Source organism: Gambusia affinis, linkage group LG14, assembly GCF_019740435.1.
Source record: "Gambusia affinis linkage group LG14, SWU_Gaff_1.0, whole genome shotgun sequence".
In the NCBI taxonomy this organism is placed as follows: Eukaryota; Metazoa; Chordata; class Actinopteri; order Cyprinodontiformes; family Poeciliidae; genus Gambusia; species Gambusia affinis.
The window spans coordinates 20470783-20718947 of NC_057881.1; the positions used below are offsets into that span (position 1 = coordinate 20470783).

General features: G+C 40.5%; 6 protein-coding genes across 23 annotated transcripts; 2 read left to right on the forward strand and 4 right to left on the reverse strand.

Moving 5' to 3' along the window:
- Nucleotides 1-893: 893 nt before the first annotated feature.
- LOC122844105 (triple functional domain protein) lies at nucleotides 894-82123 on the reverse strand. Of its 4 annotated transcripts, none has more exons than XM_044139301.1 (63): nucleotides 81413-82123; nucleotides 65759-65809; nucleotides 51604-51678; nucleotides 48425-48539; nucleotides 46760-46952; nucleotides 43672-43776; nucleotides 43373-43569; nucleotides 41837-42089; nucleotides 40168-40290; nucleotides 38495-38686; nucleotides 36587-36718; nucleotides 35163-35393; nucleotides 34499-34621; nucleotides 33852-34043; nucleotides 33340-33509; nucleotides 31280-31454; nucleotides 30676-30871; nucleotides 28610-28776; nucleotides 28403-28522; nucleotides 28125-28316; nucleotides 27297-27446; nucleotides 27103-27217; nucleotides 25883-25998; nucleotides 25636-25758; nucleotides 25361-25555; nucleotides 24381-24499; nucleotides 23743-23809; nucleotides 23544-23653; nucleotides 22818-22887; nucleotides 22653-22742; nucleotides 22469-22561; nucleotides 22271-22382; nucleotides 21040-21230; nucleotides 20265-20366; nucleotides 18898-18927; nucleotides 17473-17615; nucleotides 17285-17384; nucleotides 16938-17181; nucleotides 16035-16142; nucleotides 15296-15489; nucleotides 15010-15180; nucleotides 11881-11976; nucleotides 10803-10951; nucleotides 10662-10728; nucleotides 10469-10572; nucleotides 10324-10393; nucleotides 10154-10243; nucleotides 9970-10062; nucleotides 9757-9807; nucleotides 9590-9667; nucleotides 8529-8720; nucleotides 8272-8452; nucleotides 7945-8184; nucleotides 7366-7850; nucleotides 6532-6779; nucleotides 5614-5752; nucleotides 5514-5541; nucleotides 5263-5425; nucleotides 4738-4859; nucleotides 4576-4654; nucleotides 3713-3913; nucleotides 3471-3609; nucleotides 894-2940 (listed from the first exon to the last, which is right to left on the reverse strand). In XM_044139301.1, the coding sequence occupies exons 1-63, from the start codon at nucleotides 81480-81482 to the stop codon at nucleotides 2401-2403; spliced, it is 9270 nt and encodes a 3089-aa protein (XP_043995236.1). In that variant the 5' UTR covers nucleotides 81483-82123; the 3' UTR covers nucleotides 894-2400. The 4 variants fall into 4 exon arrangements, with proteins under 4 accessions (XP_043995236.1, XP_043995235.1, XP_043995239.1 ...); XM_044139300.1 differs by having other exon boundaries at nucleotides 5614-5755; XM_044139304.1 differs by lacking the exon at nucleotides 18898-18927.
- A 4599-nt stretch (nucleotides 82124-86722) lies between these two features.
- Nucleotides 86723-90440, forward strand: lg14h5orf49 (linkage group 14 C5orf49 homolog). 2 transcript variants are annotated; one of them, XM_044138019.1, is made up of 3 exons: nucleotides 86723-86925; nucleotides 87833-87949; nucleotides 90186-90440. In XM_044138019.1, exons 1-3 carry the CDS (start codon nucleotides 86809-86811, stop codon nucleotides 90366-90368), a joined length of 417 nt encoding a protein of 138 aa, XP_043993954.1. In that variant the 5' UTR covers nucleotides 86723-86808; the 3' UTR covers nucleotides 90369-90440. The 2 variants fall into 2 exon arrangements, with proteins under 2 accessions (XP_043993954.1, XP_043993955.1); XM_044138020.1 differs by having other exon boundaries at nucleotides 86726-86925; nucleotides 90189-90440.
- A 2523-nt stretch (nucleotides 90441-92963) lies between these two features.
- Nucleotides 92964-182637, reverse strand: adcy2b (adenylate cyclase 2b (brain)). Of its 8 annotated transcripts, none has more exons than XM_044139267.1 (25): nucleotides 182546-182637; nucleotides 154926-155123; nucleotides 143509-143670; nucleotides 142574-142723; nucleotides 136866-137014; nucleotides 134846-134957; nucleotides 133321-133448; nucleotides 131495-131653; nucleotides 130736-130868; nucleotides 127941-128117; nucleotides 127826-127866; nucleotides 127266-127346; nucleotides 116519-116588; nucleotides 114254-114351; nucleotides 113541-113625; nucleotides 108369-108509; nucleotides 105691-105810; nucleotides 105154-105338; nucleotides 102936-103020; nucleotides 100039-100197; nucleotides 97694-97840; nucleotides 97402-97509; nucleotides 95116-95230; nucleotides 94869-94993; nucleotides 92964-93884 (listed from the first exon to the last, which is right to left on the reverse strand). In XM_044139267.1, the coding sequence occupies exons 1-25, from the start codon at nucleotides 182579-182581 to the stop codon at nucleotides 93732-93734; spliced, it is 3117 nt and encodes a 1038-aa protein (XP_043995202.1). In that variant the 5' UTR covers nucleotides 182582-182637; the 3' UTR covers nucleotides 92964-93731. The 8 variants fall into 8 exon arrangements, with proteins under 8 accessions (XP_043995202.1, XP_043995199.1, XP_043995198.1 ...); XM_044139264.1 differs by lacking the exon at nucleotides 182546-182637 and adding an exon at nucleotides 166652-167476 and having other exon boundaries at nucleotides 108369-108506; XM_044139263.1 differs by lacking the exon at nucleotides 182546-182637 and adding an exon at nucleotides 166652-167476.
- Nucleotides 182638-183887: 1250 nt separating this feature from the next.
- Nucleotides 183888-203657, reverse strand: tent4a (terminal nucleotidyltransferase 4A). Of its 2 annotated transcripts, none has more exons than XM_044139273.1 (13): nucleotides 201325-203657; nucleotides 199237-199360; nucleotides 195376-195422; nucleotides 195158-195278; nucleotides 193439-193546; nucleotides 192001-192129; nucleotides 191656-191869; nucleotides 190453-190579; nucleotides 190268-190371; nucleotides 189996-190180; nucleotides 188676-188834; nucleotides 188437-188490; nucleotides 183888-186760 (listed from the first exon to the last, which is right to left on the reverse strand). In XM_044139273.1, the coding sequence occupies exons 1-13, from the start codon at nucleotides 202146-202148 to the stop codon at nucleotides 186605-186607; spliced, it is 2352 nt and encodes a 783-aa protein (XP_043995208.1). In that variant the 5' UTR covers nucleotides 202149-203657; the 3' UTR covers nucleotides 183888-186604. The 2 variants fall into 2 exon arrangements, with proteins under 2 accessions (XP_043995208.1, XP_043995207.1); XM_044139272.1 differs by having other exon boundaries at nucleotides 183889-186760; nucleotides 188317-188490; nucleotides 201325-203656.
- Nucleotides 203658-206236: 2579 nt separating this feature from the next.
- On the reverse strand, nucleotides 206237-211866 carry srd5a1 (steroid-5-alpha-reductase, alpha polypeptide 1 (3-oxo-5 alpha-steroid delta 4-dehydrogenase alpha 1)). 6 transcript variants are annotated; one of them, XM_044139280.1, is made up of 6 exons: nucleotides 211598-211866; nucleotides 211424-211461; nucleotides 211057-211194; nucleotides 210523-210624; nucleotides 208201-208351; nucleotides 206237-208113 (listed from the first exon to the last, which is right to left on the reverse strand). In XM_044139280.1, the coding sequence occupies exons 1-6, from the start codon at nucleotides 211732-211734 to the stop codon at nucleotides 208047-208049; spliced, it is 633 nt and encodes a 210-aa protein (XP_043995215.1). In that variant the 5' UTR covers nucleotides 211735-211866; the 3' UTR covers nucleotides 206237-208046. The 6 variants fall into 6 exon arrangements, with proteins under 6 accessions (XP_043995215.1, XP_043995214.1, XP_043995212.1 ...); XM_044139279.1 differs by having other exon boundaries at nucleotides 206237-206928; nucleotides 208022-208113; nucleotides 211057-211223; nucleotides 211424-211865; XM_044139277.1 differs by having other exon boundaries at nucleotides 206237-207908; nucleotides 208022-208113; nucleotides 211057-211223; nucleotides 211424-211865.
- Nucleotides 211867-212930: 1064 nt separating this feature from the next.
- On the forward strand, nucleotides 212931-222019 carry nsun2 (NOP2/Sun RNA methyltransferase 2). The gene is made up of 19 exons (XM_044139281.1): nucleotides 212931-213194; nucleotides 213690-213847; nucleotides 213941-214045; nucleotides 214360-214465; nucleotides 214572-214643; nucleotides 214772-214856; nucleotides 214952-215144; nucleotides 216517-216591; nucleotides 216721-216851; nucleotides 216958-217031; nucleotides 217319-217449; nucleotides 218486-218582; nucleotides 218705-218889; nucleotides 219765-219857; nucleotides 219940-220075; nucleotides 220605-220685; nucleotides 220873-221011; nucleotides 221275-221314; nucleotides 221415-222019. The coding sequence occupies exons 1-19, from the start codon at nucleotides 213129-213131 to the stop codon at nucleotides 221713-221715; spliced, it is 2268 nt and encodes a 755-aa protein (XP_043995216.1). The 5' UTR covers nucleotides 212931-213128; the 3' UTR covers nucleotides 221716-222019.
- The last annotated feature ends 26146 nt before the right edge of the window (nucleotides 222020-248165 follow it).

Genomic DNA, 248165 nt, shown 5'->3' on the forward strand with positions numbered 1-248165 from the left:
TGGAACAAACTTCCAAAAAAAACATCAAAACAGTTGAAACACTTAGTTCCTTTAAATCTAGACTAAAAGTCCATCTGTTCAGAGTTGCTTTTAAAACCTAATCAAGAAACATTCATTAATAATCTGATGTGCAAAATGTAATGTTGACTGTGTGTTCTATGACTTCGTATTTTTGTGTTTTTATGATGAAAAGCACTTTGGAATGCTTTGTTGCTGAAAGGTGCTATTAATTTCTTAATTTGATTTAAAGCTGGTTTTAGAACAAACAGAGTTGTTCCCAACGAGTGATCAGCTTCAAACATCCAGATCATTCAAGTCACTCCATCATCTGTTCCTCAGGTTCTGGTTCAGATTTTTGTAGATTTTAATTCTGCGTCCCTTTAAAATGTCAGACACTGTTCACATGCATCATATGTGTTTATTTTTAGACTTGAATGTGTTTTAAAAGTGGAAAACACTGTTAAGTGAACGATTAGATAGCATAAAACACTGTTAACCAAGACTACTTCAAAGATTTTATAGCCATCTGTGTGTGTAATTCAGAATCCAGTTGTTGTGTGAACGCCCCGTCAAAATAGTGGCACATCAATACGTTACTATTTATTCACTCCTTTGAGTTTGAATGAAGCAAATGGTTGTGTCATGTTTGTTCATTATGTTTAATTTTCAAATAACTGATGACAAAATGAGAATATTTACACGGGAGAATATGATGAGCTGTACAAAGAAATATACATGCAAAGATGAAAAAAAAACAAAACAAACCACAACGTGGCTGCAAACATGTAAATAAAAACAAATGCAACAACAACAAAAAAAAAGGTGGAAAAACTAAAACTGAGGTATCCAGTCCAAGTTTCCTTGTTTTGAACGGCCTGTGCACAATTATAATCACATAAATAATAATCATTTTTCAAAAAGCTAACAGAGAGCTCGTCCCTCCCTCAGTATGAACCTTTGTTACTTTCATTTCCAGAAACGTTGCGGTGAACTTCCAGGGAGATTTTATAGTTTATACGAGAAATTTATGGAAGAAATATTTTGGCAGCGAGAAAGAAGACAATTAAGGAAATAAGACCATTTAACTCCTAATTCATTGAGTTAATAATAAGAGCTAGTGTCTGTCCTCCAACCTCCTGCCTATCTAAAAAAAAAAAAGACTAATCTAAGAGTGCGTCCCTCCCACCACTCCTTGTGTTTTGCTCTTGTAAACAATCATTTCAAAAAAGGTCACTGATTACCTAAACATACTCCAATAAAACTTTTTTCCTAAGTACTATAAAGCTAGAGCAACTTTGGTGTACCAACACTACAGAGGCATACAGTACAAAACGTGTTAAATTAAGTTTTGATCAAACCGAAATCCTTAAAATGAACCACATGATTGTAGGTCGTGACCCCAGTGAGGCCTGGCAGTCGGAACAGCCAACAACACAAACTACCAGCAGTGCCTGCAGTACCAAGTACTTCCTTTTCTCTAGGTTTATTACAGATATAAATAGTTGCATAAAATGTTAAAGCCGCAACATTGCACATGATAATCAAACAGAACGTACGGTGAGTGCATTTACAGAGAAAAAACAAACAAAAAAACAAAAAGAAACCAAAACTAAAATAAAAAGAAAGATTTCTCCTCCTGGGCTTCCCACATTCACTTGGTTTCCCTGGTGACCTGCGGCCCCGCGTCCTGAAAGCGGGGGTCCGTCGTGAATGTGAGAGGGAAGAAGGCAGAAGTCTATTTACAAGGTAAGGCTTAAACATGTCGCTATCTGCGCAGCGCAGCTTTTGTTCTGCAGGGGGCGCCGTTCCTTCTGGGAGTTTGGATGGTGGTGCGGCGGCGCACGCAGCAAGGTCAACATGGCATCTCATGATGATGGGTTTAATAAGCAGAACGTCTGAAGTAGCACAGCCAACTTTCAACATTTTATTTATTATTGTTCTGACTTTAAAACAAACAGACGGTACTTTTGTGTGTTTTTCTTAAATATATCGTTTCTTTAAGATAGAGCTGCTTCTGCAAAGTGTCAGGTATAGCTTTAGTGTAAAAGAATAAACAAAACGTCCGTGCCGGTCCTTGACGACTTTTTTTCCCCATCAAGGCTCGTTCAGACAGCTCCTCCAAATCAGCTTTGACTCCCACCAAGGAAAATAAGTTACTATATTAATGATTCTATTCGTCCATATTTAAAATTTTTTTTTTTGTTTGTTTAAAACTAGAAAATCTGAGCAAGCAGCAGTAGACGAGGGCATCCGTTCAGTCAGGTTGGTGATGTTCTCTGGGGCTCCATAGCTCCAGACTGAACTACCAGTGGTACTACAGGGGATTCTGGGTTGTGAAGGAGGATAAGATCAGCGAGAACTCTGGGAACTCAGGGACGCTTCCTGCAGCGCCCGCGGCGTTCAGATCTGAGACTGAAGGCGGCTCTGGATGAAGCTCCGGACTCCTCCGATGGGCCGTGCGTCCGTCTGGTGCTTCCTCCTGTCTATGAAGGAGATGAGGCGCGCCGTGTCTAAGCATCCCTCCCCCGGCGGGGCCTGCAGCCACGGCTCCTGGAGGCAGAGCCCCGCCGGCGGCCTCCGGCCCGGGTCGGTCCGCAGCAGCAGGCGGACGAAGTCTCTGGCGGCCTGGCTGACGCCGTGGAAGTAATCCCTGGGGAAGCTGAAGTCCAGCCTGCAGATGTTGAGGCACGTTTCCTCGGCGCTCTCGTCCAGGAACGGCGAGGCGCCGCTCAGCAGCACGTAGGTCACCACGCCCAGGCTCCACAGGTCAGAGGTCAGCGACACGGGCTCCCCCAGGACCACCTCCGGGGAGGCGAACTCGGGGCTGCCCAGCAGAGGGTGGACGTAGTGGGCGCTGTTGAGTTGGACCGCGTCTCCGAAGTCGGTGAGTTTGACCACGGGCTGGGCGCTGGCGTTGTGGGCGACCAGCAGGTTCTCAGGCTGGAGCAAGAGAAGAAGAGCGCCACATTGTGAACAGTAAATTCATTCTTCACAGACTGTATCTGCCAGGGCAAAGGGTGGGAATTTATCGTATCATTTATCATTTATCATGATCCATTTCCAGAAAAGACTTCCAGCTACGATTAAAGAAAAGGTGGAGCTGGATTTGAAAGGAACGGCCTCAGGGCAGCTGTCCATGTATATATTGAAAAGCTAAAATCACGTTTTTGTGGTTGCAACATAAGGAAGTGAGGAAACGATCATGAGGGATGGATACACTAGGAGGTTAAGCAGAGTCACTACATCTTTTTTTTCTCCAAAGAGTTTTTGCGGCGCTAGTGGCTCGTATTTTTTGTGACAGTTGGCAGACAGGAAAGAGGGTGAGGAGAGGGGGGAAGACATGCGGCAAAGGTCGTCGGGACCAGGAGTCGAACCCGCGACGAGGACTAAGGCCTCCAAATGTGGGGCGTGCTAACCCACTGCGCTACCACAGCACGCCCCAGAGTCACTAAATCTCCTAAGAAACTTACTTTTACGTCCAGATGCACTATTCTGCAGTTGTGCAAGTAGTGTAAAGCTTCTAAAACACTTTGCAGGTAGGAGGCCACCTTCTCCTCCGTCAGATTCCCCCAGCTCACTATGTAGTCCAGCAGACGACCCTGATCAGCCCTGAAATCAGACAAACCATCAACAGATCCAAAAGATTGAAGGTTCAATTCCAAATAAAAAACAGGGGTTTTTTTTTTCCTCCCTCTGTGTATCTGGCACTCACATCTCCAGGACGATAGCGTAGCTGCTGGAGGTTTCAAACGTGTCCACCAGGCTCACTATGTGTGGATGCTGCAGTCTCTGAAGCAGGTTGAGCTCCTGAGTCACCTGATCTCTCTTCATCAGCTTCTTGTTGACGTGTTTGACGGCCACCGTCCATTTGGAGCCCCGGTGATCGCAGCGTTTGACAACAGAGAAGCGCCCCCTGCAGGCGGGAAACGCACACAGTTCAATTCAAAAGTCCTCTAAAACTGTGTTTTTCAAACTGGGGCCGCCAGGGGGCGCTGTGGGCGCCTCAGAAAGATGGAGGGAAGGTGAGAAAAAAAAATGCAAAGATTAAAAAACAACAATTAGAGCTGTTTTTTTTAAGTTTTCTTGTTTTGTTTTTAAAAAAAATGAAATATAAGTTAAAATAATTAATTTCAATGTTATTTCTGATTTGAATTTCTGCTTCTCAAGCTACAACAGTCAGCAAGACATAAGAACCGAGAATAAAATAAAATTTGATATGTAATATTGCAAATTAATTACATTTTCTTATAATCAAAAGAAGGGATTCTGATAAAAAACTGTATTATGTGAAAATATATCAACTCATGGCCAGAAGGTCAGAGACAGCATTTATGCTAAATGGATTTAATAACTATTGAATAGTGAATAGAAAACATTTGAAAAGTTGATGTTTCTTTACATATTTTGTAGCGAAGCGTTCCTGAACAGAGGTTAACACTCTTTGGAGGAAAGTAGAATGGAAAAGTTTAGGAGCTTCTGTTCTAACAGAGTATTTTTAGGAAAAAGCCAAAACACAGACTTGCAGTGAAACGCTTTCCTCCTGCTCTCAGGGGAAAATGACGCCGGGTCTCTTACCTTCCCAGTTCAGCCACCTCAGTGTACTGAGACTCAAAGTTGTCCTTCCAGCTCACTCTGAGTCCATCAGTGGACACGGCTGAGAACAAAAGACACACACCTGCATCACACACCTCAGCCATCGCACACCCGGCGGTCGCCGTCGTCGCTTTGCGCTCTTACCCAGCACTCTGAGGCTCGCCGAGGACGTCACGCTGCCCAGCTCGTTGGTCGCCACGCACGTGTAAACGCCGTCGTCCTCTGAGGCGGCGCCGATTATCCGGAGCGTGGCTTCACCAGCATCGCTAGAATGAAAAGTTTATTTTTACAGCAAGGCTTCCAAAGAACCGACTTCCTGGATCTGATTGACTGAAATCTGAGCCGACTGATTGGCCAGCAACACATCCGTACAGCCTGAACTCCACGTTTTCTTAAAATTCGCAAACTTTAATGCATTTTGGGAGATATTATGAAGTGGTGAATAATGGGAAAAAATCACAAATGTTTTCTACATTTTTGTTATTTTCCAAATAGTGACGTGCATTTGAAGTAAAGGGGGCTTAATACAAAAAGGCTTAAAAAGATTTCTCATTTCCTGTCCAGTTCACAATAATGCAGTTGTTTTGTTTATTTTTTAAATTGTAATAAAATACTTTAAAGTTGTGAGTAAGGTATGAAGACTTGTGCGAGGCTGGGTTGTTTCCGTACTTGTAGGCGATGCTGAAGTGTCCGTTGTTGGTGAGGTTGCTCTCGTTTGGTCCTCTCCAGGTGACGGTGGCGCGGGGTCGACCGCAAACCTTACACCGCAAGGTGACGCTCTCGCCGTTGTCACATGTCACGTCACTCAGAGGCACCAGGAAGTCTGGGGGGGCTGGTTTAAAAAATAAAAGCTTTAATAAAAGCTTCACAGGTTACAGCCGCCTGAATCAGTTTATTCTGAACTCCAAGTCAATATTTACCATCATAGATGTAGTTGGGATTTAGAAGCTGTGAACACAAAGGGCGGAGTCAGACAAAGAAAGAAAACACAACTCCACACTGATTGAATCAGGAAGTCACCTTTACAGAAACTTTATTGGCCATTGCATCTCTGGACTTCCTGTAACCGTTTTCCAGCTTGGTCTCCTTCTTCACCTCCTTGTCTTTCTTCTCAGACTTCTTTCGTATTCGCAGAGACGTGTGCCAAGATGAAGACTTCCTGCTGCAATGAGACAAGTGTCAAAGGTCAAGAACAAAAAGACCTCGTGTCTGTTGGAAACTCATGTACTGAATGGAGGGCTTCCTCCAGTGTTTAATAAGCCTGGCGGGCTGCCAGGCTTTACTGGAGTAAACATAATTTATTTTAAAAATACATTTTTAAACACAAGTAACAGTGATGGCAAAGACGGATTAAGCTAGGCTTCCCGCTGATGCATTGAACTAGGGGTAATATTTATGTTAATTGCTTTTCTAACACTCGTCAATAATTTCTTCTATTAATTACCTAATTTTCCGTCAGCCTTTTTTAAAGGGACTATTGTGTTTTTTCTAGGTTTATTGTGGCGTTTTATAGCACTATCAAATAACCATGTTATTCTCAGTTGTTTTAACTTCTTGAAATTGGGCCTCTGTTTCTTTAAAAACTCCTGCACAACATCACTCCTGTATTAACCCTTTCACGGCATTTTCTCCAGCCTTGAGTGATTTGCACAGCTGAATGGTTGCCAAGGGAGATTGAAGGATTTCTCAATCATGCATGAAAGAATCAAATCAACACTGCAGGTATATTGTGATGAGGTAATAATATTTAAACATGATGTAAAGCTCCAAGAAGTCAATTTTCCATAATTCTGCCTCCTTAACACAACATGGTAACGCAATGTTAGCAAAAACATGGTGGTGCTGGCCGACTGACTCTGAGTTTAGCAAGTTTTCTGGAGGAAGCCCTACCAAATGCAGCACGACTGAACCCCGAGGAATGGTGGACCAGTCTCTGACCTGATTGGCCCGTCGGAGGAGTCGGGGACGATGGCGGAGGTGTGTCCCAGCACGAATCCGGGGATCCAGCCCTCGGCGGCGGGGCCCTGCTCCGTAGCCGCCCTGAACACCAGGAACATGTTCTGCTGGTTGCTGGCCAAGATCTGGACCACTTCGCCCTGACTGACGCTGATCTCATCCTCCTTCACAGCCATGTAGTCCTGGGTCACCAACATGGTGGATACGCTACTGCTGCTGCTACTTTCACTCTGTGCAACAGGGAGGAGAGAGGGGGTGAGGAATCACAGTGAATTTAATAAAACCAGGCTTTGTACAAAGGTTGTTGTTCTCCTGTGACTAAAAAAGTTGCAGTAATACGATCTCTTCTGCAGTCGTCTTTGCAGCTCCGGGCAAAGATGAGACGGAAAGCGTTAGGTTGAATGGAAGGATCTGAGTACATTTGTGGAGAAACCACAAACGTCAAAGGTTAGTTGCAGGTAAAGTCAGTGCAGTCACACACCATGAAGACAGCAGCTGGTGAGAGACAGCCAAGAGGAAGGAAGGTTGTTAGTTTGAGCTTTGGTAGAGTTAAAAAAGTCAGGAAACAAAAAGCCCGAGTGAAGAGTCTCTCTTAGGAAGAGTGAGGACAAAAGCACCGGAGGTTGAAACCTTTAAAGGGAATTTGTCTTGAGAAATGACCTAAAGCTGCAGAGCGTGATGCTGAAGAGTGGAGAAGATTGTCAGAGATGCTTAGTGGGGAACAGATTAGTACTGCTGGCAGCAGCGGGAAACGCCAGGCTTCCCTCGGCCTCTGTGTTAGTGGAATCAGCCGTGGGCCGCAGCTAGAGGTCTTACCCCGTTGCTCTGGGTGGACTGGATGGACTGCTCGCTCGCAGATGAGCATGTGCTCATGCGGTCAGCCTCTTTGCTGTGCGTGGAGTGTCTGTGGGCCTGAACCCCCGGCTGACGGGCCGGGGTTTCTGCCGCCTCTCCTGGGAAGGTGAACGAGCCAGACCTGCTGGCTGGAGAGGCCGGCATAGAGGTCCAGAATCCAGATCCGGTCTTCTGCCCCGGGCTGGGAGGGGGAGGAGGAAGACCGTCCTTTCCAAAGGCCGGCGCGGCCGGAGTTGGGGCGATTGGCGACACGGCTCCGGGCCGCGGTTTGGAGGTTGGCGTGGAGGGCAGAGGCCCCACTGTGGCCCGAGGAATAGGGGTTACAGTGTTGGAGGGTGTGAGGGTCTGCGTTTGTGTCTGGTCCTCTGAGGCCTGCGAGGGACGCTTGCCCTGCAGACCGCCCCCTGGAGGAAGCGGGGTAGCAGGGACGGGACGAGGGGACAAACCTGGATCACAACCGAGCAAAACTCACACCTCAGTCACAACCTTCAATGTGCCGTGGAAACAAAGCTGGCCGAGCCAGGGGGCGACGTTCCGTACCTAACATCTTGTTGGGGCCCTCTGCGTCGGCCCCGGCGAGGTGGCGGAGGGGCTGGGGCAGACGAGAGGGTTGGGGGATCTTGGAGGGCCGCCGGGAGACGCTCTGCGGTCCTGATGGGGCGGAGCTGGGCTGAGAGATCCCGCCTCCGACTCCGGGTGACACACCACCAACACCGCCGCCCTGAGCTCCCAAGCCGGCCCCGACGTGATTCCTCTGATACTCTATTGGCGAAGTCAGAGCTGTGAGACGGTACAAGAAAGACAGCCATGTACAAAAACAGCTCCGCCACCAAACACCAGGTTCTGTGTGTCCGTCCGAAGGCTCACCATTGAGGAAATTGCGTTGGCTCTCCAGTATCTGGCTGATCTGAAGGGTCCAGACTTCACACACCCCCGGATGGGAGGAGTGAAGCACAAAGGACTCCAGCGTCCCGTTGGTAGACCGAGAAGTGAGAATAAACTTACAGGGATCGCCTTCCACGCTCTCCTCCAGACCCAAGCAGCTGACCTGGATTGCCAAAACGGTCAGGGACTCAACATCCGAGCCACAACAAATCATTCAGGGAACTTTGTAATGTTCTCACCTTGATGCTGTGTTTGTAGAGGAAGCCTGGCAGAGAGAAACCTTTCTTTTTGTCCAGAGGCTCGCTGAAGATAACCAGCTGCTCGAACAGGAACACCCTCCTCTCCTTCATCCTGCCTTGCGGGCCGCCGTCTGGGTCGGACACCATGAAGGTGTCCTGCAGCAACAAGCGACCCTGAGCTACAATCTTCCCCTGGAGACGGAGAAACGGGGAAAGTCTTTTAGTAGAAGCAGAATTCAGTATAAATCAGTTAAGGCACTGTCCCATTGAGCTTTTTCACATTTCACCAACCTCAAACTTTATTGGATTTTATTGGAATTGGGTGTGATAAACTAACAAAAAGCATTTAATTAGGGATACAAGTTGTCAGTTAATCAATAATTAATTGATAAACGGTCACTTTCTTAACAACCAGGATCGATAAGAAGGGCTAAATTATTTTGGGAAATGCTCAATTTAAAAAAACAACAATCATAATTAAACTTTAACATAATTTTGTATGAAATACTGACCCAAAAAATAGAATATTGAGGTTTTATCACATTATTAACCTCAGACATATTCATAAAATATAACAAAGCAGGAACCTCTTAACCTGCTAAAGAGAAAAATAAAAGATTATGGATTGTTTCTCTTTCCAGTTCTTTTATGCCCCCGCCATCTTTGTTTCTGTATCAACCGGCAACATCCAAGATGGCGCCCTCTGCTGGATTGCGGTCAATCTACAACACTGAAAGAAGATCTAAACCCACATTGTATCGATTGGAACTAATTTTTACCTAATAAACCATTAATCATCAATTAATGGCAAGTCAAATAATTGTTTGTCTCCATATAATGAATAATTGTGAAGAGGAACAAAAACAATAGAGGGATTTTAAGGAATAAATCTACTAAATCTAGTGTACATTCACATTCAACCCCCTTTCACAGTTTTCTTTTCCTTTTCCCACTTTATGCTGGTCTCTCACATGACATTCCAATAAAATATACTGAGGTTTGTGGAAAAAGCCCAAAAGACACTTTTGGGAGGCGATGTTGTGTAATGAAATTTTTCCTACATCAAATCCTTGAAGCCGACCAACATTCATCATGTCGTTGCACCTTTTTGGCACGATGCACATGACCTCCACTGCTTTCTGTAAGAGGGAGAAATGGAAAATGTTTTTAGGAAAGCAAAGATTGTTTTTTAGTTTAAGTGTTCAAGCAGAAGCTTCCAGTCACTTGCCTCTAAATCTGGACACTCCAGTCCAGCCCTTTTAGAGTGTTTGAGGAAATCCTAAATCAGCCAAAGCAAATATGTTACGGCAAAAGACAGAAACATTCATAATGTTTGACTTTGGAAAATACAATCAGAGAAGTCAGAGATGAAGGTATTTTTTAAGTGAATCTAAGCCGAGTAGAGGTTTCGGCGCCCTCTGCTGGGTCAGTAAGGACTAACCTTGAGCAGCAGCTGGTATTTCATGATCCTTTGAACAGGTTTAATGAGCAGGTCTGTGATCTGCAGCCGGTGCCCCAACCTCTGCTTCAGATCCTCCATTAAAAACAAACCAAAACAAAAACTGAGTTCTCAGAGTTCGAAAGCTGTCTACATCTGATGCCTCTCTAGCTCAATCACCGTTTACCTCGAAGTAAGTGTCGATGTACTCTGACACGATGTGCTCCGACTTGGGCTTGTTCTGACAGTACACTACGTACATATTCAATCTGCGCTCCTGTGAAAACACCAAGCAGAAAACTTCAGAACTCCACAAACACAAAGTCTACATCTAGAAAAAATGTAGAAATGACAAACCTGTTTGAGAAACAGTAGTCCCAGTCTGTCAGGGTCTTCTAAGCATTTCTCCAACTCCCTGAGGAAGAAACTGAGTGAGGGGGAAAGAGAAACATTTAGTTGGTGACTGGACAGAAGGAAATTCAAATTCTAGTGTTTGACGTACTCTTTGTGCCAGTCGAAGATTTGATGGATGTTTCCAAACACGATTTTATCCTTCCCCCTCATATCATCGGGAACGCCCTCCTCCTTCATCCTGCTCATGTAGCCCTTATTTATGGAGACAAAAGAAGAAAAAAAAACATGTAGAAGCTTGAATACACGGCATGAAGGAAAACAAAGAAGCGCAGCGCACTCACCTCGACAACGAGACCCAGATCCCGGACGTAATCTCGCTCGGTTTCTACCAGCTCCAGCAGAACGTAGCTAAAACAACAACAAGATGATTCAGTGGAAGAGAGACGTCAGCGTGTGTTTGTGTTAGACGGCAGCACACTTACTGTCTTTTCTTGACGATGCTGGCCCTGCGCTCATCCACCTCTTCCCCAGGCGAGGAGGAGGACAGGAGGGAGTTATCGGAGGGGTTGAAGGAGGGAGAGCTGCTGTCGCCCGGCTCTACAGACAGAGAGCTGGGTCTGTCCTCCAGAGCCTGCAGCCACACGCAACAACAGAGGGGGGAAAAAAAGCAAATACAGGTCAGCTGGAGTCAATTCAATTGATTATAGTTCTAAAATACACATTTATTTTACAGGATTTTCCAAATGATGATCATTGATGTTAATCAAGCTCATTTTATAGCAGCTGCTGATCAAAACATGGAAAAAAAATAGGGTTGCACAATATATCGGCACAAACATCGGTATCGGCAGACGCTCTTTAACAAATCGGCATCTAAAAAATAAAACTGATTTGATGTCAACAACCGATATTTATCTCCATCTTGTTTCTGGAGGACGAGTTTGGTCATGTGACGGTGATCGCGACTCAGCGCCGGATTTAACTGCAAATAAAGAAGCAACGTCAGCATGACGGTCATTTTACAATGTCAAAGGTTTAGTCAATATATGTGTGATATTGGTAAATATTGGTCATATGCCATAATAGCAATATTAGTGGCCAAAATGTTCATATCAGTGCATCCCTGGTGAAAAGACTTGTGATGAATTAGTTTCATTGTGATGACGCAACACTAAAAAGTTGAAAAGTCCACAAGAAACAGAGAGAGACATAGAAATAGATAAAGATAACCAGAGAGAAGTATAGAGAGACGGAGAGGATCAATTAAATGTAAGAACAAACTGTTTCTATCACTTTTGTCTTGTGGAAAATTGTTGCAGCATCAAAAACAGGGCAGGCCATTTTTATTGAAAAACGTATCCACACTGAATAAATGAGAGACGGGTGCTTAAATTTTCAGTGTGAGATTACTGCTTTCCAGATGTTTGATAGAAAGAACATCAATAACTGTGGAGGACGCTGCGCCTAAACTCACGATCAGGAAGCTGTTTTTGTGAATGTTGGCACACACACACACACACACACACACACGGTGTGTGTGTGTGTCTGTCTGTCTCCTACCATCTTGCTTTTCACCAACTCCTCGATGGCGCTCACCAACTCGGCGGCACTGGGCGTCTCCGAACTGGACGGACGGACGGACAGACGGGAAGACGTCTGAGCAGCCACAGAGAGGGGAGGCAAGCAGAACAGCCGTGAGAACATGGCAGCCTGTGAGCTCGGGTTTGTTCAGTAGTTCTTGATTTTAATGTCAATTCTCAATTTAGAGAAATCCATTAATGGACAGCAAAGAAAATGCCTTCTCTATAGTGGCCAAGGGTCAGCGTTTAATGACTTGAATGCATATTAGTTGTCTTTTGTGAATGTTTTTTTTTTTCAGGTTTAGTAAGAAAAAAAATAATTCAGTGATATAATCTGAGGAGATTCCTCTAATTGGTGAAACTCCAAGTTTCCAAGGAGTTACGTTTAAAACTAAAGTAAAAAGTAAAACAACAACAAAAAAACCCAAAAAAAACCCAATAAAAAATAATAAAGGAAACTTATGTGAAATTCAGAAAACTATAAATGGAGAGGGGAAAACATGAGGCGGAATGATAAAAGAAAAGTGGAAGGAGGAAAAAAGAAAATCATTCAAGGTTTGATAGAAAGAATGTGGGGAAGAAAAAAAAAAAAAGCAATCTGAATGCAAAGAGAGGTTTTCTGTGGTGTTCCTGTTATGGAGGAGAGAGAATGCCGTCAGCGAGGATGAAAGAGGTTTCATGGATGTGTTTGTGCAGATATAGTTCAGGAGACTCTCACCCTTTCTGTGCTGTGCGCCCTTCTGGCCTCGCCAGCATTTAGAGATGCCAATTACTTGCATGGGTAATGAAGTAACGCACATAAGGTAAGAAGAGCGGGAATGAGGACGAGCGGGGGAGGAGGGAGAGAGACGGACGGGAAGCTGTGACTGGTCAGGTGGGATGACAGGAGGTGGGACCAGGAGGGGGGTTTGAATCTTCATTTCGGCGTGGCTCTTATTCAGGTTGTTGGAGAGGAGGCTGACGGGAACCTGACCCGCTTTCCTACGAGCCGCTCGTTTCCTTCCTAAGCGTCTGTCCTTCCTTGCTGCGGCTTCTTAAAGCATGCACAAATACGCTGCATTCAGGTGCAAGTCGAGCATGCTCAAGGCATTGTAAAGCTGGCAGAAATAAGGCAGTGCATCCCTCGACTCTGAACTGACCGCTGAAGGGGAAAAAAATAAAAAAACCTCCACGCTGCCCCTCCACTCAGAGTTAGGAGCTACATGTGTCCTCTCTCTATTTATTTACAGTTTGTCCTAACCGGCTCACTGTAGAGTTACAGTAAAATAAAACCAACACAACGACAAACAAGCGAGGAAATAAAAGAACTAAAGGAATTCAGGAATGTTATGAGTTTGTTAAAGTACAAAAGTTAACCAGAGTGGTTTAAAAAAAAAAAACACAAAATAATAATAAAGAAGTCAAGAAGCTTAAAGTCATTTCCCCTCAAAAAGAACAGGCTTTAGAAAGGGCTTTTTAAAGTGGAAGGAGCTGGAAAAAGTAGGAATTAAAGAATCAGACTTAGGGAGGAGACAGGAGGGGAAGAGCAAGGCTTTCAGATGGAGAGATATGGAAACTGAGACAAAGCAAAGACAGGACATAAATCAAGGTAATGCTACGTCATGGCAAACAGCAAACAATACAACCAGGAAACAAAACAAAAGAGAAACACAAATTAGTGTCAGAAGAGTATCTGATTGAGTCTTTTGCTGCCTAAACTGTAACACTTTGTTTTTAAAGACAGGGCAGAACAGGAAGAGGAAAATGCTCAGCATGACTGGGAAGGTTTCATTTATTTGCGTCAGAAAATGACATTTTAAGGGGAATGAGATAAACAGATCAGACGTCTTCGCGAAAGATGGACTCGTCTTAAGTTTTTTTGTTTTTTTTTAAATGGGTTTAAAATAATGGACCAAACATACAGAATATTACAGAGTTACATCTTGTGTAACTCTGTTTTGTCATTTTATAAACCTAAAGTTTAATATTTGCTATTTGGGTTTTATGTGATAGACCAAGACAAAGCAGCACTTTGGAAAGAGAAAATTCAAATAAACATGCTGATCTGGAATGATGCAAAACGTCACATGAAGAGAAAAACTAACTGGACATCAATCCTGAAAACACCCCGACTGCAATGACACGACTCTGGCAGTATCATGATGTGGGGGAGCTGATAGCAACGTGGTTGGAGCCAACGACCCGAGACTGGAGCGGAGTGCAAAAATAAAAACTTTACAGTGATGCCTCTCTTTCTGTTGGTCTGTGGCGTGAAAACTTTATGAAATACTTGGCTTATGGTCGTAACGTGACCAAAAAAATCTAAAATAAAAAATTCAAGAGGTGTGAATAGTTTAGAAAGAACTGAGTGTAAAAGTATTAAATATCTGAAATGTCGGACATTTTTAACCATTTTAGGAATCAAACAGCAATGCAGATTTTTCAATTGAAAACTTAAAACTGCCAACTACCTGAGATAAAAACTAAAAGGAATAATTAAAGTAATTCTTGACATGGTCAACATTAGCTAAATGTGGAAGTCTGCTTTGGTTTCCATGAAGCTGTTTGTTCACTGATGCTCTCTAAGAACCTCTGATATCTTTACAGAATTACTGTAACTTATGTTTACATATCAGCAAAACTGGCTGCACTGGATTTTATTTAGAGGCATCAGCTGAATATAGATTCCCCCTTTTGTTTTTCACATTTCTGTTTTATTGTTTTCTCCTACTTGTCAGTTTTGTGTTGGTCTGTCATATGGAATCCCAACGGAGCAAACATTCGAGTTGTCATTTGTTGCAGTTTCACAAGGCACTGTAAAATGTAGCTAAAGCATTTCATCCTATAAAATAGTTTTTCCTTACATGGGACAAGTAAGGCAATTACTTTATGTTTCATTGCAAATAATACAAAAAGAAAAAGTCATATTCGACAGCGTTTTGGGATTACTATCTATTCAAATACAAAACCAAATGATGTTTAGTATTAGAACCACTGTGCACATAATAATGCACATATGTGTCACTATTGCTTTACAAAAATCTGAAAATCCCAATCTGTCATGAAGCAGGTCTTATCTTAATCCCAGCTTCCTCTTCTGGGTGATTCGGTCGAGTCTCCTTGTCCTCACCTTGTCGTCCTGCGAGTCCGGCTGCAGCAGGCTGTGCTGCTGGATGGCCATGGGCGGGGGCAGAGGAACCGAGTCGGCCCCCTCCTCTCCTTCCTCCTCTCCGCAGCTCTGCATGCCTGACGAACTGGACTTGGACAGCGTGCCGCTCGACAGGCCCTCGTTACGAACCCTCTGAGATGCACGCAAGAGTGGAGGTGGTGAGATTATGTTGCCTAACTAATTCTATGGAAATCAAAGCGTGTGTGTGTGAGTGTGTGTGGGCGTGTGTGTGTGTGTGTCCACCCACCTCCTCCAGGGTTTCATCCTGCGGCGTGGCGGCGCTGTCGTCAGAGTCTTTCTGCGAGCCCATCGTTATCTCGCCGCTCTTCCTCATCTCCCGGTTCTTCTTATGCTTGCTAGCCAGCTTCTTGACGTGGCCGTCCGCCTTGCCACTGCTGAGCCGGCGCACCGGGCTGGTAAGCCACTTACGAAGCGTGTTACCTTGGAAACGTAGTAGTTACAGCTTCAACGTTACAACGTTAAACTCCTCTCAGTTTTACGACGACATCAAACAACTTCTGGCAAAACATAAAATACACTCACAACTAAGCCTGCCATGATAACAAATGTTCCTGTACGATAAATCGTCCCAGAAGTTCTCGCGATATCGATAATATGTTGCTTTGAGACCATTTTCTTGTAGTATTACGCTAATGGCAAAATAATGCAAAAAAACCCAGGTTAGATTCTAATGAACGGTTAACATTGGAACAGGAAGAGATGTTAAATAGCCAAAGATAAATAAACAAAACAAGAAAAACAACAACAAAAAATTTAATTATGAAGTCTCTGTACGCAAAATTGCTTTTCAAAAAAAGGATCTAGTTGAGACCACAGCGCCAGACTGAAGACTTTTATCCCCAAGTTTTTGGTCAAAAGAGAAAAACAATCTATCATGCAAATGGAAATGATGCGATTGATTGATTTATTGCTTATTGCAACAGACCTACGTACAAACATGATCTGTAATCGCCATGATTGCCTACCTGGTCGTTTGGGTCCAGGTGAGCTGTGGGAGCCGATGCCGTGACCAGGCTGCAACGTGGCTGAAGATCCTGGCATGATGGAGTCATTGCTGCACACCGACAGAGTGTCTGTGAGAGGCAGAGGAGAGGACGCTTCAGAAATGCTCTAGTATGCACATTCAAAGTATCGAACTACACTGCAACAGTACTTTGCTAAAAGTATTTATACGCCCTGAAATTTGTAACATCTTATCAAGTTACCACCTTTGTAATGTGTTTTGACATGATTTTTTTTTTTTTTACGAGACTGACGGAGACAAAGTGCTACATGGTTGTGGATAGTTTTTGTCAAAGTCTTTCGTAAACATTTTTGTAAAATTGAGCGCGTTTTGTTATTAAGACCCCCTGAGACAAAACTTTGTAAAGTTCAGTTTCTATTCTCTACAAATCTGGAACAAACTTCCAGGAAACTGCGAATGTGCTGAAACACTGACTTCCTTTATTTCATGGTTTAAAACCCACCAATTTAGAGTTACTGGGACAATTTATGGTCCAGTAAAAAAATTGTTATTGTGACAGGCCTAGCTAGAAGGGATCCCTAGTGTTAGCTTCTCATCAAATGCCAGAAAGTTCCACTTTGGTCCCATCTGACCAGAGAACTTCTTCCACAGATTTTCCTCTGTCCTCTAGATTAACAAACCTTAAGTAGAACTTGCAGCTTTCTTTGCCACTCTTCAATAAAAGGTTTGTACCTCCACTTCTGAGATGTTTCCAAAGGAAAATTGTCAAATTTGCCTTCCTCTTCACAAATCATGCACCACGTTTTGGTTTATCACATAAAGATCCAAACAAAAAAACCACTGGAGCTTGTATTCTAAATGTGAAAATCTTTGCAGATCAGAAGTGCAGCGGTCGGATCCGAACCTTTGTGGTTAAAGATTCCCTCCATCTCCATGGACGACCTGGAGTGGGCGATGCACAGCATGGCGCAGGGGACCAGGCCCTCCAGGGCCGGCGAGCGGTCCGTCGTCCTCACCAGGCACCAGTCGGGTTTGTCGTGGCAACGCTCCAGGACCTCGACGGTTTGACCTCGCCTCAGCGTCAGCTCGTTGCTGTTGCTGGCCATGAAGTCGTGGATCACCACGGTGAGCTCGCAGCCGCCGGAGAGCTGAGGAAGAGAAGACCCCGTTCAGAGTTCTTGTAGGACGATAAAGGATCAGATTCTGACTTTTTTTTTGTTCTGATCTTTAAAAAGTGCAGCGTGTCGTCACCTTGTCGCTGTCCAGCGTGTTCTGAGAGGTGCGTGACGCCAGAGAGATGGTGTCCGGTTGGCTGCTGCCTTCACCCTGACTGTCCAAGTCCTCTAAATCCCTGAACACAGAACACAGGATTGTGTCATACTGCCATTGTTCTCAGAAGGAGAAAAGATGTTTCACTCTCCAACTCCCGTCGTGTTTACCTTCGTCCTTTGGGATGCTTGGCTGTGCTGGGTTTGGGGATGTGAATGGGCTCCTTCAGGGCTCCTCTCAGGTGAATGGTGCGCTCCTGGATCACCTCCCTGATGTGTTTGATCCAGTCCTGTTTGTTCTCAATGTTTGATGCCTGCGACAGGGCAGGAAAGGAAGGTGTTGAACGAGATCTGGCGTGAGATCTCAAAACGAAAGATAAAAACTTTGCTAATGAAATTTCACTCCGTTTCACACAAGTCTGAATGACTTCTCGTCATTTTGCTTCTGGTGTTTTTCAAATTTACAGGTACATCTGGGGGGGAAAATTACATTTCTGAATTCATGGCTTTCATACAGAGTGAAAGATTTCAAGTTCTTGTTTAACATCTCATGGTGTCACACTTTAATCAGATAATTAACGCTGCAGTATGAATCTTATGTTCTTTGTTTTTAACATATTTGTTAAAACCATGTCAGGACGGTATAATGAGACAGATAGTCAGTGAAAACATCAATCTCCTCCCTGAGCTACTCTGCTCTCTGAAGAAATGCAACCAATCAGAGCCAGAAGGAGGGTCATCGCGCTGTCAATCACCTTCATGAACGCACTGCTAAATGTGCAAATGGCAGGGAAAGAAGTTACCATGACAGGAAAACATTTTGTCAGCCATCATCAGTGGCTATGCTAACTAGCCTTAGCATTCATGACAGGCTCAGATGAAGCTGTATCCTAGCAGAACGCGAGGAAAGGAGGTGATGGAGTGAGCAGCGCGTACATGAACTGATTGACAGCGCTGAGATCCGCCTCCTGACCCTGATTGGGTGTTTCTAACTCTCACCTGGAGCACTGGGGGAAAGCAGAGGAGCTCAATTTTTTTTAACAGATTGTCTCATTTTATACTGTCATGACATTCTGACAGTTTCAACAAATGTGAACAAATATATAAACTATAAATATATATATTTTTAAAAATGACATACTTCAGCTTCAACTCAAAACGTCTAAACGTCTTTTATTAATCCTCCATAATGTTCTGAGACGCTGCATTTTAATCTTTTAATGATCTACAGACCGTAAGCAAAAAATTACAAGACCTTAAAGCTTGAAAAATTTCACTGTCCAATGAATCTATAAGAGTTTCCCTTTCTGAAATGAGTGACAAAAAATATTATAGAAATTGATGTTATAAAGTTACCAGCAAAGAAAATGAATCAGTATGTTCTTCGATTTGAACAAAAAGATAAAACTTAAATTTCTTAATTTGGAAAGCCATAATTCTTTCCATCAAGGATTTTTGTATTAGTATCCAGGATTGAGAAGCAGTATGCCGTTTAAAGATGCACAACAAACTCAGCCAAGGCCGTCCTGTAAACAGGAAGCGTGCAGACTTGTGTGAAGCAGATGAGGGCTGTGCTGTGGGATCGTTTGTACTCACCGTTGCTCCATGTTTGGCTCCCTGACTTAGCTTTGAATTTAAAATATAGAATAAAGAATTTCACTGATTTGGCTTAAGAAAATATACGGGACATTTTTATTTTAATGCGCTCACAAACAAAACAAAAAAGAAATGAAGTCAAGTGATAGAAATGCAAAACATTAATATAATCCGCCTTTGACAGCGTACTGATGGCCATTTAAATGTGCAGACAGTAATGAGGAAAGTGTGTGTGTGTGTGTGTGTGTGTGTGTGTGGGGAGACAATTTACAACGCACATACTGAATGACTACTGGTCAGTGGTTAGCTTAGTGGTGAACGTGTGCAACAGAACTGAGTGTGGGGGGTTTCTGGGCTCATGCTGTTCCAGCGCCGGACGCTAACTTTAATCCATCTGTGAGCTCCACAACAAAAACACACAGAAGATGAATGGAGGGGTGATGGAGGTGTGGGGGGAGGTTCGGATGATTAAAAGATCGTTTTTCTGCTTCAACAGGGAGACGACGTGTTACTTTGATGAAGTGGCATGAGGGACCGTGGGCGTTCATGAGCTGACGGTGTCACCAGCGTTGGTGGAAGCGATTCAGCCCACATAGAGAGTTAGATGTACAAACATCCACAGAAAACACAGCCCCGGGTTTACAGATGTGTTTGGTGGGTTTTTTTTTTTTAACAGATGGAACAAAGTTGATCTGACCGGAGGACAAAGACGACAGAGAGAAAGAAGGAAGGAGGGAAGACAGAGGAGGGCTGGAAGAAAACTCAGCAGCTTATAAAACGTTACAAGTTTACGATGGAGTATCAGGGACTAAGAAAAAATAAATAAAACAAAAGTAGGAGACGGAAATCATATTTTTACATAAATACATATTGAATAAATTCATATTATTACAAAAATTACTTTTTGTTATACCACAAAAAAGTTTCAGCATTACAACTTTTTTCTCATTTCATTTAGAAACTATTCTCAAATGGCCTGAATTTCATTTTTGTAATATAATGATGTTATTGTCATATTATTACAACTTTTTTCATAATATTACAACTGTATTGTCGTAATACTATGACTATTATCAACATACAACTTATTTCAACTTTACTCCCATAAATCGTAGTTCTTTTTTCTTAGTACCGCCCTAATACTCTGTCGTACAAATTAAAGAAAAGGGAAAAAGAAAAGAAAGAGAGAAGGAAAACAACACATTTGGGTTAGACCAATACAGATGATTCAAAATCATAATATATATAAAATCTCAACCTCTCATTTTTCTCAATGTAGTTTTTAACATCTTCCTCTTACAACTGTATCAGCCAACCCTTGAGAACATGACAGCAGATGAAAAAGGAGAAACTTTCTCGTTCCTTACCTTGAGAACTATTTTGTTGTCAGAAGTCGGGGTACGTCCCACCCACAAGGCAAACTTACATGGATCTCCTTCGACGTGCTCCGTCACGCCCAGCTCAGACGTCTGCAGGAGGGAAAGAAAGAACGCACCGAATGTTTCAGGTTGCTCCTATTTTACAAGGTTGGAGACGATTTCACTCTTATGCCAAGTGGAGACGAGAAAAACAAAAGCTGCCCTGAGGGTGAAAGGTGGCATTTATTACCCCAAATCTGACACCGGATGTGGGTTTTATTACCTGCTTGTTCTACAAACATACTGTTAAAGATAGCTTTTGATTTTGCAGATTTAAAGGGATATTTCACCGTAACTGACATTGATCTGGGTTTTTTTTTTTTTTTGAAGAACTGCCATCGATAGACTTTACATGAGTTTGTTTACAGGCCAAAACAAAATTATCTGTATGCAGCAGTGAACCCCAAACGTTTTGACATCGCATAGCATTTCTTTTTGTCAAAACACAACTGTTCATACTGTCCATAATTTACTAAACACTTTTATTCTGACCAGCAGCAGTTTGCCCCAAAGCATATGGCTTTCTCACAAGTTAAGGCAGTAAAACTTTCAAAACTCCTCGTCTATCACAAGAACCATTTACAAATAAACAATAAAATAATAAAAAATAAAAAAAAACCTATGTGTGTATAAATATCAACCACCTCTGTTTCAAGTCTTGTTTTCCCTTTGATTGTAATCACAGAGACAAAGGAACAAAAGTTTGAAAGCTGTGTGTACTTACAAACAGCTTGCTCTTGTAGATGTATTTGCTCCTGCCGTTGGAATCCTTCACCTCCTTGCTGAACACCAGAGACATCTCGAAGAGGAAGAGGTGGCGCTCTCGGCCTTTACGGATCAAAGTCTTGGGATCCCAGACCTGGAAGGAGTCCTGGAGGATGAGCTCGCCCTGAGACTCGATGTTCTCATCGAATCCTGGAGGAAAGACAGTCGATTTGAACAGAGACTCGTTTTAAAATCTAATCAGTGTTTTGTAGAAAACGTTTTTTTTTCATACTTCGCTTTCATTCTCCTCAACTTTTTGTATGTTATCTCATTAAAGCATGAAACTTTGATGCATTTTGTTTTTAGCTTGTGATAAGAGTTGCACTAAACAGAGGTTTTCTTAAGGCGGAACTCATTTCTTTGCAAAATAGTTTGGACTATAAATCAGGAACATTGTGAACAGTCAGTTTCAGATCTTGCCAAATGGTCCCTATTTTACTATTTTAATTTTCTTTGACTAATAAATAACTCTCAGCCTTGATCTCAAGTCTTTTTAAGTCTCTTTGGTTACATTCACACAGAAGGCAAATGTGACCCAAATATGATTTTTCTTTTCTTTCCAGTCTTCAGACACTTTCATATATGGCACTAAATCAGATTCATATCCAAATGATTTCAAAGTGTCTGCTGTCTGACCGGCCGTGTCGCATTTTATCTGACTTTTATGTCGTTGACGTGAGACACGCGTCATAATTCTGTACGACAAGAAGACAAACTGGACGCAAACAATGGCTGAAAATGAAATTGCAATTATGAAACTTTAAAAGAAGTCTGTGTCGTTGAAGCCGAGCGCATCGTAAGCCCATCACTCTCATCTCTGACTGCACGTCCAGACTTCCACAAAATGCCGTTGCCATCAGTTGTGTTTTCTTTCTATTAGCTTCCTTTGCGTTGCTGTGAGTTGGTGACGACACGTCGGCTCCCGCTGCAGAATAAACTTTAAAATCGACCCATAAACAGCTCAGTATATCAGTACTTCCATAAACAACGAGCTGCTGTGTCGTGTCTACGTTCTTTTACGTTTTATTCCAAACAGTGTGAATAAAATCTTAGGAAAACCAAACCTTATCTTCACTTTCCGTCAGACATGAAACAGTTGAGCTTTAACAAGTTAGATATTATCGGCGAAGTAATAATCAGCAGGTTTGACCACGTCTAGATCAACAGTCCAACCACTGTGTGGCGCTCACCTTCCAGCATGGAGAGATGCATGGCATCGTTTGCCTTCTTGGGAACGTTGAGCATCACCTCCAGGCCATCTTTGATCTCTCCTTTCCCTTCTTCGCAACACGTCAGGAGCTCCTAAACACACAAGCAAACAGGAATCAGCAGAAGCCCGACGGAGACTCTTGAGTGCAGCGGCTGTGAGGTGCGGTGAGATGTTCGACCTTCAGCAGAAGCTGATACTTGGTGATTCTCTGCACTGGCTTGATCAGATAGGAGGAGATGGAGTTGGCCAGTCGGTGCCGTTGCTGGATTTCCTGTCGCGGGGCAGAAAAGGTCGGGTAAGTTCTGGTCGTACATAGCCGATAAAACTTTTCCGGTGTCGCTCTCGCTAGAGGTGCTACTCACGTCAAAGTAGTTCCCAGCATGCTCCAATATGAGCTGCGTGGAGTCGGGTTTGTTCTTGCAGTAGTTCACGTACATCTGGAACTTATCGGCCTTAAAGAGCAGAGGAATGTTACAAATGGATGCAGTTCTGTTTAGGACTGGTGACATGTTGCTAATATTACGTACCCATGTGACAAAGCAGTGGCCAACATCTTCTGGAAGCTGCTCATACTTCTCCAACTCTTTGAGAAAGATGCTGGAAGAAATTTAGAAAACATAAAATACGTAAAAAAAAAAAACTTTATTACATGGAAATAATTGCACAAAAATAGCTAATATTACTGCTAAAAGTGATATGAAAAACTATGTGCACCCTATTATTGAGAAGCTTCAGCAGCACTGAGTGGAAGCAGTAGTCACATAATGTCGAGGAGCAATTTTAAAAATTCCCTCAGTTCACTGACGTTTGCAGGGGTTTATTGATACTGAGCTTTATTAGGTTACAACTACAGTAACTAAAATGCCTGGACTTTCTTTTTCTTTCCTAAGCTGCCCGTTGCAAATTTTCTGAGTCTTTGTCATATTTCACACTTTAATACCGTTATATACAAAAATTTATGTGTAGCTCTGGTCCATTAGGTACAAATTAAATCCCCAAATAATTATTGCATGATCACCATGCTTAACATTTTCCAAAAAAACACACAACTGTGTATTATAAACAAGAACAATATTTATTACTGAGAACAGGACAGGGTAATAAAAGATTTTCTCTTTTTCCTGCTCCTTTTGCACATGTGCATAATGTCTCGTAAGGGAACGTGTTTATGAATCAATAATGAAATTTGTTAATAAGCTGATTGATTGATAAAACTAAACAATGCTCTGTCCCTTTAAAGAGGCGTGTCGTACTTATGGTGGAATTCGTAGAGGTCCTGCATGTTCCCAAAAATGATGTGCTCCTTGTTGATGATTCCTGGGGGAATCTCCTCCACGCCGCTGGTCATCTCCCACAGGTACGTCTGCGTGAAGAGCAGAGCGGAAAGGCCACAGTTACCGTACTTTCCAGATGTTTCCAGATGTTTTGTGCGAGTCTCGGAGGGTTTCTTACGTCCATGCATTCCCGAAGGTCTCGCACGTATGTTTTCTCCGTCTGAATCAGCTCGGCCATGATGAACCTAGACGCACACACACAAAAAAAACACACACACAGGCACAAGTTGGCAGCTTGTCATACTGTCCTCATTCAAGCAGTGAATAATCAATAGCTCATTCTCAGCGTCGTCCATTTACTGCAGTGAATAATGAAAGCCTTATGGGGCCATTAAACTCGGTCATAAACCTGCCAGGAGTGACATAAATTATGCTGCTGATTTGTGGCACGAGGCTGAAATGACACAGTCCCCCTCCGCCCGGCGCAGCGAAGAGAAGCCGAACAGATGGGGAAGGATGTTTAAAGTCCATCATGCCTTCACATTTACATTAAGCTCCCTCATTCAGTGTTGACAAGAACAATGACGGATCAGTTTGGAGCTTGTCCTCTGGAAAGAGCGCCAAGCTTCTCGTTCACCTAATTCAATTAAGTCGGCAGTAAATCTTTAGTTTCTGAAGGGAAAGCGCTGACTTGTTATTGTTTCCTTATTATGTAAAGTAAACGCAGCCCTGACTACATTTATAAAGCAGACTGCTGTTAATCTGCTGAATGACTCTGAGGTTACGTCAAACGCAAACAGGAAGCGGCTCACGTACTCCTTCCTGCGCGCCGACTTGCGTTTCTCCTCGTTCGGCTCGTGAGCGGCGGCGTCCCTGAGTTTGACCTCTGACCCCGGAGGAGTGGCCGGGATGATGTCCAGCTGAAGGTCCTTGCTCTAGAAAAGAAGGACAGTCAAAGATCAGTGGGCGTACTGAGGCATCATGGGAGTGAATTAGGTTTTAAGTGGGTGTGGGTGATATGGGTTAATAATAAAATCTGATGTTTTCTATGCCAGATCAGATTTTTCTCGCTTTCTTTTTTGAATAAATAATTACAAATGACAGAAAATAATTTTAAAAAGGGGCTTTTACTCCCTTCTGTGAGTTAACAAAAAAATATTAGGACCAGGCAATGGGAATTTAGTTTAATTATGAGAATATAGTGATATTATTAAAAGAATAAAAATGGAATTTTTACCAGAAGAACGTTTTAAAATTACAATTATTATTTTGATGAGAAAAAAAGCTAGATAATTTTCTTGTTATTTTTTAGAAAACTCACACTTACTTTATTGTCATTGCACAAAGACACAACAGTGAATTTGGCAACAAATTGTCATTGCCTGGCTATGGGAGTGCACAAGAAATACTGAAAAACTGTAAATCTGACTTTAAATACATTTAGATATATAAAGTTGTTACTGGGGGAAGTAAGAAAAAAAAATTCCCTAATATTAGGACTTTTTTTTCTTATTATTTAGACTGTATTCTTGCAAGAAATGACCCTTATGTTCTGTGGTTGAGTTGACCTGAATTCAAAGTTTAAATAAACAGAAGCTGCAAAACATGCTGGTCAAACAAGATGGCCGCCCTGGTCGTCGTGGCATCACTCTGAACTATGGAAACCCAAGGAGTGAAATGGTGAAAAAACAAATGCAGATTTTTGACAAATTAAATCTTCAAACGGCAAAAAATCTGACTAATGGCTCAAACTGTTTTATCGTCCAGCCCTGATTTTAACCATCGATCCCCCGTACCGCCTTGTTGGAGTCTGACGGGATGCCCAGGGCTTTCTCCAGGCTGCTGCGGTACTTGTCCATACGCAGGGAGAAATCTCTGTAGCGTTTGTCCACAGCCGTCACCCACTTCTTAATCTCCGCCGCGTGGCTGTGGCCTTTCTCGCAGAATCCGTCGGCCAGCTGGATTAGCAGCTTCACGCGCTCCTTGGTTTGCTTTGGAAGGAGAGCAGAGTGAGTTTAATATTCAAATCTGTAGAAGAAGACACTAAATTTGTGCTGTTGCGACCTCTGACCCTGGCTGTGATGTGGAAGTCCTCGTGCTCCTTCAGGAGTTCCTGCGTGTGATGGATGCTGGAGCCGGTGGATGTGTGTGTAGACAGGTAAAACTCCCCAGTGTCATGAATCCACTCCAAAGCCTAGACACACACACACACATTTGTTTGACACTGTTCCGTATCCGTGTGTGTCCTCTCCCTCTGAATAAACCACACCGGTCCCATCAGGTGTCCAGGTTTCTGGCTCTGGATGTGTTTGGTGTACCTGTTTGGCGCTGCGTTCAAACACCACGTACTGCTGACACTGGTCCAGTCGCCGCTTCCTCATGGTCCAGAAATGCAGAACTCTGTTTTCCCGCTGCAGCAGCTCGTTCAGGATGTCTGAACACAAAACAAGCAGGAATGATTTCAGTGGAGATGTTTTACTCTGCAACAGACTGGTTAAATCTGAAAGATTTTAGAAGTAGTGTAAATTATTTCACTGTTTATACTTATCCACATATGACTAGTACGTAAATCAATTGCATTACTTTTACCAGTTTTTCCAATTAGGAACCCTGAGTCTTCATGAACAATTAACTTGCAGCATAACCAGTTAAAAATGTCATCCTGCTTGAATATAACTAGTGTTAATTATTTTCCATTTCCTTTTTGATTTCAGACATTTTTCCTAAGCAATCACTGTATTAATAATTTAACTGGCTTTCTGTTTAGGCTGACTAAAACATCTTTGCATTACACCAAAATAAATAAATACTAACACTGCATTCAAAAAGCCTGCAAATATGACCGATACCTGTCTTTTTCACAACAGTCTGAACAACTAAATGACTATCTTTTCACGCTCAGAAAAATCCAAATTATGCCCCTTCTGTCGTTCGGAATCAGAAACGTATATAATTGTTGTCAAGGCGTCTGCTGCCTGAACGGCCATGTTGCATTTTATCCGACTTTTACGTCATTTCTGTGAGACGTGTCATAATTCTGTGCCAGAAGAAGACAGATTGAACGTAATCAATGGCTCAGAATTATAATTATGAAATTCTGAAAGACGTCTGCGTCACTGAACTGCATCACATCACAATCTCACCACTTCTGGCTCCAACTTCGCATCCAAACAGGTTTTCCCATAGAAGTCGACGCTCCACATGAGGCCATCGCCATTAGTTGTGTTTTTTTTTTTTCTTTGTCTTGTTATGATCTTGTGATGAGACTGTCAGCTGCGAAATGCTGAATAAACTTTAAAATTTCTATTATTTACTGTTATTTCTATAAACAGCCCTGTGCTGTGTGACGATGTTCTGAGTCACTTTGGGGACGTAAATCATTTCGCTCACATTATTTAATACTATAAACGACCAGGCCAAAAAAACATAAAAAAATTAAAAAAGCAAACAAACAAAAATAAAAAATCTGGAATTGAGCATCAAAACCTGCTGTGTGAATGCGGCCTCAGCTCCCTTCAGGAAATTATCCAGCACTTACTTTTAACCTGCTGTTCCGGCGCCTTGACGTGGCTCAGCATCCCCGGCATGTTGACGCTGTTCCTGTGCATGTACTTCAGGAAGACGTCCGCGTTTCTTCTGGCCAGAGTGCAAGCCTGGCAGAAACACACAACGTCAGAGCAGAAGTGTGACCAAAGACTTGATTTGGTTTCATTTTCACATGCTGTGTCGTACCTTGAGGAACGCCTCCTTCTGTTCCAGGTGCTTACTGATCATGGGGGTCACATGGTCCGTCTCACAGTTGGGTCCCAGTTTGTCAGCCCCTCCGCACCAGTCCTCCTCCCTCTTGTACTCCTGCTCCAGGCTCTCCAGCACGCTGCACACCTGAACACACAAAGTCAGCCAGAGACGCAGAGCAGTGCTTTAAATGGACAGAAACAGCAGCTGGGATTCATGTTTTAACATTTTATTTATACTTTTACAGTATCAGGTTTTTTATATAGGATACTGTTTTGTAGATATAAGGCAGGACTAATGAAGTAATAAAAAAAATGAAGAAAAAAGAAAGGAAGAGAGACACAAAGAAAGTAAGAAAGCGAAACAAAGAGAGAGAAATAAAGAAGTAAAGGAAGAACAAAAGAAAGAAAAAGGTAATACGGGAAGAAAAAGAAGAAAAAAAGTCAAAGAAAGAAAAAAAAAAAGATTTTATAGCAACACATTTATTTTTCAATTAATAAAAATTATGACAGTATTTTTATCAGTATTTTACACCCCAAGAGTCATTATCATAAACAGCTACAACCACCACAAACCACAGAAAGAAAAACTCACGCAGGTTATTCATCATTTAAACAAATAAACAGAAACTTTTTGTTTACTGTTTTTAAGCATCAAAGTCATAAAAACTTTTTGTGTCAACTTTTTCCCCTGCAGCGTTGTTTATCTTATTTCTCCTACTAACATACATTAACAAATTTTGCTTGTCCTATTAAAAAAATGCAACAGTTTCCTCTTAGTAGAAATAAAAACAAAGAAAGAAAGAAGTGTGATTGGGTCTCCCACCTGTTCAGATGTTTTGTAGAAAGCCACGGAGGCATTGACCAGCTTCAGTCGGTCCTCCATCTTCAGCATGAGCTGCTGCCAGTGGGAAGCCACGTTCTCTGCACAGTCTCTGATCAGGTCCATGTCGTAGTGGTTGGCCTGCAGCAGAGCCTCCGCCTTCTGCTGGACCTGCAGGGCACTCTGGTGGGTCTTCTGCAAAGGGACAAGACGAAAAGAGGAGGTTTTAGTGAAATCTGAGCAGACAACTGAAATAATGGGAATATCAAGCGCTGCTTTACCTCAATGGCGTGTTGGAACTGTTCGTGTTCCCGCTGCAGTTGCTCCGCCTCCAGCAGGGAGCTGGCCGTGATTAGACCGGCGTTGAGCATCGATTCACCGTTTCGAATCCAGCCCAGAACCTGAGGAAGGTTCACAAAGCTTAACACTTCATTTGTATCTACTTAAAACTCTGACGGCACGACGCAGCCACTGTGTGCGAGTCCGACCTGCTTGACTTCAGCCTGCAGGTGCCTCAGCTGGACGCACTGCTCCAGGTGGCGGCGGTGCTGCTCTGCTGCCAGGTCCAGCTCTCGCTGCTTCTCATGGAGGAACTCCAGTAAATCCTGAACCCGCGTGGCCATGTCCACATCGCGATCACACAGTAATTCCACGCCTGCACAGAGACGGGACGGTCACATGAGCCTCGATTGGGCATGAGAAGACCTGACTACCAGCGACCCGGTCACACTTGTAAAAAAAGGCTTGTAAAAACTCAACCAAGAAAAACAGTAATTGCCAAATACTTGCAAGTATTTGGCATGTAACAGTACATGCTAGATGAGTAACAGTACATGCTAGATGAGTAACTGTATATGCTATGTGAGTAACAGTACATGCTAGATGTACTGTTACATGTTACATTACGGTACATTCAGTAATGGACTGAATGTTCTGTTTGTTGTGTGGGAAATGTTTCTGGGTTTTTCTTGTTCAATCTTGATACACTAATGGAGCTGTTATCAATCAGTTGCTGTGGCAACAGGCCTGTGTGTAGCGTAGAAAGTGAGGATAAACACATACAATGTACTTAGAACTGATCTAAGAAGGTCTGAAGATCAGAGAAGCTGTTAACTTGCTCTTTTTTACAACAGTTTTGAAACAAATAAAATTGCCCCCATTTAAGAAAGCCCTGTTTTCGAACCAAGTCTTGTTATACCTTCATTTTCACAGAAAAGTCGCAGAAAATCAAAGAATAAGGAAATTATCTGAATAAAATCAACATAAAAAAATTTATTTTTCAGAAATTCACATCTATGGATCTGAAAATGATCAACATTATTAATATTCTGTTTATATATTTTCACTGCATGTTGCATAATGCAGCCGCTCCTTGCGAGCTTTCACACAGCACCTATTAGCATTTAGGTTCACAGGTGAGTTATTATGGTTGGTGAGTGGGTGCCTCTCATCACCAGCTCTGAGTGAATCTGACCCAGGACACCTACACAAGAAAACTAATGGAGCCAACACAGAAATCTGTAGCAACACTGAGCTGAACACGAGCTGCAGCCTGCAGGAACCCTCAGCCTGATGATGAGGGGCGGCCAAACACTCACATATAATGTGGGGCAGCAAATAAATGAGAAGGGAAAAGAACAACAACAACAACAAAAAAACAAAAACTTTACAGACACGATTCAATATAATGTGTCCAAAATCTTGTTCCCATCTCCCTGCTGGAGGGCAAAAACCTGTCCACAGGGAAGGACGCGCTACATCTTAAATGTGTGATATATATAAAAGAAAAGGGGACATAGTGCTTAGCTACTAATTGTCAACACAATGACAACAAGATAACAAGGTCCAATGATGTCACATTTCACGGGTCAGGAAAGAGTGTTAATTAAAACGAATACAGGGGGAGAAGGAAGTAGGTCAGATATGCTAGCTTGACTTTGACAACCTTAACACGTTGATCTGCTGTGGAATTTGGTTCGTTTCTGTTTAGTTAAAAGAATTAAGCCCACTCACATACCAACTCTGGCAGATCAGCACAGCTGATGTTTAAATTAGCTGCTAATCAGCCACAGCTGTGCTCAAACAATCACTTATTAAGAATCGCAAAATAAATATCAAGCCTGAAGACGTGATACAGTAACACACTGAATGTTCTGTTTGCTGTGTGGGAAATCTTTCTGGGTTTTTCTTGTTGAACCTTGGTACACTAATGGAGCTGTTATCAATCAGTTGCTGTGGCAACAGGCTTGTGTGTAGCGTAGAGAGTGAAAAAATTAAATAAAATAGTTGTTTTGAGTCGTTCAACGGTTTTTCTGCATTATTTTCCCTTTTCCTGTGGTGCACTGCACTAAATTAATAATCCCTACATCTTCAGGTTTTATTTTGTTAACAGAATCATTCTACTGAGACTTCTTTCTGCCCTCCAGTGTTGTGTGCATGAACAAATCTTCCTGATATAAACAGTATCATGCAACATGTCCATAATCTAACAAAACTTGTCAATGGGTCAAAGACCTGAGGTTCTTTACAGGTGTGAATGCAGGCAGGAGCTCACCAGACGCCTGGACTTCGTTGACGTACTGCAGCAGCTCCTGCCCCTGGTGGATGACGTCAAACGTCAGGTTGTTCATGGTCAGGGCCTTGTCGGCGTGGTGCTGGAGCCGCTGCTCAGCCATCGTCAAGTCCTCTGTGTCAAAGTCGCTCTTCTGACCCGTCAGCTCCTCGTTCCACGACTCCAAGTCTGAGATGATCTGACGAAGGATTACAAACGAGTTTCACGATACTATAAGAGAAGAATTCTCATCCCAATGTATTGCAAAGTTAAACATATTTACAATCTTATTTTGTTTTTTTTAAAACTTGAATTAAAAATGTTTATATTTTTGCACAGTTTTAGCAGTCATTCTTTCACCAAATGGCATTTTTTGTCTGTATGTGCCAATAAATGATTAATCAATCACTAAGTTCAATGACAACTTTTTCAATAATCTATTAATCACGATTAATCGTTTCAGGCAAGCTGGCTGAGAAGTATTGGGAGGTTAACTGCTAACTCCAAACACTACAATGCGTCCCTGTGACATCATAAAATCATTCTCCAACTTTTTAAAAATGCATATTATTATTTACAGCACACAGTTTCACAATTTCTCCCTTACATCAATGGCGTCTCTCTCAAAGATGCGGAGCTGGAGGAAGAGATCCAGCTTGATCTTTCTCTCCTGGAAGAGCTCCTCCATCTGAGCCTGGGCCTCGTCCAGCTGCTGGAGGACGCTCTCGATGTGGTTGATGGAGCTATTGTGGGGCGTCTTGTTGCTGGAGATGGCAGAGTCCCTGGAAGAAAAAACACTCGCAATTAAGCCATAATCTGCAGAGTGCAGCTCTGAGGAGCCATAAAGGATCCTGCAGGGCATCATGCCAGTCAGGGCGAGCTGCTCTGGAAAGTGCTGTGCTGGTATAAAATGCTGCGGCAGCGCTAGAATGGAAAAAAAAAAAGAAAAAAAAGTCTAAAGCTATCGCTAATTTGCTAATCGGCTGTTTACTTGAAATATAAATCCACAAGTGGTTTCACAAAAAGGCTAATTATGATGAGGTGGTGTTGGTGGAGAACATGTTGTGCACTCCAACAGCTCAGTCCTACATACAGAAGGTGTGTGAAGCTACAGTTGCCTCTCTGAGAGGGAGGGAGAGAGAGAGAGACTCGACGCACAATTAGACACACGTTTATAAAAGTGGTCTTATGTAAGAACCCGCTGTGGAGCCAAGTCACCAGGGAGAGGGTGGTGAGCACAAAGAGAAAAGAGGGAGTGAGGAGAGGCACTGGAACATCCTCTGCATAAAAATAAAGCTGGACAGCCGCATCCACCTCTCTCACGCCGCCTCTTGCCGTTTTTGTTGTTCTAGGGAGATTTCTCTTAGCGTATATTTAGCTTTGATGAGTGTTGACACGTTTATTTCAAATTACAAATCCACTACATCATGGATCGTAGCTCCAATTCAGGCAGAATTGGAGCTAGGATGAAGAAGACAAGCATCAAAGACGACTGTTATACTCCGATTTACTTGGGTAAATAGTGTCTAAACTTTCCAGCCGAGGACAGTTTTAGACTGAACGTTCAAGCACACATAAAGACAGTTATAAAGTCAGCCTTTTATCACCTGAAGAGAAGAATATTTCCAAGATTAAAGGACTAATGTCTAGATGTAGATGACGTAAAGCACTTTGAACTGCCTGGTCGCTGAAATTTATTACACAAATAACCTAGACCAGACTTAGCAAGTTATTAAAAGCACATGATATTATTACTGTTGAATATTACATTTTTAATATTGCTTACATTTAAACCATGTTTTCCTCACTTGCCCATTTTTCCCCTTATCAGATTGTTAAAAATGACCTCCAGGGAGCTTCAGTATTTATAAATGTGTTATATTTAACATATGAACTAGCTGAACTAGTTGAACATAAAAACATGCAATTGTAACAACCTACCAGATATTGTGCTAAAGAAGTCCTATGCAACCACAATTTTGCACATTGTGCTATTCTACTAAACATAAATATAGAGATAGAATCCAATGATTTAGCTCAAAGCACATTGAAATGTTTAAATGGCCAAGGAACAGTCTTGACCTTACTCAAGCTGAGAAGAGTTTGTGGTAAGAATTAAAACAGAAGCTCTTCATCTAATGTGACTCAGCTAGAATTATTTCATAGAGAAGAAATATTAAGTCTCTAGATGTCAAAAGCTGTGAGAAACTTGAAAAGACAAAAAGTGATTCTACTAAGTATTGTTTAAGAAGGACAGAATGTGAAAATCTAGTAAATATTTCTAATCAAATATTTTGAAAACCATTTTTCTTTCTACTTCTACTTTGCATTGGTCTATTACATAAACCTCTCAATAAAAAGCCTTTAATTTTGTAGCTCCAATGTGACAAAATGTAAAAAAAAAAAAAAAGGTGTGGGAAATATAAAATAACTGTCCTCTCATCACTTTTACAGCACACTTAGTTAGGGTTCTCATTTCTGTCTCTACAAGTATAGAGAAAAAGACATCAAAATGTGTCCTGAAGAGATAAAATGAAAGAGAGTCGTCACTTAGTATTTTTGACACAGACGTGCCTCAGAGTACAGACAGGTAAAGAGAAATTGGGAGGGAAGAGGGAGGAACATAAGAACAAATCTCAAGCATTAGGCCTGTCTGTCTGTCTGCACCTGAGCTGCTGGATGAGGTCCTCTCCCTCCTTGATGACGTTGACGGTGACCTGCAGCGTGGTCTGCTGTTGCTGGCCGAAGCGCTTAATCAGGTCCTGGACGGCCTCCACGGACTCGGCGTAAACGTCGTCCAGCAGCTCCTTCTGCAGTTCCTCCAGCCACGTCCACAGCTGGAGACGTACACAGACATCAGCTTAGGCAGCAGCTTTTTTTCTCATGACAGACAATCCTGTGTTTGGTTTTTAATGTCCATGTAACCACACAGTAAATCATAGTATTTAAAAACGTAAAGCTGGATATCTATACACAAAACCGACCCTACAGACATACCTACACTAAAATATTTATATATATTTCTCTCACTAATAGGACTGAACATGTAATGTACTCCACGCTTCGTTTCAACAGGTATTTTCTTTTTTTTTTGCCTCCCTCAGAGAGCTCTCATCTCATCGGTACAAGCACACAGCCCACCATCCACTTCAGCGCTGTGTCACCGTCCCCCTGCCCACCTCTTTGACGTGCGTGTGGAAGGCGACAGACATGTCCAGCAAGACTTTGCGCTGCTCCACGCGCCGGACAAAGTCTTGGATTCTGTCTTCGAGCTGGTGGGCGGCCTGGTAGATCTCCTCCGGGTCGCACTCTCCCGTCTGGGCCAGCTGCTCGGCCGCCTCCAGGAGCTTATCCGCATTGGTGTAAGTGTTCTACGGAGAGACGGAGACAAAGACAGAGAGGTGGGTTTTAACAAGGGGGCAGCGTGAAACGAGCAAAACGTCTGTTATGAAAGAGACGGAGGCACTGAGGAGCAAAGTGAAAAACAGGATATGCAGATGATGATGATGATGATAATGAAGTGAAGAGGAAGAGAGAGATGTTGAGACAACAAACAGAAACAGGAGGCAGAGTATCAAGAGGCTGATTTTACAGATGATTTTTTAAAATTAAATTCATTGAGATTTTACATCTGAAGAAAGTAATTTCTTAAATAATTAAACAAACGTAGAAAAACTCACAGTAACAAACAGGTTTCATTTTATTTCTAAAATAAAAGCAATAATAATAGTTGAGTAATATTCCTGGCTTGCAGATGTTTAGATGTTTAAGGTGAACAGTTAGGGCTGCAATGCATCTCTGTGTTAATTATAATCCAGACACAGACCTGAGCCACTTCCTCAAAGTCCTCGTGGCGTTTCTGCAGCGCTCGGGCTCGGTGGAGGGACTTTCCCACACCCGTGTGTTTGCTGAGGAAGGCCTCGCCGTGGTTTTCTATCCAGTCCAAAACCTGGGAGGAAAAAAACACACCGGATTCACCCAGGAGCCGGGAGCGACTGAGCAAGGGGCGACCACCAGGGGGCGCGCTGTGAAAGCGGAGTTGCTGAGTGTTGGAACTGTTAAGATGCTAAGTAAAGTCGTGTTCTGTTTAAAAAAAAACAAAAAAAACTAACTCTGAGCCTGCTCCCAAACGCTCTCTGTCCTGCATTCAGCTACGATGTGAATGGAGGAACACCATCTGCACGGACATATGACCCAGTTCGGTTACCGCAGCAACAGTTGCCATGTCAACACACTCGGAAGCAGCCACAGGGTTTGATTTTTTTTTTTTTTCTGTTTTTTGCTTTTGTCAGGCAGGAACTGCATTATCATATTTGGACTCCGTGATGAAGGCAAGCTCCAGACTGCAGCTGCAGACTTCCACTCACTACATCGCCTTGCAATCCTTTTGGTATATGTATGTATAAAAAAAAAAAAAAAGAAGAAGAAGGATGATGATGATGATGATGATGCTCCGAATGCATCATCCTGCGTGCATCGGTGCGTCGTACCTGTTGGACGTCCTGCTGAAAGACGCACAGCTGCAGGCGCTGGTGCAGGCGCACTTTGCGGTGCTGCCAGATGTTTTCCAGCTGCCTCTGGTGGTGCAGCACCTCGTGGATGATGTCCAGGACGTGGTGCACGGCCTTGGAGTAGTTGGCTGAAGCCGTTAGTGAGTCGGCGCTGCCCGGGGTCAAAGGTCGCTGCAGCTTGTCTAGCAGGGCTTTCCCATCCTGACTCACCTGAATAAATGTTTGCACATTTTTACTCAGAAGGAGAACGCTAAAACAACGCTAAACATCCACAACCAGAACAAAATCCTTTTGATGGGCACATTTATTACATATTTGAATAATTATTTACTATCTTAAGGCAGCAGTTCTGCAAGAAGTAAATACTTCACATGTTTTATTTACGGCATCTTTATATAAACAGGAGGTACAACAATTCATATCCCTTTAACTTTCCCCAGATCCACTAAATTGGCTTCATTAAAACGATCAACTCTCCCTGATAAGCAAAAGCATCCCCACAGCATAATGCTGCCAATACTATACTTTGATGTGAGGAGGGATGAAAATTAAATCTTTTCTAGTTAGCAACTCGTTGAGTTCTGAAGGAAATTTGTCACACCGGATTTTGTTTGATACAAATTAACATTTTAATTAGTAATTTGTTTTTAGGCATCTATGATTTGGAGGATTAAAAAAAACACAAACCTATTTTTCTTCCACTTGGTATGATATGATATGAAACTGAGCTCTACATTTAGAACAAGAGCCAGATTGGGCTCAATTGAACACTTTATAAATGTTCAACTGAACTGAAAGTTTATTTGTATAGCGCCAAATCACAACAAATGTCTGTAGGAACTTTGAAAAAACAGAAAATATAATCCTCCCCAGAATCACCAAACCACAAGAGGTTTTAGAACGTTCAGTTCAGGTTCTTGTGTTTCATCCTAAAAACAGAATTAACCAAAAAAAAAAAAAAAAAAGTTCTGGATGTTCAGAATGGAGTACTATGTTTAGTTATAGGTTTCGTTCTCTTTCTAATGGAGAACATTTCCACATTTAACAGCTGTGTTTCTTAAAATTGGTCTCAATTTGAAGTCAAACACAGTCCCGTTCTCACAGCCATCTGTGGTAAACAGGCTGCTACAATGTTTGAAGGTAAACAAAAACTGGGGACCGACATCCATCGACAAACCATTGTGACTTTTTCTGCCTTGCACGAGCCAAGCTCCAACATAAGAGAACGTTTTTAAAAATGAAACCTGGCAGAAATAGCCACTACCACTTTTTCCAAGCAGAGCATCACATTTACACAGAACTAAATACCAGAATTTGTTTCCCAGTGCGACTGAGGCAAACCTCAAAGGGGATACTATGAAGCAACAGTGTTACTTCAGGTACATTTCTGCAGAGTGTTTTACCTCAGAGTAGGCAGCTGTGATGTGCTCATACAGGCCTTGGTGGTGGTGAATTGCATCTTCCAGGTCCTGCAGCTCGGAGGGCAAGTCCACCTCACCGCACGCCTTGCACCACGAGTCGACATTACTCATGTACTGAAGCGAGAACATGCACACACACACACACACACACACACACACACACACACACACACACACACACACACACACACACACCGAGTCAGGCAGACATGCCAACAGGAGCTGCAGTTTAGGAAGAATGGAAGTACAGAAGACGCGGCTTGTTTCTATTGTTACTAAGCTTAAACACGTGGAAGTTGAAAGTTTTAAGAGAGTTATTAGTCTAAGGTTGCTTCCTGCATGGACACATTTATAAAGACTGACATCATAAACAGAAGTTTTTAATGAAAACAAGCTAAACTCTGGGGAATTTGAATATACAGAAGTTGAACTGGCCTGCATCGGGTAAAGTTTCCCATTGATGTGATTTTCTTGTGGGTAAAAATAAGACAGAACACTGTAGTATTGCTTTAGCACCAAAACATACAGATTAAGAGAGCTGCGGTTTGAAAGTGGGACTGAAACGATCAATCGGAATAATCTTGATGAATCGGTTATTGAAATAATCGTCAACTAATTTAGTAGTTGATTAATCGCTAACTGGAGCGTACAGACTCATGGAAAAAAAAAATCCCACTCAGAGCAGTAATTACAACAAAGCTGTAAAAAAAAATGCATTTTTTATTTAAGGGAAAAAAATTGTCTGGCAATACCCAAAACTCCTCAAGAGGCATAGTTTTTCCTATTCAAAATAAAATTTTGTTTAAAAGAAAAATTCCTATTAAGCATCTTTTGCAATCAAACTATTAATTGATTAATCCAAGATATAATCAACACATCAGCTTTACACTGTATTAAGTCCAACAGAGAGGGCCGAGCTCTTCTCATGTTAGAAGTATTTATTCCGCTGTGAATGCATCCTGAACTACAAATGATCAAAGGTACAATAAAGAAATGCTGTTATTGCACTTTAGGCAATAAAATGGTTTTTTTTTATTGAAAAAATGTATTTATTTGTTTGTTTATTAGCATCTTGTAATGTATTTCTGACATAGCATAAAACAAGGTTTACGTGGTTAAATGAAAAATCTGCAGAATGTGCCATTTTTAAAAATCTGATTAATTAATCAGATTAATTGATTACTAAAATGATTGTGAGTTGCGTTACCTGCACTCACACTCTAGCATTCTGTTCGTGCATTTTAGAGAAGATTTCACTCCAGGCTGGACCAACTAAGCAGCAAAGACGAATAAGCGTAGCTACCTTGACTTTATTTTCCTTATTTTTAATAAAAGCGATTACAAATAAACCTCGCTTTGCAGAATTGGGGGTAAGTAAAGCCGTCTTCTGTTCAAATGCGCACATTAAATGAGTAAAAACATCAGCCAGGTGCCACAAAACAGCACATCAGCGCGAGTTGGATAATGTTACCAAGATGGGAAAATGAATAAAAACTGAAAACATTTGCAACGGCTTTCACATCTAGAATCCTTTTGAAAGGAGGGTTTCTGAAAGTAGCAGCAGATTTATGAGTCCAAGTTCAGCAGGCAGATGGTTCTTAATGCAGAGCTTTTACAGCGCCGGTCAGACCCTGTTTGTCACAGTCTGTAACCGGAGAATAAACAGCATGCTCACTGGCTTCGGTTACATGAACAGATCAATACTGAGGTCGTGTTCTGTACGCCGAGCGGCGGCAGCCAGTGTGCTTATAGAAAACCACTGAAAAAAGGGTTTGTTACTGGAAGTTTATATTCATTTAATGAAAAAATAAATGAAACTAAAAACAAAAGCAAATAAATACATATGCAAGCAGACAAAATCTGAAGCGAGAACAGGTCAGGCAGACTCACCTGGTCGCACTTCTTATGGAAGCTGGCTGACATTTCTAATAGCGTGCTGCGTTCATCGAGCGCTGCGGCGAACGCTTTCCACTCCTGCTCCAGCTGACCGGAGATCTGCTTGATCTGCTGGGAGGCGTAGTGACCGGACTCCAGCAGGCGGCTGCCCACCGACACGATGCGGTTGATGTTAACGTACACGTTCTGTGGAGAGCGGAGGAAGAGAGGAAAGGCAGAACAATTAAAAGAAAAGAAAAAACTTTCAAAATGAAAAAAAAACAACTTTTAGCTAATAGCTGTGTTTCTGTTGAATTGTGGAAGAACGAAAATAAATGTGCTTAATGAAATGGAAACACGGAAATTTAAAAAAGAAAAAAAAAATCAGTTTTTTGCTAAAACGTTTTTGCTCTACGATGAGATGGTTTTTCTGCCACATTCAAATTAGTGTGTTTTATAAAACTGCAATGGAAACACCTTTTTCGCATCACATAATCAACAACCGGCTGTTACTACTGGCAGAAACCACAAAGATGACAGGAAGAGGATGGCATGGCTTGTTTTGTTTTTTTTATTTTATGACCTAAAAGCTATAGGGCCACACTTCAAAATTTAAATACAATTTACCTCTCCAAAGAGCTAAGAAATCGTTTTATTATTGATCATAATAAATGCTCAGTTTTTAAAAAAAGGAAACAGGAACAACAGACCTATAAATGCAACAGAAACAAAATATTTTGAAATAACGCAAAAACCTAAATACATTTTTAGAGATGTGATAACAGTATAACTGAAAAGCAGTTTTAATTTAAATCAGTTTTGTCTTTGATGTTCTCATTTTTTTTTTATTAAAGATTGTATTATTTTAGAACACACATGTATACAACCTCTCCGAACCCCCCCCTCCCCAAAAAAAAAAAAAAAAAAACACAAATAGAACAGAGCAAAAAAAAAAAAAAAAAAAACACCAGGTCAGCGCATATCTAATCAATAAAAGTTTCACAAAAAAAATGGCATATACAAATATCCTCAATGTTAGCAGAAACAACCACAGTAAATAGAAATAATCACTCGTCGATGTTCTCATTTTTAACCATGTCTACATATTTGCACAATTATGAATTACCATGCTTGTTTGTGCATGTGGTATGTAAAAAAAAAAGTTTTTCTTGTGTGTTTTCGCTACATTAATGGAATAACAACAGACTGTTGCGCACATTTGTTATGGAAAAGCAGCTACCGTGTCGTTTTCTTTGGGAATTTAATTGGAATCAGTTGTTGCAGTGGTGAGTTTTTTTGTGTGGAAAAAGAGAAACGCACAACAAAAAAGACAAATCTAAAACAATGAAAGATTAATCTGAAGAATCTCCAGAATTCTTAGCCGACAGACGATTTCCTCTCTTCAACTGTTTCATAATAGTTATGTAAGGTCGATTGTGAATAGAAAATAGGATTACTTAATACCTAGTTGTGTTGCTGCGATTATGTGGGAAATGAGCAGGCTGCTCTAAACAAACACCCGAACCCAGAACTAGAGGTCGATACTTAGTGCAATAACAATGTGATTATGCAGTTGGTAAAGGGGCATGGACTTGAGTCCTAGTGGGCGGAAAAGCATTAGCTCCTGCTGAACATCTGTGTTTCTGTACGTACGGGTGTGTGTGTGTGTGTGTGTGTGTGTGTCTTACCATGCAGTTCATTGCGAAGTGATTGTGCTGGGTTTGCAGCTCCACAGCGTGGGGGTGGTTGTTGCCAATCTCTGTGTAGCCTGCCAGGAACAAACCTTTGTTGTGCATGATCCAGTCAAACATCTGAGGCAGGAAGATGTCAAAACAGACACACACAGAAACAGACACAGGAGGAAAAAAAAAGAAAAAACAAAAGTTAACTATCTTCAAGGGAGCATCTCCCAGCAGATGGACAGGGTCCTCGATTGGGCTGGGCGATACGGGTAAAAAGATCAAATCTTTTGATTAAAAAAAATCATATCAGATCCGATTTGAATAAATGTTCTTAAGCTTTTTTCTAAAACTGAAACTTTAAATGACAGAATAGCATTTTCAAAAAGTGGCTTTTACGTCAGTTATCCCATCTGGGAGTTGAACGACGCAACATTAGCATCAGACTATGAGAATCTTTGTTTAATTACGAAAGTATCGTCATAATGCTAGAAAAAATGTCTTAAAATTATAAGAAAAAGTTGTTTTAGTGAGAAAAAAAAGCTTCAATAAAGTTATCGAGATCTGACATGACCACATCAGTTCATGGGGTTCTTTGAAATAGACATGGTCTTTTTCTCAACTGTCTTAAAGCTCTGCTACCGATAATTTAATAATGTCAAAAGACGAAGAAGTATTTTCTTATATGTAAAACCGATACCATATTTTCAGGTAAGTGTTCTCATAAAATTATTACTTTATTTTCCTAACAATATAACTACATTCTGGTAATATTAATTCTGCATTATTGCATTACTTTGATGAGTATGACTGTATTCGTGAGTTAATTACTTAGTTTAAAAAAGAAAAACAATCATAGCCCAGCGCTAATATTTGGTAGATTTGAGCTGAAGTCTGAAGTCCAAATAAATAGAAACAACATGATGGCGACTCTGGGCGCGCCGACGTCACTCCGAAACCCAAGGAGTGCATGGGTGAAAAAAAATCCCAATTTCCCAAAAATTAAATCGGCAAAAACCAAAACTTTGATTGCTGGAAAAAAAATCAATCAAATTGATTTATCGCCCAGCCCTACTCCTCAGTAACATCTGCAGAAGGAAGTCGGAAAACAAAGCGAGACACATTGCATATGCTGGTGAACCCTAGTGAGACTGAGCACATTGCTGTCGGTATACACAGAAATCGAATGCTTTCTATTAGTGGCATCCTCTCGTGCTCTTGTGAAAATATAAAAAAATAAATAAAAAAGACTTGTGCCCTATGGTGTCCTAGCAACAAGCTCCTGCTGCTGCAGTGCATCCGATACTGCAGTCCTCCTTGCTGCTTCAGCCTGCTATTTTATTCCAATCACTCAAACATGGAGCTTTGAATTTCTCTCCCCGTCTCTATTTTTTGCCGCGGCTGTCATCACCGGAGCCGTCTGGGTTGGAGCCAGGAGAGGTGGGTCTTTACCTGTATTAGCCTGTCTCAGCTATTATCTGTCGTAATGCCTTGTAATCGGATGAAGCCATTCAGTTCCCCCCCTTACAGGAATGTAAAAAGACAGACACGAGTTCGTGTGAGCGTCACAAACGGCGTTAATCGATGCCGTAATTAAGTTTTAGCTGATTATTGACAGCTGCCTGCCCCACACTGATCACCAGCTCTTGTTATAGGTTCACTTCTGCACAACCCCGACCTTCTCTGCGTCCTGCTCAAACAGACGGAGCTGGAAGCACTGATCCAGCTGCAGCTTCCGGACGTGCCAGGCCTGGTGGAGGTGTTGTCGGGTGGAGTGCAGCTTGTCCAGCAGCTGGGTGATGCGCGGGACCAGGCCCTGGGTGTCGGCATTACCGACGCCGCCGCTGCTGCTGCCGCTGCTGCTGCCGCTGCCGCCGGTGCTGCCGTTGCGGTTGGAGAAAGACTCGCTGCTCTGAATCCGCTGAAGCAACCTGGACACGGATTAAACAAAAATAAAAAACGTTTTCTCTTACTTTTTTCTCTTAAAGTATAATTTTGCGATTTATTCAGAAGCAGGTTGCAACTGAAACACAGTTAAAGCGCTACGTGAAGTTGAATATTCTCTGTGTAGACATAAGCGTCATGTTGTTAGCTTTGTATTTGGACAGGATATTTTTGGCAGCTCATCTGCATTTCCTAAATAAAGAACTTTAACAGATTAACTAAAAGTATTCCTAAAAAAAAAAAAAACAAAATAACATTTTTTCAGCCATAAAGAATTCAGGTGTTTAATACCTCATAGTTCAATAGACTCACTTTGATTGGGGGACCAGAGTTGCAACATTTGTTACAATTTCAGCTGCTGCAGTTGGCTTTCACACTGCACTGTGAAACAAACCTGTTCACCCCCTTCCTGAAGGAGGCTGCACCAAGGACCACTAAAAGAAACGACACAAAAACCTTGGAACAAAACTCTGAGCGCAACTTCCTCCTTCACAAAATGTAAATAAAATGGAGTGGCGTCAGATTTTAGCAGGTGAAGGATTTGTCTTCTGTCTTTGTGCCAGACTAACGCATTTCTTTTGCTTGTATTTACCCAGAATGCCATGCGCTACAGCACTTCCTGCTTTTGGAGTGGTCTCTGGTTCCACTAGCGTTCATATATGCATTCGAACCGCACTAGAGTTCACTTCAATCCAACATAGACCTAGGCTTTTAGCCAGACCAGAGTTCAACTTTTGGTCTGAATCAGAGTTTGATTACGCTTTCACACTTCCCCCAACAAATCAGACTTTCTAGGCAAACAAACTAAAGTTCAACTCAAAAAGGTTCAACAGGGCTGATGTAATAACACACTTAAAATACTTGGTTTATGAATGATTTTAGCACATTTCTCAATTTAAACCATGCTAGTTTTGTTGACCAAAGAACAAATGAGATCATTCTTTTACCAGCCTCTGTCCAAGGATAATTTAATAAAGTTTTCTGCACACTCTTTGGACACGCACAGGAACACACTGCAAAAACAGCATCCTAGTCTTCAAGTATCTATTTTCAACTTGTGAAATTTCACAGACTGTTTTGCAGATGATTCTTTCAAGTGCAGTATTTTAGAAAGGAACAAAAACATAAGACAACTCATGGCTCTTATCTAAGAGAGGTCTAGTGTTAGATTTGTACATTTAGGTATACCTTCTGCTTCACTTTGATTAAAATGTAGTTACTGTACTTGAAAAATATCTAAAAGAAAAAACCCCCACTACGTTCTATTTACCTCTGGCCCTCGGTGTCAAGCTCCTCTATTGGAGCTTTTATGATTTTCTTCTTCAGCGCGGCATGCTCCTCTATCATCCGCCTCGCTCCCTCCAGATCTTGGGGGAAGTCTTTTCTTGACACAGTTTCCTGCATCTCTTCCAGTCGAGTCAACATCTGGGTGGCGTGACCAGAGAACTCCTCGAACGCGACTCGCACCTGGTCAAACCAAACGACAAAACCCAGAGAATCGCCCAAATTCACCATCTGACATAGCACACAACGTTCCTTTGGGATTTTTAGGGTTGGGGTCTGTCCCACCTCTATCCATTCTTCGTGGTTGTAGTCCAGGCTGCCGTCAAAGTCAGCTGTGAGTTGGGAGGGGTCCACAACCTTCGTCAAACCCTCGAGCGACACCATGACTGTCTGGTGTAGAGATACAGGTTGAAGTTAGCCACTTGATAAGTCGAAACTTATCGTTTTCAACGCAAATACAAAAAATGTATTTTGTTTCCAGAAATGAAAGCTTCACGTGAATATTAATGGCAGCTTCCTAATCAAATACGAATCTTTGATAGGCAGCCAAAAATACCTGAACTTTCTCAGCTATTAAACAAGTTCCTCTGAATGAAACGTTTCCAAACCTTTAAAAAAAAAAAATAAAAAAAAAACTAAATCCTCCCAGCGAGCAGACATTAAAGAATTAATTTCAGAGGTACACGTTTCCTTCTTTGGCTTCGTTGCCTCTGTTTCTGCTGAGCCACCTCCACACAACACCCCCGCACACATGGCCAGAGAACCATGGAGACCAAGAGATAGCTTGTGTAGGCCAAACAATGCTCAGATGCACTGTTGTCCTCAAGTAAAGAAGCAAAGGAGCTTGAACAACACAGAAAGAAAACATACTGACACCATCACATTCACTGCAGGTGGTCAGGTTACCTCATTACTACACTGCCACAAGGAACACAACGCTAAGCTAGCTGAAAGAAGGCTTCTAAAACATAATCCTCTCTTACAAATAAAGATAGATTAATTTTTGGGAAATATTTCCACTTGCTAAAAAAACAAAGAATAGCAATGGTTTGGAAACTAAAGTAGAGCACTACTCCTCAGTCCTAGTGCAGCTGTAAAACTACAGTTGGCTAAGCTATGAGCGACGTGTCTGGATAGCTAACATGTGCTAAGATGCTACTACTGCTGCTGCCACCAGTTCAGCTTTCTGGTTGACTAATAATCAGAAATGTTTACCTGGAAAAGTCCAAATTTAGTGGAAATGTGTTCAACATATTTGCCTTGAATCTATACATCAAAAATAATAACACATAAATATCAGCAATAATATTAAAACTGTAATAACCAACATGTAGGAATGTTTAAATTACAGGGTGCAACAATTGCAGTTTTCTGGCCGATTGCAAATCTTTACAAAACCAATTTTGGTTCATACTGATTATTTTTGGTTTGAAAAGTCGCTGAGCAAAAGGAAACCGTGGCTAACTTTCAGACGTTTGCAGGTAAAATTGGTGGATAAAATCAATTTCTCATGTAAGTAATGGCTGATTGCTCAAAATTAAGGAAATCGGAGCCGATTTATTGGTGCACACCTAAATTGGTCCTGTTGAACTTTTTTTTTTACATGAACACTGTAAACCCCTGGAACACTTACTTAACGTTACCAAGATAAGAAAATCTCACTGTGTCTCATATCTAATAGAAAGGTTTTATTTTTAACCAAGCAGGTAAATTATTCTTACTGAGTTGACTGACGTTGTTATCATGTCAAAATGAAGTGCTGCTGGTCTTATGGTTATTTGAGGAATCAATTTAAAGTCCCCATTATGGTGCTAATAAATAGGTTAGGCCTATTTCACCTACAGTATCATTTTTATTGAATAAAAGTAAAACTTGTTCCTGTTGCTGCTTATGGACATTTTATCAAACTGTTCATATTAAGGTGAAGAAACGAGCAGACCTAATTATTCCTCTGTGCGTGTAGCAGCGTATACAATCAATGATCATGTGGCTTTGACAGTGTAGCCCTGCCGCAGGCTACTCCTCCTTTCAAAATAAATCAATATGATGTCATCAGACTACATTGAACCTGCTTGCAAATGAGCATGCGAGCGATCGAAGTCGTTTCTACATCGCTCAGTTCACTCACGTTGCTTTGGTCAAACATTTCCACAAAGAAATGGACTGGACAAGAATTCAACAAGAAATTGCACCAGTTGAAGCAATCATTGAGCTTTGGCCAGCCTACGTTTCACAGCTTCACATTGCAGTAAGCAAAGGTGGGAGATTAACTGGGATGTAAGGCTTTTGTTTAATCCCATCAAGAATAACTTTTATAGTACACAAAAAAAATTACCTGATTTTCAGACTAGAAACACATTGGCATGGTTTTGTGCGGCAAACACATCCAAAGTCTGAAAAATCGCAGTTGATCCACCTGGTAGTTCTTACAGTGCATAAGAGGTCTTTCCAAAAACAGTCCTATTCAATATGGACGCCGTGCAAAGTTACCCAGTTTTTGTATAGGTGAGGTCTAGGTGACGTCAATGGAAACTCAGATATGAAAGATGGTATTTCAAAGAACGTTGTATTTTCCAAAAGATTTCTTGGACATGTGTATTACAGTCGTCCAGGCTGCGAGAAAGTGAGAGAGAGCCAGACTTTCAACAGGGGCTGCCCTGTTTTGTCTTTTCGAGCTTACGCTTACTGAACACACCGGACTTGAACATGTTTGCAAACTTTTGGACATTTCAGGTAAATGTCTACATGCTACCACATAATAACTGCAACTTCTGTTTTTTTTGTCGTCCTAGCTTTGATTAGCAACCAATATAAAATCAAAGAATTTCACTTAATAAGCGCTCACAGCAGTAAAGCTAGAAGAAAATGGTTTCAGTTGTGTTCTTATTTCTTCTCATATTCTTAAGGAGAAATCTGAGTGGAGTAAAAAATGGCATTAGCATCCCAAAACCTTTCAGAATCTATAGTCTGGAAACCGACCAAACAAATATTCTCCATCTCGTACTACGTCTCTAAATGAGCAGTGAAAATCAGTTTAACACCTGACTGACAGGATCACGCATGCTTGTTTGTGTAGTCTGTTGAATATGATGACATTTTTTTCCCCTGGCTGATGATATCTGCATCCAAAGCAGCGAGGAGCTGAAAATAACAAAATGTTCTGACAAAGAGCAGCTGAGCGCAGGGCAACAGCTACAGCGGTTGGTACCATAGCTCAGCTGACAGAAAACGGGATTCAGAATGTGCGATGAATCCAGAGTCACAGCACTTCTTTCAGTGCAGGACCATGCAGCATCCTCTTAATTAATCGCGCATATGTTTCTATCCTGTCTTTTGTTTTGATAAAAAGCCTCTTTAAAGATTTTCCTCTCACCTCGAACTCAAACTTGGAGCTGCCGAAGTTGGTCCTCTGCTTCTGCCAGAAGTTGTCCGGTTTGATGATGAGGGCGACGTGGATGCAGGACGGAAACGACTCCTGCAGGATCTTCAGCAGAGGCTTGATGCTGTCCCACTTGGAGCCGCGCATATCAACAATGACTGTGAAGCCATGTTTACACACCTCCTCACTGGGAGTGGAGGACAGCGGCGGAGGTTAGCCGGAGGAATTAAAGAGTAGTAACGGGGAATAGGGGAGGTGGAGAGATTGAAGAGCACAATCCAGAGACACATGGCAGCCGTGGGAAAGGATGAGAGAGGGAGGATGGAAGGGAGAAAGGCGATGGAATTGGAAAAGAAAAAAGGGGGGAGACGGCAAAGGACAATTAGAACAAACAGTGAAATGACGCATTTTCTCTACCGTGAGAAGCCTACGCAGCAAATACACATCCCACACGTACCGCCCACACGTTATAAAGCACATGAACCTGTGATAAATGAGTCAAAAACGTCCACTTTGAGACATAAACACACATCAGGACAGTTGAGCAACCTCTTTGCCCTGCAACGTTTGCACCTTGCAAGCAACTCGGAAATAAAAAAAACAGCTCCAAATGTCTAAAAAAAAAAAAAAACTTTCAAAAGACAAACTGGGAAGTGGAGGGATTTTGAAGACAAATGGTTTACTTGCAGAGACATTCAACAATCTTTCTCAACGTAATTTACAACAGGACTGCTTTTCATCGCTAAAACGCACTTGCAATAATTCAGCACAATTTTCAAAACGCAGGAATGCTCTTATTAATGCATTTCACTGCAAAAAGTCCTTGCATCTTTCTATCTCTAATCATCATCTTCTGTCAGCGGAGCAGAGTGTCAGACAACAGCTGTGTGCAGAGGCTACCTTCACAAAATTAGAACTATTCAGTCACCAAAGTACTCACGCTATAAATACAGATATTTCTCAATGATTAGATGGAAAAGAGAGTATCCTTACAGGGAAGTACAGAATGTGCAAGAAATGTGAAGCAGTAACATACAGGGCTGACAGCTGGCTGAGCAGTCGGAGCAGGAGGAAAACACGGAAAGGAGGATTAAATTTAAAGGAAGAAGAAGAGTATGGATGTAAAGACGACTGACATTTTACCTGGGAGATGAGGAGCTCCTCGTCCACAGCAACTACCATTCCCTGCTGCACCGCCTGAGCTACTGCGACACTTTGTTTTGCTTTCATATACACACACACACACACACACACACTCTCTCTCTCTCTTCCACACACCTCCTCACGCAAGCGCACTCCGCCGCTGTCCGCTTTAATTCCTTCTCCACGTCGCTCCCCCCTGCCCTCCTCTTTCTGGTGATACCGCTTTCCTTCTTGTTGTCATCAGATGTCTGGTTCGTGTCCCCGCTCTCAACTCAGGCTTTTCCCTCCACTGTCTCAGCATCCCCGCTTCCATAAAAATGACTTCTGGGAGCGGAGAAGCTGCAGTTATCTAACTGCTCCTGCTTCGCTGCTCACATGTTTATCTCAACCCCGTCACGTTTTTGTCTCTACACCACACGCTACGTCCACTTTCTAAGGTTGTTTATATCTTTTAAGTTTATTTTTAATATAAAAAAGAAGAAAAAAAAACACATAGGGATGTAATGAATATCTAACCTGGGGATGCAGGCGAGGTAGGCGATCAGTCTCCTCAGGTCATCTGCTCGTATTCTGTCGTGGTTACTTCGTGATGGAAATGTTAATACTGGACCACCACGTCGGTCTCTTCCACCTGAGGCAACAGAAACATAAGCTGAGGTATTATAACCACGCCTGATTTTCCATATTTTGCCCTTGAAAATGGCAGCTAAATTCAGCTTTCATTCGATATTTGTCCTTAAATCAATGTATCAAAACCAACGTGACAGGTAAAATCAATATAAATGTGAACTCCATTATCTGATTTTACCAGCCATTAGATCAAGTATTGCTTCTTTTTTATTTATTTTTTTTTACTAAAAAAAATATTTTTTTTTGTTGAAAAGTTATGCTTTGCTGTGATGCTATGAGAACCTCATACTGTGTGTATTTAATATAAGGTGAAATAAAAGAAACACAGAAGAGATCAATTAAATTAGTTAATTTATTGGTAGTCAGTGGAATTAATTGAAAAATGAATAAAACAAGCTACATAAACTCCCCAGTAAAATCTGTGCCTACCTGTTTACAAACGCTGCAGGCTAAACGTTCATGGTAAACAAAAAAGTATTGCCTCTGGTAATGACTAACAGAGGGCATTTTAATGTGATAGAGGAAATGACAAAAAACTTTTCTAAGCAGTTACCCGTTGTCCTAATGAAGCTACTAGCTAAACACTGTTAGCGAGCTAATTTCAGAGCTAGGAGCTAGCTCTTAGCCAACTGAACAGAAACATTTTTAAATGCTAACATTTTTATTAAATAACACGTATTTGAATATAGTTTAAAAATGTCAACATGTTTATAGTATTTTTAATGACTCGTTAGGACCCAGAGTTCTTTCTTACCACAGTCCATATTATTCTAACTGCTTCAAATGTGTCCCTGCTCCAACACACCTGTTTCGGCAGGTATTAATTACCTCGGACACCATGCAATGCTGTTAATACCCCAACAATTTAAATAAATTCTCAAAAAAAGTTGACTCCGAACTGAGATTTTTGCCGCGGTTCCTCTGGCATCCAGCTAAAAATAACTTTAAAACGTGTGAATAGCATAAAAAGCTTTGAAAACTGAACATTTTAAATGTTCACACCAGAAATTAGGCCTATGCCTATTGGACAATACCGCTGAAAAATCTGCTTTCAAGTTGGTTGCTGACCCGGAACTAGCTTAGCTCATTATGTTGTCAGTGTGGGAAGAAATGATCTAAAATAATGATCAAATTAGTAACAGAAACGAGGTTTCTCGTCGCTTTCCTGATTTTGTAACCTTGTTTCAATACAAGTGTTTATGTGTATTACAGAGGACATGCTGGTAGTTGATCCTACGTACCGTGTTAAAGATATTGCAAATCACAATCTCTGGGCCTTCTCCGATTCAAAACCAAAGAAAAATCAATAGCAAAAATGTGGTTTCCATGGACTGCATGCAGCTATCTGTACGGGCCTCCACTAATGCTGCACAAACATAACCGGATAAACATTTCTCTGAGCCCATTTATCAGCACTGCCTGGCCAACCTTATTACTAACTGTGATCATGTGATACAGATAACATTAAAAACAAATAATAATTCCGCAAAGTTGCTACTCCAAAAATAAACAAATGTCTCTTAACACATATTGGAGTACAACTTTAGATACAGTAAAAAAGCTAGATGTTAAATAATGTGTCTTTTTGCAATAGTCAATATCTGGAAACAAAAATACGGTATAAAGATATGCTGTCCGCAAATTACAAATAAATCGCCAAAAATTTAATTCATAAGGCCACTTCAGTAAGCCACAATTTGCATTAAAAAAAAAAAGAAAACGCTTAGAAAAATAAGATCATTTCAGCCTAAGAATCTTCTGGCCTCAGTCTTTGCCTTTGAATATGATTTTTTTCACCAATTGTCGTCGTGTTTTAAGCCTGAAGCTCGTCTGGTTGAAATAATCGTTTGCTCCAGATCATTTGGAGATGAACAGACGCTCATGTGGAAACTTGCAAACACGGGCCGACTGCGCTCGGCCCACAAATTGGTCGGTTCGGTCTTGTTGTCTTGCGCCTGTCTGCTCAACCTCAGAGAAATAAAAAAATAAATAAATAAATAAAACGCTCGTGTAGTTTTATACAAACAAAACTGACAGACAGCATGGGCGATTTTAAAAAAGTGGAGGAGGAGGGAGACTCAGGATAATAAGCTTAGTTCATTTACTCTCCCTCCTCACCATCAGCCTCTCCTCTACCTCCCTCTCTATCTCCCTCGTCCATTTCAAAGTCAATTACTCCGCGAGCGTCTACCCTGGGATGCGCTGGCCGACGGCAAGTCATCTCCATGGCAACGCTGTTCAGTATCTCCCTCTAGCCACCTCGGTATTATTTCATCTGAGTCATTGTCCTTATCGTTGTGCTTTTACCTGTGACCTTTGCAGCACACGCACGACGGGGAGCAAAAGAGGAGTCAGCATAAAGACACACACACACACCGCACACACACACACACATTCTACATCTGTATGGATGTAATCTGCATGAGCGTTATTCCTTTATACCCAAATACAGGAAGGATAATATTTTTGCGTGCAGTACAAAGAATCCTGCTGGACGTTTTTTGGGGGCCTGCTGCGAGTTTTCTCTGGCACGACTCAAGCTGTCTGCGTGAGTTTTAGGATATGTGTGTGTATGTGTCTGTGTTAGATGAAGCCAAGAGAAGACGCGGGCAGCCGCAGCTCCTCGTTTTGCAGTCCTGTTGACACTGGTTATACAATGTACACCAGTCAGTGTGTGTTCTGAGGGCAGCGTGTGTGTATGCATCAAAGTGTTTGAAGATGGGTCAGGAGCTAAGTGTTCGGGCCTCTCCTGAGTTTTAACAGGCAGAGTGAGCAGTTTGTTATTATGTCCACACTGTGTGTGTGTGTGCGTGTGTGTGTCTGAGAGAGAGAGAGAGCTGAAGCACTTAAAGAGACGGACCGTAGAGCATCTACAGCTTAATACCAGCTACCTGTGTGTGATGGGTCTCTGCAGCCTACTGTAAACACACTTTGATATGCCCTGAACAGACAGCTGGGGTTTGGAGATGTGTGTGCATGGGTTTGGGGCGTGCGTATGTGTGTGTGTGTGCACGTGGGAAGTAAAAAAAAATTAAAATAAATTAAAAATTAAAAGAAAATCTTACCGGACAGAAAAGCAACTTTCTCTTTGAGGATGGGGAGCACTTCCATCGCTCTCATCTCCTCATTTCTCCGAAATCCTAAAGAAGAGCAGAAAAAAGAAAGAAAAAAAAGAAAAAAAGCTTAGAGCTGAAGAATAATAAAATAGAAAACATCACTGTTCCTTTTTTCCTCTCTCTGTGAGCCTAACGTGTATTTTTTTTTTCTTTCCCACCCCTTCAGGGCAGATTACATTGGGACAAAGCAGATGCCGTCTAATTGTAATCTGGAGATCTGCGCTTAAAAACACATGCAGCTGGGTTACGTCACGATTTATTGTCTTTTTCACTTACACACTTGGAAAAGACAAAGCTGAGAGTGAACAGCCGGAGAAACGGCTGCAGAGGGAGAAAGAGAGGCCAGAAACAACAAAAGGAAAGAAAGACGGGCCTCCTAGCTCTTTCTGTACTCTGCTGACACTACACAGTCGCCAAAGTAAAACGGCTGAGTTTAAATGTACATTTAAAGCTTCCAAATTGACTCTATTTTTTTTTTTTTCTAAATCAATTTGTTTTAAAAAACCCTTCAGATATAGTTTGTCACCTGCAGAACAACATACCGTGGCAATTTCTTTGTACTTGGGTAGTTATTTTGCTGCTAAACCTGAATTAAGCAATGGAAAACATTACATAATTGGTTAGCATCTTTAAACCTGCAAGCAGCTAACAAGAATCAATGAACACATTGTTCTGGTGTTCTGGTCACACACGGCAAAAGGCAACTAACTAGTAATTTTGTGCTCATTTCTGCTTTTCCAAGTTGTTTTCTTGTATTTTTTCCACTTAAATTACTCCTTATAAGCTGTTCACCATTATTTGGTGGCAGGAGAAAAATTATTGAGGGAAACTTGGGAACAATAAAACAGGACCAGAATGGCCTGGAATGGAATTCACAAACCAGGTTGAAATCCGCAAGAAGTTCATCTAATTGACCTCCTGTGACGTCATGAACTAAAGTACACAAAAAGTAAAAGCTGCAGATTTTTCAACAGTGCGCTTTGTAAAGGGGCAGTATTAAATTTTTTCCACATACAGCACAGACCAAAGGTTTGGAGACACCTTGTAACTGAATTCAATTAGAAGGTGTGTCCAAACGTTTGGTCTGTACTGTACATAGTGCCATTCTGTACCACAATCAAGTAACTATGTTAACGTCAGTTGTTATTAAAAAGCTGTATATACAGATATCAAAAATGACTTGAAAAGAAATTTGACTTCACAGTTTAATTGGGCCTTTGTCTCTTCAAAAACTCCTGCTCTTTCTGAAACTCCGCCTTCAGGAAGTCATCTCATCCTCTATTAACCCTTTAATAGAGAGTCTACCAGTGTTGAGAAGTAGCTCGTGTAATGAGTTACTTCCAGGTGTTTGCTAATTGCCGTTGGCTAGTCTGAAGGAGCTGAGTGACGGCTGTGAAGAGGAGCTTCGTCCTCAAAGGCGGAGCTAAGTCCTCCCAGTCATTTTACACAGCTGAATGATTGCTATAGGAGATTGACGGATTTCTCAAACATGCATGAAAGAATCTAAGCAAAACTTCAGGCATGTTTTTGATGAGGGACTAACGATGTAAAAGCTCAAAAAGTTGATTTTACATGACACTGCCCCTTTTAAAATCGCTGTACACTGTTTAAATTTTAACATGAAAATGCAGACTTTCTTATTAGCATATTTAAATCCTAATCCTCAAGCAGCTGACAAAGACACAATAAACATACAATAACCTCAAGCACCATATTTGACCTGATTCACTTGAGCAAATTTTTTCTTGACTCCTGTACAGTCCGATTCTTTCTGTATTCATATTTTTGCTTTTGTGAGAATCTGGATGCCTCCATTTGCCTTTGCTGCTGATATTTCTATGCTATTCCATTCTATTTCCTACACTATGACTGTCTGATGAATCATTGAACAACCCAACACTGTCATGTACACCAATAACACAAAACCATTCATGGATTAATTTTAATTTACTTTAATGAGGCATTAACACGTGCAACACACAAGCTCTAAAGTTCTCACCTGGAAGAGAATTTTAAATGAAGTAGTTTTTATCAAAGTAAGCAAACTGTTAACAAAAAAAAGCCTGAATGTAAATGTAATAACCTCAGTTCGGCTTTTCACACTGCTAATTGTACTCATTCGCTACTGAGTAATGAATCGCCCGTTAGCGGCTGAACCTTCACTCATTTCCTTTCTTCGTAATACTGCGGTGCTTTCTTGTGAAAATTTCCTGGTACACAAAAGAACTGGTATGATTTCCATGCAAGAATATGTGGAGCAAATATGGAAAATAATGGCAAAATAATAGTAATAGTCTAGCAGGAATACCCAGCACAGCTAACCATCACCCTAGAAATGTCAAACTGGATGATCTCATGGGCGTTGTGGTGTGAACTGTAATCCCGAGCTTAAGTTGAGAAAATATTCAATAAGTGAAAACCTGCTTAAGTAACTGCCGCACACAGACACAGCATTCCCTAAAGTGATTATCTCCCATCTGAGCTTCAGCAGACAGGAACACAGATTTTGTCCTTCAGACAGAGCAGACGTCTGGTTAATGTGACTGATGAGCCGGACGGGACGTGTGAGCCCACGTGTCTCCGTGACATTCTGCCTCTTTTTCCTATTCTTAGACATCAGAGTCAAGACCATCTCTGATGTGTTACTCTCAACATCGTCCTTTATCTGTGATGTTTTGCGACAGTAATCTGCCCAACGTGAGCTGAATCCGTGTCAGTATCTGTCTTCTATGCTGCTGCCAATAACAGCTGTGAACAACTGGTCAGTATTTTTTCAATCAAAGGCACTGAAGCGCTACAGGAGCACCCTGATAACACTCTTTGGTGTGGAAGATCTTATAGAGAGAAGTAAACACCATAAACCATTTTTGGGGATGACTGAGGTATTCAGATTGCTACTGAGAGAGAATGAGTATCCAGGAGATAACAGGAAGGTTTAATGTTGTTCTGATTTAATTGTTGTTGTTTTTTTGTTTGTTTTTTTTTACTTTCAATCAAATACTTTCATTCTAAATTTGGAAATGTTGGCAATTTTTTTTGTCACTTAACAAAAAAACTAGATCTGCGTACAGTAGGAATACAATTTTTTTTTTTTTAAGTTATAATGCTAATTAAGCTAACCACTAATACATATTTAAATTAGGGCTGCTAATTTAGGGACAATATAACTGAAAAATGCATCATGAAAGCATTTCAGTAAATATGGATAATTATTGGTTAGTTTTCTGAAATAATACCAAACCGGTGGCGTGGCTTTTCCTGTTTCATCCACAGTTCTCACTCCACATTGTTGTTTTGTTATTTTTAAGCAGTTATGAGGCACAGTGGCCAAACCTTAAACCGCTACTGAAAGGTTGTTGCTAGGTAACCAAAGAGTGATTGAGTTGCTTGATGCCACCAACTTTGCTTAGCTAGCTGTGAGAAGCTGAGCGGCTAAAGCCTTCCTTCTGCTTTAGCCGAAGGAATGCTGGTTCTGGATCGGAGTTCATGAAATTATTGAATATTCTATCAGACGTTTTATGTATTGATATTGATCACATGTCTATCACAATATAGATTGTCATTGATTTATTCTCCTTCCCTAATATATATATATATATATGGATGTAACTAACAATTATTTAATAATCTATATATTATTCTGACAATTATTCTCCCGTAAAAAAATTGGCACATTCTACATATTTTTCTTTTTCTACAATATTAGATGCAAATAACCAATTTAATTTCATTTTTAAAGAAGAAAATAAACATTTAATTGCCTAAATACAATAACAGGATTCCTTTAGTAAATCTAAACCAGTGAAGTAAAAACCACTTGAGGAGTTTTGGCTAAAATCTATTTACAGACAAAGTTGTTTTATCTCAAATGAAGATATTTTTTTGTACAATTTTGGATTGACTACAGCTCTGAGTATGTTCTTTTTCCAGTAAATGTCAGTTTTATTTTGACAATTAATCTACCGCTAAATTAGTTGAGGATTATGTCTACAGTTACAATTAATTGTTTCAGCCCTAATACAATATATATATTGAAAGGCACTATGAATGGCTTTATATCTCATTTTGTGTGAGGTAATTACATTTAAAGTCTGTAAAACTGAATTATAAATAAAGAAGTAGAAGTAACTCCAGCTTCTGCTCAGAGCAAAGTGTTGTATTTAATAGAGCATGCTAATAAGACGGTAATCTCTTCTGCCACCTGAGGAAACTGGTGACAATCAGGGCTTGTTTCTATCTTTACTCCATTTCACTCCCTCAACTGGTTCCCCGCCTTTTCTCAAGGGAAAACACAACAAATTAGCAAGTTAACTACATTTCCCAGCGCGCTCGAGTAGAAAGTAGTCTTCAGTGGAAATGCAGTGAAGACCAATTAAGTTAAGGTTAAAAACTGAGAGAAATCCCTACAATCTGAAATTGTGAACGCTTTCTTTCTTTACCTTCCCATCATTACATAACATTTGCTACATTTGTATCTGCCGGTAACATTGTGAGCAGCTGGAGGAGCTTAGCGCCACATGTGAGCGAACAAAGAGATCAGTCTGGATTCTCTCACTATTGAGCCATTTATCATCTGAAGCAGCAACAACGTTTGATCAGGCCCCGCAAACTGCTGTCTGCCTGGCCGGCTGCCACTGAGCGGGAAAATCAAAGGTCAAGGGGGGAAGAAAAAAAAAAGAAAAAAAGACAAATGTTGACAAGACTACAAGCTGAGGACCGCAGTGTGTTTCTGTTAGAGGGTGTGTGAGTGAGTGTGTGCGTGTACAAGGACAGCAGACACTGACCGCGCTAACGGTGTGAGCTGGATACTGTGCGGTGAAATTTAACGGTCACTGGGTTAGAATTTGCTCAGCGACACAGAATCCAAAATAAACCTGACGGTCCGTTTGAGGCATTAAATGGTTTTCCCCTTACTTTAACCAATAACTCCTGTAAAATGCAGAGTCTCGGGTACAGGTGCACCGATTGCAGCTTTCTGGCCGATCGTCACATCTCTTTACAAAACCTGACCTACCGATTCTAATTTTGGCTTTCCTTTTTGCCTGAGAAATTGCTAAATAAAGAGACAAAGTTGCTAAATTGGGCTAACTTTTGTCACCCTGATGCAGATGTGCATACATGACCAGTTAGCTCTCTTTCTTAAAGTAATAGTGGCTGATTTTCAGACCTTTCCAAAGGTAAATAAGATTGGTGGATAAGATTGATTTCTCACATAAGTATCGGCCGATCAGTGACCTCCCAAAATTAAGGAAATAATCGTCCATCCGATTCATTGGTGCCCCATTAGCCCTGGGTGGCGCACATCTGCATGTTGGACTTGATATAGTGCATGCGGTTAAAAAAGGAAAATTTAGAAACCAAGTCTCATCACTTTTCTGCACTCTGCCGTGCACTGGGACAGGAGAAAGTGGCACAGCAGCTAAATATAGAGTAGCCAGGTCACACCCACTCTCTCTTACAAACACACACTTAGCTCATGCAGAGGGACAGGGAGACATTTCTGGATAAATGATGAGCAAACACAACTTAAAAAAGAGGGAGACCTGGAAAAGAATGGGAGGCTAATGAGACATCTTTGAGTCTTCATAACTAGGCTGAAGGAAAATAAGTGTGTGAAACTGAACACAGAGTGATGGAGGAACGGAATAATGAGCTGGACTGAGGAAAAGGACAAAAAAAAAAAAAGACTGTCAAGTCTCTCCTGTCTTTTATTTAATCTTCCCCAACTTTTCTTTTTTTTCCCCCTTTTCACTTTTTCTTTAGAAAGTTTAAACTCCACATCTATCAGGGTTACAATGAAACTAACTTATCTGGCTATCTTCGCCAGACAGGAAACGGTACCTGTCAGCGGAATGAGGGCAGAGCCGGTGTGCGCGTACTGCCACCTGTGATTGATCGCCCAACAAGCCATGCTTGATCACTCTTGCGTAAAACCGTGAGGAAGAACATCCATAAGTCGCCGGGGATTCGGCTCCTCTGACAGAGAAAGGGTCCGCCGCCGTCGTCAGCTCTTGATCCGCCGGATGGCTGACGTGTTGAAGGGACCCACAGTGGTCAGAGCTACGGCAGCAATTAAAGTTAATCCCGGGAATCCTGAGGCGAGATATTCCAGCGCTCCAGACGACCAAAAACCGAGCAATTCTTGCACGTCCACATGGAAAGTTTCCATATGTACGTTTCCACAGCAAGGGACGCCTCACCTCGCGCCAGCCGCAGCATCCAGTGTGCATTTCATGTGGCATAAGGTGAGCCGCTAATCTCTCTGTCTTTTGGAAAGGCGAGTTCCCTGGGGTAATCCTAATTGTGTAGGAGGGGCAGTAATTATAACATGCCTGCACTGCATTTATGAACCCTAGGAAGCTGCTTAGCATAGCATAAGACTTGAGGTGGATGGGGAAAAGTCCTTACAGTTCAGGAGGGACTTGGCTGCAACATCAAAAACACATGATAAGTCTTTCCAGGGAAGCTGGAGTAGACATTTAAACTATCTGTGGTTAAGGCAGTGGCCCACGTTCACTTCAATCTGCAAGAAAGTAGACGTAGAAATAAAATCTGGACACCCAGAGTTGGGGATTGTACAAAGGCAAGAGACAGATTTGGTGTGTAAGATCCCTAAAAGGGACGATCACAAAGTCAATGAATTGTTGCCAGGCAACTCAACTCACTTCTAAGGTTTTGTGAAGAAATCAAAATCATCAAGTTCTAAAGTTGTTCCAAGCTAATCTCAAGAACACAAACACATGACAGATAGTTGGAAGGGACATGTGGTCAGTTCCGAACTACCTGATGTCTATCATTTCAGACATCAGCCAGGTTTTCCTGGTGTGGACATCTTAGCCATAACAGAATGCATAACACTCAGAGAATCATCCAAAACTACAACAATTAAAGTCTAAAGGCCTTGATTTCCTTAATTTTGGGAGACTGGCGATCGGCCAATACTTCCATGGGAATCCACCAATCCTATCTACATTTGTAAAAATCTGACAATCGGTCACCATATCAAATATATATATGTGTATATAAATGATCAAGATTTAAGAGTGCTGAGTTTTAGTGAACTAATTTGTAAATTTATTGCAGGCTACATACAGGCCACAATTTTATTAGCTCCTCTACGTCATGCCAAATAAGAACAAACGACTTAAATTATATCGTTATGGAAGCTCTTTCTCAGTAGAAAACTGCTTAAGGTGTTTATGCAGAAATATTAAATTCACACATCTGCTATGAATCTTACTTTTGCTTTTTATGTATTGCATCTAAAGCAGTTGCCATGCATTCATCTGCTTGCCCAGCATAGATTTTGCTAGTTAGATGAACTTTCACAGTTTTTATCCCCACATGACATAGATCTTTGATGGACAAATGGAAACAATCTTGTAATTCCTTCATTCTTGTCTTTAATTTATAAACTACTAACTCTACCAAAGAAATTGCAGCACATTATTTCTTGTATGATTTTTTTAATCCTTCAAAGGAAGTCAAAACTGAATCACTGAAATTCAGAATCAAACAGACATGAAAGAACAAATACTTATATTTCTCCGTCTCTCTTTGGCTTACCGTAAATTATAGCAGCATTTACTTTAACAGCAGCAAGTTCATTTAGAAAGTGAAAAACCTCAGTCCGGCCTTAAATCCATGCCAGGAATACAGCTCTGATTTTCACCACAAGACAAAACTAAACCCAGATCAGTTTTACCCAAACAACAGAGTCCCAATGCTTCGTGGGGTGAAGGGACTTGTGAGGAGGGTGTGAAACGCGGCCAACACCGCTAAGGCTGCGCCCCAGGAGTCACAGAGAGGGCAACAGATGAGAGCGAAATGCCAGACGTGTCCATCATTCCTCGCACAAAACGACCCAGAGTCAAGCGCTCACCGTTCCGGGCCACGACCGTCGCCGGGTCGGGTTCCCGTTTCTGTCTCGGAATATGTCAACACTCTGCTCACCTCGGAGACTTCCTCTGAGGGGTCAAGTGGGCATTAACATGCACATGCAACAACAAAGAACTCAATGTAAACAAGCTTCCTACGTGATTATGACAAATACTTCAGGGTGGTGGCACCGGACGGCGTCCATGTTTAGAAAGGAGGGGGGGGGTCAGCCGGGAGATGGGAAACACAACAGCTGCCTGGACGGGGACAGACGGGTCGGGTGGTGCAGTCAGCTGAGGCGGTGAGGAGAAAATATGCCGACAAATGGAAGCTCTCGCTCAATCTTCTCCGTTTGATTAAAGGGTAGTAACACGCAGGCTCAATCTCTTAATGGCTCCGAAGCAGCTGACTGGGTCAATCTGATCCTGGGCCAGCTGGCGTAACTAGGGAGGAACCAAAATCGAGCGCGCGTGCGTTTATGTGTGCGTGTGTGTAGCTCCAAACTTCCCACGTTCACATCATGCCAGAAATTCCAGGTTGAGGGATGTGTGGGAATAGCAGGGATTTTTCTGAGGTTGAAGGGGGGGGATAGGAATAGCGCGTCGACAACACAACCCCTCCGACCCGCTCACGAGTAAAGCCTCAATTTAAAAAAAAAGAAAAGAAAGAAACTGGACAGGATAGATTTTTTTTTTCTACGAGCCCTGCTGCTTCAACATGGGAAAACATCTGAAAGGAATTAATCTAATTTTGACTGTTTAAATTGACTTATCTCATCGTGGAAAGGTTTTACATTTCCCATGATCCAAATTTTTGACTTTCCAAGCCACATGTACGAACGATGGAAGTGCTGGACTATTTTAGCTTCCGCATAAAAAACAGGATTAAGTTGCAAACGGAAACAAGTACAGAAAGAATTTTCAAAAAACCAAAACACATTTGGAGACTGTGCATTCACGCCAGGCTTGCTTACTCCACTTTAATCAAACTCCATTCCATTTGTCTAGAAAGTCCAGTTCGCTTGGGGAGGTGTGAACGCGCAATTGAACTCTGGCCTGGCTAAAAACCCTCGGTCTCAGATCCACTGAAGTGAACTCTGGTGCGGTTCCAATGAGTATGTGAACGTCAAGGAGACCGGAGACCGCTCCAAAAGCAGGAAGTGGACTAACGCGCAGGGCTTTCTGGGTAAATAAAACCAAAACTAGCATGAGTCTAACGCTAGCGTGACAAACGTCAACAACAAAAGAGAAATTCTACAGCCGCTAAAATCTCATGCTACTTTTGGTTATAATTTGTGAAGAAGGAAATAGCACTGTTTTAATTTTAAAGGTTGTGGGAATGCTCTATGAATCCATGGCATCATTAGCTGCTTCAAATAGCAGATTTTAAATAAATAATCTGATAGACTGTCAGCAAACTGAAACTGGGACATTAGAGGGTGCTTCAGTATATGAATGATTCAAAACATATGGCCAATTCAACACACACTAAGCCAACCATCTTTACATTACTGAACTCTTCTTGTTGCAGCAAAAACAAAAAAAGAGCTGAAATAGTCCGTCACTGTATCTAAAATGGACAATCCTAAGAAAACATTTGTTTTGAAAATGCCTCCTGCATCAGTATGAGATTTTCTTTTATTGTTGAAAGGATTTTCTCCCCCCTCCTTTTTTTTCTTCTTCTTCTTCTTGCAAACAGATTCTTCTACTCACTACTCCTCTGAGGCCTTTTTCACAGAATTTCTGCTAAATAAGGTCCTGGAACACGGAGAAATCTTCAGCGAGTCGACTGAATCCAGTCTTCTTTTTCACCTGTCAAATAATCACCTTGTTACCATCCGCGTCTCAGCCATGACTGATTCACTCTCCTGCTCCTGTCCCTCATGAAGTTTTGCACCTCCATCTCTCCAAAACTTTTTTTTCTCGCCTCTGACTACTTTCCGAAAGGCTTTATGCTAGTGTGAACATTTACTGCCAAATGTTTATTGCTTTTACGACGTAAAAAAAAAAGAAGAAGAAGAAGAAGAGACGAAAATCCAGACTAACCACGAATGGATATTATCATTGGAACTTTCAAAAATATTGAAGGATCATATTTTCCTAATTTAAAATATTATGAAACTACTAAAGGAGTGCACAGATACTGGACTGTTGTAATCAAACTATTGTCATTGATTCCCCCCTAATTAGTTGTATAAAATACAATACCGAATAAAAAGTGGACACTTAATTTCAGCAATATCTATTTGTTTTTACCTGAATCTGAACTTGTTAGTTGCTTTAAGACAAAGTTTTCTGCTCGACTCTTGTCGTTTTTGTTACAAATGTTCTTACTGATCTTTACTAATAGAAAAAAAGTATTCTGTGTGACTGTAAATATATGGCGTTGTTTGCGACTTGACAGTAGTACGTGAATCACAGTACACCAATTTCCCAAAAAAAAACAGCAACAAAAAAACAGACTACGACACTAGAAAAAGAAGTCAATTTAAGCGCACGTTTCGACTCTTGTGTTTACCGAACGCCATGTTTGAGTCCTCGAAGAATCAAATAAATTGCATCAATTTTGCACCTTAACTCAAAGTAACCACTCGCCACGTACCGAATATACAGTTATCCTCCTCATTTTGTTAAAAATATAATTTCCATTAGATCATCGCAGTCTGCCACTGACTCACACTCCTCACCCTGCCTTAGCTATCATTAGTTCACTTTACCTCTGACGGCTCCTGCCCCACTTTTCTGGCCTAATAAAGAGGCTCCGACTGGTCGTGGCACCGGTTGTGTTACTGCACTCCGCAGAAGCAAGACGAGCTAATCTGATTGGCTGACGGGCTCTCACGCACAGCTGTGCCACGGTAACAATGCGTTCACTGTGGAATCCAGCTGGCACTGGTTATGCCACTGTACACGAGCTAACAAGAGAGTGACCAGTCAACAAGAAGGAACATCTAATTACGACCTGCTGCTTCAGCTAGGCCCAAAACAGATGAGTTCCTGTCAAAAACACAAACGCACACACGCGGTCGGTAACAAACAAAACGAATACACACACCTGTCAAGTTTGTGTAGTCACGTTTCCCGTGACTAGGTAAGGGAAATGTCGGTGTCCGGTGCTTCCGTTAAAGCAGGTGGGAGGCGAGATGTAAGACTAACGTAAGAGAGAGTAGGCTATACTACGGGAGCACGGCGGGAAAGAGGGGTAGGTTCCCGACCAAAACAGGGGAATTGACAGGTATGCATATACAATTACTTTCTATTCTATTTCGACAGATTTATTTAGACGTTACTGTCTTTTTAAATTCTAGAAAGACTTCACAGTTTGGACATAAAACGTATAACTGCAGACGCTCTTTGTCTTTAATCTTTTGTCTAAATTCCCCCCCTCAAGAACCAACTTCTGCCCTGGAAGAAATCAGAACTGACGGCAGACCGTCTTCGCTTTCTTTCTGCTCTCTCCGTCTTATCCAGACCTCTAATAGCAGGGTAGTTTAACCGAGGCAGAAACAGGCCAGGGTTACCCCAGCGACCCAAACACAGCAGGAGAGCGGGGGAGACAGGGGACTGTGGAAAAGAGACCGAGTTGAAAGACCGCTTGTTATCGGTGCCAGCAGTTCATTTATCCGGGTCTTTTGCCACCACCTCTGTTTGATGAGCCGTGACGAGACAAAGAACGAGGCTCTGTTTGCATTTCATCGATTAAAGATCCCCGAACACTCTCCTTTTCTTTTCTTTTTATTTTGTCGTTTCCTGCCTCCCTGGGTGAGGTTCACCTACGAGATTTCTAAAGAGATTTATTAACGCTCACAGTGAGAGGCCGCTTGCAGGTCCAACCGATGCAAACCTAATTGTTTTCAAGCTCCTGAAAAGCGCCATCTGGAGGCGAAACAGCGAACCCGCACACATTCAGCAGAAGAGCCGATCTATATTTTACACTTGGCAGGATTTCTAGTACAAGCTGCCTAACAGTAATGACACCAAAAATCTGTGAAGGCCCAGAGGCTTTAACTGCATCACACACCGTGCTTACAAAAGTATTCACACCTCTTATGCTTTCCCACATTTGTTCACATTATTACCGCAAACTTTACTGTGTCCCTCTAGGTTTTTTTTCTGTAACTAAATGGGCTGCAACAACTGTGAAGAGGAAGAAAAATATACATGCTTTCACAAATAAAAAGCTGAAAAGTGAAAGAAAATGTTAGACTGATGTTCTAATTGCAGAACGTGTTCTGGTCAGATTAGACAGAAACGTAACTTTTTGGCCCCTAAATTGCCAACTGTGGCAGAATAATTACACAGGACATCACCCTGACTACCCCCTTATCATGATAAAGTAGGAGTGGGCAGTGTTTGGGTCGCTGGGTCCTTTTGTTCATCATTTATTGAGAAATTTCTTATAAAAAGTTTTATTCATTGTTGTCTTGACAAATTTCAATTATTGTTAAAAAAACTTTCTGAAGTGTTCATTTTTACTATTTTCGCAAACACTTACTCCATGAGAACATCTGTAGATATCAGAAAGTTTGAAAGTATTAAATGATGATCCCCTATGATGAAGCATGGTGGTGGCAGTAAGGTGCTATTGTGGAAGAGAACCTGTTGAAAGCAGTTTACTTTGTAGGACAACAACCTCAAACAAACAACCAGAGCTACAACGGAATAGTCAAAGTCCAGACAATTTAAAAAAAATGAGGATCACTGACGGAGCTAGAGCTACTTTTCAAAGAAGAATGTCCGAAAGTGTTAAGTCTCCTGATGTGAAAAGCTAGTTGGGGCTCAGCTTAAAATACTTTCAGCCTTAATAACAGTAAAAAGGTGCTTGTACGAAATCATCAACTCAGAGGAAGTTGAAAACAAATATATGCAATGCTGGCTTTATTTGTTAAAAGGTTTGAAAACAACGTGCCGGACAATTTATTGTCTCGATTTCTTTATTTTGGAAAAATTTGTAATCGGCCGATACTTACATGTTAAACCGATCTTATATAGGCCGGCAAAGGTCTGAAAATCAGCCTCCGTCCTGTTTTGCTCGGCTGTAAGAGGGCTGAAAATATTGTAAAATGTAAAAAAATACATGACTAAAAAAAAGAAATCTTTTTCATTTGCTTATTTTAGTTAATTTAGTAGTATATTTTGACAGCACTACCTCATTTAAAGAAAGTTTCCATTGTTTCACAGGTATCGCTCATAGGGTCACAACATACTGAAGGCGAGTTGTGACCTTATGAGATTTTGGTATTGGCTTTTTTTTTTTTAATAAAAAAATCTTTAATTGATAATTAGCCAGAAAACTGCAATCAGTGCACCACTTCTATTCCATTGTGTTGGTCTACCACTAAGAACCCCAAAGAAACACAGTGGTGTTTGTGGTTGTAATGTTTCCAATAAATATATCGATATAATCAACACAGCACTTCGAAACCTTTAATCATCCATTTTGATTATAAATAAGTGCAGATTTTCCATGTGAATATAGATCAAACGTCAGGGTCAGATTCCTTCATTCGGCCCCTTTCCTTGTGGATGGACTGAGGCTGCCTCACTGACGTCCCCGAGGCTTTGGAGCAACCTGCCAACTCATTGTCCTCCTTTGGATCTTGGGCTTGAGATTTTCATCTCTCTCTCTCTCTACTCTGAAGGTAGCAACACTAATTAGACTCTCAGACCAATGTCAGACATTTTTTTTGCTGCTATATTAGCGTCTCCAGAAAACTAGAAAACTTCCTATTTGGGCGAGCAATGGTGTAAAACATCAAGTCAAGTGGCAGAGTTTTAAAACAGAAGAAATCTCGTCGAAAATAAGGGAAACGCACAGAAGTACACCGAGCTCTGTCGTGACAATAACAGCCACAACAAGTGTTGGTGAAAGAATAAAAAGCTTATTGAAAGGCACGCCGAGTTAATAAATGATAACAGAGCAGACGGCACAGAAGATGGCCACCCATTCGTCTGCCCAAGATCGCTGTGGGAGGGGAGGGAAGAGGCGGAATACCAAGGAGATGTCAGGGATTCGGAGGACAATGACCTGTCACTGTCACAATGCATTATTAATGCTGTTTGCATGCGAGTGTGTGTGGCATGTTTTACTTTCACCATCAATAACGCACATCTGTCCTCTGTGGACAAGACAAGGGTGAAACGAAGCACAAAACATCATGTCTGTATTCCTGTGTGCGTGTGTATGCGTGTGTGTGTGTGTGTGCGTGTGTGTGTGTGTTTGTTACCTGCTATCTGGCTCGACACCTCTCCTTTTGGCTCTTTAGGGAGGGATCCATCTGCAGACGCAAAAATAAAACATTAATAATAATACCGATTCAACTTAATAGTTTCATGTAATCTTATTGTCGACAGAGAAAAATATTCAATTAGAGCGTCCACAACACCGCGACGACAAGTGCAACTGAAATGTCAGAAAACACGCCGCTCAATCGTTTTAGAAGTAAACAATTCGCCCGGTAATTGGTCTGGCATTTCAGTCCGCGACAAAAACAAAGAGCCGGCTCACGGGTTAGCATGCAGCTAACGCGGTGAAGCTAAGACGATCCAAAAGAGTGTCAGCTGATCAGAAACTCCGTCCTGCTGATACGAACACACACACACACACAGTTTGTTTAGTTCTTGGCAAAGAAGAAACAACAAATTATTAGTGATTGATCTGTCACTGCAGCAGCAGCAGCAGCAGCATCTCACAATGAGACATTTTAGAAAAATTTAAACTTTGAAGTTGAGAATATTTTAGGGTAGAAAAAACAAATCAAATGTTAAGTAATTGTGTTGAAAAGAAAACAAACCCAACTGGTACAATTCCTAATACCTCTGAAATGTTTACAGTAGCTGGTGGACTATTTTGGTGTTATGTTATATTTTTTTTAATTTTTAGAAACATGTACCACAGGTGTGTTTGTGTGGGAAAAGAAAAGAACGAGATGAAGAATGAAAGAACAAATGTTCAAAAGAGTGAGAAAAAAACAAATGAACGAAAGAGACAATAAAAAGAAAGAATGAACAAACGAGGAAGAACAAATGAACAATTAAAAGGAAACAAATAAAAGAAGAAAGAATGAACAAAAACAAAAGAACAAACGAACGAGAGAAAACACGAACGAACAAATGAAAGAATTAAAAAAGAAACAAACGAAGAAGACAGAAAAAGTTATAGGGTGGATGGGAGGAAGGAAAGAAAAAATGAAGAAAGGAAAGGAAGACACAAGGAAGGAAGAAACGAAGGACAAGAAAGTTAAAATAGAATGAACAGAAGTAGGAGAGGCACAAGGGAATTAAAATAAAGAAAGGAAAAAGAAATCAAACCTAAAAATGGAAGTATATTATAAAAATAAATAAATGTAAAAATGATTGCATTTGTCCCCAATTTTCTGGTGAATATTAAGTTTTCAGAACTATTTTTGTACTAACAGAGCTGAAATAAGCCCCATTTATGTTACCTCATCAACCACAGTAAAAATAAAAACAACTAAGAAAGCCATCTCAGTGAATGGCAGCAGCGTTCTGGAGCAAACCAAAAGCCAGCTGGTGAGATAAATCTTCCTCTCCTGGGTCAGTCTGCAGCAGATTACACACGACTCGTCTCCACGGCACGCTGCAACTCATGACTGGGGCCGAGCGGATCCTCGGCTAGCGACAACAATCGGCTCATTGATGGAGCCTATAGCACTGGTGAGCAGGCGGCTGCTGCTGAGGCGAGGGCACAGTCAGCGTCATGTGCTGCCGACATGTAAACAAACTGCATGTTGGCCCCACTGACTCTGTGGCACATGCTCCCTCTGCTCTGACTAAGGTCAACTACTTCCTGTTTGTTCCTACAGCAAATGGGTGGAGATGGAGCTTATCCAGCTACAGCTAAAAGTTTGGCTTCGATATAAAGATGTACTGTCTTTTTTCAGTGTACGCCTTCATATTTTACATTATCCTTCTGATTTGTATCCTTTTATGGCTTCAGTTGTTGGGATAGTTTATATCACCTGTAAATCATTATTTTGAATTATCAGCTCCATATTAGTCATTTCAAAAGCTTTGTTAGTTTAACAAGTTTTTCCCCAGGTACAAATAATCTTCTAACTTCAGGAACATCCAAGAGTAACAGACAAGTGCCAAGATCTTCCCATCTGTTTTATAGAATCATTTGCCACCAGTGCAGAGCTTGGACAACAACAGCGTTCTGGTTTCTCTTCAAGAATCATAAAATATGAAGATTAATTAACATTCAAAATATTTTTAGCTTGGTGTTCCATCAGGAGCACAGGCAACTTCAAGCCTCATCCATGTATGAGAGGGAATTTATAGTAAAACAGAATTTTACTATTTCTAACATAAAGCCAAATGGATTGCAAAGAAGCCATTTTTTTAGATTAGAAAATAGGGTGGTTATTATTGAAATTATCATTCGCAGTACTAAAGAAGGATTTTTCATATCTTTTACCTCAAGAATGAAGATTCCAAGATCTCCAAAAGGTGGCCAACATTTCTAAATCTAAGTCTTGCTTTCTCTCGCTCTCTTGCAGCCTGAATTAGCCACACATGTAGGGTAAATAAAAGCTTATTGCAGCCCCGTGCTTCGTCTGACCTCAGTTTTAAACCATAAACGGATAATAAAATTCCTAACATTCAATAGTCCTCTGATCACAGGCACTGCTTTTAAGCAGTTCTTCATCAGTCAAACCAGGCCAGATTCATCTCAATTTGCAGATTTTGTGTGGTTCTTCCCCATTCATTGGTTGGCCCATTGATTTACGTCAACAAGAACATCTTAGGTACCGTTTTAAATCTGCGACAAGATCGTAGTAGTTGGATTTTATGTGACGGAAGTAGTCATCTGTGGGGCAAATTGCGATAGACAAATATATCGAGATTGACTGATTGGTCGCCCAAGGGGACACGTTCAAAATGACGTCATCAGAGAGTCAACCGCAGCTCCTGTGTGTCTACGGACCAGAGACCGTTCCACATTCCTGCCCATAGTCACATCCACTTAGTGAGGAACATGCTACCAATACAGACTCACCCAACTTTGCTAGAACCAATCTTGGCATTGACTGGCTAGAGTGAGACTTGACAATGGAGCAGGGGCTAATGTTCACTCAGCAACAGCGTCCCACCAGTGATTGGCAACTATCGAAAAGTATATTGATGGTAAAATTTTATCATCATAAGAAGCATGAAGCTTAACTGTAAACTAAAAAGGTATTGAGGGAATTACTTTATTTTTCTTCTTTTCCTACTGTTTGTTCATTGGGAGCAACACTTTTTTTTTAAACAAAGGATCCTTAAACGCATTTATTTCTGTGTGATTCAATTGGCCTACTTCATGTCAACAATGTCCAGAAGTCCCATAAAATATATTGCCAAGGAAGAACAATCACTTTTATTGTTATCGTTCCAAACTATTTAACACACAGAAATGCGATGTCATCGTGAGCTGCCAGTGCTTTGGAAAGTTTAATTTATTCATTGGAAAAAGATCAAATTTTTGCATCTGCATCAGTTAGGCCTGTGAAAGAGATAAAAATTGATCTAGACAACTATAGTCAAAACTTAAAATGTTAACTGTTTGCATTTGCAGGATTTGTCAGTTTGCCTAAAAAGGTCAAAAGACAACAACACTGCCAAAACCTTTTGCTGCAAACTGCAAATCTAGGGAACAACTGGCACATAACGTAGGAGAATATTTAGGGAAGGTGAAATTTAGTAGAATTTTTGCCTTTGGAGATTCCCAAGCAATGGATATAGAGCACAGGAATACACAGAAACTGGCACAAGGGCGTACTTGATTGCAACAACAACCAATGCCAAAGTCTTGCACAAAAACAAAAACAAAAAAAGGCAAATTGAACTCTAAGAGAAATGCCAAGATCCCAAGGGAATGTTCTCTAAGTCCGACTACCTGGGAAAACCTCAAAAGGAATAAAGGTGCAGATAAAGAGAGAGAGAGAGAGACAAAGGGAGGCACAAGACAGACCTTCATACTTCACATATTTGCAATGCCAAAGAAGAGCACTTAAGCCGTTGTGTGAAACCATGTAATGCCAGACTGCATTTAGAGGTTGGCCACAATCTAAACAGTAGGACTTGTCATTGGACAGGAAGTCAAACATGCATGGACAAAAGGAAAACTATGCATAATGCATGTGTGCTTAAAGAGACTCGTGCTGCCACAAGTGGAGGCCTTTTCCTCCAGGACGGGGGCCGTTAAGACAAGATACATACGCTCTTGCTCCGCTAGCGAGCCCCTCAAACGTCACTCAAGCTGTTTGGATAAAGCCGGAGAGATCTCACAGATGTTCAAACGGCCGTTACAAAGATAAACGCACCGGGTTCAGTTCTGTAAAACATCCAATCCCTCTTTGCTCTCTCCACAGCGAACCCACCTAGACTTCAGCCCAGATAAACACTGGCCACACTGTGTCCTTAAAGCGAGCTCCTCTTCTGTTGACGTCCCGCTCTCGTCCCAAACACACACCGTTTCTGTGTCTGCGCCGGCGTCAACTGGAGACCACCCTTTCTGTGGGCCTCCCACACTTCCCCCTTCTCGGCAGGCCCACTCATCGTTTGACTCACGCAGAAATAGGAAAGGACTGTCCCCCCCCTCCTTTTCCCTCCATCTCTCCCTTTCATTTGGAAATACTAATCGTGTGGCTCATGCTGACTGAACTGGAGGTGTGTGGCGCAAATACAGTGAGTAATCAGCTGTTGTTTTCAAGGACACAGCTGCAGGGGTCAGACGAAAGACGCAAATGTCAAGGGGAGTAACATGTTGAGTAAGAAGTCATTCATTCGAGATATTTTATCGTTTGGCAACTCACACTAGAAACTAATATGACATACCTGGTGAGAGAGAGAGAGAAAATGAAGAGATTTATGATACTGTGTAGAGCTGTGAAACGATTAATCGGAATAGTCATGATGAATTAATCTAATTAATTCATCATGACTAATTCAGTTGAAATAATCGTCAACTGATTTAGTAATTGAAAATACACAAATTATAATGGCTGCACAGTGGCGCAGTTCGTAGAGCTGTTGCCTTGCAGCAAGAAGGTCCTGGGTTCGATTCCCGGCCCGGGGTCCTTCTGCATGGAGTTTGCATGTTCTCCCTGTGCATGGTGGGTTCTCTCCGGGTTCTCCGGCTTCCTCCCACAGTCCAAAAACATGACTGTCAGGTTAATTGGTCTCTCTAAATTCTCCCTAGGTGTGAGTGTGTGTGTGAATGGTTGTGTGTCTTGTATGTCTCTGTGTTGCCCTGCGACAGACTGGTGACCTGTCCAGGATGAACCCCGCCTCTCGTCCGGAACGTAGCTGGAGAGGAACCAGCAACCCTCCTGACCCCATTAGGGACAAGGGATGAACAGAAAATGGATGGATGGATGAATATAAGCAAATTATATGTACATTTTGCATACACATGTCAGATGAAAATAAAAACATTTGTCTGTAAATATTTTTTACCCAAAAGTCCTCAAGTGGTTTTAGCTTCACCTAACTCAAATTCACTAAATGATGCTATGTAATTACATTATAGGTAATAAAATATATTTCCCTATTTAACAGAGGAATTGGGTTACTTCTTTATTGAATTACATAAAACTTTTTTGAGCAAATAAAACAAATGTATTTAAAATAATTTTAAGGCTGGAGCAACAGAATATAAGGTGATGTGAAATAAATCTTTAGCTCAGTTAATCATTAGTAAGTCTTTGTGGACCTTAGCTTGACTGATTAAAAAAAAAGAAGTCTGTAATTGATTACAAGTTCCAGATTGTTTCTGTAAATTGAACTGTTCACTTTAGCGTTGATCGCAAATAAATCTTAACCCAGAGAATGCGCAAATTATCTTATTTTTTTGTGGCAAAGATCGCCCAACGAGACGGTCACTTCGTAATTGTGTGACAGATGTGCTTAAAGCCCCTTAATCAGGCTACAGCATGAACTCTTTTGTACAGAAACTCTCAATTGGCAAACTGTCGATGCAATCATACTGTGTGCCCTCAAAATGGATCCCAGGAGTGAGAGTGCCCCTGTTAGGTGGCCAAGATGAAAAAAACTTCAGCTCTGCTGTGAAGTTCAGTACCACAGGGTGCCGGCCTGAACCAGGACCGCAAGGGGACGAGCTCAAAGACCTCCTGCTGTTGACGGTTGGGTTTTACACAAGCCGCTGACTGGATCAGTTTCTATGGCATTCTAGCGCCGCTGCTCGAGCAGGAAAACAAAAAAGATGTGAAAACGGCTGTGAGAATAAGAATGAGGAATTGTGAGTGATAGGGGAGGGCAGCGGTGAGAAGGCAGTTTTGAATGCACCAGAGAGACCCAAAGAAAAACGAGCACAATGGTCTTTCAGGACTTGTCCCAGTTTGGTTCAGTCTCTTTACTCTTAATAGCTGCGGATACCCTTTTGGCAATTTTATTTTTTCCACCAATTCTAATCAATTGAGAGATAACTCTATAGTAATGGTCATGCTATTCATTAAACTGAAACTGTTTACTCAGGCTGGCACTACACTTCCTCATTGTTTCTACTCGGTTCTAAACAGACTTGTTAAACTCACTCTACATGTCTGCATCGCTATTCACACTCTCGGGGTTGCTATTTATGCTTTTCAGAGAGGAATATGCAAAGAAAGAGACTTCTCTGCAAAAATGTGATCCCACCCGCCCAACAACATACCTCCTGTCTTCTCCCTCTTTTCCATCTTCTCTCCATTTTTCTCTTTACCGCCTGCACCACTCTTTCCCCTCTCTGGTTCCAGTTTGTTGTAAGGAGACAGCAACGAGGCAGCAAATTTCTCCCCGAGCTCACACCAATTAGCTGTCACGCCGGAGAAATTACAGAACGGGAGCACGGCAGATGAGAGGGAGTGGGGGGGTGGAAAGTGGGACAGGAACCTTTTTATAAACACACGAAAAGGCGAGAGGTTGGCATGCTGGGGTGTGTGTGTGCGTGTGTGCTACACATTTCTGTAACTGAAAAAAAATAGCAAAATAATATCTCATTTAAATCCATCATAAACAGTCTGACAAATAGGATTCCTAGACCAGAGCAGATAATTGTGAATGGTTTCCAAACTGGTTTCTCCAAAGTTTGACTGGCCACCTACCCTTTTTAACCCATTTCCATTTGTCTTTAAAAACTTTTGTCAACAGCTAAAAGTATTTATTTTTAAATAAATATTGAATGCCATAAGCGTTCATCAATTAATAATAAAAGAAGCAAGGCTGATGTCACTTGGATGTATGCAATAACTTTTTAAGTAGTCTTCAGCAATGTATATTAACATTTAGCACTGTTAGCATTACTAACTTTAAGCTAGTGGTGTCCAGGTGTATTTCCTTGAAGCTTACCAACATTTCTACACTCTGTATAGTCCATGACAGACAGGAGTCAACTTCTAAAGAAGGGTCAGTTTGTTTCTTTAGCAATTTACCGAAACAAAGACGAAAATTGGATCAAGTACTGGCGAATAAGCAATACACCCGACAACGAGCAAAATTAAACTCTCTGTCATAGAGAGTTTAAACACCTCATTAAACACCTCACATAACTTTAGAAATTATAATTAGTTTTTCCTAACACCATGCTGATAACAATAAAATATAACTTTAGGGTCTTTTTCTCGCAGTAACAGCTTTAATACCGCAGTGTGTTGTAGTCAGCTCAATTTAGTAGCCTAGCTAACAGTATGTTAGCTTATCAGAACAATAAGCTAGGTATTTGAGTTCCCAATCAGCAGAACATATCAAGCTGAAAATTGGCTGACTTATTAGTACCTCCCTTCATATCAAGCTTTAACTCACCACAAAAGTCACATTTTGTAAATACACATGTCAAAATTCGATTTGAAAACTTTTCTGCTTACTTCGCCCAACTTTTATTGAAAATACATTGGTTTGTCACCTAACTGACAGCTCTTGGCACAGGCTGCATGGTTTGTGTGTGTTGCACATAAAACGTAAAACCCTTAAACTCAGTGTCATATACCGTTGCAACCTCTAAACTTGTCTCCCCTGTAGTTAGGTGACAGAAACTGCATCTTTCAATTTGCTCACTGAGCACCGAGTAAAGTGCTCAGTCATGACACGGGTCCTTTAGAAAATTTATTTTAAGAATGAGCCTAAAGAGAAAACATGGGTCACACACACACAACACAGATATGGTAGCTGCTGTTGCTATTGTGACACAGGAGCCAAAAAGTGCCAGATAAAAAAAAAAAAACCCACATCTACAATGGATCAAATACAACTTCCCTTGGGATAGATCTTGTACAACGTATCCTAGGAATAAAACTCTTTAAATGAGCATTAACGACAGAACACAGTTTTTTTTTTATTCTTCTGTTGACTAAATCTAAATACCAATTGTTGCTTTCTTTGCATGACTGGTTATTCCAAGCATTATTTTTTATAATTCCTTAACTTTCTTTCCAGGTCTCTACATTGGTAGACTCCAACCAAAAAAAAAAAAGAGTAATCCCGAAGAATAAAGACCAGATTAGATTAGGTCAGCGTGCATAATCCAATGATCTCTCACCTCCAACACAGTCAAAGCCTTTATAGCTGACAACATCACACAAGCCAACCGAGCCAAGGAACCTGTCCTGCTCCCATCCAGCTGCTCTCTGTATGTAATCTCTATAGCTCAGGATCAAGATCACAAACATTTGGACTTTCGAATGTTTGTGATCGCAACTGAAACAGGTTTCATTAACTTACTCCTTACACAAGTCACTCTTTGCGTCCTAGAACACTAAAAACCTGTTGAGACACACCTCTCAGTGTGAGAAGTGAACATTGTTCCGTCTTAATCGCAGCCTGGTTCATTTTGTTCAAGTGGATTCGATTTCAGCGATGCACAGACAAGTTCGAGCTGACATCATACACGCTTTGGGCAAAACACAAAACAGTGCAGATCATCAGTTTACAGAATGGCTTTGCTCTCTTAGTGTATGTTAACCCAGGTCCCATGACCCTAGATTGACCTTCCAGGCGTTTCTGGTGTGGATCCAAACTAGAGGGAACAAAACTTGAGATGTTGACTGACTTTGGAGTCCCTGATTCTAGAGTCCTGTCATTTTATAATTGTGTGGTCTCCCAACCAAATTAACAGTTTTTCCACCCTTTACGATGACATTCACAGTGAAAGAGACTGAAATGGCTGCTGCTGCTCCCTGTGTTTATCACATGGCCTTCTCTGTGCTAAGATAAGCGTCGCCAGCAGTCCATGTAAGGAAGCTTCTTTGAAAGACTATACCTAGTTCATTGTATGAAAGATAATACAGGTGACTGAGTTAACTAGGGTGGGAAAAAAGCCAAAATACTCCTGTGAAAGTGAGGAAGTGTGAAAAGCTGTCAACAGAGAGCAGACGGTAGTGACTTCACATGGCTCGTCGTCGTGTGAACCACGTGAAAGTGGAGAAGTCCTCTTTCAAACGCATAGAAACATTACAGACACAAAAATTATATCTATATTTCATATAAACTCTATTTGCATTCTACAGTTTTGTTAAATCTTAAATCTACAGTTTATCACAACACGGTTCTCAAATTTATCCAAAAGCATTACCAAGCAGGCGTGAAAGCCCATTTGAGCTAAAATTTTTAGCTCAAATTTCAGCTAACACTTGTTAGCTAAAAGTTAGCTAACAAAATTTTTACCTAATTTTACCCAAAAAAAATGTGCTAAAATTTTTTTAGCTAATTTTTTTGACCCCCACAGCCCTGATATTTGGCTGTGGGGGTCAAATATCCTGTTCTGTAAGCCGTTTTTACAGTCGTATGGTGAGGATGTTCAAAAGAATGTGTGGACAATTTGTTGCAGCTTATTTCCACAGATGCTTCTCCTACATGCACTTCACAACAAGACATTTTCAGCTGGAGACAGAAGAGAGCGGAAATCTGGGAAGTTCAGACTACTTAACAACGTAAATGTTTAGAAAGCGTATGCAGTTTATTTAAGCGGTCGTCTTTGACCAGCTACAAAATAAAAGTAGAAAAACACTTTTGGGTCTAAAGGACGCATGGGGAATTATTCAGTCCTTCAACATAGCTTTTTTTTTTTTGTTGTCTCTGCTTAATTTTGCTTCTCCAAAGCTTTGGACAGTAGGTTTTTTATCTAGTGTAAGCAGGGGATTTTTCTAGTCTCTCCTGGTAAAGCAGGAACTTTGCCTTTAGCTCTTTATTTACTGCTCTGGCTACAAGCCACCATTCACCTGTGGCCATTACACACGGATAACAGCTGAAAAGAAAACCAAGACGCCTTGTGAAAGTCTCCGAAAAGTGCTTCCTCTGTTAGGTGATTGGGTTTTGCCTTGGAGCAAGGAGACCCATCATGTGGAAAGAGCTTGAAATACAGCTGAAAGGATTCACTGGAAGCTAACTAGGATTTCTCCTAGATGGGTGCTGGTCATTTCATCACCGCGTTGCAGTTTTATACCCAAGTTGTACCCAAAGAAGCTTTTTGTCAGGGAACCTTTTGTAATATTCAAACCTACCATGGGGATGTTTCCTACCCGCTTTTGCAACCATTTTTTTTTCAAGGTGCGTATTATTTGACAACTATACAATTACTACAAAAACAAAGCACGATGCAACATTTTTCCAAAATGTAAGTTGCAAGCATCCAGGTCGCGTGGGTCGGAGGACGTCTAACAGAGGCGCTTCCATACTTCACCCGAAGCCGAGCAGTTGGCTTTGGGTCACGTCGTGGTTACGCGACGCCAGAATTCGCACGCACCTTTTACATACAGACCACTTGGGAACAATCTGCCACTTCTCACAATAATTATCAAAACAGAAAGAAGAAGGCAGGTGGGTAGGAGTACAACATCTATTACTACAAGGGGACAAGATGGTAATGGGGCAAACTGACCAGTGGCCCTGCTGGATATCTGCCCTTTTGAGGTCAACTAGGAACATCCCACTGGGAGCAGCATGTCCTGTGAGGAAATACATTTTCCTTCCCCTCTAGGAACGAGAGGGAAGAGACGCATGTCTTAGTTTCCTTCTTGGAAATGTTACCTTTGAGCCCCAAATCCACTCTTGCCAACAGGCTACCTCACTAAAACGCCTTTCAGGGAATTGCTGCCATATTCACAAATTGTCCCTCTCTAATGTGTTTGACATTTTACTATGCGAACAAGAAGTCCAAAGCAATGCTTTCACACATGCCTGACATCCAGACATCTTTAGTACATTGCAGGGCTTGCATACGCATGAAAAAACAATCTGTCTAAAAAAAATAAAATAAATGAGCATAAAGTCTACGTTGAACACAACATTGCAATCATTTGTATCCTTCCATCCCAAAAAAAAGACAGGACGATAACACAAATCTGCTTCGCTCCGCATTAGGCTTTAGCCTCTGCCGTGTGACTGACTCGGCAGCTTTGAGCCTGGAGGAAACCTTCCACCGACGGAGCTCAATCAGTCTCCATCTCCCAGATCAATAGCCATTAGCCTCGGAGAGCGTCCATCTTCTCATCTGTGCTCGTAGACCTCATCCTGGATGAATGGGACCAGAGTTATAAACATGGGCTCCAGATCGGATTTCTGCTTCCTTTTCCTCGTGCTTGACTGTTTCCCCTTGTTTTATTGTACAAACACACAGCATGCTCATTCAGATATTACAGAGCAAGCATTTGAATGGCTTACAATGGTTTAAAGGCTGTCGAGTAGCCAAAGGCCAGCGGGGGCTCTTCATGTCAATGCATTGAGTAGAAACACTACTAGCACAAATACGAACAAAGATTTTAAACAATAATTTTAACACTAAGACACTTAAAAAACAAATACACACACAAAAAAAAACCCAAACATTTCTGTACTGAAAAGTGGTGGATTTTCTACCGTTAGCTTCCAGTGAAACACGCACAGGACACTTGTTTTGGTTTCATTTTGTCTTAGAACAAAGAAACTCGAGACAATGCGACAAAAACAAAGGAGGAGAAAAACATGAAATAGACATTGGTGAAAAATAAATAAAGGGCAAAAAAATAACTAAACAGACAACAGGCAAGAAGGGAAAGAAAGCTGACAGTTGAGTAAAGATGGTAAATGATGAAGAGCGAGGTGAGGAAAAGATGTGTGTGGAGTTTAATATGGGAGTGGAGGGGTTCCTGTGGGATGAACCTCAAACTTTGCAAGTCATGACAAGACTTTTCAAATACATGAAGAGGAAGTTCACAAGCAAAACAGAAAGAGTCTCCCCTCCCCTTCACTCTTGCTATAAAAAAAAAAGTAGCATCGGTCTTAGCCACACACTGTCTTCAAAACTGGAGTCATTGATCAGAGCAAGAAAGTCAATCAGCAACATTAGCTTTAAAGGCTAATCTAATCAGTTTGTTGTCATTTTTATTCCAGAACCAGACAGTTTTTCTTTGGAATCGTCAACAGCTTAGTGGCAAACTGCAAGCAGCTCTGCTGAAAAATATAGAATATCGGTTATCTAATTTGGACTGGTTTATTCTAGACTGGATACTTGATATGCGCCACTTGATTCGCCAAATTGCGGACATTTTCCATTGATCGGCTTTATGAAATTATGTCAGTTTCTTAAGTTCCTTCTCATAAAATGTTTCAGAACTCCCAGCATTTTCTATGGATAAGCATATCAACAACATATGTAGTTCTGCGCATTAAAATTTGAGTTTACAAAAATTCACATACTTCTACCTCTATCTAAGAACATGCAGCATGTTTGGAACGTTTTTCCACCGCTTTATATTTGCCCACATGTTTCTAGGTCTCAAAAGCCATATTACAACAACATGCTGGTCAGGGTTTGCTGCGTCGCAAGATTTCAAATGCAGATCTCATCAGCAATGATTGACAAAACGCACCAGGAAAAAAAAAAGTCTTGTCACGGCTAACAGCGGCAGCCGCAGATTTGTTCCCGAGAACCTCTTTTATTAGTTTCTGCTGCAGCGGTTGAGCCACGGCCATAAACGCATTAAAAAGGTTACATCGGCAACGCTTCTCAACCAGTTAAATTAAAGGTAATAAATGGTCTAAGTGAGATAAGGAGGTGTTTATGGCACTCTGCAGATAGCTTTGTTGTAATTTGAGAAAAGAATAGCTGAGTCCCACATGAAACATGTGCAGTTCACAAAACACAAGCGAAAACAAAGTGTGTTTGCAAGAATGCTTCTTGCTTCGCTTTTTAAGCGGAAACCAAAAGATCACCTCAATGCGGATACTGAACTTCCCTTTGCGGCTCGTTGTCTCGCTAGACCCAAAACCCACAGGAGCCAGAGGGTGGCGAGTCAACGCGCTGCATCCACCTGCTTATTAACAGCATCTCTTTAAGTATTCTCCAAAATCTGACATGTCACTGAGGTCCAGTGCGTCACTTTCACCTTGTGTGTGTGGGGGGACAGGGGGTTTTACTAAAAGTCCCTTTTTGTACAAACAAAAAGAGACAGGTGTATGTATGTATATATATATATATATACATACATACACCTGTCTCTTTATGTATATGTATATATATATATACATATACATATGTATATGTATATATATATATACATATACATATGTATATATATATATATATATATATATATATATATATATATATATATATATATATATATATACATATATATATATATATATATATATATATATGCATATATATATATATATATATATATATATATATATATATATATATATATATATATACATATATATATATACAGGTATGTCTAAAATAATGTTTTTGAATACTTTCAAAAAGTTTCATATTTCCTGTCACTTTTTGTAGAGAGTGAAACTTGTAAAATATCAAGCCTACATTTCTTGTAATTTTGATGATTATATCACACACACAGTGAAAGCTTGAAACTCATTAAAATATCTTGAAGTTAAATATTGGAAACTCTTTGTGTCATGGCCTAATTGGCTTATTTACTCAAAACACCCGCAAATGTTTCCTGGTATTTTAATTGCCATTGAAGGTAAAACAACAAAAAAAAGGTAAATTACTGCCAAAAAAGAAAAAAAATCTCAGAACCTTTCTAGAAAAAGAAGAAAATTTCTGACTTTGAAAAGTCTAAATTTTGCTAGAAAAAAAACTCTGAAATTTTAAAACCTAAACTTGTTTAAAACCTAAAAGAAAAAAACCTTATTCAAAATTCATGCTTAAGTAGTCCTATCAACATTTGAGTCTATCAAAAATTATTCTTCATATATATGCATATATATATATGATATTTACACTAAAAAATGCAAGCTGGATTAGATGGTTTGGTTGAGCCATGACTGTTTCTAATGATGAAAATAGATTAATTATTAATTAAATGCCATTTTGTCAACTATATTCTGAAACTTTCATGCCAATATTACTTGGGGATTTTTTTCTTAATTAATTTTGAGTGACAGCTTTTCAGTGATTCTACTGTAAATTGAGGGACATGCTGTACATTACCCTGGAATAACAGCTTTAAATTAGCTGTAGCCATCCTAATTCTTTATCATTAACTACTCTGTACATCTCCAATTTCAAAAACAAGGAAACTGTATTGCCCTGTCAGTTTAATACATTTGATTTGATATACAGTTCTGAGCTAACCCACCTACCCAATGTGTGTTTAAACGCACGGAAGTATCAAAACAAATACCCAGCTCACACATTTTTTCTCTATGTTCAGTATGCTGGGTTAAAATAGAACATAACCTTATGTTTAAGTGACCGCTTGAATCTCCACAAGGAGTTCTGGAATTCACAGTTTATGAGCCATTGTTGCACTGACTATAGGCCCACATCTGCTTACACCATACAGTCAACACGCACAAATTAGCCTGCTGAAATAACATGTTAGCATTTTATTATACAGTCTGTGAAAAGAAGTATATGACGGTACGTTACATTACACGTTTTAATACGGAAATAGACACTGGCTGGCACTGGGGAGAAAATGGTAACATTTAGCTATGGTAGCTATTTGGGTGAAAAAGACGCTAGCTTTGGTTGTTCAGTGCACACCCAGGTTATATGTGCCACGCCATGTATTGTTTACATGTATTGTCACAACGGCTGTGCTCGCTGTGACAGCATGGGAAACAACGTATACCCACGCCAACAGAATACATTATTCTGAACAAACACGCATTATCTATATCCTCGCTTAATCTGCAGAGAAACTCGGTAGACATGAATCTGACTGGTGACTGGTCCACCCACAGTCAAGCTAGCTCATCTTAAAGGAGCTAGCATCCACTAGCCAGCAGTGAGGACCCAGCAAATCTGAGCCAGGAGTCATTAGCTTCTCGGCTAGCACACAGAGCACAGAGTTCAAATGTGTAGATTAAACAACCAGCCCATTATCAAACACTGGGTTCGTGCAATAAATATTAAATACTCCATTTGCACCCGAAAATAAAAAAACTCTTCCTGTACTATTGGCTGACTTAAAGTCGCTTTGACACATACAGGTCTGGAGGCAAAAGCAGAACATTCCATTTTTCCTTACAATTTAACTCCAGCTGTTTTTCCACTATTCTTGTTTTGATATGTAACTGCTGGGCTCTATGAGTTTAATAGCCATATAAAGACAAGAGCACAGGTTTGAACTTCCAAATACTAGAACCAGACAAACACAGCAAAATCGAGGAGCTGTCCGAAAATGGAACTTGGGAGAATTAGCAGTCCAGCTAATGCTGAGCTATATGCTGTAGTAGCAGAAATCGATCAGATAGGACATATATACACAACAGCATTAGCCTTGGCTATTTACTATGCGTTTCACTTAAGAATACGAGGGGAATTTACAGACTGTTTTCATTATGAGCCACTAAGAAGATCAGACGGATGGGGAAACAATGTCTATCTAGTAGCTGGACCAAAGGAAGCTTGGTTTCCCACTCCTTACCGGTCTTAAAGAACGCCTCTATGTCGCCGGCGTCCTTCGTGGTTTCCTCCGCTCCTTCCCCGGAGCTCATGGCTGCCTCGACCAGATCCCCCGAGCTCACTACCTCCTAAGTGGAAGATACCTCCAAAAAACGAGAAAAAGACTGAGCACGGTCTCTCCCGTACTGGAAAAAAGCGTCATGGAAGCCACACGGATGGCTGCGGGGACTGGTGAGCGTTAGCCGTGCCATCTGCAAACCTCCATCTTGGGGTAACGTAATTGGAAACGATCAGACAGGGGGCACCGGGTTCCTCCTCGGACTGGAGCCGAGGGGAGAGTCTGTGAAGCGGCGGGAGGGGCTGGGTCGCTCGGCTCGGTGAATCTCCGTCAGATTTCGGAAATGAGCAGACTTCGGGTCATCAAGGAACAACAGGAGTGCAAGTTAGAGGCCAAATATGGGTCATTACAAGTTATAACAAAAACGATTACGTGACAAAATAGCGCCTCGTATTATATTTGTGAAAAAATGAAAGCATTTAAGTCACCGAATTCACAATTTTACTTTAATCTATGAGCTGTATGTTAAGTAGCAGAAACAAATTGGGAGTAAACGCACAGGTAGGAACTGATTGTTTTAAGGGAATGCTAAAGGTTTAGTTACTAATTCTTCAAGAAAGTAAAACTACAGTAAGGAACGTCTCCCGGAAACAACAATACCAGAAAAGTACAGCTGCTTTGGTTAAGATCCTGTTTTGGTTAAGATCCTTTATTGGACAAGAGCTGACCGCTTGCGGCTGCTGCCATCTGCTGGATGAATCCGGAATTGATGTATTAGATCTGGTCCAAGATTGTATAAAAAACTTGATTGTGTACATGCAATAATTCTCGAACCTTTTCACATATTGTCAAGTTACAACCACAAACTTCTATGTATTATATTGGAATTCTATTAACAACAACAACAACAAAAAAAAACCCACCTCAGTAAAATACTTTAAAAATGAAAATTATGCATCATTTGGGAGGCAAAGGGGGAATCTCTACAAGTTTTTTTTTTTAAAGTTGTTGCTGTTTTCTGAATATTGTAGCATACATTTACATTCAATCTCCCAAGGCATTTTTCTTTCTTAAACCTCCTTTTGGCATCTCCTTTTTAGGTATTTCTCTATGTACTTTGCTCACTTAGAGCGGGACTTTTATAAAATGTTGACGTCTCCATAAAGTGATAACATGCGTGGCTTTGTTTTGAATAGAGGGATGATGGGACGTAATTTTCAAAAACTGACTTAGTTTTTTTTTTTTTGGTCTCTTTTGCCTCATGTTGCTTTTCTATCAATTCCTTCATCTGAGTACATCTGTCTAATAATTATAACAATGACACACGGAGTGGGATCAAACATTAAGACATCATTAATATGGAAGTGGTTTTAATTTATTTTATAAACAATTTATAAACAATAAATAAACTACAGTTTCACTCCCTGCTGTGTTTCCTGTTTTGTCCACCAGGGGGGAGTGTTATACCAACGCTCAGCTAGCATCTCCAGGAATGTTTACGCTCGTTTCACTGAACTAGATCCATCGTGCTTCTAAATATAATAATAATAATAATAATAATAATAATAATAATAATAATAATAATAATAATAATAATAATAATAATAATAATAATAATAATAATAATAATAGGTAGAAGAAAGGTAATCATTAAATGACAGTTTTTTATAAAACGGATTAGACATTAACACAGACACATCAAAATCTTACATGGTTGTTGTGGGTTTAACTATATTTGATTGGTACAATAAAACTAACAGTCCCCATAAATTTCTTGTGTTGTCAAAGCTGGCCCAATAATCAATCTAAGGTGCTGCTTTGAGAGGAGAAGGGCCTTCTGACTTCTTACAGAGAATATTGATGTCAAAACTTCAAATTTGTTAGTATGTGTACAAATAACTCCCAAAATTTGCTCTGAAATTTTGCTAATGTCAAATTTAAAATCATTTAAATTTAAAATCTATGTTTATTGAATATTTAGAAGAACTGACAGCAGGGGGGAAACCTTCTTGTTCTCTTTAGTTAACACATTTTAAGTTTTAACTACAACTGAATCTCAACAAATAACTGAAAAAGTCTATTTGTTGTTAAATACAAACCTTCCTGGTGCAACAGTCTGTGAGAAAAAGCTGGACAATGGATGTAGTTGCCAACCAAATTCAATTTAATTTTTCTATTCATGTTCTAAATAATGTGAGATGACTAATATGGGGAGCAAGCTAGATTTTATATAACATGTTAACTTTTAGTTAAATCACATTAGCTGTTGTGGTGACTGGGAAGTTGGCCCCCCATTTAACATTTTGTTTAAGGCCATGTTCAGTCTTCAAATGAATCTATGTTTGCCAAAACAATTTTCCTCTATTTTCGTAATATCTGTAAAAGTTTGTTTCAGAGATACATGAGCTTGTAGTTGGTGGCACTGTTGCCGTGTTGCAAGTACAAATCCTGACCTGGGATTTTTTATTTATTTATTTTTCACAAAAAGAAGCGAACCTCATTTTCCATTTTGAAACCCAGAAAATGAGTCTTTTCTGACATCATCACAGTGAATACGGATGTTTGGTTTCATGCTTTTATAGGGACTTGGAATATCCAGCACACCTGTGTGAAATTTCATTGGTAACAAGAGTGTTAAAACTCCTTGTTCTGTTTTTTTTTTTTTTTTTTTATCAGCAGTGGAACATTTCAGGGGAAACGCAGTGACAGCAGTGGCCTGTTTTTATTAACTCAGCCCCGCTGAATGGCCGACCCCCAAGATTGTTTCATTCCCACCGCAGCCCCCCATCCCCGATAAATAGCAATATATCCCTCCGAAATGTCAGCAGTAATTACTCCTGCGCTCTGAGACAACCTCTGAAATAAAAGAAAGCTGGTGACGATCATGTGCCCTTATCCGTGCTTTGTCCACATATCCCCCCTGACTGTCCTCGCTGCTGCTGGAAAGAACCCCTGGCGGTCCAAATCTCCGCTCTCCAGACCCACATGTGGTCTGTGTAATGTGTGTGCGGGTGAGTGTGTTTGTTTCTAATACCTTGTGGGGACCATTTTCCTGACACATACTACGTTGTGGGGACCCTCTGCTTTTTGTGGGGACTGAAGCCTGGTCCTCACAAAGGGAAACGCTGTTTTTGGGTCAGGGGTCAGATTTAGGACTAAGGTGTGAATTGAGTTTTGGTTAGGTATGTAATGGGTGAGGTTAGGGTAAAGGTAAGGGTAAGGTTCAGGTTGTAGAAATGAATAGAAGTCAATTAAAGTCCCCACAAAGATAGACACGCAAATATGCATGTGTGTGTGTGTGTGTGTGTGTGTCGCAGTCAGGCACAGCTCTCAGCAGAGTGGCGTGCTTGCATTAGCTACCCCCTGCTAACGCTGTCATAATTACAAGGAGGAAGAGAGAAAAAGCAGCAGGTGGGATTGGCTCACAGACTGTGGAAGGTGGCCGGGGTCTGATGAATTAAAACTAATAGGTTAACTGGAATGCTGCTCCAATTAGTTTGTCACAGATGCAATTTATATATACAACTATTTGACATAAAAAAAAAAAAAAAAAGTTTACACCCCTTCAAACTATTATTTTACAACTACCAAACTCAGTGTGTGAAAAATTTGCACTGGGGCGCCAAGACAATGGGGTAAAAAGGATTTATAGTCAGCATTTTCTGTATTTAACAGCTGTTTGCGCCGGTGTAAATGACTTGATGAGTAACAGAGGCACACCTTTAATGTCTTCTCAATTCTAATTTGAATCAATGTGAGTTATGATAACGTTTCTCTTTCGGATCAATACGGTATTTCTGAATTTGAATTTGAATTGAAAACGTCTCAGAAAGTACAAAGTTGCACCCCTGATCAGACTGGATGTATTTTACTGGGATTTTATGAGACAGCAATGCAAAGTTGGTGCATCAGCATAGAGGTCAGGGATAAAGTTGAACACGTGTTAAAAGCAGAGTAGATCTTTAAAACAAACAAACCACCTGACAGCATAAAGAGTGTAGCAGAACTTCAAATCAACCACATCATTGCCAGACATTACCATAAAGACAGCCGCAACAGGTTCTGTTTGCAATGTGTCGCAAGACATATAGTAGACGCAGCAGACAGAGGAGCTATATTGCCAGGGTTGCTTATCTTCAGCAGGGACAAGAAAGTTTGTCAGAGATTTTTGGAAAATTGATCTAAATTCAGGGTAATTCTGGAAGAACATCTCAAATCTCAGGACTTGACGTTGCTCCAGCATGGTAACTACCTGAAACACCCAGCCAGAGCTAAAACGGAGTGGATTAGATCAATGGTCATTCACATATTAGCACAGTCTGGTCATGTTCCAGCAATAAATTGAACAAGGAATCTGTGGCTGTAAATGAAAATTGCTATTAGTGTCTGTCTCAGCTAGAGCTAGTTTGCAAAGAGGAAGACTTGGTGTAATTTTAGGAAAATGTGGAGCAGATGTTAGTACTGACGGTTCCCTCCCATGACGGCCCTCATTCAAATCCCTGCTTCTCAAGTTTGCATGTTCTCTGTGCTCTCTCCGGGTACTCCGCCACAGCCCAGAAATATGCATGCTTGATTAGATGGCAACTGCCGTGAAGGACTGACAGCCTCTCCAGGGTGCGCCCTGCCTCTTGCTCAACGGCCCCTGGAGGTAGGAACCATCTCGCCTGCAACCCAGCACAGATCAAACGGGTAAAGAAGATGGATGGATGTGTCATACCTTCCATTTCACAATTTTGCCAGTATGTCTGACCTTTAGATTCAATTTGTTCAGATTAACTGGTACCACACCATCTACTTTATACATTGCCAATGGACTGGATGGTTATTTATATGAATATCTAAATATATATATACATATTTTGAATCATTGCCAGGAAACATTGAAATGTCGTCCATAATTGAGCCACATATGCCATGTCCTTGAGGCATATTGTGTCCACGCCTTCCAATACTATTTGCTGTCACAGTTACCAAACAAATTAAGTGACAGAGGTCTGAAGGCCCTCCAAGGGACAAATGCCACTGCAGGCAGAGAATAACAGCGGTGAGACAACGTGCCGTCCTCAGATGTTTAGGAGAGCCAGTTAAATTAGACTGAACATCTGTATTTATACTGGGCTCAAATCACATTAAGAAATTTGTCAATTGCCTTCCCTGAGCGTTACTGAAATCAATTCCTAAAAGGTTACACGGCAGAGTATGGCTCAGAAACTCCAATTTCCAAGTCAAACAACGAGCCTCTGAAAGCATCACATCCGACCTCCGCTCGGTATCCTAGCAACCACCAAACACTAGCATTCTCCCAGGCTGACAGTTCCCATTTTCGGGGAGGTCGGGTCGTTTGTTTGCTCGTGTGGAAGATGGACGCTTCACCCGAAGATCAAACCAAAGCGGTGGTTAAACCCGCAATCTTCAGTTTAATCTCACCGCAAAGGAATCAGCCCAAAGAACTGTCTTACTTCAACACCAAGGCAAAGGTAATGCTAATGAAGCTAATGAAGTGGAATTCAACTGATATTGTTGCTAAATGTCAGCACCCTGATTTTCTTTATTGTACAAATTACAATGAGTACGCAGTCCCTGCGAGAAAGACGTCACGGTCGGACGGGAAGTGTGGAAAGCCAAACCCACTATATGCAAATAATAAATAGGTAAAAATAGAAAAGCGGCCGCGACGGCGCGCGGGGGGAGGAGTAAAAGCGCACATACGTTAGTCCGACGTGAGGTTCCGCTCCACCCCCCTCTGGAATCGCGCGCAGGGTAAAACTCTCACCACGCGGGGTCTTCTCGACCCCTTCGAGGTTAAATAGTACATTTTATAGCATTTTGGTTAAATAGTTGCCTAAAGTGTTAGCTCTGTACTCGTCACATTTGAAACTACTTAAAGTTTTAACCAACTGTTCTAATATCTCTCTCGGTTTTATAGTAGTGTTTCATATTTTGTCTTTTAATTTGGTCTTTTACTATTCCTCATTCCAAAACCTACACATTTCAGGATGCTTTTAATGGTTGCTTATTAATTAACTATTGAATATCATATTATGAATCATTTTGACAGAAAACCTCCCTCAAAACCGTATAGATTAATGGATTGTAATTTAGGATCTGATGACAGCTTGACAAACAAAAAAAACATTTTAGCTACAAAGAACCATTCCCTCGAAACCTGGCATATTAACATGCTTGGCATCTAGAGGCACTCTCACGCTCCGGTGTTGAGCAAGCTCTGCACTGGTGGCAACATGATTCTGTAGAGCAGAAGATGGAAAACTGCTCTTTCATATGCAGGTCTCTTAGCACAACATATTACATACACATGTTGGCAAAAAAAACTCTACAGGCCATAAAACACATTCGTGCTGTTGGCTTGTTCTCCGTTTTCAGGTCGCTGAAGTGCCCATGTTTGACCGAATGTACCCCAACCTTGAGGATTTAGATACGAAGACGCAATTCCACTCCCAGAAGAGCTTGAGAAGGAGAGCACTCGACATAAACGAGGAGGTAAGCGCTACGACATGTCATGTCACCTAGTTCAATTCTATTCAGGACTGAGTTAAAGGTCGATAAACTCCACAGATAATAAAGACAAAAAAAAAAAAATCCAGATATTCTCAAATAACCACTGAGAGCATTGCTAGCTTTTTGTAGTGAAAAAATCAGATGCTAAAAATCTTCTTTCAAGTTCTCCTACATTTAATATGACAGTTACACTCTTTAAACTAATACTCTGTCTAACCACTTTTTGATATATTTCCATCTTTTGTTCAATTTTCTATGTTTCTGTCAATATTTTTCCACTGTGCCTGAGCAAATGTTTTCCAAATCTCTCAGATTGTGAGAACAACTCTTCTCCTGTTAAACCTCCTCGGGTGAGCTCGCAGATTTTCTGTCAGATTTACTTCTGAGCTTTGACAGGGCCATTCTAAAACTTTAACATTCACGTCATTAAGTTATTCTTTTTTTTGTTGTTGTTTTTCTTTTTTATTTGGATGCAAGTTCAAACCCTGTAATCGTGGAAAATAACACCTCTCCATCTCCAGCTTTCAAGCAGACACCTGTAGGTGTTAGGCAACAAAAACAACAAAAAACAAAACAACTATCCATGATACTGCCACCACTGTGTTTCACTATGAGTATCGCATTCTTTAGGTAGGCTTCTGCGTTGTGTTTGTTTCATATTTACCTTTTGAAGCTGTTTTCGAACATTCAATTCAGGTTCTTTTAGACCAAAATATTTTTCAGAAGGTTTCAGACCCTGATATCTGATCAACAGCCACGCTCTGCAGTCCAGACATAAACTGAAATTAGGAGATTATTGTGGTGATGGCAGTTTGATGTTCTGGAACATGCAGGTGGCAACACATCACCAATGATGTTAGCAGCAAAAAATAAATAAAAAAACAGATTTTTTTCCAGACATGAAAAGAAAATCGGCAAAAACAAAACCTGTCTGTTTTGTTTTGTCCGTCGACAGGTTTCCCAGGAGTCTCTGCTCCGGCAAGTTCATTATAACACGAGCAAGTTCATTATTCATTATTCCAAGTTCATTATTCCTTGAGCGCGGCGCTTCAAGGAAGAGCAACGAAAAAGAAACCCGAGCTGAATCTCAGACTCCGCTGGCCCCGGTTGAGCTTGTCAAATGTCAAAGGTCACGAGAGTACAATAAGAAAAAAGATGAACAAATTGTTGTTGAGGTTGGCCAGGGAGGAATCCCAGGAGAGAGCCTCTCTGATCTGAGAGAGTTAATAGTTCCACTTGAATTTGAAAAACCTGCACAACCCAAGTTGCAACCTTTTAGCAAACAGTACAGCAAAGTATTCGAGAGGCAAAAGTGAAGTTGTCTGTGTTTTGCGTCTGAGAGACTCGAACGGGCAGAAAAGACTCAAAGGCACCAACTGATTCCTCCATTTTGCCTCTTATTAAACCTCAGCTCCTCAAGTATGTTGGTGTTGATGTAATATTTTTACTGCCCTGGCGCTGACATGCGAGCTTTGTGACATTTGTTTCATGTTTCCTTTCCGAAGCCTTTTCAGTTCCTTGGAGTAATTATTCATGTCAAAGAAAAGTAGCTCACAGTGAGTTTCTGGGTCGCTGAAAGGAGAAAGAGCGCTGAACAAAGCGGAGGCAAACACACACTGCTGAGCTTGTAATTACCCCGAGTTGAGTGGTTGGCTGTCAGGGTTGCTGACAGTTCCTGCTGAATTAGAACATTGCTTTTCCAAGGGTTACATTTGAATATGAATGTAAAATAAACTGTTCTCTTGTGTGCTCAGAGAGTGGATTATTTCTTGTTGGCCCCATAGTTTTTGCTGAAACCCATTAAGCCGAGACGAGTAGTTCACAGAGCCAGGAGTGGGCGCTGTTGCGCCTGTAGAGATTTTATATATGTAGACGAGTTGGGGAGCCACCAAATGAAAAGATCTTTTTTTTTTTTTTGCTCTAATATCGGTTTCCTGCCAGCGTGTTCTTCTGGACGTTTATTTTAGCAGCAATGTTTTTGTTACAGCACTTTCTTTGTCCTTCACACCTCTACATTGCTATTCTTGTAAACAAAGTCTCTTTTGTGTGGGAAATGCAAAGATAAATGTAAAAAAAACAAACAGAGGCTGCATGAAGACATTTAGCTTGAAATATTTCTAAACATTGAGCTCAGATTTAGGATATTTCCGAATCTATCTAAAGACGTTTGAAAGCACCATGGCGTATCCAGTTCTAAGTATCACTTTCTCTGCCCTAGCAGGAGAGGTCCAGACCTGTGGCTCTGCTGTCGTCTTCGGAATATGGCCGTCGTTTCAATTCAACCATCAACCGAACAGCGAAGCGGCACCCCCGCGTGGCTTTGATCGAATCCGATTTTTACAGAAAAAACGGGATCATCTGGAGTATGGCAGAAGGATATGGGTCAGTGGTTCCACTCTGAAAGCTCTGTCCCAGCCTGACATACAAGGGGTTGGTTCCTTCTGTCTTCGCATAATAAATGTGTTTTTCACCAGGTTGTTTTTGTGTGATAGGACATATTTTAGACAGATGCTTGGTATAGTTTCAGATGGAATAACATTCATAGATATGCTACCTTCTCCACAGATGAATCAGAAAGTAAACACACAATGACATTAAACACAGAATAGTGATTTAGAATCACTGTAATGTCATGAACAAGTTTGTTCACATGATAAGTCATTGAAAACATGCATCACCTTCCAACTACTTCCTGTCTTCTTCGTCACAGTTTGCACCAGTGGCGACATCCGGTTGCTGATTGTGTGGTGTGGAAAAAATTTGTTTCTATTGAAGTTTTGCGAAATAAACCAATTCTATGCAGCTGAAAATCCACCTTATCATTGTGCCAAAACTTTTTTGGTTGAAAATCTAGGTCTTTTGTTTGTTTTTTGTTCAAAACTGGCACGTTTTGAATTAATTGGATTATTATTTTTTTTTAAATGTGAAATTGCGCAATTATATGGTCGGTGGTCTGCTTTTCACATAAATTACAGGTTCCCTGAACTGGAAAAATATTTGCGGCGTCACGTTTATATTTCAGACATCTTGTATTTTTTTGACTGCTTATTGCTTTTTTTCCTTTTCCCACCTTCACTTTTTTCAAACACCTGTTTTCTCCTTAACAATCTTCACAAACTGTGAACTCACACAACCAGAACCGTCTCTGTATATCAAATAAGTTTAGTCGTGGGGTTTTTTTATCGCTAGTCGGCCTACTGATATTTGTCTTATGGTAGAAATATACCTTTTATTCTCGGTAGCGCGGCGGAGAGCTATTTCGGTCTTGTTTGTGGTTTGTTAATGAGGATTAGGAGCCAACACACAAGGTGATATTTTCTGTTTTCAAATAAGAAGGGAAAAAACCTGGATGAGTAAATGAACAGTGCTGTAATACGGGGTAGTAGTTTGTAACTAAAGCCTTAAGAATAATTGGTTTCACACCTCCGGGAGCTGTGGAGTAAAATCTGGTCTGTTGCTCCTTGGCACTTTTCTGTAAGATCGTTGTTCTCTCTGCATGGATTTATGAATATTAATACCAACATACTTAAAATGTCTCTTACATTTTCCTTGTTAACATTTTCATGGAGCAGTGAGTTGCTTTTGTGAAACAAGAGACAAGATGAAGTGCTTTCATAGGTTATTTCTATAAAATGTTGTATTCAAATGCGTCCTTTCTGATACAGCATATAATAAAATATTTAATCATGGCCTTGGATATTATTTCTTCATTTGCATTTTCTTTAAGTGGCAAAAATAAATAAATAATCCAACTGAATAACAATATGACTCAAAACGCAGCTTTGATCTGGAACAATTCTCTATTTAGTTTAGGCTTACATTTTCTTTCTGAAAAAAACAAACAATAGATTTTAGCACATATATGACTTATTGATCCTCCAAATGAAAATATTTGCAGGTTTAGGAGCTTAAAACATATTATTTGGATTAGGGAAGTAATGCTAACTTACCTTAACTAACAAACCGTGAAAGTCTGAAACGTTCTCAGCTGACTCTGTTGTGGGGCAAAGAAGGAATTTTCACAAAATGAAGAATGTTACGGACAACCCCAGGTTTCATCTTCACGAGAACAAAACAGTCAGAGGCTTCCTCAGAACCGCTGTGATACGGACTGTTACAGGAGATCCTTTCATCTCACAGCCATCAGGATCTACAATAATTCTTAACCTAATAACGCAAATGGTATTGGCGACAACATCTAATTTCCCTTTGGGATTAATAAAGTATTTTTGAATTGAATTTAATAAAATTCTTAGTATGGGTCAACAATACAAAAACACATAATATTTCGACTAAAAACTACACCAAAAATACTTTCAGTGTGATTTTGTGTTTTTGCAGTCAATAACCTACACACTGTGGACGTAATCAGGGCCGGATTTGGAAAGTTAAGGGCCCATGGGCTAGAGCCAGTTTTGCAGCCCTATCCAAAATAAATAAAACAATAAAAAATAATAATAATTTCACTCACGCAAATTACATCACATTATGAGGTAAGTCTGCACATTAGTAGGTTTAAAATGTCCCACGTGAAATAGCTCCACGTTGGTATCAAAAAGATGTAGTACAAGTTTATAATTTTCCAATATTTGACTATTGTATACATTTATAAAAGTGTAACAATATTAAAACAACAATTCGTATTGGTCTATTAGTTTTATATAAGGCACAATTCATTAGCCTAATAGCATAAGGCTGATGAAATTAAAACATGCATTCATTACAAAAAACATTCAATATCTTTGGAGCCGCCCAAAATCGTGGAGCCCTGGGCTACTGCCCATGTCAGTCCTTTCTAATAATTTATATAGGTCACCCATAGCAGAGACTATAGAAATGGAAATTAACTGGTTGTTATTTGTTTTGACATTTTGATAAATGTATGAAAATATTTACTCAAAGTCTGTCCCAACTATTCTGTGCATGTTTTTACTGAATGACGGTTCCAACATGAGCTTTTTAGCTTTTGGAGAATTAAAACGACACGCACTGCGAATTTATATACAAATGTTTTAATGGATAACAAAAAAAAGATGGCAGTGAACGTTCACACACATGCTGTTGGCATGGCTCCAGCTTTAATGATATAAAAAACAGAAACCTTGCTCCTTGATTCATGAGTCAAACTCCACCTGTTGGCATGTGGGACACATATGCAGCTATAAAGCTAGAAATACAATCACAGGTTTTATTTATCTATTTTTTTTTCTTCTTTTGGCAAACTACCCATTAAGCTGGCAATTTGTTGACACCAACAGCCCCTATATGACGAGAATTATTGTAACATCCATTTGGAAATGAAATGAACCAAAAATCAGCTCTCAGTGCCAATCAGGCAGGCCGAGAGTAAATAAAAAAACAAAATACAAAAAACAAATCGACTCAATTTGCTCAAGTATAAGGCCGTGAAGCACTGCGACACTGGCATGGGTAATTAGCTCCACACCACTACTATTTTACAGACAGGTGACTGGGGGTCCTTGAGAGCTGCACTAATTTAGCCACCCTCTCTTTAGTCAGGCACTCCTTTAGGCCGTGAAGAGACTCCTCAGAGTGACGTCCTTGTAACACTTGAGAGGTGCAAACCCACTCAGAGTGCAGCGTTGAAGGACCGCGCCGGCCCACCTCGGCCTCCTCGATGGACGCCGGTCCAGCGCGCGGCTGGCTCTTGGTAATGGGTTCTACTTACAGAGCATGACAAATCACTTCGGTGCCACTTTGTGCGATTGTTGTTGTCAGGCGTGTTTTGGCGGTCGAGGCGTGCTCAGGGCAGCACGGTCCCCTGCGACAGAGATCGGGTCATCTCTGTGTGGACGAAGTACGTCTTCAGCTCCCCTTTCCCCTTCACGTTGATGATGCCGCGGCACGAACACATGTAGCCCAGGCTGGACAAGATGCCACTGGTCTCTTCTGTCACCTGAATGCCACAAAAGCCTTTGGATTATTGGGAAACGTACACTTACAGTCTCAACCAAATATTTATACATATACGTTTTGTTCTCACCGTCAAGCTAAACTTTCTCCTGCGTTTGCTAAGACGTGATAACCAAATTACTTCTATTTGCTAAATGTTAAGATTAATGAAAGATTTTCATATGTGCCAAGTGTATGACTTTGTTTTTCAAAAGGATGCGGTGGAGATTTTTGTTTTTGTAAGGACATGGCCTCAGTCCAGTAGACAGGGCATCCATGCATCCTTATGAAGTCTTAAATTCATGTGATCTGAAATTAAGGCCTTAAAATGTCTTTTTTTTAAAGTAAGTTGGCCTTAAATATGCTAATCTTAGATCTTGAAACTACAATTTAATCTCGTATGTAGTTTTTTTTCCTCACAGAACTTTTCTGTCAGGTAGAAAATTTGAGTGACACTCAGACGTTTTGTGACTCGAGGCAGTTGAGGTATTAGCTATAGCTGCTAACATGCCTTTGCTAGCTGGCTAGCTTTTTGTGTCTAAAGTGGGTGAATTTGATGACACACGGAGAGCAACGAACAATACCAAGAGACAAAAGTGATTGCCACTCAACGCACATGAAAAGTAATGAAACGGGTCTTAAATTTCATTCGAGGTGGCATTAAAAAGGTCTTAAAAATACTTTGTGAAACCTGCAGACAGCCTGTGTAGAGAGCCACCAGTTCTCTCTGAAACAATGGGCCAAACTGCCAGCTAGATACTATCAGAACCTTGGAGCATACTGACAACTTTTTACACAAGTCCTACGTTTTAATAGGCAATTCTATCAAATACTAAAGAAATGTCTGAACGTTTCTGAAACTGAAGAGAGGCAAAGAAATTCTCTTAATTAACTTAGATCAAATTTAGTCTAATTTACTATCAGTGAGGAAAAACTCTCTCTGATTTCAGCTCTACATTGATAGACATGCATCATACAGACGTCTTACTTGGATTTTACCCAGAACCCCCGTGGTTTCCATCCTGCTGGCCACATTAACACTATTCCCCCAGATGTCATATTGAGGCTTTTGAGCCCCGATGACTCCCGCTATCACCGGCCCATGGTTAATACCTGGCAAAACAACAACAGGTAAACACTGGGGTAATCTTCATAAATATTCAACAAAATGGATTCTAAATAAAATAGATGGAAACAAATATGCACAGTTTTAAGGTTGTGGAGACGACTCCTACCTATTCGCAGCTTGAAGTCATTAAAAGAGTGTTTGTTGATGACGTCTAGCTTCCCAACGAGCGCAAAGGCAAACTCCACCATGGTGCCTATGTGCATGTACTGTCTGTCGTGTTCCTGAGGAAAATGCAGAGTGAACAGAAACGTGTGTTAAGGTGAACAGCAACAAAACCTCTGTCTCAATGACAAAAACATGAGGAAGTCAAACTGGAGTCACAATCTGCGTTTCCATTGCAAATGTGCTCAACAGATTGTCAAAGTTCCGCTAATGTAGAAAAAACACAATCTTGCAATTGCAGTGTTTCCATTAAATAAGAAATGTGATTAAAATCACACATGAATAAGTTTGTTCATGCCATAAGTCATTATCATGACATCATCATCCAACTGCTTCCTGTCTTCTTCTTGGTTTGAGCCAGTGGCAGCATCCGGTTGTGGATCACGTGACTTATTTGATGCTCAAAAAGTATTTGAGCTCTGAAAATGTACCCCCTTAAATACATAAATATAAACCAGTTAACAGTGATTAAAGATCTTTGTCTCCACTTCTCTGACCTGGTCTTTGTTTTGTAAATGCTCGATATGTAAAATGAGGAAGCAACTTGTGGCAACATGAAGACGGACATAAAGTTTGCACCGGCTTAAAGAACTTTGACAAAAGGTGAGAAACAAAGTTGCTAAGATGTAATTCAATAACTAGCTTTAAAACAATTTTGGAAATTATTTTAAAGCAATTTCTAAATTTTGGAGTCTACAGCGAATCAGAGTGCCAGTAGCAGCTTAGCTTATGCTAAATTAAAGAATTAAAAGCTAAATTAAAGTTTTGAAGTGGCCTAGTCAAAGTTTCAAAAATGGCTTTGGCATAAAATCCTACTGAAATGCTTTGCCATGGTCTTAAATGTGCTAGTCATACTTAAATATCCTCCAGTGGGACTAATTTAAAGACATTTGCCAAAGAACACTGGATCAAAATTAATCTATGGTGATGCCATTTCCTGTTATTACAAAAGCTTGATGGCTCAGGTTAGGTTGGGTTCAGAGAGACAAAGTGCCAGTTTGGTTTGGATAGATTAAAAAATAAGTTTCATGATTTACTTTATCAGAAGATGACCTCACAGTCAGAGATCTGGAGAAAATGTTACAACATAAGAGTGGGGGAAGTACAACAAAGTCAGGATGTGGTTGACTAGTTAAAGAGCGTACACTTTAACCGTCTGGTAGCTTTTTAAATATATATATATATATATTTGGGTTTGGGGTTAGTAGTTTAATTGTACAAGATAAATGTCACGTGAAAACTACAAGGCAAAAATAACTATAAATGTTGATTGATGAATCTGACCCGTTGGCACGTTAAGATATATTTAAAGACTGATGCAGCAACAGTGTCCGAATACGAGGCGGGGCTGAGGGAACGCCCAGTTAATCCAGATCAGCCAGATCTCCTGACACAGCGCTGATGCCTGAACAAGACCCCCATTTGTTCACATGCATTCAGATGTGCGGGGGTTATACATCACCCGTCCAATCACTGATGGACGGGTGATGCTGCTGCAGATTTCATGGAGCGACACACACGGGGCTTTTAGCTGCGCTTGGGACGCCGTTGACGCTGCAATGTTTTCACTGCTCCATTTTTTGTGGCCTCAGGTAGCCATAGATAATTAGGAGGGAAAGTCCTGGGACTTGTCAAATGTACATACAGGGACTGAAAGATGCCCTCTGTTGACGCCCTGCATGAAGCCGCTGTATTCTCAGAATCGAGGCTCCAAAAGTCTTCATAACCAATCAACTTCTTGGCATTTTGTCAAATCACGAGGACAAACTTTATAGTGTTTTCAATTGGGGATGGTTTGTAATAAATCCAGGACAAAGTAGAGCGTGTCAATGGTGTGCATTTTGGATTCGAGACACTTTTAGTGCAGCATATTACTGTAAAAATCTTTCAAGTGTGGATACTAGCATACATAATTACCCTCAGGTTCATATTACAACCCCTTGGTTGTAATATGAAAATATGTTTTTCATATTCACCATTAGAATGCTCCCCATTTTGGTCATCCTATTCATACTATTTTAAATTAATAAGTCATTTTGTATCAGTATCAGACTGAAGTTGAACATTAACGTTCCAAAAGTTAGGAAAACCAGCCATTCTGACCTCCCACATAAACCCCAGTAAAATACATAGAACACAGTGGTTTGATTGGGACAGAATGAACTTGTAGCTACAAGCTACTTGTCTTAGGATGTGCTGAGTCTTACAGTTGAGGTGGAGAAAAGCTTACTTGTGTGGAGTCTGGTCCTGGAGCCACATTGAGCCCAGTTGCAGCCATGTAGGTGCTACCAATGGTCTTTATCTTCTCCACGCCGCTGAACTTGGGCTTAGACAGCAGCTGTGAACGCAGAGGGAACCCAGCACAAAGTCTGAAACAGGAGCAGCATCCAAACATCCGCCTGGCTTTGTGCTCCTTCCGCTCAGGAGCGTCATGACACTTCCCCGGAGAAGGTCAAAAATCTTTCTTTTGTCTTTTTTCACACTTTCAGACAGTCAGGATTATTAGTGAGAGAGGAGTTTACCTCATCAAAGTCGGCTATGATCTCGTTGAGAAGTCGGAGGCACTCCAGTCCTTCCTTATTGACATCAGACTCGGTGTAAAACTCTTTGAAGTCCGGGATGGAGGCGAACATCACACACACTGACTCGTACGACTGATGATAAAGGTCCTGATAACAAGCAAGGAAGAAGAAGAAGAAGAAGGAGAAGAAGATAACAGCTAGATGGGCCGTATCGAACAGGCACTCGCGGCAGAAAGATGAAGAGAAATGGCCTGTGGTTTCATTGGCTTTACAAAAAGTAAAATAAAATAAAAAAATAGCATGACCTAAATGCCTCATGCTGAACACTGAGACTTAGACTTTAAATAAATAAGAAGACGCTTTAATCATCTCTGCAGGGTCGCCGGGGCCCCGTGGCAGCTGGAAAATAGGGGCATTCATCTTTAGAAAGGAGGAGGTAAGAACAGAGCAGCTCAGGTGACGCTCAGAGCGAAAGGGGTTTTGTCTTGAGCAGTTTTATTTTTTGGAAATGTTTCAGACCAGAAAGCAAAGCAAGCAACACTGGGTGAAGACATCATGCAAAGTGCAACAGCTAAGAAAAACAACATCAATAACAGCATGCGAATGTGGACTAATTTATTGGCACCTATGGTAAATAATGTATGAAAAAAAGTGAGGAGAATTAACTTGACTACATTTAGTCATTGTGGATAAAAGTCCCACACTGTTAAATAGTTTTTAGCAAAACCATTATTTTTGCCTGTAGAAAGAATTTCCTCTAAATAAACTCGAGCGTTGCTAACATTTCAACTTTATTTCTTTCGTCAGGTTTTCCAGAAACTTCTATTAAGTCGGCCGCCATCTTGTCTTTCCTTGTGTTCAGAACATGACACACGAGACCGGTCTCTTCCAGCTGGACCTATTTTCATCTGCCCCACACACAAACTGAAACCTCAGAGGCTCACTGCAGAGAGGGGCATCTTGGGGGACAGCACGTCTCCATGACAACCATTATATGAAAAACGCCAGTCGACATCACATTTGTGATGGAAATGCTACCATCACCAATGTAAACGTGGTAGTTGGTTTAACGCAACCAGAACTTTAACTGGATCTGTAATCAGATTAGGGTAGGTGTCCCGATCAGCGCGATATCAAAGTTGGACCGATTTCCAGTATCGATATCAGAGCGATTTCTGATAATGACATGCAGACCCAATGATTAATAATGGGTCTGGATGTTCTCATAACTACTGCTGCTCACTATTGTTCTCTCTTTGACTGAAATTGCTCGAACAAAAGTCCAGAAAATTAGTAAGAAAAGTGTGTATGATTTGTGCTGATATCGTGTCGATGTCAGCCAATGCTCATATCTGCGATATTGGTATCGTATCAGGAGGGAAAAAGTTGTGTCGGGACATCCACATACAAAAAAGAGGCGAAAAACGCTGTTGTTCATAGTATGAACAGCAGAGGGAACAATGTACTCAGTGTGTATATAAAATAAGTCCTTCTAAGGCTTTGGACACATCTTCACCAGGGGAGACACCCAGAACACTGAGTGTGTTCAGTGTTTGCTGGTCAGAGACGGTGGAAACCCAGAGTGACTACTGCACCGCTGTTCGGCTTTTCTTAGAGAATAATCCTAAAATTTTCAACGCACGGCACCCCTCCCCATGAAAGTGCCTGCCACCGTCGTAACTGGGTCACTGAGGAAGACGAGTGAGGCAGAGCTGAAGCCTGAAGTGAAAGGCGCAGGTGCATTACAGCACCTTTTACTTCACCGAGGCACGACTCAGTCAAAACACCCTCAGAGCTGTCAGCCAACGAATCATTTTACTGTGCAGGCAGAGAAATATTGCTTATTTTTCTTTGACTGTTTTATTTTTTTTAAGGCTTTGCCAAATCAGAAAATGTAAAAGATAGAGCCCAGCTTTCATGGATTCAGATTAAGCACTTTGTGACTGCTACCAGCAAAGAGAGGAAATATCCTGTTCAAAAGTGTCTGCCACTGGTTCATCCCTCGAGTTTTCCATGTTTTAATGACTCACATGTCAGAATCAAGTAGCTCAAGGAACACAGAGAAGATTCGCTTAGAAATTATCAGAAGGAGCTGAAAATATACTAAACTCACCCCAACAAAAACACAAAAAGAGTTTCAGAAAGTCAGAAAGAAATCCTGATCATGGCTACGATAAAGAATTTCAGGTCAGAAATAAAACAGAAAGGAATTATGACTGACTGAAGACTTCTGCACGATAATATCACACAATGACATCCAAGTAGGAACATTTTCTGATTTGATCTATGTTTTCATCCTCCAAATGTTTGCAAAATCTAGAAACATCTTGATATGTTTTGTTCACCTCATTTTTCCAGTTGCGTCCCAGGAAGTGCTCGGCCACGTGTGCCGGTAGGACGTTCTCCAGCAGAACCCGGTTCAGGTTCTCCATGGTTTCAATTTCCTCACACTCCCTCTTGAACTTGTCCCGCCACAAGAAGTCCAGCCGACAGTAATACTCGTTCTGTTGGAGGAGGACGAAGAGGAGAGGGGAGACTCTCTGTAAGCCTCGACTGAAAGACTTTCAGAAGGATTTTATGATTCTTCAAAAATAAAATAGTGGATAATTGTTAAGTAGAAGTAAAACGATACAAAGTTTTCAAAACATTTAACAAATAGAAATCCAGCCAAGTGCTTTGAGGTGTGACACTATTGCTACTTCTTCTCTACAAAATAGCTCAAACCCGATTGGGTACTGTCTGAAAACAACAACAGTCGAGTTTTGCCACAAATTTACAGTTATATCTAGGTCTGTACTTTGACTGGGCCATTCTGACACATAAAAGCACTTGGATTTAACCCCTCTCACTGCAGCTCTGGTTCAAATGCTCTGACTTTCTTTCAGGATTGCTTTTTATTTAGCTCCGAACGTCTTTCTGTGAACGGCTTGCTAAAGAACACAACCCCGCAGCATCATACTCCCACCACCAAATTTCACCGCTGTCTTTATTTTCCATCAAACAGCACATTACTTGAATCACTGCAAAAAACACAAAATCTTATATTAAAGCATTTTTGGTCTAGTTTCTGTTGGAAATATCTAGCTGTACTGGGGCAGGAATTGTCGTTTGTGAGCATAAAGTTTTTCTGACAAGAATATGTGTTATTTTTCTGTGTTATCTTTTCCTTTTCACGTTTCCTGCGTCGGTACAAAATATCTGCTGATATCCACGGTCACTTCATTAAATTAAATCAACACTTGCACAACAATACCATTAATAAATAAATATTGCACTGCAAAAACAAAACAAAAAAATCTTACCAATACTTTCTGTCCAGTTTCTTGTGCAAATATCTAACTTCACTTGAAATTAGACAAAACTAACTTACAAGTAACTTTTCAGCAAGATATAGAAGCTTGTTTAAAGTCCATAATTAATCAAATATTTATTTTCAAAAACTAGCAGATTATTTCACTTATAACAAGAAATTTTCCCCTGGTTATAAGTAAAAAAAACTATGATTGCAATAGGCCTTTGCAGAACTTTTGCCGTTCGGGCCTAATAATCTGCCAGTGAAACAGATACTTTTCATTTGCACTAAAACTGACCAAAAATACCTGCTAAATTTTTAAAATTTTTATTTTTGCAGTGAGACTGACCTGACTGGGCCCTGAAATAAAGGCCTTGTGCAAAAACACCTTCAGCCTATTGCCTCTCAGTGGCAGGCGGCTTAATTTCTCTCCTAATGCGTCGCGACTGCGAGGCGGTCGTATTTGGAACGCTTGGTATTCATGGAAAAAATAACAAGACAGCGAGACAATGCGAGAAGCAGCAGCGCAGCTATTGCTCAAGGAAAAAGCAGACAAAGCTGCTTTGCATAAAACATAGCTGCTGCTTCCTTCTCTCTTTCTGTGCTTTTTGGTTATTCAAGCTTGAGGTAGTTTTGCATACATTTGCATATGTTAGCGGGACTCGTATGCGAAGGTCAAGACATCCTGAGGTTGCGTGTTCGCGCCTCCGTTTCCGGAGCGCACCGTCTCTGTATCCGACGGCTACAAGGTTCTGGTGGGCGGGCTCCTTTACTGACCGTCCAGGGAGACGTAGTTGATTAGCAGGCGGAATGATAGATAGATGCACTGAGTTTTTTATTTTATTCCTTGACATTAGCATCAGCCGTGGCAAATTTAGAAGATTCCACCACCGACGGACGGGAGGATCTGCTGCTTTTCGGGGTCTGGGAGTTTCTGGGAGTTTAGTAATTTGTGCTAAGAAGGTTCCACCTTGGAAGACCTGAGAGGGCAATTTGTGCCACCTTTTTAGCACAAATTAACAGCCGGCATTATTAGGGCTGCGCGTGTAAACGTAGACGAGGAAAGTCTACCTCGGTGAGTCCAGAAAGTAGGCCAGCTCATTCCAAATGCCGTTTAGAAAGCAGCTAAACGAGGCTGTAAATGAGTTTTGCTCCACTGTGCAATCTGATCTTGGGGGATGAATCACTGATGCTGTTTTCCTCGTAACCTGATTTCTCCTCCCCTCTGAAGAAAGTTCTGAGAAAAGACCTCATTAGAGCTGATAAGAAATTTGGCGAGGAAAATTTGTCAACGGACTGCTTGAAGCGTGCAGAGCGCATCAACCGCTCAGGGCAAAGAGGTCTTCCAATAATCATTTTAGCGTTAGATAATGGAAGAAGTTTGTAATTGAAACTTAAAAAAAAACAACAAAAAAAACATTTTAAGAACAGAATCAGCTTCAAACAAGAAGTTTTAAACATCCAAGTCGGGCCAACAAAACCTTTATTTCTCTGCCGCGGGTGACCCAGAACGAGAACAACGCAAGAGGCCGATTGGGCCGCCGCGTTTCTCTGGGGAGCTCCGGATGTGGGTACAGAAGTCGCAGCTCGGAACATCTGCTTTGAGATGATAGATGTTACCCCTAAAAAAAGATTCAATTCCCCGCAGAAAATCTGTGTCAGCTGAGTTACGGTGTCACATGACGCAAGGACGGTGGCGCCGCACCAACAACACAAAAGACAAAATGTCGTATTTATATACACCGAAAGCTTCTGGACGGTAAAAATATCCTTCTCTGAAGGAGTCAAAGTACCTCCCACCGACTCCCAGAAGTCTCCATCTCTGCTTAGATGGAGCTGAAGATGATCTTTGAATGCTGAATGACCTAATTACGTAGTTATGACTGCAGCAGTGGCAGAAAAATCAAGTTTTATTACCAGTGATATCTCCATGGGGGGCGAGCCACTCACCTGCCTGGCTAACACCAGCAGAGTGATGAAGAAGATGAACAGAGACACGGAGCCCATGGTCTTCAGGTCCTTCAGGACACCCGGTCTGAAAAACAATGTTTGAAAACCCCCGTAATCACAACGTTCACTTGGAAACAGTGTTTTGGATTAACTGCAGGTAGTAAAGATGTAGAAATCCATATTCATTTTTAACAGTAACACAATGCCACAGTTAAAAATGTGTCCATTTGCCAACAGAAAATCACTTTTTCCTCATGAAACACTTTACCATATAGAGGTTGTGCTTAACTTTTCTTCTTTCCTTTTTTTTTTTGCTATCTGTCATTTTGACTGATGACGCCTAAAATGTTGCGTCTATCTATGTTTACCTGTCAGTTTAAAAAAAAAAATAATAATAATAATAATGACGACAAATTCAGGCACATTTAATTTAAATTAAATGCAACAAGCTGGACAGAGAATCCACAGTGTGCCGTTATCCATGAAGCTGATGAATAAATGTAACCTTTTCTCTGCAGTGACAAAGAACTACTGACTGTGGCCACAATAGCTACATAACGCACAAAGAATGGAAATTAAACGATTGTATCTAAATTTAAGGTTAGGTTTAGGAACAGACTAGCAGTCTTCAGAATTAGTTAAATGTCTGGGTTAGTTGTAAATTTAGTTACTAAAATGAATGGAAGGCAACGCAACAAGTCCTAATGTGAGTAATTGTGTTTGTAGAGAAAAAAAAAGAGCAAAACTCACTAATAAATGTTCTCAAACAGCGTGATTATATAAAGTAAATAGTATTCCGTCCTTCTCCAGGCATTTGTGACCCAGAAGGTTCTCTGCAGTCTTAGTTATTTCAGTTTTGCCCTGCTGATGAAATAGTCTGCATTGCAGGACGGCCATTCCACTCCTCCTGTGTTGTGCTCCTTAAAAGTCTGCAGAATGTGGTTCAGTATGTCTTTGTTACAGTGCATGGATGCAGCCATGCTCAGCGACGGCAGGTTTTTCCAGCCCTTTTCCATTATTGACTATTAAGGGCAATCTGCCAATCAAGTCCGGTTCTTCTTTAAAGAAATCACTTTCATGGACATCTGCAGACAAATAGCATGAGACACCTGTTTACAAGAACTCCTTCAGAATTTGGTCTGATCAGAGTCTGATTGCAATCACATCCTAATCAGCAGGTTTGAACAAACTACCACCATGATTTTATCGTTATTATCTCCTTAAACGATCAAAAACCTTTTAGTTGATGCCAAAAGGTTGTTTTCAGAGATGCAGTGAGCCTTTGTTTCTGGACATTTTATGTGTGTATGGCAGCACACACATTTGTCTTGTCTGAAAAAGGAAAAGTTTCCGTAAATGTTAAGACTTGTGATGCTGTTCTTGTTGTTACTTGCATCTCATTTTTTTGTTTACATTTCAAAACATCAGCAGATGTTTGGTAGATATCATTCATTTTGTGCTGTGCTCCACATCTTCATTTAAATGCCAACTAATTCAACGTGATCGAACAGTATTTTCTGTTTGCCTTTTTTTGCTCACAAGAGACAACTCTGTGATGTTTGCGTGCACAGAAATACGTATTTGAACGGTAAATTGCAAGATGAATTCACTGCCTTACCTCAGCTGACTGAACTCTACCCTGATACTTTACTTGTTAGAGACGTAGCGCTAACTGAAGATGTTGATAGTGTGTCAGGAATCAGGTTTATTAGGCAGCCTTGGTCTATTTCCTTTTCATTTAGCACTTCAAAATGATTCCCCTGCATTTGCCTGTAGAAGAAGAAACTCACTCCTCACGCTAACAAAGCAAGGTGAGAGAAACCGAGGGGGTTTTTTTCTGCCAGCTTCTCTCGGAGCTAGAGAAACTTTTGACAGTTTTTTTTTCCTTCTTCTTCTTCTTCTCTCCCCCAGCGGTTGTCAGTCAAATGCAAAAGCTGAATCCTTCTCCATCAACACGAGCAGCATTATCTGTTTCTGCCACTCATCATCCCCTCTTTCCAGCCGTTCCGCTCCGCTGACAGCAGGATGGGTCGCTGCCAACTCCGCCACCGAGTTGTTTCAGCGGTCCCCTGCTGCAGAGTCGCTCATTTTAATAGGCCGGGATTAACCAATGGGGTCGCAAAGGTCAGAGAGAGATGTGGGATTTTAGTCGGATTATACAGATTTAACCAGATTTCCCATCTCTGTAATGTAAAAAGGTAGGAGAACCGGCTGGTACCTGTCCGGCTTGTCCGTGGGGTAGAGGGCTTTGTTGAATGCGTCCAGTAGGGAGGCGTGAGTCTGCAGGATGATGACGTTGTAGATCACCACGGCGACCAGCATCACCACCATCTTCAGCTCGTAGTTGATCCTCAGGAAGACCGAGCATGAGACCAGGCCCAGAATGCAGCAGTAGATGAAGTACTGAAGACGCAAAGAACAGCAGAAACCCTCGTCTGAAACGTTATGTGTTTTCCAGGCCACTTTGTAGCAAATGTCACGTTGAGTTGCTAAAAAAAATGCTATAAATACCAAATATAACTTTAAAGAAATTTGACTTCCAGATTTGATGCCTTGAATTTGGGCATCCGTCTCTTTAAGAAGCTCCTGCTCTGCTATTATTCCTTTAACAAAGTTTTTACCAGTGTTCGCTCACATAACGAACTCAGCCGATGCGCAGTTCAACCAGGTGTTTGCTAATTGCTGCTGGCTAGTCTGAAGGAGCCGAGTTTTAATTACACAACAAAGCACAAATCTGTCAGCCGGCCGCGCATACCGGGAGGTAAAACTTGTTTTTGTCCTCCAGGTAGTTGGACCGGCTGCTGTTGGACACATTCACAGTGAGAGCAGCTGTCTGGATGTCCTCTGCAGATCCTCCAGGGTCCTCCACAAAGAACTGGACAATCAAATCAAGGGGGGAAAGAGGGGAAACACGATGAATTTATGGTACATCACCAATTACCTCCTGGCAGTGAGTTGAGATATGCAGATCTGAGTTGCTCCTGGTAAAAATGAGCAAAACACTGAATTCAAAGAGCTTGTTTGAAGGTGAATCAAAAATCCCATGCAGTCTGCAGCTATTGTAAAAGTTTGGCATTTTCGGATAAACAGAATTAACAAACAATTTACTTTTAATTCTACGGTTTGTGCTGCATGTTTAGCTTGTGTCAGCCAGTCGTTCACTTAACTGATTATTTTTTATTTTTATGAGCCGATTAGCGAGAATTATCACTTGGTGAATAATCCTACTAGACGGGATCATCCCCGACATAATCAGAGAAAATCAACTGCGGAGCGGCGCGGCTGAGTCACTGCGGTTATTGTTGAGCTGCAGCTGGTCTGGGCGCTCCTCATTGTTCTGCTGAACGAGCGAAGAGACTCCATGTCAGCTGCAGGAAGTGGTCAAGTTCGCCACTTCCTGCAGCCGTGAAGCACCAGAGCGCAGAGGCTGAGCCCCGCCGCTCGGCTGGGAGCGCTAATTCACCGGTTCAGTCTGTTCAGCCCTGAAACTTTCATCAAGCCGTCTCTGCAGAAGCCAAGTGGAGGTTTGAAACCTGCGATTGTTTTGCCTTCCTCCAGCGGCGCTGCCATTGTTCTTGGCTGCTTCTACTTCTCCTGCAGTCGCATTCACAGTTTTTTTTTGTTTTGTTTTTTTCTCCTTCTTCTTTTTTGAATTCCTTTCAAAATGCCTGATTGTCACTTGAGAAACAGCCATCTTTACTCCAGAAAAAAGGTTTTGCTGCTGCTCCCAGGAATTACGATTTACACTTGACGCTGGCAGCCGAGGCTCCTGGAGCCACGCCCGTCTGCTGGCAGGCAGGAAGGAAAACTCTTCCTGTTACTATTGATTTGTGAGTGGCATGTTCCTTTCAACATGTCGAAAAGAGAAATTCCTCTTTCTACAATACTGTCCCTCCATTCATTTTGGTGTCTTAATGAATAATTCAAAACACAAAAACAAAAAACTGTGATTTGGATTCAAAAGTTAACATTATGTCTAGTTTTACTGTTACATTTTTTAATTATGCTAAGATAATCATGTATTTGTCTTAGATCAACAAATACATCTTAATGTGAGACAAAGTTAAATGAAATACAAAAATTTGTTTTCAAACCAACATCAGTATTGGTTGATATTATTATTATTAATCTTTAACATATGGTTATCGGTCCTATAAATAAAACTGGGCCAATATTAACGACCAATATTTATTTTGATCTTTTTGGTCATATGGTTTTTGTTTGGTCATGTAACATTGATAGTGATGCAGCAAAGGATTGTGGGAAGTTTAACCGACGCAAAGAAGCAGTGTTGAAATCAGCAGTGTGGTCATTGAAATGGTAGAAATGTGATATGTATATTATTATACAAATTGAGCATGTGCGTCACCAAAATGATGTGTAAAGTACAGAATTTAAAATGCATTTCATCTACATTAGAATAATGGCAAATATCTAAATGTATAATTAAAATACTTTGTTGTAAATATTTGACACATTTTAGAAACAAATCATTGTAAGCAAAACATGAGGACATGAAACAAAAACGAATCACTCATACAAGACATACAATATTTGTAAATGTTGGTAATCGGTAACGGCAGCAATATTTAGATTGGATATTGAAATCGGCCCAAAGTTTTATATCGGTGCATCCTCAGTTTTGTTGAAAAAGGGAAAAAAGAAATCCAAATCAATCTGGTCTTATGTTTAAAAGTTGACTGTCCATCGTATTAAATCATAGCTGTGATTTTTCAACATTTGTTCAGTAGCTGAGTTCAGCTCAGTTCCAGTAGCCACAATGAAGTCCAATTACAATGGTGTTAAATCATGAAATATCCTAAACAGAACCTGACTACCACGTTTATGTCTCCGTGTAAAAAAAAAAAAAAAGAAGAAACGTTTAAGTCAACTCAGCATCTGTACTGTATCGGAATCAGCCAATACTAAACCTCAGAGATCGGTATCGGTAAAAAAGTGGATCGGTGCATCCTTAGTGAAAATCCAAATTTTTTAATTGAATAAAAAAAAAAAAAAAGGAACAGTTTATATTCATGATTATTTATTCATATCCATCAAGACACAAAATGCTGTAGGTAAACTTGTGACATTGACGGTAGATTTGAAGAAACGTCGATAAAGTTCTCAACTATTCTCACCCTCGCTGTTAGAACAACGGTGCAAAGACCAAACGGAGGAGTTCTGCTCCTACTGGGAAGGAAACACCTGCTCTGCCTCCAACTCTGCATTAGTTATCTTCTGTGATCATTTTTGCTGGTAACGTTTCAGTATTTGACTTCATAAAACCGAACCCACAGTTTATTGCATTCCATGCTGCTATAAATACCACACAGGCCAACACTTCATCTGCAGCTGCTTGCTGATCATGCACACACCCACGAGTCGCAAGAGGACAAACTACATTCGCAACATTTTCTACCCAGCCAGTCTCACCATATTGAACACAGCCATCACCAGTATGAGAGCCGTGGTCGTCATGGTGAGGACCAATCGCAGCCAGGGGTTGTTGGTGACGATGATGCGAGAGGAAGCCGGGAGCCATGGCAGAGAGCAGAAGGACCCCTTCCCTCCCTGCTGTGGATCCAAGGGGGAAAAGGAGGAAGCAGAGGACAAACTTCCAGCATATTTGTTTAAAATAATATCAGCAATATACACTTAAAAAAAAAGAGTAAAAAATCAATCCTAAAAACTGATCATATGAAACACACAGAATGCAATAGATGTATGTAAATTAGTTTGCAACGCCGGTAAAATAAGTCAAAACTGACTTACAAGATATAGGAGCTTGTTTTAAGTCAAGAATTCATTAATATTGATGAAAAGGTTCTCTTTAAATTATTTCACTTACAAGATATTTTTTCGTCTTATAAGTGGAAAAATCTGCAAATGGAACAAGCATTTTTTTTTGTGTCAATGTTAAGGAATTATTTACTTAAAATAAGCTTTTATGTCTTGCTAAAAACTTACTTGTAAGTTAGTTTTGTCTCATTTCAAGTGTACTAAGATATTTTGGTCACTATAAACCAGACCAAAAATACTTTTTGATGTTTTGTCAGAGCAGTGAGAAGCAGAAGGTGAGGAGGTGAAAGGGGGGGATTGCTCCCATTGTTAAGCATGGTGGAGGATCTGTGATGCTGCGGGCCTGTTTCACTCCCAAAATCTTGTTGGAATGTATTGCAACCTAAAACTCTTTGAAATAAACATCTGATGAAGTCTGGCAGGAAACTAATAACTGATCATAAATCAACTGTGTTTCAAAAAAGAAAAATAAATATTACTTACGCAGAACAAAAGTACTCAACATAATAAGGTTGGATTTTTTCTAATTTTTTCAGTGTCAGTATATGCTACTGTCACCATCTAAAATAAGTCCTTGAAGAATTTTAACTCAATTTAAGTTACAACATTTACTTTCCCTTTGAGATCGCTAAAGTATTTTTGAACTGAAATAGTAATTATCTTAAGCTTTTTTGCAAATCTTCACCAGGTCTCCCAATAAATGTGTCCCCACTGAAATTACTCAATTCTAGCTTATTAAAAAAGGTTCCACTTTTTAATTTTCTTATAAAAGTTTGGACCGAGCTCCTTTTGTAATTTAAGAGTTCTTCTGGATGTTGTGCTACCTTGAAATCATTTTCCTGAGTCCAGAAGTGTGACTGGTACCTATTATTGCTCTCTCTTCAACGCAGCATGTTCACACTGCATGAGCTCTAATGGCTCTCACACTTTTTAAATTGGTTTCCTGGTACAGGGACGCTTTTAAACAAGAAGGGAGGAACATTAGCATTAAGATTAGGATCTATCCCTTTTTTATAAGGTCAGATATTATTTTTAATTCCCGTGAAACACTAATCCCTTTATTTTTCCAACTTGAAAGCTGTCTCTCCAGTCGTTGACACAGTGCCTTCTCTTAGCAACAGCTCGGCTAATTTGGTCCGAAAGGACGTTTTCCGAGAAAACGCATTTGATCGCAGCGAGCGCGTAATGAACTCTTCCACAGACGAACAGAGGATGTTCTTTAGCAATAATGTGCCTCGTTAACAGTGACGTCTGTGAAGTCGACCAGTTGTGTGGAGATAAAACATGAGCCCACTGTTTTGAGACGTGCCTCCTCGTTAGCCAATTAGCTGCTCTTTCAGCAGTGACCACGGGGTCTTTCGCTGGGAATACGCGGACTGTTAAATTGATTTACAAACTCATCAAACCTGATTTTTTGGTTCCCGCCTTCTGTTTCTAATTAAACAGAATACGAGTCCGACTCCTGGGTCAGGGCAGACCCAAGGTTACTGGTTATCCTCCCAGCAATTAAAACTGACCCACTTACTGGGTGATGCTACTCTCCTGGGGAGGAAGATGGAAATGGGCTTCTTGAGCGAGGAATCTCTTATTGATCGGCAGTGGAGCCCCAGAGACAGGTAACCGTGTCAGCATGGAAATACCAACATCGCTCTGCTCAAGCTGGATGAGAAGCAGCTAAAGTGAAATGGGGCTTTGACTTGATTTAATTTAATACAAAGAAAATATTCGTTGAATATTCAAATGTGTTTTTGAACTAGTCACAGTAACTGTTTCAGTACAAAAAAGTAGGATGGTTTAGAAAATACAACAGTGCTTGTAAATATTTCATGGACCCAAGACATTTTATGCTTTATCGCAACAACTAGTAGTTTAGGAAATGTAGTGCATAATGTGTTGTGTAATCCAAGGAAAGTCTGCTTTAGTTTTCTTTGTACTTTATTTCTTCAGCTTTTCCACACTCGTCTCCCATCTTTGTCCTCATCCCTCTCTGTTCTTGTCCTAAGTTTAAATCGCTTTTTTCTCTCTTATATATATATATTCACTTTCCAAAACTCATAAACCTGCCTCCCTCCACTGTCCTTAAGAAAATAAAATAAAAAGTTGGGTTAGGGTAAAGTTTTAGTACAGTGCACAAATCACTTTCATGACCAAAGGTGTGTAGATGGTTACTCTCAGGAGTGTGTTACCATGAGACATAGATACATTTACAAAGTTACACTGCTTAACAGTAATTACTTGGCTTATTTAGCCTGTCAGAAAAGCTAAAAAAAAAAAAAAAAAAGGTTCATTTTTATCTTGTATTTTCACCATTTTATTTATTTAATTATAGATGTCACATTTTCAAACTAAATATTTAATTGGCAAGAAAAAAAAAAGAAAACTATTTTATATTTTTAGCTCCAAACTATATTTAAATTGAAGAAAAATATTTATCTAGCAAGCTAAATAGTTTGAGGCTAATTATTTAGTTGGTAGCTAAATATTTCGTTTCAAACTTTAGCTTTGAAATAAATATTTACCTAGCAAGCTATATATTTAGGGTCAAACTAAATATTTACTGTGCTAACTAAATATTTCGCTTAAAACTTTATTTCTAACCGATATTTAGCTAGCGGACTCCATATTTAACTTCAAACTAAATATATAGCTTGCTAGCTTATTATTTTGTTTAAAGCAAAAATATCTAGCTAGCAAGCTAATATTTTGAGGCTAAATATTTAGCTTCAAACTTTAGCTGTAACCTAAATATTTAGCTTCAAACTTTAGCTGTAACCTAAATATTTAGCTAGCAAGTTGTAAATTTAGCTTCAAACGAACTATTTAGCACAAATATGTAGCTTCAAAATTACCTTTTATCCTTATTTAGCTAGCAGGTTCCGTATTTAGCTTCAAACTAAATGTTGCTTGTTAACTTAAAACTTTCGCTTGGAGCTGAATATGTTGCTTGAAAACTAAACATTTAGTTTCCTAACTAAATATTTATGTTGGAGCTAATTAAGAATTAAACTAAGAAAGGAATGTTTTAAAAAGTTATTCTAAACAAAAAGAATATCTAGAAATTCATTAACTCATAGGAGATAAGCCTGTCAAAATTAAGCCGATGTCCTCCAGTCGTCTTTCCTCGTCCCTCACACTAGTTTCCTAAAATTGACGCTGAAACTTCCAGGAACGGCCAAATAATTCATGAAAGCCCGAGGTTTCATCTCATGATAGTACAAAACTGTAACATGTCCAGAAGCGACGTTTGACTCAAAGCGTTTGAGCCGACGTGCTCAGTGATTTCCACAGTTGCAAAAGACCAGATATGGAGATTGGGAGAGAATGCATGAAATCATTTATTCATGAGACACTGCTCTTCGGGGCTCTTAGCCTCTGAATGAATACAGAGCTGATTTTTCTATATGCCACATTCAGTGGGTGGATTTCTCACACGTTCAGTAAATCTTTAAATGTGTTCAGATGGGAGCGATAAAGATATCACGTACGTAAACTAACACTATGCAAATCCACATTTGCAGCATGAGAGAGGAGAAACTGTAAACATGCAACGCAAACAGAGGCATATGAAAGTCCTCTGTCTGCACACTTGTAAAATAATATAGTTAACAAAACGGAAGAATAAATGCGTAGAGCTAAATTTAAAATATAGCTTTGAACACTTTATGTAAGAGCAGTTGAGTTTTTGTGGAGAGAGCGACATTTGCATTCGCCCCCCCTCTACTATGACAAACCACTGCCTTTAGAAGTAGACACATCGCTACAATAAACTGGTTTAAATCAAATACCAGTCAAAGTCCAGACCTAAATCCAACTTAAAATCAGTGGCAGAATTTTAAATACGAGTTGTGAAAGGTGCCTGAAATCTGGGTGTGGCAATGGACTGAAACCTGAACATTCAGAGAAACATAAAGACAGTAATAAAGTCGGCCTTTTACCATTTCCATGATTACGCTGGCTCCCTGTAGCTCAGAGAATAGACTTTAAAATATTGTTGTCAGTTTGTAAATCACTGAGCGGCTTAGCACCACAATATATTAAAGATCAGCTGTTGTTGTATCAACCCTTCCAGACCCCCCAGGCCTTCTGGTTCTGCTCTACATCCCCAGAACCAGAACCAAACATGGAGAAACAGCATTCAGCTATTGTGGACCACAAATCTGGAACAAACTTCCATAAAACTGCAAAGATGCAGAAACACGGAGTTCCTTTAAATCAAGACTAAAAATCCATCTTTCTAAGAGTTGCCTTTGATTAGTAGCAACTGGAGCATTGATCAATATATTTGTTGGATGATTTTGATGAAGGTTTTTGAGAAATGTCTATCACCATTTCATAATTAGTTACTGTATAATGTTTTACAGTGAAAAGTACTTTGAACTGCCTTGTCACTGAAATGTGCAATACAAATAAACTTGATTGATTAATTGATTGATTAAAATAAATGGGAATGAACACAAAGTCCTCAATTATGTTGAAATACAATGATGTGTGTGAGTTAAGACAATTTTCCTAGTACATACTACGTTGTGGGGACCAGCTGCTTTTGGACAAGTGTTGTTGTGACTTGAGTTTAGGTTATGTTTAGGGTTTATAATGAGCCATGCCCTGGTAATGGTTACCAGGGTAACAGTCAGGGTCAGGCTATATAAACGAATGGAAGTGGATGTAAAGTCCTGGTGAAGACAGTGGAAGATAACATGTGAGGGTGCGTGTGTGCCTGTGTGTGTGTGTGTGTGTGTGTGGGTGGGCGTGTGTGTGTGTGTGTGTGTGTGTGTGTGTAGTCAGGCAAAGACCCAGCAAACCCACCAGAATGTGACCAGCGAAGCAAAGGAGGAGGATCAAAGCCAACAGCAGGAACGTCAGGCCGAACGAGATCCCCAGCACAGCAGTTCTGCAACACAAACACACTCAGCAGAGCCATCCAGGGCCGCAGAACCGTGATGAAGTTTCTACTGCTCTGTGTCAGAGCTGCAATCCATTCACAGTAATGGGACATAACAGGAAATTCTAGGGCCTCTCCGGATCTCCGGAAACAAAGCTTTCAATGCGGACATTTTTCTTAAGCATAAATACCGCTCGGCAGAAAATTAAATACGACTGCCATAAAACAGATGAGGTAACGTCTCGACGTTGCGAAGCAATGTAGCGGCGAGCGGCGTGGGGAGAGAGACACAAATTAGAAAATCAATGGCCTCTCAGAAGCGGAATTACACCTTTGGCTCAGAGAAGCGGTAAATTAGCAGGACCGCGAATTTCTGTCCTCACCGTGGAAGCGACGCCACGCTTTTGATTCACCTGATCTATAATCACTGGCAGACATGGTGCCCTTTCATCTCCGTAGGCTTTTTAAACATTCTGCCTCTTGCCCCCCTGCCTCTTTCATTTCAGCCGGGTCCCCGTTGATGAGGCAGCTGGCGTCAAATGGCTTTTGCGCATCAGCTTGCCACCGCAGCTGGAGGCGGCTGACGCTGCCGGCGAAGTGTGCCGTGTGAGTCGAGCAAAAGGGACCTAAGACTTACTTGGGCAAGACGAGGATCTGCACCACGAATATACAGCAGAATATGAGGCAGGCGCAGGTGACGTAGTACTTGAAGGCAGGTAAGGTGGTGGATCTGTACTGTTGAGAGAAGATAAATATGAGAAAGATGCTTCTGGGGTAAAGCAGAATGCTGCAAAGCGTAATCATCCATGAACGTAACATCACAACCAGAAGGAATAAACAGAGGCTATTTTGTTGAGATTTTATGTAGACCAACAGACCAGTCAATAAATAAAATCCTGTACAAAAGCCACTTAATTAGTAACCAGAGTCCTGCTGGATGTAACTCAATCTCAGTTTCAATCTAGCTGGTCTGTAAAGACCTTGGAGGCTCTTTATTGCCTGATCGTCCGACAGACTCAGTTTGATTTGGGACCAAAATTGAAACATTTGTTACATTTTCATCTGCTGCGGTTCGCTGTGTAAAACAAGCCAAACCCTTTGAGGAACCTGTTCTGAAGAAAATGATATAAAAACCTCAGAAGAAGACAAGAGTTCAACTTCCTCCTTTGACAGATGTAAACAGAGTTTATAGCGTTTGTAGGTTTTCGCTTATCTTATTGGCAAAAGATTACACGCTATTTCTCCCGTTAGTTTTAGACGAGTGTTTGTTTTGGTTGTATTTACCCAGAATGCCTGGCGCTATAGCTCATGTCCTGCTTTTGGAGTGGTCTCCAGTCCAAATTTCAACCATATATGCATTCGAACTGCATTAGAGTTCACTTCAACTGGACCAAAACATAGGTTTTGAGCAGACTACAGTTTGCCATTTGATCCAAATCAGAGTCTGATTGCACGTTCACACCTCCCCAAAGGAACCAGACTTTCCAGGAAAATGAACAAGAGTTTGATTAAAGCGGACTAAACAAGGCTGGTGTGAATACACTCTTATAGAACAAGGAAAAAACAAAGTCTGCCTTCTATCACTTGAAGAACATTTCCAGGATTAAAGGACTAATGTCTCAGCCAGATCTAGAGAAACTCATCCATGCGTTTATCTTCAGTCGTATTGATTACTGTAACGGCGTCTTCACAGGTCTGTCCAACAAATCAATCAAACAGCTGCAGCTGATCCAGAATGCTGCTGCTGGAGTTCTCACTAAAACCAGGAAGATAGAGCACATAACACCAGTTTTAAAGTCTCTCCACTGGCTCCCTGTCGCTCAAAGAATAGACTTTAAAATACTGTTGCTAGTTTATAAATCACTGAATGGTTTAGCACCACAATACATTAAAGATTTGCTGCTGTTGTATCAACCTTCCAGAACCTCTCAGGTTCTGGTTCTGGTCTGCTCTGCATCCCCAGAACCAGAACCAAATGAGGAGAAGTGGCATTTAGCATCTATGCACCACAAATCTGGAACAAACTTCCAGAAAACTGTAAAACAGCTGAAACACTGACTTCCTTTAAATCTCAACTAAAAACCCACTTGTTTAGAGTTTTATTTGAAACGTAATCAATTACAAATTTATTGATGGAATCTGACTATGTTGTGTTTTTATTGTTGATTCTATGTTGCATTATGTTTTTGTGTTTGATTTGATGTAAAGCACTTTGAAATGCCTTGCTGCTGAAATGTGCTATACAAATAAAATTTGATTTGATTTTTGATTTGGAAGATAGGTTAAGAACTTTAAAGCGGTATTATTACAAAAACTGTCCAATCCATCCATGGTAATTCTGGAGCAGGTGGTCTTTGTGCACTGAGGATGCAGTGATTTTTCACCAACAGAGCTCTCCAGTTCAGCATCAGACTAATGCATGCTGTGGCAAACATCGTCCAACAGCGATGCTGTTTTTGGCAGAAGTCTTCAATCTCCCACCTTCACCTATTGACTCAGGAAAAAAGTTGGCTTCCTCCCAATTCACAATTACAGTCCACTTTATGCTGGTCTCACAAATAAAATCCCACAAAATAACTTTTCATTTTGTGAATGTAACGCAGTAAAGTATGAAAAAATTCAAGAGGTTTTAATACTTTAGCAAAGGCACTGCGGTCATTTTTTTTCGAAGTGCGTCTAAGATTCTACAAAAGAGAAGCAGAAACAACCTGAAATCTTTACCGGAACAACAACAACAACAACTTCAGGATAAAGTTTCAAAGTGGGAAGACAAAGCTGATCAGAGACTTTGACAAGCCTGCAGTGTCTCTGTGACAAACTGTCTTTTTTTAGTCCACATTATTCCATTGATTTGTTTCCCCGGTGGATGGAGCTGTCTGCGGTTGTGTATGCTTTCGCCTACCTCCTTCTCCAGCGCTTTGTTGTGAAAGAACAATGAGATCCTCTGGATGTCCTCAGACTTCAGCCACTGTCTGGACACACAATGGGAGCAGACAGACCACAGGGCGACGAGTCATTCCTCCTGATGCCTTATTTACCAGCTGAGATGCTGTAGGTGGTGGCGCTTTCACCTTGATTTGGACTCAGGAGGAACTAGCATAAATGAGTTTGGTAACTTTCCTCAGGAGAGGACAGGTGATAACGGTTGATGTTGAGAAGGAAATTGCGGTCCCTGGTGTGATCCCAGCACCATATCCAGCACATAACTACATTGATCAGATGCATTATCCTAAAGAATTTCTCTTTGTGTTGCCTAAAATATCTCCGTACCCATCATGGTTCATCTGGTGTGTTTTTCTGTAGAGATTTTTGGGGGTTTTTTTTGTTTTTTTTTTTTGATGATGTATCGAAACCTCCCTCCAAACCAGATTGTACACTGCAAAAACACAAACTCTTACCATGTAATTTTTTCCAGTTTCTAGTGGAAATATCTGAGTTCACTTGAAATTAGACAAAACTAACTTTTCAGCAAGATATAGGAGCTTGTTTGAAGCCAACAATTCCTTAATTTTGATGAAAAATCACTAAATCTAAAGGCAGATTATTTCACTTATAACATGGGAAAAAATGTCTTGTTATAAATTATCAGCCAATGGAAGTAATACTTCCTTTTCAATATCAAGGAATTATTGACTAAAAACAATCTCCTATTTATTGCTGAAAAGTTACTTGTACATTGATTGTGTGTTTTTTTCAAGTGAACTAAGATATTAAAACTTGAAACTGGGAAAAAATTACTTGGTAAGATTTTTTGTTTTTCCAGTTTGGTGGTTGAGAATAAAGCATAAGTGTGTAAAGTAACATCCACCCTCTACCAGCTACATAATCCATGCTAAATAGTTAATATTCTCCAAAATGTTGCATTTGTGTGGTCCAATACATGCCTTAAGATGTCTTTTGATTTTTTGCTGTCTGCAGATGAATTAGTTTCACTTTCTGCCTCAAAACATTTTGATTGAGAGTAAAAATTTGGACTTGATAATGTTGAGACGCTTATCCAGGGTTGCACGTGTACTCATGCACATACAGCTGTATTTCACACATAGTATGTTTCATTTATGCACAGAGAGCTTTTGGAGGAATGGAACTTGACCTTGCATGTTTCACTTTCAAACAAAAGGCTTTCAGTAGAAGTGAAACTTAAGCTGACACCATGATATCATGGCATTCCTTAGCTGACGTAGTTCATCAGACGACCAATAAGGCGTGTCTTAGATATAAAGAATGGATCGTCCGTTTTTGATCAGATGCTGTTTAGTCCCGGTGTATTCACATCACAACAAATTAGCCTGTGAGGGTAAGCGTCTCTTTCTTTTTAGCGCTAAAAAGAATAAAATAAGTAAAGTCTGATTATTTGTGTTTGACTGATTTTCTGCACGTGTGATCACATGCTTCCGATTCATCGATAATATATTTAGATCAACAACTTGGTAGCGCAGAGGATGGTTGCATGTTGACACACGTGCAGAGTTGTGCAGATTTGACCAGCCGTTTGGGCTGCTGCGGCCTGGCCGGACAGTGTAACAGCGTTGGGCCCAAAAAATCTAGTAAGGAAGCTTTTTCCTTGAACGCATTTGCACTGTCTGTTGTGGGGCTGCCTAAAGTTAAATATCAGACGTAGTAATTTCTGTGGGGTTAACGGAGTAAGCTGATTTGTCGGTGTGTGTGTGTGCGTTCGTACTGGCGTTTGTTGTGCTTCCGTTTGTTAGGTCAAAGTCTCTCATATTCATAGGAAGTTAATTAAAAACAAAATCAAATAAAAATATAAAAATAATAAAATATAACAAAAAAAGTTTGGTGATTGGCTTATTTAGTGAGAGGTGGGCTCCCCTTGTGACACTCACACACTTGGCAGGTGTCTTGGGCGTCGGACGCCACCAAGGTTTTGGCTGGGTTTTTGTCGGTTTTTAAGTCCCGGAGAAGTGACTAAGCTCCAAAAAAGAACGCGTAGCCAATCTGTGCCCGTTAGAGAAACACAAAAAGTGGTGATAACTGGCCATCATAGGAAAAGAAAAAGAATAAGAGAATAAAGGTTTAGAGTTCATCGCGATCTGTTCCTGGGACGAAATATAAGTGAAAAGAGAATAAGAGAATAAATGAAAAGAGAATAAGAGAATAAATGAAAAGAGAATAAGAGAATAAATAAAAAGAGAATAAGAGTTCTTTTGTGTGGAAAGAACCTACAAGAGTTAGAATAAAAGAGAACGTCCAGGACTAAAATAGGAGCTGAAAAGCGGGGATCCTTTATGTGTACTTCTCTGTTTGTTGGTTAGCTCCGCCGCCGTGTTGTGTGTGAGAGCTGCAGACGTTTTGCTCTCATGTGTTGCTTCTCTGCTTGTTTAATGTTGTAATATGTTTTGAAACCATGGTTGGCGTTTGTGAACTTTAATTTGGGGAAAAAGGTTTTAATTTTATCAGTTGTGTGCCGTCCCGCCGCCTGCATGGACAGTAAAAGGGTTTGACTTTGTCTGTGGTGTTGTCTCGTCGCCGTGCACGAGCAGGTGCCGCTGTGCCCACTAAACAAAACATAAGGTGATTTCGGAATTTGCAAAATGGATAGTGACTCCAGGGATGAGGGTTACGACTCAAAGTGGGGCACAGGCCCTTGGGTGACTCTCGGGGAACAAATAGACGGACTAATGACTTATCTGGAGAACATGATGAATTTCAAAATAAAAGGGAAGAACAAAAATAAAAACAGAGACACAGAGGCTCTCCGCCGTGTGTGTGTAATAAATTATAACAAAAAAAAAAAAAAGGCAGGGAGAGAAGAGGTGATTCTTGCTCCAGGCATGGCAGACGAGGTCGACAGGAAGAAATTTGATTTAAAAGGGGGTATAGGACCTTTGTTTATGGTTGGTGAGCAAATAGAGGGAATAACTAGCATAACTAGAAGAAAATCTACAATCACTAAAATTTCAGCAAAAGATCTAACAAAATTTATGCTACTAAATTTCACCAACTTAAAATTATCAGAGTCTAAGCTAATAATGATTTGTAAAACTATCTCTCCTTTATTAAAAAGAAAAGAAGGAATATTCGTAATACATGCTAGATTGAAATTAAATTGAACAGTTTTAAGGGCTGAAAATAATTGAGACTGAAGTGTTTATATACCATAAAGTATTTGTTGCATTTAAACTGAACAGTTAATTTAGAATTTCATTCTATAAATGAATTTACATTTTATTACAATGGGTGAAGTGCTCTAGCAGCAGGTAGTTCAGTTACTGCTGGATTCTAACATATGTCTGAGATAGTTTTAATAACAATAAATAAATACATGAATGAATAAATAAATAATAAATAAAAATGTGCGCATTACCTAAAAACAGGAACCTGACAACTAAAAGATAATATTAACATATTAAATATGTTAACTAATATTGGAAATTTCATGAAGCTTCAATAAAATTGATAATTTGAGCATAGGACAACAAGAAAAGCAGACTGAAAATTTGTGACTAACTGAAAATCAGATAAATATTTATGTTTCTGTTTGTGCTGCTTTGGTTGATGAAAATTAGTGTGATTATGAGAACAAACAAACTGTACTCAAGCACTGAGTAACTGATGAAGTTATTAATTATTTAATAAAGAATAATTATAAAAAGATGTCTACTGCTATAAAATAAAAGATTAAAGGAAACTTTGATTTAAATAACTGGTTACTTCAAACTGATGATTGTGAATATGAATAACATTTTCTAGACTAAAGTTTAAACTAGGTTTGATTGATTGATTGATGATTATTAAATTCATAAAGAAATATTGAATTAGAGGATTTTAGATTTGGTTTAAATTTAGGACGGTAATTTTTGTTTAAAAAGTGTAAAACCCAAGAAAAAACAATGTTCTGCAGAGGAGCGAACTTTGGGTTGTGTCATCTGTCAGGAATCAGACAGAAGTGTTCCACTTTGATGAATTTGACAACATCTACATGTAAGATTTCTAATTAATTTCTTTTTTGCTGACACATCTCCTACAAACAATATAACTGCCAGGTAAAACTAATAATTTGTAAGCGTGCCATGCACACCACAGGACAGGATGAAGCTCTATAAGGGACATAGGTCAGCTGATCAAATGTTAAATAACAAAAGCAGCAACAGAATAACATAGAACTGGAATCCTCTTAAATTAAGATAAAAAAGAGCAAACAATAGATAAAATTGTTCTAGCTGACATGCAGGCAAATGCTCCAATAGCAAGATCACAAATGAGAATAATTAAAAGGGGCAACACTGAATGATAATAACATTTTTCAATTAAAATAAAAACAGAAAGAGGCAGGAGTTTTCACTAAAAGAGACTAAAGACAAAACAGGCAGACTGCAGAGACAGAACTCAGGCAAAATGAAAACTATTGGGTTCCTGACAGGGACAATAACATAAAATAAAATAAAAAAAAAAAAAAGGGTCATTGCCACCAGCTCTGAACACACTAGCATAACAATACAGACTTGACTATTTTCGTTTTGGGCAAAATCAAGAAGATGACTGCTCTTAAAGGGCCAGTTGTACCAGAATGTATTGATAAAAGCCATTCACAAACTGTTAAAATATCAAGCATTTCTTAAATATCATTGAATTTCCGTGATTTTTTGCAATAGAAAGTGTTTTTGGTAGTAATTTGGAAATATTTGCACTTATTTATAACGGTAAATTTGACTTTTTATTACTCGCTGTACAGGTCATATAATGTGACATCAATTAGGTTTGAGGCAGCTGTTTAGTTCAAGTAAGGAAGTTTCACTTTTTTTTTTTATTTGCTCAGAAAAGTGCAGGGATTTGTTGATTTTGGTGAATTTCCCTGATAATTCTAAAAGAAACTGGAGCGACTGATTGATATAATTTGGCAGTAAACGGATAGAACTGCATTAATTTGATTGATAACATAATATTTAAGCACACTTAGTGTTTAGTTTAGAATCTGGAGGGCCTCACAAACCCACAGCGGCCCGGATTCAGTTTGACACGTGCTCTAAGGGGATATATCCCGTAATAATTAAATATCACAGAAGGAACTTTGACAGTCAAGGGGGAACTGCTACCCCACAAATCTTCAGGAGTCCACACTGGGAATAGAACCCCGACTTGGACTGTATTAGATCAAACCCCATCCTCCCCAAATCCCATGTTTGGTCCCAGCTAAATGACATTATATCTAGAAACCTGGCTCAGAAAAACTACAGTTAATCTTAAAGGTCCATACTCAAACTTAATTGAAATGCTTAAAGAAGCAGTTTTAAAAGGCGTCCCTGAATATGTTATGCAGTCTATAAAACACAATCAAGATCTTGCAGGGTGTGAACATGTGAGATGGAAATGACACCTGCTTCATCACCTCTTAAAGGCGCAGGACGAATAAAAATAAAAAACAGTCTTGAGGGCTTAGGCACTCAGACACTGAAACTCCAATTGCAGGAAGCAAAACAAAATTACATTAATTAAATAAAAAGTAAACAAGAACATGTGATGGTTGCAGCAGCATCTTCTCAAAATAAATCTACACAGGGTAAAATTCCAAATTACTGGCAAAACTCTAATCATGCTGGGGGGGGAACTGGTTCCTCCTCCTGCTTTTTCTTTTTTATATCCTCAAACAGATACAGAGCGTTTCCTCGTGGACGGGGATGGCGTTTGGCTGGATGTGGATGAGGGCCATGGGGCAAGGTCACGGAGCACGAGGCCAAGGGCCAAAGGACCGTGACATGTGCTACCAGTGCGGACCTTTTGGACACTGGGCCAAACACTGTGTGAACATACCAAAGACTGCCAGGTATGATCCCCAACAATCCTTATGTGATTCCTGGACATTGCTTTCAGGGGAATACTGAGGCCACACAGAACATCTACTGACACACTGCTGAGGACCCCAGAGACAATGTGGGTACAGCAGACCCCATGTTGTCTGCAACAGTGGAAGGAAAACACACAGACTTCCTGGTTGACACCGGAGCCACATTCCACTCTGAACTCTGCTCCTCCTTTTCTCTGACATCAAGAACTGTGTCTTTAACAGGGTTCTCAGGGACTGAACAGAGTCTGCTATTCACGATGCCTCTGACCTTCACCTTGGGTAATCAGAATATGAAACATTCTTTTGTAAGTTTTCCTACGACTCCCATGAATTTACTTGAGCGAGCTTTGCTGATAAAGATGGGAGCAACAATCATGTGCTTGGCTGATGGAATAATTGTTGCATTTCCTGATGGCACCTCCCTTCGTTGTGGAAATTTCCAAACAGAAGGACAGTATCTGATCCAGCCAGTGGTGTCTGAGTTTGCTGACATCTATTGAGAACTTTTAACAAATTTACCCTACAGCAGCCTAATGTCAACGTTCTTGGCCTGGAAGCCCTGGCTCCTGTGTCTGCGCTTCTGTGTTCCTCCTCCGGATCCACCATGTGACCCTGTTCCGCGACAGAGACGTCTCTGAATGGTACCAGGAACCTTTCCTTTCCACTTTGAAGGAAACAACCTGGCAGGTAAAAGTCTCGGACATTTATGTAGCTCCTGTTGGTGTAGCTGCTGTTGTCTCTTTCGCAAAAAAAAACCAATCAGAATGGTATTAAATGTCTCACATTTCTCTCTGTTTGCACCCTGAGCACCAAGTGAAATAATAGGGCGTGATGATTAAACGTTCCCTGGCAGCCACAGATTCGATTGCCACAGCAGCACTAGGTTTGTTTTTCTCCTGCTCTCTAGAAAAATATAAGATCAGTCATTCAGGATCTGATCACATAATAAATTTTGAAGTAAAATGTAATGCAATTTTCCATAAATTAGTGACATTAGGCATTCTGATGAGGCTCCTTGCTTTATAAAATTAACAATCTTCAAACATATTTCCCAGCATACCTACATTTCTTATTTAAATAGTTTCTTTATATTGTTTGGTAAGATATTCAAATTTAATATGTCATATTTCCATTAACTGTGAGCAGAAAATTATTATCATTACTAGAATTAAAGACTTTAGTTAAAATAAATTAACATCTGATATGCAATACATATAAATATTTTTAAGACGGACTATTCCTCATAATAGAATCGATTTTAGTTTAATCAGGTTTTGCAAGATATTTTGCAGGACTGCCCACTAGACCTTTTGCTTGCTGCACCAACTATGGAGACCTGCGTTAAAGCCACCTCAGTTCTTTGAGGATATTTCTGTAACAAAACTGACTGTTTTGTTTCAGAAAAAGGGGGAGGAAAAGGGCATCACCCTTGTACGCAACAGGCAGCTGGGATACCCGATACAAAAACTGAACACATAGTCATGGGACATTCACTGAGTTTCACCATGACAGCGTTGAGACAACAAACACTTTCCAAAGTCCTGAAAGCTCCAAACATTTCATTCACACACCAAGACATAAATATGGCAGACTGTTTTTCAGAAGGAGAACCACACGTGTGTGCAGACCTGGTGGCAAAGACAGACAAGGTAACACCAGAACTTCAAGCAGCTCCTCTGCTGGGACCAGAGGTGAGACAGTTCTTTACAGATGGTTGTTGTTTCAGAAGCAACACACAAGGGTTAAGAGCCTGGAAGAGGTGGTGAGATGCCAAAAGGGGGCATCACCTGAAGAGAAAAACGTGAAACAAATGGGTGCTGGAGGGGCCCAGATGGCAGGTTAATTCTGCCTCCTGGTAAAATAGAAGAGCTGCTTCAAGAAGCTCACGGGTTGGACATGTTGGGACGAAACAGATGATGCACAATCTTAAAGAGTGGTGGCACCCCCAAATGATCCACATGGTGAAACATTTTGTGAAAAATTGTTCGGTGTGCGGACAGCTGAATCCTAAGAAAACTTTGAATCCACATCAGGGACAGTTTCCTTCAGTCACATGTCCAGGGAAAGAAATTGTGTTGGATTTTACTGACATGATAAACCCGGTGCAAGACAAAAATATTTGCTGATTTGTGTTGATGCTTTCACAGGATGGCCTGAAGCCTGGCCAGCAACAGCAGAAGATAGTGAAATCATCATAAAATGTCTAATCAATCATTACCTCCCAAGGCAAAGCAGAATGAATGAATCAAAATTTAAAACAAAATTGGCTAAGGTTTGTGCACAAACAAAATTAAATTAGGTCGATACATTACACAGGAACCAACTTGTGGTTAGACTGATTAACTGCAACAGCACGATAATATCAAATGTCTAACTGTGTGACCTGCACAGCTGGACGACCCAGAATCTATACTGAACCTGCTTCTTTGATTCCATCTGACATTTGGGGTTTTAACTGCATGTTTAATATGACTAAGTTTAAACAGCCCTCTGGATGTGACACTTTAACAGCTTTATTTCCAGTAATCAACAGCGGAGCCGGATGGTGCCGCTATTCCAGTTAAAGATAACTATGTCTATTTCAATTTTACAACAGGTAACCGCAGTGTGGGCCGGATCCCTGAAAGTTGGTGTAACATCAAATTCCCAGGGCACTTAATAGGCTAGAGATGGGATATTTTATCTATGCAGGGGTAATAAACTAATTGAGAGAATATAGACTGGTGTGACAGGTGTCTGTGCTATGGTGAGACTTAGAGCCTGTGTCATCATGGTAGGTGAACAACAACCTCTGAATCACAGCATCTTTTCACAGGTCAAGTGCAGCGCAACTGTGGAGCTGCAACTTTCCAGATTTTAAATGTAAAAAGTCCAATCCTTTCTCGGTGTGCCTGGATGAAAATGAGGCATCTGGACACACGTAGAAACTGGTTGACATCAACAGATACTAGACGACACAATTTTGAATTAAGTTTGCAGATCTCATTAAAACAAATTAATCCTGTTGACTTCTTAAGATTTGGCCAGTATCATTACATTGTGTTAAGACTGAATTTTTATCTAAAACATTGATTGCCAAGTTTAAAATGTGTTTTCATTTTGTTCACTAAACATATTTCTTTTCAGTTGGTAAGTTTGCATCTCTTTATGACCACTAACTACTTTCACATTTTGAACTTAAAGGGTTCACCTCTCGAGTACAAAAAGGGATCTTAACAATACTTTATTTAGGATTTTATTTGTCAGTATTATATCTAACATTTAATCATTTATCCTATTTTCATTAAGTTTTGGCTTATTGAAGCTTGCATATTGACTAACATTTTATTCATTTTGCATTATTCAATTTATAGTTTACCGGCATTCACAGTATTAACCTCACATTGTATTCACAAATTTTTTTTAAAAATTAATAGTAATATAAAACGGATTTCAAATGCCAGCTTCACTTTCTAACATTTATTTTTTAATTTACTCTTTTAACTCATTAATTTCACTTTATTCATTCAAATTGCACATTTGAATGCAAGTGTGCAATTCAAACCGGTTTGACATTGATAGGGTTTGCTAGAAGACATTGCCTTGATTAAACTTTGTAGATCGCATTACAACTCAATACTACTGAATTCTAATGAATTTTCTAGAATAATTACATTGTACTTCTACTGAATTTTTGAAAATAACATTGATTTGCATATTTCAAATGTGCTTGTCTCTTATTCTGTGCATTACACATGGTTTTCATCTAAAAAAAGGAATCTGAAAATTTCTTTGTTTACGTTTAAAATTTTCAAGCATCATCTAACAAATATTCATTTTAAGGTTTATCTTCTTGACTTTTGGTTTAAAAAAAATCAACATTTTCACTAATGTTTATTCATTTCTCATTTTAAATTTATTTTTAAATAAAATCTAATGTTTTATTATTTTCTTCATTTTGCATTTCTTTTCAGGTATTAAATAACATTTTATTCATTTTACATTTCAGTTACCATTTATCCATAAATTTTTTAAATAATATTTATTTATTTTTTGTTGAATGTTCTTTGTTAGCCTGTAAGAGGAACACTGTGGTTTCTTCCCGCCGCCCAGGGCCAGGGGGCGCTCTGTTCGATTTTTACCCCATAAGAATGAAATGAAATGACAACAACAAACATCGTAATGGGCCCGGGGAGTTTTCCGAACAGTGGGCAGTGTTTCCTCAGGATGTGTGATGCTCCCCAAGCTGTTCGATGTTCTATTTGTGGTCTCTTAGAGACCAAAAGGGGGAGTTGTTGAGACGCTTATCCAGGGTTGCACGTGTACTCATGCACATACAGCTGTATTTCACACATAGTATGTTTCATTTATGCACAGAGAGCTTTTGGAGGAATGGAACTTGACCTTGCATGTTTCACTTTCAAACAAAAGGCTTTCAGTAGAAGTGAAACTTAAGCTGACACCATGATATCATGGCATTCCTTAGCTGACGTAGTTCATCAGACGACCAATAAGGCGTGTCTTAGATATAAAGAATGGATCGTCCGTTTTTGATCAGATGCTGTTTAGTCCCGGTGTATTCACATCACAACAAATTAGCCTGTGAGGGTAAGCGTCTCTTTCTTTTTAGCGCTAAAAAGAATAAAATAAGTAAAGTCTGATTATTTGTGTTTGACTGATTTTCTGCACGTGTGATCACATGCTTCCGATTCATCGATAATATATTTAGATCAACAATAACAAGAAATGTTTTTTCTGATACTGACTTTCAGCTTCCATTACATTTATTTTTATCTGTATTTTCATATCATTTATCTTTAATTAGGCTTGACAAACAGGAGGGTTTCTCAGCAGACATTGAGCTTACTTCTGTGAGTTGATGCCATCGATGGTGCGAATCATTCGCTCGTTGAGTTCTTCCTCAAATCTCTTTCTCTGAGATTTGGATCTTCAGTAACAGGAAAAGAAGAACACGATTAAAGCAGAAGAAAAAGATAAGAAATATTAACAAACGTCGGTGTATTTCATGGGGTTTTTATGTGATTGACCAACAATTAAACTTCAATAAATGAAAGCTTTTGAGAAACTACTACTTCTATTGGCAGATTATTTTAACCATAATATGGGAAAAATGTCTTGTTGTAAGTGAAACAATTTGCACTTTTTCATCAATATTAAGAAATTATTGACTTTAGATAAGCTCCTTTATCTTGCAGAAAAGTTACTTGTGAGTTTTTCTGTCTTATCTTAAATGTACTAAGATACGTGAACTAGAAAGTCGACCAACAATACTTGGTGCGCAATCTGAACTATTTGGGTTGATTTAATCGCACTCAGTCACAATGAAAACACATAGAAGTTTGTGCTTTAAAAGCAGAAACTCCAAACTGCTGCATGTGCCTTGAACAGGAGTAACGCCTCTCTCACCTTTCTCTTTTTTGGAAGTAGTACTGCCCCATAGGAACGTCCTGGAACATGAAACGTATTCAGTGTGAGCGCCGGCCCTCTGTGAGGCAGAGACAGACAGACACAGGCCACTCACTCTAGTGTTGATCTTGCCGTTGTCCGCCGTCATGCTGTCTCGGTGGTGGAGGTTGGCGAAGGGCTTGGCCGCCCCCCAGGACTCCAGGTAGCGGGTCATGCGGACGGACGCCCTCATCTTCCCCCCGTCCAGAGACGGTCGGGAGCGCAGGCCCAGCAGCGGGCTGTGCCTCTCCATCTGAGGACAAAATGTTGAAAAAGAGAGGAAACCCGGCGGGTGAAAATGCACCGATTCTTTGGGCGTAAAAGCGAGAAGGATAGTGAGCCGGGAGAGGGGGACGTCTGACAGTCTTCCACACCTTCCACTCGCCTGTCAGTGGTTTTGAGCCACTTGAAACACTTTTTTTTTTTCAGCAGCGAATGATGCAGCGGCCGGCGTTTATTTTGGCGACGAGTGTTTTTCTGCTAACAAAGAGAGCTCCACTCGAGTTGAATCTGTGGAGGATTTAGAGCTGCACCTCGGGCGATGCGTTTTAACAGCTCGCAAGTCTCACACACACACACACACGCACACACACACACACACACACACACACACACATGCATACAAAACAAAAGTCCGGCTGAGGCTATTTTCAGCTCTAACAGTGATGCTTAATGACAGTGACAGCAGAGATGACACCTTCTGTGGTACGGGCACCATGTTTGGACTGGGCTCAATGAAAATGTCAGAGAGCACCTGCAGCCTTGTCTTCATACTTATTAGAATATTGGAAAAAAAAAAAAAAGTCTCATTGGACATGTGCAAAAATCTATTTGCACATGAAAATAAACTAAACTAAATAAACTGAATGCGTCAGATTAAATAGAGGGTGAACAGAGACCGCCTGAAGGAGGCGAAAAGGTTTTCCTGCTCATTATTTAGAGAGAGAAAGAAAGAAAGTGTGCATTTTGGCCAATTTACACTCTGGTTACGGCTCAGTTTTTTATTTCTTTTTTTATTTTGAATGTTGCCAAGCCAAACAATCTGAGCGCGCTCTGGATGTCAGGAGAATTATTTAATGTTTTTTTTTTTAAAAAGAAGCGATGTTCTCCATGGACGGTTCACAGAAGAGTCAGGTCCTTTTAAATATCCCCAATCAGACCTTAATGTCCTGTTTAGTCAGGAGGAGCTGCACAATGTCACAATCCTCTCACTACGCCCGCAGCGGAGAGTGCGCTCGTAAACATAATCCTCTCTGAGCCGAGAGACTGACCAAACACCTGCCAACATTTGATAACATTTAGTCACTGCTACACTCTATTATTTTTCCACTACTTGACAATGTCTGTGTTTATTAGCGGCGCGTCCGAGAGCAGGGGGAGGGGTGGAGATGATTAGTGCGTGTTTTTGTTTTTTTTCTCTGGGTTAACCTTGACGAGGGCGTCCAAACGTACAGAGGGAGATTGTTTTTCGGCTGTTTTGTCTTGTTATAATTACGCGAACCGTATAATTACAGCACGTTGTAAAAGTTTGCTACATTTTATCACATCGCAGCCACACGATTTCATCTGTTTCATTGGGTTTTTATGTGACCATGGAAAGCAAAGCTTTTGCCCCGGAGTGAGAAAATGTAACTTGTCTATAGCTGCAAATGAAGAAGAAGAAGAAAAAAAAGGTTTTTAAATGTACCCAAAAGATGAGTAATTTAAAAAAATAAAAATATTCAACTGAAATATATTTTTTATTTCTGCTTATATTTGAGAAGGAGACCAGCTGAATGGGTCCTTCTCATAGTTATGAAAAATGAAATCACTTACAAAAATAAAGCCATTGGTTTTGGATTGATCCAAAGTATCGATACCAAGTCGGCATCGGATCGATATTATCTGATCAATACTTTAGTTTCAGATTCAGCCTTGAAATTTTATCTTATTTTTTTTTACGGTGGTGACTCAACTCCACCTCAAAAAAGATTTTTTTTTATTTGCTCTCAGATTATATATATTTTTTGTATTATGTTTGTCCCAGAAGTTATTTCCAATAAATGATAATATTGTTGCTTCGTTACCATTTTCAAGAAATATAATGGAAATGAGATAATAATGCAGGAACACATTATCAAAGAACAATAAGCTTTAAATTCTAATGAACATTTAACACCGGAACTGGAAGACATTTAAATATCCAAAATAAATAAACAAAACAACAAATAAAATCAGTTGTTAAATTTTTGGAAAGAAAATTGTCCTTTATAAAAATAACCGAAGCACCAGACTGAAAACTTTTATCAGTTTTAGTAGAAAGAGAGAAAAGAGAAAAACTATAAATCACGCCACTTAAAATGACTGAGCTCATTTTAACAGATGATGCAATTAATTGATTTATTGATTATTGTGACCAGTTCCTTCTGTCTATTTGATAAAAAATCTTTCCCAATTTTTTTTTTTTTTTATGTTTTAGTGAAGTGGGTCAAAGCCACAAAGTTTAAGTTTTCTGAGTTAAACCAACAGGAAGTAGTTCAGGAAATGATGAAAGTTTTTTTATTATTAAACTAAAATATATGGAGTGCTTCAGGGTTATGGTCATTTTTGACTGTATGAAGTGTTACTTTTCCTAACTGAGACTTTTTTTTTTTTTTTTTTTTTTTTTTTTTTACATCGGTCCTAATCATTTTTTGTATTTACATGCAACAAAAAAAACAAAAAAAAAAACACAGCAGAATAAATCTGCATGGAGGTAGTTAGTTATTTTTGTTCCCTCCACTGGAGATAATTAGTCTTCCAGTCATTTCTATTCGTTGTTACGGGTTAAGACTTGTGACACTGGTAGGTGAGTTTCCAATGAGCCAACGGATCCATGCGGCGGCGTCTCACCTTGGGGTTGATGACCAGGTAGGTGACCACATTGTGTTCTTTCAGGTAGGAATCTCGGCTCTGTCCGTCTCCAGGCTCCACCTTGTACGAGCCTTTCAGATGCTCCAGCGTCACCGAGGAGATGTGGACCCGCCTGGAGATGAATGAGCGGACACATAATGAGAGGCCAAGTCCCTGCGTCACTGTGCTGTTGACAGCTTTTATAAAAACAACACAAAACAAAAAAAAAAAAAAATTGGTTATTTGCTCGCCGGCTTTCAAACCACTCCCGCCTGCAGCTCTCCCTTTTCATCTCTGTTTGTTACCTTCGCACGCACAGTTAGGAGAAGGTGGAAATAATTTTTGTTTTTACTTTTTCAGCTGATGTGGGTTTTTATTTTTTTATTATTATTTTTTTCTCCCCTCCAAATACCTCTTAGCAGGAGACAAACCATTAGCAGCCCGATGAGACAACACTGCGGTACTAGAGAGCTTATTTTCAGAGAAGCGTATACCGACCCCCCGGCCAATTTTCACGAGCTTGTTACAGCGCCAGGCAGGCGGACCTAATGGCGAGGTAACTAATGCAGAGCTGCTTAGTCAACTGAGGTAGCTATAATTTACGAAAATGCTATAATAAGTGCAATTATAAACAGACTTGTCTCATGTTCCAAGTCCCACTGAAAGTGCGTTTGTCCTTTAGGGGCCACCGTAATGGCTGCGCAGTAATTACGATCAAACACTGCTGTGAAATTGCTGCATCCGTTTGAGGAATCTCACCCCGGCACTCCTCCCGCCTCCATGTGATTGGCCAGCGTGACGTCGTGCGACCACACGTCGTACTGCCACTTGCGGAGGCCGATCACGCCGCAGAGGACGTTCCCGGAATGGACGCCGACGCGCATGTTGATGTCCACCCCGGTGGCGTCGCGGACCTTCCTGTGGACGGGGGGGGAGGACAGAGCAGAAAACGGACCTCTGTTTTCACCGCAGGGTGACATCCAAGGAGAGGATGAATCGTGTGTTCAAGTCCCCTTCATGTTGCAACCACAGACTTCCATGTATTTTGTTAGAACTTTAGTTTTGAACGTCTCTCAGTTCATCTTCTGAATAATCGAAGACGATATGGTCGGCCACCTAAACTGGCAGGATCGAATTAATTAGAGAAGCAACCAAGAGGATCATGGGAGTTCTGGAGTAGAGTTTACATTGAACCTGAAAAATTCAACCCATTGGCATTGTGTCCAAACATGATCCAACCCAACATTTTATTTTAACTAAGATTTTACTGCTTTCGGTTTTAGAACAACGTTTAAGCTAGCAGTGTAACTTCTCCCGTTTTTAGCTTGTGTTTTAACGCCTCTCAGCTTGTTGTAACCGCAGGGCGAGTGCAAATCATCTGGGATGTGATCGATAGGATCCAATCTCCGCCACGGCTCAAGTGGAGTAAGCACTGATTGGCTACGGCGTAACGAGAGCGACTCGCTTACAAGGATTCGACCCGCGGCTCGTAAAAACTTCACCAGAGTTCCAACCTTTTTCTGGCTGTCCTCCTCTTTTAGAGTCTGGCAAAAAGCCACAGACTGTTCATCATAGCTTCCATGTCCTCCATTGCTGCATTGTGTTCTGTTTGTGTCCCAAGTTTGGTTTATTTAAAGGGACAGTATGCGTACGAATTAATAAAAGATGCTTTATGCCAGTTTTAATTTAAGCTACTTTTCACCTGTAGATCACATCTCGATGCCTTTCAGGCTCTGGAAACGCCTTGCTATGACAACCCCACCCGCTAAAGTTGATAATCAATTGCAATGGAGGAACCCTTAAACCGTGTAGAATATATAGCTGAGTCGGGTCGAACTGCGCTGTGACTGTATAGTGGAAAGGGGATTATTAGTTGCGTGCTTAAAGATCCAGCAAAAGCTACAATGGAATCCAATCCGCTTCACAATTATGCACTATTTTGGTCTGACAAGCAAAGTCCAGATACACTGCAGTGAAGAGTGTGGCTGCAACAAAAACGTTCAGCGTGTGTGAACCCTTTTGCAAGGCTTTGAAAGCAGTTCTGATAAAAAATAACAAGAAACACATCAGAGGACAAAGTGGACCGCAGTTTGAGTCCACACCAAACAGAAACAGTTTTTTGTTCACAATCTAATTAAAATCAGCTGGGTTGGACAATAATAATGAAAAAAAAAAAAAAGCAACAGTGAAATCCACAAACTGCTTTGTAATTGCGGGGAGTAATTGCCGGCTGTGATTAAAGGTCAGCGCTGGCGAGCCAAAAACACATCTGTCCGTCAAAATAATACGCATCTCTATGCATGAAGGAGAGACGGAGAGCAAGAAAACAGGAAACAATAAACACATAAACCACGATATGTGAATTTTTACTGTCGGTTCAGAGGCTTATCGTGTTGAATTCACCCTGTGTTTAAACAGATCTGTAATTTAATCTGGCATTCCTTCTGCTCAATCTGTTTAACAGGCGCATGTTTGTTTGTTTGTTTGTGTTTGTGGAGGAGGAGAAGAAGAAGAATGAGGAGCGGGAGAACGAAGGGGTGTTGGTGGGATTGGTGGTGGGGTGGGGGGTGGAATTGGTGTTTTACTTGATGGCCTCACACATGTCCAGGCCCATCTTCACGCAGTTCCTGGCGTGGTTCGGCAGCGACTCCGGGAGTCCAGACACGCAGTAGTAGCAGTCGCCCAGGATCTTGATCCGCATGCACTCGTTTTCCTTAAAGAATGAGTCAAACCAACCACAGACGTCTTTATTAGTGGCTGGCATTTCATCTTACTCCTCACTTCCACTCGGCGCTCGCACTCCTGCAGTCAAATCCATGAAGCCCAAAAAATTAGTCGCCCACACACACAACATATTAGCTCTTATTCCACATGTGGGATGAGTAACAGCTCACCGTTGGAGCTTTTTTGTTTTTTTTTTGTTTTATGTAACTGCAGCTTCAGGAGGAGATGGTAGCTGGACACAAAGCTCAGGAAGCCTGACTCGACTTATAGCTGAACACCCATGAGACTGGCATTCACTGTGGGCATCCTGCACACACACACACACACACACGCATGCACACACACACGCTGGGCTTGGAGAACGGACGATAACAAGGCCCAAACGGCTTTTGGTTGGAAATAGAAATTGTCGTCTCGGCTGTTTTATAATCAGCCCAGTGCAGTCGGATAAGCTAATACGTTCTGACTGGACCCGGCTGGTCCAGAGTCGACTCCGCATCTCGCAATGTGAAAAGCTGAGACCACCAGGCCCAGCCTGAAGAGGGTAAAACATGGATACGGCAATTGAATAATGGGTTAATAGAAACAAAAAATCACTTGATTAAGCCTGGAACATCCATTATTTTAAAAAGGGGATTTGGTGCAAACTTCAGATCTAAAGTCACGGTTCGCTACATTTTTCATATGTTAAAATGAAAAACTATTCTTTTTCTTAATTCTTTTTCTTAATTGTTTTCTTATTAGTTTTTTTTTTTTTTTACATGAACACAGAAATATAAAATAATCCGACAATAATTCAACTTTATCTGCATGTTTTAGAATTACAAAAAGCAGCCGATACAGAACTGAGTGGACATCTGGTTACCAGCTGTCCCTGAACGCACCATGGAAGAACAACTGTTGGGAAAACAGATTTCTGGTCTGCATGTCTGAGACTAGAAAAAACTCATGCTGCATTCGGATCTGGTTGAATGCAGCAGGCAGCTGGATTTGGACTTTAGCCTGTTTTTCTCAGAACCAGTGATGTTTACATTCAGCTTGTTTGACATGTAAAATTTAGTAATGAAGAGCTACCTAATTTACATTAAAAAGCACTTTTTTCCAATGTGAATGAAATTTTAATCTTCCCTAATAGATGTACCAAAAGTGTTTTTCTTACATGTGTGTACTGTCACACACCTCAACCTCAAGCTCTTAAAACTTCAGTCAGCGATAAAAATCAGTTTTTACATTTCAATCCCAGACAAGCACACAGAAAGTCTTGTCATAATACGCAACAATTACCTGAGATGTAAATATTTTTTAGATGAAACGTGAAGTTTAGAAATTGATCCCTCGTTTGACTGGAAAACAGACATATGGGTGTGTGATATGAAGTTGTTTTACCTTAGCAATCTGGTCAAATTTGCCAAACAGCTCATTCAGCATGTGGACAAGTTCACCAGGGGAGCAGTCACTGGCCAGCCGAGTGAAGCCCACAATGTCGGCATAGAGTATGCTGCAGAACGCAGAAACAAACAATACACAGCCATGTTATGAAAACGTATGTGTTTTAGTTGCTTAGTTTCAGAAATGGTCACTATTTGAGTTGATTCTTAGGGGATAAAAGACAATAAAACCCCCAAAAACCAGCATGTTTACACTTTTTGGTGAGATTTGAATAAAGATTTTCACTTGGCGAACCGAAACTAAATTACATGCATTACTCTGCTTGATTTCTAGTAGCGTAACAAAGCAATATGTTTCTGTTTTGACGAAAAACTCTCAGCCATAGGGGATGAGACAAACCACAGAAGGAGGGTAACACGTCAGCTAATGCCTCAACATCAACCGATAGCTCTAGTGACTGGGGCTGCGGTTGTTGTTTGTGAGCATAAAGTTTTTCTGACAGGAAAATGTCTCGTTGTCCTTTTTTTTTTTTTTTTCCTTTCATGTTTCTTCTGTTAGTACGTAACATCTGCTGATATCCACGGTCACTTCATAAAATCAAATCAACATTTATGCGACATTACGATTCATAAATAAATACTCCACTGCAAAAACGCATAAAATTACCAAATATTTTTTGGTCCCATTTGTAGCACAAATATCTTTGTACACTTTAAATAAGACAAAACTAACTTACAAGTAACGTCTTAGAAAGATATATTAGCTTTTGTTAAGTCAGTAATTCCTTAATATTGATTGAAAAAAGTCAAGCTTTCATTGGCAGATTATTTCAGCTAAAACAAGACATTTTTCTGCTGAGACTTTCCAACAACATTAAGCAGTTATTAACTTACAACAAGCTCTGTTGTCTATATTTTGCTGAAAAGTTATTCATCAGTCAGTTTTTCTTATTTCAATTGAACTAAGATATTGTCATTAGAAACTAGACAATGACAATAAAGATCTATCTATCTATCTATCTATCTATATATCCATCTATCTATCTAAAAACACTTGGTAAGATGTTGCGTTAATCGCTGTATGTCTGTGCTGTAAAGTGTTGCTATGTGTTACTCTGAATCCTTTTCTGCTTCTCTTAGAAGACAGAAGGAAATGTGGGAACCAGTGAACGTTTTATTGGCACCATTTGAGACCATTTTAGAGCAGCTCAGTCATCATCTGTAGCTTAAACCAGACGACACTCCATAAACCCAACTTGTCGTCAAAAAAAAAAAAAAAAGGAACTTGAGCAGCATCACAAAAGAAAAAAGCATGTTAGGCAGCGTTGTGTGCTTGTCCTTGAGTGTCTGTTTCTTGTTCTGAAAAGAAATTGGCCTCCTCTCCCCGCTGGACTGTACGAGAATTTATTAGTGGAGGAATAATAGCGAGATCAACGCGAGGACACTTCGCTTTCACCCATAAACCCAGCTGAGGCTGGAGTTGGACAGAAATACAGCCTCTTGAGTAAAGCTCTGGGATGACGTAAAAAAAAACAACAAAAAAAGACAGGTTTTCCGGGGACTGTTGCTCTCATCGTGAGCCAAAACCCGTGGCCTCTGTGCTGTGACGATAAACCTTCGCCGCACAGAGAGGGATGTCATTGAGAGGCGAGGACAAAAGCTCCTTTTCTGTTTGGTAAAGTGACCTTAGAGTAAAACGGGAGAACGGGAGGGGTTAAATTTCAGCCGAACTTCACCATGGCGATGAAAAGAAGTGCGGTGAGGAGATGACCGGAAAGGAAAAGATAGGAGCGGAAACATGAGCGAGGAAATGGAGGCCAGAGAAAAAGGCGAGAAATCCAAATTTAACAGCAGGTAGAGAGGAGTCAGACAAAAGGTGGCGAGAAAAGAGCGGTGATGATGATGATGATGGGGTGGAGGGAGGACAGGATGGAGCGGTCAAGCCCCCAAGATGAGAGCAGAGAATAATAACCTTTATTATGAGTGGAGGAAGCAGGTGGAGGAGGCGGGAGCCGTACCTGACGTTGGTGTGTCGCTGAACGTAGAGGTTGTGGAAGTTGTTGGTGCTCTCGGTGCGACCGAAGTTTGGCCCCTGCAGCCGTTGGATGATTTCGGCTTTCATCACTCTGGCTATGTGCGCGGGCAGCAAGGACAGCAGTAAGCGCTCCTGGACAGGCAAAGACGGGACCAAACCGATCCGGATCATTCTTTACGCACCATTACGTCAAACATTCAGCTCTCGTTTCTCTCAAAGAGAAATCCAGTAGATTAAACTGGAAAAACAAGAATTAGGCTTTTACAGGTCAACAATACAATTGAATTTTATGCTGCCAGCTCCCCATTTGACCGTCAGATGTTCTAAAAATGCTACATAAATCAAATATATGTAGTAGTAAAATAAATTCTACTTCCAGATTTAATGCCTTGAAATTGGGCCCCTGTGTCTTTAAACACTCCTACTCTTTCTCCTGAGAAGAAGCTCGTATAACGAGTTCAGCTGATGTGCACTTCCACCAGGTGTTTGCTAATTGTTGCTGGCTAGTCTGAAGGAGCTGAAAAGGGGAGGGCTGCTCTGTGAAGAGGAAGCTTTGAAGCTGCAGCTCCAGGGAGGAGTTGCGCCTTGAAGGCGGAGCTAGGTCCAACCAGGCGTTTTGCACACTTGAATGGTTGCCACGGAGATAAAAGGATTACTCAAACGTTTATGGAATAATCAAAGAAACACTCCAGGTGTGAGTTTGATGGGGGAATAACATTGTAACACGATGTGGAGCCGAAACAAGTTGACTTTGACATGATACTGGCCCTTTAAGTGGAAAATGACACGCGGTTTTCATCTGAAACTGTAGTTTTAAAGAACTTTTGTTTAGTGAATTATCCATCTAATGCTTGACTGTTTTAGATTTTGAGCTTTATAGATAATAAAATGCAGTTTAGAATCATTAAAAAAAACTGAACTATATCATCTGTGACAGTAAATTATCTTTTGAACTGAACCGTTATTAAAGTTTTGTAGCCAGAAACCAAACTAATCAAAGCTGCAGAAAAGTTTACAGTTTAATGGACATAGTCTGACATTGTTATCGACATTTTGTAGATTTTCTTCACAGCCTAAAACTATTCACAAACACAAAATCTTTTTCACTTTAAAGGTTCTTCAACAGAACAGTCAAATAACTGCAACGGTTTTTTTTCTGATTTCAGCACTAAAATCCACCACAATTGATACATCATTTCTGTTTCTCACTTCAGTTTCTAATTATTTAACCTCCTAAATATAGCTCCATCATTAATTCTCTCTAACCATGGCTTATTGGGGTTAATTTATCAGGAAGAACTGGAGGCCGACGTCAGAAGAGCAATGACTATTTTACCCCGCACTCTGATTTTTTTCATTATCTGCCGGTAATGAGGGTGAAAGCCAAGAGAAACATATTTTTTTTCCAGTTTAAATATGAATTCTTGCTTCAATTAAATGCATCTTGACCCCTGCCTAGGGCAAGGAAAAAAAGCATGGATGAAGCGATGTGTGTAAGTAAGTCAGTCACTGTGGCGGTGAACTAAACGCTCCTTCAGTATTTCCACTGTTCTTTTGTGATTAACTATTTATGCCAGAGTCCTCGTCTGCACCCTCGAAATTCATATTTCAAGCAAAACACACTTTTCTCCAGTCACTGGCTATTCCAGTTTTCAACCACAAGTCTTACCCTTTGTTCTTTTCTCTTTTTCCCCCCCCATCTCCTCAGAATTTGTAAGACTGTTTCAAGGCCTTCGGTGCGTCTGCTGTGCGTGGAATGAGTCATAGATCAAGTTTTGTGAGGCTTGACAATGAAGCAGAAGTGAAATCCAGGTGGTTCCTTCGCACAGTTGCCTCACAGCAGCACCGTTCTTGGCTCATGTTCCGATGTGTAGTTTGCATGTTCTCGTTGCCCGCGTGGGTTTTCTCCAGGTACTCCTTCTTTCCACCCACACTCTCAAAACCCTTGAATATCCAAACAGGTTGCCAGTGACTCACAGGAGGTCAAGTCGTTCTCACATTGATGAACGGATGGACGCTTTTCTTAAAGCGCTGCAGATTGTCCACGCAATCAAACACAGACCTGCTTTAATGTAGGTCCCGTATAATAATAGTAACAATGAAAGAATATTTTATTGATCGATTTTTTTGTTATTGTATTGATAGGATAAACTTTTGTGAAATCTTTTCAAGTCTTATTTTGAGGGTTACACAAAATTAGATCAACCGAGTGTTCAAATTTTTGGTGTTGGTCAGTAACAATGTATTGTCTTCAACTAAATATGAAATGTTGTCAAATCAACAGTGTTGGCGTCGTTATAAAATTTTTAGCTTTTTTTAATATTGCGGTGGTTTTTCATACGTTCCACCTAGCACATATGAGATCTAGATACATGTTTATGCTCCTAATCAACTTTTAAAAACCTACCACTAAACAACCTTCCTACTGAAACCCAATCTTTTCTCACTTTGACTACTTTTATATTCACCAGATTCTTTCTTTCTTTTTTTTTGAGCACTTCTTCTTAACCATTTTACAAACCGTACTTTCTGTAATAACCTTTATAAAATCTACTAACAACAACAATTCAAATTTAAAGTCATCTTCAACAATAGCCACTACTTTTCAATACATTCCCCAAATGAATGAGAAAGTTCAGGTCTCAACACACAAGCTTGTGGAACGCCACATTGAATGGAGCGGAGCTGTAATAACAGCACAGTCATTTATCCCACTGAAAACTTTTTTATCCAATAAGCCTACAGGATAATTTTGAGAGCAATAAGTGCTGGTGTGTAAAATCTAGAGCTTTTTAAAATGTCTAAATCAACATATAGTTTGCTGCTTTTTTTTCCAAGAGCTTCTTACATACATTTTTGTGGCGTCAGTGGACTATCGACTATCCCACATTTATTGGTGTTTTCTCCGTCACTATCCTGAGAATTGCAACACTTTGTTTTCCACTGCAGCATATTTTGTTACAACTACAGTTATAACGAGGGATTTAGCCACGCTAGGCCAGAGGATTTTGGTTTCATTGACACTTCAGCCTTTCTCTACACAATCATATCCGGCTTTTTAAGAGGGGGATATGAGAATAAAGTATATTCACCAATTATTCTAGCAGCCTGTCAGGCAGAGCAAAGCTGTGTGAGTATGGAGTCAGGCAGCGTGACGGATTGGAAAACGGGAAAAAGAAGAAAAGAAAGAAAGAAAGACAGCTGAAGTTCAAAGAGATATCAAATTCTGATTTCTTGAAAGAAACATATTTAGATAATTAGAAACACCTTTTGTGACACAAAAGTGAATCCAGCAGTTAGACTTTTGGCATCGAAATACGTGTTCCTTATTGTTTTGGTGTTTCTAAAAATAACACAATAGTTACTGTATTGTACAGCAGATTCAAACATAAGAGCATATGAAACTCCGTTATAGAAGTTCGTTTTTCAATTTTTCTCCAGACGCATCAGATGGAGGGGTTGTTTGAGCTCAATTTTGGCGCGCGTGTGCGAGCGGGAGAGCAGGTGTGCGCGTCGCAGGCCACTGACCGAGCAGCGGCCTGCGACGCGCACACGCGCCAATCGCACGCAGTTATGGTGACTCACAACTGCAGCTCACAGTGAAAGAGGGTCATTACATTGTTCACACACCACGGGCTCATTTCCTAAAACACAGCAGCGGATTAAGTCTGGAGAGGGGCTCGGTTTGAGGGGATGCGCTAAAAATAGAAAGGCGCACCACCCTCTCTTATTTACTTATTCAGCGCTGAAGCAGTTTGAACGCGGCGCGCAGCAGGAGGGGGTATGGCAGCCTGAAGAGTTGTAGTGTTACTAATTGTGTGTTTGACTAATGAACTAATAAGATCCGTAGTCAGCTGCTGAATGAGATTCGGCTCTGTGAAGTCATGAACCGGCATTTGCATGTATCTGCGCTAATTTTAACGTGCACACACTTCTTCCCACACGCAAACTATTGCAGAGAAACATATGCCAGAAATATGCCAAGGGAAAAAAAAGTTAATGACTTGCATCTTAGTGTGAGACAAAGCCAACACAAATATGCTATAATTGTAGGCATGTAATGCAGTTGCTGGTGAAACAGAGAACAAAATAGCAGAAAGTAGCTGGCATGTTTAGTTCGATGCTGCTACGTAATATGATGCTGTCCTGAACTGATCTAGGAAAATTGCTCATTTTGTCAATAGTAAGAGTTAGACAAAAAGAAAAATAAAAGGTCATCATAGTGAACCACCTCTGAGCAGACCATCAATTATTTGTGTAATATTATATGTCACTTCCCTGCTTGGGAAGAATACCTAATGTCACGACAAAGACATTAATGTCAAGCAAATGTCACAGCAAAATGCCACTTAAGACATGGCTGACCTACCAACTTCCCTTCTCTGACGAAACTTTGAAGTAGTGTGAATTGGCAAGTAACCAGAATGCGATTAAATTTTAATTTGGCTCTTTATAGTGTAGGGCAGATAGGAAACAATAAGAATGGGAAACCCTATAGAGTTATCTGCTTTGGATATGAGGAGGATTGTAGAGTTGTGATTTTGGTGCATAGATTTAGCATCTATGCGCCAAAAATATGGAACAAACTTCCAGAAAACTGTAAAACAGCTGAAACACTGACTTCCTTTAAATCTCAACTAAAAACCCACTTGTTTAGAGTTGTATCCAAAACGTAATCAATTGCAAATTTATTGACAGAATCTGACTTGATGTTGTGTTTTTATTGTTGATTCTATGTTGCATTGTGTTTTTGTGTTTAATTTGATGTAAAGCACTTTGAAATGCCTTGCTGCTGAAATGTGCGATACAAATAAAGTTTGATTGATTGATTGATTTGTACTTTGTGAGTTACTGTGAAAACTATTATCAGCTGGTTCTCAATTTACAATTACACTTAGCTAATTTTATTTAGCTAGCCGGCTAACAGCTAATACACCAAGACTAGAACGTGGGTGTAGTAACTATGATACAACTTATTGAGCTAGCTTTCTAGCTGCATATGATAAAATGGGATTTGCTAACTGTTGTGGTAATAAAAGGGGATAATTTACCTACAAATGTTTGAGTTCAAACATGAGCAAAAGGAAAAACATGCTTAGTTATAATTTCCACAGGTTTCAGAAGAGACAGACTGTCAGCTACACTAAAATAGTGTACACTTAAACATTTTTGTTGTGAATGCTAGACGGCCATTTTGGGAATGGGACTCGGGTCTGAACTCAGAACGATGAGTTCAGGTGTTCCTGTTGCATTTTCACCCGGGAACCTGGAAAATCTGACTTCCACAAATAAGAGTTCAGTATTACACCCACTGCAGTGTTGGTTTCTCTGCTGAATAAAGTCTGTCCTGTTAGTGACTGCGTTCTGACTTAATATTGTCTCAAATGTAAGCTCAAATTTCACAATGTGTACAGTTCCTGTTGTATGGTAAACATTTTTCAGAGAGGTTTTCTGAGGCCATTAAGTCCATGCATTTCCACTGCATTAATCCCATAAAAACACATGAAAAAAAGCACAAAAAAGCCAGAAATGATCGCTAGTAAATGTAAAACTACATCAAAACATTTAATAAAAAGCTGAGAGTTCTGCCATATTGAGTCGCTAGGGCAAATAATAAGCATTTTCACCAGTTTTTAAAACATTCTTCCACATCAATCCATTCTATGAAACTCTAGATTTTGGACTTTGTACCTGTTGATGCTTCTCAAACTCCAGTTTGATGGGTGACTTGATGCAGTTGCAGGTGTCCTGATAGGTCTGCCTGAGCGCCAGGTCCATGAGGTGCTTGTGATACGCCCCGGCCAGGTTCCCACAGGTGAAGATGATCACATTGGCCAGGATCTGCCACACACACACACACACGCCGCATATACATCAACTCAGCAGCCATAAAAGATTGTCGGCATACGATCCGCGTTGCGTTTATGAACACTGAAATGTTCCCCTGTGTTCTGCCGTCCACTTAGGGTGTATTATTACCTCATAAAAGCAGGAGAGAACACACTTTTGTGTTAGCTCTCCGTCATTATCCAAACCTCAAGCCTTTTAAAAACAGGATCTGCGGATCAATAGATTATCCTTGTTGCTGTGATTATCCTTGGTCACTCAGTAATGAAGGTTTCTGAGTGTGTTTGGCTTCATGGCTGATGCAGACGTTCAGTGTCTACAAGTCTGAGAAGAGCCACCGTGATTAGAGTGTGTTTACTGTGAGGCTTGACTGCAGAGCGGGTGGCAGCTTCACAGACGCCTGTGATGCACAGTCACATGCACCCTTATGGTTTGCCAGTTTTATTCAGGCTCAGAGATGTTATTGTTCTTGGAGATTCAAACTATACCTCTGAATTTGCCGCGTCGTGACGGGCCAGCTACTTCATAACCTAGACTTTGTCTAAAATAATCTGCCACCGTTTCTAGTTATGCAGAGGGTACGCTCAGCAGCGATGTTTAGAGAAGGTAATGGAGCGGCCGCACAATCATCCAGGTGTACAAAAGGCCCAAATGGCGAACTCATGACACAGTCACCTCACGTCTGCGGGTGAGGCAGGAAGTTCTTTAAAAAGTCCATTTCCTTCGTACGGTTGACCTGCGCGCTCGAAGGCTCGAGGACGGACGGGTATCGGTCTTACCTGCCACACCAGGGGTTCCAGTTCTGTGGCGGTGGAGGTCAGGCAGACGCTGAGGGTGGCGGTGTGTGAAAGGCAGGTGATACCGCTGGCGATGACGGCCCATTTCATGGAGAAGGGCAGCATGGTGTAGACCACAAACACAATGAACAGAAAGAACGACACCTGCAGGCGGAAAGTGACAGAAAGTTTAAGAAAACCGGGTAAAAATGAGGCGTTTTGGAGATTAGGTGCTAACTTCCAGCTGATGCTTTAAATGTTTTTGTACTCTGAGGTACAAAAACATTTAAAGCATGGTCAATTTAAACAAACTCAGTAATTTCCATTTGCATGATTTATTGTTTTTCTCTTTTCTTTTTTTTTCTACCAAAATCTGGATGACAAAAGTCTTCCATCTGGTACTTCGGTTTCAACTCGCCCCCTTTTCTTGAAGAACTATTTTGTGTACAGAGACTTCATAATTCATTTTACTTGTTGCTTCTGTTGATTTGTTTATTTATTTTGGATATTTAAATGTCTTCCAGTCCCAGTGTTAAACGTTCATTCGAATTTAAAGTGACATTGATCTCTGACAATGTGTTCTTGCATCACTATGCTGTTAAATTACATGAAATTGGTCTCAAAAACAATATTAACATTTATCACAATAACTTCTGGGGCAATTTATCGTCCAGTAAAATCTGTTATTTTGACAGGCCTGGACAGAGGTATATTTTACTGCCAATTACATTTCTGTGAGGTAATCTGCTGGACTTCATGGATGTTTCTGTTAAGACGACAACTGTAACTTTAATGACTACATGAATTCTCATCAACAAAAGAACTTTAAAAAAAAAAAAATAAATAAAAAATTTCTGACCCTGGAAATAAAATTTAGGTTAATCTGGTTCTTAGGTAAATGAATATTTTGACGTAATCTATACTAAAACCGTTCCAGACATAAAGGTCAGTGCTTTAAGTTTGCATTTATGTTCTTATTTCGAAGGAAAAAAGCAATTCTTGTGTTGTCCTGTTGTGGTGACAGATTTCAGGTACCATCCATCCATCAGTTGTATAAACCCATTTATCCTTGCAGGGTCACTGCGGGGGTCGGTGCCCATCTCCAGCTGTGATCCAGTGCTAGACCCTTGACAGGTCGCCAGTCCATCACAGGGCAACACAGAGACACACACACACTCACCCACACACGCACACACACCCACACACACTCACACCTCAGGGTAATTTAGAGAGACCAATTAACCCAACAGTCATGTTTCTGGACTGCTGGAGTACCTGGAGAAAACTCCTGCATGCACAGAAACAATCCAGGCCAGTAGCTTCTTGCTGCAAGGCAACAGTGAAACCAACTACACCGTTTTGGGTAAGACTCAATAGAAACAAGAAATAGTGACTGATAAGACCCAAATGACCAGGAGAGCACTGTAACTGAATAAAAGTTGCCATAAACGACTAAACTAAACACTTAGTTTAGTTTAGTTTTTATAAAAAATATGTCTGGACTGCATTTGTTCATCCATTATTCAAAATCAACAACGCTTAGAAGAGTGGTGTCCGAATGTTTGCCAAGTGACTCCAAAATTGTGAAATTGCAAGCACTTTAGGGCCCCAAAGGTTCAACTTTTAAATACAAATTCAAAACCACATTTTCCTATGATTTCTTTTGCTCTCTACTAAACCAAACATTGGATATTTTAGTAAAAGAAAACAAGAAATAGTTGGATTTAAAAAAAAAAAAAAAACAACAAAAACATCCATAACAGGTGCTAGATCTGAAACTTGTTAACATATAAATATTTGTGTTAAAACACAAAAAAAGGAGCAACTTAATGCTTTTGAACGGCAAGATGAGGACTGGGAAATTCTAGACTTTCTGCACATTCTTTGAAACGCAGCCTCAGATTAGTGACATATTTTCTCTTTCCGTGACAGCAAAAAGATGCATTGCTAAAAACCCATTTTGTTCTCCTGGACCCGGTATCGTGTGCTTGTGAAATCCATGTGCCACGACTCCTCTAAAAGACGGGAAAGCGAACTAAAACACAACCAATTCCAAATCTGACTCACAGGATGAAACACCAAAAAGGTTTTGTGCGCTGATGAAACAGAAGTGACCGCAGATCGATGCTGCTGGAGAGGAGGATCACTGCTCTCAACGATCCCCAGGCTGCACAAAAACTTGAAATGTAATTCTTTTCTTTTCCTGGATGTGCTGCAGTCTTCTCCCAAATACTGTTAGAGGAGGGGGAATCATGACTCTAAATGAGAGGGCTGTGCACAAATTGCAAGTGATACGAGTAATTACAACACCAGTTCCACAATGGTGTTCAAAAAACACAAGCAAATGAATGCCAGCAAACATTCAGATTATGCATCTTGCTCTGATGTTCGTCTAAATACAGAGCACAGCTGTGTGGGCAGAAATCGCTTCCACAGAAATAGATCCAAGACCAAAATGTCAAACCTGATATAACTTAGTTGAGCAGCGCGGGCGGCTGACATAGCTCTTTAACGCCTAGAATACAGGTAAAGAAATTTACAAAAATTGACTAAATTCATCTCATGTTTCTCTTTGTAAATGCAAACGAGATACGATAAGCATGTCGTTCTTAACGGCACCTCCTTGTTTAACCTCCTGCACCGTCCACTTCCACTTCCGCCGGCGGTCTGTCCTGCCCTTCCTGTTGTGGTGGCGACCGGCGCGTTTCGGGTCGAAGCTACAGCAGACACACAGGGTGAACTGTGACCTTCCTGCCGCCGCTTTAACTTCCTGTCGTTCGGGTTCAGCTAGTCGTCGGCGTGCACACAGGACTCGACTCGAAGTGACGCCTAAAATAAACCGACAGCGTCCGCAGCCCAACGCGTCTTACAGGTCACCAGCATTTTAAATTAAAAGAAAGTTCTAGAAACGTGTTGTCGCGTGAAAGCGGCTGTTAGCGCGTGCGCGCCCCGTTAATACAAGCTATTGAGCTGTGTGAAGCTGACACCCCACCCACGTCAAAAAATTCAGCAAATAGTCTGAATGGTTAGTGCTCCGTTTGTGCAGGTTTGTGCCGTTAAAATTTTCGTTTGTGCAGTTTTGGTTTCTGAGATATTAAAAGTTATTTTTTAGGTAATCTAGAGTTCACCATCCCCCCATATCGCTCGAAAACAAACCAAAGTGGGCTAGTTCGTTAGTGCTCCGTTTGTGCAGGTTTGTGCCGTTGAAATTTTCGTTTGTGCAGCTTTCGGCTTTGAGATATTAACAGTTATAATTTTGGCCGATGACGTCACCATCCCCCCATATGCTCCAAAACAAACCAAAGTGCGCTAGTTCGTTAGTGCTCCGTTTGTGCAGCTTTGTGCCGTTGAAATTTTCGTTTGTGCAGCTTTCGTCTTTGAGATATTAAAAGTTATAATTTTGGCCGATGACGTCACCATCCCCCCATATCGCTCCAAAACAAACCAAAGTGCGCTAGTTCGTTAGTGCTCCGTTTGTGCAGGTTTGTGCCGTTGAAATTTTCGTTTGTGCAACTTTCGTTTTCGAGATATTAAAAGTTATAATTTTGGCCGATGACGTCACCGTCACCCCATCTTGCGCCAAAACAAACCAAAGTGGGCTACTTCTTTTAATTCTTCAGATTTTCAGCTGTTGTACAATGTGTACCTTTTATTTTGAACTTCAATAAAGACTTAGAACAAGAAAAAATGTGTCTCATTTCAAGTAATGTTTCAAGATAGCAATGTTTTCTCGCGAACGTAGCGTTCTCTCCACAATAATTGAATCCTGCTAATAAAGGACATGCAGCCTTGACTCTAACGTAATGTGTATAACCTGTTCAACTGTGCTTTGACTTCGGAGGTGGTCTGAACAATTATATTCACATTGTTGACGTACTGTCTGCTGATTATGCAGCAAACGTGTAAAAAATATACATTAGCCTATAACGGTTCAATATTATATCTATATATATCTCGAAAACGAAAGTTGCACAAACGAAAATTTCAACGGCACAAACCTGCACAAACGGAGCACTAACGAACTAGCGCCCTTTGGTTTGTTTTGGAGCATATGGGGGGATGGTGACGTCATCGGCCAAAATTATAACTTTTAATATCTCAGAAACCAAAATTGCACAAACGAAAATTTCAACGGCACAAACCTGCACAAACGGAGCACTAACGAACTAGCCCACTTTGGTTTGTTTTGGAGCGATATGGGGGGATGGTGAACTCTAGATGACCTAAAAAATAATTTTTAATATCTCAGAAACCAAAATTGCACAAACGAAAATTTCAACGGCACAAACCTGCACAAACGGAGCACTAACGAACTAGCCCACTTTGGTTTGTTTTGGAGCGATATGGGGGGATGGTGACGTCATCGGCCAAAATTATAACTGTTAATATCTCAAAGCCGAAAGCTGCACAAACGAAAATTTCAACGGCACAAACCTGCACAAACGGAGCACTAACGAACTAGCCCACTTTGGTTTGTTTTGGAGCGATATGGGGGGATGGTGAACTCTAGATGACCTAAAAAATAACTTTTAATATCTCAGAAACCAAAACTGCACAAACGAAAATTTTAACGGCACAAACCTGCACAAACGGAGCACTAACCATTCAGACTATTTGCTGAATTTTTTGACGTGGGTGGGGTGTCAGCTTCACACAGCTGCTATAGACCTCGACGCGACCCGTCCCGAGTTCGACTCCCGCTCTCGGTTCATCCCCCCCACACCTGTTAGACTACTTTGAAATAAAGGCCACTAGTGCCGAAAAAAAACCAACCTAATTCTTAAAAAAACAAAATGTGTTGTCAACATTTGGGTTTTAGCAATTGTTTGGCTGACCTAGTTCCTTCTAAAAGAAGATCTGAACAGTAAGAACACACAGAAAGAGAGAGAGAGAGATGTTTTGTGTGGGCTCAGACCTTCTGTTGCTAGGGGAACCAACTACAGGAAGGATGCTGACATCTCGGCAAATGCTGTGCTTTCAAACTCGTTTGTGTTTTTGAGATAACCTTCAAATCCTAATCCAGGAAAGGCTCCTCTCTTTAAAACTATAACAACCCCAGGATCATCCGGAGTGCGCGACATCCGGTCCGATTGAGCGGTCGCGAGGAATTGAGAGCGGCGGTCCAATTTCACTTGCATCACCTGCCTCCATCTACCACACACACACACTCCATCTCCCCCACACTCCAACCTGAATCCTAATACACCTTCAAACGCGTTGTGATGGGAGCTGCAGACACCATCTCTCCTCCTGCTTCCTCCATTACTTTATTTCTCTCCTCCTCTTCGTCTCTATCTGAGCGTTCCTCTGGGCTCCAGACGAAAGTAGCAGACACATAGATATGTACGCCTGAATACCTACATAAAAAAACAAACAAAAAAACTCTGTCTCCGCTCGCTTTAGACGTTTATGAGGTGTAGCAGCTCCAACCAGTTCTCTGTTTTTTTAAGAAGCAAACTCTCACTTTTGTTTCCAAGTCTGCACAGGAAAATGTCTTGTTGGAGGGAACCAGGTGTGAAAGTGTTGTTCAATCTACCCTCAAAGTCAAAGCAGGGCCATGATAAACGGCCTATTGCAGACATAGCTGAGCTGTGTATATAGAAGGCAGTGTTTTTTAATGTTTTTTTATGCGTTTGTCCACATTAGGTCAGAGGGGTTAGGACAGACTGGCTGCAGAGACCAGCGGATGTCGTCCGTGCCTGTTCTTTCTTTTCCTCTCTTTTCTCCCCCCTCTCTCTGTTATTAGCTCTGCGTGCTCCATCACACACGCTGTTCTCTGAGTAATCACAATCAATTCAACCAACTGAGAGCGGGATGTACTTCTACCGCGCTCCTTTCCTCAGACTTCTGCTCTCCTGTGTGGCTTTTGCTTTGGTCGTTTTTTTCCGTTTCCTTTCTTTCCCCCGCGCCTCTCCGATTGTTGTTTAACAAAAGCCTCTGAACAAGTGAAAAATTAAGTTGACAAAATGTGACTCCCTGTCAATTTTATTCCATTTGGGAAAACTAACTTTTTTCAGTTATTTATTGCACCAACCTCATCTTATATGCTATTGCAGCCCAAGATAATCAAAAACCTAATAGTGAGGTGAAGATAAAATATTAAACTGATCACGCTGTGAGGAGAAGGGAAGCTATGTGGAGCTACGACCTGGAAGAAAACCTGGTAGAGATTTACAGATCAGGTCCTTACTATTCTTCATAACAGCTACATAATAAGCTACAGTTAACATGTAGCTTCATGTCAAGCTACATGTTAGCTGTAATAAGCTGTAACTAAGACGTAGCTTCATATTAAGTTGTGACTAACATGTAGCTTCATAATAAACTGTAGCTAACATGTAACTTCATGTTAGGTCCATCACAAGCTGTAGATAACATGTAGCTTAATGTTAGCTGTAGCTTAATAATAATCTGTAGCTAACATGTAACCTCATGTTAGCTGTAGCTTAATAATAATCTGTAGCTAACATGTAATCTCATGTTAGCTGTAGCTTAATAATAATCTGTAGCTAACATGTAACCTCATGTTAGCTGTAGCTTCTTAATGAGCTGTAGCTAATGTAGCATCATGTTAGCTCCATCATAAACTGTAGATAACATGTAGCTTAATGTTAGCTGTAGTTTAACAATAATCTGTAGCTAACATGTCAACAATTTAATGAGAAAATCTTGATTTCCGCCATTAGAAACTGGAGATTTGACTTGGACTTGACTCTTAATAACTTGATACTGCATTTTCAGTAATTATATGTTTTGGAATGCTGCAATCTTTAGCAGTGTAGAATTATTTTTTTTGGGATTAATTTTAAACTTGGAAAATCCCAAAAGAAGCTCATATTTTTTTTTAAAAAATAGACCTGAACAACATTTAAAAAATAAAAAAGGAAAATAACATAATAACAAAATAATCAAGTGGGTAACTTGTTTAACTGTTTGAAAGCTCATTTGGTAAAGGAAAACTCTTAACGCTCTGTCAGCGTTTAGCAGTGAAACACGGTGGCGGTCGTATCATGGTTTGAATGAAATGAATGAATTCTAATAGAAATATCCTGAAGATTCAAACCAGAATACATTTCTACATTTTTTTTTACTATTATTTATAACACTGAGAGTCATGCAAGCATTTTGGAAAACCTGCCAACATCCTGATGGTTTTACTGTTTTGTAGAAACAGATATGAGTTTAAAAAAACAAAAGGTTCTCAAGTTGATCACCAGGAAACATTTAGCTGCTGCGTCGGGAGGTCAAAGGGACACTGACGTACTTCCACCACTCAAATATTCGATTAGATTTTTTTTTTCCTACCCGTAAATAAATAAAACAGCAGCTTTCGCCTCCCTGTCTATATATAGAAATATCAGAGCGGTAGAAAAACTTCCAGGAGTGTATAAATGTGTAAAGTAGGAGAGTCATAGGAGCAGAATAGAGTGATTAATAATGCAGAATGATTTTGCTCTCACAGGTGGCTGATGATCAAAAATACCTCCACCCATGGAGGAGGAGCAGAGTTGACAAACTAAAAAAAAAAGTAAAAAAGAAAAGTGGCGTGAGGAAATTTGGGCATGTTGGGGGTGATTTACAAGGAGAAACGGAGGCAGGCGGAGAAGTTTGCGGCTTTGAAAATGGGGTTTGATGAATTGTGGGAGACAGGGCGCCAGATGAGGACAAAATAGGATTCTCGAGAGCGAGGAGAGCAACGGAGTCTGGCAGCGAAAACTAATGTGTCTGTCGGCTGATCTACTCACCTCCAGCTCTCATCAGGCCTCATTAACACACAGAATTAATTCTGCGCCGAGACGAGCACGGTCGCAAACACACACACGAATACACACACGCACGCAGCCGGCATGAATATGCAACAGCGCACAGGAAAGCGGGGAACGGATGTGCAAAAGAAAAATTAGATGGATCACACACTAGAGAATTGGTATAGTTGAAAAACGATCATTTGCTACATGTTTATTAACTGTTAGTTTCAAGGATGAATAAATTTTGAATCCACAGATTTAGTTCCTCAGGGTTCACTGTTAGGATGGTTCAGTTCTTTGCTGCAGCCGGGTTGAGTTTGACTCCCACACTGGAGGATTTTCTTTTTTTCCTCTCCGTTCTCCCGTCTGACACTTAAAAAAGTGGCGAAAAGAAAAGTTCTTAGAAATGAATCACAGTTTATTTTATACCTGCTAAGTTGGGGTGAACCAATAAATAAGCCCCGTGACGGACGACGCTTAAACGTGAAAACTGAACAATAGTCACAAACTGTTGCCAATCTAGCAACTTTGTCACTATATTGGACAACTTTTAAGTCAAAAAAATAAAAAGAAATAGGTATCGTCCAAAATTGGAATTGGCCAGGAAATGATCGGCCAGAAAACTGCAACCGGTCAATAAGTTTAATTGACCAAGCTATTCAGCTTCATGGGAGTTTAAAGGAAGACTGTTTGCTTGGACTTTTTTTGGTAACTTCTTTGAATCACCATTTTGATGTTTAGCTGTGGCACTTGACAATTTTTCACTAAGTTCTATAACTTTGTATTTGTATTTTTTTGTGCGTTTTTTTTATGATGTAAAATAGTTTTTAAATGCCTTGTTGCTGAAATGTGCTAGACAAACCTGATCGATCGATTGAATTTACTTGCTTTTTTCAGTCCTCCACAATAATTGTCAACTGGATACAGAAATATAGAACGCTGCAATTTAGCACAATTCAGTCAGACTGGATGGCAAGTACCTGTGAACGTGTGAACGGCAATTTTCAAGTGTGAATTAATAACTGAATCTCCCCCCTGAATTGTGAATCTTTGCAGCTCCTCCAGAGGAATTATACTTTTCTTGCCCAACCTGTCGGTTTAAATCTCTTGGTAGGTTTTCAGTTGTGCCATGCTTTGATTTTGCTCATTGTTATTAAGCTTGTTTCTGCCTCTCAGTTATTTCTTATGGGAATGTTTCTATTTGTTTTAATAGAACCACGTGTTCTGTGTTCTGTCTTGTGAAATGCACAGTGAGGTGTTTTGTTTTTTGCTGGTTTAGCTTTTGTGCTAACTCCTCTGCATTTACACTCCTATTAATTGTGCTAATGTTGATTAATGTGCACTGTCCTAATCACATAAACTAAATCAAATGTGCTGGATTTACTCTATGAAACTTTTAGTCCCTACGATGTTGTTGAACAGCCAAACTCTACAACCAACTTATATTAAAACTTTACAGTTGAAACGTGATAAAACTGTACATTTTGTAGAAATAAAGTCCAAATTACTGCCAACAAAATGTTTCAAAATGTTTCAGATGAACCTTCGCTTCAGCAATACAGCTCCAGCCGCCTGATCATGATCATCATCGTCGTTAGCGTCATCGCTAACACCATGTGTTATCAGGCTTTAGAGAATGGAAAACCTGACAGCAAAATGCTATTAACTTGCTCTGTGCTTCAAGTGTCTTCAAGTAATAAACAAGACGTCAAAAGAAATCTCTATTTTTAAAAGAAAAAGGAGAGAAAAGGAATCCTTTTCTTTTCAATCCGGCGAGACAAACGACTCTGTTGACTGCACCGGCTTACAGGGAGAGTTAATGGAGGTGATTTATTGCTAACAACAGTTTTCCTCATCAGTGCTCATCCCGCTCCAACGCGTCAACATATCTGCTGTAGCGAAGGTCAACGACAGGACACGAACGGAGCGGAGCGGGATGAACTCGGAGCGTGCTGGGGCCTGAACCTTCCTTTCCAGCTCATTTTGAGGAAATGGTAGAGTAAACCTTTGGGGAAATGACTTTTTAACTTATGCAAAAGCGGTTAGCCAGAGCAAACCTCAACAGAGAGAACTCACACAGTGCACGCAAAATTCACACTGAGAACGAGTTTCTGTGGGTCGTTTAGAACCAGAATGTTGTCTTAAATCTAAAGACAGTAAAATCAGAGTGTTTGGTGTCGGTTTCATTGCAACTCAAGGTGAAAGTCAGTAAGAAAAGAAACGTACGCCATTTTTGGAGAGTTTTCTTCGCAAAAAGAGTCGTACATCAATGGTTCTTCACAAAATGTAATATGCTGTTACGTTGTAAGTACAAACGTCAGAGTATTTTGTTGGGATTTTACGTGAAACACCAACACATAATGTGAAGTGAAAGTGTTTGTACTTTTTTTTGCAAACAAAAACCAGAAAGAATGTGGCGTGTTTGAATCCTGCTCCCTTGGCCCTGACACCTTTAATAAAATCCAGTCCAACTACGGTAAGCATCGTCAGAGCTCACCTGATTAGTAAATGAAGTCCGACTGTGTCCAATTAAATCTCAGAGTAATCAGATCCGTTCTGTAAATGGCTCAGAGGTTTGTCAGAAATTAGTAAAGGCAGAGCATCACGAAGGCCAAGGGAGGTCAGGGAGGAAACTGGAAAAGTCAAAAGAAGGATTAGACGTAACACATCCGATCTCTCGGCACAGCAACTATTAGTTGTCTACGAATCCAGTTTTGACATCACAAGAAGAAACTCATTTTTGGAAAAATAAATATTTTAAGTTCTGCTTGCAGTGTATCAGAAGCCATGTAGAAGACACAGGCGTGGAAGACGGTGCTCTGGTCAAAAGAGACCAAAGTGGAGCTGTAAACACGAGTTTCTGCTGTGTGGAGGAAAACTATCACTGGCTGTGTTTTCATTAACTGAAGAAATGCGCAAATTGAAATTCTGAAAATGAAGTAGCTTAATGGAAACACAGCAACTTCGGGTAAAAGGTTTTTGCATGTTGAAGAGGTGGCTTTTCGGCCATGTTGATACAGATGTATTGTGTAAAACTGCGATGGAAACAGTTTTTTCACACCGTACGAGTCACGTGATCAACAGCCAGATGTCGCTACTGGTGGAGACGACAAGCAAGAGGTCAGCAGGAAGTGGTAGGAGGGCGATGGTTTGTTTTTGGATTTTTTCAGACAACGTGCAGCCGGCTCAAGAGAGATTGTAGTTTTTTTTTTTGCTTGTTTTGACATTAGCAGAATACAGACAAATAATTTGCACACATTTGTAACGGAAACGCAGCTAGTAACAGCTAACTGAACGTTGTTACAGGCTAATTAAATCATAATGATTTGAATTAGATGTTGGACAAAAACAGTAAACGTACTGCTAGATTTACTAGTAACTTTAGCTGGTCTGTCAAGTCAAATCTCAATTTGCAGTTTATTGCTGTAATGTGGCATAAATATGTTTTGAAAGACACATAGAGCAGGTGCAGTCCCAAACTGGACTTAAATAGAAAGTTTTTAAACTAATTGGAACATCTAACTGAGCTTAATGCACTGTCTGACAACTAGAATCAATGGTGCAATTGAACCGAAACAACATTTGGGAAGCGCCTCGAGACACAACCAACGCTACTCTTGTTGTGTTTTGGTGCTACATAAATAAACTGAAACTGAGCCAGATGTTCCGTACCTGGTCCCAGGGACTGAGCCTGCCGCCGGAGAACATGAACAGGTAACCCATGGTGACCAGGCAGGCCCACGTCAGCAGAGAGAAGAGGCGCAGCATCCGCTTGAAGACGGATTCAATGCAGACGAGTATGAAGATGGACAGGAAAAGGAAGAGGGCGGCGGACACGGCGATCAGGAACGTCAGGTGATCCTCCGTGTTCTGGAAAAAGAAATGGAAGAAGCAGAAACAAAACGATGACGTCACAGGTTTACGTACAGCAGCTCCCACAATTTCCACAACTCTACCGACGGTTGAAAAAAAAATAAAAAATGCTTCTTTCTGCCAAACGTCTGAAATTGTCCTTTGTGTTTTTCAGTGAGAACGTGCCATGCTCGACAGAATGAAATAACCACAGAGTCCAAACACAAAACAGATGAACAGACGGCATCCAGATCGCTAGGCAGACACCGAGAATGTGCTACGGCATCACTTCCACACTCGCACCGTTGGAGTCAGCGTTTGGAGGCTGTCAACACTAACACACACACACACCCCAACACACTTGCTCTTCACATTGAACCAGACATCTCTGCTCCATGAGCTCAGCACAGCTCGCTTTATCTGTGCAGCTCTCTCCTTATATCACAGCATATAAATCAAAAATATCAGTAACAACTGCTTCGCTGCTTGTTAACCATAAGTTGGAAGCAAGTCTTAGCTTCTAATTGTGAGAAATTATGTTTCGAAATTCTCAGTTTGCCTAAGAAGTTGGAGCTGGGGATTGGGAATGATGTCAGATTGCAAGTTGTAAATTTGACTTATTCGCTATGCTTCCACCAAACTGTCATGAGAATGTTGAGTGCATTTTTAAAATGTCAAAAAACGAAGGAAAAAAAATGCGAATTAGGTGTGTATCCATCTACTGATTTGGGGCGAATCCTCCAGGCTACGCAAAACGTAATTTCGTCAGATGTTGACGCTCACTCAGCTGGAATAAACAGGAAGTAGAGGTTGCAGAAAGTCCTTCCCTCCAAACTGGAGGTATGGACTTTGAAATTTTTCAGAGTTTTGTGCCTCCACCCACCAGTGGACGGAGGCATTCGGCAAATGTGTTTCTATCTGCCCTTTATGCTAGTAGTGCATTAACTTGTTTTTAGAAAAGCCCCCCAAAAAATTTAAACTCCAAAATGAAGTTGTTGAAGAACTTTCTATTTGACTTTAAGGAATCCCAGCCTCAGATGTGTACCGCCGGAGTAATACGCAACATACCACATGGGAAGGCCTTTTTCTGTGTCGTGCCTATGGTAAGGCACTGACCCACCAGTCGGTGGGAGAGTTTCCTACATCAGAACTTCTTCGGCAAGCGTGTTTCCTCCTCTTCCGCGCATTCACTCTTTTTCGGAAAAAGCGTAAAGTTATTTTGAATTTTGCTGTTTCCATCAAGCTTTCCTAATGTGATGCTTCCGAATACACATTAAAAAAAAGCGATGATGGAAACAAGTCTTTTGTCTTTTAAGTCCTTAACACACGGGAGGCGATGTCGCTCATTCATTTCCTGTGGAACTTGTGAAACGAGGCAACAGCCGCTTATAAAAGCGACTGGCAAAAATTTGCGGTTGTGAAATTTCAAGCTCCTACACATAGACACACAACACGAGACAGTTGAAAAATGTTTTAACTTTTGTCCATGTTGTCACAATCTTGTCCTGGTTTCACACCAGGCAGCGACGACTTCGGTCCGTTGCTGTAGTTTGTCTCTCCCCGTGTGTCCAGCCCATTAGCTTTTGTAAAAACTTGATGGCAAGTTAATAGTTGGCTTGGGTTTTGTTTTCAATCTCATCATGTGAAAACCTGAATTTTGTTTTTAATCGGGTTATCGCTGTCTGATGCGAAAACGTGTTTGATTATCTGAAAGATTTCCGTCTGACAAAAAACACAAAAAACAGAACAAATCCCCTTGTCCTGCCAAAGGGTGTTGCCATTTTTTCCCCCCACTCAGTTCCACAATTTTCAACTGGTACTAGAAATCCAACGGTGGCTGCAAAAAGTTTCTAAATAAACCCTCCAGCTGTCTCCTCTATGATTCAGAAACTATGCACTAACTAGCAAACGGCTAATAATAAAGCAGACTTCCAGGTACCAAAAAGTTCTCTCTTGGTTTTTTTTATTTATTTTTTTTAGCCCTCTTTAAAATGTGTAAATTATAGAGCAAATGCAAAAATCAGTAGGCACAGAGCTTCCACGAGAACATCAGTGGCACTCTCACAGGCTTCACCCTGTGCCCAAACACCCACGTAAACCATTTTAACTTATTCCGAGTCATGATTACGCTGACAGGCCCCGGGCGCTAAAATTAGAAGGCTGCTTTGTGATTACATGTCATTCTAAAGTAAAATGAAAATCAGCTTTGGTATTGAAAAGCCTTTGATTTTTGTATTTTTATTTTTATTTTTTGCCCTCATCAAAGTAGTCGTGACGAGACGTCCCGAACCGCGCCTCTGAATCCGCGTCCACCGATTTCGACCGTTGTCTGACTTCCGGGGTTTTGTCGAGGATAACGCCAAAAACGTTGAGTCAAAATAAGACTGGAAGCGGTTTGCTGAGCGCCAATGTAGCAGCGGCGTGCAGAAGACGATGGCATGAGTCACAGTCTGGGAAAGGAATCCCTTGGGCTGTCGCAGCAGCTTTTACAGTGAGGAGACCGGAGCCCAGATTGGATCCTAACAAGAATGTAAGGAACACCAAACGCCCCCCCACCGGGGGGAGATTTCACTCGCAAGGACATTCCCTGTCGCATCAAAGCGGATATGTTTCGAAAAGCACACACGTTCGCAGCTGTCTCGACGAGGGAAGTGGAGGATTTGTCACTGCCTTCAGCGTTGGGGTGGGAGTTCGGTGGGGGTTAAGCCTTTCGCTCATTTGTGGAAACAAAAACGAAGCATCTGCACTTTGCCTATTTCTGATTGAGCCCCGTCTAATCCGCTTAACCCCACCCTCGGCGACGGCGTTTAATGCCGTTTCCCGCGACGTGCCTGCCCGCCACATTGTACTGCATTGTAACCCAGAACAATCAATTCCCCCCTCTTTTATTTCCCATTTTAAGCCTGCTTCATCCAGCTACTATTGAGAATGGAAACGGGAGGACTTTGGGGATGGGGAGGACATAACGGCAGCACCAAGAGACAGAAATTCAGCAGACAAAAATAGACCAAATTATGTCAGAAGTTGAGGGGAAGGAGACAGTTGTGATGGGAGGATGTGATGCGTTCTCCTTACTTTCCATGTTGGGTCCCTGTTGAATATTTATTGTGGCTGATGAAGCAGGGCAGGAGGCAGATTTCCTCAATCTGTCTTCCTCTTTGGTTTTGGAATTCATCAATAATCAACAAGCTTTCCCCTCAGCGTCTCCATTCGAAGCGCGGAGAAGTGCTAACAAATTCTCCCGAAACTGCTCAGATCCTAAAGGAGAGCAAGCTGGGAAGACCGTAAAAAAATATATAGATTTCAGCTATATAATGGCTCATCTTAAATCTCTCTGACAGAGAACCCAGTTTTGTGTGAGGAAAATGTTATATTACTGCCTATGACTGAAACACATGTAAACTGAATTTACCCAAATTAGAATACCAATGTTTTATTCAAATTCATAAAAGTGCATTTTCTTAGCGTTACCTTTCCTTAGTGTTTGGTAAAATTTCCATTTATAATCTGCTTGTCATGGAGTCAGTCATTTCTGGTAAACTCTGTTGGCTTTTTACAAGAGTTGCAGAAATTCTTCGATGGAATCGAGTCCGGATTGTCCGTCCAACTTCTCTCAAACACCTTTTCAGCTTCACTCACAGATTTTCTGTGGGATTCAGGCCAGGGCTTTGTGATTTTGTTGTCCTTCGTCCACTTTGTAGCTCATTTCCGGTGTTTGGAGTCATTGTCCGTCTCTACCCAAGCTCTAACTTCGAGGCTTATGTCGTGAGATGTTACGGCAGTTTTCCCACACGATCTTTACTCGTGATGCCATCTTGCTTTGACAGATTGCACCAGTTTCCCCAGCAGCAAATCAAACCTACAACTTCCCATTCAGGACGGTGTTCTCAGAATTCCGTGTTCCTGCTTTTTTCCTCCAAATGTCACAGGTACTTAAGATAAACACGAGGATAACACAATCTGGTGTTTGAGTTAATGGATTCTTCCTCTCTGGGCCAAAGAATCCTGAAATACAATTACGAAAAAAGGTAGAAATTTACTGTACCCTAAAAATGAAAACATTTGCGGCAGTGACAGACTGGAAGAATCAGTGTGAGGAAACTAATGGATGGCCATCCATCACTTATTAAGTGGACCTTGTTAAAAACTACAGTTGCCAAGCTACAAGCAGCAGGTCAATCAACCTGGACTGATGGCTGTTTACCTGAGCAGATAGCCTGACTAATTAGCCAGCTTATTTGTGTGTCATGCATAAGATTTGGCAGTAAAAAAATTATTTTGTCATAAGTTGGAAGAATTGCTTTTCTTCTTGGAGAAACAGCAATGATGGTGTTGATTTTTTTTCTTAACATTATTATTAAAATCTGTGATATAGCGGTTAAAGTAAGTGCTACTTTATTGTACACTTGTACTTTGCATTACTCATTTAATAGACAAAAACCTCCATTTCCATAAACTACACAGAGAGAGACTTACCGACTGCAGGTCAGAAATGAACTCGTCGTGAAGTTTTAACGTCTCTATGAAAATCCTGAAATGTTTTAGAACATGTGAATCTACCCTTCAGTTTATGACAAAAAAAAATAAAAAATTTAATTGAGCTTCTTTATGCTCGCAGGTTTTAATTTGTGATTTAAAGTCCAGGCAGACTTCCAGTGCTAGTAGAATTTGAGAATTTGTGCAGGATATCAGATCCATTTATGCTTTTTTTTTCATCTGCGTCAATGCGAGGCTGACTAACAGCTACAGATCCATCAGCACAGAACCAGACTCTCCGCCGCATCTATCAAGCTGTCAATGGGCTGAAACAAAACCCCAGGTTTTCTCTTTACATTAAAATCAACAGACTGTAAAACTGGAAAACAATGTTGCGCATCAGTCAAAGATGGCAGAAACTCGTCAACAGAAAGCAGCCGCGCAATCAATCACCCAAGTAAGAGGAACTATTTTAGAGAACTATTATCAGATGTTATGTAGACCTCAATTAGTCTGTCAAATTGAGTTTTAAGATGTACATTGCCATGTTAATTGCAAAGATTGTATACCCACAGATGGACACATACACCAGCGTTACGTTACACTTGCAATTTCAAAAAAAAAAAAAGGCAAAAGAAGGGGAACATTGTCCCTGAAGATTGCAGATAAGCTTGTGAAGGAAATGCAAGACTTCCTTTGAGAAACTCACCCAAAGGATACACACACAGATCCGCAGATGCACGTCCGCACAAACAGACACACACAAACCAGCATAAAGGGTGGCGGCGCCTATGTCTCTTAAAAATACCACAGTCACCCATTCAAGCCCTGATCTGTGCAGAAAGATGAAAGTGCGCTGCAACTTTAGGAGCTTTCGTTCTGCTTTTTGTCGGGTTCCTGCCGGCTCCTCGATAAAGCCAGAAAACTTACAACAATATCTGCCCCTCCTTCCTCTGCCCCCCGACTCCAAATCCATCTTTTATTTATTCCTGCCATTCTCCTGCGTCCAGCAGTAAGAAATGTGCATCAAACAACCATTTCATCGCCACTGTTATTCCAGAAGGACAAAGAGTAGTAAGATGACTCCAAACTTCTTGCAAATGATGGCAACAAGGCTACGTTCACACAGCAAGCCTTGTTGCTCAATTCTGATATTTTGTAAAAATGCACTTTTTTTTTTGCTTGGTTGTTCACATTATTAATGAAATCCGGCCGCAAGGCAATTTATGACCCCAGAGCGACCCAACGTGCTCAGATGAAGAGCGATGATGTCACACAACAGCAGCGCACTGTTTGCGGAAATAATAACGGATGGAGTTGTTTATAGGTCGATTTTAAAGTTTACTCAGGTGCTGACAGTATCGTCACAAGGAGGCTAATGAAAAGAAAACACAACTGATGCAAGGTTTCTGGAAGTTTAACCAAGTCAAAATGAAGAGTTTAAGGCCGACATCATGACATGTGCATTTATTATTTCACGAAGCTCGCTAGAGGGCTAGCTACCTACCTTTCATACATCATTTTGGCAAGCTAGCGAGCTACGTGCCAATGAGCCATATTGTAGCTGCTAATGGTTTGTTTGTTCGCTTGCTAGCTAGCAAGCAAACTAGCCAGCATGCAAGTATTAGCAGCTTGTTACCAGTGCCTTTAACCGCAGAGAGTGGAGATGTCTGTGCGCAACTCAAACTTTTGTCTGATATGGACATTTAATTTACATTTCCTTTGTGAATTTAGGACATTTTACAGTCTTAATTCCAGATAAATAAATGCAAGACTTTTTAGGGGTGTGTGGACACCTTGTAATAGCAATGGGCTTTTGTGGAGCACGGACTGCAACTTCTGTAGAGAAGTCTGTTTGGACGTGTAGTCAAAACCACGAGTGGTGGGATTGTGATGTGATGCCCTTTCAGCCATTGTGAATGTCCTGATTTACCACTTTTGACACATTGTCTTTCGTCAGTGACACAAAAGCCGTATAAAATGCGATATGACCGTACAGACTGAGACGGAAAACAATCCGATACGTGTCTGATTTAGTTCCGCTTATGGAAGTGGCTCAGATTTTTGGGGGTTGGTGAAAAGCTTAGAAATGGGCCGTCCAGACTGCCGTGAAAAAAGCTGGACACAGGTTGAATATGGGCAACAATATATATAAATGAAAAAAAAAGAAAGAAAGTGGATTTGGGTTGCATTTTCCTGCAGTGTGAAATAGTCTTTTTGATATGGGTCGCAATGTAAAAGAAGCAAAAAATAAGGTCCTGGTAAGTGAAGCAGGCCAGTAAAATGTAATGATTTGCTTTAAATGACTGTAAAGGGATTGAATAGGATGACAGTACAGCTAAGAACAAGGTATTTACTTTGCTGAAATTCAGTAGAAACCACTTCTGGACTATTCTCCAGGTGCTACGCTGTCGCCCCACGACGCACACGTGGAGACGACAGAACAAATCCACAGCTTGTCCTTAAACATCCAGCCGCAAAACAATCAATTTGAGATATCAACAACAACGGTTCTGAGTGGGCCTTCCTTTGTGAGGCCATTTCATAAAAACACAAAAGCAGCACTTGAGAAACAATGGCTCGTGTTTGCGGTTGAGTGTTTGTCGCCAAACAACACTTTTCACTCGACAAAAGCACCGACGCCCACACAGCTGCGAGCTAAGCTCTCCAGATCCACTCTGCAAGGCTGTCTTTCCAAAGTGCTTCAAAGCCACTTATGGCGCCACGCATAGCCATACACAAGGGATACTGCCGCCCCTCCCTGAGCACCCCACGCGATGGGCTCCGTCCCGTTCAACCCCCTCGCTAAAAGCAAAACTCTCTGTGCAGTAGTAGATAATGGGAGTCATGTGGCACACAAGATGTTTGATTGTAATGAAACCTGCAGCTTTTCAGCTTTTAATTTTTTATTTTTTTTAAACATTATTGTCTATCCTCACGACTCACACTGGTCCGGGTCAAACTGTCCTTTAGCCATGTGGTGCCTACGCATTGACGTTCCTTTCTCTCCTACATCCACCTCCTAACAATTTCTCACATATTCACATTAGAACGCTGCCTTTCTGTTCATTTCTCTTTTGTTCTGGACCGCTACAGCTGGTCCAGTTTGTAACCTTCAAAAACTAAAAACGAAAACAGGGAGCCAGTTCTCAACTCAGAAGAATAGACTTTGAAATACTTTTGTTAGCTTGAAATGCTGCTGACATTGAATACATTGTTGGTGTATCGACCTTTCAGACCTCTCAGGTCTTCCGGTTCCGGTCTGCTCTGCCTGCCCAGAACCAGAACCAAACACGAAGCAGCAGCATTCAGCTCCTAAGATAGTGTCCAGAAAACTGCAAAACTGCTGAAACACCGAGTTCCTGTAAATCAAGGCTAAAAACCCATTTGCTTATTGTTGCCTAGAGATAGAATTATGATTTCATAAGAACTAGAACTGGAATATCATTTACTGAAGTTCAATGTTCCAATTTTCCATTATTATTATTATTATTAACCACTTCACTGCAGTGTTTATCTGACGTTTCAAGTTTTTGTCATGTAAAGCACTTGCCCTGTTGCTGCCTTGCTGCTGAAACGCACAGTACAGATAAACCTGTATTTTCTTGGTAGTTAATGTGAATAAAGTCTTAAAATTACTCAAATCAGACATAATATAATCATTTCTATATTACTTTCCAGTAATCTTGTTTTAAGCTCAGTTCCCCTTCATTTCGGTTCTGAATTCCTTGCATTAAACCAAAGTTAATTTAACTTTCCCTGCAGCTAGATGTCGTACATTACTGTCATAAACCTACATTTTCTTGCTCTAGATTATAAGAGATTACGATCAGAAGATAGAAAAATCACTCTAACCCAACAACGCCAGGAAGAAACATCCACCTGGAAGGCACGAACTAATCCACGGTAGGTAGAAAAGGTCGCGCATTTGGAGCTTCAACGTTTCCAAGTTGCCAAGGTTTTACAAAGCCACATTTAAAGAAATTAATTAGTTTTGAATGTAGTGGAAGTAATTTTACAGACAGAAACAAGCCAAGTGACACTAGAATGAGAGACTATTGTTATTTTTTATTTTTGTTGGACTCTAACGCTGCGTTTTGGCCAGGACAGCAACTGGCTACCATGGAGACTGGATGAAAACCAGCAGACAGACATTTCCCACCAGAAGATACGTGAGGCGTGCCCTCCAGCTGCTCAAGAGTTGTATTAATAGTCATTACTGGAAGATAATTCAATCAGTTCCTGCTTGTGTTTGTGTGTAAATTAGTGATTCATAAACTTCTTTAATAATGTAGCATTCAGACTTTAGAGAACGTGTTGCTAGTGAAGCTTGGCTTTCTGCTGCCAGCTCAGGTAAAGTCAGATTACAGAAGCATTCACATTTTCCCCAGGTCCCAAAGATCACTGAAAACTTCCCTGCAGAAATAAAACAGCAGGAAATAAATCTATTGCTGGATTACCAAGTGGGACTTTATGAAAGAGCAACGAGTTTCTCTCCTTTGTGAATCGCAGAATGTGCTCAGGAAGGCAAAATGTTGTTTTTCACAGCAAACAATGAGAGGGAAAATTCAGAAATAGTGACACATCTTCTAAGCTAGAGCTCACTCATGATGAGCTAATAGCTCTCTTGTGGTGCTAGCGATCATTTCCGTAATCGATTAATCTGACGATTAATCGGATGGACAACAATTTGCAATTTCCGCAGATTATTCATCTAACCGCTTAAGCCTTTTTTAAATTTTTTTATACAATATTGAAAATACAAATGAACAAATAATTCAATTCCTTTTTGATGTGATAAAATAAGCATTTTATTGAATTAAAATGCAATAACGGCTTTCTTTCAGAGTATCATTTGTAGCAAAGGATGCATCTGCAGCTAGAAAAACACTTTTAAAAATGTGAAAACCTCCGTCCTCAGCGTCAGTACAGTTTAGAGATAATCTGATGAGTTTAGAGATAATCTGATGGCTATTTCCTGGATTAAATTATGAATAATTGGAGATTTTATACTGAATTTGAACCAGATGAAGCTAAAACTTGGTTCTGGGTAGAACAAACTTACAGACAAAGGTTTTTCTTCTTTGTTTAAATCTAAAACGTATGTAGTTTTTGTACAGTTTTGTCTTAATTACCGCTTTGAGTCTGTTCTTCTTCCAGAAAATTGGGTAGGGTTAGAGTTATTGCCTTTTTTATTTAATTGTTTTTGTACTCCAGTTTATCGATTACTAAAAGAGTTACTAACTATTTCAATAATCGCTATATCACGATTAACCTGAATCGTTTCAACCCTGAATGAGTATGAAGTGAACTTCCTGGATGGACAACAACATCCTGCAGGCTAACAGAGTGAGGCGATCTGTACGCTCGCTTTAAAAGCCAGCATGTGCCTGGATGAAAGCGCTGTCACCGACAGGCTGTAGAGGAACAAGTGCTTCAATATAGAGGATTTTCAGCAACATACCATCAGACCCACAGCCTGGACGCATTATGGGACGCGATTCTGAAACTCCACTCGAGATCGACAAACTGGTCCGGATCAGTTTTGTCAATCCGACAGGAGAACGCCGCAGATGAGGAGCTTAGGGTTTCTCTCCGAGAGTCGCAGACGTACACAGAACTGAAATGGCAGCACAGATGTGCGTTTCATTTACGTGAGAGGTGAGGCTGTTGCTTAGATTAAATCGGGAGGTTCACAAAGCCGAGCAGCGCTGAGCTCACAGACTGTGGCCGTAAAAGATGCAGTTAAAGCGTTCTGGCATTGTTCACCAAAGACCCGCAACACAACGGACATCCGATTAGCCACGACTTACACGTTCCCAACATCAAAAGAGGAGGAAAGAGGCGACTTAAAGCTCCCAACGTCCTTTGGGCTCAAAATGATCCATACCTCTGACAGACTTAAAATGTCAAATAATCTCTTTCTTGTGACTGGGAGTCATAGTGATGTTTTGTAGTCAGTGGAGATGAAGTGTTTGATTGTCCTAATACCAAAATAGTCTATTAAGGAGAGCAGGAATGTTTTTTTTCTGCACTTTATTCATTGATAAAAAGTGAACATTAACATTTTTTCCTGAAAAAGGATTCGCCTTACACACAGTTTTATTGCCCTTTGGCATGTAGAATTTGCAGGCTTTGCAGTCTAGACTTGCATATTGCATATTTTAACGTTTTTTAAAAACAATACTCAGATATTGCACTTAAAAGCTTTTTCTTTTTTTAATTAAACCTTTACAGTCAGACGTCCTTTGTCATTGTGCAGGAAAGCACAACGACATATTAAAAGTAGCAACCCTCAAACGCAGTTCAAATAAATAAACAAAAAAAATTATATATAGCCGGGGAAGAAAAAAAAGAGAAACAATCGCGATTTCCAAAAAAATATATATATTTTAAAATTATTTAACCAAATAAAAAACTCATTAAGATTATGAACTCTTTCACAAGAGTGACCTGGCCAAGCAGCACAAGTCAAGTGAACAGAAATAACAAACCAAAAAAGTATTAGAAATGTGTGAATGCCACTAATTTGCTTTGGAAAAGTTGCTTTTGAACATAATTCATGGAACACTGACTGATATATTTTACGTGTGTTGATGATTGTGATGATGGGACTCAAAATGTGGCTTCTCAACTGTATGTTATTTTTCTGACTTTTTATGTTTGTGCTTTTATGACGTAAAGCAGTTTGAACTGCCTTGTTGCAGAAATGTTCTGTTCTACACAAATAAACTCGAACTTGAAAACATGTTTTTTCCCCCCCTCTTTCTAGCTTCCTTCACAGCATAAATCATGGCGCAAAATACATCGTTATACGCTTGTTTTTCGGGGGGGTTGGACCAAGTATGGGAAGTAAAATGAAGTGCACCACCCAAATGTAGAAATGGCATATTTCACATGCAGGAGGAGTCCTTCTGTTTGCTCTGTGAGGAAAGCGTAGCGGCACGCTGCCTCTGTTGTTGTTATTCTCAGGCTTCAACTCCTCCTGACCTCATCGTTCTGGGCTTTTAACTACCACACCTCCAAATTGCTGCACTTGCACTTCTTCACGCCCGTCGCCGCGCACTCACCAATCCTGATGCGAAGAACACGGCCAGCAGCGCCAGGCAGGTTCCCATGACGATCAGCAGCAGGAACACGATGAGCGGATGCTGCTGGCTCATCCTGTAGTACGACTCGTACAGCCAGTCCTGGGGCTTCTCCGCCTCCGGGCACGCCTCGCCCTGGAACCCGGGGCCGCCGCCGTCCCCCAGGCCGTCGGGCCCCTCGGCCCCCTCGCCGGCCCCATCGCTCTTCTCCAGCAGGTAGCGTCCGCGGGTCCACAGAGCCTCCTGCCACATGGGGGGCGCGGGGAACTTGGGGCGCTGCTTTTCTCCCTGACAAATATCACCCACCCCCCCGAAAAACAGGAAAGCAGCGTCGCGTGGACAGAGGGGGCGGACAGGGGGGAGGAAGAGGGCGAGGGGAGCTTTCTCCCTTAGGACCGTCCGCCGCCCCCCCGCCCTTCCTCTCCTTTCTTGAAAAAGTTTCCTCGGCTCCTAATAATTGACGCAGGGCTGAGTTACTAGGAGAGAGAACTTTCTTCTTTCCCCGTGCATCCTCTGCTGCTACTTCTGCTGGAGGTGACAAACTGAGTCAGGACAGTGTGAAAACAGATCTTCCTCCTCCTTCTGTCAGTAAGACCGGGGTTGTTTGGACTCCCAGGGAGGAAGATGAGACTTCGGCTTTCTCCCTCCACCAACCTCCACCCTCTTCTTCCTCCTCCAGCGTCTTGTTTGCTCTTTGTGATTGGTCACAGGGTGATGGCGAGCCGGCAGAACCCCCGTCGCCGCTCGCCGCTCTGCGCTGCAGCCGCGACGAAGCAGCGACTTACCGTGCTGAGGTGCAGCTGAGGACTGAGAGAGGGAGAGAGTGGGTGTATGTGTGTGTATATCTGGGAGGGAGGATAGGAGAGAGAGAGAGGCTGTACCAGTGTGTTGGAAGAGAGAGCAAAAAAGCCCCAGAGAGAGAGAGAGAGAGAGCTATTGGGTAAAAAAGTGTGGAGGAGAGAAAAGTGGTAATGTGAAGATAAAGATGTGTGAGAAAAGCAAATATGTAGAGAGAGGCGAGTGTGTGTGCACATCTACGGGTGTGTTTGCGCAATCTTGTGCAAAAAGGAAGTGACCCAAGACACCGACAGGAGGGAGGAAAAGTGAGAAGTTGGCAGAAGAGGAAGCAGGGAGGGAGAGGAGTGTGTGTGCGTGTGTGTGTGTGTGTGTGTGTGTGCTTGTTTAACTGTCCTATTTATGACTGTTTGTGGCATATTTACTAACATTGGGAAGACAAAGCCCTGTTCTGATGCGGTCAGGTTTAGAGGAAAGGCGTGAATTAAAGGAGCAGTTTTGAGTGTTTTTCTAGCCACGTTGGATCACTTTATAGCACAGTTTCCTTCAGCTGTTCTAAAAGTCCTGCATATCTCAAAGTTGACTTACTTGACTTCTATACATAATGCCATGTAATTGAGACTCTGTCTCTTTAAGAAACTCCTGTTGTTTTTGAACCTCCTCCTTCAGGAGGTCATCACAGCACGACTCCTCTATTGACCCTTTAACAATGTTTTTACCAGCGTTGCAATGGCAAGGAGCTCCTATAATTAGATCAGGAGATGCGCAGTCCCACCAGGTGTTTGCTAATTGCTGCTGGCTAGTCTGAAGGAACTGAATGTGGGAGTGACTGCTCTGTGTGGCAGAAGCTTGAAAACTGCAGCTCCGAGGTGGAGCTAGACCCACCCATGCGTTTTGCACAGCTGAATGCTTAAAGAATTTCTCAAATATGCATGAAATAAAAAATCAAAGCATCACTGCAGGTATGTATATGATGAGGGAATAACATTATAACATGGTGTTTAGCTAATAAAAGTAATTTTTTTTAGGAAAAACGTCTGATTTAGGTATCAATGCAGTTACTAAAATGAATGGAAGTCAATGCAAAGTCCTAAGATGGACAAAAATACAAACTTGCGTGTGTGTGTGTGCGTGTGTGTGTGTGTGTGTAAAAAGCAGAATAAAAGTGAGTGAGAAGAGTTGTGACAGCTGTGCTAAACCAAGAAGAGCAGCTGAAAGTGGAGGGAAGGAAATGCCACCCTAGCAGACAGCGACAAGATAAAAAGAGAGGTAAAATGAAACATATAACCACACACACATAGAAGTGTGTGTTTGGGGGAAGAGGGATGGAGGGGCAGGAAGGAAGAGGAAGAAGAAACAAAGCCAGGAAAGAAGAAACCTCAGGAGACAGACAGAGTGTGGGAGGAAGAGAGATTGGGAGCTTCAAACAGAAAGAGGGGGAGGAGAGGTGAAGTGGGGGTAATGAGTGAAAGTTTGAGAATGTCACTGTCTGGGTGTGTGTGTGTGTGTGTGTGTGTGGACGGGGGGGTAAAAATAACAGATCTGACGAGTCAAGATCCCGACATTCCTCCCCTTCATCATCAGTCCCGCTCTTTTCCCGCCTCCGACGTTGTTTGCGACTCCATCTAGCCGCGCCTCATCTCCTCCCTCCCCTCCCCAAAGAAAGTCTTCCCTCATCTTTACGGCGAGAGTCTGTGAGAAACCAGCACACAGCGGGTAATGTTGAGCACAAGGCGCGTTCAACTGGGAGGTATTTTTAGAAACCGTGGGCTTTACGTTTTCAGATAAAAGCTGACTGCGTGCGACCATTATCCCGCGCTAGCTAGCATGGAAGTGAAGGAGGGTGAGCAGCAGCGCGGGATAACAAGCCAGCTGGTGTTAAGGCAACGAGGAAAAATGTCAGAATGGGTTCATGTTTTGGCTTCTGTGGTGGAAAGCGAGGAACAAAAGTTACTGAAACCAAATTGACCGTCATGAAATGCACTTAACGTGCTGCAAGCGTGTTCGTGGTTTCCACCGTGGAGTTGAAGTCGGATCAAAAATAAGAACTGGAGCATTTATTTTCTCTTTAATATATTTCTGAAATGTTGTCAGTAGGAGCCCGAGCAATTTACATGTACAGAGAAAGAACCTGGAATGACACTAGGATTGACTGCATAAATGAAACATTTCAGGCAAAGAAAGCCAAGAAAACTGCCAAAAAACCTGGCAGTATTTAAAGGAGCAATCCCTCTAATCAGTGTCAGTGGTATCAGCTGGTTTAGTCCTGATGACCTACAGAAAGGCTGCAATTTGCTAAAGTATCCTGGTCAAAATATTTTTGCGTCCTTGGAGCTCACAGAACAACCCTCCCATGCGATTCCCCGACTCGGCTCCCCCAGACTAGCCAGAAGCAATTAGCAAACACTGTGCTTCTGCCAAAGTCGTTAGAGAAGCTGCTTCTCAGCTGGTAAAAACGTTGCTAACGGGTTAATAGCGGAGGCATGTTGTGATGACTTCCTGAAGGCGGAGATTCAGAAGGAGCAGGAGTTTTTAAAGAGACAGGGGTCCAATTTCAAGACTTTAAATATCGAAGACAATTTTTTAAAATGTCATATTGGATACATGTAGCGTTTTTAAAACAACAGAAGGTAACGTAGTTACTTTATTGTACTACAGAGTGGCACGAAGGTTCTGGGTTTGAATCCTGGCATGGAGGATCTTTCGACTCAGGAACCCCGCCTCGCGTTCAGTGACTGCTGGAAGTAGACACCAGAGTCCTATAAACCCTGCAAATCTAATAAGAGGATTCTATACTTCTGTGTACTTGAACATTTTAATAAAAGATGACGGTGCTAAAAGTTTACCACTTTTTTCTTGTCACTTCAATGTGAAGGGAGAGATGCATTTCTGAAACATGCACTTAGTTTGTGGAAATCTGTTGCATTAAAGTGTAAGGCTGTCACAATCTGAACAGGAGTCGTGTTGCCATGCAAGGCAGCCATTTCCTGGCTGTAAGGACACTCACTGAAATCAAGCAGTCTTCAGGGTGGCATGTAAGACACAGCTGGAACATCTCCACTCATTTTAGTGGGTCTTATTTAATTAAACCATTTTAAACTATTTCTACTCTGTGTGCAGCCAGAGGCCACAGCTTCGTGTCTTGAATTCACATATTTCCCTCTGTCTTCTGTAATATTATCTGTCATAGGACAATGTCAGACTTTCTCCAGCACTGGTTCAGTTATTAGATCCAACATAAAAGGCTTCACATTTTTAACAATTTTCAGCAATGTCATTTGTCTCTTAGTGGGAATTATGATTCCTGTGCCCCAATGACTTGATTATGTTTCGTGGAGTTCTTTATAAGATCTTGAATCCGAGATTCTTTATGACTTAATTACTGACTGTTTGGGTAATTCATCATCAGCCACGTTTGATTTCACTCGTTTTCTGGTTTCTAGACATCTCAAACCGAGCCCGCCGTGAGCATGGCAGCACAAATCTGCTTTGGCAGGCACTTTCTGTTTTCCTGTTTTGGCAGATTGCACATATGGCCAGTTCAAGACAAGGCCGATAATTACCTCCTGATTCTGGAAATGCTGTAAGTCGCTTTACCAGTACATGTGTCTGAGCGAACGTAGAGGCGCCGTTGCGTCTTTTTCCTGGAGCACATCGACTTTGGTTTGGGTTTGACGTTGGCTCAAACGGATCTCAGAGATTAAAGCATGTCGCAGGCATATCCAGGGTTCGTGTGACAAGAGAGAGAAAAAGAAGAGGCTTTTGTAGCGATTTGCGAGCCAACGGGCCGGAGTGGAGTAATCAATCACAGCAGAGGAGCAACAAGGCGAGAAATCCCTAATGAATTGCGATCCAGTTGGAGGGAATAATGATAATGATGACATTGATAATGATGCATAATGTCCTGGGCTGCTGAACACTGACATTTCTCACTCATTCTTAATGGAAACAACAATTTTAGGTATAAAACTCTGTCATTACTCAAACAGGAGTAAGATTAGAATATTTTTGACTTACAGAAATCTTCCGTTTTTGCCGTATTGCTTCAATCTTTACATCAGACAAGCTAACATGAGTAAATACAAAATGACGTGCCAAGTCCAAATGAGCAGAAATAAGCAGAAATGTGAATGTTTCCACTCTTCCCTTAGCATTGACTAACCACATTTTAATCATTTCAACAGCAATATTGAGATCATATTAATGCCAGGACTTGCAGAATCAATACATAATTGAAACAGAACCTGTCTGACAAACAGGAAGTACGGTAAAAGAGCTCCGAAAAGCAAAATAGCAGCATGTCCTTCATCGGAATAGTTTGAACAGATCTGTATGGAATGGGTTTGCTCATTCGTTTTGACTCCAGCAAGCCACAGACAGAGTCTATTATACACAAATGAAGAAAAAAAAAATGGAAAAGTTGGCAACCTTCCCTTATAGGCGACGGCTTAGTCAAAGTCTGGAGATAAATTCAACTGAGGTGCTATGGCAGGACTTTAAACGAGTTCAAAACTCTTTGTTGCAGCTGAATTAGAGCAGTTCTGTAAACAAGAACAAAACAATTCCTCCACAACAAGATAAAAGACTCTCCGTAACCAACCACTAATTCTTTATGGCAGCGAAAAACAAACCATCATCATAAAACTGCCTTTTCTGTTTACTCGGCTTATTTTTGTTTAACGATCTGAAACATCTAAGTATGAAAGAGAGGAACCATTAAAAAGCTCTGAGGCGGCAAATACAGTTTCACAACACAACAGATTGTAATAAATGACAGAATAAAAAATCTTTATTCATATTATTTTATTACTATCATTACTACGAATGTTTTTCGTATTTTACCGGCTGGGAGAGAATGACACAGGAATAGAAAACAAAACAATGGATTGCATTGAAGGAGAGAAGCATTGATCCGATATTAATATCTGTATCAGTTCTGACATCACATAAAACTTCTAGATCTAGTATCAGTGATCAGGGAAGATCTGTTCACCCTAATTCTATGCTTAATTGCACTTCATGAACCACTTGAAAGAAGGTTTGTTGTAGTTTGTTTTAGTAAGTTTCTTAATTATTTATACTCCCTAATTGCACCGAACAAATTGGCAAATTTTTACATGTTTGACCAAGCTTTTGAAACTATTGGTGTATTTAAATGTGATTTACTGGTTATCAAATAAATTTGTAATTCAGTACATTTATTTAAAAAAAGAAACGCTTTGAGTCAATTCAGCCTGATTTTCTGTATCGGATCGGAATCATCCGATACTAAACCCCAGATATCGGTATCGGAAGTGGAAAAAAATGTGGATCGGTGCATCCCTAGTTTGTAGTTATTAAACCTTTATTTCTACCGTTAGGAAAAAAAATGTTCCAAACATAAAATGTACAAACAGGCAACTACGAATAGACATATATTGTGCAGGTAGAATGAGAACATACCATGAGTTAGTTTTCCTTTCTGTTGTTGTTTCGGATTATTACGCTGTTCTCGGCGAGCGTGCTAATGAATTAGCTCTGGACGGACTCCAAGAAGAGAGACCAGGTGTTTGCGTGAGAGAGGATCATGTCGTCCTTTCATGTGATCTTTTTTTAATTCTTCCTCTCTTTCTTTCTTTTTTTCCCAGCCGGGCGCGGTCAGTAAACAGATCGAGTCCGCAGCTAGTTAATGATGTCTTCCCTTCGGACTAATGCGATGTTCTTGGCCAAGATAAACACTCTGAGATAAGAGATTGTTAGAACAGAGAGGCTGCTCAGGAGACAGATGGAGGAGAGAGTGCAGCGCGGAGACGGAGGATCATTGACAGCACTCCCATGACAACTGACGGCCCCAACTGTCTCAACGGGACGGCGGAGACGTGTTCAACTGTCTGTGACACCCATATGCTGGATCCTATTTGGACGCTGCGTACAATCTTTTATGGATTATATTCAACAACAAAATGTCAAATACTATAGTTAAACCTAGGATGTCTGTAAATTTTCCGCCTGTTTGTCTGTTAGCAAGAAATTAGCAGGGAAGAAGGTACAAATCTATCCATATTCATAAATACTCAAGTTTTTCCACATAATTTTAAATGAAGTCATCTTACTGGGACGGGTTCTCGAGATCTTCTGTGTGAAATCTACAATTTTACCCAGTAATTGGCTGTTTTTGTTTTTTGTTTTCCCTCCAGTAAGCTAGTTTCTAACCACAACCCAAAATAGTGCATATTAATTTAAAGTGGCGAAACGTACTATCTCATAATGCGTGTCTCTATTTCGGTCATGAATTTGACTCGTGACCTGTACTCTGAGTGGCAAAAGGAAAACCATTTTTGGAGAGAAAGTTCCAATAAAGTCCTGCTTGCAGTTTGTGGGGCACGGCAAAGAGGAGGTGCTCTGGTCAGATCTGAGCGAAACTCTACCTTTTGACAGTCTTTGAGAAAGCAAGACAACAATAGAATGGAGGGTGTAGATAATCAAGATGAAGTCTAATTTAAAATTTGCAACCTGAAAACATGGCGGCGGTGGCAGCATCATGGAGTGCAGACAGGGAGGCTGGGGCGATGGAACCGGCCCGCTTACTGTCCAAACGTGAATCCAATCAGAACCTATGAAAGACATAAACTGATTCCTGCATCCAATCTGATTGGAATAATTGGGAATTATTTCAAACATAAGTAGGAGTTTTATTAAGAAGAATGTAAACATTTACTATTTATTACACCAAGCAGTGTAAAAGGCTTTAAGAAAACTTTTACTGCCGTAGCATAGTCTCATAAATTGGTTAACATTAAATTTAGGAATGTCTATCTAGTGCTAAAAAAAGAATGTGAACCTAAATGTTTTTAGTTTATTTGCATATTTTCCTAGATTGAGGACAGCTACACTAACTTTGCAATCGAAATGACTCTCTAGTGAAGCTTTAATTTGCCAAAGAAAGTAAAGCAATCAAGTAAAAATGTGTTTACTAATCACAAATATATAAAATATAAACAATGTAAAGTCTGATGTTGAGGCTCCACTGGGTGACTGGCGGATGAGAATCCCGCTCTCTGTCTCACCAACCTCCTGATGTGAAAGATCCGGCCTTCTGGAGCGCCAAAGGCCCGAGTATTTACTTAACAAACAGAAGAGAGCGTGAGACAGAGAGGCCGATTGACGGTGGCGATCCCGTGTGGTAATAAGCCAGATTCCCTCTGACAAGCTGATAGCTGCTCGACATGAAGTGCGATGCGTTTACAATCCGCTCGGCGTTGCTCACTCTGTCTCGTGTTAACTGTGAGACTGTCCCGGCGGAGAAACGGCGGCGAATACGTGTTTCGTTGTCACGTAAAGTACGCCTTCTGGTGGCAGCCGAGGACTTTGCCAAACGTGTGATTACGTCTTAATCTGTTGCTTTATACATCTGTTTACTTTTTCCCAAAGCAGCTGTGTTTATTAAAGGGAGAGTGTGTGTTTTCCAGACACATTCTGCCATTTTAGAGCATAATTAAGTAACTATGTTACCTTCAGTTGTCCTAAAAAATGCTATAGATATATCAAATATGACTTAAAAGAAATTTGACTTCCTGATTTAAGGCTTTGAAATTTGGCATCCGTCTCTTTAAGAAACTCCTGCTCTTTCTGAAACTCCACCTTCAGGAAGTCATCACAACATGGCTCCTCTATTAACCTTTTGACGACATTTTTACCAGAGTTTCACTGAGAAGCAGCTCAGTTGATGCGCAGTTCCACCAGGTGTTTGCTAATTGTTGCTGGCTAGTCTGAAGGAGCTGAGTGGGGGAGTCGAGGACTGCACTGTGAGGTGGAAGCTTGGAAACTGCAACTCAGAGGAGGAGCTTGGTGTTGAAGGCGGGGCTAGGTCCACCCACGCATTTTTTTCACAACTGAATGGTTGCCATGGAGATTAAAGGATTTCTCAAACATGCATGAAAGAATCCAAGCAACACTCCAGGTGTGTTTTAGATGAGGGGATAATATTATGACATGATATAAAGCTTAAAAAAGTTGATTTTACATGATACCGTCCCTTTAAATTTAGCTCAAAATTTTGACACTGCTTGAAAGCATTCATATTTTTTCACATTATTACCTCAAAGTTTAGTGTAGTCGACAGAAATTTATGACAGGCCAACACAAAGTCTTAAACATTTGTGAAGTTGAAAGCCCTGTTATGCATATTTTTCAGCATTTTTACAAATAAATGTGGGCAAAGGAGGCTGTCTGAATTCTTTTTACCTTTTTCCAACTAAAGAAATTGCTCTGGACTAAACTCAGAATCACCTGGTCAGGCTTTGTAAAAATTGGTGACTGACTGGAAAACTGTAATGAGTGCACCCTAAACGAAAAAAACCCTTCATAATAGCAAAAATATTTGTGATTGTAACATAAAAAATTAAAGATTTGAAAAACTCAATACTTTTGCATATCGGAAGATACAATATAAGATTCCTGCTCAGTGGCTGGAAGTCAGTCTAATCTCATTTGATCTGCCTCGACACAAAACAGAGATAAATGAAGGGAGCTCCGCCGCCCCGCGGCACATAAACACAACGTAAAAACACACACGCACACACACACACATACACGCAGCTTTGTAACGCCGTAGCTGGAAGTGCGTCAGGCTGACTGTGCCAAACGAGGCGGCTAGAACTGTGAGCCGTTTTCATCTCTAGAACTTCACACTCATTCAGTGTGATTAATGTTGCTCTTTAGAGCTCCTTCAGCAGGTCGGCTTAAATAAGGAGAATCACTCATTGCCAACAAAATACACACAAACAAATAAAGCGGAACTAATCGCTGGCATTTAATTTAGACAAGAAATTGAAGGGAAGAAGAAGAAAAGAAGAAGAATTAAATGAAATTCCCTGCGTCTGACAGAGAAATACCACACTAACCTTCTACTTGTGAAGCAGGAAAAAATATTTTTTTTTTCATTGGATGTGAGTTTAAGTAGCTATAAATAGACCTTTTATATATTCCCTCACCTGCTCAAGTTTACAGCAGGTGTGGCTGTGGTGACCACCTGCTGACCAACACACACACACACACACACACACACACACACACACACACACACACACACGCCTCCAGAGCTCAGTGCATTGACAGAATGAGAGCACACTGAGGAAGATCGGCCCCAACGTGCCGATTCTGCGTCAAGATTCCTGACATACAGAAAGAGTCAGGATGAGGAGAGAGGACGGCAGGCGGAGATGCCTTCGCACGCCGTGGGAGAACGGCACGTCGAGTCAGTCGTAATGCTGGAGGTGATACAGATACCGCCGGAGTCGTGTGACTCTGATTTTAATGCAGATACATTACAGATGGACTGATGTGTATTTCAGACAATCAGAATCAAAAACAAGATTTCCCCCTTAAAGATTTTCTATTTGTTTTTGTCACTTTATGTCACACTGAACTGTTTGAGCTCAAGAATCAAACTTCAATACTGGACGAAGACGTCCAAATCAATGAGGCCGGTAACCTGCAAACCACAAACTCTTACTAAGTCTTATAAGTCTGCAAATGTCTTAAAATTAAAATTAAAATAAGAGAAAACTAACTTGCAAATAACTTTTCAGCTAAATATAGGAGGTTTTTAAGTCAATACTTCCCTAATATTGATGAAAAACTACCGATTCTTTCCCTTGTAACACTTATCATATTTCCCATGTTAAAGGATAAATGATCTACAAGTGGAACTGGAATTTTTTCATAACTTGAAATGGAAAAAGTTTGTGTCCACAAATAAACAAGCATGGAAACACACCAATTTCAAAATAGCTCAAGTTTTCAGATAAAAGTTATTCTGCTAGGATGAGGTCGTTTTTCAGATGAATTTCACAAAACTGTGTTGGAAACCCTTTTTTCTGGCTCACACGAGTCACATGATCAACAACCGGATGTTGCTACTGCCCAAAAACGACGACGACAGGAAGTGGTAGCAAGATGATGGCATGGCAATTTTTGAATGACTTATTGCATGGACAAATTTATTCAAGTGTGATTTTAGTAGCATTGCTTATTTAATGGAAACACCACACTTGCGAAATTGTGTTTTTTTTCTATAATAGCGGAATATTAAAGTTCTGCTCATATTTGTAATCCAAATACCAACGCCAAAAATTCCCTCAGAATAAGGAATTGTGCTGTATTTGATGCTTAGTTGTGAATTATAAAATATGCCGCCAGGTCACAAAACAATCACAACACAATTTACCTTACAGTTGGCTTTTAGCACACTGTATTTTGTTGAAATACTTGAATTATATTTGTACTTTTCAGCTGCAGAGAAAGGTAAAAGAGGAAATTATGTTCTCTTCTGACTCTTCACAAACTCCTCCATCTGCCTGCCTGAAATCTCACATTTCTTACCAAATCCGTAACTGTTTAGTCATAAACAAAATTAATCCACTTCCATTTAAAACAACTTGGGAATAGCAAACCAGTAGGGATTCCAAGAGGAGACTCAATTCAAGCGTCAAATACTCCACAATCCTGCGTTTTAATGATGTTTTATCCATCCTAGCCAGTCTGCCAACAGCAAAAGAAGACATACTCTGAGTTTAATTGTGCAGGAGATCTGAAGATTTTACAGTATTTGCTAAGTCAAGAAGATCCGGTCTGTGTGAACAGTGCAAAACATCACATTTTTCATATTTTGTCTTCTGTCAACATTTGAATGCCTGATGCAGCGAAGCAAAGAAAGTGGCAGAAGTTGTCAAGATGCAGAAAACAACAAGCAGTTCCCAGCAGCACACTAAGCAGTGAAACTCCAGCTGTTACAGCCTCATCAAATTGCTCATTAAAAGAAATGTATTCCCAATTTGACTTAATTAAAACTTTTTTTTTTTTAAAGTAATGGACACAAAACGTCCACGTGTTCCAACTGATTGTTCTTTTTCACTGCTCGAAGTCTCAGTACTTTCCGATTATTTGTTTACAGGCATCCTCCATAATATAGAAAAACACATCCACAAAGAAGAGCGACAGAATATTCATGTGTTCTTTCATAGAGAACCGTTTTTATTTTTTTTTATTTAATTTTATTTCTTAACAGAAGTAAAGGAGTGGCCGAGGCGCCGCTTCCTAACATCCAGAGACAAGCTTTTATCATGGCTGCCACTTTAGATATTTCCTGTTCGTTTCTCTCAGTCAGGAAGCTTTTAAAGCGAAGTAGACCATTTCAATTGACCTCATTTATCAGAGCTTCTCTCATGTTTAGGTGAAAGAAAAAATTCTGCCTGCCGAGTCTGAAAGAGACGTTTCATGGGCCTCGAAAGGATTCCAAAATACACATTTTACAGGGATTTTGAGATTTGGTCTAATTACTCTTTGTTGAGGCTTAATGTAATTAATAAAGAATTAACTTTATTAAATATTTAATGAATGTGTTCATGTTGGAAATTTAAAATGACATCAGGTTAGTGGATATCTTTGTTCATAGTGTTCGTTTTTATTTGTCTGTATTTTGGTCTTCTGATAAACTTGTTAAGACTTACTGTAGTCTTTCTTTCTTAGTTGGTTAGTTTGCTAGCTAGATAGCTAGCTAGCTCTGTCGTTCGTTCGTTCTCGTTCGTTCCGGACGGATAATGCGTTCTGAAAATGATTTTGTTTCTTGCTAATCCAGTTTTGGAGAATCCTTGAATCCAACTGGTTACTCATGCAGCCTGTACCAGGCGTAGGAAACCGTTTGAGTGGCGAAATTTATTGCTTAGCGGGTTTTATTTCCTGTAGCAAAAACACATCTGTGTCGCTTTGTTTCTTTTTCATTTTTCCATCAGCTAATGAATAATGAGAATGCATTAAACTCGCAGGCATGCAGAGAACAATCTCTTAAAACCGAAGATCAGCATGAGGTCAGGAAGAACTGTGACGCCAACATTTACACCGTAGCACAGTTTCCTCTGTTGCCTTCTTAAACAGTCGTCAAAAACATCTAAGAGGGAGACGGAGGTCACCTTTCGACGTATCCTCTGAAGCGCGCATGCATGGAAAATTAGAAAATGAAGTTGCTCTTGAAGACTGAAACAATCGCAGCTTACGAGCGCCTTATGAATACAAAACTGTTGATCAGCCTGGTTAGGATTCCATTTAAGCCGCAGAGTAAAACTGAGAAAATGCTCAAAATAAACCAAACTGTCATATTTGATAAGATAAAAGTGACCTTAATCTGGTAACTGGGTCACACAGAGATGACCTACATAAGCGCCAATCAAGGCGGGGGCCGGGGGGGCTTTGGACAGAAAGGGTGACGGGAAAGGAGACGGCACCCACATCCATTACCACTGTGGGATTCATGAAGCAATCTATTTCTCAACCAAACATGCAGATTTAAAGCATGTCGTCCTCTCAGCCTGGTCTGCATTCGTCATATGAGCCACATTTAAGAGAGACGTAGACGCACTGTTGCAAAAAATAAAAAATAAATAAATTAGGCTAATCAAGCTTTTAATTGCATTGGATTGCTTGTTGTAGAATCGTTTTTTCAAGATTTGTTGAAATGCTGCTCGAATGTGTTTCATTGTTCAAGTCTTTGGAGAGGGTGGGGTTAGAGAAAAGTTGTAGCCTCACACAAGCTGCATTGATTGTACTTTGATTTGCTCTTAAATAACTTTTTGCATTTTGTTTATTTTGTGAAAAAAAAGGGCACAAATTCATTTTTGCTTTTCTGTTGTTACCATTAGTCATGTTAATATGTTATAAAGTATTTTGTAGACACCTAGAAACTTTGTCGTAGGTTGGAATAAAAATAATTCAACAGCTGGATCCACAAAAACACCTAAAAGTTTGATGAGATTAAACAAAAATTATAGGTATCAGTATTATATTGGCAATACTAGTCTTGTATTTATTGAATTGATACAAAATTATGTACTTAAGACACAATGCCAGAATACGAATTTTACTTTTTATGAAAAATAATCTGCGTCCTCTGGTAAACAGCTTAAAAGCGGACCAGTTTCAGACAACTTTCGCGCCAGAACAACTTGTTTTGCAGAACACAACGACACTAGCTCGGATCAGTCAGATCGAAGGTCATCAGTTATTTTCAATCAGCTTGAATCTAGCAGAATTTTAAACCGAGAATTAACTTTTTTAACCCCAATAAAAACGTAATTGGACTTGAAGTATTTAAAAGTCAGTGAGAGGGCACTGACTTTTAAATGTGTTACCTTTTCAGTAAAACATTATAAATGCCAGCTTTAAGTTTAGGAAGTGAGACTTGCTCCATGCTGGTTTGCTACTGGTGTTCGGGATGTTGATGCTCTCCCCGGGAAGGGCCGTCCCCCTGACCGCCCTGGTAGTTTCCTCACATTATCTAACCCCACGCATGAGATACTAACTACTGACTAAACTATGTGCAAGTGTGTCCTTGCACGGTTACTTTGTTTTTCTGTCGGACTGGCGGATCCCACTGGCTGCCGGGAATCGGATCCAAAATCGTTAGAAACTCATCAGCACCACCGCTCAAAGTCTCTCCTGCGTTAGAATCGAATCAAGTCTGGAGGCAGCTGATGATTGACCGACGACAGGTTTCCTTCAGAGCTGGTGTGAAGCCTCAGGCGTTGTGATGAATCGCTGGTGGGAGCATAACCTCACCGGGGCAGCATGAAATGTCCATTTGAAGACGTCTTCATCCTCGGTATTTAATCGATTTGCCCTCAATTTAACATCGCTTTTACTATATATAAAGATTACGTTTTTTTTCTGTCTATGTACATTTCTGCCCTTTTTTAGTCTCTGTAAAACATATGCACATGTCGGTATAAAAAGTTCTCTATTAAGTTTCAGCCATTGATTGATTACATAACTCTTTTATTTTAAACTGAGGATTATGGAAATTTTCCACTGCAGTGTTTCTCAAACTTCTAAAGGGGTAGTAATGTGTATTTTCCAGGAACATAGTATCATTTTACAGCTTAATGTATCCTTCAGTTGTTATGAAAATGCTGCTTATATTAAATACAATTAAAAGCTTCACACTCCAGATGTTTCTGACGACAAAATAACACTTTAACATAACATAACGCTAAGAAAAAAAGGCAATTTTACATAATATCCCCTCTTACCCATTTTAAATTATGTTTGCCATAGAAAGGACATTGTTCCAGACGGAAAAGTTGATATATGAACCAATTTTAAAAAGATGAGCTTCTTCAAGTTCACTCTGAGCAAATTTTGATTCCCACCTCCCGCTCTTTTCTCCTCTTAACCTTCTCTCCGTCAATCAGCAAGAGTTTGGGTTTGAACACTAATCCATGCATCTCACCAGCTCTGTCAGGCAGCTGCTTAACTATTCTGATTCTTCTTTCTGTTTTGACCCTTTTGACCTCCCTCAGCCATTAGCGCTCCCAAGGAAATATTGTGAGGCTTTCTCCTGATTTCTCCCTTCTTTCTATCATAATGAAAATTGAAGGGAGAGAGATAAAAAAAAAATGGGCACGAAGAGTCCTGGGCACATGTTTCTGATTCGCCACCTCAGGCAAAGACAGAACAGCTAATCCGGAACAAATCCATCCACTTACAGACAGCTGACGTCCTGTGAAGAGCTCGGTGTGACTGAATGTGAGGCTCATGGACAAAGTCTGGCACAGTGGGATTGACGCCTCTGTATTTGGTTTCTGGGTTTAAAGCCTGCTGAAAACAGCAGAGAGTAGAGCAGCCTCCATTTCCAAAGGTTCTCAGCAGTGCATGTGCACCACCTAGTGGACGGTCGAAGAAATGGACGGAACCTTATCTTCATAGCCACAGTGACAACGAATGAAAAAGCCACTGGACATTTAGAAAGACTACATTTCTGTAACATCCTGCAATTAACAGGTTCTCTATCTTGATTTGTGGTATTATTGTTATTATAAATAATAACTTAATTTTCCTTTTTTATTAGGGCAGAGATATGTTGGACAGCTTTACATTTTGTTCGCCTGGTAAAAAAAACCCAGCCCTTGTTCTACGCTTAGCTTCATACAGAAGTCCTGTATGAAGTTAAGTCCAACTATTGTGGACTCTGTTGAAGAGTTAAATGTTACCCAATCGCTAACACGTTCCTGTCACACGAGTAATGCGAAAATTAAACGCTATGAAGCTTACCAGAGACTGCCTGCGCTGAAACAACCATTCCCCCATTACGAACAGAGCCGCACAAGATGGACGTCAATGTTAATTCAACATTTGGAGGCGTGGCCAAGGCTGGCTTAACCGCGTCGTTCGCTAAAACTAAAAGCGGCCTCTGTGGGAAGGTCCATTCTGAAACAACCAGAAAATCGACGTCATCATTCACGACTTCTCCTTTGGTTCACTGATTGGCCCCGTCGAAATTCTACCAAAGAATAGGAAGACTTACATTTTCTATTAACTATAAAATAGCGCAAATTGAAACGTTAAAAAATAAACTCGCCTAGTGTCCGAAGTAGGACGGGCATTTGTCATCTATCGTGATAAGAAATTTAACACGATATGATTTTGATTTATCATTCACACACGATAACATCTAGCTCATGTTTAAAAACTATTAAAACTAGCTGTGCTGTGGTGGCGCAGGGGGTTAGCATGCCCCATGTTTGTAGGCCTTAGTCCTCGTCGCGGGTTCGACTCCCGGTCCCGACGACCCTTGCCGCATGTCTTCCCTCCCTCTCCTCACCTTCCTTCCTGTCTGCCGACTGTCGCAAATAAAATACGAGCCACTACTGCCACAAAAACTCTTCGGAGAAAAAAAAGAAAAAAAAAAACTCTCCATACTGCATTTTGTCATTTACTAATACACTTTTATTTAAAAAAAAAAAAAAAAAAAACAGTGATTGAAAATGATCAAAATAATACTTCTGACAATATGGGTTACAAAGCCTGCCTGAGAGTGGACTCGCTGAAACATCCATCCATTTTCTTTACACCCTTCTTCCCTAAATGGGGTCGGGAGGGTTGCTGGTTCCTCTCCAGCTGCATTCCGGGCGAGAGGTGGGGTACACCCTGGACAGGTCGCCAGTCTGTCCAGGGCAACACAGAGACATACAAGACAAACAACCACGCACACACACTCACACCTAGGGACCAATTAACCTGACAGTCATGTTTTTGGACTGTGGGAGGAAGCCGGAGAACCCGGAGAGAACCCACCATGCACAGGGAGAACATGCAAACTCCATGCAGAAAGACCCCGGGCCGGGAATCGAACCCAGGACCTTCTTGCTGCAAGGCAACAGCTCTACCAACTGCGCCACTGTGCAGCCCTCGCTGAAACATTAATTCCTGAAAAAAACTTTACCTTTGTATTGCCCACCCTTAGTCTCAACTATTCAGTGCTTTAAACAAACTCCATTTCCCCAGTTCTGCCAAAAGGAGTGGGCCTTAATCCTAGGAAGTTGTTATTCTACCCAAAAAATTTGACTTAAGTACTGCGAAAAAAAAAGAAAAAAAAAGTAGCTTTAGTGAACATAAATGACCTCAAACAGGAAAAAGTGTAGTTGGATCGAATGTCAAAACAGAAAGGTTTTTAATAAAGTACTTACATCAGGGCAGTAGTAATAAAAAATATGCTTTACAGCTTTAGATATTGTAAACCCTTTACATACAAAACACAAACAAGAAACTGGCAGTTTTAAAATATTTATTTAAAAAATAAAATAGAAAAAAATATATTTACATAAAAATGTCAAAAAAAAAAAAAAAGGAGAAAAGCTTGGCAATGGTTCCCTCTGGTCACTGATTGACGAGTGTCCAAATGGAGGGTGACATGAACTGACAAGGCTAGTGATGGGCTTCAGGTCACCAGTTTAAAATCCCTCATTGTGTCCCATTGGGGGTACAGGGTATATTACATTGCATCAACATGTAAATCTCAGCGACCCAGGCGACGCTCCGTGCCTCTTCATTCCTGCTCACCATTTTTGTTAAAATACCCAATCTGAACAAGTGAGGACGAAGAGGAAAAATCTGAATAAGACTTGTTAGAACCGTTCTACCAACCACCTTTGAGGTGAGGAGGAGGGAAGCGCAGAAGAGCAAGTCTCCTTGGACCGCTGTGATGCACAGAATCTGAATCCATAAAGACTTCCAGAGATAACTCGCAACTCTAACCCAGCGAAGGCGCCTTCCTTCACCGATTTCATCCCAGGTTCAGAGTGGACGAGTGGTCAATCACATCCACTTTATCTCTAGCTAGGCTATCTGTAGCCAAACACGTCTGAGCCATCTTCGATTTCCACCCTGAATGCATGACAAAAAACCCATTATTGTGATTTTATTTATTTTTTCCTTTAAACTTTTGGTTAAATTTAACAAAAATAGGACGCCAGGTGCAGTTTTGACTGACAGATTAGAGTTGCTGAGCTATCTTTGAAACAAGAACATATAAATAAATAGTTTCAACAGTGCTGAAGGAAAAAAAATCTCCGTAAAAACTCAAGAATTGTTTTTCGGACACTTTGGCGCCCCCTTTTGTTGAAAGTGCCGCCGGAAGAGAGCAAGCCGCTCTCTGGGCGCACCACCTCTCTGAACCGTCAGGCTTTTTTTTTGTTTGTTTGTTTTTTGTAATTTGTAATTTTTTTTTTTCCTGATTAAAAACTTGCATTGGCAAGTCACAAATTCTCAATTTCTCACACATATATATATATATATATATATTTTTTTTTACTATGTCACACATTACACCAACCCAAGACGTAGTCGCTGGCATAAACACCGCTCTCCCCAGTCCATATTTATGACATATGTAGAAAACTATAGACTTCAGTACACGTAAGGGCCTTCATTATAAAAAAAAAGGAAAAATAAAGGGGGGGGGGGGGAGTTCACATGAGTTGGCTCAAGCCTGAGCGTCAGTCCGAAGCGGTGTAGTCATGGGAACGTACAACGGTTGACACGATAATCAAGACGAATCCTTTTGCATAGTAATAACACTAGTTCTGCTCAGCCTTCCACAGACCTGTTTGAGCATATATATATATATACACACATATATATATATATATGTGTGTATATATATATATGCGTGTGTATGTATGTGTGTGTATCTGTGAGTGTTCGCAGAAAACGGACACACACTCCAAGTAAACACAAAGAAAGGCATTGCAAACAATTAGCGGAAGTACCTGGCAATTAAATATACACCAGATTCCTGGATGGAATCAAAATATAAGAGTTCTTGGTTCAGGAAGAACTAACTCCCATCAGGTCTCACCCTCCCACCTCCTCTTTCTTTTTGTTTTCTCCCTCCATTTGTTCCAAAAAGGAGAAAACTTCACTGCTGAGCGTCTTAATATTGTCGGACTGCACTGATTTATATCCACTACTCAGACTCTTGATCTTTAAATTCAAGTAAACCGAGCTGAAGCGTTTCCTAATCCCGACCCCCTCTTTCCCCTGTGTAAAAGATTTAGTGGAAGGAGGATATGCACAATCACATCAACAAAACTTCGAGGTTGAAACTCAACAAGAAGTAGGATGAAAAACAGACAATATTGCAATCTAATCTTTCTTTGACCTCCACATTGATGCCAAATAAAGAAGATTAACACATTGGAAGAAAAAAAAAAAGGAAAAGGAGGAGGGGGCGGGGTTTAAAGTTTAAAGTCAGGTCCATCCCAACTTTATCACCTACAGAGATGCACGCTCTAAGCATCCACAGATGTCGCCCAGGGAGACGCTTTGTAAACAAAATTTTACAACTACAAAAATAAAAATATAAAATGCCTTTACATATACACACACACAATTAAATAACAGCTTTAATTTTGAAAAGAAAAAACATTATTGCACCAAACAAACAAAAAAAAACAAAAAAAAAAAACGGCTTAAATGTGCTGGAAAAAAAGAAAAAAGTGTAACACCAAACCACTAGCAGCTTTGCCGCAAGCATTGGAGAGCGAGGTCGAGTGAAGCTGGTAGTGCCGCCACCGGTGGAAATGACAAAAAAAAAAGTGACAACACTGACAGGAACATAATACTGAAACGAAGAAGAAGAGGAGGATGCGGACCTAAAGGGATGCTGCTCCGAGAAAGCAAAGTGAAAACAGCTGGTCTCTGATCCCTCTGTCTGTCCGTCCAGTTTATGGGTGTCAAGTTGGGGAGACCAAAAAATAAAAGATAAAATTAAAACAGAAAAAAAAAAAAAAAGAGACGGAGAGAAAGTTAAAGGGGAAGAAGCAGTGGTTTCTATCTGCTGAGGCTGACGGGCAGGCTGTCCCTCTTCCTGCGCCGTGCCCACGAGTTACGGTGGTACTGCGCGTGCGTGTGACCGCGGTTAGCCAGGGCGGCTCCGTTCACCGGCGGCGGGTTGTGGAAGCCCTTCACGTTGAACTTCGTTCCACTCTGGGGACGAATTAAGGAAAAAAACACAGAGAGGGACAAAGAGTTACCTTAAAACTCACAAAGCTGATAATCAGATTCAGCTTGTGTTTGTGTTCACAAACGAGGAATTTGACTTTCATATCAAGAGAACCCACATATGTATCCAGCATATGTGGGTTCTGCGAAGGTGTAATCTTTTTTTTTTTATTGTGAATTTCCTTAATAAAGGAAGCAATCATCAGAATAAACAAAAATAAACATTTTAAATACATCATTAGCTCCGTTTACAAAACAAATAGGCGTAAAACTTTGGCGATGTTCCGCTAAAGTAAAAAAATATATATCGTTGCAATTGCGGTGTTTTCTATTAAAATGTGAGGGCTCTTTCCCCTAAAATTGGCATATTTCTATTAAGAAAAAATATTTTTGTAATTTCAATTTCCACATTTCAATTAGAAACATAATAAAAAAATTTAAAAGTTTTGATAATTCTACTTTTTTTTGCATTAGCTGGATTGGGATTGGTGAGTTTTTTTCTCTTTTTTTGCCTCATGTCAGTTTGTATGCAGCAAAATATGAATATAGCTCAGGTTGGTTTTTACATTTGTCCACGCTATGATTTTTAATAACTTATCCTGTGACCAAGCTTATGCCCTTGTGACTTTCATCTATTTTCTTATCCAATAAAAACATCGCAAATTGTTTTTCAAAATTAGCAGACTACTTATAAAGTTTGTGCACATTCATGATGGAAATGCAACTACTTATTACACAAGCAAACTTATATTGCACAGAATAGACTAAAAACATGCACAACCGAAAGAAATGTAAAATCGCACCCAAAAAGTTATCAAAATATGCACCTTTTCTTCAAATGAAGGCAAACTTGTCAAACCCTTTTTTACATTAATAATAATTAGCTCTTTAATTTTTACTTGCTCAACAACAAATTAAACATGCAATATTTTAATGAAACAGGGAAAAATAAAATACAATTTGGTGTAAAAAAGAAAAAAAAAAAAGTTAACCTTATGATTTTGCCCAGCGGTGCAAAACATTTGGACACCACAGGTGTCTAGTACAAGCAAGTAGCATCCAGAAAAAAAAAAAAAGAGAGAGAGCGAAACTTTAATTCAGGTAGAATTGTGTGAGCAGGGCATAACAGGAATGTATCAGCTCATATTGACTCTGTGCTAGCCTTGAACGGGACAGCCAATGGGGAAAATGTGCGAGCAGACCTGCCAAGTAAAGCTCAGCATCTGTTGCAAAGACGGCGGCATGAATTTGCAGAATTGCTCTGCGGTCTTCTTAAGAAGCACAAGTCTGGATATTTTATGGGAAATCATAAGGCTCAAACATGCAGTTTTACAGCTGAATATGTCACCTCCAGTGTCAGCGTTACTTGCTGCTGAAAAGAGGCGGGTTTGTGTGAACCGAATGAGAGAAAAAGAAATAAAATAGTGGCTGGAACTTGTAAGAGACGGACGAATAAAGGATGAGCAAAGCGTAAGGATGAGTGAGAGACAAGGTTTCCCTTGATGTAGTGCATGAGAGCGTTTGCAGCATCCGGCGCCTACCTTGTGTGTGTGGCTGGAGTGGGGGCTGAGCAGAGGCTGGGGGCTGGAGGGGGCAGGGGTATGAGCATGGGCTGGAGGGGGCATGTGGTAGAAGGAGGGGAGCCCGGTGTCCATACACACCTGTCTGCCAGGCATGGAGTGCATTGCAAGACCGCTGGGCAGCGAGACGTGAGCCTGGAGAGCAAACAGGACAACAATGGGTTTCTATAGAAACTCTATTTTAAAAAGCCATTTTTTAAAAAATAAATATGCTTATAATTTGAAAGACTTTTTTTTTGTCTCGTCTTTTTTCAGCCACTAACAATAGTATCTATGAGGTTCAAATGTGTCGTATTGAGGAAAGAAGGCTTGCGGCCTACCTGCGAACCCGGAGGAAGCAGCAGATGGCGTCCTCCCATGCCGTGCTTTCCGGTGCCCAGGTGGACGCTCGGCTGCAGGGCGAGGCCGAGTGCCGGGAAAGACGCGTACGCCGACAGGGTCGGCGGAGGGAGGCTGTATGGCAACGCTGAGTCAGAGTCCTGGCAAATCCAAATAAAAAAATAAAAAAACAGCTGTCAGGGAGAATAAATCATTTCCGGGATGTAAAGTTTTCTATAATCGAGTTAGTCTAAAGCTGATTGAGTGTTATCAATTGAAAGGTAAGCAGCCATTTTCTCAAAAACCTGAGTTTTCTCTCCGATCAAGACGACCAACCGTCTTCTCATCTAAAGGGTGACATTTTTCATAATACGTTGCTTATTTTTTTTTTTTTTAATGACAATTTTCTTACATTATTTTGTTTTTGCTGTATTAAAAACTAACTGAATAAACAGAAAAAAATGTGATTTTCTCAGACTATTAAACTTAAACATATTTATAAAATACAACCAAACAGGAACCTCTTAGGTTGCAGAATAGAGAAATAAAAGATGAGAAGAAAAATGTTTGACACACCTAATTCCCATGAACAGAAAGAATTCACTCCACATACAAACACTGAAAACTGTATATCAGTTGTCCACACACAAATTTGTTTTAAATTATGTTCCTCCATCTGTGCTGAAAAGTATTTCCTGGATATTTTCTGGAAGGGGCTTGTTTGCAGCGTTTGATAACGAACCAGTTTACAGATGTTGCTCTTGAAGGAACAATAAAACTTTGCTCCACCAAGTGCATTAACCCACGACAGCCCTCAAAAATCAACCCTGCTTACTGGCTTCGTGTTTATTTTATTAATCTTGTTACATATTTTGTTTGTTATGCTCTGCTTTTCAGACATCTTGTCCTCACCTTCAAAGTACAACATGAATTCCTGGATGAGAAGTCGGCACTTTACTGAATGAAGCACCCTTAAGGTGAAACTTGAGGAGTTTGTCAAGTGTTTATATTTCCAAACAAAACCGCATAACGTTCATTTTGCCTCCCACACCAAACTCTGTTCGGACAGTTTCTTTAATCCACTCTTAATTCCCTCTATCATTTTGATTTCTATGTTGTTTCTATGTTGCTTAAGGGTAAACAGAGGCGCCCTCTTCTAGATGGAGGCCAAACTACAACACTGAAAGACGGTCTAAGAGGACATTACAAGCTAATCGACTGGAACTAACTTTAATCAAATAATTCCTTAATCCCCAGTGAACTGAATGAGGATTTGCAGAATTCGGTTTTTAAAAAGCTGCATCGTGAAAGGCGTGTCTTACGTTGTCGGAGCCAGACAGCGAGGAAACGGATGAGGCCGATGAGTGCTGCTTGGGGCTGGAGATGGACATAGGAGAGTCTGCGCTGTGAGGTGAAGCGGAGTCCCTCTGCTGATCCTCAGGACCTACAACACCACCACCCAGCACACAGGACTCCTGCTCCGAAACAGGCTCCTTGGGAGAAGAAGCTACAGGAAAACATAAGCGATGATTCACACAAACAGAAGAAATCTGTGACATCATCTTTCAGATGCTCTCCGGAAGCCCGTCGCTACCTCTGTTGTCCGTCTGCGGCGAATCCTTGCCTCCCCACTTCTTAATAATCCACTCCCTGTATTCAATGACTTCTTGGGTTAATCTTATTATCCTCCCCAGCGTGCTGTGGAGTAAGACGGACAGTTTCATATGAGCGTCTCGCTCTGATCCGTGAAAAACAAACACTTCTCGGCTGAATCCTCACCTCTCGCGGTCTTTGTTGGGGTAGGACTTGGCGAGCGGCGTCACGGCGTGACCGAGGACCGTGTAGGCGTAGTCAAACACCTGCTTGACGTGCATGGCACCATAAGAGCCCCTCCCCACGTCGTTACCTATGTGGGAAGAAAACAAAACTGACTGTTACATCGTTTCATAGTTTTGCTTGAGAGAAATAGGGATATTATTTATTGATGTGCAGTTAAGAGTAAAGACAACATTTGGGCAAGATACGTTTTCCTCTCTGATTTTGTTATCTAAATTTTACTGTCCAAGGATTCAGTGATACTATTAATTTGTCAAGTGTTTATATTTCCAAACAAAACCGCATAACGTTCATTTTGCCTCCCACACCAAACTCTGTTCGGACAGTTTCTTTAATCCGCTCTTAATTCCCTCTATCATTTTGATTTCTATGTTGTTTCTATGTTGCTTAAGGGTGAACAGAGGCGCCCTCTTCTGGATGGAGGCCAAACTACAACACTGAAAGACGAATGAAATTTAAGGCCTATACTGCAAAAGAAATGCACAAGCTTCATCCAGCCAACTTGCAATAAATTTGCACTTACCGACGCAGAAACGCTGGCTAGCTAGCAAGGGTATGTTAGCATATCTGCATGTGACAAACTTTAGTCTGACAGAAAAGCCCAACCAAGACAAAATTTAAGATCTGTGATTAAGAAATTTAAGGCCAACTCAGCTTTTTTTAATGAATATAAGACAACTTAAAACCTTAATTTTAGACGCACATATTTAAGACTTTTTAAGGATGCACAGACACCCTGGAGACGGCTGACTGACAGACCTGCCTACCAGGTCACATCTGCATGTGCGTGGTTTACATTAGATACTCCACTGTTGCTAATTTAAACTTCTCAGAATAATAAATTTTTAAAAAATAATTATTTTCTTTATGGTGGATCTCTGCAGACCGAATGATTAGAAGAAGCGACATCTCAGACATTCCTTCAGCTTATTTGCATTTGCAGTGAAAAGAAAATTGAAAACCACAGTAATGCAAAAAAACAAAGCAGCCTGGCAACACAAATAAGTGAGAACCCAGAAATATCAATAAATCAAATGCGTTTCATCAAAACCAGACTACAGAAAGTTTCTTTTTTTGTTAAGCAACACAAAACAGCAAAATGTGTGGTTTGAAGAAGTTGAGTTTGAATTGGATTGAGTTGCTTACCTGGAAGCAGTGGGTCCTCTATGCAGAGCATGGATGGGGTGTATCCGTTCGTCATGGTCTTCATCACTTCCTCTTTGGGAACGTACGCACCTCCGTTTGAGATGCGGATCCCTGTTTTCAAGTAGTTGAAATGACGGCCGTACAACTCGAAGAATTCGATCAGTAACACGCCCAGGTTCTGGTTGGGGTCTCTGGCGTCGATACGTGGATGGAGCTGAGGCAGAGGGAGGAAATATTTTAGCACCTCACTTCTTAACACTTCAACATGAGAACTACTACTAAACATAAAGCGTAGAAAACTCCAAAAGAGGATGGGTAAAAAGCCTTTACATAATACAACAATACCTGTAGGAAACTGATGACCATAAGGATGAGGCTGTAAGAGCTGATGCCCCCAGTGAAGACTTCGTTCAGATCTCTCTGCAGCAGAAACTGCTTCAGCACAAAGATCAAGTAAGGCAGCACCGGATACTTCTGTAAGAGACGACAAAAAAAAAAAAAAAAAAAAAAAAAAAAGCAGTCCAACAATGAGAAACCTAGTGGGTAACTGAGAAGAAGGAAGAACAGGACAGAAATGGGAATGTTGGTGTTGTGGTTTTAGTGAAAGGATAAAATATTGTGCAGTTCATTTCTGCCCAACAGATTTAAAGTAAGAGTGCACCGATACATTCGCCAGCTAATAAATCGGCCCCAATTTTTTTATTTTGGAAGTTCGGCAATCAACTTTCTTGATATATTTAGCAAGTTTTGAGACCAAAAAAAAAAAAGAAGAAGAAAATCGACATCAGACAAAATCAGGATCGGCAGGTCAGGCTTTTTAAAGATCGATAATCAGCCAAAAAACTGCAATCGGTGCACCCTAATAAGGATGAGAAAAATAACTTAAGTCTTACTTGGACTTATTTTAGGAAGGTGACAACAGTTAAAATTGTTAAGTAATAATATGTAAAAATGTAGCCTAATGCAGATTGAGGATTTGTGGAGCATCAGCTTTATGTTAATCAGAAAAGCAGCTTTTCCTATTTTCCTTTGGAAGCTAAACTTCTCGTATGGAGATATAATTAATGCTTTCTCTAAGGTATTGAAGCTAACAAGAAGCCCTTGCTCCAGCTTCTATTACATGAGTACTTGACACCTGGTGCTTCACCTCCTTCCCTGAACACCTCGCCTGTTAAAGATGGGCCATCATCGTCACTCGGCGCTCGCTGAGCTTGACGCTGAGTGATGCTGAAGGCCGAGGCCTCTCAGGCTGCGACACGCATTCCCGCGCGACAAGAGATTAAACAAGGTGCGAACCAGGGGCGGGCGAAAGAACGGATCTGACAGCTTGCTGGAACATAGCTGCAGACATTCCTTTCCCCTCATTAGCCAATAGCTGTGACTGACACGGCTACAGATCCGCCTTCAGCAGGAATTTCTTCAGAGCCAAGAGGTAAAAAATAAATAAAAAAAACTCCAGGCAGATGAAGAGATTTCGACAATACAATCCTAATTAGCGCTTTTTTCCCCCCTTAAGTTTAAACAGAGATGAGCCAGCTCGCCTGGAGTGAACGACTCGGACTGCTCAGCGAGTCGAAGAGGGAATTTCCAAAGTCCTACTTGAACGCTGAAGCAAGAACTATAATTATGTGACTTGAGTGGCTTTTTGTGTCTATTTTAATACATCTCCATGACCTTTTCTAGCTCTATCCCTCCAGCTGTCGGCCATTGATCTGATTTAGCCGGAGAAACTCGCAGTGAACTTGTGCCTCGCGTTCATGTGCGAATGCGAGTCGTCAACAACCTTTAAGTAGTCTTTAATGAAGCTCGCCGCCTTCACCCCGCTTTTCATGTTAAAACTGATGTCCACCTTGACCTCGGTCTCTTGGTCAGTCAGCTTGATGATCGGCACCTGAAAGAGAGATTTCAGAAAGGAAAACAAAAAACAAAAAAACAGGTGTTAAACGACATCCTGTGTCCCAGACTGAGGCGCTTCAGAGCGGAGAAAAACTAAACCATTAACCGTTTTAGAGTGGCAATTAAAAGGGAAATGCAGCATTCTGGCAGTTTGCCGGGGTTTTGTGCCAATACCACAGGATATTAATATGTGCCAGCTTCCGGAAATGCTGCTATATTGTTAGCATGAGCCCTTCCACCCAAGCTGTTGAACACATTACGATTAGCCGCGGAAAGATGGCTCTGGATTTAACACAATGGAGGGAAATAATGGCGGAGGGGAACCATCTCTGACCTCAGGGTTCCTACATGTTGGCCAAGTCAAAACTCTGTGACTCTGAAGAGCTCAGTGCTTTTTTTCCTAATCTGTTCTGAGAGTTTCTTTAACTTGTTTAGCTAGAGTAAGTAGCCGTAGGTAGAATAATAAGCAGTCCAAGACAATGTTGTTTGTTATTATTTCAGTCATGAATTGACAAAATCAGGCTGCTACAGCACACCTGCTCTAGTTTGCCAAGGCGCTAATTGAGTTACATTTTCATTTAGCACTTTAGCTAACTTTCAAAACGTTTAGCTTCCCTAAAGTTACTTTATATGGATAAATTCACTAAACATTTACTGCTTAGTAAAAGTTGAATAAAGCTTTCGTTATCTTCAAGTCATTAGACTTTTCTATTCATGGTCTTATTTTGAAGCACGTGAAGAATGTTTATGTAGCAGTTCCGTTTCCTCTCCTTACGTTCTCTCCCCCCTAATGACTTTATTTCAAACAAGAATAAAATATGAGCAAAATATAAACACAAATACCATATCCAAGACCATTCTAGAATATGTAAATGATGTCAAAATTAAATTTGTGCTCAAGGGTTGCAGTTCTTAGCGCAAATATAATTTGAATTGAAGTTGGCGCTTTAGCATAGCACTAAAATGTTAAGAGTACTTTAGGGTTAGTCCAGCTAACGTTTTAGCTAGCAGAGCCCACCACTGGCTATTTATTCAATCAGGACAGCTTCGCCCCCAACCCCCACGAATAGATAGTGACCATAATTAAAACTGCTTCTTATTTTTGGTCAGTCTATTTTTGTCTGATATTTAACTTGCTTGTTGATTAGAAATATTGGGGTGACAGAAAAGTACCCCAGAACTAATCTGTGAGGGAGTGAATGGTAAAGTATGTGCAGTAATACAGATTTAACAGTCGTTTCACAGCCTGAGGGAGAAATTGTATCTGCTAGAGAAGATGTACAGAGTCATTGACAAGGTTCACAAGTTCAGGCCACTGGAAGTCCTGATCACTATGAGCATTCCCTGAAAATGAGTCCAATTATTGCTCTACCATTGTCAAAAATGTGGGAGAAAATAGGAACAAGTTCTAAACTGGAAAAAAATGGACGACCAATCACAGACTGGGAGAGTCTTTAGTCTCCAAAAGTCATTCTTGTTTGTTTAACGACATTCTTTATCGCCATATCAGCAATTAGATGTTCATGAGGATCTTTAAGAGGAAACGTAATAATGTTAACGAGCTGGAGTAAAACTTAAAACAAGATCTAAGCCACACTTTACTTACTGTAGCCTTGTCCAGCACTTTAATGGAGAACGGTTCAGCCACATTGTGTTTCCGAAGAGCTTGCTCTAGCTCTTGCAGCGGAGGGCGCTCCCACTTCCCTAACACCACCAGGTCAATGTCGCTGCGGGTTAAAGGAAAAAAAATTAAATAACGGCAAGCTTTAAATAATAACAGTACAGCAGGATGTAAAGTGACAGCCTGTCTCTGCAAGACCTTACCTTGTTGGAAGGTAGAGCCCCGTGCTGAAGCTGCCAAATATCTGAACCTGGTGAAAATGATTCAAGAGACGTTACTGAAGTACTGCTGAAGATAACCACATCTGTCTAGATGACATATTTTAAAATCGTGATGCATTTATTCAGTTGAATGTTTGCAAACTGCCATCAACAAAGGCATTTCTGGGTTCCACTCAGGCGACATAAACCCTTGCCAAGGTGAGTATACAGCAGCCAATTGAAGCACACAGAAGGTTTGGAAACAAAAGGCTGGGGCTTTATGGAGGGGAGTTGAAGTGAAAGCTATTGAAAGGAAGCAGAATGAAGTTCTTTCCCTTTCCTTCTGTTAAATGCGACAAGGCAACGGCACGAGTACGGGGCTGAAATAACAGGCTGGGATGTTAAAAAAAAGGAACCTGGAACAAATGCAGGGACTTGAGTCCATTTATCTAACAATGTGGCTCACAGTGGAAGTGGGAAATGAATGAATCACCGCCGCTCGTACTTTAAGCCGTTAAGTAACGAGCGGGGAAATGACATTAGTCTTACCGCACTGCGTGACCCCTCTGCTTCTACATATAAGTAGTTAGCACTTTAAAGGGGAAATGCTACACGGTTGTATAATAACATGGTACCTGCAGGATTCAGCAAGTCAAACACACGACTTTTTAATACGTTTTCAAACGCCATCTTAAACGAAAATTAATATCAGAGATGGCTGATCCAATTCCTATGGACCTTGCACGATGAGGAACTCGTTTGCTCTTTTCCAGAAAAGCGACCAATAATATTCAGGCATGTGAGATTTTGCCCTTATATACATGTGAGCTTGGGACGAGACAAAAATTGTAAAACAAAAAAAAACAAAAATTGTTGAAGACTTTTGGCGCTATCGCCTCCAGTGTGTTGGGTTTCACCCCAAGTGGTGGTGACTTTTGCGCCTCGCTGTCATTCGTCCCGTTATCACCTATGATAGATGCGAAGAGCTAGCAAGTTGCTAGCTAGCTACCGGTAACTAGCAGGCATATGTAAGCTGCTTGTTACCGGAACCCTCACGACGCAATAAGCTGTCTCAAACTTTTGCCTGACAGAAAAGACCAACGAGAAACAAACAACAAAAAAACTACATACATGTAAATATGAGACTAAAAAGTCTTGTCAAAACAAAAGACGTGTTATTATGTTTTAAAGCTGTCGTGCACTATTTTAATAAATTTAAAACGTTACTTTTTAAATACATGAATGTAAGATTTTTGTTTAAGGATACGCGGACATTCTGAATAAAATGTTCAGATACATATTAACCTATTCTGAACGAAAGTTATCAAATGTAATTTGATTACAAAATAATTTTAAGAAATTAGGTTATTTCCTTAAACCAAATACAATTAAATTCTTAATTGTATTTAAGAATTTAAATAATTTATTTAAATTATTTAATACCTCATATTTTTCTTTTACTTAAAATCTGAAGTAAAAGAATAGATTTTTGACAACTGGAACAAAAACAGAAATTTGATTCCACGCTGTTGAATTTGAGGCAGATAAGACATGATTTACTGTGTAATACCACCAGTCACCACAAGGGACTCTTACATATACGGTGAGAATATGTAAAATAATATTTATTATCTTTATATAATGTTCTGTACGTTTTACTGCATTCAACTACTTATACCTTCAACTAATTGTGCTGATTCATATGTCAAAACGTTGTGCTTTGTCTGGAGATTTCTGCTATGACTTTTGCCAAGATTCACTTTTGTAGTTTTTGAAATATTTGTGCTTTTGTGGAAATTATTTTTGTCCCATTGAAATACATTGAAATTCTACAAAATTTCCACAAAATTCTGCTAAAATATTCAGCTTTTTCACAGCTTACTACTCCTGCCTACTTCAACCTAGAAACTCCATTCAACTTTTAAACAAATCACAAGACGTTAAACTATATTCAAATGTCTCGGCTTCTTGATATCTCTTACGGTTTTTCCACACTTGGGATTTTTTAGGCAGATTTTTGATAGTTTTCAGGTTTACATGGTCCTCCCATGGTGGAATTCTCTAACGATTTTTGAACTTTTCATGCTTTTTGACAAAAAATGATGCTGTTCACACATGTACAGGAATAATTTATGCATTAAAACGTAGCCACACATTTCTACTTTAAGGAACTATTATTATTATTACTACAGGTATTACTGTTTTCTATCAAACTCTTCTGGAGTAAGGACATGTCACAACTTCTCCTATTCCTTCAATGTATTTCTCGCTTGTGCTCTGTTTCTATCTTTGTGTCAGCATTCTGCTTGTCTACCTTTCTGTACATGCCTTCTACTTTTACGGTCTACAAAGGTCTTCTGCAAACTTTCATCAATTTGAGCAATTCATACATCAAAATTTTCTGCTTCTTTTGATACTTTAAGCTATTTCTTTTGCTAATTTTTTTAACCATTTCTGGTTTTGTACCAATTTCTGCTTCTGCTCATTTATGCCATTTCTTTTGCTTTTTTTTCAGCTTTTTCAAATATTTCAGATTCTTGTGCTTTATTCTGCTTTTTCTTGCATTTCTGCAGCAATCATTCTACAAATATGCATTCTCTAGGGACAGCAATTTTTCTAGTTAAAATAAGTACTCTTCTTTATGAACAGGAATTAAGACTTTTTAGATGTACTGACTTCATATGACAATTCCGTGGTATTGAATTGGAGGTCTACTCAGCTCCAGGTTCTTGTCCAGTTGTCATTTGGGTTTATTAAAAACAGATAGAAAAGAATTTACATTGTCGACTTTACATTTACTTTGTAGGCAAATGCAAAGCTTTCATTCAAAGTGGTTGTTTATTGACATATCGTCGATAATTCGATCCGAACGGTAGCGTGTGCTGCAGAGACGTATCGAGATCCCGTCTGGTTACCGTACTTGTGCAGGTCGTTGGCTGGTTAGAAACTCAAATATCAGATATTTTTCTGATCAGTGAACGCAGCAAAGCTAAGCATCAACGGCTTCTCTTCAGTGGAAAAGATTTTAACTCAGTAAAAAAAGAGTCAGAGCAGACGGTGTCCATCATGCTAGTCAAAGGAATCACAGATGTAAAAAGCTATTTCAAAGGAAACGGTATTATTTTTAGACATGTTGAGGCACGTCTGTGAGAGAGCAGGACTTTTAGCAGATACCTGGAGGACTGAGCAAACTTTCTCCATTTGATCTTCCTGAGTTACCAATCAGCCGGGGAACACGCTGGATTAGAAAATATTGGCAGCCTTCAGGACATTTCAGAGCTAAGGGTATTATCACACATTATCATCGCAATGTTAATTGACGATTATTTCAATCGATTAATCGGGATTAATTTGATTAATTGTGCCAGTCCTGCATTCCTTACACAACTCAATTTAAATGCTTCTTTACACAATGTACTATTTCGAAACAATATTGTTTGCATATTAAAAAAGACAGAACAGAAAAATAAAAAACGATTAAAATTGAAAATCCAGAAATATTTTGAGGTTTTGTTTAAAAAAAAAAAAAGATGTTTTAAAATTCAAATAAAATTTCAAATTTCAAAGTATTAAGTAAATTAAACTGTTATTGGCCTATTAGTTTTATATAGAAAACAATGCAAAAGATGCAATCATTATAAAAATGTATATATATTTGGGCCACCCCTTAAACATCGAGGCCCTGGGCTACTGCCATATAATCCCTTTCTAAAGTCTGGCCCTTTTCCAAGTCGCTGAAGGAAAATGTAGAAACACAACCCTTACAATTCCATGTTGTGGAAAACAAAGAATTGAGAGAGTTAACACTTTTAGACATGTGAAGCCCTCTGAAGCCCGAGGTGCTGGTGAACTCATGGATCTTACATCCGCAGTAGGCCACAGCTCCTTGATGATCATCTCTATTCGCTTCACCACCTCCTTCCTCATAGCTGCCTCTTCAGGTCGCGGGGACATGAAGTTGTAAAAGTCCATCACCTCTTCGTGGAGTCTGAGGAAGAACAGAACCCAGGGTCGTCATACGTCCAGAAATCGCAGAAACCATACGCTGCTCGAATTGTTTTCCCTCATACAATAATGTCACAGCATATAGCACTCAGTGTTAGATTATAACTAGAACTAAAAGGGAGTACGGGAAACGGGTCTCTGCATATTTTCGGTCCAAATGTTGCTGCGTTACTGTACGCCTCGCTCAAGCTGCTTACAGTTGGGAGCGCCGCTCTCTTTAACGACGTCCAGCTTTCTACCAGGCGAGCGTGTCACAGCATACAGGATGAGACTGCAGAAAGGAGCAGCATTTGGTCACGCAGGGTTCTCACGCTGGTATGGCAGCAGGGACAGCAAGAAACTCTACAGCTTCCAGGGATAAAACCTCCACCTTGTTTTCTGTCCTCGTACTACCAAACCCTTCTAGGAGCTGCTACTAGCTTAAAAAAACAACAACAACAATAATCAGAGATCCTCTCTGTCGGAGGCTGTAATTAATTTTATCTGTAACAAATATATCAGTAGTTTTTGTTTAATCCCAGCCCTACATGATGCGTTATTTGTCAGGCAATTTTTATTGGCGGCTTTTAAACTTTTTAGAAAAATTCACGCGCCAGGTTGTGCAGCACCTCCGACTATCAAACCATACGCCTCCAAAACATTTATTTACGACAAACAGAAAGACAATTTCTCCTCATTTAAATTATGCATATCTTTTCATTTACACTTGAACGTCATGAAAATAATAGGCAGCAGCCCTCATGTTCCCACAAGTGTGTTCAAAATATAATAAATGCAGTCTGCTTTGGCACATGATCACCGGCTAGCCTCGGTAGAACAGGTTTAAATCTTTCAAAGCACAAGTTTTCTTCACCCCTAGGAGGAGAAATACAGTTAAACATTATATACAAAGTGCACCGCATAGCAAGCGAGCAAACGATTGGAACGCTACTACTGCTTCCTTTTAGCGATATAACAGCAGAAAACAAGCTAATCAGTTGCAGTTTTTGACAGAATGCCTCTGAAGAATTAGCTACTTATATCCAAATATTACCATTACTTCTAATTTCACTGCATCTTTTACTTGCTATACATTTTTATTTGCCATACAGCCCTAATAAAACAGTATTTCTGCCTGCTTGTATCAGTTAAAAATGTCTGGTCATAGTTTGTAGTGAAAACTGAAATATGATTCCCCCTCCTCAATTCTAAATAGAAATTTTTGTTTTATTTTTTACAGTGGTTATAAATGTACAACCTAATCTGCCAATGGGAAGGGGGAAGAAAAGATTTTAAAAAGAGAAAGATATTAAATGAATAGCACAACTTTAAGTATTCTACAGTGATGGTTAGCTTGTCTTTTTTTTTTTTAATTCCTTAAAATAAAATTATAGTTATGCACAGAGTTTAAAACTTATCACGAACCTTAAAAATCATCAACCAAAATAAGTTATTACTTCTTCTACACTTAATCATTTTCAAACATCCCAGTAAACAAATCAGGACACTTCCGGTTCCTGTCCATAGCTGCTGCCTAGAAAATCGTTTCCTAGTTCGTTCACTCTATCGCGCCTTGCTCTGCATTTCGAAATTTGGGACATACTTAAGGCGGTATCTTCTATTCGCTTCTATTGACATTTACTGATAATATCTCAAACTTCCCAGCAATAAATTATTATAAATAAAAAAAACAACCTACAAAGTGAGCTACGTAGGACACTACAAGTGGACAATTCAACGGCAGTGGGCTAGCCAGTCAGCCAACGAGAAAAGAGCAGGAAGAAAAAAGAAAAGAAAGCATTAAACGAACATCTCTACTCAGTGGAGTACTTTCAAAGTTCAATACCATACTTCGAATACTGCTATTTACTAATAACCTAAGTTTAAAAAAACCCTGAGTGGCGGACACTTGAAAGCAACGACATAAATACAGACGTTACTCTATTTTAAATCCTTAAAGCAACTCACCCAAGCACTCCTGAGCTGTATTTCCTCTTCTTCCACGGCGTCCAATTGTTCACATGATTCCCATTAGTGCAGTTCGAAAGCAGGTAATTCATCCCATAGGTGCTCGCCTTGTTGTCACTTTTCCTCCGTCCCGGGTGGAGATTGTGTGTGTGATTAACGGGCACGGCAGAGTGGTGGACCTGATGCTGCTTCGCGCAGATCTGCTGCAAATTAAAAGCCGGATGCTCCTCCGGGCTGCGCTGATGGTACAGGTTCGCGTTGTTTTCCGCGCCGTCGCTCAAGCCGAGGAGCAGACCGGCGCCGCCGACGTTCTTGTTGAAGTCGCCCCCCACGCTTCCACCCAAAGTCCTTTCGAGAAGCGAGCTGCTGGAAACGGGATTCTCTGTCCCCGACTCCTGCGAGGACGACGAGGAGACGGAGCCCGTCTTCGGGATCGGGATTTTGGCCCGGCTCGGCTCGTTCGCCATCGGGAGGGAGCTCTGTGCGGTCCCGTTGGTCGCCGGTGTCCCTTGCGTGGAGGTGGCCGCGCCGCCGCCGCCGCCTCCGCTGCGTGCGGGGCAGTTCATGATGCTGTGATGGCTGCTGCCGTTACTCAGGCTGCCTGTAACGTTCCCGTTGCTCGGGCTGCAGGCGCTCTTGCACGATGCCGCGGCGGCCGCCACATTATTCAAAGCCATCAAAGCCGCATAACTCACACACCGGCTGTGGTTCCGACTATGAGCGGAAAGCGTCCGTACTCCCTGAGAGGTCTCCCAGATTTGCATCCATAAGGCGTTCGCAGGTCCTTTCTGCTCCGGCTGAATCCAAGCTACCCTCGGATCCATTCAACTCCTCTGCCTGCTAAACCCCCCACCCTCCACTCCCCCGACAAGTAACCTGTCGTTAGCGAGCCCGTTTTGAATCTGCGCCGCTGTACCGATTCCGACGAGACTCGCTGAGCTATTCGGTGTCACAGAACGAAGCGAAATAAAAACATGAAATCAAGTTCGGACCATTAATAAACTGGCCCTCGTAGCTGCAAGAATGCCGTGATTCCTACGGGAATTCAATATGGCGTATTCTCTTCAAATCAGGCGCATGCGCTCTGCTCAGTTTTTTTTCCTTTTTTAAATGACTGTGCCCCCATCCACCCACTCCTCTTTTTTTTCTTTTTTTTTTTACTCCTCACAGTCGAACGAATGAAGAATATGACAACAGAAACACCTAACATTTTATTTGATAAAAGTAGGATTTACAGCGAGCAGTTGATATTTTTTTAGCAGTTTTCTGGAAGTTCAACGAGGTCGACGAAACCGGGATTTCAATTTTCCGGATATCACCAATAGGGGGCGCATGGAAGGGAAGCTACAGGGATCCCCTCTCTGTATGCCACAACACTGGGTTTAAATCTTTCATCTAGGTCTGACAAATATTGGCACCTTAACCACAAATTGCTGTCCTAGAACATGTAATCACATGTTTAAGTTGTAGAGGTGGATTTCTGATCATACAAATTGGTATTTAGCAGCTGCTAAATTGATATGTGGGATAAAAAGCCTCCAGGCTGCTAGAGGAAAACAGAAGAAAATCTCCCCAAAAGGTACCTTCCAAAAGTATTCAGACCTCACTAAAATATTCAGAAATCTGTATAAATCTAAATTTTCATTTTGCTCCTTCCATGTTTATCAACTTTGACCTTCTTTGTGGTTCCCACTGAAAAACAACAGCATAATGCTGCCATTACAGTGTTTCATTGTGGCGTAATACAAGGTAATGGTGTGCTAAAACAACACATAAGAAGTGTTACGCTGGTTCCATTTATCTCAGAAGTTGGAACTGGGAATGACGTCACACCCAAGTTAACCATCATTCCAGCTAGCATACAGGGAGAAGTTCGGATTCCAATATGGCGACACCCAAGTCACCATTGTTCATAACACCTCATACAAACGTCATCTTAAGACGTACTTCCTCACGCAAACACCACTTTTAATTGGTTCTTCTGTAGTTTCAGGTTACATTGATTATAGTCGCAGTACAAGTGTGTGTTATAAAATAAATGTGTTTCCACAACAGCTTGCTATTGTTGATGCTAGGAGCGGCCATGTTGGACCTCAAAATTGACTTTCAGGCTTTCTGAGTGGGAAGTCTGACTTTGAGGAGCATTCTGGGTGATTTCTTTCCAACCGGAGAGCTGGAATTTGTTATCTTTGACTACAAATGGAACACACCATTAACATACTCTGAGTTGTTTGGATTCCAATATGGCGACCCCCAAGCAGCCATTGCTTGAAGCTACAAATTCTTACGATTTGAAGCTGCAATTTTTGAGTTTCGACTACTTTTCGAATGTACCAGTTAGCAGTGTGTCTTATTTACACTTATTAGTATTTGCATGTAAGTCAAGTGGTTCAATTTCTAAATGCGTATTCTTCAAAATAAATAAATAAATATGTCTAAGCAATTTAAATGTCTTGGCAGGTTTGCTGTTGTTTCATAAACTGTCAATCTAATGAGAGTAAATTGCTTCACCATGAATTCTTTAGTGAGGCGCTGTGTGTTTTTGCTGTGTTAGTGCAACAGGAATTTCTCCGTCTCTGTTTATTGTTACATCCGTTTTTTTTTTTAAAGCAGATGGTGTGGATCATTCTAGGTGCTGCTCTCTCCAAACCTTTAAAGCTCTAAAGTGCCACAGACGTGCTGGATAAGGCAAAGCAAAAACATTGTGTACGCGTGCAAAAAAGGAGTGAGAGAGAGGAGACGGTCTACTCGCATAATTTCCAGCCTCAGTCTGTTACTCATGTGCGGCATGTGACCCCGTCAAGGAAACCCCCCCTAAGGGAAGCCATGTGTCAGCTAGGATATGTAGCTGTAGCATACTTAGGGATGTACACAGCTACTCACTCACACTGTAAGCCAGCGGAAATCAAGTCAAAACATGCTTCAAAGTGACAGTGTAGCCTGAGAAGGTTGTTGCTTTCAAACTGCTGCTTTATCTTATACTCATCTTTTCATGTTTGTAAAAGATCTCTGACTATGCTCCCTTCTATAAAATGATAAAATGATTATACATATGATTTTTTTTCTTCTAGACTGCTTTTTGTCCATCTTAAAATGGATAGATTGAAGATAAAAACAAAACAGTAGAGAAATTCAAGTCTGCTCAATAGTGCCCTCTACAGGCACGGATAATTGTTCAGGTATTGGTAGCAGAACATTTTGTTCCCTTGTTTTTTTTACATATGCAAAGGCTTACTTCAATCTGGACAGGAAACATATTTTCCACTAATGTTAATATTAACAAGTATCTGAAGACATATTGAAGACTTTTCGTCTAAAGAGCTATCTTTTGTCATAAAAAGGAAGGATTTTGTTTTTGACATAAACAATGAAAATGTCAAATTTGATCTTTTAAATGCAGGTTTCAAATCAAACTAGATTATTGATTAGTATTTTAATGAAATGCTGCGCTGAAAGCGTCTGCCTCTGGAAGACAGCATTACGAAAATCTTTCCCGACTGGACAACTTAATGTCACAAAGTGGAATATAATATTATAAACTATAGGTTGCTATTTTGTAAAAAATGAAAAGTCATGACTCAAACAATTAGTGATAAAATTAAAAAATATATCACACAGTAGGTATTAATTTTTTTTAAAACTTTTAGTAATAGGTACTGAACCACATGATTTATTTCAATAATTAAGAAATACATTTATTAAATTATCAAAAATGTTATTTATTTTATGTAATCATCTGCGCATATTAAATTTACTATAAATCTGTGGGACCGCTGAATCCCAAATGTTCCAGATGTAAAAAAAAAATAATAATAATAACATAGTTCTTTGCAGCTAACTTAGTTGTTTCTGGTAAGTTATTAAAAATAGGTCGTAGGAAGTAGCTGTGTTTGTGGTAAATAAATCTAATTCAAGCCTTTCAGGAAAATTTTACTTAAAGAACATAAAGATTCATCTCCAAAAAATGTTTTTTCTTTGCAGCTGAAATAACCAACGCACCAATTATATCAGTGCAATTTAATTTAAGCATTATCCATTTACTGTATCCGTTTCTTTTTATCATTTTGATACTTTTTTGTAGCTGTATAATTTGCTCCGAGTGAAAAACGGTTGAAAAGATGTCATCTGATTTCTGAACTTAACTGGCCGTAAAAGAAAACTATCTAACTATGACTAAACAGCACAAATCACAGATGGAAGCGGCCTAATCCCTAATCGATTGATTAACTGCATAGACATCAATTCACTCTAAAATATTTCTGTAGATACGTTTGGAATTAACATTTTATTTTAGGTCTTGTACATCTAAACCTACCACACGGCCCGGAGAAGAAGCAGAAGGAGTGAGACGCCAGCAGGGATTTGGAAAATGAAGGACGTCAATCTGACAGTGCCATCACAATTCATCATGCTTGGATACAGTGGTTAAGTTTTTATTGATGATGGGTGGGAAAATTACAGCAAAACACGTAGGTCTGTAAAAATTGTTGACGGTGACATCTCAGTGTAGCACTAAGCTGAACTGCAGAGCCTTTAAGGGGCAGTATTATGTAAAATAGACTTTTTTTTAGCTTTATAACGTTATAATGGCAATCTAAAACATACTTGGAGTGTTGCCTTGATTCTTTCATGCATGTTTGAGGAATCTTTTAATCTCCCATGGCAACCAGACGACTGTGAAAACGCCCGGGTGTACCTAGCTCCGCCTTCAAGGACGAAGCTCCTCCTCCTGCAGTTCCAGTTTTCCATTTTATTGTCCGGAGGTGAATGTTAAGGGGTTAAGTCATGTTTGATATACATACAGCATTTTTAGAACAACTGAAGTTAACACAATTACTTGATTGTGCTATAAAATGGCACTATGTGCCTGGAAAATATATCAAAACTTTCACATAATCTCATGTTGCAGACATAAAAAAAAAAAGAATCAATTTATTTGGATTTTATGTGACAGAATAGCACTAAGTTGTGTGCAATGGTAAAACGTGCCAGGAAAATACTACATAATTTCAAGGAAAATGCTTTTCGAACATATTTGTTTACATAAAGAAGAGGAGAATTAATGACACTTGATGAACATTTCATCCCATTAATCTATAACAGTTCTCACTCAGATAACAAAGCAAAACATGGGCGTGCTGCGGTGGCGCAGGGGATAGCGCGACACACGCTTGGAGGCCTTGAGTCCTCGACGCGGCCGTCACGGGTTCGATTCCCAGACCCGGCGACATTTGCCGCATGTCTTCCCTTCCCTCTTTCCTGTCAGCCTACTGTCATAGAAGGGACACTAGAGCCCACAAAAAGACCCCCTGGAGGGGAAAAAACAAAAAACATTTCTTTACTCATAGTAAGAGTCACCAGAAAACAACGCCAGAAGCTACAAGACATTCAAATCAATTTCAATGTTTCCACTTGTATATTTTCTCAGAGTTTCTGTCTTTTTAAGCTCTGCACGTTCTCCATGTGGCGCTGACGTGCTATCCATGTTTATCAGTGAGTTCCTCTTCTTCTTTGATTGGTGGAGAAGCCCCATAGCGGTGCTCAGGCAGGACACTCATCTCCTCGTTTCAGGCTTGGGTGAATAATTGAGAGGAGGTGCGTGATCTCCATGTTGAAACAGGACAAAAGTATCAGGCTTTACCGTAACTGCAAAGACTTCTCTGTCTGGTTTTTAGATTTCTTTAGTGATAAACAGAACAGAATGAAGCAGGAAGACCAGATTTGAAATGTCTCCATCAGAGGCATGCACAGATAAGACACTAGGAGGTGCTACAGCACCTGCTGTTTTGTTCCTATGGAGAAAAAAAAGTGCCCTTCTTAAATCTTTGACTATATCATAATTCAGTATCTACTAACTTAAAACCATTTACTACTTTTTTCTACAACTGTAGGGCTGTGACTGTGTGACACAGCAATTACAGCCCCCTTTGTAAGACGCTTCTTCAGGACACCGCTCACATAAAGAAGTGTAATTTCAATCAAGTTTATTTGCATAGCACATTTCAGCAACAAGGCAGTTCAAAGCGCTTTCCGTCATGAGAACACAAAAATAGAAATTCGTAAAAACATCATACAGACATCAATTGAGAAACTAGTAACAAATGTGCCGTTTTGTCAAGTGCCACTGTCAATATCATCAATACGGTCAACGTTCCAGTTATTATAGGTGGAAAGCAACTCTGAACAGGTGTGGGCTTTTAGCCTTGACTTAATGAAACTCAGTGTTTCGGCTGTTTTGCAGTTTTCTGGAAGTTTGTTCCAGATTCCTGCTGCACAGAAGCTGAAAGCAGTGTAATGTATCCCCACACAGTAAGTAATCAGATTTTCACATTTATTGATACTCTCATTGAACAAAGTGGGAAAAAAAATTGAGCACCTGATCCCCAAGAAATCTGTGCACACCACTGGTCTTCATTCAACATCAGCTTCAGATTTCCAGTCTCTACTCCTTTTGTGTCAGTTTGTTTGGATGGAAGGAGGATCCACGTATTTCCCTGACGCATAAGGCCGAGTGTCACATAAGGTCTTTTGTGTTGTGACCGTAACTCGAGTGGCATTTCAGCTGAAGTCGTAGGGGTTTCCTGCTGCTTTATGAACAAATTAGCGATGTCCGTCCACATTATTATTTTATTGAATAATGACAGACGTCATTTCCAAGCAAAAGAAAGCAAGAAAACAAAGTTTATGTCAGAAATACCTTTCCAGAGCGGCTCTGCGGCTTTCTAGAACACCAAGGGAATCAGTGCCTTCCTGCTTTTGGGATAGTCTTCAAACTTAGCGAGGTACCATCTGCGAGGCGAGACAAGAAAAGATCCCTTCAGGGTGAGCGTACGCACGCCCCGCGAGAGCTCAACTCGGCGTGCGTGTTATTCTTACTTGTGGTGGGCCACAGCCCTGTTGGCGAGGACCACTGTGGTGAAGACGGAGAAGGCTGCACTGTGAGCCGAGCGGCCCGCCAGAGCGAAGCCGGCCCACTCGGTTATCTCTCCCAAGAAGTTGGCTCCGGACACGAACTCAAATATTCCGCCTGTTGAGGCCGGAGAAAAGAGGAGAGGAGAGGAAACTGTTGAAACAACCGCCTTGGAGTATATATATATATATATATATATATATATAATGTATATATAAACAATATATAACTTTAACTAGGTCGCTGTTCTGGAAGACATAGATGTTTGACATCTCCAGCGGCTCTCTCGTGATGTAAGGAGGCTGTTTTCCACCATTAATGTGAAATATGTTCAGTTATGTCAATCAGTTGGACACCGCATTTATTAGAGGATATGTAAGGAGGCTGTTTTCCACCATTAATGTGAAATATGTTCAGTTATGTCAATCAGTTGGACACCGCATTTATTAGAGGATATTTGGAAGTTGTAGATCACTTAATTTAACACTTTTTAAGACATTTTAATGTCTCTATTTTACATACATGAATGTAGGACTTTTTAAGGACACCCTGATTAAGCAGGGCAGTGTTTTTTGAAAGATGCAAATATAAAGAATGGGTTTGGACTGGCTGGCACATGGTAGAAAAAAAACAAAAAAAAGACCAACTGAGTGTGAGCTAAGGAAAAACATTTATACAAGGCAGCAATGATCAGACACTGTATAGTTAAATCCAGTCCCATTTAAAATGATTCAAACTTCTGGATTCTCCTATGCGTTTTCATAACCACAAACTTCAATGATTCTGTTTAGGATTTCATGTGACCAATGAAAAGGAGAGAGGAAAATGACACAAGCTTTCCACCAAATAGTCACACTTCTCAGATTTTCTTTTCTGGCATTTGCAGAAAAGCTCATATGGTTTTCCTTCCCCTTCACAATTATGCACTACTTTATATTGGTTTGTTGCATAAAATTAGAAAGAAACTGGATTAAAGTTTATGGTTTTAATGTGACAAAAAGGAAAACAATTAAAGTAAATAGACTCGCATGGCGCTGTAAGTACCTCCTGCCTTGTTAGCTTCCAGTTAAACGCAGCTTTGAGAAAAGTGCGACTCTAATCAGTCAGGCGTCCCCCCGTGTTTTACATGTTGAATATTGTTAAACAATTTTTGAATATGAAAATGCACATCTCTGGATAATACAATTTTTTTTTATCTGCTACATTTGTAATCTGCAAATAAAACTGAGCTCACTCAAGTGAACAGAGTAATAAAGACATGATTTGCTGATCAGCTTTAACACGTTCATTTTCACGGCCATTTTAACAAATAACACAATGTACCAGCAGCTCTCGTTTCTTAGCAACATTTTGACTACTACCAGGAAAAAAACATATAATGAGATATTATTCTTTTTTTGATTAAATGTAAGCAGCACTACCAGACAGAAAATAAAATACACACACACACTTACACAAAACATTTTCCATATAAATAAATCTAAATAATAATTTTCCATATAAATAAATCTAAATAATCACTTTCCATATAAATAAATCTACATAAATAAATATAAATAATATGAGTTATTTATATTTATTTTCCATATAAATATAAATAATCTCCAAACAAGATTTATTAATATGGAAAATGTTTTACACAAGCTTTTGAAAAAGAAGAAAACTTGTCCACAATCTAACTTCTGTTTTCAGGTTTTAAAGTAGAGAAAATCAATACACTTTCTTCTATGGGCTGTTGATATTTGCAGAAAATTATAAGAAAAAAAAAACACAGTTTTCAACGTAACAAGGCATATCTACAAAATAATATGACTCTATACTTAGAGGAAAAAAAACCTGTATTTCTTATTATATCTATTAGAAACATGCATTTATTGTGTTTCTTAAAATAATTTTGAATTTATCGTAGCAACTACAAATTACCAATTACTGTCTGAAAACCCTAAAACTGTCCGAGTATTTATTTATACTATTTTCTCTACCGTCTGGCTTTTTACAGCATCAGTAAATTATGAAGATGGGATGTCTGTGTTTGCCTTCAGTGACACGCAGTTGCCTAAATAAATTTCCAAAAGAAGTTGATAATACTTTATTGTCACTTCTATTTGTGTTACTATAAATACCAGAAAATGTTGCAAAAAAATTTAAAGACAGGTTTGATGATTCTTTATCGTTTTATCCAGGGTTATTAAGAGCAAACGGTAGAAGGTCTAAAGAGCTGCGGTTTCTAGTCAGTGTGACAGTAGGAAAACGCTTTTGTGTGGATCTGCTGAGAGAAAACACTTTACCTCTCGGAATCTTGTAACCCGTCTCGCCAGGTTTCCTCAGGTTCCTCAGGATGTGGTCAGAGTGGATGTTCACCAGCCAGCCGATCAGCCAAAGTGCAGAACCTGAAGACGGACCCAAAGCTCTGTCAGCAGATATTATCAATGGACGATCAACAGTAGGGTTGTACGGTTTCCTTCATTGCTTTTCACATGTTATCCTCGACTAAATTTTACACCACTTCGGGTTGCCAGGTTGGGCACAGAACATCCTCGATCTTTAAAGGTCACTGTGACCATTTTGGTTGATGACGCAAATGTTTCCTAGCCTCCCTTATCCGACCATTCCCTGAGAAGGACGCATCTGTGTTTAGATAGTGCGGAAGATTCAGCCTTGCAAAATGTAAATAGTACAGATAGGGATAAACCCCAACGTACATGCGCCGAGATGGGGAGCAAGAAGTATTTTTATTAATTCATTTTTGTAACTTCAACTTGCGCAATTCTACTGTTAATGGCTACTATGAAAGATCCGCTGATTAGACAGAGAACCCTCACCTGTGATGAAGCGTGGATGTGTAACCCAGTCTGCTGGGTACTCTGCATAGTGACTCAGGTATCGAACCTGCATGTAGCCATTGTACATGCAGAAGACAAAGGCCAGGGCGAATGAGGCGAATGGTGTCGCTTTACCCCCTCGAATTAAAAATGGATAAATAAGGGTTCTGCAAAAAATAACAAATAATAATAATAATAATAATAATAATAATAATAATAATAATAATAATAATAATAATAAAACGTGTTAGATATTTTACAGACTTGCACTTTTATATAACACACAAAGTTCCATACATGTAGGTAAAGGTACAATGACACATCTAACGTAAAGATTAAGTTTATGTAAAAATTGTTGGTTACTTACCTTTGAACGTAGTGGCAGAAGAACATAGCAATGAGGAGCTGATTGGGTAATAGAGACGTTTTAGAGGAAGATGTCCAAAACACCAAACATAGAGGCAACAATAAGGAGGGCAGCTCCTGAATGAACCAGGCAAACTTCACATTAACAGGAAACCCATATTTGCTCGAAGCATACCTTCCGTATGGGACGTTTTGGAAAAGTAAACTAACGAATGTGCAGGCTGCCATGAAATCCATAAAGTAAGCCATGCAGTCCAAAATATACAGCTCCTGTTCCTCCGAGGAGAACAGCCAGGACAGGAAGACGTCCATTGCAAGGGAAAGGTGAACGATACCGGGTCAAAATGTATGATACTGCTCCTGTTTCGCAGGATATGAACTGGTTTACTTGCTGTCACTCAGAAAACGCAATGCCAGACTGAACGCACGAGAGGGACCGCCTCGAACCAATCACATTTCGAACCATATGTTGTCATATGTTGTTAGCCAATCACAAAACTCAGTTTTGCATAGACGTTACTCAACTAGAAAAGATGGTCAGTATCATTAAATGAATATTCAATTATTATTTGTTTAAATGCTTTCTAAGCCTACAAACTATTTATGTTTTCATTATGAAATTAGCTTAATGTGATTTTATTGTTGCTGTGCACTTTTAATACGAAAGCTCCAAGTTATCCGTTGTGGATAGGCATGGATAATTAGCCAATCAGACTAAAGTGTTTCTTAAAAACCCAGCTATCAGAGCCTTCTACGATACAGGGGTAGTTTCACAGGAGACGCAATACGTCAACGAGGTCACCATATTGTGAGGGGCAAGCTCGCTTCCAACAACCATAAAATACATACTACTACTACTACTACTACTACTACTACTACTACTACTACTACTACTACTACTACTACTACAACAACAACAACATTATTATTATTATTATTATTATTATTATTATTATTATTATTATTATTATTATTATTATTATTATTATTATTATTATTATTATTAAACTAAATCGGAGTAATCTTTTCTCATTCAGTGGCACATATGTATTTTAGATCTGATCCAAAAAAGATTTATTCCCCAGTGATGTCACTGTAAATATAATATGTGGTAGAGGTGAACACAGAAAGCTTTTAAAATGTTATTTAGATTTAAATTTTTTTGGTGGAAAAAAAGCACGAAAGTTTTATCTGATTTCAGCTCTTTTTTACCCCTGAAAAAACAAAATATTTATATTGTATAGTTTTAGTTATTATAATCAAGCATTTATTGCATAATAATAATAATAATAATAATAATAATAATAATAATAATAATAATAATAATAATAATAATAATAATAATAATAATAATAATAATAATAATAATAATAATAATAGTAATAATAATAAGCTTTACCTAAAACTCCGGACACAACGCACTTACTTATAAATATAGACACATTTCTTTAGGCATATAAACGGCCCCAGTGCCCTGGAGGTTTGTCCTATTACTTCTGGCAAATGTTATGGCTACCTCGAATGGGTCCTGATTCACGTGCGTCACACAGTCAACACGTTCCGCCGATACTCAGCAGAGCAACACATCTCTTCCCAAAGGCTGCTGGTTGAAGATTTGTTTTGCCGAGTTTCCAGTCTTCTATCCGCGCGCCCTGACTTCCACGTCGTTGCGTAGACTTTTCTCCAGAGTTGTCTGCTGGACCAGGATGGGGAAAAGAAGCCGACAGAGGCAGAAAAACCAGAATGCTAGCAGAGACGACAGAGACAACGCTGTAAGAGAATCGCACTCCTGCTGTAGCAAATCCCGCTAATGTGTTTGGTTCAGTCAACCACGATTTAACGATATTTAAAGTAAAACTACGCCGCATCTGTGCACATCAGATATTTGTGGTTAGTCTGGTTAGCTAAACGTGCTGAAGGGAATAAGCAGCAAAAGTGGAAAGTTTGCTCTATAGCTGCCATGTGTGTGGACAGTTTGTCACTCTGTAAACGTGGTATCGTTTAATTTAAGGTCTAATGTTAAAATTTATTGTTTTATGTATCTACACGAGACATTGCAGACAATAATATAGTCTTTAAAGACTTGCCTAACAGTTTAAAGGTTTAAAGTAGGCTTGAAAGACAAATCTGACGCGTCGAACTTCACTAGAACCATATATGTAATCAAGTTTAATGCACATTATTTTTGCATTTAAAAACTCTGCATGGTTTCATGCACTATTCAGAGCTTTTTCCTCAGCTCATAAACAGGCGTCCATGTTTTCCAGGGCTGGGGAGCAGGCTATGCGGACATCATCAAGGAGAACAAGCTGTTTGAGGACTACTACAAGGAACAAGGCCTGATCCCAGAGGGAGAGTTTGACCAGTTCATGGAGGCCATGAGGGAGCCGCTGCCCGCAACCATCCGCATCACCGGATACAAGAGGTGAGCAGCACGAAGCGGAGGTCAACCTAAGGTCAATTTCTTGCAACTTCCTGATTTATTTTTTTCCTCCTTCCTTTTCTTACCATGTTGCAGTCATGCTAAGGAGATCCTCCACTGTCTGAAGGAAAAGTACTTCAAAGATATTCAGGAGCTGGAAATCGACAGCCAGAAGATTGAAGCCCCACAGCCTCTCAGCTGGTAAGGCTAAGTAACTAAGCAGATTTATCTGGTAAAATCCATAATAAACACAGATTTGACAGGTTAAATCTGTATTAAGTAATTAATTGATTACAGGTAAAAAAAATTTATTTACTGGCGAAATCTATATTTATTACAGATTTAACCTTTATTTATTAACCGCATACAGATTTGACAGATTCAACCTGTAAAATCTGCAGTAAATGAAGATTTTACAGATTAAACCCATGTTTTCATTATTATTATTATTATTATTATTATTTTATTATATTTTACAGATTTAACCTATGATAAATCTAAGCTCTTCTCTCCAGGTATCCCGATGAGCAGGCCTGGCACACCAACATGAGCAGGAAGCTCATTAGGAAGTCTCCCCTGCTGGAGAAGTTTCATCAGTTCCTGGTCAGCGAGACAGAATCTGTAAGTTTTTTTTTCTTGTCTTTCTTCCCCCTGTTAATTAAAACATTTAATTAAAGTCTGCATCACTTGAACACCCCTCAGAACTTTGCTTGATGTTCCTTTGCAGGGGAACATCAGCAGACAGGAAGCTGTCAGCATGATCCCTCCTCTCCTCCTGAAAATCGAGTCCCACCACAAGGTAGACAGACATCCGTTTCTAGTTTTGACTGGGGGAAAAAGTTTTAGTTTTTCTCTTGTTTTCATCCACGCTGAAGTTATATCCGCAGCTGCATTTCTAAAACGCCGACTCGCGTTTTCCCCGTGCAGATCCTGGACATGTGCGCCGCTCCCGGTTCAAAGACGGCTCAGCTGATCGAGATGCTTCACTCCGACATGGACGTGCCGTTTCCAGGTGAACGCAGTTGATGAACAATAAATAAATACATCAAAAATCAGTTCCCACTGTATGTTTTAACTGGCGTTTAAACCTCCGCCTGGGCCGCTCAGAGGGCTTTGTGATTGCCAACGACGTGGACAACAAGCGCTGCTACCTGCTGGTGCACCAGGCCAAGCGCCTCAACAGTCCGTGCATCATGGTGGTGAACCACGACGCCTCCTGCATCCCCACGCTGCAGATCGACGCCGACGGCGGGAAGGACATCCTGTTCTACGACAGAGTCCTGTGCGATGTTCCCTGCAGGTGAGAGGGCGCGTCCGGCTGGAGTTTTAGAAGTTTTACGATGAGCTGTAAACTGAAGAGTGGGGGTTTTGTACAAACACGCGAGACACAACAAGATAAGAAAAGAAAAAAAGGTTTGCTCGCGTTCGACACCCACATTTGCGTCAGTGCTGTAACTCTAAGCTCTTCTGACTTTATTTGAGCAATCTGCCGTAGCATGGGGTTCATTTAGCTGCTTGTGTGCTCAATGTTGGCGCCAAGACATAACCGATAGAATCCGGCTAAAGGATTTTCAAAATAAAAGATCCTCCAGACTCGGGTAATACATAAAACGGAAATATTTAACTATTTCTTGTGCGGCCCGGTACCAATTGGTCCACTGTCCGGTACTGGTCCGCGGCCCGGAGGTTGGGGACCACTGCCTTAGATGATCTTTTGAGGAAAAAGTAAGAGTGCTCACTGTTTTTCTTTCATGCATCTGTGTGTTGCCAATGAGCTGACACACACACACACACACACATTCATTACAATTAATGTCACAAGAACGGTCCGTCATTTCGTAAAAAAAAATAAAATGAATCATTAATTGTCCTTCAGTTGACCATATAATTGCGCAAATTGGAATTATGGAAATAAATTTACTAATTTTGAAAAATCTCATATTTTACGCTAAAAGGTTTTCATTGATTATTTTCTTATTTTTTATTTTTTGGCTGTATTGCGATGGAAACGCTGTTTCCGCATCACATGAGTCACGTGATCAACAGCCAGAAGAAGACAGGAAGTGGTAGAAGCATCCCGACGCCGGATGTTTTTTAATGGCTTCCCGCACGAACAAACTTATTCATGTGTGATTTAAAAAAAAAAAAAATTGTGATAAAACAGCACCATCGCGAAAACATAGTTTTCCAAACTTTGGCTGAATGTCGACAGCATTCTGGCCACGTTTGTAATGCAAACGCGGAAAATATTGTTTTCACTACGTGTCGAGCTCAGAAAAGTGCTAAAAAAATGACTTATCTGTTCCAAAAACACAACGAAGGCAGGGTCACAATGAAGTTCGCTCTTCAGGAAAAATAAATAGATGATATTTGTGTTGATGGAGACGAGGCTCGTTCTCCATTTAGGTATTTTCACAGTGATTTTTTTTTTTTAATTATATATTTTTTTAAAGATATGTAAAATCCTTTAGCCAAAACCAAACCTGCAGTAGTTTTGCAAAGCTGTCTGAGTTCGGTCGGCTCCAGAGCGGAGCCAAGAGAGACGCTGCCAAACTCAACAGGGGCAGGAACGAAACCGGACATGAACTCATCAGTCTGCTGAAACCCGAACTGTCTGGAGGTTTCGGTTCCACAGGTAGATGTGCTGACTGGTTCTGGCCTGTGTTCCGCAGCGGAGACGGAACCATGAGGAAGAACATAGACGTGTGGAAGAAATGGACGACCAGCAACAGCCTGCACCTCCACGGGTGAGTCGGACGTTTCCTCGAGGAAGACGAAGTAGAAGAGGAAAGAGCCGCTGGAGTGGCACTGATTTCCAAAGTTGGCACCAGTGAGTTACCCGTGTGTGTGTGTGTGTGTGTGTGTGTGTTTTGTAGGTTGCAGCTGCGCATTGCGGTGCGTGGCGTTGAGCAGCTGGCCGTAGGGGGGAGGATGGTGTACTCCACCTGTTCGCTCAACCCAATAGAGGACGAAGCCGTCATAGCGGCACTGCTGGAGAAGAGTGAAGGTAACAGACAGTTTTCACATCTTTAGAGAAGTTTTTAGAGTTTATTAATCCCTAAAGAAAAAAAGAATCGAACCTGAAACTTCTCGGCCCGTCCACATCGTGGCAGGAGCGCTGGAGCTGGCTGACGCATCCGCCGACCTGCCAGGACTCAAGTGGATGCCCGGGGTTACTTCCTGGAAGGTACTGCAAAGTTTATCTTAATTATTATTATTTTTTTAATTTAAGAATTTAGCACTCGGGTGTGTTGTGGTGGGGCCCCCCCACATAAGGAGGCCTTAGTCCTCGACACGTGGCTGCCACAGGTTCGATTCCCAGGCTGGTGACCTTTGCTGCATGCCTTCCAGCTTTCTCTTCACGTACTTTCCTCTCGTAGCACTTTCAAATAAATGCCAATAGAGCCAAAAACAAAAATAACAATTCAGCCTTCAGAGTTAAGGAATGCGCTCTATCTTGTTTTTGTTCTGCAGCTGATGACCAAGGAGGGTCAGTGGTTCTCCGATTGGTCCGAGGTTCCGAGCAGCCGCCACACTCAGATCCGTCCCACTATGTTCCCACCCAAAGACCCGGAGAAGCTGGCCGGCCTGCACCTGGAGCGATGGTACCAGTTCACACGCTTGCGTACGGTTCACCGGATCCAAACCAGAAGGAATCTGGTCCGTGTTTTTGCTGCAGCCTGTTGCAAAGCGTTAGCCTTCTGCTACATGCTGCCGAACGCTTTAAAACGCAATCTCATAAAACTTTAGATTCTATAATTAGATGCCAAGTTTTCTCTGGCTGTAATCGAGCAAAGTTACGTCCCCTCCCCCACCCCAAATGTTGCGTTGTCATGTTGACCATGAGGTTTACAAAAAGATTGATTCAGAGATCTATAAAAGTGTTGGTATCATAAAAACGTGAACAACCATGGTGTGGTAATACAATAGAGGTGGGCAATATGGACTCGGTTCTATTGTAACGACAATAAACATAAGAACTATTTATCACTACTCTTTTGGGTGACGGCACACGGTAACTGCTTTTAATGATATTTTCAAATTTATCGATGCTCTCGCTGAACAAACAGTGGATAAAATGTCAAAAACAAGGTCGGGTTTCTGTTTTGTTTGTAAACATTAATTGGAATTCGTCGTGGCAACAATAAAGAATAATTAAAAAACCGATTAAAATAGAACCTCCATCCATCTGTTGATAAGACGGTTGTGCATGCTGCCTTCAGGTACAGCTGGGATACAGGGCTGTCTAAGCAAAAAAAACAAACAAACTCGAAAGTGGTGTAAACATGTTTTATTCTCAAATATGGAGACGGCCTTACTCTAAGAACTGACTGTTTTCGAATAGATATATTATTGTATAACCTCTTGTTTTAGAATATCAAACAAATCTAATTAATTCTGGATTGGAAAACTTACAGAACGTTGCTTCTTTTGTGTTTTTCTATGACATTAACCCCCTTGAGCAAATGGAAGTAATTGTATTGCTTTACAAATTCAGATTTCGACCATTAGAGGGAGCTCTTGTCTCACGTTTCCAAAGCCTCTTTTGTCTGACCGATTTCACGACGTCGTGGCTCTCTGCCAGCAGGTGGCGCTCTGAGAGTCACAGCTGAGATTGATGCTTCTGTGTTTTATTGTCAGCATGAGGATTCTGCCTCATCACCAGAACACCGGAGGCTTCTTTGTGGCCGTGCTGGTGAAGAAAGCCCCCATGCCGTGGAACAAAAGACACCCCAAGGTGCTTCCGACAAACATCCGTTGATCCTGAACAAAACCCCGCAAATAAACACACGGCGACTACATAACACGCCCGCTTCCTTTCTGTTCATTTTATTTTTCTTCCTCTTACCTCGCCTGCAGCTGAGGAAGAGCGCTCCGACCCAAACCGGAGGCTCGCTGGCAGCAGACGTCCCCCGTCTTCTCCCCGAAGGCTCGGCGGAGGAGATGGAGGACGGCGGCCCAGGAGGGAGAGGAGGCGGGGAGTCGGAACCCGCAGGAGCTCCACTGGCTCAGGAGGCTGCTGGTAAACAAGATGCTGTGTGTGGGTGAGTCCTGCTTAGCCAATAACCAAGAGAGAGGTGTCCACTCCCATAAAATGACAAACCCAAAGTTAATTTATTTTATTTTTTTTTTTAGCAATTACAAACTCTATTTGTATAATATAGGTGTCAAAATAAAGCTAAAATCTGGGAGGATACGTCAGAAGTGTAAGCATCACAGCAGCTGTGTTAGTTTTAGAGAAGATGGATGGAATATAAAATAGGATGGAATATAAAATAACTTTTTTTTGTCATTAGATTGTATATAAATCGGTTGGAACTATTCTAAATATGGCTACACTCTTTTGGAAACATAGATCCACATTATCTGTACAAAAATTGATTGATTTTAGTAAAAAAAAAAAAACCTTGGCATGTTGCCCTAGGCACAGGTTTGCAACATCTACAAAACTGGGGATTTTCTTTTTTTACTTACAAAACCTATATTCACATGCCTAAAATTGCCTACTTTTGATTTTTTTTCCTATTACCCACATTTATGTTCATCCAGTTATAAGAAAACAATAAGAAATTGTTAAATTGAAGTGTATTGTTTGTAAATCCAGTATAAACGGAACTATTACAAGAAATTTAGGCACATTTTTCTAAGAAATAAAACTAAAACCCCCAAAATATATACTTTTTTTTGGCTCTACCAGAACTCCCTACAATGTTTTTTTGAAATGTTCGTGGCATTACTAGAACTCCCAATAGTGTATTTTTGATACTTTTTGTGGCACAACCAGAGCTCCGTACAAGGTCTTTTTGATGAAGACTTCTGGTCACTGATGTCTGTCCCGCAGCTTCTCCAGCTATTGGTTGTAGATTGATTAACAAGCTTCATTAATAAATGTTAGAACAATCGTCTTTGTGTCTCTCAGTCCTCCACCATCTAAAAAGCTGAGGGTGTTTGGCTATAAAGAAGACCCGTTTGTGTTCCTGACTGAAGACGACCCAGTCTTCACCACCATACAGTGAGCAACTCTTTGGATTCTGGGTAGAAATGGTTTCAGCATGTCGGTAAAACGTGCTAACCCTTCATCTCGTCTTCCTCAGATCGTTCTACGATCTTTCTCCTGACTTCCCCAAGCTCAACGTTCTCACCAGGACGCACGAGGGCAAGAAGAGACACCTGTACATGGTGTCCAAAGAGCTACGCAACGTTCTGCTCAACAACGGCGAGCGCATGAAGGTGTGTTTTCTTTTTCTCTCTCTCTGCTCCGTCGTCCAGGCAGCTGTGTCTTTAGCTTTTCTGTTGTTTTTTTTTTTGTCTACATTAGTTGAGTTATATTGCGATAAGGGGGACATTAAAGCCTGATGCACAAGCGGCTCATTCTGGGAGAAAAATATATCTGGTATTGATCCGAACTGTTGTGCATTAAGCTGTTTTATCGCTGCGATGCGTCACCTTGGTCTTTTGCTCTTTGTGCGTGTGTCGCTCTGCGTGTGTGTGTGTGTGTGTGTGTCGTTGTGACTAATGCAGCGCAAACAGATGGGACCCTCTTCTATCCCAAATCCCTCTGGTTCTCTACCCTGGTTTGGAGATTGGAGTTCATGACAAAATGAAGATTTTTTATTTTTTTGCCCTGGACTTTTCCCATTGTAGCTTAATGCAACGTAATGAAATAAACAACTTGTCTTATTATGTAATCCTTTTGTCCAACACGTCTGTAGTGGTTTCATGTCGGCCTCAGTCGTCTTTGTTTTGCTTTTCTTCTCAGGTCATCAACACCGGGGTGAAGGTGTGGTCTCGCAACAGCGATGGAGAGGAGTTTGGCTGTGCCTTCAGGCTGGCTCAGGAGGTAAACACAAACCTCTGCTTGTGATATACTGGTATATATGTATATATATGTGTGTGTGTGTCTGTCTTTTCAAAACATAGCATTTTGTTCTAGATTTGAAAATGTACTTTGTGCTTGAATTTTACTTTGGTGAAAAGCGCTCCGAACCCTGACTTCACTATCCGCATCTCATCTTTGGCCTTCTCAGGGTATCTACACCCTCCAGCCGTACATTCGCTCCAGGATAATCAGAGTGAGTGTGGAGGACATCAAAGTGCTGCTGACGCAGGAGAACCCCTTCCTCAGCAAGCTGGAGGACGACGCGCACGCTCAGGCCAAGCGAACGGGTACGCCTTGCCAAGTTCACGCCGTACCTAGCTGCTTTTAAAATACAGCGTGTTCTTCATCTGTCCTCATCACAAAAAAATAAAAATAAATCGACAAAAAAACCTGCTGACCCAGCATCAGTTATTGATCTGCTCCTCGGTTCTAATTACAAGTAGCGAGTCAGGTTAGAGCTCCTCATGCAGGTATAGAAATGGACTCTGAAATGATCCTCTATCGCTTTGTAGTCATTAATCATCGTTAACGTAACCGTCTTTCTCCGCAGGAATGGGCAGCATAGTGTTGAAGTACATCCCAAACCCGAAGTAAGCCGCCGAAATCTTGGTCTTGTAAAACTTTCAGAGTGAAGTCGTGGTTTGCGGCGCTCATGCTCCCTCCGACCCCCGTCCCTTTTCTGTCCCACAGCGACCCCTCTGAGCCTCAGTGTCCCATCCAGCTGTGCGGCTGGAGGGGAAAGACGTCCGTCCGAGCCTTCGTCCCCCGCAACGAGCGCTTCCACTACCTGCGATTGCTGGGCGTGGAGGTGTTCAGAGAGAAGCAGGGCCTGGGGCAGAGGAGCAGGGACGGAGCCAAGGAGGAGGCGGCGGCGGAAAAAGAGAGAGAGTTGGAGAACGGCGATGGAAACGGATCACTGGAACCAAACACCGAGGGTGGGAACGAGGAGCAGCAGCGGCTGAAAGATACGAAGGGCGCCGTGGCGGACTGATGACTGATTGGAGGTCTACGTGTCCAACGGAGCGTGATGTGCCTCTGGTCAACCACAAGACCAGCTTCCTCTCAGTTATGAACTCATTTGAGAGGTTTTATTACAGCTCCTCTTCAGGAGTTATATTTTTAGTTCAATGACTTGTATTATTATTATTATTATTTTTATTATTTTTTGTTCTTTTACCGAAGATAATTCGCTGATAAAGTGGCAGGTTTTTTCCCCCTCCTTATTCTATTTTCGATACCCACTAACTAATGTAATCAGAAGTACAAAGGTGATTAAAAATCCTGATATGGTTCTATTTATTTATTTTTCATTTACACAATGAAAACGAGCATCTGCACAATTTCTGATCCTACCAGCCTAATAAAGGTGAATTTCCAGCTTTAGGTGATACGTTTAGTCTCTGGAAAAAAAACGATCTAGTAACGTTGCCATTGTGCAAACAACCTGACGCCATGGTTTTCAACCGGGACAACAATAGAGGCAGAGACTGACTCTCAACGCAGAGGCATTGACGCATCATGCTCTCTGCTCCAGTCTGTTGTGGTAAAGGAAGTGCCAAGCTCTAAATCCTTGTTCTGACCCTCACATGTGGTTATGAACTACGCATCGTACCCAAAAGAACGAGACCCCTGACACAAGTTGGTGAAGTGAGGGTGGCCTTAAAGATGTCGTTCTTCAGAGGAAGGTTAAATAAGAGTTGGTGCTTCTCTGCATCGAATCAATTCACTTAAGTTAGTTTAGGAATCTGATCAGGACTCCGCCTGGGTTTCTCCCTATGGAGGTTTTCCATGGATGTCCCGCTATGAGGAAAAACTGGAGGCACTTTGTAGCCTGGGGAAGACCCTGGGGCCTCTTGGAATGATGGGTGGGGGAGAGGAACGACGGCTACAGGCGACACTAGCTGTGATTCCATTAACCATAGAAATGTGCAAATTGAAATTACGAAAATAAATTTGCTTAAATTTATACAGCTGGGCCCAGCCGTATAAGCGTCCAGATGGACTCAGTAGTGGATTGTTGGTGGATGGACACCACGTCCTAACATGGCTGTGACGTCAGCAAGGAGGTGGTGGAGTCATGCTTTGGGCTGAAATCACAAGGAGAGAATCATTGGTCGACCCCTTCAGAGTCCATGAAGGTCTGAAAATGACCTCAGTGAAGTAGATGGACTTTCTGAGTGATCACTGAATTTCATGGTTCATAAAGAAGAGCTGAACCTTCAGTAGCAAAATCATCTTCATGCATGACAATGAACCATCTCATGCTGCAAGGAATCCCACTGTGTCACTGGCTGCTATGGGCATAAAAGGGGAGAAACTCATGGTGTGGTCACCATCCTCCTCTGACCTCTGACCTCAACCCTATTGAGAACCTTTGGGGTTTCCTCAAGCAGAAGATCTGAGGGTCTAATACAGTTCATATCAAACCAGCAGCTCTGGGACGATATTCTGACATCCTGTAAAGAAATTCAAACAGAAACTTTCCACAAACTCACAAGTTCAATGGATCAAGAATTGACCAGGTGAACCAAAGGTTCTGTGTTAACATGTAACTCGCTCTGTTAAGATGTTTTTGATTGAAATAGCTTTTGATTTTAGTACATTCAAAGAATGGCCGTTTGCAGTGCTTTATAATCCATAAAATGTTTAGAAAATCTGCTGTGCATATTAATTTGGAACATTTTGAGTTTTTTATTTTTGAAAAAAAAAATACTGTTCTCATGAGGAGCTTTGTTCAGTAAAATTTGATTTATACTGTAATAGTTCATGACTTGAAAATTATACTGACCATCATTTGCACTGACCATTTAAGGAAATCTGAGAAAATATCACTTGCATAATAATTTGGAAAACGGTGTAGTTGCATCACAGACCAGACACCTTGTTCTAGCCAATTATGTGCAAAGACTGACATATTATTAATTTTTATGTAACGCCAATTGTGAGCCGTAGTTATGTTTATAGAGTAATCACCAATATAATAAAACTTGCTGGTGAAAGAAGGAAAGTTCAACAGGCAGTTTTTTAACATCAAAGTCACATCTAAGAAGAAAACTAACTCCGCCTAGATTTGAAAATATTTTACTTGGAATATGGAACCATAGTTCATTTTGATTTGTTAAAAAAGACCAAAGCCAGTTTAATTTTAAAGAGCCGTTCATGCTGTCAAAATTCAACAGCTTGCAGTCCTCCATCTTCAAACTGTTTAATTAAATTACCTTTTCTGATCTAGTGTTTTGTTTCCATATAAAGTCAAATTCATCCTATTGATAGATTTGACTGCTGATTTGGGTATTCCTCATGTATGTGCAGGGTAGATACCCTTACAAAAAAATCCCATGAAAATCACATGTGAAAACGTGATTTTTTTGGTGTGGAAATCACATGTGATTACATTTGATTTTCATGTGATCACATGTGATTACATGTGGAAATCTGTGAATCACATGTGGAAATGTGTGAATCACATGTGATTTTACCACAAAACGTTCCAAAATCACACGTATTCATGTGGTATCACATGTGATTCACATCATTCACATGTGAAATTTGTGTGAACCACATGTGATCACATGTGAAAGTCCCATGTGATGCACATGTGATTTTCATGGGATTTTTTTGTAAGGGTAAGTCTGGAAATACTTTCTATTTTGGTGAGAAATATTCTTCCCAGAATAGATAAATGTGTCCATTTATTTAAATGAGTTTTACATTTTTGAAGTTTCTCCCAAATATTGAGACGTTCTAAATCTGATTTATTTTTTATTTATATGCACACCCAGACACTTGACTTTGGATTTTACAGGAATATTAAAAGCAGTAGATATAGGACAGTCTTTTAGAGGCAAAACTTCACATTTGTTTAAATTTAATTTAAGTCCTGAAGCCTCTGAGAACGTTTCGATCAACTTAAGAATTTTGGGAATTTCATTCAGGTTATTTAAGAAGATGGTTGTGTCATCATTTTTAATTGATATGGAAAGCGGAAAGCATTTCTGCAGCAGCAATAAACAGAGATTGGACAGCTTTGTTTTATACCTTTGTTGATGCTAAATCTTTCTGAGGTGCCATGTGGAAGACAAACCGGGGGTTGAAGTCTGGTGTGTTCTCCTGGGCCTGGACCTGTTACCCCAGGACCAGTGGCGCAAAAAGTGGGTATGCAAGACATGCATAGGAGCGCTGCACTATAGGGGACGCAAAAACGATGTGGGGAATTTATTTTTCTAGTCGGCATTTTCTGTTACTGGCCGTTTGTTGTGGTATGAAATGATCAGTGACAGAGGAACGGCACTGATTAGGCGCCCCTTTGCTCTTGTCGCTCTCCCTGTTGGAGGGATGAAGAAAAGCTTTTCAAAGTGATTGAAAGACAGTGTCAGTATATCAACAGGAGGGTGGTAAATATTCAGGTTAGCTTAAGCTAGCTTAAAATGCTCCTGGTCCTCCTTTTCCCACAACCGTTCCCAAAGCAGAGCATTTTCAGCCCTCAAACCCAAGTACTGCCTGCTTAGGTTCTGGATCTCTACACAATCTGTTTCATGCTGGCTTTGGAGATTGTCCAATTCCTCTGAAAGACTCTCCAGCACTCCGGATTGTTGATCCATAGTCAGTTGTGCCTTCTTCAAGTAAATCCGAAGCTCCTGGAGTTTTCTTCTCAGAGATTGTTGGACCATTTCCAAACAATCCACTGCATCTCTCATGTCTGTGTACTCATGCTCATAGACTGTGAGAGAACCACAGTGCTGGTTCTGTTGGACCTCAGTGCAGCTTTTGACACTGTTGACCATGACATATTACTGAATCGACTGGAGAGTTGGGTCGGACTCTCCGGTCCAGTGCTTAACTGGTTTGAATCGTACATAAAGAACAGGGATTTCTTTGTTTCAATTGGAAACTTCTCATCAAAGAGGTCAAAGGTCACATGTGGGGCACCCCAAGGTTCAATCCTAGGACCCCTCTTATTCAATATCTACACTACTCAGGTTATAACAGGAAATAATATTAGCTACCATAACTATGCAGATGACACAGCTCTACATTACGATGTCACCAGGTGACCTTTGACCCCATTCAATCACTGAACAGATGCTTGGAACAGATAAATGTGTGGATGTGCCAAAACTTCCTCCAGCTGAACAGAAACAAAACTGAAGTTATTATTTTTGGACCTAAAGAGGAACGATCTAGAGTTATAGATCTAGAGTCAGTGCACAGCTTCAGTTATTACAACTAAAAACCAGCGATCAGGCCAGAAACCTGGGAGTAGTGATGGACTCTCACCTGAACGTTCAGAGCCACATAAAGACAGTTACAAAGTCGGCCTTCTGTCACCTGAAGAACATTTCCAGGATTAAAGGACTAATGTCTCAGCCAGATCTAGAGAAACTCACCCATGTGTTTATCTTCAGTCGTATTGATTATTGCAACAGCGTCTTTACAGATCTGCCTAAAAAATACAGAACGCTGCTGCTCACGTTCTCACTAAAACTAGGAAGTTGGAGCAAATCACACCAGTTTTAAAGTCCCTCCACTGGCTCCCTGTAGCTCAAAGAATAGACTTTAGAATACTGTTGTTAGTTTAATAACCACTGAACCACGACACATTAAATATCTGCTGTTGTTGTATCAACCTTCCAGACCCCTCAGGTCTTCTGGTTCTGGTTCTGCTTTGCATCCACAGAACCAGAACCAAACATGGAGAAGCAGCATTCAACATCTGTGCACCACAAACCTGGAACAAACTGCTATACAAATAAAATGGTTTATTGATTGATTTGATGTAGGCTGCATGCTGCCTCCAGGAGTTAGCAGATAATAAGCCACCACTTTCTTGCTACTTTCTTTCTAGAGACTAGAAATTTAATTTTTTGTTTTGTTTTAATTTGTTAATTTTCTGCTATGGGGATAATTTTGCGCTTTAATTATTTTGGTCAACAAATAAATTCAGCAGGGGTGGGTGTAACCGGAAGAAAAATATATATTTATTTTTATTTATTTTGTATGGATGTATTTATATATACAAGATGATTGAATGTCACCCAAAATAATAATATGTATTTATAGTTAGATTTTTAATTGATGCAAATGTTTAGAGCCACCTGGTGGTATGATGACATACTGCATGTAACGGGTCCTTCAGGCGCTCTCTCGCCTTCCCCCACCTGAATTTTGATGGATGCTGGTGGAGGTAGGTGCGAGTGAAGCAGCTCTACACTACGTCTTTGTTTTTATCTAAAGTCATATTTTTCCCACTTCAACACCTCCATGAAATATTGTAAGAGCATATAAAATCTGCTGACATCATTTGTAGTTTTCCCGTGGTTGGGCTGGAAAAATATGACTTTATGAGTGGGAGCTGCGCCGGTTGGTGTTCGTGGCTGACCACGCAGTCATGACGCTAACTGTGTTTATTTGTTTTGTTTTGTTTTTTTCCTGCCTTGAACAGGCTCTTGCATTCGCACACTCAAAATAATAACTGTGCTGTTCTCATACCAGGTTAGGTTCAGGGTGTTAATGAACGCAGATGTATGGAATTGTGTTTTGTAGATGTTGTGACTGGCGTGGTAGTTGACTGCTAACTGTTGTGTCAGATGTTGGCTAAGTGGAAGACAGCTGATGTGAAGATGTCTCCAATTCTCCACACATCTAAAGTGTCCATGCTTTGGCCCGACTCCTCCTGTTTAATCATCTCAAGGTCGTTCAATTTGCAGGTAAAGGGGAACAAATTTCATGAAAAAATAAAAACTTTCAGCATCTCACATCTTTGGCGCATCTTGTCAGCGGTTTCCACGGCATCGAGCGGATGGATGGCTGGCAGTGTCTTGCTCTTGTTTATTAGCTCGTCCTACTGCCTTGACAACAGCTGTCATGACAACCGGCCCCCTCAACCTCTCTGCAGCAATGGGAGAGAAAGACCACAGAGAGCATCCTGTACTCTTTCATGCTCTCTTTTTTTTCCTTTTTGTGTGGTTGGTCTGGTGCTTGTTTTGTTCGCCTGACGTGTGAAAGTGTGGCTCCGGTGATTCAGGACAGCAGCTGTCATGTCGAGTACCTTTGGCTTCGACAGATCTGTTCTTGAGAACGGCGTGCAGTGGTGGCGCAGGGGGTTAACACGCCCCACGCTTGGAGGCCCTAGTCCTCGACGTGAACGTCGCGGGTTCGACTCCCGGTCCCGACGACCTTTGCCGCATGTCTTCCTCTCTCCTCACCCGCCTTCCTGTCTGCTTACTGTCACAAAAAATACGAGTCACTACTGGCAGTGATAAACGTCAAAATTGAGCAGCAAGGTAACTGTGACTTTATGACCAATTCTTACCGTTTAAACTGCATATTTTGTCACACTACATCGACTTTACAAGCTAAATCTGAAAGGTGTGAGTGAATACTTTGGAGAACCTTACTGCAGTCAAAGCTGTGAGTCTCCACGAGTCACACATGTCAAGCATCTCACCGCTTTCATTGAGGTTAGGGATATAAAACACAAGCCGCTCCTCTCCATTATGCAAAACCAGCACTGTTATAACAGCGCCCCCTGTGGATGAATGAATAAACTGATTATTGGCTTGGTGAAGTTGGCTAAATGCCTGCAGTTACTTTGTTTCTTTCTTTTCTTCGTGTCGTGAGGAAAATCCCTGATCTAAACAGTTTTACTGTAGCATTCCACTGAGGGTTCGTTTTAGGATCTTCCTCCTGCCGGGAGATTGTAACATTTGGGTTACGCTTGAGGGAGGAGAGGAGGCGGCAGAGTCATCAGGTCGATCAAAAAAAACTCGCAACCACACTTGTACTAGAATTCCACAGTGTTATCTTTAATAAACGCACTCTTCAACAACCTTGTAATGCCCGTCATCAGCTAGACTAGAGCATCTTAAAGAGACACCACAAATACGGCTGTTACAAGATGAAACTCCAACCCAGACTCAAATCTTTTGTGGCCTCTAACATGCTTTCTTCAAGGATTACCCTGTACTTGGCCCTATTCTTTCCGAGGAGGAAAACAATCCATCTTGCCGCCAATACCATGTTTCAGTCCATTCAGGCTGATGTTTGGTTTTCTGCCACACCTTTGCATGTACGGCAAAAGGTTCTGTTTTGATTTCATCTGACAGGCCAGATGTTGAAAGGTGAAACATCTGCCCCAGTCTCAAGTCTTCAGGGATCTTCCCATCAACCTTCACTAGCCTCTCTGTTCCTGCTGCAGCAAAGCGTCCCCCACAGCGCTATGCCTTTTAGGGTGATGAACGCTGATGGTTTCCCACCACACACCGCGTTTTGAATGCAATCCACATCCTATTTCACTCTCCTATCAAACATCGGCGTTTGTGGTTCCAACACACACGACAGCTGTGTTTCCATTGACCGTACAATTCTGCAGTTTGACATTTCGGGAATTAACTCGCTCAACAGGAACGTGCCGATTGGGCTCTCCCTTAGAGATAGGGTGAGAAGCTCAGTCATCCGGGAGGGACTCAGAGTAGAGCCGCTGCTCCTTCACGTCGAGAGGGGCCAGTTGCGGTGGCTCGGGCATCTGGTCAGGATGCCTCCTGGACGCCTCCCTGGTGAGGTGTTCCAGGCACGTCCCACCGGGAGGAGGAAGACCCAGGACATGCTGGAGGGACTATGTCTCTCGGCTGGCCTGGGAACGCCTTGGGATTCCTCCGGAGGAGCTGGAAGAAGTGACTGGGGAGAGGGAAGTCTGGGCCTCCCTTCTGAAGCTGCGACCCCCGCGACCCGACCCCGGATAAGCAGAAGAAGATAGATGGATGGATGTATGGATGTATGTATGTCTGAGTTATTACAGCTCGGCCAATCTTTGTGTGGTCCTCGTGTGTGTGTGTGTGTGTGTGTGTGTGTGTGTAATGACCTCTGCCTCTTCTCCTCAGCCTTAAAAGGCATTAAACATTATCAATGGCTTCATCTATCCAGGACTTTAAACTCAGAGTGAGTTTTTTTCTTACGTTTTTCCCTTTGCCGTCGACTGAACCGCTCCACTTTCTCTACCGTTTTACCCTTCGAGGTTCCTCTCCTTCTTTCCTGTTTTTACTCTCTGTTCAGACAAATCAATTTGTTCTGCATTATAATTATTTTTCTCCAGGAAAAGCTTTTTGAGAGTACTCAAGTACTGAAGAAAATGTTTTATTTCTTCCCCTCCCCCTCAGATTTTAATCTCAACTTAAGATGCAGCTTTTTTAAAATGTCCCCCTCAATAGATGCGTTTTCATCGCAACGATGTTGTCCCTCTCCTCACCGTCTCTGTGGAGAACGTTGAGACGTGCATTTCTTTTAATTGAAACAGCAGCTTCCTCGGAAAAACATTTGTTCTTCTTAGAATTGGAAAATAAAAAGTTTTTTTGTGATCTACTGCTGGGTTCTGTTTAGATGAGTGAACCGGCACCATTTCTTTTAAATTTCATTTTTATAGAAATTTGTGGTTGCGGTGCAGTTTGGACATTTTCCACGAGTAGAAGATTCCTAAATCTGAGTTGGTCGTCGGTCGTTAGAAGGTGGGCTGTTACGTTTTCTCAATCGCTACACAAGTATTGCAGTGTTACTTTTCTTTATTGTAATCTGTTTTAGTCAGATATTGCGCAATAAACGGACAACGTGGAAAGATAAAAATATGTGTATGTGTGATTGGATTGAATTTTTTATTGCGATAAGCGATAACATTGTTTTGAGACCATTTTCTTGTAATATAACAATAATGGCTCAACATACTAAACGTATCAGCTAAAGGTAACATACTCTGAGATCAATGAAATTCTAATGAACTTTTAACACTGGAACTGGACGACGTTTTAAATATCCAAAAACAAATAAACAAAACTGCAAAAGCCACAAATAAAATTAATTATGAAGCCTTTGTAAACAAAATTATGTTTTAAAAAAAGAGCTGGCTGAGACCAAGGTCCCTTATCATCCAGTTTTTAGCAGGAAAGGGAGAAAAGAGAAAAACGACAAATCATGCAAATGGAAATTATTGAGCTCGTTTTAATTTATGATCTGATTAACTGGTTTACTGCGACAGGATAACAAAGTAACAAAGTTAATGACAAAGTAAGAACCGCAATTTGTCAAAAGCATCACTCAACAACTCCTTTTATTCCTTTTTACTCTCAGTTGCTTCACATAATTAACTTGACATCTTTCACATGTTTCCATGTCATTTCCAGCAGTGTGTTCGATTGACAACCGGGTTTCTTATTCTGAATCTTTAGCTAAATTCTCAGACTTCTCTTCTGGTTTATTGTTAAATACTGATTAGGTCGCATAGCGAGACAAGTTGGCATTCATTTCAATATGGAAAAGAACCTTGAAAGCTATTTTAAAATGGACTAACTTGACCCAGATGTTCCCAGAGCTACTTGTTGTTGTCTTCGTACGCCAGATCTTGTGCAAAAGAGTTTGGGAAAAAATAGATGCATTTCTTCACAGCCCTCTCTTGCCAGATCTCTTTTCATCCATTTTTAATATCTTTTCAAATGTGAAAACTGATTTCAGGGCAGTAAATATTAATCAGATAATGCTGGAAAAGACTTTAAACAAATGAAAGGAATCTCCATTTCAAATATATGTAGCAGACATAAAATGGCAAACATAATAAAAAACCATCCTGTTAAGTTGATTGAAGAAACCATATAATTCAGATCAAATATATAGATATATCTAGATATACATAAATAAATGTTGAGGTGTCAATTAACTTGCATCTAATTACCGTAGGGAAAACCTTCTGGCAGGAGTCATTATTTATTTATGAGAGAGTCGATCTAATTCCTGTCAGAAGCAGATCAAAGTAGGTTTTGAGATAAGTGCACATCAAAAAAGCATCTGACAGCCATCCACTTCAAGGCCCGGTTTCCACGGCTACGTCGAAGCTTCACATCTCCAGACGGAGGCGTGCCACACGTTCACCTTCTCAAGACGACGCCGGCGCTCCGTGAGGACGATGTGGCTTGTTAACCGTTTCACTGAGTTTGACATGCAGTTATCTTGAAGGACAACAACATGGATAGCAGGAAGTTCAGACTGAGTGTTTTTTGTCCACACAACACCCATGGAAGATGACTGACATCATCTTCTTCTGAAAACGGTGTAACATGATCTTACATCAAAATGTAGAAGGAAATGTGTGATTTTACTCAACATCTCCATGGCGATAGCACTTAAAGTGCCACATTGTAGGTCTTTTATCTTTGTTTTCCCTTACCTTCCTCTTTCTCCTCCCACCATCATCATCATCATCATCATCCCCCCCACCACCACCACTCCAGTTTGATGCTCTTGCATAGTTTATGCCCTGTAGCACTCGGCCTTGTGGAGACACATATATATCTGGGATTATATAATCAAGCACTTACGCAACGCTAAAAGAGACTGCAGGAGGCAAATTGACATACACACACTTGGAGAGATACAGAGTGTGGTGGCGGTGTTGTTGTGTGTGTGTTGGGAGAGAGAGTGTGTGCGTGTGTGTGTGTGTGTGTGTGTGTTTATCTGGTGTTTTATGTTTTTGGATTAAACCAAATCCCACTCGGTTCTCTCTACACACAACTGTTGGCCCTTTTAAAGTCCTCTGGTAAATCTCTGGTTATGGGCTTTGCCTCTGTTGTGCAAAGCTAGAGTGTGTATCCGGGTGTGTGTATCCGGGTGTGTGCGCGCACGTGTCCAGTTTTTCCATGTCAGACTTTTAGCTTCTTTTCAACGACGCAGCTCGTTCAGGTTGAGCTTGCTTGGCGTAGAACAACCTTTTTGTCCTCGTTGTCTGCCAGTCTGTTGCCAATTGCTGTTTTGTTTAGTCCAGACACACTTCTAATGTGGGAACATTATACAATTTAATGTGCATTTTCTTATCCAGGTATCAGAAATTTCTATCGAAAATCACCTAACATATAGTACGGCAATCATTTACTGTAATTTAGTTCATGAACTTTAACATGGGATAAAATCTTTTGAGTTACAAGTTCTCAATTGGTCGCAAAACTAAGATTTGTTTACAATTTTTTGAAAATGTAACATTACATTTCACGGGTATTTTTTTAATTTGTAGTTACATTTTAAGAATATGTTGTATTTAATAATACAATATATTTCAAAATAGTGCATAAAGTTGTCTCATCATTGCTGAAAAATCAATCTATGAATTTTTGCAAATATGATGAAAAAAAAAAAAGGTTTTGCATGTTTGTCTTATTTTTGTTAGGTTGTAAAACATTTTCAGACTTTTCTCAACAATAACAACGAGATACGACTTTGAGAATTTGGCCAAATTGAATTAAAGGCCTGCTTTTCATCTGTTTTTACAGTGAACTTAAATTAAAACAAAGAAATCGTCTTTGACTGTTTCTGAAATTGTCAGTGGAAAACATCACCAAAGATTTCCAAAACTGAAATGAGAAAAAAAGTCTCAAATGACATCAGTCGTCTGTGCCGAAGAAAAAAAATGCAATTTTGAATTAGAATTTTTAGTGTGCATATATTAATATGGGCCAACTAAACTGAGTAAAATTACATACAGTGTGGAGATCGCACTTAGTCACAACTGGTTCCACCAATTCAAACTTAAGACTTTTTAAGAACACCATGAATATAATTTAAGGGCTGATTCTTGACAGAAATGTACAAAACAAAATTAGCATATTTTGTATAATAGCTCAAAGCTTTTTTGCACAGAAGGCACGTACCCTCATGTGGGTTAGCAACAGAAGGTCATCTTTGCCACTGGCAAATAATTCATTCACCGATGACATATACAAAAAGCTAGCTAGAGTTGCCTCAATTTCCTCTTGTTCCAGAATGTCAAGATGTCTGCGTGCAACTCAAACTTTTACCTGAGAGAAAAGTCCCAGGAAAGAAACAATGTACACTATACAAGACTAAACAGTCCTGCTACAACAAAATTTAAGACCTTTGATTAACTTGTTTAAACTATTTTCCAATGGATTTCCCTAATTTTGCATACATGAATTTAAGACTTTTTGTAAGGATGCATGGACACAACCAAGCACAACCACCTACCAATTCACCATGAATATAATGACAGAAATGTACAAAACAAAATTAGCATATTTTGTATAATAGCTCAAAGCTTTTTTGCACAGAAGGCACGTACCCTCATGTGGGTTAGCAACAGAAGGTCATCTTTGCCACTGGCAAATAATTCACACTTACCGATGACATATACAAAAAGCTAGCTAGAGTTGCCTCAATTTCCTCTTGTTCCAGAATGTCAAGATGTCTGCGTGCAACTCAAACTTTTACCTGAGAGAAAAGTCCCAGGAAAGAAACAATGTACACTATACAAGACTAAACAGTCCTGCTACAACAAAATTTAAGACCTTTGATTAACTTGTTTAAACTATTTTCCAATGGATTTAAGACAACGTAAGGCCCTAATTTTGCATACATGAATTTAAGACTTTTTGTAAGGATGCATGGACACAACCAAGCACAACCACCTCTGGTTAAAAAGCAGTAAGTTGTGTAAAAGCATGAAAGCTTCATTAACCAATCAAGCTTCCAAATAGCACAAGGCCACTGCATAGCTGTACTCTGCTGCTCCTTGTCAGGTTGACTGATTTTCTGTAAGAGTTTAAGGTAATCCTTTTAGCAGCAGAGAGAGAGAGAAAAAAAGGTGGGATAGTGTGTCAGTGACATTTTGGGCTTAGTTTCTCCTGCCAGTGCTTCAGACTATGGTGTCTTTATCTCCTCCCCATCGCTGTACATCTATCTCTGTCTCCTGGAGCCATCCCATCTCTGCAGACAAACCCCACGAAAGTGAAGTAATATCCTGTAAAATTCAGCCTGGCTGACAGACCAACATCCCACACATTCAAAACATTCAGAAATAAGAAAAAAATAATAGTACTGATACTAAGTAAATAAATGAATATGTACTTAAGAATACATGTTAAGTTAAACAAGTATACAAATAAATTACAAAGGAAAGAGAAAGAAAAAATAAAATAATAAAAAATAATAATTAAAAGAAAATAAATAAATAAATTAGAAGACGAAGAATATATATCGGTTAAAAACAAAAGAATTGGATTGGATATCAGTGAGAAGGCCTACAGATAATTTAATTTTCTTCTGAATCAGGTAGCAAGGTCATGGTACCCACAATAGATAGGAAAGGTCTCCAAGTCTCCATAAATTTACTGGTGGAACCCTTAAGTGAAAATCTGAGTTTTTCCAGCTTCAGGTTGTAAAGAACTTCTCTGACCCAGTTTTCCATCTTAGTGAAGGCCAGGGCTTGTTTCAAAGAACATGTGAAAGGCCATGGGATTTTCTGGAGGGATGCCAAATATAGCCGATAATGGATTGGGGAGAATTGTCTGATTATATGCTTGACTTAGTGTTTTAAAAATGTTACCCCAATACCCGATTAGCTTTGGGCACGCCCAAAACATGTGGGTATGGTTAGCTGGCGACTGTCCGCACCTATTGCACTGTACCTTAATTTTCTGACTTACAGGAAAGTGATAGTCCTAGAGAACGAAAACTTCAAATTTAAACCCTGTGTTTTATAGCTAGAGAAGCAGTTCTGTTCGTACCTTGACTCCATAAGTCCATCTGTGGATGTTCAAGGGTACAAACTAATAGTAAATAATGATTCATCCACCGATCGTCCAAGAAACCACTGAGGGGTGACATTATCTGGGTTTACATCAGATGCCTCAAAAGCAATGGATATTTGAATAGATATCAAACAAGGTCGCCCAACAAGTAAAGACCAAGTTGGCAGCAGAACCTAACACAAAATGTTAGATCTCTAGTGCCACAAAGCCACAACTATCTAACCACTTTAGCTAACCTATTGATCAAGAGTCTGTAGGAAATATACACTATGTTGTCAAAGAAAAACACTACAAATCACTAAATTCATAGGTTCTCTAACCATTGTGTCTGTGAGCTCTAGCATCCGATTTGCTCTATTGGATTGAGATCTAAGGACTGTGAAAACCACACGCATTGAGTACATTCAGGTTGAAGGAATCAGTTTGAGATGATTTGTGGCTTTGTACATTGTCCTGCTAGGAGTCATCAGTTCGGTCAGGCGCTTAAATATGGAAACACTTTTGTTCGTATCACACAAGTCACATGATCAAAAACTGGACGCTGCCCCTGGCGCAAACCACAAAGAAGAAGAAAACAGGAAATAGTTGGAGGATTAGAGTGCGGCATGTTTTTTAACAACTTATTTAGTGTGAACAAACTTATTCACCTGATTTTAATCGCATATCTTATCTAATGGAAACACTGCCATTGCGAAATTGTGTTTCTTCGATATTAGCAGAATACTGACAAAGTTTCACGTACATTTGCAATGGAAACTCAGCTGATCTGAGCTACTTCTGTCATCTTGAACCAGTCTGCTCATTCTTGACCATTGGTATGATTTATCTTGACATCCTCCTGTATTTTCATAAAACAAAGGGCCTTCGTCATTTCAGCTCATCTCTAAATAAATATGGTCCTTTAAGAAGACCTTTTTAAGTACAGTGAGAAAATTATGAACCAGGAAGAAGATAGGAAAAAGGTCTGAGAACGGGAAGAAATCAGTGATCAATTGAGGCGGCGAAGGGGTGGCGGCGTGTGAAGGGATGAAGGAGAGATAGATGACGTGATGGGTAGGGGAGACGGAGACAGAGACTGAGCTGGTTGGGGTGGGGGGAAGTACAAGGGGTTGGGTGAATAGAGGGTACAAGGCTTTATTTAGTGCATGCCTGCAGGTGTTGCCTAGTAACAGAAAGGAAACAGATCGAGGGTAGAAAGCTGGAGAGCACATCCTTCTTTATCTTTTTGCTCGCTCTCTTTCTGTTCCTGGCCTTAACCCTCTGCCAGAATCCCAGTACAGGCAGTAAACACACAAACACACCCCGTTTCTCTGTTTCCACCCACCACCACCACCACCACCACCGGCTTACGCTCAGCAAAGGCCCCATCCCTCATTAGCAGTCAGGTTGGCTGCTGTCCTCCTGTCAGAAAGACGCAGAGAAAAGGAGGGCAAGGGGACGGAAGGGACAGAGTAAGCAGGAAAAGTCGACAGAGGGGAGAAAAAGAAATGCAAAAAAAATAATAATAAAAATCACAGCCGTCAAAGTTGTTTTTATAGCATTCGTTGCCTCATTATCTTTAAGCACACATCCATCACAACGCATCCAACCTTCCCTTAATGGAACTGATTCGTCTTCCGTGTCTTGCTGGAGCGCGTAGAAAATGAGAAATGAGGTACGCTCAAAATATTTTTCTAGTCCAAATGTTATAGGGTTAGAAGGTTCTAGAACAATAAGAACAAGACCAAAGCGCCCTTTTATTATCTTAGAGCAGCTCCTTTCTCAAACTGTCAGCGGGTTATCTAAAAGCTACCAGCTACTCGCTTTCACCATCGTGGTCTGTGAAGCACCGATTTAACGAAGCACCACCTATTCGTAGGTCTTTGGTCTACGGATATTTCAGTTGCTTCCCACATATGAACCACGTAGGGGTGGGTTATATGGACTTAAAAGTTTTAGCACCATATTTCGTGGTACTATTGTGATGACGATACAAGCAATGACACAAACTGTTCATTATTTTTTAGGTAACTGTACGGCTGCGTCTGACATACCAATCCCCACAAACACAAACGCAGCTCTTGAAGGACATCCCTATTTATATTGCATGTCTTTGGGACACCGGTCACATAAATGTTTATCGTTAAACTCCACTCCGAAATTGCATTTAATCATACTTTCACATTTATTGATACTCTCATTGAACAAAGTGGGGGAAAAAACAGTAAAACTGATCATCCTGTCAATACGGACAGTTTTGAGGCTGTCCAGATTGACGGACAGCCTCGTCACTACGGATCCCAATTAATTAACTGGGATTAAATAGGATTGATTAATTAAATAATCCCAATTATGTAAATTAATCCCAATTAAATTAATTGGTATTAATTAAATCCTAATTAATCCCATTGGTAATTGGGATTTATTGTGACAACAATAAATCCAAACTTTTACCATAATAAATGTACCATGATAAATGATAAACGATATGATAAATGCCCACCCGTAGAATCACCTGGATCCCTCAAAACTAGGGGAGTCTTTGTATCAATACAGTACCAAGTAAATACAGGGCCAGTACCGACACTCAGACTTTTAAAAGAAAAATAATCATAATTCAAATATTTGGTTAAACCTTTTAACAGAAATCCACTCAGTGATCCTGACCTGTCTATCCAGACCTGAACCAGGTCTAGAAACGCCACTGCTGATTTTATTTTCTACTCCCTTTTACATCCAGGAACTCATAACATCCAACCTTTTCTTCATCTCTGATTGTCTGTCAGCTGTCCTGTTGCTTTTGCTCATCACAGCAAGAGAGAAGGTTGTGTTTTGCATCTTAACACCCCCTGACAGACTGGGAAAAAAACTAACCCCTGGTTCTCCTTCACAGCCCCTGTCTTATTCTGTTAGCGTCTCCATCTATCTAATTCTCCTCTGGGACAGAGAGATCACCTTTTGTTACGTCCCAAACGTGCTCAGGAGCAGGGCCTGACTCTCCAACTTTATCGACTCAAGAACTCACTAAAGGCACCGCACCCTAAAGGAAATGATTGGGAATCAATGCTGTGGCTGTTGCCGGTGGGACGTAGTCAAATCTGATCCAAATGATCAACCTTGATCCGAATGCATACATTAGCACAGTCAAATTAAGCCACACACACACACACAAAAAAAAAATAATTCACACAAATCTGCTTTCTTGTGAATGCTGCTTGTGAAAGAGGCTAAAAATATATATTTCTTTCCAACTGCACGGTGCTGTATGAAATATTTATAGCCAGCTCCGAATGGTCTGCTAAGAATGATAAAGATGCTACAGTGTGTGAGAGAGACGGAGAGGCTGGACGAGGCTGCCAAAGCTCACTGTACTTCCCATCCCAGTGCCAGAGCTTACATAAGAGCCAGTTGCGGTTTGATAGGGACAAGTACAAGGTTTACTCTGTCTGGGTTTAACACAAGCATGAGATCAATACAAAAAAATACCCCACTTCTTCCTACAGGATCCTATATTTATCAGCCTCACTCTTCGGTGCCCTACAACTTGCTACAATGTGATTTTTCAAGGCTTGGAGAGACCCCAAAAATAAGGGAAATTAGACATTTTAAAGACAAATTTACTTCTAGTAATGGATATATTACTTCCCCACTAATAGATTTCAAACTGTAACATTAGATATTAGAGGCATTCATCTGGCCTCTGCCTCTCTCAACTAATCTTCAAACTCGAAGCTCACAAGGAGAGTTGAGGCAACACAGTTTCTATGCTGCTGAGCTCTAGTGCAACACATGCTTTCCAAAACTGTCAATTTTCCTCTAATGCTGAAAAAACAAAAAACAAAAAAAACAACACAATTTCGCAATTGCGGTGTTTCCGTAAACACGATTAAAATCACACGTGAACAAGTTTGTTTGGTCAATAAGTCATTAAAAAACTCCTTTGTCTTTTTCGCCAGCAGTAACATCCGGTTGTTTATCACGTAACTTGCGTGTCACGAAGAAAAAAAAATGCTTCCATTGCATTTTTGCAAAATACACCCAATTTTGAGACAGCTGAAAACCCACCTCATCCTAGTGCATAAAAGTTATCAAAAGAACATGATTTTTAAAGAATTTCTCATTAAGCTACTTTATTTTCGTAATTCCAATGTGCGCTGTTGTATGGTCAATGGAAACACAATATTGATGTCTAAGCTAATTATTACCTAATAGTGGTAAATAGGGGCAAGTCTTTATTTGAAATAACATTGGACATAGTTCAGTTGCTTTAGTTACACAGAGACGCATTCACCAAATAATGCTTCTTCATTCACTAAGTATCTTTCTAAAGATGGTTTCTCTCTTTTTTGCCACAATGTGTACGTCTCTACCGTAAATGAAAGTAAACACATACCAAGTTAGTTTCATTTATCTAATTCTGTCATATATAAAATGCTGGGATTTAAGCAGATGAAAAGGAAATACATTGAAATTCTTAAAAAGTAGTTTTCCTTTTTTTTTTTTTTTTTTATTCCCCCAGACTTTTAAAGATCAATTTAGATATGCCAAGAAGAATATTATTAAAAATCAAGACAATAGTTCTGAGTTTACAAATAGTTGACACAGCTTAAATTTTTCAACATGCTTCTCCTGTTTTTCTTTCAATTTATTTGCTTCTTTTTTTTTCTTTGCATATTGCTTGTTTAACACACACAAACTCGATGCAGCTTCTTCCTGCGTGTGCAACACCGAAAACAAATATCAGATTGAGCGCCACATTTCCCAGGGAGATGCTACTGAATCGGTCACGGAAGAATAATTCATATTTTGCTGCATGGAAGAAAATTGCATCTCTGCACAGGAAAACTTTAACTCATCCTGCACCAGAGCTGCAGCTTCGCTTATGCACTCAGTTTTTGCTATCACTTCTCAGTCTCTTACAGCTGGCGAGAAAAATTCTAACTAAATTATGAAAAAAGGATTTTTTTCCCCCTTGACCACATCACTATTTATCATCATCATGGAAGGGAGCCATCTTACTAGAATAAGTATAATTTCTGACCCATGTGTGATTGTAAAGGCAGTAAAAGTAGATGACATTATAATCAGTTTTTTTTTTTTTTCTGGCTCTTTCCAAGCCTTTCCTCTTGACTCTGTGGCCACTGGGGAAACATTGATGCATGAGGTTTTAAGTTTAATGATGTGGGGAGCAGAGGAAATGGAAAAGTTCCAAATCAAATTTTTCTAACCGAGTGTAAATGATTCAGTCAGAGCTGAAACTATCTCACTATTTAAAAACAAACTTTCACTCTGTCCATCTTATTCCTCATGGTGTTGCGGTAGAAATGGTTAAGTGTCCAACTTGAAGTTGCAGGAAAGTTTTTTGTTTTTTTAAGCTCATAGCAAGCGGTATTTTGAAGCAACCGTTTGTTGTTAAGCTAGTCTTCTTCTTCGTGTGTTTTAATAATCACACAGTTAGGGACGAATCTCAGTTAAAGTTGTTTCACGCCGTTCACTGGTGCACCTACACATACTGTAGTTCCCACACCAGTCTGAACCGGACGTGATCCGCGCCATCTTGGTAGGCAAGTGCAGCGCAAGGCACAGATGAACCATGGCTTCCAGACCAACACAAAGAAAATACATTAACACTTTTGATCAACGTGCAAGAGAAATGGGTATCAACAAAACTGCTGTTGACCCGTATGAGACAGAAAATGGAAACATGTCAAGATGTGGACAAGTTGCCTCCAGTCTACTGTTACATAGTTTACTGTGGACATAAAGAGGAGCTTCACGGCCTGAAATCCAATCCAATCGTTTAAATGGATTTGTAAAGGTTGTTCAAACTCTTTGCATGATTAACAAGGTTCTGGTGTCTGGCAGAGTAAGTGCATATAGTAACAGACACGTAGGCTACATGTCCACCTTAGCCAGCAGATAAAAACTACATTAGCTAAGCTGATTTAGCTGGTTTGGCAGTTAGTACTACTATAAATGTCACTGATATTTATCTTGATATTACACAGAGGTGGGTAGAAGACTCAAAAAAAATGCAACTGAGTAATAGTTGGAAAGTACTTATTGTTTATAAGTTAGCTAGGAACGAGGCGAGAGCTAATTTTTGCTTGTTTATTGTTGTCATAGCAACTCATGACAGTTATTTACCGTACCTACCAAGATGGCTGTCAGCTGTGAAGTTCCCGGAAGGGTGATGTCACACGAGAACTACTTATAATTAAATAAAGCCTAGTGCATGTCTTCAACAGTCAGTAGTTGAACATGAACCCACAGTGAAATATTTACTGCCTGTTACCAACTGGCAAGGAATCAAGACCACCAAGACACTGGAAACCTTGTATATGTTCATTTTATAAGCACCAACCATCAGAGACGTCTTGTAATTTCATCTTCTGAAAAGGGTTGGCAGCCCCACTAAAGAGCAAATCGTGTATGATTTCAGATAAAAAAAAAACAACAAAAAAAACCCTTGAATGTAGCTGCTTCCTTTTAGAGTCAGTAATATTTAGTTGTTTTTTTTATAGCATGAAACCTGGGTCTTCACTTTGCCTTGTGATTCCCAAGAAGGATGATGAAGAGTTTAGCTGGAGAGAGGTCACATCCCGTACACCCCGCTTCTGCGTTCATAATCCTGAATAAAACAAAATCTCACACTTTATCCCTTTTTGAAATCTCACTTAGTGTGTTTTCCAGGAGCTATATGCATGCGGCCCATTCATTGTCGTGTTGTTCGTCATGCTGCGTGATCCTTTTACTAATCAGTTTTCTTCACTAGGGTTTTGGGAGAGGGAGGTGTGTGTGTGTGTGTGTGTGCATGTGTGTCGGGGGAAGACTTGTGATTATTTCAATATAAAAGCAATAACCTGAATACACAAGAACAGTCACGGTCACCTTCTTTCAGCTCCATTTTGCGTCTCTGAGCCTGGCCGAGGCTGTTTCGGAGAATTTCCCTGTCAAAGTAACCTTGAGGGGATTAGGTATTATCTCACGTCTGAATAATATTAACCCCCCCTCACCGCCCTGCCCACTGTGACGCACACACAAACACACAGAGTTAGCTTTTCTGTATGCTCGCGCTGTTAACTAATCAGAAAATTAAGCTCATTTGCTTGCATCGGCGTCCTCGGAGCACTCGGCATAAGCTCAGTGTCATCACATCTCGCTGGCTCGCTGTGATCCACTGTTCAGTCTCTCCCCTAATGAGGAATGGGTAAATATCAACTAGACAAAACCAAAAGAGCTCAGGGATCAATTAAAAGACGTGCCTGCAATGATAAAAGCAGTACCCTCTTAAAAAAATCATTTCCCGAGTTTCTGCTAATACCTGGCAAATTAACGTGAAAACCTGTTAACTTAATGAGTTTATGCATAGGCTCCTCTCACATCATCTCTCATAAAATCACAATTACTACCACTTTTTTTCTTTCTTTTCTTGTTTATCATGCATGATTCTAACCAAAAGCAATGGATTAAGATTAGAGTAAGCTTCTTTTTGTTTTTTTACTTGGGCTGTTTAATTAAAATTAGCTTTTATCTCAAGACAAGGGTTAATCCAAGTATAGCGATTCTGTTCGATAAAGCGTAAGTTAATGAGATTTAGTGGTGCAAGTAGACAGACAGAGATATCTTAAGACAAAGACTTGGGAGCTTCTTTCAGATTGTCTTTTGTAAACTGAGCTAAGATAAGCTAAGCTAGTTGCTATACATTTTACCAGGAGCAGTAAGTGACAATAACGTGGCTTTCATATCTTGCTTGCAGATTAAAAAGTAGCATAAAAAGCCACATAAACAGGGCGTGCTGTGGTGGCGTAGGGGATAGCGCAACCCACATTTGGAGGCCTTTAGTCCTCGACGCGGCCTTCGCGGGGTCGATTCCCGGACCTGCCGACATTTGCCGCATGTCTTCCCCTCTCTACTTCCCCCTTTCCTGTCAGCCTACTGTCATATAAGAGACACTAGAGCCCACAAAAAGACCCCCTGATGGAAAAAAAAGCAACATAAACAGACTGCTAAAAACTTGGGAATAAACTACCTTAAATTTAAGAATGCTAAGCTAACGCACGAAGATGCTAATTCTACATCAAGTCCTTGTTTAGCCAATAAATCAAGATACAAACGTATTCGTGTTTTCAACTTTGACACGTTGCAACTACAAACTTCCGTGTCTCAAATTGGGATTTTATGTGCTTGACTAACACAAAGTAGGGCATGGTTGAGAACTGTAAGAAAATTGTGAAATCTTTACAAAGAAAAAACCTCAAAAGTATGAAGTATATAGTTCAGCCAATTTTACATTGACGTTCTTAAAATCCAAAGCAACCAAATGGTTTAAAAATAGGTAAAGCTTAATATTGTCTTCATGTAACGTAGTCATCTTACATAATATTTTCTATGTTAGATAAGTTAAAAAGTATTTCAGATTTTAAAAAACTGAAAATGATTTATTAGATTTCATCAGATTAGAAATGTATGTTTGCCATTTTTTTCTTCGACAAGTTTGTATTTGCAGATGCGAAATGATCCAATTGACTAATTTAGTTTTACTTAAAATGTGTCTATAAGAATGAATCAATAACTATAGAAACCGCAATTACTCTCTGAAATCCTACTCAGGTAAATAAAATAAATTTTGTGCAACATTTGTTTCCATTTGTTTCTTTAACTCTGCTGAGTGCGGGAGCTTTTCCCAGCAGAGTTATTAGACTCAGGTCAGGACACTTTGCTCCAGAAAGCCACAACAATCAAAACCTTTCGTTCCCCCCGACTCCCCAACACGTTTTCCGAACACGTTGTTCCAGGCACAGCGAGGCAGCATCTCTTCGAAGCCTCCATACGAAAACAATCCAACACAAAAGCCGTGGGCACGCCCACCGAAAACGGGATCACACTCATTTCTGCTGTTTTCAGGCTCACTGACATAAAAGAAAAATCTACAAATTGAATATCACGATGCGGTTTTATGACAAAGGACTTCTGCGTGACATTAGACAGGAGGCCAAGTTCACATTAGAGCTTCACAGGTGGTCAGTGTATGGTTTTGAAACTGAAGGTAACGTTTTTTTTTCTTTTGGTTTCCACTCTGCCCTGTGACAGACTGGCGACCTGTCCAGGGTGAACCCCGCCTCTCGCCCGGGACGCAGCTGGAGATTGGCACCAGCAACTCCTGACCCCATTTAGGGAAGAAGGGTGTAAAGAAAATGGATGGATGGATGGATGGTTTCCACTCCTTTCTTTCTTCCAGCAGTTGTCATTTTACCCATTACAAAACTATTTGGCTGACATTATTTTACGACAGCAACGTACTGCTTAAAGTTGAAATAGATGGATTGAGATGTAGTTGAAGAAAGTAAATGGTGACGTTTCTGCTTTGTGCCAATTTAAGCATAATACTTTAATTTTAGGAAGGGTTTTTTGAAAAATAAAATAAAATAAAATGAAAAGACTCAAAAGAGCAGCAGAGTATTATTTGTATTAGTGTAATAACACTAACAGTTTCACAGATTCCTGTTACAGTAATAGGTAGTTGGCCCTTTTCATTGGTGGCATTTTATGCTGTAATTGAAGCAACAGTGCTGCTAGCAGTCTCAATTAGACTCCTTCAGTTAATGCAAAACATAAAAAAATGTTTTATGTGTTGGATACCAACTCCTGGCAGAGGGACTACCAAAGCGCACGTTAACTGGCGCCAGTGAAATGAGCTGAGTAATGCTTCTTGTTCACTCTTATAAACACAAATTTTATTCAGTCATAACTCGTTTTACACCTCTGTAAGTCATTCTTGTCAGAAATTTTTTAATTTTTAATTTTTAAAGACCTAGCTAAAGTCTCCCCTGAAAGAAAAGCTTCAGGTCAAAAACATCAACCCTTAGATTCTCACTGTAAAGGACTTATCACAATAAGAAAACATCGCAGTATTTTTATCGTGGGACTGGCGGCCCAGATTTCATGGATGATTTTTATCACTTGTCCTGAAATGTTGTCAGAAAGCTGCTTGATAATCGCCATTTGACTCGTTGTGTTAGAGTGAAGAGCTCGCTGAACGCCCTCCACAATTATTTTGCTCTTCTGATGCAAATGTGCGAAAGACCGGTAAATAATTTAATCTTTTGTTGCATAACATCACGCCAACGTTGGGAAATTTTAGCCACAACAACAACAAAAAAAATTCCATTTGGGAAATAAATGTTTTATTTTAGTCAACATTAGGCGGCAAACTTTCTGGCACACCTAATTTAACGATACGGGTTTCTTTCTCTCAAAATGCTTGCTATATTTAGCCAAGTTTAATGAGTTAAATAAAAGCTAATTTGGTTGCAACAAAGTCAACTTCCCAGCATATAAAAAATCTGTCTTGTTTAACCAATACCAATATCCCTTTAGATAGGATATAAAAAGCCTTTTTTTCCTGACTGGCCCCTAAGCAGCTGGTGGGAATGTAGATGGTGTTTAATGACTGTCATGGATGCTTGATGACCCAAACAATGCCACTCTTTGCTTCACCTCTCTAAATCTGAACTTTGTAGATACCTGCATCCAGGGGCGGCGCCAGGAATCTTGGGCCCCATGACAAAGAATTAGATTGCCCCCCGTGCACAACTACTGTTACAGTTTCTTGAGTCTATCTGACCCATCAACAGCATCACAATTTTAAAGGCTTGCAACTGACTTGCTCTCTTTGGTCCAATCTTGATACTTGCACAATATTTGCTGCTAGTGAATTTTACATGCAACAGTTTGCATACTGCAGGCAAATGGGTTGCTTAAATTTTTTATTATTATTAGTTTTATCTCATTGAAATGTCTCTTCCCACTTGCAACAGTCACAGACAACGTGCAAAATATACATAAAACAGTACACTTAAAAAAATATGCTATGTGGTTCCATTTAATTCAAGCTGCAGTATAGAACTTTAATAAAAAAATATATGTTTTCTCCTTATTTGTTAAAGCTGTCACCATGTTGTGACAGTTTGCTATGAGAAAGATAATCTGTGAAAAAACTCGTCCCTGAACTACTATTGCCAGCAAAAGTAATGCAACTTCTGGCAAGAAGGGTTTTGGTGTTGTTAATCAACTTCATTCACTCACTGCTAAATGTGCTAATGGTGGAGAAACAACTTATTGTTACAGGAAAACTGTTTACTTGCCGTTGTTGGTAGCTATGCTAACTAAACTGAGCATTCACAGTTTGAATCTGCATAGCCCTGTGGTATGCTAGCTGCAGGATAGCACAGAGCAAGGGGGAAGGAGGATGAGCAGCCGCATGAGATTGTGATTGACAGCGCTAAAACCTGCCCCCTGCCTCTGATTGGTTGTTTCTAGATAGCACTGGGAGAAGGCAAAGGAAATAATTTTTTCACAAATTATCTCTCATGCCATACTGTCACGACACAATGACAGTTCAAACATACATATGAAAAAAGTATTTATTTATTTTTTTAATAAAAGTTACATACCGCAGCTTTAATTTCACATAGGAGAGGACAGGTCAGGAGGCACGTCTCAACATTTATCTGTAATTTAAATGCAAATTAAGGTAAAACTGTTTGGACTGGCTGCAGTCCAGACAGGAGGCTGTTTTTTAATAATTTTATAAAGATTGTTTGAATTTCTGTCAGCAACAAATATATTGCTTTTGTTGTGTAATTGTAAAAGGAGCAAAGACAGACAAATACCTATAGATTCCCTGGAATGGTGCTAACTAGGCTGTCATTGGACACAGTGTTGCTCACCTTTGGGACGGGAGGTAAGGGGTTTATGTTGGTATGGGGGATTAGAGCTGCTGACTGACTCGCCTGTTGTCAAGTGTGGTAAAAGGCACAGGGACAAGTTAAATATATAAATAACTTGGTATTTCTTTTCCTTAATTCATTAAATGCTATGGAGGCAAACACTAGTCTGTAGCTAAGCTAACTATGCTAAATGGTAGATAATCCCACACAGTCTACCCACCTCTCTTGGAGAAAAACTGTTACAAATAGATACTCTTGTCTTTTTCTCTCTCTTATCTCTCCATTTTATTGACAACTTTATTATTTTTCTAGGCAGCATAGTAACCGCCACAGTCACACTTGTCTTCTGCTGATTGCTGCTGAAAACGTCACAGTGAAGCGAGCTAAGCAGGAGCGAACCATTTAACGCAGATACGGGGGAGTTCAGTGCAAATATGGATGTGTGCTTTTTGGTCGGGGAGGGGTAACGTTTAATTGTTACTGCTAAAAACAATTTTAAAAAAACATAATAAAATTTATTTTTTTCTATTTCTGTAAAAAATGAAATAAAAGAAAAAAATATTTTTTTTTGTGGGTCCCTGTTGTCAAGGGCCCTTAGAATTGTCATAACCTTTCCTCCCTATACTGCCCCCCTACCTACATCCCTTACTATCCAAAATGACCCCTCTGCAAGCTGGCAAAATTAATTTGTGTTCTCATCCAGCCTCCTCATTGTTCCAGATGTTTTTTTTTTTCCTTTTGTTTTGAACTGTGGCACTGACTGTAGATATTTAGATGTTCATGCGACTAGCCGTTTTTTGTAGACGGCTCCTAAATCTACAAAATTTTATTAACCTTTATGGTTAATGAAGGTCAACACATATGCCTTCATTAACCGTGGAATTGCACAGATTGAAATTCCAAAAATACGTTTGCTTAATAAAGACACACCAGTTTCGAAAAGTCTCATGTTTTTTTGATAAAACGTTGGGGGGGGGGAGGTTTGCGCTGGGATGAGGTAGTTTTTCGGCTGTGTGGAGGTAGGTGTAGTTGGCAAAACTTCAATGGAAGCATCTTTTTTCACGACACACGAGTGATCAACAGCTGGCTGTTACTACTGGCCAAAATGACAAGTCAACAGAAAGTAGCAGGATGATGATGGTTTGGTGTTCGTT

Excerpts from the sequence above, each read along its gene's own strand:
- LOC122844105 (XM_044139300.1), bottom strand. The coding sequence starts at position 81,482 with ATGAGCTCCGGGGAAGGAGCGGAGGAAACCACGAAGGACGCCGGCGAC. Across the intron at positions 34,622-35,162 it reads TTCAGCAGGACGTCCAACAG|GTTTTGGACTGGATAGAAAA; the intron begins GTACGACGCACC and ends TTTTCCTCCCAG. Across the intron at positions 16,143-16,937 it reads GGGAATCTTTAACCACAAAG|ACACTCTGTCGGTGTGCAGC; the intron begins GTTCGGATCCGA and ends TGCCTCTCACAG.
- lg14h5orf49 (XM_044138019.1), top strand. The coding sequence starts at position 86,809 with ATGGACGCTTCACCCGAAGATCAAACCAAAGCGGTGGTTAAACCCGCA. Across the intron at positions 86,926-87,832 it reads ACTTCAACACCAAGGCAAAG|GTCGCTGAAGTGCCCATGTT; the intron begins GTAATGCTAATG and ends CTCCGTTTTCAG. Across the intron at positions 87,950-90,185 it reads CACTCGACATAAACGAGGAG|CAGGAGAGGTCCAGACCTGT; the intron begins GTAAGCGCTACG and ends TCTCTGCCCTAG.
- adcy2b (XM_044139263.1), bottom strand. The coding sequence starts at position 166,921 with ATGTGGCAGGAGGCTCTGTGGACCCGCGGACGCTACCTGCTGGAGAAG. Across the intron at positions 128,118-130,735 it reads ACCTGGTCATCAACCCCAAG|ATGGAGAGGCACAGCCCGCT; the intron begins GTGAGACGCCGC and ends TTTTGTCCTCAG. Across the intron at positions 105,339-105,690 it reads AAAACAAGTTTTACCTCCCG|TACTTCATCTACTGCTGCAT; the intron begins GTATGCGCGGCC and ends TTGCGTCTTCAG.
- tent4a (XM_044139272.1), bottom strand. The coding sequence starts at position 202,148 with ATGGATCCGAGGGTAGCTTGGATTCAGCCGGAGCAGAAAGGACCTGCG. Across the intron at positions 192,130-193,438 it reads TCATTAAAGACTACTTAAAG|AAGTATCCGGTGCTGCCTTA; the intron begins GTTGTTGACGAC and ends CGTCTCTTACAG. Across the intron at positions 186,761-188,316 it reads ACTCCAGCCACACACACAAG|AGTGGAACGAAGTTCAACGT; the intron begins GTAGGCGCCGGA and ends ATTCGTCCCCAG.
- srd5a1 (XM_044139279.1), bottom strand. The coding sequence starts at position 211,734 with ATGGACGTCTTCCTGTCCTGGCTGTTCTCCTCGGAGGAACAGGAGCTG. Across the intron at positions 210,625-211,056 it reads ACATCCACGCTTCATCACAG|GTTCTGCACTTTGGCTGATC; the intron begins GTGAGGGTTCTC and ends GTCCGTCTTCAG. Across the intron at positions 208,352-210,522 it reads GGGTTACAAGATTCCGAGAG|GCGGAATATTTGAGTTCGTG; the intron begins GTAAAGTGTTTT and ends CGGCCTCAACAG.
- nsun2 (XM_044139281.1), top strand. The coding sequence starts at position 213,129 with ATGGGGAAAAGAAGCCGACAGAGGCAGAAAAACCAGAATGCTAGCAGA. Across the intron at positions 214,046-214,359 it reads GCCCCACAGCCTCTCAGCTG|GTATCCCGATGAGCAGGCCT; the intron begins GTAAGGCTAAGT and ends TCTTCTCTCCAG. Across the intron at positions 215,145-216,516 it reads CTGTGCGATGTTCCCTGCAG|CGGAGACGGAACCATGAGGA; the intron begins GTGAGAGGGCGC and ends TGTGTTCCGCAG.